This window comes from Hyperoodon ampullatus (assembly GCF_949752795.1).
Source record: "Hyperoodon ampullatus genome assembly, chromosome: 2".
In the NCBI taxonomy this organism is placed as follows: Eukaryota; Metazoa; Chordata; class Mammalia; order Artiodactyla; family Ziphiidae; genus Hyperoodon; species Hyperoodon ampullatus.
Window position 1 is genome coordinate 103,216,692 of NC_136915.1, and position 288,358 is coordinate 103,505,049.

Here is a 288,358-nt window from a genome sequence, read left to right on the forward strand (position 1 = left end):
AGTATTCACACTTCTTGGTATATATCCAAAGGAAATGAAAACAGGATCTCAAAGAGATATCTGCACTCCCATGTTCATTGAAGCATTATTCACAATAGCCAAGAGATAGACAACTCGTGTCCATCAATAGATGAATGGATAAAGAAGATCTTGGAGATTATATATATATGAATGGTAGTTACCAGGAGCAGAGGAAGGAGGAGGAGATGGGGTGAAGTTGGTCAAAGGATGCAAACTTAGAGTTAGATGAATAAGTTCTGGGGACCTAATATACAGCATGGTGATTGTAGTTAATGATACTGTATTGTATACTTGAAAATTGCTAAGAGTAGGTTTTAATGTTCTCACCACAAGAGAAAAATGGTAATTATGTGACATGATGGAGATGCTGGCTAACACTATGGTGATAATCATTTTGCAATGTATAAGTGTATCAAATCAACAGGATATACACTTTAAATGTACACTGCGTTATATGTCTATTATATCTCAATAAAGCTGGAAAAATTAAAGTAAAATATTTGAAGGTGTTTACCTCTCAGCAGAGCCTTCTTTGCCAACCTATTTTAAAATTCATTCTCATCCCATTCTTCCATTTTATTTGTTTTCATAGAAATTATGAACTTCCGACATAGTAATTTGCTTCTTTACATTGTTTATTTTCTGTCTTCCCCCCATTAGTATGTAACTTCATGAGAGTAAGATATTTCATCTGTTTTGTTCCTGTTGTTTCCTCAGTGCCTGGACAAGAGCCTGACAACTATTTTTTAGTGAATAAATAAATAATTAAGATTCATAAGTTGAATTTCAAAACAATCAAGAACTGGGATTTGAATGTGTAATTCTAATAAAGTATTATTTGTTAAAAAAAAAAAAACATAAACTCTTGGGTAGTCTTTGCAGAACACAGAAACCACCCTCAAGTGTACCTCAAAAGAAAAAGCTATAAGGCCCTCATTTGGGCTTTATGGTACAGTGCTGATGGATAATACAGAAGCAGTGGGATTCCTTGGATCTTGCTTTATTCCTGCTTCCTTGTCCAAGAGAATCCTCTCCAAGCTGAAAATTAACTGTTAGGAAGGGATGAGAGTCTTTGAGAGATGACAAAATTATTAAAAAGCACGCCCATCCTCTACATTAGACCTAGCTTCTGGTCCCAGGAAACTGAGAAATTGCAAATTGTTAAATGTGAGCTTTGGGGGTATTCTTGAGGGTGATTTCTGTGCTCTGCAAAGACTACACAGAAGTTTATCTACTGTAGGGGAGGAAAATTTTTTCCTTTATCCATCTTAGGGTCTTGTTTGGGGCTCTTTATAAAAGACAGATTAACAAGAGAAAAACAAGTTTATTAGCATCTATATCATGCATGTAACAAATGGGAGTATTCAGAGATGAGTAACTCAAAGAGGTAGCTTAGAATTCAGGCTCGTAAAGTGTCCTCAATAAAGAAGAATAAATTTGTAGAGAAATGACAGGACAAAGGAAAGATGTTTTAGGCTTTCAAGGGTGGCAAATTGTGGGTAGGTAAATATATGGGGATCCAATGGTAGATAAAGGATAATCAGTAAAGTCTGTTATGTAGATTCCTCTTCTGGTGTCTTCTTCAGGCTGATAAATTGTTCCTAGTGATTAACTTTTGTTTGTTCTGGTAGAGAGGAGGAGGGACTTCTTTGTATATTTATGTACAACTTTCAGGCAAATACAGGGAGGGCAAGACACTTTTCTTGTATCTACATCTCAATTACCTTCAGCTCAAAATAATCCGTATGCCAAAGTAGCATATTTGGGGGTAACATATTCTAGTTTATTTTACTATCAAATAGTATAATTGATTCTTTGGGTATTGACAGCCAGAGAAGACACCATCACAACCCCCCAGATAATCAGAAGAGGTGCCAAGATGATTCCACATATGTAGAAAAAAGAATTAATCTCCTGAATGTATGTAGACAATGCCTGAGGAAGTCAGAACTATTTGAAAGGGCTGTGAGGAAAAAATTAGTCTTCCTAAAAAGTAGAAAGCACCAGAGACAGAGAAACACTTATTGTCAATGTTAATTTTACACCCTAGCTGGTAGACCTGAACATATGAGTGATGTGGGAAGGTTGGTAGCACTGAAACCGAGCAGGACCCTGTGGAGTCCTCCAGGGTACAAATCCTTTCCACGTCCCTCATTTATTTTTTTAATTTTTTAATTTAATTTTATTTATTTTTTCATACAGCAGGTTCTTATTAGTCATCAATTTTATTCACATAAGTGTATACATGTCAATCCCAATCACCCAATTCATCACATCACAACCTCCACCACCCTACCGCTATCCCCCCTTGGTGTCCATACGTTTGTTCTCTACATCTGAGTCTCAATTTCTGCCCTGCAAACCGGTTCATTTGTACCATTTCTCTAGGTTCCACGTATATGCGTTAATATACAATATTTGTTTTTCTCTTTCTGATTTACTTCACTCTGTATGACAGTCTCTATATCCATCCAAATCTCAACAAATGATGCAATTTCATTCCTTTTTATGGCTGAGTAATATTCCATTGTATATATGTACCACATCTTCTTTATCCATTCATCTGTCAATGGGCATTTAGGTTGCTTCCATGACCTGGCTATTGTAAATAGTGCTGCAATGAACATTGGGGTGCATGTGTCTTTTTGAATTATGGTTTTCTCTGGGTATATGCCCAGTAGGGGATTGCTGGATCATATGGTAATTCTATTTTTAGTTTTTTAAGGAACCTCCATACTGTTCTCCATAGTGGCTGTATCAGTTTACATTCCCACCAACAGTGCAAGAGGGTTCCCTTTTCTCCACACCCTCTCCAACATTTGTTGTTTGTAGATTTTCTGATGATGCCCATTCTAACTGGTGTGAGGTGATACCTCATTGTAGTTTTGATTTGCATTTCTCTAATAATTAGTGATGTTGAGGAGTTTTTCATGTGCCTCTTGGCCATCTGTATGTCTTCTTTGGAGAAATGTCTATTTAGGTCTTCTACCCATTTTTGGATTGGGTTGTTTGTTTTTTTAATAATCCTTTGTCCATTGATTCATTTGCAAATATTTTCTCCCATTCTGAGGGTTGTCTTTCCATCTTGTTTATGGTTTCCTTTGCTGTGAAAAAGCTTTGACATTTCATTAGGTCCCATTTGTTTATTTTTCTTTTTATTTCCATTACTCTAGGAGGTGGATCAAAAAAGATCTTGCTGTGATTTATGTCAAAGAGTGTTCTTCCTATGTTTTCCTCTTAGAGTTTTATAGTGTCCGGTCTTACATTTAGGTATCTAATCCATTTTGAGTTTATTTTTATGCATGGTGTTAGGGAGTGTTCTAATTTCATTCTTTTACATGTAGCTGTCCAGTTTTCCAAGCACCACTTATTGAAGAGAGCATCTTTTCTCCATTGTATATCCTTGCCTCTTTTGTCATAGATTATGACCATAGGTGCGTGGGTTTATTTCTGGATTTTCTATCTTGTTCCATTGATCTATGTTTCTGTTTTTGTGCCAGTACCATATTGTCTTGATTACTGTAGCTTTGTAGTATAGTCTGAACTCATGGCACCTGATTCCTCCAGCTCCATTTTTTTTCCCTCAAGACTGCTTTGGCTATCCGGGGTCTTTTGTGTTTCCATACAAATTTTAAGATTTTTTTGTTCTAGTTCCCTAAAAAATGCCATTGGTAATTTGATAGGGATTGCACTGAATCTGTAGATTGCTTTGGGTAGGATAGTCATTTTCACAATATTGATTCTTCCAATCCAAGAACATGGTATATCTCTCCATCTGTTGGTATCATCTTTAATTTCTTTCATCAGTGTCTTATAATTTTCTGCATACAGGTCTTTTGTCTCCCTAGGTAGGTTTATTCCTAAGTATTTTATTCTTTTTCTTGAAATGGTAAATGAGAGTGTTTCCTTAATTTCTCTTTCAGATTTTTCATCATTAGTGTATAGGAATGCAAGAGATTTCTGTGTATTAATTTTGTATCCTGCAACTTTACCAAATTCATTGATTAGCTCCAGTAGTTTTCTGGTGGCATCTTTAGGATTCTCTATGTATAGTATCACATCATCTGCAAACAGTGACAGATTTACTTCTTCTTTTCCAATTTGTATTCCTTTTATTTCTTTTTCTTCTCTGATTGCCTTGGCTAGGACTTCCAAAGCTATGTTGAATAATAGTGGTGAGAGTGGACATCCTTGTCTTTTTCCTGATCTTAGAGGAAATGCTTTCAGTTTTTCAACATTGAGAATGATGTTTGCTGTGGGTTTGTCATACATGGCCTTTATTTCGTTGAGGTAGTTTCCCTCTATACCCACTTTCTGGAGAGTTTTTATCATAAATGGGTGTTGAATTTTGGCAAAAACTATTCTGCATCTATTGAGATGATCTTATGGTTTTTCTTCTTCAATTTAATATGGTCTATCACATTGATTGATTTCTGTATATTGAAGAATCCTTGCATCCCTGGGATAAATCCCACTTTATTATGGTGTACAATCCTTTGAATGTGTTGTTTGAGTCTGTTTACTAGTATTTTGTTAAGGATTTCTGCATATATATTCATCAGTAATATTGGTCTGTAATTTTCTTTTTTTGTAGTATCATTGTCTGGTTTTGGTATCAGGGTGATTGTGGTCTCATAGAATGTGTTTGGGAGTGTTCCTTCCTCCACAATTTTTTGGAAGAGTTTGAGAAGGATGGGTGTTATCTCTTCTCTAAATGTTTGATAGAATTCACCTGTGAAGCCATCTGGTCCTGGACTTTTGTTTGTTGGAAGATTTTTAATCACAGTTTCAATTTCCTTACTTGTGATTGGTTTCTTCATATTTTCTATTTCTTCCTGGTTCAGTCTTGGAAGGTTATACCTTTCTAAGAATTTGTCCATTTCTTCCAGGTTGTCCATTTTATTGGCATAGCATTGCTGGTATCAGTCTCTTAGGATGCTTTGTATTTCTGTGGTGTCCGTTGTAACTTCTCCTTTTTCATTTCTAATTTTATTGATTTGAGTCCTCTCCCTCTTTTTCTTGATGAGTCTGGCTAATGGTTTATCAATTTTGTTTGTCTTCTCAAAGAACCAGCTTTAGTTTTATTGATCTTTGCTATTGTTTTCTTTGTTTCTATTTCACTTATTTCTGCTCTGAACTTTATGATTTCTTTCATTCTGCTAACTTTGGGTTTTGTTTGTTCTTCTTTCTCTAGTTCCTTCAGGTGTAAGTTTAGATTGTTTACTTGAGATTTTTCTTGTTTCTTGAGGTAGGCTTGTATAGCTATAAAGTTCCCTCTTAGAACTGCTTTTGCTGCATCCCATAGGTTTTGGATCATCGTGTTTTCATTGTCATTTGTCTCTAGGTATTTTTTGATTTCCTCTTTGATTTCTTCAATGATCTCTTGGTTATTTAGTAACATATTGTATTGCCTCCATGTGTTTGTGTTTTTTATGTTTTTTCCCTGTAATTGATTTCTAATCTCATAGCATTGTGGTCAGAAAAGATACTTGATATAATTTCAATTTTCTTAAATTTACTGAAGCTTGATTTGTGACCCAAGATGTGATCTATCCTGGAGAATGTTCCATGTGCACTTCATAAGAAAGTGTAATCTCCTGTTTTTGGATGGAATGTCCTATAAATATGAATTAAATCTATCTTGTCTATTGTGTCATTTAAAGCTTCTGTTTCCTTATTTATTTTCATTTTGGATTATCTCTCCATTGGTGTAAGTGAGATGTTAAAGTCCCCCACTATTATTGTGTTACTGTCAATTTCCTCTTTTATAGTTGTTAGCAGTTGCCTTATGTATTGAGGTGCTCCTATGTTGGGTGCATATACATTTATAATTGTTATATCTTCTTCTTGGATTGATCCCCTGATCATTATGTAGTGTCCTTCCTTGTCTCTTGTAACATTCTTTATTTTAAAGTCTATTTTATCTGATATTAGTATTGCTACTCCAGCTTTCTTTTGCTTTCCCTTTGCATGGAATATGTTTTTCTAACCTCTCACTTTCAGTCTGAATGTTTCCCTAGGTCTGAAGTGGGTCTCTTGTAGACAGCATATATATGGGTCTTGATTTTGTATCCATTCAGCAAATCTGTGTCTTTTTGTTGGAGCATTTAATCCATTCACGTTTAAGGTAATTATCGATATGTGTGTTCCTATGACCATTTTCTTAATTGTTCTGGGTTGGTTTTTTTTTTGTAGGTCCTTTCCTTCTCTTGTGTTTCCCACTTAGAGAAGTTCCTTTAACATTTGTTGTAGAGCTGGTTTGGTGGTGCTGTATTTTCTTAGCTTTTGCTTGTCTGTAAATCTTTTGATTTCTCCATCGAATCTGAATGAGATCCTTGCTGGGTAGAGTAATCTTGGTTGTAAGTTCTTCCCTTTCATCACTTTAAGTATATCATGCCACTCCCTTCTGGCTTGTAGAGTTTCTGTTGAGAAATCAGCTGTTAACCTTATGGGAGTTCCCTTGTATGTTATTTGTCATTTTTCCCTTGCTGCTTTCAACAATTTTTCTTTGTCTTTAATTTTTGCCAATTTGATTACTATGTGTCTCAGTGTGTTTCTCCTTGGGTTTATCCTGTATGGGACTCTCTGCACTTCCTGGACTTGGGTGTCTATTTCCTTTCCCATGTTAGGGAAGTTTTCGACTCTGATTTCTTCAAATATTTTCTCTGGTCCTTTCTCTCTTCTCCTTCTCAGACCCCTATAATGAGAATGTTGTTGCATTTAATGTTTTCCCAGAGGTCTCTTAGGCTGTCTTTATTTCTTTTCATTCTTTTCTCTTTATTCTGTGAATTCCACCATTCTGTCTTCCAGGTCACTTATCCATTGTTCTGCCTCAGTTATTCTGCTATTGATTCCTTCTAGTGTATTTTTCATTTCAGTTATTATATTGTTCATCTCTGTTTGCTTGTTCTTTAATTCTTCTAGGTCTTTGTTAAACATTTCTTGCATCTTCTCAATCTTTGCCTCCATTCTTTTTCTGAGGTCCTGGATCATCTTCACTATCATTATTCTGACTTCTTTTTCTGGACGGTTGCTTCTCTCCACTTCTTTTAGCTGTTTTTCTGGGGTTTTATCTTGTTCCTTCATCTGGTACCTATCCCTCTGCCTTTTAATCTTGTCTGTCTTTCTGTGAATGTGTTTTTTTTCCCCCCACGGGCTGCAGGATTGTAGTTCTTCTTGCTTCTGCTGTCTGTCGTCTCCCTCATTTATTGTCTGTAGGAAATAGGCTTCTTTCATCCTCTGTGACCTTCCTTGAGTTCCAAAGGGGAGATTCAAACAGTTGCTAATCAGAAAAGTGAGGGAATGCAGAAACAAAGGAGGAGCAATCAAGAAAGAGTAGTGCAGCAATAAAGCAGAATCCTGCTTCCTCCTCAAGGGATATACATAACAACACCTTTGGTCTTGAGAACTAAGGCCATCACCCAGGTGGAGGATGGTAACTTCAGGCTGAGCACAAGAATCCTGGAGTACCACCCTGTTACCTCACTACCAGCCAGTCAGAAGAAAGTCTGCACACAGTGGAAGATAATGAAGTTTCTGACCCCTTCCCAAAAGGATTAGCTGCAATTAACTTCCCCTTTCTCCCTTTAAAAACTTTTATAGTCAAGCAAAATCTTCAGAGTTGGTTCTTGGACTTGAGTCTGCCTTCTCCTCAGGTTTCCAGTCTCCTGAATGAAGGAAACTTTCATTTCCAACCAACACTTGTGTCACGAGAATTGGCTTTCAAGAGGTGAGCAGCCAAATCTGAGTTCTGTAACAGCATTTTATACAATCCAGGCTTCTGGTGTCTCACCAAAGGCATGGAACACACATAGCTTGTTTTGTTCACATTACAGAATACTGGATCACATCCTGGGATATGACACGTAAGTGTAGGTTGCTTTCATGTAGCTTCTATATCATATGTACTGATATATTTCACATAATTAAGTCTATTGTGTCTGCAGCATTACATTTGAAGACTTAAAGCAAGTCCTGCAGACTGCCCTCTTGTCTGAGGAACCCATTTCCTGGTCTCCATGTTACAAACACAAGCTTCTTTGCCTGAACCATGCTTCTTAGGCTGTGCTTTCCTCAGCTCTTGGGTCTAAGCCTATCTGTCTCCCCTTCCATTCTGTCTCATTTTCATCTCCTTGCTTCTGCTGTTTTGTTTGAGTAGGCAAATAAATCCAGAAAGCAATGTTTGAGGCAAAATTCTAAAAACAGCCAAACAAACAAAAATCCAGCTGCTACAGTTTAAAGCTCATTAATGCTTGGAGGGAAAACTGCTGAGTGTAAAATATATCTCAGTAACATTTTTGGAGGGGAATTTGGCAATATCTATCAACATTTAAAATTTGTACACTCTTTGATGTTTTGATTCCACTTTTTGGAATTTATTCTATAGATAAACTTTCACAAATGTGCAAGTGTGTGTGTCTGTGTGTGCACAGAGACACATCATTGTACCAACTTATAATAGATGTTGTAGCAGCATTGGAAGAGCAGGAAGTTGGTAACAACATAAATGTCCATCAATAGTCCTGTTTAAATAAATTAAGACATTCATATACTAGATTACCACATAATCATTAAAATAATGAAAAAGGGCTTCCCTGGTGGCACAGTGGTTGAGGGTCTGCCTGCTGATGCAGGGGACGTGGGTTCGTGCCCCGGTCTGGGAAGATTCCACATGCTGCGGAGCGGCTAGGCCCGTGAGCCATGGCCGCTGAGCCTGCGCGTCCGGAGCCTGTGCTCCGCAATGGGAAAGGCCACAACAGTGAGAGGCCCATGTCCTGCAAAAAAAAATAAATAAAATATATAAAATAAAATAATGAAATAGATCTATATGTACTGATTTTTAAAAGACATCTAGGAATCTAGAAAAATGGTACAGATGAACCAGTTTGCAAGGCAGAAATAGGGACACAGATGTAGAGAACAAACATATGGATACCAAGGGGGAAAAGTGGGGATGGTGTGGGGTGGGTTGAACTGGGAGATTGGGGTTGATGTATATAGACTAATATGTATAAAATAGATAACTAATAATAACCTGCTGTATAAAAAATAAATAAATAAAATAATATTCAAAACTTCAAAAAAAAAGATATCTAGGGATTTCCCTGGTGTGCCAGTGGTTAAGACTCCATGCTCCCAATGCAAGGGTCCCAAGTTCGATCTCTGTTCAGGGAAATAAAATCCTGCATACTGCGACTAAGCCCGCACACCACAACTACTGAGGCTTGGTGCTCTAGAGCCCGCATGGAGCCACTAGAGAAGCCCTGATGTCACAAGGAAGCACCTGCACACAACAACAGAGACCCAGAGCAGCTAAAATGAATGAATGAATGAATGAATGAATTTTTAAAAATAAAAAGACATCTAAGGTACACTGTCAAGTAAAAAAAAAAATCAAGTTACAGAAGAGTATATTAAGTTCCTTTTGAGTTTTAAAAATGTAGGGTGTGTGTGTGTGTGTATACACCAATATTTTCTGAATGAATCCCAAAATTGCTAGTGGTTGTTGTCCCTTGGAGTTAGACTGGATGTTGTGAGATGGGTGGGAAATGTGGTGGAGACTTATTTTTCACTTCATGCCCACCTGAACTTTTAGAAAATTTTCCCCCATAGGCACAATTTATATTTATATTTTAAAATAAATTTAAATAGGAAATATATAATTAATTCAGCAAAGTTGTATAAATCATCTTCCATGTCCCAAGTCATTTGTATCATTCAGGGTGTTAAGTTACTTGTAGTCAATCCACTCCTGTCAGTTCGAATAGCAAGGGGTTTATTACAAGATACTGGATAACTCACAGAATTGTTGGGAGGCCTGGAGCATTGGGTTCTAGGCCAGATTTCCAAGAATGATTCCTACAGCCACAGGCTTGTGATGGGGGAGCTTCCACCACCCTCACCATCCAGGCCCAGGCTGGTACCCACGCCCAAACTCATGGAACTCACTCCCATCTCACTCGGGCAGCCATGACCTATGGGATCTCAGTCACATGTTTTTCCTCTGGCAAGGAGGTAGGAAATACAAGGATGAAAAAGAAAAATCTTCCTTAGGAAGGCAGAACTCACAATGTGGGAAATACCAAAATGTGGAGAGGTTCAGTTTAAAAGACAAGGGCAATTAAAGGTGATAGATATCCACTACCTGGTTCTACAGGTTACTGCCTCTGGGATACTACTAACTAAACATATTTTATCAGAGAAAAAAATGTATTCCAAAATTGTGCTGTGTCACATTGAAAATGAATGATAGCAGTGACCTGGACTATCTTTTATTTTTTTATTTTTATTTTTATTTATTTATTTATTTATTTATTTTTGCAGTACGCGGGCCTCTCACTGTGGTGGCCTCTCCCATTGCGGAGCACAGGCTCTGGACGCACAGGCCCAGCGGCCATGGCTCACGGGCCCAGCCGCTCCACGGCATGTGGGATCTTCCCGGACCGGGGCACGAACCCGTGTCCCCTGCATCGGCAGGCGGACTCTCAACCACTGCGCCACCAGAGAAGCCCCCTGGACTATCTTTTAGTTAACCATTTGTCAATTACATGTGGGAAGCTTTTCTGGCAGAAATAACCAGAACTTCAAAGTCTGGTGAAATCCAAATAAATCCTGGATTTAGATGGTTTTCTCTGAGTTCTAGAATAGTAATGATAGCTACCATTTAATTAATGCTTATTAAATGTTAGGTACCATTCCAGGGTCTATACACATGAAAAAGGGGAACATTGTCTTAAAGAATATTACCGTGGCCACCAACCTACAACCTATTGTATCAGTCAGGGTTCAACCAGAGAAACAACCAGCAGGAAATATATATTAAGAGATTTATTATAAGGAACTGGCTTACGCAGTTGTGGGGTCTGATGAGGCAAGTCTGAAATCCAGGATGTGGGCCTTCAGGAGGGCCAGGCTGGGCATGGGCTGAAGCTGCTATCACAGGTAGAATTTTATCTTCTTCAAAGAAGCCTCAGTTCTGCTCTTAAACCTTTTAAATTATTGAGTCATACCCACCCAGAATAGCTAAGCGATAGTCTCCCTTACAAAATCAACTGACTGTGCACCTTAATCACATCTTCAAAATATCTTCACAGCAACACCTACACTGGTGTTTGAATCACTGGGGATTGTAGCCAAGATAAACTGATATGTAAAAACTGACTGACCATCACACCTACCTACTGTTAACCATAGCAGACATTTTATTCTGCAAAGATTGTTCATGGATCCTTTAGTTATGCAAAATAGCCCATTTGGTGCTAAACTAGAATGGGACTCATTGGGAGAAGAATGATTTGTACTCACTAATTCACTCAATTCATTGGACAAGTCATGAATGCCTTACTACAAGTTATTGTTTTTGGTGCTTGGGATACATCAGGAAATAAAACAGATCTAGTTTCCTGCCTCCATGGAATTTATATTCTTTGTGTAATAGAATGGTGACAATTGTGAGTTTTCTTCTTTTTTGTGTGTGTGAGTTTTCTTTTGGCATTTGCAAGAGATTGAAGTTTAGAGGCCCAACATCCAAGAAGACAGCTAAGGAAGACAGATTTTAGGAAAGAATGTGTTCCAACATAGTAGCAGGTTGGAATCAAGGAAATGCTGATCAGTGGGAAATCCTTCTGTGCTGACAGCTGACCATTAAGAAAAATGATTTCCAATAGTCCAGTTGTCTGCTCTGCTGTACTTTCCTCCATTATCCCCAATGTTTCTGTTAAAGTTATTGACACACCCTGCCTTAGATTAGTGAAGTTTGGTAGTGTCCATGCATTGAGCAAACTGGTGCAGAGTGAGTATGGCAGCCACAGGGAGCAAGAGGGCTGACGAGAGAAACAGAACTAGTAGCTAAACATATATATATATATAGAGAGAGAGAAATATAAATATATATATAGAGAAATATATTTATATATATTTCAATATATATTGAGAATTCAATATATATTGAAAATTGAAATACATATATACACATATATATACAATTTATATAAATAAATTTTCAAGAAATTGGCTTATGTGATTGTGGGAGCTGTCAGGTCCACAATCTATGGACAGACCAACAGACTGGAAACCGAGGCAGATTTCCTTCTTCTTTGGGGAAACTTCAATTGTGCTCTTAAGGCCTTTCATCTGATTGGATCAGACCCACTCACATTATCGACATAAAGTCACAAAGTCAACTGATTGTGGATGTTAACTACATCTGCAAAATACCTGCAGAGCAACCCCTAGTTTCATGTTCAATTGAATAATCGAGTACCATAATCTGGACAGCTTCACACATAGAGTTACCCATCACAGGCAGGAAGTCGAAGTGACCAGAGGAATCTAAGACCCCAGGAATCCTCAGAAAATTGAGAATGGAATTGGACTTTTGTGGGATAGAGCATGAGACAGTTTGTCTATTAAAGTAATAAGGAAAAAAAGATCTACAATTTGGAAATAGGCAATAGGATGACTGCATGTCCTATGAGTGTCATCCTGAAGCACCACCTGCTCCACCCAAGGATTATCTCATCCTCTGGAGGCATGTAAGTGTTTTACTCAAGATTTACAATTTTAAAAATTTGTTTATTTTAATTTATTTATTTTTGGCAGCGTTGGGTCTTCATTGCTGCGCACGGGCTTTCTCTAGTTGGGGAGAGTGGGGGCTACTCTTTGTTGTGGTGCACGGGCTTCTCACTCTGGTGGCTTCTCGTTGCGGAGCATGAGCTCTAGGCACGCGGGCTTCAGTAGTTCCGGCACGTGGGCTCAGTAGTTGTGGCTCGTGGGCTCTAGAGCACAGGCTCAGTAGTTGTGGTGCACAGGATTAGTTGCTCTGTGGCATGTGGGATCTTCCCGGACCAGGGCTCAAACCCATGTTCCCTGCATTGGCAGGCGGATTCTTAACCACTGAACCACCAGGGCCCATGATTTACTATTGATTAGGGTATTTTACAAATCTGGAAGGGTAGTGGTTAACTTGCTGAAGATGATTCTTATCTGACTGCAATGCAAACATCTTTTGGCTGATATAGGGAGTACAAAGTCACAAAGTCAACTGATTGTGGATGTTAACCACATTTGCAAAATACCTTCATAGCAACCCCTAGATTCATGTTAGATTGAATAATCGAGCAACATAATCTGGCCAGGTTCACACATAGAGCTAGATGCTACTTCAAAGTATGTCTAGAGGGACTTCACTGGTGGCACAGTGGTTAAGAATCCACCTGCCAATGCAGGGGACACAGGTTCGAACCCTGGTCCAAGAAGATCCCACATGCTACAGAACAACTAAGCCCGTGCGCCACAACTACTGAGCCTGTGCTCCTAGGGCACATGCTCTCCAACAAGAAAAGCCACTGCAATGAGAAGTCTGTGTGCCACAACGAAGACCCAACACAGCCAAAAATAAATAAATAATAAATAAATAAATTTATATTTTAAAAATCTATGTAGAAAATGTGTCTCTTTAAACACACACACACACACACACACACACACACACACACACAAACAAAGTATGTCTAGAAGAAGATGCTACTCCAAAGTACGTCTCTTCGACAAACGGATTATTTTGAGCTATAGACCACTGAGAACCAGCAGATGAAAGAAAAATTCTAAAAGCAGGGCACAAGTTTTCCTTTTGTAAAGGAAGTTAACACTTATAAAGGAAATTTTAGTTTCCAAAAAGTATCTCCCTATCAGATCAGGAAGAGGTAGAAAACAACTTTACGAAATGACCCTTACTTACCATGCTTTTCTTGGTCACCTTCCCATTACAGGCTTCCTCCCCTCCCAACCCCCCAACCACCCAGAAGCCCCAAACCCCTTTTCCTTTGTTTTATCCTAACATGATATATAAACCCAAGTTCTAATCACCCCTCTGAATTACTCATCTCTGAGTACTCCCATGTGTAAGCACAATTCACAGGCTAATAAACTTCTGTTTGTTTTTCTCTTGTTAATCTCTCTTTGGCCAGTCTCATTTACAGGGCTTCAGCTGGATAATCTAAGACGGGTGGAGGAAAAGATTTTTTCCTCCCCTACACATAGAAATGAAAATTATTTCCAACCATAGAAAAGACACTCCCCAAAGGTTATTCTTTTTTTGCCCTGTGGATCATTAACCAGTTTTGTCACAAATCGAGCAATCTTAGTCATCGGTCTTTCTTTAAGTGACTGTAAATATTTCTGTCTCTACTACACGCCTTTGAAATAGTTTTACCATTCTGGTGCTTCCCTCATCAATGAGTTACATAAGTCTTTGATGTGTGTACATTTTATATCTGTATGAGAGACCTGTTTTTAACTTTTGAAAATTATACCTGGACAAAAGGAAAGGGTGAAGGACCCAGAGGCTGAATGACTTGGGAGTATTTGGGTGATGTTTGCCTTATCCTATTTAATTGTCACAAAAATCACAATGGTTTAATATTAGTATTGCTATTTTAACATATGAAGAAGTAGATACTCTCCAAGGTTAAAAACTTACCCAGAACTACGTAAATAACATGCGGCGGACCTAGGGTCCGAGCCCTGGTCTTTACTTGCCCTTCTCTTTGCTGCGCTATCCACAACTGAAGAGCAGGCAGAAGGGATTCTACAAGTCTAAATCATCACACTCTGCCCGAATCCCCTCTGTAAGATCCTTGATAAGTAGTTACTCTCTTCCATTGGACAGGAACATAGTATTCACATTCCTACAGTTTATTTTCTTTTCTGGCTCATCCTCTGTGTTCTCACCCATTCCTCAAAATGTCACAGACTTCAGACCTGTAACTTCCTAGATACTGGCCCTTCATCAATTATCTGTGAATATCACTCCTCAGACATAGCATTCTGAATTGCATATCATAATAGTGTACATGGAGCTGATAAATGAAAAGTAGAAAACTATCAATCATCTTCCTTGTTGTATTCTTTCATTATTCTGCCTAAGATTGAGTTAGCTTTCTTGGTAGTCTCAATAACTGATAGCAACATTAATCTTGTAGGCAAACAAAAAAATTATGTCCTTTGCATCTCAGCATTATTTATTTCACTACTTCTTGTTTTCTCCCGTCTTTCACTGAAATGAAACAGAAATGTGTGGCCCAGATCTAAGAAATCCATGAGAGGAGGGGAACAGCTCAGTTTCTGTATGTATTTTAATCAGAAGAAAAAAGAATATCATATTTTTTTGTAAAGTAGCTAAGCTGAAGCAGCCAGCTGCAGAAATTCCTAGAGGACAAAATATATATAAAAAAACAGAAATCAAGATTTGACTGACATAGTCTAGGAAATATTTTAATGCAGATAAGAGTCACTTGAAAGTTTTAAAGTGAATTTCTCAACCATCAAAATAAAATGTTGCAATGACACAAAAAATAAAGCTGTATTTTTCAAAACAAACAAAACTGAATTTTGAAAATAAGTCATTCGTGTTTGGTTTCACAAGGAGTTGAATTACATGGAGAACTACTTGTTTTAGCATCTGGATGCTAATGATTGCATGAGGGCAATGATTAACTCATGAAAATGCAAGAAAATCATCTTTTTAGATTATGAATAGCATTAACCTCATCTGAAATTACCGAGTCTGGAGCATCAAGCTGAGTGAATTAGGTCTCTTCAGATGACAGAAACCTATTCAAGGTTTCTGAGAGACAGAGTTTTCATGTACTGCAGGAAGAACCCATGGAGACCCATCAGGCCATCTTTAATTCTGCTTCTCTTCAAGTTGGTGTCCATCTCTCCTGCTGAGAACAGCTCTTTCTGCACCGTGGGCAGTGTGGTCAGTCCACAGGCTCATATCTCCACTCCCACAGATCTGAGACTCTCCAAGTAACCCCAGCAAAGGGCTCTCATTGGCTCATCTTAGACTTGGTTCATGTCTAGATCTGAATAAAAAGCTGTGGCCAAGAAAGAGGGGTGATATGATTGGGCTGGCTTAGGTTAGATACTGACTTCTGAAACAATCACTATGGCCAGTGGGGTGGAATCTAAAAGAAAATGCGTAAATCCAGTTCACATCATATGGTTTATGTCCAGGAGTGGGTAGAAAGCTACTTTTTTGGGCATTCTGAATAACAGGTATTCAATAAACAGGGACAATTAATATTTGGAATTTGGCTTTTTACCTGAAAAAAAATACCAAAATATTTTTACATTAGAGTTAAAGCATTCCATTTCAAATGATTATTCCATATATTCTGTGTGTAAAATTGAGAGGCATTAGCATCTTGTCTGTAGGGGCCTGCAGAAATAGAAAGGTCTTGCTGCCATTTATGAATGCAACTCACTATTTCATACCTCCAAGAGCTACTGCTTCTTGGCAAGCCTCCATTAAGACTTTGATTAAGTTCAAGGTGATGAGACTATTATTTACATTAGTCATACTCTGGTAGACTCATTTCACCCCCCTTCCACTCCTTTGATCATTGCTTTATTTACTTGCTCAACAAATATTTAACGTGACAGCTGTCTAGATATAGAAAGATATAGAGAGAGAAATAAGTATGGTCCCTGCCCTCAAGTGCTACATCAAAGAGGAGACATCAAACAAGTAAACAGATTATTAAATACAGTATGGTAAGTGCTGTGATTGGCCTATTCTATTTACCACTAGCCTCTAAGGTCACAGTGAACAACCTGTTTCTTTGCACCTCAAAATACTTATTCATCCTATCTACTGATGTCTGCCTTTTTTCAAGCAGGAATTAACTTTCATTTACAAATAAAAAGAAGTACTAAAGTGCAAACGCCCACGAGAACTATTTTAAATTCACACTGGCGATTGGTTCAAGATGGCAGAGTAGAAGGATGTGTGCTCACTCCCTCTTACGAGAGCACCAGAATCACAACTAACTGCTGGGCAATCAATGACAGGAAGACACTGGAACTCACCAAGAAAAATACCCTACATCCAAAGACAAAGGAAAAGCTTCAATGAGATGGTAGGAGGGACACAATCAAAATAAATCAAATCCCATGACCACTGGGTGGGTGAGTCACAAACTGGAGAACACTTATACCACAAGGGTCCACCTCTTGGAGTGAAGGATCTGAGCCCCACGTCAGGCTTCCCAACCTGAGGGTCCGGCAATGGGAGGACGAACCCCAGAGAATTGGACTTTGAAGGCTGGAGGGATTTGACTGCAGAACTTCGACGGACTGGGGGAAACAGAGACTCCACTCTTGGAGGGCATGCACAGAGTGGTGTGCTCATCAGGACCCGGGGGAAGGAGCAGTGACCCCTTAGGAGACTGAGCCAGACCTATCTGCTAGTGTTGAAGGGTCTCTGTCAGAGGTGTGGGGTGGCTGTGGCTCACCACAGCCACAAGTACACTGGCAGCAGAAGTTCTGGGAAGTACTCCTTGGCATGAGCCTTCCCAGAGTCCACCATTAGCCCCACCAAAGAGCCTGTAGCTTCTGTGCTGCATTACCTCAGGTGAAACAACCAACAGGGGGGGAACTAAGCCCCATCCATCAACAGACAAGCAGATTAAAGTTTTACTGAGCTCTGCCCACCAGAGCAACACCCAACTCTACCCAACACCAGTCCTTTCCATCAGGAAGCTTGCACAAGCATCTTAGATAACCTCATCCACCAGGGGGCAGACAGCAGAAACAAGAAGAACTACAATCCTGCAGCCTGTGAAACGAAAACCACATTCACAGAAAGACAGACAAAATGAAAAGGCAGAGGACTATGTACCAGATGAAGGAACAAGACAAAACCCCAGAAAAACAACTAAATGAAGTGGAGAGAGGCAACCTTCCAGAAAAAAAAAATTCAGAATAATGATAGTGAAGATGAATCAGGACCTCGGAAAAAGAATGGAGGCAAAGATCAAGAAGATGTAGGAAGTGTTTTACAAAGATCTAGAAGAGGGACTTCCCTGGTGGCACAGTGGTTAAGAATCCACCTGCCAATGCAGGGGACACAAGTTTGAGCCCTGGTCTGGGAAGATCCCACATCCATGGAGCAAATAAGACTGTGCACCACAACTACTGAGCCTGCGCTCTACAGCCTGAGAGCCACAACTACTGAGGCCCACTTGCCTAGAGCCCATGCTCTGCAACAAGACAAGCCACTGCAATAAGAAGCCTGTGCACTGCAACGAAGAGTAGCCCCCGCTTGCCACAACTAGAGAAAGCCCGCGCACAACAATGAAGACCCAACACAGCCAAAAATAAAAAAATAAATAAGTTTATAATAAAATAAAAGATCTAAAGGAATTAAAGAACAAACACCCAGAAGAATTTTTTAAAAAACCAAACAGAAATGAACAATACAATAACTGAAATGAAAAATACACTAGAAGGAATCAATAGCAGAATAACTGAGGCAGAAGAACGGAGAAGTGAACTGGAAGACAGAATGGTGGAATTCACTGCCACAGAGCAGAATAAAGCAAAAAAGAATGAAAAGAAATGAAGACAGCCTAAGACACTTCTGGAACAACATTAAATGCACTAACATTCTCATTATAGGGGTGTCAGTAGGAGAAGAGAGGGATAAAGTGCCCGAGAAAATATTTGAAGAGATTATAGTCAAAAACTTCCCCAACATGGGAAAGGAAATAGCCACCCAAGTCTAGGAAGCACAGAGAGCCCCAGTCAGGATAAACCCAAGGAAAAACATGCCAAGACACATAGCAAACAAATTGACAAAAATAAAAAACAAAGAAAAATTATTGAAAGCAACAAGGAAAAAATGACAAATAACATACAAGGGAACTCCCATAAGGTTAACAGCTTATTTCTCAGCAGAAACTCTACAATCCAGGAGGGAGTGGCACAATATATTTAAAGTGATGAAAGAGAAGAACCTACAAACAAGATTACTCTAACCAGATAGGATCTCATTCAGATTCGATGGAGAAATCAAAAGTTTTACAGACAAGCAAAAGCTAAGAGAATTCAGCACCACCAAACCAGCTCTATAACAAATGCTAAAGGAATTTCTCTAAGCGGGAAATACAAGAGAAGGAAAGGACGTATAAAAACAAACCCAAAATAATTAAGAAAATGGTAATAGGAACATACATATCGATAATTACCTTAAATGTGAATGGATTAAATGCTCCAACCAAAAAACACAGGCTCGCTGAATGGATACAAAAACAAGACCCATATATATATGCTGTCTATAAGAGACCCACATCAGACCTAGGGACACATACAGACTGAAAGCAAGGGGATGGAAAAAGATATTCCATGTAAATGGAATCAAAAGAAAGCTGGAGTAGCAATACTCATATCCCATAAAATTGACTTTAAAATAAGGACTGTTACAAGAGACACAGAAGGACACTACATAATGATTAAGGGATCAATCCAAGAAGAAGATCTAACAATTATAAATATATATGCACCCAACATAGGAACACCTCAATACCTAAGGCAAATGCTAACACCTATAAAAGAGGAAATCAACAGTAACATAATAATAGTGGGGGATTTAACACCTCACGTACATCAATGGAGAGATAATCCAGATAGAAAATTAATAAGGAGAAACAAGCTTTAAATGACACAATAGACCAGATAGATTTAATGGATATTTATAGGACATTCCACCTGAAAACAGCAGATTACACTTTTTTCTCGAGTGCACATGGAACATTCTCCAGGATAGATCACATCTGGGGTCACAAAGCAAGCCTTGGTAAATTTAAGAAAATTGAAATCGTATCAAGCATCTTTTCTGACCACAACGCTATGAGATTAGAAATCAGTTACAGGAAAAAAAAAAACATAAAAAACACAGGCACATGGAGGCTAAATAATACGTTACTAAATAACCAAGAGATCACTGAAGAAATCAAAGAGGAAATCAAAAAATACCTAGAGACACATGACAATGAAAATACGACAATCCAAAACCTATGGGATGCAGCAAAAGCAGTTCTAAGAGGGAACTTTATAGCAATACAATCCTACCTCAAGGAACAAGAAAAATCTCAAATAAACAAACTAACCTTACACCTAAAAGAACTAGAGAAAGGAGAACAAACAAAACCCAAATTTAGTAGAAATCATAAAGATTTCATAAAGAAATCATAAAGTTCAGAGCAGAAATAAATGAAATAGAAACAAAGAAAACAATAGCAAAGATCAATAAAACTAAAAGCTGATTCTTTGAGAAGATAAATAAAATTGATAAACCTTTAGCCAGACTCATCAAGAAAAAGAGGGAGAGGACTCAAATCAATAAAATTAGAAATGAAAAAGGAGAAGTTACAACGGACACCACAGAAATACAAAGCATCCTAAGAGACTACTACAAGCAACACTATGCCAATAAAATGGACAACCTGGAAGAAATGGACAAATTCTTAGAAAGTTTTAACCTTCCAAGACTGAACCAGGAAGAAATAGAAAATATGAACAGACCAATCACAAGTAATGAATTTGAAACTGTGATTAAAAACATTCCAACAAACAAAAGTCCAGGACCAGATGACTTCACAGGTGAATTCTATCAAACATTTAGAGAAGAGCTAACGCCCATCCTTCTCAAACTCTTCCAAAATATTGCAGAGGAAGGAACACACCCAAACTCATTTTTTGAGGCCACCATCACCCTGATACCAAAACCAGACAGAGACACCACAAAAAAATAAAATTACAGACCAATATCGCTGACGAATATAGATGCAAAAATCCTCAACAAAATACGAGCAAACAGAATCCAACAACACATTAAAAGGATCATACACCATGATCAAGTGGGATTTACCCCAGGAATGCAAGGATTCTTCATTATACGTAAATTAATCAATGTGATACACCCTATAACAAATTGAAGAATAAAAACCATATGATCATCTCAATAGCTGCAGAAAAAGCTTTTGATAAAATTCAACACCCAGGGCTTCCCTGGTGGTGCAGTGTTTAAGAATCCACCTGTGAATGCAGGGGACATGGGTTTGAGCCCTGATCCAGGAAGATCCCACATACAGAGGAGCAACTAAGCCTGTGTGCCACAACTGCTGAGCCTGCGCTCTATAGCCCATGAACCACTACTGAAGCCTGTGTGCCATGACCACTGAAGCCTGTGTGCATAGAACCTGTGCTCTGCAAGAAGAGAAGCCACCACGATGAGAAGTCCACGCACTGCAATGCACAGTAGCCCCCACTCGCTGCAACTAGAGAACGCCCGTGCGCAGCAACAAAGACCCAACTCAGCCAAAAATAAATACATTGATTAATTAATTTAAAAAAATTCAACACTCATTTATGATAAAATCTCTCTAGAAAGTGGGCATAGAGGGAACCTACCTCAACATAATAAAGGTCATATACAACAAACCCACAGCAAACATTCTCAATAGTGAAAAACTGAAAGCATTTCCTCTAAGATCAGAAACAAGACAAGGATGTCCACTCTTGTCACTGTTATTCAACAAAGTTTTCTAAGTCCTAGCCCCGGAATTCAAATTGGAAAATAAAAAGTAAAACTCACTATTTGCAGATGACATGATACTATATATAGAGAATCCTAAAGATGCGAATCCTAAATCCTAAAGAATCCTAAAGATCCTAAAGAGGTAGTCAATTAATTTGGTAGTCACAGGATACAAAATTAATGCACAGAAACCTCTTGCATTTCTATACACTAACAACAAAATATCAGAAAGAGAAATTAAGTAAACAATCCCATTCATCATTGCAACAACAACAAAAAATACCTAGGAATAAACCTACCTAAGGAGGTAAAAGACCTGTACTCAGAAAACTATAAGACACTGATGAAAGAAATCAAAGATGACACAAACAGATGTAGCATGTTCTTCGATAGGAAGGATCAATATTGTGAAAATGACTATACTACCCAAAGCAATCTACAGATTCAATGCAATCCTTATCAAATTACCAATGGCATTTTTTACAGAACTAGAACAAAAATTCTTAAAATTTGTATGGAGACACAAAAGGCCCCAAATAGCCAAAGCAATATTGAGGGAAAAAAATAGAGCTGGAGGAATCAGGTTCCCTGACTTCAGACTATACTACAAAGCTACAGTAATCAAGACAATATGCTACTGGAACAAAAACAGAAATATTGATCAGAGGAACAGGATAGAAAGCTTAGAGATAAACCCATGCACCTATGGTCAACTAATCTATGACAAAGGAGGCAAGGATATACAATGGAGAAAAGACAGTCTCTTCAATAAGTGGTGCTGGGAAAACTGGACAGCTACATGTAAAAGAATGAAATTAGAGCACTCCCTAACACCATACACAAAAATAAACTTAAAATGGATTAAAGTCCTAAATATAAGACTGGACACTATAAAACTCTTAGAGGACAACATAGGAAGAACACTCTTTGACATAAATCACAGTAATATCTTTTTGGACCCACCTCCTAGAGCAATGGAAATAAAAACAGAAGTAAACAAATGGGACCTAATGAAACTTAAAAGCTTTTGCAAAGCAAAACTATAAACAAGACGAAAAGACAACTCTCAGAATGGGAGAAAATATTTGCAAATGAATCAACAGGCAAAGGATTAATCTCCAAAATATATAAACAACACATACAGCTCAATATTAAAAAAACAAACAACCCAATCCAAAAATGGGCAGAAGACCTAAATAGACATTTCTCCAAAGAAGACATACAGATGGCCAAGAGGCACACGAAAAACTGCTCAACATCACTAATTATTAGAGAAATGCAAATCAAAACTACAATGAGGTACCACCTCACACCTGTTAGAATGGGCTTCATCAGAAAATCTACTAACAACAAATGCTGGAGAGGGTGTGGAGAAAAGGGAACCCTCTTGCACTGTTGGTGGGAATGTAAAGTGATACAGCCACTATGGAGAACAATATGGAGGTTCCTTAAAAACTAAAAATAGAATTACCATATGATCCAGCAATCCCACCACTGGGCATATACCCAGAGAAAACCATAATTCAAAAAGACACACCCCAATGTTCATTGCAGCACTATTTACAATAGCCAGGTCACGGAAGCAACCTAAATGCCCATCAACAGACAAATGGATAAAGAAGATGTGGTACATATATACAATGGAATATTACTCAGCCATAAAAAGCAATGAAATTGCATCATTTCTAGAAACGTGGATGCATCTAGAAACTGTCATACAGAGTGAAGTAAGTCAGAAAGAGAAAAACAAATATCGTATATTAACGCACATATGTGGAACCTAGAAAAATGGTACAGATGAACCAGTTTGCAGGGCAGAAATTGAGACTCAGATGTAGAGAACAAACGTATGGGCACCAAGGGGGGAAAGCCGCGGGGGCGTGCTGTGGGGTGGTGTGATGAATTGGGTGATTGGGATTAACATGTATACACTGATGTGTATAAAATTGATGACTAATAAGAACCTGCTGTATAAAAAAATAAATTAAATTAAATTAAAAAGTTTTTTTTTAAAAAAAGAAGAAGAGCTTGGAGGAGGGGAGTGTGAAGAGAAGAATATGGAAGACAGGGTCCAAAGATCAAATCTCCCTGCTTCACATTGTCTCCAGTAGGCAACGGTGGAATCAGGAGGATGCTCCTAGGAAAGGAGGAGGCTGGTTTAACTTGGCCCTATTTTCGAGATCACCTGTTTGTGTGAGTAGTTGAGTTGCTGAGATGAAGATAGACAGCTAGTGCAGTGGGTGATTTAGAAGTCATCCATGTAAGGAGGATGGTAAGCCAGCCTTAGTCACTAACAGTTAGACTCTGTCTTCATGAAATCTAGTGCAGAGCAGTATAGAAGAGGCTGTGAGCTTCTCAGGATGGGCCCAGCCTCAGGCTCTGGGCAGGCCCCCTGCTAGGGATGGAGGCCTAAAATGGAGGGAGAGATGACGGCTTCCAGCCCTGGGGAGAGGCAGGGAAGTTGGAGCAAGAGAGGAGCTCTGCAGACGAAGCTCTTATTTCCCAATTTTGTCCAAAGTGAGAAGTCCACAGAAGAAAGAGTAAGGCCGAGGTGTGGGAGTGGAAGGGGTGATGGAGAATTAACTGGCAGTGCAAAGAACAGGTGAGAGAGCCTTAAGTAGAAACTATGCCTTTATGAACTCCACAATATTCTGCTCCCTAGCAGTTAAGGAATCAGTGCTTTTTTTCTGTCTAGCAAGTAAGAACTTGTAGTTAGTGTCCCCAAAGCTTCTGAATAAAGTGAGGACACTGGTCAGCATGGAAACTCCTTTGAGATCCTGGGAACTCCTTACAGATGGTCCCTTTGTGGAGCAGTGACGAATTTTTATTCAAGAAGGTAAATTATTGAAAGCAAGCTCTACTGAATGCAACTGAACTGTATAACATCACAGGGGTTTATTCCTTACAGACCTTCCTGCTGATAGCGACATTCTGTTGAGTCTAGACGTCAGCTCTGTAGCTGGCAGTTGGTATTTGCAAGAGAGTAATTGTTCAAGGAAAACCCTCCTGTCTTTTTCTGAGACCAGAGTGCTCCGGAGCCACTAGCACCTCTTCTTTTCCCCACCTGCTTGCTCTCTGTGTGAAGTGAAATTCGGGGCTCCCTGTGAAATTACTAGGAACCAGGCACCGTTTTAATGCATTGTTAAACATCATCTGTTTTTCTCTGGGTCATAGTGGCGCCGAGCTCTCTTTCACTGAGGAGATGCAAAGTAGCATATTTCATGCACTTTTATGAGTCCTTTGGCTCTTCTAGGCTTTTCTTTGCTTTAGCTCAGCCCACAAACCAAAGTGAGTATCTGTTAATATTTCCCCAGACCGCTATTCAAGAAAAGGAACCGCTTGATATGAATCATGATGGCAGAACTCCCTGACAGTCTTTGGTCCAGAATTCTTGAGGCTACAGTGCCTGTGACACACTGCTAGTCTAACTCTGTAAACCCACGAAACTCCCTGAGGAGTTTGCTAGCAATGCCGGATCCAGCAAATTCTCCCAAAGATTCTGATCCAGTGGGTCTGGGGTAGGACCCAGAAATTTGCACTGTTAACAAACCCGCCAGCTGATGCTCCAATAGGTGTGCTGAGGAGCAAACATGAAAAACCCTGCAATGCAGTTTTTTTTTCCCCTTATTAATGAAGTTGTTGGCTCATGGGTTAGATTCATTCATTCATTCATTCATTCATCCATTCCTGTTACCCAGCACTTGTTATGTGCCTCCTAACTTGATTTCCCATTTCTAAAGACTTTAAATTCCATCATCAAGTTTCACTTTTCTTGAGAAGGCTTGCCAAGGGTGAGGCTCACAAGAGACAAAGTGAAATTGGCTGCAAGAGTGGCCACTCCAGCTGCAGGCCTGGAGGTGGGAGGGATGACATCCAGGTGGTTGGAAACCATCTGGTAGGGAAACAAATCCGATGATGACCCTCACCTAAGGAACTTGGCTGTTTGTCTAAGCCTCCAGAGGGAGTGATCCCTGGCCCCATAATGGGCTGAAGCAGCTTCAAGTGTTATGAGGGAATGGAGATTTCAACATGTGTGATCGGGAAGCTGAATACGATCTTTGTTTGGGAAGCTAGTGGGCCTCTTTTCTTTACTATTGTGCTGTGACCAATAATTGAGTGTTTGATTTTTGTTATATCTTGAAAATTGTGGACCAGGTGAAATGATGTCTTGTAAATATTCCACATGGGTATAGCCCTCTCACTTCCTCAGTTCTCTCAAAGTGTTTCTGGAGGATTACAATCCCTCACTACAAACACAGGTTTCATATTAGGGCTGACCCCAAATCATATGGACTCCTTCAAAAAGGCCACAGCCACCCCTTGGATTGGGGAATGTGAGGGAGGCTGTGTTGAGCTTTTAGTTGGTTTCATTTTGTTAGTTTTCTTTTGGGAGGGATGGTAGAATTTCACAAAGATTTGGTGGGAGTGAGTGAGGAGAGAGGTATCCCAGGGAGGAGGAGCACTGTATATCCCACATCACCCTCTGACCTCTATTATCCCATTCAGGCTGCTATAGCAAAACACCGCACACTGGGTGGCTTATAAACAAGGATATTTATTTCTCACAGTTCCGGAGGCTCAGGGCCCAAGATCAGGTCCAGGCCTTGGGCTTTCTTCCAGGTTGCAGACTGACATCTTGTCTCCTCACATGGCATAAAGAGGGCAAGAGAGCTCCCTGGGGTCTCTTATATAAGGTCACTAATCCCATTCATGAGGGCTCCTCCCTCATGACCTAATCATCTCCCAAAGGCCCCACCTGTAAATACCATCATTTGGGGGGTTAGGGTTTCTAATATGAATTTTAGGGGACATAAACATTCAGAGCATAGCATGACCTCACTTTTTTAAATGGACTTGTAACCCATCTCCAAAAGAGACTTGGGTAAAGTAAGTCATGTGTGTGTGTGTGTGTGTGTGTGTGTGATCTATGTGTTTGCTGGGGAAAGCAGTGTATGGGTGAGTGGGTATACAACATTCCCAGTCCCACGATCAGGTACCCAGTAGCCCATCCATGGTAATAAATATGCCTGTTGTTTGGTTTGCCCCTTAAGTGTGGAATTCTCAGAGCCCTGATCCTGTGTAATTTCAGCTGGGATAGAGAGAGATCACAGATATCAAAAATCCAAGCAGAAGAGGGAAATCTCATAGGTGTTACAGTCTCACCCAGCCAGCAAGCAGCAGGATTTGTGTTCTCCCCCCCCCATCATGATAAATGGGGACGTCCATGAGGACAGGCCACTGACACGAGGAGGTGACATGTATAACAGGCTCAATCCTGGGCAAGCAGGCAAATGGGCATGCAGACACTCAGGCTCTGCCTTTCACAAAGTTTTGCCCATGACTATCCAATCCTCCACCTTCACTCCTCCTTCTATTGTCATCCCAAGCATAAACATGGGCCCAGGAGACTCTCCTGCTCACTCAGAGTCTCTCTGGCAGTCTCACTTGGCAGCTGTCGTAACATCAAGGACTTACAAGGCAGAACTGACTTCCTGGGTGTGTGACCTATATAGTCTCGCAGAAACTTGTGCTCAGAAGGGCCCTGTGCTTGGTTCAAAGCTCTGCTGTCACCATCTTGAAATGTTTAATAATTTTTTAACTAGGAGTCTGCAAATTATGTCTCCAGTCATGCTGACAGGGTCAGGAGGATGCTTCTGGCTCAGTGGTGGGCAAGGAAAGGTGGGTCCTGGTTATGTCCCAGCAGCAGAGCACCCCTGTGCCTTCTAGGTCTGCTACTCCTCACCTGCCTTCCCCTCATCCCTCCAGGAAATGACCTAGAAAGACACAGGGAAGAGAGAGCTCTGGTGTAATTTATTACTGCTTCTGGTAGGATCCAGGGGAGGGCATGAACGTTGGGACTGAATGAACTTTGATTAGGGGAGGCGACAAGAATGGCCCTCAAATAGGCCCCCAGCACAGGGGGCAAGTGCTTCTCACGGGGACAGAGGCCAGGCCCTGGTGGGATGAACTCCTGCATGACCACCTTTATCAGTAGACCCTCTCCCTTGGCCCAGCACAGGCCTGGCCTGGATCCTAAGAGACTAGGGAATGGAGACCTCATGGGGCCCATCCTCACCTGGCTTGTCTTAGGATTGGGGTGCTGCTAAGTGCAGAGCCTCTGTCTACTGTCTTGTGTGCTGTTGGCAGTACCCCAGCACATCACCCTGGCTTCATCACCCCGGAAAGGAGCAAGCTCATGTGCAAAGCTTGTGGTGGGATTCATCATGACCTAATCAAAGAATCGAAAGAAGGTCAGTGAGGCCGAAGTGGACAGAAAGAGAGGTGCATGGGTCCAGAAGAGCCTGAAGAAGAAAGAGGTCAGAACCCGCAAGGCCTTTGAGGATTTTAGTCTTTATCCTAAGACCAATGGAAAGCCATTGATGAGTTTTAAGCAAAGTGACAGGACCTAAATTATAGTTTAAGAAGATCACACTGAGTGCTGTATGGAGAACACGTTGAAGAGTGGCAAGAGTGGAGATGGATGACCATTGTTGGCTATTTTAGAAGTCCAAGAGAAAGACAATGGTGGCTTGGAGGCAATGTTGGAGATGGAAAAAAACTGAGAGAGAGTAAGGAGGTAAAATTATGGGTATTGACTATGATTGAATCAGGGAAGTGAGGAAGAGAAAACTTCCAAGGGTTTGAATTCAGGTCTGTTAGTCTCCAAAGACTGTACTTTTAATCACTACTCTTAAGCACTTGGTTTTTCAGGTTTAAGTTCAGCTGTATATAACCAGAAACACCGAATAGCAATAGTTTAAATAAGATAAAAATTTATTTTAAACTCACATTTAAAAAGTCTGAAGATGGTCAATCCATGACTAGTTCAGGGTTCTGCCATGTCAAGCACACAGGCATCTTCTATTTTCTTGCTTTGCCTTCCTTAGCACAGAGTCACCACCTCCTGGTCCAAAACTGTAAGCTTGACCTCAGCCATTGCATCTGCATTCCAGCTAGCAGAAGAGGGGAAGAGGAAAAGGGACATGTCTCCTCCCTTTGAGGGTATTTCTTGGAAGTCACATACCAAACTTCTAATTACATCTCATTTATCAGAACTTAGTCAATGGATATACTTATCTGCATAGGAAGCTGAGAATTCTCCCCTTTATGAAGTACCAGCTTAAAACCAAGGGTTCAATTACTTAGAAGGAAGAATAGATGTCAGGGTACAACTAGTAGTCTCAACTATAACCACTAGTCCTGAGTCTGTGCAATGCCCAATGACATGCTAAATGATGAAAAGTCAGAAGCAGAGACTCAAATATAATGAAATAAATTTCTCTATAAAATTGAGACATAAAATGTCTCAATTTTATGCATATTTTGAAGTTCCCTTTTTGTATAGCTGTTAGACTGTTTACTAGGTTAAAAATACCCACTTGAATGTAAAATGGTGCAGCCACTGTGGAAAACAGTTTGGCAGTTCCTCAAAAATTTAAACATAGAGTTACCATATGATCTTACACTTCCACTCTTAGGTATATACCCGAAAGAACTAAAAATATATGTTCATGCAAAAATGTGTAAACACACACACATTCATGGCAACATTATGCAGAGTAGCCAGAAAGTGGAAACAGCCTAAATGCCCATCAGCTGATAAATGGATAAATAAAATGTGGTATATCCATACAATGAAATATTATTCAACAATAAAAAGGAATGAAGTACTGATATATGATAGAACATAGATGAACTTTGAAAACATTATGCTTAGTGAAAGAAGCCAGATAAAAAAGGACACACTGTATGATTCCGTTTCTATGAAATGTCCAGAATCGGCAAAGCCATAGAGACAGACAGTAGATTAGTGGTTGTCAGGAAATGGGAAGAACAAATAAGTCATATTTTTGGAGTGATGAAATTGTTCTAGAGTTAGATAAAGTTGATGGTTGCACAGCATAGTGAGTACAATAAAAACGACAATAAAGATTGTACACTTTAAAGGGATTAATTTTATCACGATATTGCTTATATGTGGAATCTGAAAAAATAATACAAATGAAATTATTTACAAAACCAAAATAGAGTCACAGATGTAGAAAACAAACTTATGGTTACCCGTGGGGGTGGGGGGAGGGATAAGCTGGGAGGTTGGGACTGACATATACACACCACTATATATAAAATAGATAACTAATAAGGACCTACTGTATAGAACAGGGAACTCTACTCTGTAGTGGCCTATATGGGAAAAGAATCTAAAAAAGAGTGGATATATGTATATGTATAACTGATTCACTTTGCTGTACACCTGAAACTAACACAACATTGTAGATCAACTATACTCCAATAAAACTTTATTTTAAAAAAGGATGAATTTTCTGTTATAAGAAATATACCTCAGTTTTTTTTTAATAAAACCTCCATCTTTAGTTCCACGTGTAGTTCTTTTTTTAAAACCTCCTCCCAAATCCCATAAATATATATATATTTTGGTTAAATCTAATGAAATAACACTCTAATTCTGGCTTTGATCCACGTCGTCAGGATAACTTTAGCTATAGGAAGCCAGGCATTTATGTTTTTGCCTGGATTTGGAAGTCTTCCTAAGGATGCCCATCACCCCACATCACTGCAGCATTGCTGCGTAAAGGTTATCTAGGGCTGGGTAGCAAATCACATCACAACTCAGCCACTTAAGACAACAGACTTGGGCTATATCAGAGCTTCTGGGGGTCAGGAATCTGGGAGCAGAGCTGGGGGGTTCTGGCTCATATTTTCTTGTAGGGTTTCTGTCAAGCTGTCTGTCAGCCAGGGCAGCAGTCCCTGCACCCATGACTACGGCTGCAGGACATGATTTGGAGCGCCCTCCCGTGGTCGTTGGGCAGTGGACTTCAGGGCCTCACCATGAGATTCTTCATAGTGGCTACTCTCAACAGAGCTTCCTCCCAGAGTGAGTGATGAGAGAGAAAGAGAAATGCCAGCTGCTGTGTCTTTTTAACCTAATCTGAGACGTGACACCCATCACTTCTGCCATATTCCACTGGGCCAAAGACCAAGCTAGCAGAGTGTGGGCGGGCACTGCACAAGGGTGTGAACACCAGGAGGCAGGATCACTAGGGCCATCTGGGGGGCTGGCTGCTCCGGGGAGGCAGCAGCTTTCAGACTGTACGAACCCCAAACTCAGAAACTCAGTGACACTTCCCGAAGTGCCGTCACTCAGCTAGACAGAGACCCCACTTGAGTGCTGTAAGGTGAAGGCTCCTGCTCAGCAGGAGTGACACCCAGGGGTCCAGTTGTTAGTGCTGCTGCTGTGGGAGCTGCCCTGAGGACAGCACGCTGGGGGGCAAAGCGTGCCAGACCCGGCATGAGGCGTCTCTGAATCCACTCTGCGAGCTCCTCCCTCCGTGAGCTTGGACAAGCCACTGTCCCACTCCAGGCCTCTGCCTCCGGATTTGTAAAAGAGACAGTGTGATTAGACCAGTGTTTTTCAGTCTGCAATCTCTGGGCCCCCAGGAATCCAAGAAAGTACTGCCAGGTGAAGCTCTGGTTTGATCAGGCCCCTTGTAAGAGTTCATTTGGTAAAAAAATAAATAAATAAAAGCATAATGAAAGGAATGCAGGTATAAAAAGAACGAAGTGGGCTTGAAAGCCACCGTACTCTATGATGTTTGAGCCCCCTGTGCCTTCACTTTTTTTTTTTAACATCTTTATTGGAGTATAATTGCTTTACAATGGTGTGTTAGTTTCTGCTTCATAACAAAGTGAATCAGTTATACATTTACATATGTTCCCATATCTCTTCCCTCTTGCATCTCCCTCCTTCCCACCCTCCCTATCCCACCCCTCTAGGTGGTCACAAAGCACCGAGCTGATCTCCCTGTGCTATGCGGCTGCTTCCCACCAGCTATCTATTTTACATTTGGTAGTGTATATATGTCCATGCCACTCTCTCACTTCGTCCCAGCTTACCCTTCCCCCTCCCCGTGTCCTCAAGTCCACTCTCTAGTCGGTCTGTGTCTTTTGAATGTCCTGATCTCGGAATCAGCAAAGCCTTCACTACAGGATCACCGTCAGTCACGCTAAAGGTATGCAAAGAATGTGCAGTTATGTTCCATCCCGGGTTTGTCTAGCCAGAGGGAAATTGTCCTTGTATCAGATGTCACAGTAATTGTCATTCAGTCGTTTTCTTGTTGTCTGGAGGGGGAGTAATCATAAGGAAAGGGCGGTGTCTGCAGTGTTGAGAAGGGGCCAACATATCTGCATGGAAAGAGAAAGATCAGTCATGGCAGCTGGAAGCCCGAGCACCGGAAGGAGCGCAGGGGGAGAGCGTGGGTCTGAGAAAGGGCTGCACCTGGAGTCCTCTGAGCTCTGCTCTCCTCACTGTGATCACCTCAAGCGTGGCCAAGACGAGCAAATGAAGTCGTGGCTCACTTGGAAAGTGTATAAACAGGTAGTGCCCCAGCTGAGGGAGGCTGTGGTGGTACCGCAGGGGAGAGGGCAGGAGGGTCCCCTGGAATGGTGGCAGCCTCCACCCACTCCCTCTCCACCCGGGAATGCAGGCTCAGGGTTGCAGATCTTCACATTTTCCAGGAGAAGCCAGAAATCCAGGTTTTCATGTGAAATTTTCCAATTTTAAAACTTGCCAAAAAAAACTTATCACTGCACCAGACCTGATCCATTGGTCCAGTTTGCAACCGCTGAATTCCAAATGAGTGACTCCATTTTAATTAAAAACACCAGGAAAATTGGATTAAAATTTCCATTCTCCTTCTGAGAATTTGGAGGCACATCATTCAACTACCAAGTCCCTAGTGTGTGCCAGGCACAGAGAGGATTCTAGAATGTTCTCATTTTCTCATCACCTTTCTGACCACAGAGCCCACTTTCTCCCTTGTTCCAACTGTTGCAGGAAGGGGGACCCCTTCCAGGGCCCGAGAGCGGGCTCTCGTCTAACACTCGGAAATGAACTGTCTGAGGAGACACACGTGCTGACAAAGCAGGAGACTTTACTGGGAAGGGGCGCCCGGGTGGAGGGCAAGAGGGAAAGGGAACCCAGGAGGACTGCTCTGCCATGTGACTCGCTGTCTCGGGTTTTATGGTGATGGGGTTAGTTTCTGGGTTGTCTCTGGCCAATCATTCTGACTCAGGGTCCTTCCTGGTGGCGCGCATTGCTCAGCCAAGATGGATTCCAGGGAGGAGGATCCTGGGAGGTTGGTAGGACACATGGACTGGTGTCTCCTCTCTCCTTTACCTTTCTTAAATTCTTCTAGTTGGTGGTAGCTTTTTAGTTCCACGTTCCTTATCAGGAACCTCTGTTGTAAGAGAATTCATGCAAGTGGTTACTATCGGGGCTGGCCAGAGAGCATGGTTTCGGTCAGTGGCTCCCCTAACACATCCATTAAGTTTTCCACATGTGGGAAAGTGGGAAAAATAGAAATAGAAGGGAAGGAGAACCGAAGCCTGGAAGAAAAATTTGGCCAATGTCTCATTCCACCAGTGGGGGTAAAATTATGCCCCTAAAGTCACCATCTTTGTTCCCTCAGAAACTAGCCCAGCACTCATTACATATTTATCGAAAGACTCAATAACGATTATAGCATACGTCGATGGATCACCCACTGTGTGCCTGCCCAGTGGGGGCATTATCGTATTACCATGCATTTTATTCCTCATAACAGGACCCCTTTGTAAGATGAGGAAACCAAAGGCTTAAAGAGGCTAAGTTACTGGCTGGAGTTCACAGAGCTCTCAAGCTGTGGGGCTGGGATTTAAATCCAGATGTGCTGACGCCAGATCACACATTTTTAACATTATACCGAATGAATGAATGAATGAGTGAGTGAATGAATGAGTGAGTGAATAAGTGAGTGAGTGAGGCCCTCATCCCTTACCCTTCAGCCGCACCCTGCCTCCCAACTCCTGCACTGGTTCTGAGACTTAAAGGCCTGAGTGACATATTTTCAGGTCTCCCAGAGGAATCTTGGGGCCATCAGTTCCCTTAGTGGCTCAGGAGGCTCCTACTTGGCACGGCCTCCCAGGAGCGGTCAGTCTTAAACAGGAGCTCAGCCCCCTTCCTGTCACGCTGATACACTTGGCATCATTTGCCTTTTAAACGTGGTGAAAGGGAAAGATTCAAGAAAGCTGCAGGTTTTATGCATCAAGGAGGGGTATTATTTACCAGCGCACTAGTTTCTGTTATTTTTTTCTGTACCTTAGTGTATAATCAGAGCTCATAAATGTGCTACTGTGTGGGAGGTCTACATTTCCTCCCAATTAAGCGTCCCCAGATGTTCACAGATCCTGACAATTTGTGCCTCCCTGCCTGCTTCAGCTCACCTTCTAGCATCACTCTTCCGCTTTGCTCCAGCCCAGGAGCTCGGAATGTCCCGCCCTGCCCCTGCGGTTGCCTAATCAGTCAGCATTCCCCAGTACTGCAACTCGACCTCTGCCTGTGTCTGTTTCTTCCTTGATGTGGTTGAGCGTCTACTGTCTGCTTTGACTCAGAAATCTCTCCTTCATTAGAACCTGACTTCCAAAGGCAGCTGGATTTCCTTGCTGCTTTTGGAGAGCACCAATAGGACTCCCTTGGTGCAACCACAGAAGTCCCTATGTGATACATGCTGGCCTGATGGCTAGACAAGGGATCAGCAAACATTTCTCTACACCGCAGTTAGCAAACTCGCAATTTCAGGGGCTGTTGGGATGAAACCAGGAAATACTGTGGTCCTTCAGATAGGTCCAATGGTCTATTTTTGCAAAGTATCATACCCAAAGGATACTAGGGCTAACTCAAATAGGGGCCTCTCTCTTTTCCCCCAAATCCACCCAAGACAAGCTCCATGGGCTTTAATGGCTCTGTCCCGAGGGCTTTGGCCTTTATTCCCCAGGAAAAGACAATGAAAGGATCTTAGAATGACATAAGACTTGGAATCTGCAGAACTGGGGTCGCATTCTTGCTCTGCCATGTATTGGCTCTGGGATCTAAATAAAATCACTGAATTTGGGGTTTGTTTTCCTCAGCTATAAAAATGAAAGTAATAAGGACAAAAATTGCCTCACAAAATTATTGTGAGAATTACATAAATTGGCATCCGTGAATGTACTTGGAACAGAGTAGGTTTTTTACCAAATGTTAAATGAATTTCTTTAATGAAAGAATAAAGATGTCCCCTTTCATTTTCCCTTCTCACCATTGAGGTGAAAGAAATATCATTACCTCCAGTGAGGAGCTCTGCACCCAGACCTGAGACCACTTCTGTCTCAGCATGATGGTGCGGTTCGGTCCATCCTAGTCCTGGTTTCTTCTCTCTACCTGGCCAAGAAGTCTGGTGTCACTTTTTACCTCTACTCTTTTACTTAATTTTTTTTATTATGAAAAATTTTACATCTACAGAAGAGTGAAAAGAACAATATAATGAACAATCTACCACCTAGTTAGCATTTTGCCATATTATATATTATACATATTATATATTTTATATATTATGTTATATATGTGTGTATATGTATATATATATATTTGCTGAACTACTGCAGAGATAATGACTCTTCATCCCAAAATATTTCAACAGGCATTTCCAAGAGAAGTCATTCTTTTATAACTAAATTAACATTATACACTAACCAAATTAACAATTTCCTAATATCATCTAATACTGACTTAATGTCAAATTTTCCCAAATTATTTCCAAATTAGATCTTGTAACTTTTTTTGGAATAGGTATCCAATCAAAAATGCATTTGGTTGTTATGTCTCTTAAATGTTTAAAAATCTAGAACAGACTACTTCCCACCCACCCCCACTCCCAGCTTGCCTGCCACATACACACACTTTCTGTCTCCTTTGATGCTAATTTTTTTAAATTAGGGTATAGTTGTTTTACAATGTTGTGTTAGTTTCTACTGTACAGTGAAGTGAATCAGCCATGTATATACACATATCCCCTCGTTTTTGGATTTCCTTCCCATTTAGGTCACACAGAGAACTATGTAGAATTCCCTGTGCTATACAGCAGGTTCTCATTAGTTATCTATTTTATACATATTAGCGTATATATGTCAATCCCAATCATGATACTAAATTTGATTCCAGGGCTAAGATGGTGATCAGCCAGACCTCCATGTTTTTAAGGTAGAGTGCGCTCCTTTGTGATTAGCAAGGTATGGGGGAGAAGGGGAGGAGGGGCGGGGAGGAGGAGAGTTGGCTATTCTCTTTCCATTCCCCAGTTCCATTTGCTCCTCTGGTGCTGAGGAATAAAGAACATTCCTGGTTCTTCAGGAACAACCATTGGTTCTGGAAAAAAAAAAAAATGGACCTCTAGGTGACTTTGACCAAAATAGAAGTTCAGGGAAGGGAGAAATTGCCACCCTAGGGAGATGATAGGAATATTCATTCATTAGATGGCATCTGAGTCAGCTCTTGAAGACTGGATTGGCAGATATGGAGAAGTGTGTGAAGGGTATCTGGCAAAGGGAACAGCGTGAGTGAGGACATAGAAGCAGGAAAGCCTGGAGTGGTGTGTACAAGGAACAGTGAGCCATTTACTTTAAATAGAGGGTGGGCTAGCCCTACTGATACTACCTACAGTGGTGGAAAATACATACAAAAGGACCCAATTGTTGTCAACCGTGGATACCCTCAGGGGTCCTCAGGTCAGAACAAGCATTGCTTTGCTATCCCCCTTGAGTCAGAAGTAAGGCTTACTGTACTTTGCAAGGGTGCAGGGGAGCTCTTTCCCCTTGGGTCTTCCTCCTTGCTGTTCTACTCTTTATCCCAATGGTCTTGGTTCCACGTTATTGGCTCATTCTTTACCTCTGCAGCCAAGCCCCACATCTCCTAGATCTATGCTATCTCCGGATAGCTCAAAGGAGGCAATCCATTCTCTCCTGCTAAATTGATTGCCTCTCATGACTTTAATACTTTATTATGATAAAATACACTAAAAACAAGGATGTTGAGAGTCACAGGGGTGTCAGGAACAAAGAACCCTGTACTGATGAGTGAGTCAGGGAGAATCTACAAGAGTAGGAAGTAGGGTTGGAAGGGTTGGTTGGGATTTGGTCATCAATGGTTTCTGAGCAAAGAAAGGACCAGATCAGAACTCCTGAAATGTATCAATCTTGCAGCAGTGCATAAGTGCATAAAATGACTTGGTGAAGAGAAGTGACCTGAAGAGGGGAGATTCGGGTAGAGATACCAGCTGGCAGGTGGCAGGTGACTCTAGAAGCATGGATATCACTGTGCAGAGAGAGAATGTTGAGATATAGCAAAACAGCACCAAGGATGACTCCTCAGGGGACAGCCAAGGGCTGGGAGGTAAAAAGAAGCACCTGAGGAGAAGATAGAAAAGACTCATCCTGAGAGGGAAGAGGTAAACCAACCCATCCCTGTATAACACAAGCAAGTGAAGACATTGCCTGCAAGGAAGGAGTGGTAATAGTACAGTGCCGAACTCTCTATATTTTCACAGAGATAAGAGCTGAGCAAGAGACTTTGAATTGGGTGGACATGTTTCTCCTCCAGCCCTACCACTTGCTCGTCTGCATCCATCTCCCTTTGCTGTGGTCCTCCTCTGCCATCCATAGCTCATCTCTCCTCTAAACTCTGGGACCATCTCTTTCTTCCTTCATTTTCCAGCAGTCCCTCCTCTCCCTCTCACCCTGCTCGGCCAAGAAGAGGCTCAAAGACTCTTCTATCTTAAAAACACAAACCAACCAACCTTCCTCAATCTTATATCTACCACCAAATCTTGCCCTTTTTCTCTATCATTCCACATTTAACTCTGGGAGGAAGTTATCTTAGCTGCATCCGTTTGTCTCCTTTTACTCATTCCTTACTGCTGCCCAACCTCCCTTCACCAAAATGTTCTCATTATGATCACTGATGTCCATACAGTTAAATCCAATGGACAATGTTTGGTCTATATCTTATCTTGACTTTGTGAGCCATTGATAATATTAATTACTTTCTTTTTCTTGCAGTCTCCTCTTGCCTTGCCTCTGAACACCACTTATTCCTGTTTCCTCTCATGCCTCTCTGTCCGTTCCCCCTCAGTCTCCTCTGCTCATGCTGTACACACCCTTGGACACCCTCGGGAAGGCCCATGTTGACCACTACCATTTTTATTCTGATGAGTGCCAGATCTGTGTCTCCAGCCCAGACTTCTTCTTTGAGCTCCAGAACCATATATGGTATCTAACTGTCTACCAGAGAACTCAGTTTTTATTCAACAAATCCTTATATACTCTGTAGCAGGTACTGCTCTAAACACTTTATGAAATACTACCTTATTCACTGCCCCATCCCAAACTGAAAACCAACATGACCAGAATTGAACTCATCACCTTTCCACCCAGCCTCCTCCTTCTCCCCCTGTGAGACTGGCATTGTAGAAGGGCATCCACCACTCACACAGCTGCTCCAGCCAGGAATTACTGTCTCCTCTTAGGCATACCTCTCCCTCACCACCCAATCCTTTCCCTTTCCCTCCAAATACAACTAGTCTTCAAGACTGGCTGATCCCACTGCTTTATCACCTCCCGCTGCCACTGCTTTAATTCAGACCTTCATCACTTGTGACCTGGATCATCTAGAGACTCTCCTGCCTCTGGTCTGACCCCTCTCAAATCCACTCTCCATGATGCTTTCCAAATAATTTCTTCTGACATATAGTTTGAGCCTGTCTCCACCTCTGCCTTCATGTTTAAGTCCTTCCATTTTGCTTCAAGATTTAAAGATGAATAAAATTCTGAGACCCAGGAAATAAGGTTAGGAGGTCCAGGTGGGCTCCGGGATGGCTAGCTGTCTCACGCCTCTGAATATTCTTGTTATGCCCTTCCCCTCTTCTCTCTATAACCATCACATACTCCTCCATATGTGACTTTTGCTCTCAGAAGACTTTCTTATTCCAATTTAAACCCCCTTTCTTGGTGTTCCCATAGCATACTTTGCATATATCTGCTGTTGTATATATCATTCTGTCTTTTATTTGTTGTCTCATCATTGACTGTAAACTTCTTAAGAGGAGAGATTAAACATTATTAAACTGTGACTCCCCAGTATTCAAAAAGCTTCTCTTGGATGAATGAACAAATAAATGAATGAATAGCAATAACTGAGTAGCATTATAATTAAATATTTAAGGATGTGGGGTTTTAGATCAATCTAGTTCAGTTCAATCCCAGTTCAACTATCATTTACAAGATCTATGACTTTGGACAAATTTCCTAATACCCGGCACCTTGATTTCCTCTTCTATACAGTTAAGATTAATGAGAGAACTCCATCGGTTCAATGTGATAATTAAATGAGATTATCTATATAAATCAAGTAGCAAAATACCTAGCTCACAGTAATGCTTAATAAATGTTTGCTATTATTACCATCTTTAAATTAGGAAATCAATTACTTTTGAGGAGCTTGGAAGTAATTTTTAAAATGTAAATGGAATATTCTCCCTGAAATGTTTAAAATTAATTTTCATACTTTTTACTAATTATTGTTACTGTTGTTAATTTGCAGAGTTAAAACTTAGTTTATAGCTTGGAAAAGTTCAGCCCAGCCCCTGGCATATCATCAAAACTTCCCCCCAAATGGAGCTGAATTCATGAGATGATCCTACCCTGTTGAAGGTCCCAGAGTCAGATGGCTACGGAATATAATCTTTCATTCCAGGAACTAGGGAATGTTGCCACTCACTTATGCTTTAAGCAGTTTCCTGACTCAGAAGCCAGATGATCAAGATATACATTTACCAGCACCCCAGATACCCACTAACTGTTCGTCCCCAGCACATTTCAGAGACAGTCCTTTCTTTCACTGGTTGGAAAGGGCATGGGGTTGCAAAGGTATTTTCATATTTGTAAAAGCAATACTATGGATGCTTCAGAACACTTAAATAGAGCAGAGTTAACTCTAAGACTAAACACAAATAGTTTCTGACTTAGCCACGGATTTGGAATATCCACGTAAGGAATACCCATCTTGAGCAAAAAGGAAAACCGACTATAGAATTTTGAAAGCCTGTCTTGGTTACTGAGAGCTCATTTCAACAACTGATTTAACAATATCACAAACTTAATTGACAAACCATTCATCAGCTCAATTTCTTCTATTAATACCCTTTTACCTGAATGTACATTTACAGTTGGAGCCAGTCCAGCTGCTGCTGCCACCAGATGGTTTATAGGTGCATGCTGAGACGCATCTGAAAAGTAACATCTGGAAATCTTTGAATCACATTCTTCTTGCTAAAATATCCCTGGGGGAACAGGGGCCTCAAAGAGAGAAAAATCCAAACTTTTAATATATATTGTGAAGGATGTGAGATGTTAAAGTTTTTCTTTCTTAATTAAAAGTTCCAGAGAACAAAACAGAAGTTGATGTAAAATTCTAATTGAAAAAGCATTAACACTATCGATAAAGGAGGATCACCTTTCAACTTGTATTATGATGTCATTTATGAGAGCTCATCTTTAATACAAGTTTATGAAAAAGCCCAACCACTCATAAGGTCTGCACTCAGAAACATTTGTCCAACCGTGGTGACAGATTTGCACTGACCCTCTACATGTACATTTGCTCCAAGGGGCCTGGAACAAAAAACTTCCCTGGGTTGTTCCCAGGTTTAATGAGATAATGAATGTGAAAGTGCTTTGTAGAATGAAGAACACTTTGTAAACTATAAAGGGCTACATTAACACAACATTAGTCACTGTTAAAGACAAGCTATTTGACAGAACTCATAGTACAGCAAATAATCTTGGGTAGAGCAAAGAAAAATGATTAGCTCAGGCAGATACAAAACCACAACTAAGTCTTTATTTTCAGACCAGTGATCAAACCACCACAATTTAAGGGTCGGCTCGCATTACAGAACTGGGGTGGGGATGGGGAGGCTGTTCTTGTTTTTTTTTTCCTAACTTTGAAAATACTGTATATAGAATATTATCCTAATTTGGGACTTCCTTCTCTACCTGTGATTTCAGACTTTCTGGGGCCACAGGGTTATTATCAAGTATCCATGGATCCTTATGCTGAGCCAGCCCTGAGAGTAGCCTGGACAATGTGTACTTACTAGGCTCTGGTAAATATTTATTAAGTGAATGAATGAACCACCTCATTCATTTACATACTAGTGTATTTCAAATTATGTAAATACCATTGTATTTAGATTATCCATGGCTGCATAACAAACTACTCCAAAACTTAATGGCTTAAAACAACAATGATCTTGTCATTTCTCATGATTCTGTTGGTTGCCTAGGTTGTCCTGCTGGTTCTACCTGGGATCATTCATGTGGCTGCATTCAGCTGGCAATCAGCTGGTGACTGGACTGATAGCTCAGCTGGGACAGGTGGGCCTCTCTCACCCCTTGTGAGGCTAGACCAGCTTCCTCACATTATGGCAGCTAGGTTCCAAGAAGGCAAACCCCAGAGGGCAAGCACTTACCAAGCTATTGCTGTGTCAAGTTTATTGATGTCCTCTTGGCCAAGCAGGTCACTCAATCCAGAGTCAATGTGACAGGAAACTAAACCAAGAGGTTGATTTTTTTTTTGAACCAATAGTGTGACAATCTATAACAGTGTGATTAATTAATTGCAAATTCAGAGTTACTGAATTCATAAGAGCTTTTGGTCATAATGTTCTCTCAAGCATCAGAATGTTCATTAAAGTTCAGACATTCTTGTGAGGCTCCACTAAATTGTTTGGCAGTTTAAAGGGATCCTTGTAATCAAAAGAGATGGAAGGAATTTAAAGTATTTGATCTTATTGATATATTTGGGATGAGATTTGAAGCATTTGGAAAATGTTGCTTTAATATTTATTATGTTCTCCACCATAGTAGGATGATGAGTGCTAACTGAAGAATGTTTAAAAAGTTAATACATTACTGCACTTTTGCTAGAGGAATAAGATAGGATGTTTGTTCTTTCTCATCCAGGGCAGAGCACATCACCCTTAACTCCTCAGGCCCACCCCTGGCTCCTATGACTTTAATGTGGCAGAAATCAAGGTTAAAGTACCCAAAGTAAACTTTTGCAAAAAAAAAAAAAAAAAAGCGACATTGTAAAAAGCTGGCAACTGACAAATATAAAACTTCTACTTTTACATACTAGTTCTATAGTGCCAGCCAATAACTATAAAGTGAGAAAGGCATCAATCAGTAACAGGAGAGCAGGCAGGGGAAATGGCAGGGGAGTGAATGTGCCCATTGACAGAGAATCTAGTGGTCATCCTGTTCAGAGGGGTGAAATCAGAAGTGGGAACTTAAGTGTCTTGGTGAGTTGGATATTTTCCTTGGTGATAATGAGTCTGTGCTTTCTTTGGGCAATCAATCAACTAGCGATGTCGAGAGATCCAAAAGGAGACCAGTTCCCTTCCAGGGGAGCCTCCCTACAAGGATGCTCGTTACACGTGTGGTCAGAAGGCAACGCGTTGGCTTGTGGCCCAACTGCAGGCAGCACTGCTCTGGCTGACTGCAAGGGGCTGCCTTTGGACACATGGCCACCAGAGTGGCATAAATTGTTCACCCCATCTTTATTGGCACCTTCCGGACCCCACCCACACAGTTTTCTATGTGATCCTGATGTTTCTCTTAAGACCTTTCTAGCAGACCATTTTCCCAGTTTCTCCTCTGTGGCTCAACACTCCTCTCCAGTTTCCTCTTTGTTTACTTGTTCTTTCCACTAATTTACTCAACATGTCTTGAATGGCAGCTGTGTTCAAAGTTCTCAGTGAGGTCCTGGAGCTACACAGGGCAAATACTGTTGGTTAAGGAAGACATATCCCCAAATAGCCTCCAAAAAGCAGGAAGTGATAGCAAATGTCACACGTGGTAGAATAAAGGGTCAGAGGAAGGAACTGATCTTTTACCTCCATGACCACTGCTTCTCAGCTTTCTTCACGGCCCCTTTTCCTCTTTGCCAGGATTCACTTTCCAGCTGCTTCTGTCTCCCTCACCAGCCACCCAGCCACTCTGGCTTTGATACCTCATCCCAGCCCTGATCATTCTCCTTAAATCCCAACCACCCTTTCCTCTCTCTATTAGATGTTGTCATTGAAGGATTCTGGGTCTTCAGTCAGGCAGCTTGGCTAAGACTGAACTTACTCTTCTGGGACCTACTGTCACTCCTGTATTCCCAGACTCAACAATGGCTACAAGTAACCTACAAGAAACCTTAAGTAGTCTTGGACATATCCTATCTCTGGGTTTCTGAATCTACCTTGCCAGGTACTTGTGGGTTTTACCTTTGTTTTACCTGGGAAATGCCGCATCTCATCCTCTTCCTATTAATTCCCAGGACCATCACACCAACCTACTAACTGGACTCACACCTCCATCTCTTTCTTTTCTAAACTATACTCCAGAGACTTCCCTGGTGGCACAGTGGTTAAGATCTGCCTGCCAATGCAAGGGACACAAGTTCGATCCCTGGTCCAGGAAGATCCCACATGCTGCAGAGCAACAAGCCTGTACACCACAACTACTGAGTCTGAACTCTAGAGCCCTCGAGCAACAACTACTGAGCCTGCGTGCCACAACTACTGAAGCCCACACACCTATAGCTTGGGCTCCGCAACAAGAGAAGCCACAGCAATGAGAAGCCCGCGCACCACAAAGAAGAGTAGTTCCCGCTCGCTGCAGCTAGAGAAAGCCCGTGCACAGCAATGAAGACCCAATGCAGCCAAATAAAAAATAAAAAGCATAGGCTCAAGGGCCAGCCTGATAAACTATCCTCCACTGAGACCAGGGTGATTTTTTTTTAATATATAAATTGATCATGTCACTTCTGTGCTTCAGAACTTTATCATTGTACACAGAGTAAATTTTTTGACATGGCATAGAAGACTGTCCAAATGTGATCTCATTTCCAATATGTTAATACTTCCTCTCCACCCCTACACCCTGCCTGCACTACACACACACACACACACACACACACAACACACAGAGATACTTTTAACTCCTTCAGAAAGCTCCTAGGGAAAAAAAAGCATGAAACTCTCAAAAATGAAGAAAAGCGATTAGTAGAGTACCTTCTGTGAAATGCTGACCTTGCCTAGTGTGAGTGTCAGGGACGGTCTAACTCTATACGGGCTGTGCACCTCTGATTGCCTTTGGTGGACCAGCCTGTTTCACAACTCTAGAATTAGAGGTTAAGTTGCGGAAAATGGTGGTAATGCAGATGTCTTCTTCCACAACAGGGCAAATGATTCCTTTTCATAACTATGCAAATAAATTTTGTCTCACAGAGGCCACAAACTACTGTAAGTCAAATCTTGATTCAAACTGATTTTAACATCTTACTGGTTCCCTCATTAATTAAAGAATTACATAACATCCTTGGTACGTGTTAATTTTAAATTTCTGTGAGAGTCATGAATTTACCACTTGACAATATTTTGAGGATTTCGTCAGTCATCACCAAGATGCTCCAGTGTACTTTCCTGGGGGAGCAAGGGAAACCGCTTTGCAAGAGAAGTCTCCCTCCTGGGCTGCTTATGCCTAAGCCCATCTTTTCTTTGCTCCCAGAGTGCTCCTTAATTGACAACAGAACCTTAACATTTTTCCTCAGTTTTTTATATCAACAAAAATTATGTGTTGTATGCATCAGCTTACACATAATTTTCAATATTTTAGGAAACTTAAAACCTTGAACTGATACTTTTTTATGTAAATTTATTTTTTTTTATATTTATTTTGGGCTGCATTGGTTCTTCATTGCTGCACATGGGCCTTTCTCTAGTTGAGGCGAGTGGGGACTACTCTGTCTCGGTGTGCGGGCTTCTCATTTCAGTGGCTTCTCTTGTTGCGGGGCACAGGCTCTAAGCACGCAGGCTTCAGTAGTTGTGGCATGGAGGCTCAATAGTTGTGGCTCACAGGCTCTAGAGCACTGGCTCAGTAGTTATGGTGCATGGGCTTAGTTGCTCCACGGCATGTGGGATCTTCCCAGACCAGGGATCCGACCCATGTCTCCTGCATTGGCAGGTAGATTCTTAACCACTGCGCCACCAGAGAAATCTCTTGAACTAATATTAATTGAGCCAATAAAAGGAAAATACTGGACACAAGTATTGATTATTTATTTACTTTTGTTTTCATTTTCATATGTTATAGAGTGGTTATATTGGGGGTCATTTAATAAACATGGTCATTTTTGCCACCTTAAGAAGGTATAAAAGGATAGGGTGGCAGTAGAAAGTTGTGTTTTGTGTATTCAAGATCTTTTTCTGGCCTGCTAAAATGCTTGTATATGACTAAGGTCAATCATCTATTGTGCAGTTTTCTTTATAAAACAGAAATTAATTACTTTGATTAAAAGTAATGGTAATATAAGTGGTTAAAACTATATAAGAACAATAGTGATGAAGAAAAACAACTCTGTGCATTTTTTATTTTCAAGGGAGAAAGAATAGTTTCATCCTAAAATAAGAGTTTGTTACAGTCAGAATAAGAATGAAGGACAAAACTCGAGAAAAGTACATTTTATTTGCCATGGTTTTGGGTTTTTTAAATTTATTTATTTAATTTATTAATTTTTGGCTGCATTGGGTCTTTGTTGCTGCACGCTGGCTTTCTCTAGTTGAGGTGAGCAGAGGCTACTCTTCACTGCAGTGCGCGGGCTTCTCATTGCAGTGGCTTCTCTTGTTGGGGAGCATGGTCTCTAGGCACGTGGACTTCAGTAGTTGTGGCACGTGGGCTCAGTAGGCTCTAGAGTGCACAGCCTTAGTTGTGGTGCACAGCCTTAGTTGCTCCGCTGCATGTGTGATCTTCCTGGATCAGGGCTCAAATCCGTGCCCCCTGCATTGGCAGGCGGATTCTTAACCACTGCGCCACCAGGGAAGCCCCTTGCCTTGGTTTAAAGCATCTCAGTCTGAAAATAAATTTATGAACTCTGAAAATTTTGATGGGCTTGCTTCCCTGGTTTATTAATGCCCTCGTTTACAACGTGAAAGGTTATTTACCATCTCTGTCATCTACCTAGAAATCAAAGATTCCATGTCTTTGCAGAATAATTTTCTGTGATGATGTTGATTTTATGATGTTTTTGATTATTTTTTTAAAGTTTCTTTACTTGGTCTTCCCTGGTGGCACAGTGGTTGAGAGTCCGCCTGCCAATGCTGGGGTCACGGGTTCGTGCCCCGGTCTGGGAAGATCCCACATCCGCGGAGCGGCTGGGCCCGTGAGCCATGGCCACTGAGCCTGTGCGTCCGGAGCCTGTGCTCCGCAATGGGAGAGGCCACAACAGTGAGAGGCCGTGTACCGCAAAAAAAAAAAAAAAAAAAAAAAAAGTTTCTTTACTTGTGAAAGGGCTGAGTTTCTATAGAATTGTATTATTTTCTTCTGTTTATTTTAAAATATTTTATTGTAATTAGATTAAGTTGGTAAGTTGGTATTGTTTCTCAATCACCCATGATCCCATTTTAATCAAGTGATTAAGATAGGATTACAACTCCTCTGACAAACTTTTTAATTTTGTCCTCCCAAGACCGAGCCTTAAGTTTAGAAAGAATAAAAAAAAGTTTCCGGAATATTATTTACACCTAAACCTATCGTTGAGATAACCTAAAAGGCCCATGGAAAATGGCAACAATTTGTTATTTTGCCTTATAAAAGGAGCAGTGTTAGAAATAATTAGGTTTGTTGGCATGCCCATATTTCTTAACAAGCTCAACATTATTGTAAGAGCTGCATAAGAAGAATTACCAAATCATGAAAAAATCTTCCATGAATTAAGTTAGAATAGGTAAACTATTATTAATATAAATTTTTAAAATTGTATGCTTTATGTGAAATCCCTGGAAACTTTTCAGTGTACTCACTGTCCATATGTTTTTACTTTCAGGGGAAACCACTGCTCAAACTCATATGAAATGTCCCCCAATAGAGGATTTCATTTTTCTATATACTGATATGATCAGTTAATGTAATAAATTAACCTCAGCCTTTCTGTCTTTGTCATTTACAAATAATTTTTACTTTACTTTTATGCTTGCCTGATGGCTCTCTCATAAGCTATAAACTAGAGTTTCTCTTGTCAACTAAGAAAGAGTCTCAGAGCTTCATGGGAAGGATTGCATCAGGGACTTTGAACTATTGATACTTCAAAGAATAGATTCTCAGGGACAAGCTTCTGAGCTGACACTGCTTGGACAACTTCAGACCACACCAGTGGACTGGGTGGGATTTCCAGGACTCATTTTAGTCTGGAAGCAAATGCCTTTCTGAAAACAAACTGCTGACAGAAAACTTAGCAGCAGAAGAATTAATTATATCATTAATTGTGAATTATAGTATATTAAGAATTAATTACTTACATTAGATTGAATTTGATGAGCTAAGAGTGAACTTGATGAGCTAAGTTTAATTGGAGCTACTTGTTTGGAGTATTGTTCATGTTGCTTTTGTGTGTTTGTGTTTGTAGGGTTTTTTTTCTTCATTGGATACATCAGAAAACCCTTTCTCTTTCTTCTTAAGCTATCTCTAACCTTCACTGTAGTAGACTCCGTTTTGCTACCTGAAGTTAAACAAATGGTACCCAATTCTCCCTGACACTCCTCTCCCCTCATCCTTCAATTCAGAAACTCTTATAGTCTCCTAACTTTCCTTGAACAATATAGTTATTGCATGGGTTTAATTAAAATGTCTTCTTTTTGCCAGAATATAATTTAAAACACTGACTTGAAAACCAAAGCCATCCACTCTATTTAGAGAAAGACGGAGCACCATATTTGAGAAAGATTCCCGTTTAATTAGATATGAAAAAAGCAACATATGTGGAGCCAGTGCTCACAAAGCTCTCTATCAAGGAGATTGTGAAAGCTTTGGAAAGGGGCAAAGAAGAGGACCTAGTGTCCTATCTAGACCACCCTCTAGGTTATCTCTCTGCTATTCATTGTCTTTGTGCTGTGACACAACTCTGTATGTTGTAGAAATTAATAACACATTTTATTCTCGTCCATGGAAAAGCAAATTGTGTTTGGTGAAGATGCACTTGATTACTGCCCTGTGGATGCTAAGTGGTTTCACATAATTAAGCAAACTTATTTCTATATTCCTGATGGCCTATATAAGTCTCTCCTCTTTGATTTCTCCTTTGAACTAGTTACAATGCCCTACTGTTTCCCATATTAATAAATGGGTTAAATAAAGCCTTTGGCATGAGTTTATTATCATGATTTTACTTTTGTTAAAAATTTTTATTTTTTTAACAGTTTCAGAGGTTAGCCTAGCTACCCAATGGATTTACCTGACAGAACCAGGTAAATTGCATTGCCTCAGGAGTGCGCTCCATGGGGAGGTTAACCCAGATGTATCTCTTCTTGACACCCACAGGTGAGTTCCAAGTGACAACAGAATTTAACTTTGCTAACTCCCCCCTTCTCTGGTTTATTTTTATTCTTCCCTACTGGATTTTTGTTTTTGTTTTGTTATGGCCAATGAGTTAGTTCCCATTGTTGGTAGGAATGATTAGGAATTTGGTTTTATAATCTCACAATTTGGGTGATTTCTCTAGAAGGATGATAGACATCTATTCTCTGTTGGGAGAGATGACAGATAATTCAGTTCCGTAGGGTTTTTTTTGTTTGTTTATCTGTTTGTCCTTTTGTCTAAAATCAATTAATCATTTAGTGCACAGTGGGAGAAGAACAGCTCTTTGGTATATTTATAACAGTGAATTTTTTTTTTGTTTCTGTATTTATCTGTGGCTGAAGTTGCAGATTTAAAGCTATAAGCGCTCTGTGTGTCTGTCTGTCTGTCTTTCTCTAATTCAGAAAGGCCTTCATTGCTCACTGTAAGACTATGGAAAGATTTCCTATTTTTTGAAGGCTTAAGTTTTGTCATGAGTTTGCAGTCCAGCTATTGGCCAGGGCTGCAGTTTCGTGTGAAATCTCGACTGGGCAAGAATCTGCTTCCAAGTTCACTCATGTGGTTGTCAGGACTTATTTCCTCATGGGCTGGTGGGCAGAGGTCTTCAGTTTCGCACTGGCTGTTGGGCAAAAGCCTTCCTCAGTGTCTTGCTACATGGGCTTCTCTAGAGAGCAGATCACAATGTGGCAGCTGACTTTCCTCAGGGTGAGCCAGAGAGCAGGAGAAAGCACCCAAGAAGGAAGTCATGGTCTTCTTGCAACCTGGTATCAGAAGTAACATCTCATCACTCTGTCATATTTTATTCATTGGAAGCAAGTCAGTAAGTCCAGCCTACACTTAAGGAGAAGCAATTACACAAGGTATGAATACCAGGAGGCAGACTCAGTGATCGTCTAGAGGCTGCCTACCACAGATCTCAAAGAGCTTTTATATATGTGGGTTATAGAACTGTCAATATTTCCCATATTAGAAATTGATATTCAGAAATTTTACAAATATTTATTAATTGGCTCATTTAAAGATAGCAATGATAAATGCATTTCATGTTAACATAAATAACATCTTAGCATTACTATTAAAATAATTTCAACCTCATGGACCCCTGAGAGAGAACTGCTGTCTTAAAAGTGTCAGTTTGCTCCAGAATGTGAAAGAGCATAATGAAGAAAAAAGCTTGGAAAGTTAAGTTTCTTTTCCTTGGTTTAACATACCTGCATCTGAATAAAAAGTAATGAAATATGTTAAAATTATAGCAAAGTCCATTCAATGCCAATGGGCTTACTTGATTTACCAACAAATGCATTTGACTATAACATGAAAGGTTATTCTCTGCCTTCTTCATAACCTTCCTGTGTAGTAGAAACTCTGGGTCTTAACAGCATAATTTTCAGAACTTTATATTGACTGTATTAAGGCCTTTATTATTCAAGAAAAAACAAAACAAAGAGTCCTCACTTACAAAAGAACTAAGGTTCTTTTCCATCCCATGTTATCTTCTATGTTTATCCTTTAATGTTTGATTGTCATTTTGATTGAGTAGGTAACCAAGTACTGTTTCTCTTCACCCATGACCCTATCTTAGTCAAGTGTCCAAATTTCCTCTTACAACATTTTTTTAAAAAATTTTTGCCTACTCAAAATTAGATCCTAGATATAGTAAAGAATAAAACTTTAGGATCTCTCTTACATCTAAAACTATCTTTCCAGTTCCCTGGAAAATCACAAAATTTGTTCTTTTACCTTATAAAAAGAGAGGTATTAGAAAGAATTTGATTTATTTGATGTGCTTTTACTATAAGAGTTACATGGGAAGAGTTTGTCACATCAGAAAAAATACTCATTCTACCCTAGGTTAAATTTGGATAGATAAAATGTTATTAATATAAATATTCCAGGTATTGTATGCTTTGTGGGAAGTCCCTGGGTAATGGTCAATACCCTTGCTGTTATAATGTTTTTTCCCTCTAGGATAACTGATCAAAACTCTGATGAAGTAGTTTTACAGCATTTTCCTACACTTGTCAGAGTCCTGGAGGTGATATTAGCCATATGCCTGATATTAGCCATAATAATTTTGCATATTATTAAAATGTTTAATTGGCCACAATCTTCTTTTATTTGCATAAAGCATCTTCTAGGCCAGTGGATGTCAAGCCGGGATGCACATCAGACTTATTCTTGGAGTTTTATAAAAATTCAAATATCTAGGCCCTACTCTACACTTACTGATTTTTTTTAATATACAGCAGGTTCTTATTAGTTATCTATTGAATCTTTTTACTTAATATTCTAAGAAAAAAATGTGCCTTTAGGCTATTATATGTTAACCTTAAGATTTTTCTCTTTATTTTATGTGCCATTGAAACAACCAAATTTCTTCAACCAGTGTATTTTTCATGTTACAAAACTTCATCAGACCTTTCACATTTGAAAATGGCCAATTATAAAATAACCATAGCCATTATTATTTCTGTGTTGTGGAAACTTTTTTTAAAAACCACCCAAATGAAAATAAGCAAAGCCTATTTTTTCTGAGCTTACTGTAACAAGGGAGTCAGCCACCATTGCTTGCATCTTGGCAGAAACTCAAAGGCGGGCAGAGGAGTGGGAAAGCTCTATAGTGGGAAAAAAGGGAAGGCTTCAAGTGTGCCCTGATTGGAGGCTGTTGACCTGGAGAAACTGGAGGTGGCAAACTAGAAATGGCACATCCTGTGTGATTGGTTGGGGGGGGCATATTTGGCTTTGCTGGTTGTCTCTAAGTTGGAAGCTGGGGCAAAAATTCAGGAAGCTGTCAGTTTTTAATCAAGTGCTGGCCATTTGGGGCTGATTGCTACAGGAATTATCATTTGGCTTCTTGGATGGGTTGGCTTCTTGGGCTGGTTGCTGCAGGCTGTGGGTCAGAGTTCTACTTTTATATATCGTCTGGCCCTAGTCCATTGGTATATTCAGTCTCCCATCATCATTTACAGATAGCTTTTGTCTCACTGTCTTCAAGCAAATTGCTTGCTTGAAGTCTCTTCTATAAGCTACAGGCCAGCGTTTGTGTCTTCAGCAAAGGACAGTCTTAGAGCCCACCTTGTGGAGATAGACTGTACCAAATCCTACGAACTATTGATGCTTCGAAGACTAATCTCTCAGGTCCAGAATTCTGTGCTGGCTCTGCTTAGACAACTTTCAGAAAACAGCAAGATTTCCAGGACTGCTTTTAGTTCAGAAACAGACAGCTTCAGCTTCATGAAAACAGACTACTAACCCAAGATCCAGCAGAACAAGAATTAATGACATAAGACTGAATGAACTAATGAAAAACATTTTTGTGACTATTCATTTTGAATACTGTTGATATCATTTTCATGTATTTAAGAACGTCATTTTACTTTCTTCCTAAACTTTCCATAATCCAAATCAATTTAGTAAACTCTACTTTTGTAAACCGAAGTAAAACATTTAAAAATGGTATCTGGGGACTTCCCTGGTGGCGCAGTGGTTAAGAATCTGCCTGCCAATGCAGGGGACACGGTTCAAGCCCTGGTCCAGGAAGATCCCACCTGCCACCGATCAACTAAGCCCGTGCACCACAACTACTGATCCTGTGCTCTAGAGCCCATGAGCCACAACTACTGAGTCCGCATGCCACAACTACTGAAGCCCCTGTGCCTAGAGCCCGTGCTCTGCAACAAGAGAGGCCACCGCAATGAGAAGCCCACACACCACAACAAAGAGTAGCCCCCGCTCGCTGCAACTAGAGAAAGCCCGCACGCAGCAACAAAGATCCAATGCAACCAAAAAATAAATAAATGAACTAATTAATTTTTTTAAATGATATCTGATTATCACTGGACCCCAAATCAGAAGTTCTGAATTCTGACTTTCCTTACTTTCCGTGGCGATGCAGTTACTTGCACGAGTTCTCACCAGAATATAATTGGACAAATGGATTGTGCAACCAAGACCTTAGCTGGAGTGTCACATTTGAGAATGATCCTCATTGAATTAGGTATGACCAGCCTCTTTTAAGGAGCAAGGGCTGACTTTACTCATCAAACTGATGCCCACAAAGCCCTACTGGAAGTATTAGTTGGGTTCCTGCTTTCTAGAGTCCCATTCTCACAGATAGTAAAGAAGGTCATTTCCTGGAAAGCCAGAAACCTTTGTCAATTTGGGGGACCTGGAGAAGAGAGGAATTTCCTTTAGTTTATGGATACTGCAGGTAGAGTCTAGTGGAGAGGGTTTCTTGGGTTTGGCTTTCTAACATGCTCTTCCCTCTGCCTCAAGTCCCTACCTCTACTTCTCTATCAGAAGGATTCCCAAACCAAAGCCAAACAATCCTTCTAGACTGAACTAAAATTCCTCCTCCTCTGGGGAAGGCTTCCCGGCTCCTCCTCTAGATAGAACTCTCCCTCCAGGATTCTCAAAGCACTTGCACATTTTCATTATCCAAAAGGCCTAGAGCACAGCAAAGTACATGGCATCACATGGCAGATGAACAAAAAAGGAGGGAAGGAAGGAAGGAAGGCAGGAAGGAAGGGAGGGAGGAAGGGAGGGAGAGAAGACTTGCAGATAAGAAGAAATAGTGTGTGGCTTAAATTTCAAGAGAGATTGGATTTTAAAATCGGGGAGGGAGCTCAGACTTAGGCTCTCAGTAATGCTACCTCTTAGTCACTTTGGCCTACTTTGGGGTCTGCTGCTAGACTCTCCTTTCCCTCCCTCCCTCTCTCCTTCCCTTCCAGGAATGGGGACATGAAACCCTGGTGTCAAAAGCTGGGGAGACATCTAGTCTGTAATCCTCCATCCCTTATTCCTGCGTGAGCCAGAAAGTTACCTAACCTCTGTCAGCCCTCCGTTTCCTTATCTCTGGAGTGGGAAAAGCGATATCCACGGCCTGGGGTGGCTGGTAAAGTCTGTAAAACCTTTTAGCCCGGGTTCCTGGCCAGAAATAAAGGCTGGCTATTGTATTGCTATCATCGCCACTCCCCCCTCCAGGAATCCCAGTGCCTGTCCTATTAGCAAGTTAATAAGCAGCCTGACCTCACTGTGCTCCCTTGACACATTTGTAATCCTCAGTGGCCCTTCTGCCTGCCAAGTCTTCTCCCTCTGGAGGTCAGGGTCCGGAGTTAGTGATTTTTGCTAGCCGGGTGTGTGTTTCTGAGACTCTTGAGGCTCTGATGCCCACTCTGCTCCCAGTCTGCAGAACTGGTGTCCGGAGAATTCTCTGCAGCATCCCCTGGGCATTGTGTGTGTGTGTGTGTGTGTGTGTGTGTGTGTGTGTGTGTGTGTGTGTGTTTTGGCAGTGGAGAAGCTGGGCTGCGAGGCACAGCCTCTTGGGTGGACCTCCGCTGAGGCCCTATGTTGGGGAAGAGCCAGCCGCCCACCGGGAGAAAGCAGGGAAGGCTGGGCAGCACCCCTCCCCCTCCCACCCCCGCCTTCCCCCCGCCCCCACCCCTCCCTCCGCCTGACCCCTGACCCCTTCCCCTCCCACCCCCGCCTTCCCCCCGCCCCCCTCACCTGCCCCCTCACCTGCCCCCCTCCGGCCACCAGGCTACTTCCATTTCTTGAAGCTTCTATTTTTAAGAAATGGATAAATGCCAAAATGGGGTCATAAAAAGGGCAATTTATACATTATTCTTTGATGCTTTTTAACAAAAAAGCACCAACTGAATGACCACATTTGGAGACAATATGGGGGTCACATTTCAGGCTTACTGTGCAGGGGAGACCCAGGCTCACCCGGCCCTGCCTCCGCAGTCCTTGCTGCCCGGTGTGGTCCTCTCCCGGCCGGCTGTGGACGTGGAGGGACGTGCGGTGTGTGTCAGAGGGAGCGGACTGTGCAGGTGACGGGAAGTGGGCGGGAACAAGGCTGGTGCTGGACCTTGCGGGGGACACAGCTTCCTCCCAATCTGGGTGTGCGGGGAACCAGAGGACCCCAGTCGTCACTTCAAAGCCCTACCCAGCCTCGGAGCCAATCCAGTCCAAACTCCAGTCATGGTAAATGGTCATTTCTTTGACCCTGAGGTCACAACCACGTCACCTTATTGCCGGAGCAGATCCCCACGCTCAGCCCTGGGCTCCAGGAGCACCGTCCGGCCTGCCTGGACTTGTGGATGTTCCCCGGGGCCCTGAGAATGAGAAGGACAGGACTGAGGAGTGGGAGGGCACTGGGCCGAGGGGAGGATTGACGAACAACCACGCACATGATCGTGGAGACGTCAAGGCTCCCCATCTCAGAAAAGTAGAATTCAGGCCCCCGGACTGTGTGTTGAAAGGATGGGTTGGGGGCCACTGGATGGGCCCAGCCCAGTCTGACCAGGCCTGCAGCTGGCCTGCTGCCTCTCGGTCCCTGCGCTGTCCTTGGTCCAGAGAATGCAGCAGGAGAACCCTTGCACTTGCCCTGGGACCTAATGGCCAGGCTGAGGGCTAGTCTGATTCAGTTCTAAGCCACTAGGCACAGCCATGGAAACAGAAGTCTCTGGCCAACCCTCTGGATTCCTAGGCATATAGGGAGGACATGGCAAGAGGAGAGACCCTTGCCCTGGGTCCCCCCACCTCCCTCACGCTGCCCCCAGCCAGGCTCGTGTGATAGGCACACGTTATCTCTTTGAATCTGCACAAAACATGGAAGATGCACATGGTCGTTCCCGCTGTTCCACGTTAGGCATTAAGAAACCTGCCCCAAGTGTCTACCGTGGAGTAAGTTTTAGGGCCAAGCACAGGCACCTGTGGCTCCCAAAATTCAGCACCTGCTTCCAACATCATGTTGAAATTGCGAAGGGCTGAACACCAAAGGGCGTCTTTCCTGGTCCCGGTCTCTTATGCTGATAACCTCTTCTTGTTCTTCCACGATCCCTGTTCTGCCTTCTCCTCTCTGCCCTCTGCCTTGGCTGAACTTCACACCAGCATCAAAGGCTCCCCTGCCCTCTAGCTTCCCACTGGGCTTGGCAAAGGGAGGCCCCCACGGAGATCCAAGGGAGAGAGATGGGAGGAAGCAGGCAGAGGAGACGCGAGGAAGGCAAGGTAGGAGCATTTCCCCAGCCCTGGCACTCCAAGTCCCGGTTCTCTCCTACAGCTCCAGCTCTCCCGCTGGATTCCAGTCACTGCCCTTGCACTGGACCCTTGGCCCAGGGATGGTAATGGCTCTCTCGCCGCTGTTGCTAGCATTGCTGGAAACGTCATCTCTTGTTGGTTTTCCGTAATCCTGCCCCTTCCCTCGTACCCTGCTCCCTCATGAAACCCTCCTCGGTCACCCTGTTCAGGTGTATCTTCTCTCTCCCAGGGGTTCCTGACTGAGCTCTCCTGTTTGCTCCCTCTTCTCAGCTTGCGGTACTCTTGTCTTCCCTCTTCGCATACCCTGTGGTCCCCCGGGTCTACTCTTCCCTTCCCAGCCCCCTCCACTAATCCTCCTCTGACACAAGATGGAGCTATTGTTTCTGAGGAAAAGGATACAGGATGCCCCTGGTTCTGCGGGGGCAACCCAGGCCCTGTGTCTGACCATGAAACTTAAAGCTTGGGCTGTGCTGGGGACACATGGACACCCGGGTGGGAGGAGGCAGACCCCTGGCTCTCCACAGCTGTGCCTCTCACTGGGTCTGAGGAAACTCCTACCAATACCTCCTAGACCTGTGTGATGGAACAAGCGTGGTCCAAGGAAGTCAGTCAGTAGAGGATTCTACCTGCTCCTTACCAATCTAGGCTCTTCGGGGCAGACCTTCCTCGGGGTGACTGACAGTGTCAGTGTAGGTATTTTAGTCTTTGTCATTCCTTCACTGTGGGAAAGGGTTGGCAGAAATCCTCTTACAGAATTTATTTTAAAGAATCCAGAGGTGCCTTTTACAAGTCCTTTTTATATTCCGGCTGAGCGATTGAGTGCAAAACTGGAGATTTCATGTGGTTTGGCGCCATCTAGTGAGTTAGGAGCCACCTGTCTACCTGTCGGTCACGCAGCTCTCCTGGAAGTCAGTTTGCCTTCTCGCTGGGCAGACGTTCTCTGACTTAGGTGTGCAGGAAAGTCATCCGGATGCTTGTTAAAAATAAGGATTCCTGGGCTCTACCTGAGGTTTTAACTCAGTCAGGAGGGAATCTAGGAATGTGTTTCTCTAACTAGCATCTCAGATGTTTGTGAGGCAAGGCTCTGGCCCACACATTGAGAACAACTCTCGTGAAGAACTGTATCTTCTAAGTGTCCTGCTTTGCGTGGATAATTATGTACACTGACATTGTTCTAAGAACTGTGCTGACCACTCCTAAATCTGTATCTTCAGCAAAAGCTCCTGAGTTTCAGGCTTGTGTTTTTGACTGGTGGCTTCATAACTATGACTAGAGATAGACACACAGATTCACCGTGGTCATCTCTGAATCTCTGTACCTCATCCTCAACCCCCTCTTATTCAGGGGAGGGTCAGTCTTTTTTTGTGCTATTCAGGCCTTCAACTGATTGGAAGAGGCCCACCCACGGTATGGAGGGCAATCCGCTTTACTCCATCTATCAGTTTAAATGTTAAGCTCCTTCAAAAACACCTTCACAGAAACACCATGATAATGTTTGGCCAAATATCTGGGCACCCCATGGCCCCGTCAAGTTGACACGTAAAATTAAGTAAGCATCACAAGTCCACCCTTGTCAACCTGGCAGTTATCACGTCATCTTAAACCATATTTACTTTCCAAATAAAGACAATAAGAAGGTCATAATTCCACCTCACACGAGACAACTGTCCTATGTACAACTGGAAAATGCACTAGCTCCTCCCCCAAAAGTGGAAGTAAAGTCCTTGAGTGACATTTACTCTTCTTCTTGATATCTTGTAGCTTAAATACTATGATGTTAAATTAACAATACTTAAATATTAGCATATAAAGTCAATACATGTTATGCTTCATGATAAAGGAATAAGACAGGGAAGAAAACAAAAATATTTAATATATGTATTATGTATCTTATATATAGATATTATATATAATAATACAAATTATAATATATATATCTTCTTCCACTACTCATTCACTCATCCCATCTTCCTTTTGCTTCACGGTAGGGTGACCCAAACCTTCATCCCTGAAGGGTCTGAGCCATTCATAGTCCTGCCTGGATTGGGTAGCTGTCGTTTTCCATTGATCCTAATCACAGGGCATGGTAATATTTTAAAACACCCTAAGGAATCTCCCATAGTCCCGACATATTCCTCTTTACCACCCTTGTGGAGTCACAGTCCACTTTCTCTTTGATAGTCGGGCTCAGTCACATAAGTCAGCACAGTAACTCCCTTCTCTGCCTGTTGATTCAGAGGCATGAGGAGCTCAAAGTGACTGAGCGGAAGTCTTAACTCTCAGTTTAATGGAATCATTGTTGTGTCTTCTGGGGCAAGCATTCCTCCCTCTGGAATGAAGACCTCTATGCCAGCAGAGCATAAGGTCATGGGAACAGGAAGCAAAAATTTTGCTAGTGGGTCACTAGGGGTCATCGTGAGGGGTGACACTTCCATTCCCACCCCTTGATGCCTGGACCTGTGAATCGGGGCAATGCAAAGAAAGGCATCATATATTGGGTGCTGATTCGGAGCCTATGTAGCTTTCTGGAGAACCATGCCCCCGTCCTGCAACATATTGCCACCTAGCTGGCACTATAATTGAGTCTTCAAGAGGCCATTCCACTGTTGAATCGAGCCATCTGCTTCAGGGTGCTGGTGAACACGGCAAGACCAGTGAATTCCACAAGCATGTGCCCATCGCCGCACTTCCTCCTGCCTGACTGCCTTCAAACTGGGACGTCAGTGTTTTCCTGCCTTCGGACTCAAACTGAAACAGCAGCTCTTCCTGGGTTTTAAGACTGCCGGCCTTCACACAGGAGCCACACCATTAGCTCTCCTGGGGCTCCAGCTTGAGCTGGAGCTGCAGATCCGGGCCTTCTCAGCATCCATAATCACGTGAGCTAATCCCTTACAATTAAAAAAAAAAAAATGAGTGTGTGTGTGGGGGGGGGGATAAATAGATAGATAAATAGTAAATATATATAAATATCTTCTATTGCTTCTGTTTCTCTGGAGAACTAATACAGATTTTGGTTCTCGTAGTAATGTTTGACCAAATAGCTGAGCACCCTATGACCCAGTAGAGTTGATATATAAAATTAATCATCACAACACTTTTTCCTTCTTTTAGATCTTTTAGGCACCACCATATTCCCAAACCATACCAGAAAACTTGAAATTATCCTTTAGACTGTCTTCTTCCTCACCCCTCAGACTGCATTGGTTGAAATCATGGCTCTACCATTTACTAGCTGTGTAAACTTAGGGAAGTTACCTAACCTCTTCGGGCCTCAGTCTACTCATATGAAAAGACATTTAATAATACCTACCTCATAAGGTTGTTTTGAGACTTAAAGGAGTTGATATTCAAGGAGCTTAGAAATGTCTAACGCCTAGTAAAGGGCTAAATGTTTATTAAATAAAATAAATTTTATAAATAAATAAATAAATCCAGGGACTTCCCTGGTGGTCCAGTGGTTAAGACTCAGTGCCTCCACTGCAGGGAATGCGGGTTCGACCCCTGGTTGGGGAACTAAGATCCCACATGCTGTGTGGTGTGGCCAATAAATAAATAAGTAAATCCACATAAAGACTACAGGACAGCAAATAAAAAAATCTTTGAAGCAGAGAAAAGAGAAATTGGCTCTAAAATTGACAATTAAACAGATAACTGTCTGCTCAAAGACAATAATGAACAACAGAATATAGTGGAATTATATCTTTAATTTGCTGAGAGAAAAAATAACTAGAATTATACAACAATAAAAAATATTTTTCAAATACAAAGATTCACTAAATTAATTTTTTTTTTTTTTTTTTGTGGTACACGGGCCTCTCACTGTTGTGGCCTCTCCCATTGTGGAACACAGGCTCTGGACACGCAGGCTCAGCGGCCATGGCTCACGGGCCTAGCCACTCTGCGGCATGTGGGATCTTCCCGGACTGGGACATGAACCCATGTCCCCTGCATCGGCAGACGGACTCTCAACCACTGCACCACCAGGGAAGCCCTCACTAAATTAATTTTGAGGCAAACAAAAACTGAAGCAGTTGACCACCAAAGACCATCACTAAAAAGAAATCCAGAAGATTCTTTAGAAAGAAGAAAAATTATTCCAGAAAAAATATCTGATATGTAGGATAGAATAATGAGAAAAGAAAATAGTAAAGATATGAGTAAATCTAAGTAATATTGACTATATAGTACAGTAATAATGATAATGCCTTATGAAATAGAAAAGGAGAACAGTAATAGCATGACAATAGCAGAGAAAGTATGTGAGCCTTAAGTACTTTGGTGGGGGGTGGGTAATTTGGAAGGAGGAGGTATCCCTTAGAGGCTTGATAGTGAAAGGAAGGGAGGAGAAACATTTGAATTTAAGTGTCCTTAGAAACAGAGAGTATCACAGAGTCAGAAGCATGCCACCAATGACGGCACACACACCACCATTCATCAAAGAACCTGAACTCCATTGTACCAACAGAAGAGGGCACTGTTGAACTAAGAGACGCAGTAAGCCAGCCTCTCAGCCTGGGTTCCCACCACAGCAGAGTTTGAGACCAGGGCTTGTATGCAGATCCCTTGAGAAGTGATCGCAGGGAACAGATGCGAGGGACTAGGGAAAGAGTCAAAGGAAGGAGGGTAAATCAAGCCAAGGGTGCGCCATCAAGCTGGTTACTGCTGTAGGCAACTAGGGCTCAATCTTGCTGGAGGCCCTCTGTGGAGCCCTGTAGAATACAGCATTGTCTGCCCTAGGGATAGAAGGAGGGGGTATTTCATCACTAGTTTAAATGTAATTTAACCCCACTGGTTGATGTGGCAGCCATGGAGGTGTGCTGTTTGGATCTCCCCTCAAGAAAGAATTTGTCATTTAGTTGAAAGGAGGGCAGCCTCCCACTGCAGTGCCCACAGGATTGGCCTTGGCTTTGGAATGAGCTGTGTCCTTCTGGGGCAGCATCCAGTTAGTGAGTGAGCACAGTGGTGGGTCCTAGGACTTTGCCATACGTAGTTAGAGAATCTTTATCTTGTGATGAGAACTTTTAAGATTTACTCTTAGCAACTGTCAAATATGCAATACAGTATTATTAACTATAGTAGCCATGCTGTACATTACCACCCCATCACTTATCTACTTTATAACTGGAAGTTTGTACCTTTTGACTTTCTTCACTCTTTTTGCCCAGCCCACCGATCTGTTCTCTGTATTTATGAACTTTGGGGTTTTTTTGGGGGGGTGGGGGGTGGGGATTCCACATATAAGTGAGATCATATAGTATTTGTCTTTGTCTGACTTATTTCACTTAGCATAATGCCTTCAAGGTCCATCCATGGTGTCGCAAATGGCAATATTTCATTCTTTTTTATGACTAAATAATATAATACATATTAATATACACAAATATATATTAATTTATATAATATATATTTTATGTATCCATTCATCCACTGATGGACACTTAGGTTGTTTCCATAGCTTGGATATTGTAAATAATGTTGCAATGAACTTGGGGGCACATATATCATTTCCAGTTAGTGTTTTCATTATCTTTGAATACATTTCCAAAAGTGAAATTGCTGGATCATATGGTATTTCTATTTTTAATTTTTTGAAGACCCTCCATACCGTTTTCCACAGTGACTGTACCAGTTTACATTCCCACACACAGTATCACGTACTGTTTTTAGCCTTCAGGCTTCAGCAGAAATTCTGACACCACCATAAATGTCCAATTCAAGATGAAAAGATGTTCAGCCTCTCTGTAGTCATAGAAATGTAAATTAAAGCAATAATAAAATATCATTTTTGACTCATAAGGTTGGCAGAAATTAATAAGAGCAATAACAACCAATTTGGGGCAAGACCTGGAGCAATCCTGCAGGGAGCTGATGAGAATGTGGCTATAATTTTTTTCTTTTCTTTTCTTCATATGGAGAAAGGAGACTTCTGTACCTTGAAAACACTAATTACAGTTCATTGTGGTTTTTTTTTCAAAATCTAATATGCAATATATCAAAGTGTTAATTCTTAAAGCCTAGTTTATCTTAAACCTTCAAGCTCAACCTACAAATCAGTTTCTTCTGTACAAATCCAGCAATGAAAAAGAAGTATAAAAATTGTTTCTACTGGCTCTTTGATTAATGTCAACTAACTTAAGTGTAACAGATTAAATCCTTCTTAAACATTTACTTCATTTATTTTTTAATTAATCACACTTCCTTAGACATTTGAAAGTACAATCACAAATTCAATATATTGGATTCTTCCAGGTAATTGAAACTCCTGTCATGGCAGACTTAACAAGAGCAAAATTATTCTCAGCAATTATGAGAACTGCAAATTAATAAATCAGTCTTGCAAATGTGGTGTGTCAGATTCTCTTACCCATTTCCAACATCGTAAAAACAGAAAAGCAGACAAAGCACATATAAAGCAGTAGAATGATCTCAACACTTGTTACAAATCCCATACAATATAACCCACTGGAAGGAATTCTGCATCCAGTGTTTCATTATCTCTATAGTTATTTTATACCTGTCTAGGGTTATAAATTGCTACCTCAGGAAACAAAATTATGATCTCAGCTGAATGATTCTATTCCAGCTGCAGGTTGAAAAGTTGATTAATTTTACTGCATGGTTTGAGATGTGTCTGCACCCTCTTTCTCTATTACTTGCTTACCTGTCTCATCGCCCACTTTTTCTAGAGTACTGTGTTGGCACAGGTGGAGGTGATGAGCCTACATGGGGTGGTCACTCCAGCTAATGGGGCCTCATCCATAACCACAGGCTGGCGAGTTTATACATCCTCATGGGAGAGCCTACCCTCTCCTCCACACCAGGAGGAAGGGAAATGCCATGCAAGCCCACCCCTTGAGAATGCATCCTCCCGTTTTAGATCAACAAGGAAACTTCTGTGACGGGCTTTCTTCTCCGTAAAATTTAACTCTTTGCTTAAAAACAAGTCCTCCTATACTCAACCAGGGAGTACCAGTGATAACACTCCTGTTTATGAATCTTTGGGGAACAAAGTCCTTTCCTATCAAAGTCAGCCATGGTTGAAACACAAATAGATATACACGCCCCTCATAAATTTTGTTGGCATATCATAGAGTTTGCCAATCGTCCTTTTCTCCCTTCCCTGTTCAACCCAGGTGGAGTCACAGACATCCTCCTCCAGCCTTCCTAGTTTCTCCAGTCCCCTGCCTGTCATCTGGGGGCTAAGAGTAGGTCTTGTCTACATGGACCCAATACTTGGCCAGCAGGGATGAGCCTAAACAGGTTCAATTAGCAATTGATCCTACTGCTGCCTTGCTGGTATGTCCAGGGCCAGGCTTCCATCTCCACTGCCAGCAAAACTCACTACTAAAACACTGAAACCCTCCCCTAGTCCCCAGCCTCCTTGGGTGGGACCTTCCCTTCTTATACCAGTGTTTCTTCAAGGGAGGCACGGGATCACTTGAAGCAGACTCATTTGTGGTGTTTGTTAAGACACAGAATCCCAGGCCACATCCCAGACATACTGAATCTCTGGGGATGGACATAGCACTCCTTCAGTTTGAAAGGTGATTCTTCCACACACCAGAGTTTGAGCACCCTCGATCATCCTTGTCTCTGCTTTCCTTGGACCAATGGAGGTGGCATCCGAATCCCCGCTGTGAATGGCGTGGACCTAGGACTCTGTCGACCCTCTGACCGTGGGCATCACCTCTGACCAGCATGACCCTGGCAAGGAGCCACTTTTTGGGTGTAATTCTCAACCATTTTTACTTAAATCCCAGCATGCTCTGTATTCATGGCTTAACTTATATTCTTCCTTAATTTGACTTGACTGCTTTTGTTTTTTATTGCATGATAATTTATTCCATAAGTGCCCCCCTTTTGATAAATTGAAATACTAACGACATGGTTTAATTTCTCTCATAGCAAGTGAAGTTTCTGCCTCGTTAGGACACTCTCTGAGGGGCCACCAATCACAGACTGGTGGGTTTCAGGCCAAAGAACTATTTCCTTCAGTTAGTTGTAGAACTGGAAGCCTGTGCTGAATTGTGCAGCTGCAGTGTGATCGGTGCTTTCAGGCAGGGAAACAGCCTCCTTTAGGAAAGGCAGTCAATTCTCTTAGGAAAATGGAGCTTTCAGGTTTGAGCTGCAAAATGAACAGGCCACTCCACAGCTGGGATGGCCAGGCTCCTGGAGAGCAGGGGAGGGAAGTCCACTCTTTCTTGCTCTGGGCAGCAATGCAAAACCCATCTTTTGCCCCTTCTACTCTGAAGAGTAGCACCCACATCCTTCCACATGGGCTCTCACCCCCACCCTTAGCACCTGCCTCTGTGGGTTCTAACCCTCAGGATCTTTCCTCTGCTTCCCAGGTAGATAACTGATAGATGGACCCACACAGGTTATGGATGGTTTGCTGTGTTACCTCTTTTTCTAAGTGAGTCTGAATCTCCATGAGACACGCACAGAGCCATGATGTGTCAGACCTTAAGATGATCTGGTCCAACTCCTCCTCCACGGACAAACAAATGAGCTCAAAGCAGACAATCATCTGAAAAAACACATACTAGGAAGGGGTGGAGCCTAGGTGTGAACAGTCAGAGCCCTGATCTCCTTCCAGTGCCTTCTTTATGCCCCACTACAGACATACTACATGGAGAAAAAGAAGGGACGGTCCCCAAACACTGACCTACCTCCCTCTGTCCACTGCTCTCTCCAGCCTTAACCTCTTCTCTGCATGCCAGACTCATGCATCCATCTGTCTGCTGACAGCTCCTCTTGGGTGTCCAACAGACATGTCCAAAACCAACTCGTAGCCCACCACCTTCAATTTCCTCATTTCAGTAACTGGCACGTCTGTCCTTCCGGTCGCTCAAGTCAAATACCTTGTAGTCCCCCTTGCTGTCCCTCTTATAACACGCTCCATTCACCAGCACATCCTGTGGCCTCCACTTTCTATCCAGGATCTGATCTCTTCTCAACAGCCACACAGTTGGACCAAGGTCCTAGACAACATTTCCTTACATCACCATGGCTTCCTGAATGGTCTCCCAGTGTCTACACCTTTCCCCTTCCTGCAATCTACACTCCACACAGCACCCCGGGTGAACGTGAGCCACCCCTCTCTCATGACCCTCCCACAGCTCCATCTCAGGGTAAAAGCTGTGGTTCTCACAGGCCCACAAGTCCTACAGGACATATAACACCCTCGGCCCCTCCTCCTCTCCCATGGCTCCCGTCCACACTCTGCTCAGGCCACCCTGGTCTCCTGGCCCTCCCTCATCCCTCACACTTGCCCAGCCTGCCACAGGCTCCAGACCTTTGTTCACTCTTTGCTCCTCTACCGTCTCCCCATATCTTTGGCACTCACACCCTCACTTCCTTCAGGCCCTGCTCAAATATCACTTCAAGGAAGAGGCATTTGACCACCCCATATAAAATTGGAATGATGCTCCTTCCCCATACTCCCTACCCCCTTGCTCTGTTGTTCCCTGGAGCACTTACTATCTGACATACTTTATATTTACCTGTTTATTTACTTTTTTATCACCTTGTTCTACAATATGAGCTCCATGATGGTGGGGAATTTGCCCTGTTCACTGTTGAATGCCCGGCATGTAGAGGGGTGCCTGGCACTTAGTAGGTGCTCAATAAATATTTGGTGAATGAATAGGTGAATGGATGATTCTTGTGGGATATGCTGTGTGAGGCATTTTACGTTCACCATCTCACTTCATCCTCACATACCTGTAAGATGGGTATCATTGTCCTCATTTTACAGACGAGGGAATGAATGCTTAGAAGGGTTAAATACTGAAAACAAAAGGTTCACAGCACTCATTGCTGGTAATTGGTAGGGTCAGGATTTGAACTCAGTTCTAATGGATTCAAAGCCCATGCTGTCCACATAAAACCAAACCAAAGGAATCAAACATATCACCCTTCTTAGATTTGCATTTTAAAAGACATGTTATGGAGGACATGGTAAAGTATTGAATCCTTAATCGTGGGATTTCCTCCACTCTAGCATTAGACCTTCTGTGACCCCTCAAGCCTAGGTAGGTGTGCCTACCCTGTCTGAACCTCTGTCTGCAGCAGGGGCAGCCTCACTGGGTCCCTTTTCATGCAGCTGGCTTGGAAGAGCATCCCCAGCAAAAGCTGTCACTGTTACCCTGCTGTGCTAACTCTGTCTCATTTGTAGCTAGACACGTACGTCTTACCAAAACATTAGCACTGATGGATGAGACGCATCTCTCCAGGGCTGCTCTAGAGCTGTGATAAAATGAGCAAGCCCATTTTTGCCTGTCTCTCCTCCCCTCTGAGTGCCCTCTGAGCCATCCCTCACCTTTCCTGGGGTGCCCTCCTCCTGCCAGTCACACCCAGAGCCTTACTTTCATTTCACGTACACAATGCACACTGTTGCCCTCATCACTCTCTTGGATGGACACACACACAGATATAAACACAGAGTTGTTCCTCCCTATCTTCAGCTTTGGAAGGCAGACCTCAGGGCATTTTGTGAGAGTCAGACAGGGCATTACAGGTTCAGGCAACACCTTGAAGAAGTCAATAATGTCAGGAAAGGGAGGAGTGTGTTTGAAAAACAGCAAGTAGGCTAGTGTGTCTGCATCAGGGAGGGGCATGGAGCAGGCTGGGAGTGGCGGAGAGCACAGCTGTGAAGGTCAGGGGGTCAGGCGGTGGAGGAGGGGTGTGAGGCATCGTCCTGGATCCTGAGTGCAAAGCAGAGTTGTGGTGGATGCATCATCACCGTCCTCCACAATCCTCCTCCCCTACCCTGGGTGGGTCAATTCCTAGCCAGTGATGTTTCAGAAAGCCACCCATGGGCTTCCCTGGTGGCGCGGTGGTTGGGAGTCCGCCTGCCGATGCAGGGGACACGGGTACACGCCCCGGTCCGGGAGGATCCCACATGCCGCGGAGCGGCTGGGCCCGTGAGCCATGGCCGCTGAGCCTGCGCGTCCGGAGCCTGTGTTCCGCGGCGGGAGAGGCCACAACAGTGAGAGGCCCGCGTACCGCAAAAAAAAAAAAAAAAGCTTAACAAATTCTTGGAGGCCAAGAGTGCGTCAGCATGTCAGTTTGGAATAGTGGGGGCACTAGGCACCAGGAGAGCTTGCTTCACTTGTAAGCTCTTCTTCGTGAACCTCTACTGGGTGCTCACAAGAAAGATTGGGTGAAGGGGAGCAGATTGACGAGTCTCCTCTGACACAGGAGGGAAGAAGGTAATGATGGCTGAGTGGGACAGGCACAAAGCCCTGTTGCCTCCCTGGACCCTTTTCTCCTATGAAGCAAAAGCCTTAAGCTGTTGAGGGAGAGAGAGTGCACCTTATAGATGCACAGCTTCTGAGAGAAGAGGAGGAGTAAAATCCACCTTTCTTGGGAGAAGGTAAGAAACTCTCCCCCAGGAAATAGGCAAAGAACCATCACTGCTAGAAGAAGAGTAGAAGTAAAAATCCTCTACCCCCAGGGACAGCAAGAAAGATCTTGGGTCCAGAATTCTACACTGATGTCAAGAAAACAGCATGACTGGGAAAAATGTAGATCAACGGAATAGAGAGCCCTGAAGTAGACCCGTATGAATAGAGTCAACTGATCTTTGACAAAGGATCAAAGGCAATATATTGGAGAAAAAACAGTCTCTTCAACAAATGGTGCTGAAACAACTGGACATCCACATGCAAAAAAGATGAATTAGAAACAGACCACCTTTCACAAAAATTAACTCAAATGGATTAAAGACCTAAATGTAAAACATAAAACTATAAACTCCTAGAAGATAACATAGGTGAAAACCTAGATGATCTTGGGTATGGTGATGACTTAGACACAACAACAAAGGCACAATTCAAGAAAGAAATCATTGAAAATCTGGACTTCATTAAAATTTAAAACTTCTGCTCTGAAAAACAAAAACAAAAACAAAAAAAACTTCTGCTCTGTGAAAGATAATGTCAAGAGAATGAAAAGACAAGCCACAGACTGAAGGGAAATATTTGCAAAAGACATATCTGATAAAGCACTGTTACTCAAAATATACAAAGAACTAGTAAAAGTCAACAATAAGAAAACAAAAACCGGGTTAGAAAATTGGCCAAAGACCTTAAAAGACATTTCAGCACTGCCATACAGATGGCAAATAGTGTATGAGAAGATGCTCTACCTCATATATCATCAAGGAAATGCAAATTGAAACGAGATACCACCATGCACCTATGAGAATGGCCAAAATCCGGAACACTGACAACACCAAATTCTGGTGAGGATGTGGAGCAACAGGAACTCTCCTACATTGCTCATGGGAATGGAAAATGGTACAGCCACTTTGGAAGACAGTTTGGCGGTTCCTTACAAAACTAAACATACTCTTACCATATGATCCAGTAATTGTGCTCCTAGATATTTACCCAAAGGAGTTTAAAACTTATGTCCACACGAAAACCTGAACACAGATGTTTATAGCAGCGTTATTCATAATTGCCAAAACTTGGAAGCAACCAAGATGTTCTTCAGTAGGTGAATGGATAAATAAACTGTGGTACATCCAAACAATGGAAAATTATTCCACACTAATAAGAAATGATCTATCAAGCATGAAAAGACCTGTAGGAACCTTAAATGCATATTACTAAGTGAAATAGGCCAATCTGAAAAGGTTATATCTGTATGATTCCAACTATATGACATTCTGGAAAAGGCAAAAATACAGACAGAAAAATGATCAGTGGATGTCAAGGTTTGGGAAGGGGGAAGGATGAATACACAGTGCACCAAGCATTGTTAAGGCAGTGAAAATACTCTATGATATTATAACAGTAGATACATGTCATTATACACTTGTCCAAACCCATGAAATTTACAACACCAAGAGTGAACCCTAAGGTAAACTATGGACTTTGGGTAATTATGATGTGTCATTGTAGATTCGTCAACTGTAACAAATGGACCACTCTGGTGGGGGATGTTGATAACAGGGAAACCTGTGCATGTATGGTGTACATACATGGAGTACATGGGACATCTCTGTACCTTCCTCTTTATTCTCCTGTAAACCTAAAACTGCTCTAAAGAAGTCTTTAAAAAAGTAACGAATGAATTAATAATGTATAAAATGAAATCACAAATAAATAATTAATACAAATGAGAGCAAGAAAAGAAAAATAATGGAAAAGAACAAATCGAACAAACAAAACCATGAGCAACATAGTAGATATAAAGCCAACCAAGTCAGTAATTAAATTACATGTAAATCATCCAGGAGTTCTACTTTTAACTAAGATGGAATAACAGTGACCAGATTTACCCTCCTGCCTAAAACTTTTAAACTGGACAAAATTCACAAAACAGTGGTTTTGAGACGTTTCACATTAGGCAACAGAGGACAGTGATCCCTGATAGATGGGGAACAAACAAGGTGAGACCTATGATTGCCCAGGCTTACTCTCTTGGGAGAAAACCTACTGTGGTTAGGAAAGGCAAACCTGGAAAAGCCCAGAAGACTGCATGAGATAAGGAGATATTTCTCTGAATGTCCAGAGAAACTAAGGTAGCTAGAGTTTCCAGTAGAGAGTACCAGAGAGGAGAGAGCTGCACAGAGAGAGAACCTCAGAGATTCTCAGAGAGTCTAATGACTTCTACAGAATACTGATGAGTGTATTAATGTGAGGAGAGTATTGAGACTGAGGAAAGAACCACTCAAAAGGATTAGAGGGACAAGTACCTGATGCTCACACTAACTAGGAACAGTGCCTGTTCCCACCTCATAATCCATGGGGTGTTGGGTAGAGTACTCAGAAATGTCTTCCTCAGTATTGGGAAGCAATTAGCCCTAGAGTAAACATGACTCTGGTCCCACATAACAGGTCTTAAAAGGAGGACCTAAAAGGATCAAATGACTTCCAAGTAATTTATCTGCATCCCAGAGCAAAGCTCAGGAATATTTATAGGAATACAAAACTATCTAACAGTCAACAAAAAAACTCACAATGTCTAGTATCCAATAAAAAATTATTAGACACCCAAAAAAGCAGAAAAATATGACCATAATGAGGGGGAAGAAATCAATCAGCCATTTGAAAATGACAAAGAATTGATACAGATGTTAAATTTAGCTGACAAGGACATTAAAATAGTTATAACTGCATTTCATAGCTTCAAAAATTTAAGTAGAAACATGGACAATATAAAAGAGATACAAATCAAACTTTTAGGATGAAAACTACAAAATGAAGAAGCACACTGGATGGGATTAACAACGGATTACACATTGCATAAGAAGAGGTTAACAAACTTGGATAGTTTCTTTTGCTATGTTTTCAAGTTCACTGATCTTTGTTCCTACTATGTCTAAGCTTTTGTTAATCTTACCTGGTATATTTTTTATTTCAGACATTATAGTTTTCATCTCTAGAAGCTCAACTTGGACTTCATCTTCCATTTCTCTGGTTATCATGTTTAATTTTCCCCCTAGCTTTTTTTAAAATTAATTTTTATTGGAGTATTAGTTGATTTATAAAACTGTGTTAGTTTCTGCTGTAGAGCAAAGTGAATCAGTTATACATACATTCACTCTTTTTTAGATTCTTTTCCCATATAGGCCATTAGAGAGTATTGAGAAGACATCCCTGGGCTATACAGTAGGTCCTTATTAGTTATCTATTTTATATATAGTAATGTGTATATGTCAATCCTAATCTCCCACTTTATCCCTCCCTCCCTTGGTAACAGTAAGTTTTTTTTTCTACATCTGTGACTCCATTTCTGTTTTATAAATAGGTTCATTTGTACCATTTTTTTAGATTCCACATATAAGCAATGTCATATGGTATTTGTCTTTGCCTGACTTACTTCACTCAGTACGATAATCTCTAGGTCCATCCATGTCACTGCAAATGGCATTATTTCATTTTTTTTTTTTTTTTGAAGTACGCGGGCCTCTCACTGTTGTGGCCTCTCCCGTTGCGGAGCACAGGCTCCGGACACGCAGGCTCAGCGGTCATGGCTCATGGGCCCAGCCACTCCGCGGCATGTGGGATCTTCCCAGACCGGGGCACGAACCCATGTCCCCTGCATTGGCAGGCGGACTCTCAACCACTGCACCACCAGGGAAGCCCTATTTCATTCTTTTTTATGACTGAGTAATATTCCATGTATACGTATACCACATCTTCTTTATCCATTCTTCTGTCGATGGACATTTAGGTTGCTTCCATGTCCTGGCTATTGTAAATAGTGCTGCAATGAATACTGGGGTACATGTATCTTTTTGAAATATGGTTTCCTCTGGATATATGCACAGGAGTGGGATTGCTGGATCATATGGTAACTCTATTTTTGGTTTTTTTTTAAGGAACCTCCATACTGTTCTCCACAGTGGCTGTACCACCCCTAGCTTTCTGAATTACCATTTTAAAGGGGTTTTTATTTGTTTGTTTTACTAATTCTATCATCTGTGTCAATTCTGGTGTTTCAATTGATAGATTTTCCTCCTCCTTTTAAGCCACATTCTTCTACTTCTTTATATGTTTGGTAATTTTTATAGGATCCCTGTTACTGTACTTTGCTGGATGCTGCATATTTGTGTATTTCATAAATATTCTTGACCTTTGTTTGGAATGTAAAGTACTTGGAAACAGTTTGATGCTTTCTGGTTTTGCTTTTAAGCTTCGTTTGGGCCAACCACAGCAGCATTTAATCTAGGGGTTTTTTGCCCCACTACTGAGGCAAGACCAGTCTGATTACACTACCCAGTGCTTCATGGATTGTGAGGTTTGCCAGCCTGGCTGGTCATAACAGATACTATTTACTGTGTGACTCTAGGTATTGCCCCCTTTTATCCTTTCAGGGTGTTCTTTCCTCACACACATACACTGAACAGCCCTCAACTGAGTACTTGAGGGGAGCCTCTGTGTTTTTCTAGAGTTCTCCTTACCTGCAGCTTTCTCATCTCTGTTACTTTGCCTCCTTAAACCCTATTAGCTCTACCTGTTCAGTGCAGGGGGCCCACTAGGCTCTGCTTGGTTCCCCCTCCTTATACCACAGCCTAAAAACTCTTTAGGCAGAAAGTTAGGGCCATTGTGGGGATTACCTAGTTGGTGTCCTGCATCTCAGGGATCACTGTCTTCTGTTACCTGATCCAATTTCTTGAATCCTGTTGTTTCATATATTTTTTCTGAATTTATAGTTATTTCACATGGGAGGATAAATCCAGACCTTTTCCTCTATCTTGGCCCTGGCGTTTTAAAAAAGCATTTAAAACGAAGTACATACTTGAAATTGGATTATTGCACTTAAAATGTAAAAATACTTATAAGTTCAGAACTGAAAGTTTTTGTAGTTAAAATAAGAAATTTTATTATATCCTGGAATTTATGATTTGTCTTTTAGATTTTCACCTAGTTAAAAAACACACACACAAATAACAATGCCAAGAAATTTTTTTGTTTAAGGGGAAAGGTAGGGCCTTTCTGAACTACCCAGACAGGGGTCCATATGGTGCTGTTCTGTGTTCCCATCATAACTTAAAGGGAAACGTTCACAATATCTGGAGCCCTTGATGTCCTGCAAATAAAGGAGGAGGATGTCCTCAAATTCCTTGCAGCAGGAACCCACTTAGGTGTCAGCAACCTCGACTTCCAAATGGAACAGTACATCTACAAAAGGAATCTACATGGCATCTATATCATAAATCTGGAGAGAACTTGGGAGAAGGTTCTGTTGGCAGCTTGCACCATTGTTGCCATTGAAAATCTGGCTGATGTCAGTGTCATATCCTCTGGCCAGCAAGTTGTGCTGAAGCTTGCTGCTGCCATCGGAGCCACTCCTATACTGGGTGCTCCACTTCTGGCCCCTTCACTGACCAGATCCAGGCAGCCTTCGGGGAGCCAAGACTTCTGGTGGTTACTGATCCCAGGGCTGACACCAGCCTCTCACAGAGGAGTCTTATGTTAACCTGTCTACCATCGCTCCCTGTAACACAGACTCTCTTCTGTGCTATGTGGACATTGCCATCCTGTGTAGCAATAAGAGAGCCCACTCAGTGGGTCTGATGTGCTGGGTGCTGGCCTGGGAAGTTCTGCACATGCGTGGCACCACCTCCCGTGAACACCCGTGGGAGATCATGCCTGATCTCTGCTTCTACAGGGATCCTGAAGAGATTGAAAAGGAAGAGCAGGCCTCAGCTGAAAAGGCTGTGACCAAGAAGGGATTTCAGAGTGAATGGACTGCTCCAGCTCCCATGTTCACTGCTACTCGACCTCAGGCCACAGACTGGTCTGAAGGCACAGGTGCCATCTGTGCCTATTCAGCAGTTCCCTACTTAAGACCAGAGTGCTTAGCCCACCACTGAGGACTGGTCTGCAGCTTCCACTGCTCAGGCCACTGAATGGGTAGGAACAACCACTGAGTGGTCTTAAGCTGTTCTTTCACAAACTCTTACAATGGAAATAGGTTGATGGAAAATAAACAGTTGCTAGCAAATAAATAAATATATAAATAAATAAATGGAAAAGTAGAAGGAAAGAAAAGTGGTAGAGGATGGGGTAAGCAGTGATCATTAATCAGAGAAGGGAAGAGGGAATAAAGTAACAGCAAGAAGAAATCTGTCTTAGTTATCTACAACCAGTGCAATGGGAAAGTCTGGCTAGAAACCAGAAAGCCTGGGTTTAGCTTCTGTGACCTTGGAAATGGCACTTAAACTATTTGAGTTTTTGTAAAAAAAAAAACTACACTAGTGTTACCAGGAAAATATTATTAAATAATAGATTTAAAATGACTATTACAGGGCTTCCCTGGTGGCGCAGTGGTTGAGAGTCCGCCTGCCGATGCAGGGGACACGGGTTTGTGTCCCGGTCCGGGAAGATCCCACATGCCGTGGAACAGCTGGGCCTGTGAGCCATGACCGCTGAGCCTGCAAGTCCGGAGCCTGTGCTCCGCAACGGGAGAGGCCACAACAGTGAGAGGCCCACACACTGCAAAAAAAAAAAAAAAAAAAAAAAAACAGAGACTATCACAATGCCTGCCACATAATAAAAAACAGAATAAACATTAATTCCTTCTCTCTGCCTAATCATTTATATGGTTCACAAATGAGCAGCTTCAATAGAAACCCTGTTTTAAAATGTAGGTTTTATTATTATTCAGGTATGATAAGGCCAACAGATCAGGAGACAATTGCCTTTGAGAAGACAATTCCAAGAGGAGGGGGTACACTACACCAGGCAGGGCCACACAGAGAAGCACCAGGGTCAGTCAGGAGGCAGGGAGAGTGGGAGGAAAACATGGGCAAGAGCCTTTATTTTCCTGTGAGAGGGAACAAGTAAGGCAGGGTAAGCAAGCTTAAGGATTTCTGGTTTAAATAATTTCAGCAGGTTCTGGGGTGCAGGGCCTGTCTCTACTTGTACCATATCTGACCCTGGGGTGATTAGGGCAGATGGATAGTGGTCCAGAGTGTGAGAGTTGGATAGAGGAGAAGGATGGGGTATGGGTTCTGGATTGGTTGGTTTGCATATGAAGAGCATCGCTTGTGAGTCTTTACTATGTCTAGGAATTAGCTAGCCCTGAGGGGGGCAGTCTCTCCTGGGGCAGCAAGGCCCCCAGATGTCAAAGCATTAGAAATGCAGAAAATAAAAAGGTATAATTAACTCAAACCCTGATCACTAAGATGGATTAACGGTGCTGTCCTTCTATGCCCAGACTTGGCCTTCTCCTTCTGCAGCAACCATGGAGACTATTGGTGACTTGCGGTGAGTGGATCTGGCTGTGGGCCAGAAGCTGAGGCCTTCCTTCCACACCTGTGTCTGCTCCACAGTCCGGAGTCTGAGCCTAGGCCAGGAGTGCCAGAGGCTGGTTCACCCTTAGGAAATAATGCCACCTGGTGTTAGTCCAAGTAATTAGCTTAACGCAGTATGCAGGGTGTTATTCAAGTGTTTCTTATAAATAGGTAATGAATTACTGACGATGACTCCCCAGATTAAAAACAACATTAAAGAAGAAACTTCCAGTCCCCAGAAGGTATTATTAGCCAGTCCATCCCTGCCCATGACTGGCCCTGAGTGTGATCCTTTGCACAGCCCAGGCAAGTGGAATCACCTTGGGAACACCTAGAAGCCCCAGAGCCATGTGTTCTGACCGGTGTCTCCATCAGGTTCTCTGCCCCAGCTTCTCTCCTTTTCACTGATAACAAGTGAAAAGGAAGGGTTGACTGAAGCCTTGGCAGCATCCTGCTTCTGAGATCTGAGCTCTACCCGACATTGCGCTGCCTCCCAGCTCCCCTGGTAATGAGAGCCGCTGGGCCTGGGAGTCAGCTGCCCACCCAGGCCTGTGGACCAGCGCAGATGCCAGGGCCTGGCCCCACTGGGGCGTTAGTGCACTTGGTCCATGGGTCATGGCTGAGTGTTTAGGTCCCCCTTTACACAGAGCACATTTGCTTTCTTGTCCATAGACTACACTCCCGAGCCCAAGAAAGCTGTTGAATAGAATAGAAAATAGAAATAGAAAGTCTCATCATTTCCTCTGCTTTTTCAAGTTTCTATTTGGGCATCCCACTCTCACCTCAAACTTAACTCATTAAAGATAACAATTCTTAGACATGGAAGAGGCTGTAGAGAGGACAATGTCTGGGGTCCCTTAGAGGCCTTGAGTCTGAGTCCATTCAAATGGTTTGCAAAAAAAAGGGGAATGTGCATTTTCTGTGATTTCCATCCTAGCGGCAATCAGATGTTCAAAGGGCCCCTGAGAAGCCATCAGATATACCTCCTCTCTCTGGACGCCATCTCCTGGCCTCCCAGGCTCCATTAGAGCCTCTTGCTTTCTACTTCATGGAGAATACTGAGATGCCCTTGACTCTCCATGCTCACATTAGGCTCACCTCTGTCTGTACATTTACAAGGTTAGTCCTTCCACCCGACCCCCAAGTTACCCCTCCCATCTTAAATTTTGAAATTTAAGATTTCTTCTCCCTGGTCTATAAACAGGCTTCAGAATTTCCTATTTCGAAACAAAACAACTATGACACCTGTCACCTCTGCATGTCCCTGTCATATCTCTCTGCCTCACACGTTCTGCAGTTTTCTACCCACCTCTTGCTCTTTTCTCTACTTCATTGTCAACCACATGTAATCTCCGAAAACTGTATCCATTGTCAGTAGCCCGTCTCCTCCTGAGTTCTAAATGTACACTGCCAAGAAGCCGTATAGCTGATGGATTAAAGGCAGGGAGTCTGTGGACAGCAAAACTTGGGTCAAAGCCTGGCGCCACCTGTCAGCAGCTGCATGATCTCCTGCCGTTTATTTAACCTTTCTATGCCTGAGTTTCCTTCTCTGTAAAATGGATATAGATGATATAATACCTAAAACATGGGTTGTTGTGAAGGATGAATAAGACCTATAAAATACTCAGAACAGTGCTGGCATATAATAAATGCTCAATAAATGTGACCTCTTATTGTTTGCACCTGCACCTCCCAAAGATACTTACACTCAACATACCTAAAACTGAACTTACCTTTCCTCCTTGAACTTCTTCTTCCTCTCTGTTCCCCATTTGTGATGATACTTGCCTCCAAAGGCTGCAGTAACTCAGGCCCATTCATCACTTCAGGCTCCCTACGTCTCTCCTATTTGGTCCCTCTGCCTTCACTCTTTCCTCAAGAAGCCACTCTTCAAACCGCAAAGTCAGCTCATCTTATTTCTCTCCGTAAAAATCTTCAACGGCTCCCTATTGCCTACCAGATAAAACACGCACTTTTTATTTACTTATTTATTTTTTTCCGGTACACGGGCCTCTCACTGCTGTGGCCTCTCCCGTTGCGGGGCACAGGCTCCAGACGCGCAGGCTCAGCGGCCATGGCTCACGGTCCCAGCCGCTCCGCGGCATGTGGGATCTTCCCGGACCGGGGCAGGAATCCGTGTCCCCTGAATCGGCAGGCGGACTCTCAACCACTGCGCCACCAGGGGAGCCCAGAACCCACACTTTTAAGCTCACCACATAGAGCCCTGCGAGCTCCGGACTCTGCCCCCTTTTTCCAGGTCGTGCTGCCCCCTTCCACCCATCCCAGACCTGCTTCCTCCCGTATGCTCTCCCCAGGCCAAACTGCTGGCAGGCCCCCGAGGAGCCGTGCTGCTTCAGAGCTTCCTTCCTGTCCTTCCGGACACCAGCGGCATTTCCGTGCCTCATCCTTCCAGACCTGCGGCTCTGCACGGCCTCCTGTGCCACCCCGCCCCCACTCTCCTCCGGCGCATCAGCGCGGCACACCGTCAGACATGGCTTCCTGGACGTACTCTGCCACGCTTCTGTGCCTGTACCCAGAATGCTTCCTCCCGTTTCCTCTGTCAAATACTCATCCTTCAAGTTTTGCTCCCAGGGTCATGGCCGGGTGAAGCCACGCCGCTTCTTCAGGCTAAGCTGGCCCCTTTCTCTGTGCTGCTCTGGTCCCAGTCCCAGAGCTCTCCTCTTCCACTGTGAGGCTCTGTTGAAGCTCCAGTAAGACATCCTCCAGGACAGCGAGGGGCACACCCCAGAGGGGCACACCCCACCTCCACCCCTGTCTCCCATCCCACTTTGTTCTCTCCTGGGCACTTGTTAAACCATCTGACATGCTGCTCATTTGCCCATCTCCCCTCACTAGAAAATAAACTACATGAGGGCAGAAGCTTTTGTCTATTTTGATGTATCCCCAGAGCCTAGAATAGTGACTGGCATGTAATAAGTGCTCAACAGGGACTTCCTGGTGGTGCAGCGGTTAAGAATCCGCCTGCCAATGCAGGAGACACGGGTTCGATCCCTGGTCCAGGAAGATCCCACATGCTGTGGAGCAACTAAGCCCATGCACCACAACTACTGAGCCCGCATGCCACAGCTACTGAAGCCCGAGCGCCTAGAGCCCATGCTCCGCAACAGGAGAAGCCACCACAATGAGAAGCCCGTGCACCAAAACAGAGTAGCTCCCTCTCGCTGCAACTAGAGAAAAGCCCACATGCAGCAACAAAGAACCAATGCAGCCAAATATAAATTAATTAATTAATTTTAAAAAAAAGTGCTCAATAAATATTTGTTGACTAACTTGTCGAATCACGGATCAATGTTACATTATCTACTTTTGTTTCTCCGTAGCTCATATATTGTCTGCCTCTAGTAGGTACTAAGTATGTGTTTTTGAATGAATGGATGGGTGGATGAATACTTTATCACATTTACTAGCCCATTTTAAAAAGTTCAAATACTAATATTGGATTCCAAGTTCTCCATCTTCTAATCCTAGCCACTCAACTTTGAATCCTCTGTGTCTCAGCATGAGCCCTTTTCTTGAGCTTAACCACTCTGCTCACTGCCCTTGACTCTATCTCAGACACTGTTCTCTCCACACCCCTGCCCAGACTCCAAACAGAAATACTATTTACCCATTTATTCAACTCATATTGATTAAGCAAGTACTTGAGATAAGCCAGTCACTGTTCCAGCCACTGTCCTCCACCTGTGCTCGTTCTACTTCTTTCTTTCCTCTTTTCCTTCTTTTCTTTTCTTGTCCTCATGGACAAGTTGACCTTGACCATTCAGACCCATGTGACTCTCCCTGTGGGCCCTAATAACCCATATTTTAGCACCTCATCACTGGCATTATTAACCTATAAGCAGATATTACACATATGTAGATTTTACAGAAAATGGACTTTTAAAGAACCAGCACTTAACATTTCAAACATTTTGTATGGAAATCTAATTTTTTTCAACATCTTCCCTGTCTTCTTAAATAGAGTACTATCTACAGAGTATCCATTTAACTTTTATAACTCGAGGTCATCAGTATTCTGTGATGTGATAATGTACCAAGAGGAGTAACTGGTAAAAGGAAAGGGCATGAGTTTTGGAGTTAAACAGTCTTTGCAATGACCCCCCTTTGTGGTCCCTGGGGTCTCCTGAGGTCACCTCCTGCTCTCTTTTAATATGTTTCTAACCTACAGTGGGCTTAGGAATTAGACGACGAAGTTTATAGAAATATTTGTAAACTATATGTAAACAGTGTCTTAAGTGAGGGCATGAGAGATTCTCCTATGTATAAAATCTATTTGTTTTGGGTTTTTTAAAGTTTTATTTATTTATTTATTTATTTATGGCTGCGCTGGGTCTTCATTGCTGCACGCGGGCTTTCTCTAGTTGCAGCGAGCTGGGGCTACTTTTCATTGCAGTGTGTGGGCTTCTCATTGCAGTGGCTTCTCTTGTTGCGGAGCACGGGGACTAGGCGCTCAGGCTTCAGTAGCTATGGCATGTGGTCTCAGGAGTTGTGGTTCGCGGGCTCTAGAGCGCAGGCTCAGTAGATGGCACACAGGCTTAGTTGCTCCGCGGCATGTGGAATCTTCCCGGGTTCGAACCCCTGTGCCCTGCATTGGCAGGTGGATTCTTAACCACTGCACCACCAGGGAAGTCCCAAAGTCTATCTGTTTTAAATCATAAATTTATGCAATCTATTCCGTTGATCAGAGGCCTTTCTCACTTAACTCCTGTTTTTCAGGTGTATTCAGAATTCTTGAGGCTGGATAAGTGACTTCGTAAAAAGTGTGCCAATAGTGCATTTAGCATTTTATATATTCTTTTGTTGTTAACTATCTTTATGTGCACATGTCATAACTTTCCAATTAGATTACTTTCCAATTAGATTATTTCCTGATTAGATTATTAATTTCCCAGGACAAGTGATATTTTATAGCCATTCATTCATTTGCTAAGTAGTTTTCAAAATGACTACTATGTGGAAGGACCTGTGACAGAAAAGAGATAAAGACTTAGCATTTACACATTATTGAGGAGTGAGACAAAATAACCAATACACGGTAGAAGGTGAACATAAAAATCCAGAGAATTCAAATGAGGAGAAGAGAATGTTTTCTCGTTGGGAGAACTGGAGAAGGCTTTATAGAGACAGCATTTGTGTTGGACCTTGGTAGCAGGAAGAACTTTAGTGGGTAGCATTTTAGGGTTTGGGAAATCTGCAAGAATGGGCAGGAAGGGAGAGAGAGAGATGCATGAATTTGTGGAATTACAGTCACGCTGTTGTCTTGAGAGCACCCAGTACATAGTACCCACTTTCCCCAACTGACTTTGGCCCAAATGATAAGACCAAGGAGTGGCAGATGGAGCCCCCAATATTACCCTTTTTACTGATTAAGGTTAAGCTAGAGTCTAGGCAAGAGTTCGGTAAGCCTGCTAACCGAACCCTAGGTTAGGGCTGACCCACTTTGTGACAGGTAATGGGAGCCGGGTTACACAGTCATTCAGTTCCTGAGAAGTTTTCCAACTCATCTTTTAAACTCGAATACTTAATACTGTCAGATAAAAACAAACAGTAGATGGCGTTTAAAGGTGAATTTATTATCTTAAAAAAGGGTTTATTTTGCACTACCTCTCTTTCCCACAAAAGCACCACATGGTAAGGTAGACATAATACACTAAAGTGTACTAAAATCACTTTTCATGAAAATCCATTGAGGATCTCATGGGGGCTATTCAGTAATATCATAACTACAATTGGAAAACCCTGGCCTGTTATAACTTTGAAGGGTCTACACTTTAAAGATGAAAGAGACATGTTTTTATAAAACTCTACATTTCTGCACCTGAGCACTGATTCGGGTGGACAGACAATGGGCTTTACCCTTAGGAAGCTGGCTGCCCTCAGGAGACAGGTAAGAGGCTGGCGAGGGGGAGGGTCAGACCCCTTACACGGCCAAGAGTGAGCAGTAAGCCTGGTGGCCGGATGGGGCTGCATGAAGATCACCTACATTGAACATATAATGTCCTCAAGAAATATAATATATATGGGAGAGAGAATGGGGACTAGGGAGGATGGGGAAGAGGTGGTGAGGGAAGAGTGAGGGCTTTGGAGGCTAAAGTTCCGTAATTAAGGCTAGCTCCGCGTGGGTATGTTTCCCCACCCCACTGCCCACACTACTTCATTATACACCACCTCTACTGGGCAGCACTGCCATGTAAGCTGCTTTGGGTCCCAGCCAGACTCCAGACTCTCCACATGGATCCCTAACCCTATTCACCCACACAAGACAGCTAAGTAAGAAGAGTGTAAATATTCACATGAATAGTTGGCAACTGTTCAGTGTCTACTGGGCACCAGCCACTTTTCATAATCCTCACCGCTATCCTGCAAAGGCTGGCTTTATCTTCCTCTCTGCTTTTCAGACAGGGAAACAAAGACTTAGAAGCAGACCTGGTTGAATCAGGATTGGAACCTGGGGCTGCCTGCCTTCAGGGGTGTGCTCTTCTAGTAACTTCTAGGATACTTGGGTTGGGGGGCAGCGACCACGCTGTTAAAGGGAGGAGGAGGGGTAGGGTCAGCTTTGGGGGCCTATGGGGGTCTGGGTGTGCATGGTTATATGTGGGGTCATTTCCTGAGCTGCATGTGAGTTTAAGGGTGACTGTGCATGTGGGTTGAGGTGTGGGTATATATGGACATTTGTGGGCTGGTTCTTGGAATATGTGTATTTGAGAGTGTGTGTGTGGGGGGTTAGTCCCTGGGCTGCTGGGCAAATGTGTTTTGGGGCTCCAGTCGGGGCAGACAGGCTTGAATTTTGTGCATGATTGTGACTGTGTGCATGAGTGTGTAAGCTTGAGCGTGCAAGTATGTTGGGGTGCTGGGGGGGTTAATCCCTGACCATGTGTTTGTGATGTGTGGATGAGTGTGTGTGTGTGTGTGTGTGTGTGTGTGTGGTCAGCCCTTAGGGTCTGTGTGGGTACGAGTGTGCCTGCGTGTGTGTGCGTGTGAGTCGGTATGTGTGTTTGAGTGTGTGTGTGTGTCCTGGGCGCGTTGAGCCTGAGGGTTGGGGGGAGACGCCGGCGGGCCCCGCCCTGCGCTGCAGGTGGGCCGGGCCCTCGGCTGGGCCGGCCGCGCTCGCTGCTCTTGGCTCGCGGCCGCGCCGGGCTCGCAGGGCTGGGCTCGGGCTGCGGGGCGGCGCCGGGACAGGAAGCGGAAAGCAGCAGTGCAGCGGCGGCGGCGGCGGGGCTCTGCCTCTACAGGAGCCCAGTGCAGGCCGCAGAGTCGGGGCCGCTGCGAGCCGAGACCGCGGGCCGCGGAGCCCGCACGGCCGGCGCGGAGGTGAGTCCCGCCGCAGGCCGGGCGCGGCGGGGCGGCGGGCGCGGGGTGCAGACCTCCCGCGGGGAGACGCCCCCACCCGGACCCGCGACCCCGCGAGCCCCTGAGTCCTCCTCCCGCAGCCCCACCCCGGACTCAGACCCCGGTTCACTGCCCTCCTCCCGCCTCTGGCCGGGAGCCTCCTTCCCTCCCGCGGTCCATAGCCCGAGCCGTGCTTCCCGGGACCCCACTCCTCTCCCATCCCCGCGAGGTGCGCCCCTCCCTCCCCGGGGCCGCGCTCCCCGCGCACCCCACTTCCTCGGTCCGGGCATTTCCTCCCCACGCCTCGGACGCTCGCTTCTCCCCCTGGCTGCACTTTGGGGTGCGCGCCCCGGCCGGCAGGGAGTGGCCGAGGGTTCCTGCAGGCACCCGCGCTGAGACAGCGGCCCTGCGGGGCTGGGGCCGGACCTCCCTGCGCACCCCGGGAGCCGGGCGCGCTCCGTGGTTCCCACCCCGCCGCGGGGCTCGACCCGGGAACAGCCCGCGCCCGGGGGCCCGCCCGACCCTGGGCCAGAAACCGGCACAGAGCTGGCCTGTGTTCCCACCTCGCTTACAGAAGGGAGCTGGCCCTGGAGGCGGGCGGGGGGCGAGTCCGGTTGCGCATTGGAGAGCGCAACAGGCAGGTAGGAGTTTACTTTCAAAAACGCCGGGGTGGAGCAGGAGGCGTCCGGCTAGTCTCTGCCCGAGGCGTCCCGGTTGGAGGCAATCTCACCGCCTTGGGGCAGTCTTCGCCACGGGCAGGACCTCATTTCCTCCTGCAGGCTTTAAACTGCCCCAAGCAAACGTGTCCGGGGAAGTGTGAAGCTTTATAAAAATTTAAACGTGTCGGTGGCAGAGGCAGGAGTGGGGCGGAGCCGCGGCCTGGCGGCCCGGAGATGAGCTAGTGAGACTTGGAGCCGAGAAACCTGTGGCAGTTTTCACAGCTTCAAACCAGGTATAAAGCCCACCCCAAGAAGGTGTTGTGAGCTCGTTGAGCCGCTTGTTAAGAGATGTTAGAGCTCTTTATTATGATGATTTTGTGGCTGGCACGTGCATTTTGTTAAACCCCTTTTGGGGGGCTGTGATTGGAAATGCATGTATTTTTAGACAAATATTCCAAAAGCTAGCAAGCTGTAAAGAATCTGGCATTTTCACTGATGTGTTTATAAATTTTACAGGGTTGCTGGAAAAATATTATAACTTGTGTCACCAATCAACAATGCTAATTAGCATTCTCCTTCCAGTGGGTGGGTTTGATTACACAGCTCCTAGTCTCTTTAAGTGAGATGGCAGAAACTGTCTGAATCCAGGGAGATGTAATTAGTCATTTTATGTAACCACTAATTAGAGTTTTTAGAGTTGAATTAAATCAATGTGATATAGTTGGGGCTTTGATTTGTGGGAGAAAACTGTTTATTCTCCAGTTCAAAGAAATAACACTCTTCACCTATCCATAAGCATTTAGCATTCCCAGACTTTGGTGTCTCTCAATATAATTAGTGAAACAGGTAGGGTGAAATATTCACTGTTACAGTGTTGGCAGTGTGGCTTGGTTGCAACTTAATTTGTAAGTAAAATGGGAGAATTCTGAGAATGGCATATTTGTAAGAACTGCTTGCCAGGCAACACATTTTCATTGCCTTGTGTACTTGAGCAAAGGGATGAAACCATAAAGGAAGGTTTCCTGACCATGAAGCAATGCCAGGTCACCCTGGTCCACTGGAGAATAAACAAATGTTGAGTGAGGAAGGTATTCTCCCCTCCAGCCCCCAACACACACAAACACACACCCTGTTTGTTATCCCAGACCTCAGCAGCATTTGGGTTGAGTGGGCACTTATCACATTGTATTTTAATAGGCAGGCTCTACCTTTAGGCTGTGAGCTCCTTGGAGTTAGAACTATTTCAGATTCATTTCTTTTCTTTTGGACTCCCCACAATGCTTGGGACACTGAACCTGTGAGTAGGAGTTGAAATTGCAGAATTCTTTGTGGGTTATGTGTGGTTTGGGACAATTTGTGATTGTTGCCTCCCCTCCTCTCTGTAAATAAACAAGTCTGGTAATTGCTACATTGTTATATAGTTTCCATAGTCAAGAGTACAGGTTCTGGCATTAGACTCTCAGAGTTCAAGGCCCGGCTCCAGCACTTAACAGGTATGCCACCTTGGTTTTCTTAACTGTAACATGAAATTCATATTTTTTCTCCCATATAAGGCGTATTCTGAGGATTAAGTGAGATATTTTATGCAAATGACTTAAAACAGTTCCTAATACATGTGAAGCACTCGATTAACTGTGAGCCATTAGATTATTATGGCCCTTCTCTCTCTATAAAGTGAACTAGCTGTGGCTAGGGGACTAGCTGTGTATGGGCATCGTGCTGTGCCATTTTCCAGAAGGTGGACAAGACAGGATTAGGTGGACGTGGGGCTGGACCATGTTTCTAGTAGTGGCTTTGGCCTCACCTGAAGCCTGATGAAAAGGTGCATGTATGTTCAGATGAGGTCTGTCATTGGTGTCCTTCTGAATACCACTTATTGGACAGCAGTCATTGGACCCGGCATCATGGAATTTACAGGGGAGGTAGTACTTATGAAATTTACTTTTCCAAAGCTTAAAAATCTGGCAGGGGACACGGGGGCGTCACTTGAAAACAAATATGCATCGTAAGAACTCCAGACACATTAACCATTCTCAGCTTTTGGAAATCTATACCCAGCTGTTAAGGGTGTTTCAGAGGTAATTGATGACTGGAGCCAAGAGGAGATATTCTGGGAAGGTGAGTTGAAATCATTGGCAAGACAGGTAAAACGAGGTTGACATTTTCTTTTCTTGTGAATAGTGGCCCGGAATCACTCATTTATAAGAGCACTGTTGTAATGAAAGAATCACTGGGTTTGTTGCAAATGCCACAATCCTTCTGATCCCCACATCAGTGGCCTGGATGATGTGTTATGGTTTATAGACCACAAGTTCAGCAAAATACTTCTTCCCATCCTCCCTTACAACCCTGAGGTCCTCCAGATAAACCCAATAAAACACACAGAGCTTTCTCTGATACTCACTTCTAACCTGGGGATGGTAAAAGAAGGCCTGCAAGGAAAAGAATGGAAATCAATAAATTAGTTAACTATAGCTAATGGGATTCATTAAAGGTAGACTCACATAGACCAAAAAAAGTACATAAGTTTAATGAAAAGGATACATAAGTCATGTGCCTCACAAAGGTATTCTTTCCAATGGAAGGAATTTAACTTTACTAAATAGTAATAATGCTTACCAGTTGTGAGTGCTTACCGTGTGCTAGGCATTAGTCTGAATGATTATGAATGATCTCATTTAACCCACCTTGAGCCTATAAGGTAAGCAAAATATAATTCTGTTGTTATAATTAGGGAAACAGGCACAGAAAGGTTAAGTAATTAATCTGAGGTCACACAGCTGATAAGTAGCAGAGCCAGGATTTGAACAGTGACAATCTAACTTCAAAACCTGTGCTCATTGCTTGTCCCCTGTAGAAGAAAAGTTGACTAAACAAAATTATCTAAATTATCCTTTTCCCCTTGAGTGCCACATAATTAAAAATGGGTACCTTGAGAAAAATGTTAGCTTGAAAACAATAAAAATAATAAATGGTATAAACCCTTTAGAATTATATATATGATAAAAATCAAATATTCAAAGTGATGTGCACAGTATATGTAAACACAGTTGCTTCCCTTGGAAATATATCCACTGCAGAAGGAGTAGAATGGCTCTTTAAATTCAGCGTGTGTCTCTGTACCCCTTGCAAGGTAACTTTCTACCCTCCAACCCAAGTTCACTTAATAGCTCTAGGCAGAGCTGTTGACATTTTTATAATTTCCTTTCTGAGAAGGTTAGCTTATGTTTACCACTGTCATTACCATAACATATTATTTCCCTCATATGATTTTCTGAACACTGTGTTTTCCTTTCAAGTAGGAGTCAGGTATATTTTATGTGAGTGAATGTGACTAGGGGCAGATTCTCTTCGAGGCCTCTGATCCCCACTTTGCTTTTAATAAAGGGGGGGCGGTGAAGGAGGTTCTCTGACATTTTTGCTGGGGAATTCCAGATTCAAGATGCTGCCACTTAGTCAAAAGTGCTCTTGCACCTGTCTCAACACTGCCCTCTGACCTTCATGAGATGTGATTTGACAAGCTCTAGCCCTATCCTGATGTTTGCTTGCAGCCCGGAAGGGATAAATGACAGGAGGACAGGGGGAGGCAGAGACTGATGCCAGTTCTTACTGTGTCTGGCATATAACCTTTGCCGCTGAGTAAGACTTGTGCAAGCAGCAGAGCAGCTCCACTCTTGGTGGTTCGGATATCACTGTGGAATGTAATCTCTGCATCTTTTTCTTCGGTTGTAAAACTGAGGATTTAAAATAGACGACCTCTAAGGTTTCTTCCACAGTGAACCTATGGGCTCCACATCCCGAGATCTGCCACCTAAACCCTTCCTTCATTCAGCACACATTTACAGAGAGCCTGTTGTGCTCCAGGAGCTGGAGAGAGAGTAATGAAAGAGGCCCCTGCCCTTGTGGAGCTTACTGTCTCTACAGGAGCCAGTCCCTGTGTAATTGGAAATCGGGATATCAAGAAGTACAGGAAGCTGGGAAAAGGCCAGGTGAGGCCGGAGGACGGGAAAGGCCCTTGAAAGAAGCTGTATTTCAGCTGAGAGGGATGAGTAGGAATTGGGCAAAATGAGGTGGGTGAAGAGTGAGTAGAGCAGATATACTGAGGCTGCAGAGAGCCGGGTGCCATAGAGAACCTCGGGTAGAGAAGGAAAGCCCAGCTGGAGAGGTGGGCAGGGCCTGGCAGACCAAGTGAAGGATTTTGAGTTTTATTTGCAGTGCAGCGGAACACCGTGGAGGGGTTTTAAGCAGGGAAGTGAAGTCCACGTCCTGATTTGAAAGATCACTCTGGCAGCTGCCCAGCCAGAGCCAGGCACAGTCTGGGTCATGTCAGGGGTCAGTGTGATAGACAGATAGTTCCAGATTCCAGGATCCACATTGACACCTTTATATGACCCTATCCTATTCAAGCCAGTGCAGCAGCCTATCAGTTTATTACCCAGAGAACCTGATTCCTTTTCTTTACTTTATTATCTTCCTGATAAGGCCTCCCTCTGACCTTATCTGAGTTCGGCTAATTTCTTGTGCATACAAGGGAACTATCTTGCAAATGTACTGCTGCAATGATAAGCTTCAGGATGTGTTTTTCTGTTAACTCTGTCGAAACTCCTCCATTGGCTTTTGAGATGAGTTCGCTCTGGATTTTGTCCGTCTGCCTCTGGTTGCTGCTTCTTAATCCTCACTGAGATCTTGGACAAGAATTGATAGCTCTGATAGAGACAGTGTGACCCAGAAGGGGCCCAAACCCTCTAGAGACTGGATTCTGTGAGGAAACCTGCAAGCTTTGTAATAGTTTAGCCCTGTGTCCTTGGAGCCTGGAGGAAGTGGGTGGCCTGAGAAATGGGAGAGTGAAGGGTGGATCCCAGGGGACAGAGGGCACTTAGTGACAGTAAAATGTGTGGGCTGAAGGGGGGAGAGAGTTGTGAAAATGGTGCTGGGTTGGCTGTATAGGGTCAGTAGGATGTTTGTATGGCGCCAGTGGAGGGAATTGAAAAGAACAGTCCGGGGCACCAGAGAGCATTGCGGGGGTGATGATAATACCAAGCGGAGCAAGAGGCATCTGAGTAGGAAATGCGCATTGGGGATTTATCCTTTCAGTAAGTATTTGTTGGGTACCTCTTATGTTCATTGTATCCTGGGGTAGGTAAACAGTAGCTCCTGTCTCCATGGAGCTTATCCTAGAGTAAATCCATGGAAGGAGGAGAATAATGGGTGAGTTTTGAGTCTTAAAAGATAACTTGATGGGGGAGAGGGAAAGGACTGTTGGAGGAGGAGTAGCATAAACACCATCAAATCGGAGGAGGACAGGCAGCAGAGAGCTCCGCGAGGGCAGCCGTGTGCTGTGTGCCATTGTCATCGCTCTAACCTAGCTTCGCCTAGCAGCTCTCTCATAGCCCCACTAAATGTGGAGGCGGATGAATGAATACATGGGTTAAGAAGGTCTGAGGGAAGGAGGACAAGGATGGGACCTTTGGATTTGGCTCCTGGCAATCTCTGGCCAACTTAACGCTGTTTCAATGGAGTGTCAGAGATGGAGGATTGGGGCCTCCCTGGTGGCGCAGTGGTTGAGAGTCCGCCTGCTAATGCAGGGGACACGGGTTCGTGCCCCGGTCTGGGAGGATCCCACATGCCGCGGAGCGGCTGGGCCCGTGAGCCATGGCCGCTGAGCCTGCGCGTCTGGAGCCTATGCTCCGCAACGGGAGAGGCCACAATAGTGAGAGGCCCGCGTACCACAAAAAAAAAAAAAAAAAAAAAAAAAATGGAGGATTGGGGTGACAAGAGGGAGGGAATGGCAGCATATGCAAACCACCCCTTTGATAAGTATAGTTAGGAATTGTGAGAGAGAAACCAGACAAGGGCAGCTGGTAGAGTGGAGGTAAAGCTTTCCCCCAAACAGCACTTGGGAGCCCATGATTTCCTTTGAGGGACATGCCTGGAGTTGCCTTAACGGATGGCCGGAGGTTTTAATGAAGACTAAGGATGACGTCCTCTTGCAGTAGGGGAATGAAATTTGCATTAGCCTGTGCCAGAGGCTTTATTTTGGGAGCTTCCTTTAATGCTTAACAGCAACCGTAGGAGGAGATCATATTAAATGGCCTCATTTTACGGGGGTGTCAGGGGGGTGGGAGGGTGGGGGGATAAGCTCAGAGAGGTAAGTGTCTGCCCCACAGTGTCACGGCCGGGGAGCATGAATAGAATCAGCCCAGGTCTTCGGGGCCTGGGCCACCTGCCTCTGAGACACCCCAGCAGCATTTAGCCAGAAATAGCTAGAAGCTGGGATGGAAAAGAGAATCGAGAGTTAATGGATTGGAGGGCAGAAAAAAGTATAGATGTTGTGGATGGTCAATTCTGGGTGTAGAAGACAGCAGTCAGGTTTCTGGGCCAGGCAGCCGGGTGTTGGAACCTGCAGGTCAGCAGAGAGCTGGGTGAAGGGCCTTTGGGGAAAGAGGCTCATTCAGGGCAGGTCTGGAGATCTTGGCTCACCTCCTGAGGCTGGCGTCTGCCAGGTATGGAGAAGAACACGCAGCATAGCCCAGAGCAGAAAGGAAGTGAGAGTCTAAGGTGCTGAAAGCTCATTGGAATTGCTAGTGAACATGCTGGGAGGAAGAGTAAGGAGAAAAAAAAAGATGAGCCAGCTCTTAAAGTCTTCTGGAAAAGTGGGGGAAGGTCCAAGAGCAAAACTAACATGTTTTTAAAATGCCCACAGTGGGGTTTTTTCCACATTTGATTCTTTACAGTCACCCCACGAAATAGGCTGCTTTATTTCCATTTTACGGATGACGAGACCTGAGGCTCCGAGGGGGACACAGCTAGTTAGCAAGCCCTGGACTGCACTGGGATGCAAGCCCAGCGCTGTCTGGCCGCAGGTGAGCCTCAGGTGGGAAGGTGAGCATGGGCACCCACTCTGCCTTGCTCCTTTCCATGCCTTTCTCTTACTGAGAGAGACAAGGAGAGCCTCTAGGTTGGGGACTGGTCACAGTCTTGATAACCCCAAATGCCCCTTATCCAGCGTATCGGAGCTGGTGCTGGGAGTGGTCACCGTTGTAGCTTGTGTGTTTCTCGCATGAGCCTTTTTATTCACCTTTTACAGATGTGGGTTCAGAGAGATTTAATAATTTGACTGAGGTCGTATAGCTAACAGGTGAGTAAAGCCTGGGATTGGAACCCAGCTCCTAATACTATATCAGCTTGTATCTCCAGATCAACCCTGTGAAGTCCATGGCTGGTGGGTTTACCCCCATTTGACAAATGAGGAAACCGAGGCTCAAGAAGGCAGGTGACTTATCCCAGGTTGTACTTGACAGTGAGCAGCCCTGGCTAGACCCCGGGTCTCCCCACTTCTCACCTTGGGCTCATGCAGGAGAGCAGACATGAAATAATGAGTCAGGACATCAGGACAAGGGAGGCTAGCTAGCCCTAGGTGACAGACCCTAGGGAATGAATGACAAGGGCAAACACAACCTAGGTGGTACTGAGGCTCGGACTGTGTTGGCCAGTGGTGGTTTGTGGGTGATTCCCTCCAGGCTGGCGGGTCATTGCTCAGGAGCCTTGGCCTCCTCCCAGTGGGGGTAGAGGTATGGCATTTGCAGCTTCTTTGTTTTTTCTTCACACTGATCTCACTGGCTCTGTTTGCAGTGTCAGCTTCCAGGGGCGCTGGAAGGAGGAGCCCAGTGGGGTGGAGACCAGCTCTGGGGCGAGGGGTGCAGAACTCCTTTCACTCGAAGTAAAGGTTTAGCATGTGGGGCTCAGGAATGTACTTGGAAACATTTCCAATTTATTTTTATTGCATAGCAATATTTAATGAAAATGTGGGAAAAGACCCAGGAACCTGCAGCTAATAAATCACCTGCTTTCATTTTCTGATGTTCTGCCATCCTTGTCCTTACATAAGTGATTTTATGTGATTGTAACTGGAATGTAGATTTCAGCGTCTATCTGCAATGCTGTATGTAGCCTGCTTTTTAAATTTATCACTATATCATACAAATTTCTGTTCTTCATAATTATCATTTTAAAGAGCTCTATGATGTTTCTTTGGGTGAATGAATCATGTTTCCCTGAGCTAGTCCTCTGTTTGGGAGGCATTGAGAGTGTTTCTTGCTTTTCACTATTTTAGACAATGTGCTAATAATAGTTTTTCTTTTAAAAAAAGAGAGTAGTTCCCTGAGATAAATTCTCAGGAGTTTGGATTCCTGGATTGAAGAGATTGAGAACGGTTTTTTTTTCCCCCCAGTGGCTTTCGGAAACTCTGAGCAAATCCCTTAAAAGCTGCTTCCCTGGGTATTGTTTTGTAACCAGCACACTGGCAGTGGGAGCTGGGCACGGTGTCTAGGGCTGCCAGGAAGGCCGGGCTGTGTCTGGGAGATGGCTAAGGGCCAGGTCTCTCCCACCTCCGGTTTCCCACTGCTGCGGTGGGGGGTGGGGGAGGGTTGGGCTTGCCCGGCACCCACCTGTCCCCCTCCCAGACACCTGGGCAAGCTGGCTGCTGCCTGAGTGGAGCATTTAGCACTCAGGAACCTCACTCTTGCTCACTTGTTCCATCATAGAGACCCCAGAGAGGAGGTTGCTACTGTCACTTATCTTCTGGCCCCTTGGGTTTGGCTTTGAAGGTTGATTGATATCTTTTTTTTTCCCCTGTTTTCCCAGAATTCGTTCCTGCCGAAGAGTAAGTCCTTGATTCCCAGGCCCTTTGAGGTCTGAGGAGGAGTCCAGTAGGTGAGATTCTCTACCTCTAAGGAGAAACAGCACCTGCTCCTTCAGCAAGAGCAAGCTCTCCATTGCTATGGATACCGAATCCACGTATTCTGGATATTCTTACTATTCTAGTCATTCGAAAAAATCTCACAGACAAGGGTATGTAAGCTACTGCTTGTTCCACTTTTCCTTTGGGGGAAACTTGCAGGTTGCTCGGGCTGCCTGGGCTCACTTTCAAACAGTCCCACTGCAGGGCAGTTGACGCCGGAGGTTCAGTCCACTGGTGCATGAGAAGCTGAGCTTTAAGAGCATTTAACAGGCATGGGGAGAAACTACACCACCAATTTACGTTTTTAGCCACCATTACAGTTGATGACTTTAATTTCTCACAATTGATTTTAAAGTAAAGTTTCTCCCTTCAGTGGAAATGTTTTTCATTTCTAAGTACTTTTCACAAAGACAGTTCTCTCAAAGCTTTACCAAGAATGTAAGTGAAAGTTCAAAAAAAAAAAAAGTGTTAATTTGTTGCTTCTCACCCAAAGCTGCTGACTCATTGTGCATTATGCATTTGCCTGAGGCTTATCCACTGAAGTGGCAGGATTGGCCTAGTGCCTTATTTATTTCTCTCTGACTCTCTTCCCAGTGAGCAGGCCTGGGTTTTGAAAACTCCGACCTCGGGGATGGGGCCAAATTTCCTCTCCTCTGTGAGGAATGAACAGGTCTGCACTGGTATTCATAAGGCCTGCAGTATTACAGACCTGCAGAATGGTGAGGAAATGAATGAATGAAGAGGTGGTACTGTACTGGTGAAGAGTGCAGTTGATAAAATTGCAGCGCTGCCTCTTACTTAGAGCCCTCATTTGTAAAATGGGTATAGCAGGGCTGTTGAGAGGATTAAATGAGATTATGCTTGTGAAGCATTTAACACAGCACATAGTAGGTCACTAACCAGTGGCTGTATTAATGCTACCAATGGCCTTGGCATTTCAGCACCACACTCAAAGGCCCACCTGTGGTCACAGCCCTGCCATGGCTGGGAATGGTGATTATAGTGGTGTTTCCCTGACTGAGCAGTTCCCCATACAAGCAGCTGAGTGCAGAGCAGGATTTTGTTTTGTAAAACAGCACTAAGATATGGATATCTAATTGATTTATTCATTTGTGAGCATGTATGGATGTATACACACAGAGAGGGATCTGGAAGGATAGAGTCCAAGCTGCCCAGAGTGGTCATCCACAGGGAAGGGGTCCACACAGGATGGTGACTGATAGGAACTTTCATTTATGCTTTATCTTTCTGCACTTGTTCAGTCTTTTACAAGTGTATATTTTGTGATTAAAAGTAGAAATGGAATGAGTGTAAAAGAAGGACTTTCAAAGATTATTTAATGACATGAGAAAATATATATGATGCCATGTTACTAAAAAACAAGATTCAAAACTTTGTACATATAATGGTTATATATTCTTATGATACAGTGAATGGTAACAGATTGACCATGCCTGTCTCTAGGTGTGCAACTACTGGGATTATAGTTGTGTGTGTGTGTGTGTTTTTAACTTTCCTTATTTTCTAAATTTCATGTATTGCTCTTATAATCATAACAATCTGGGGAAAAGAGGTAAATGAGCTTGTGCTGGAGCCCAGGCAAGGCTTTCTAGTCAACATGGGAAACAGCAAGGAGGGCTGCTGAGTGAGGCGTAAAGTAACATGCCAGAGCCCAGATCCTGAGAAAGTCAGGAACCCTCTGGTGAGAAACATTTAATCACAAATTTCAATCAGTGGGTAAACATATCAGATTTGTTCTAAAATACTAGAAACAGCTGTGTAAAAATGTCCCATCTTTGAACTTAACTGGAAAAAGCAATTCCCTTGTCAGTGTGCCAAGCTTCCCCATCCTACACTGTGATGAGTGGAGTGGGAATTTGGGGTTCTCTTGGTGCTTGGGGATGAGTAGAGAGGGATGCCTTGCAGTGTTCAGAGGAGGAACCACCTCTGGCCTCCTTTATCTAGGCTCGTGTCCCAACTGTCATTGCTCTGCACTGCTGTTTCCTCAGGCCCCTTGAGCCCCCCAGAAATGGATACTGCAGTGCTCTTGTGGTAACTTTAGGAGACTGTAACTTTCAATGAAAACAGCACGCAGAACTCTGAGGGCCTTCTTGGACCCCTGCGGAAAGTACTTGGCAAATGATAATACAAGCTGAGACCTTGAATAATTTAATCAAGGGTGTTGCTGAATGCCTGCTCAGAAGAGCTCGGGGTGAGAGATTCGAGATTTATAGGTGAACTTCCTGGCATCTTTAGAAAAGCAGCAACCTCTGAGTTGGATTCCCTGACAGGCAGCCCTGTAGGGCATAGTGACTGTGGGGCAGAGGTTGTAATCCATAGAGAGTAGGTGCCAGGAGTCCCTTGTCAGGGTGGTACTGGGGAGTAGTAGTAGCCTCCCACAGGCGTGCCCTGGACCCAGCAGAGGGTCTCTGTCACACGGGAGTGTCCCTGTGAGGGCTGCTTTGCTCAGGGATTTGTTGGGAATTTGAACGGCAGAGTCGGAATGGAGAGGGAGCTTGCTCTTTGGGAATCTTAGTAGAACTGTCAGAGGGGAATAATGAAGAGCAGCAAACTTGATATGCCTGATGACACCGAGATCATCTTTGGAGGACTGGCTGGGTCCTAAGCAGATGACAAGTGACTCTTTTCTAACAAAGAGGTTAGTGGTCTGGTTTTGTGATACCTGCCATCTCCAGAGGGTATCCAGTTAACTTGCTGGGAAAACGGCACAGACTCCAGCCGACCTCGCCTAACCTTTGGGTTTGGGAGCACCAGTTCCCTGAGTTCAATACAGCGGCTGCCAGTACTGTTGATGACCAGTTTGAGAGTGCCTGTGTTAGGACCCTTGGTCATTATCCCCCATCCTCACAGCTGTCCCAGGACGGTGGGAGGTGGGACCCCCGTTCAACAGGTGATACAAGTGAGACGCAGAGAGACAGCACTATTTGCCTGAAGTTATGAGGTTGGTAGGGACCCTCAGGTTTAAGGCCCCATTTAGCCCTCCTTTGGAAGCCATGCTTTTCTCCCTGGGCTGTGCTGGGTGGAGAGCAGCAGAGTAACTGATAGGGAAAAAAGGGAGTGGAGGGTAAGCCATGTGACTAATGTACTAAAATGCATTGTCCAAAAGAGGCTGCCTGAGCGGTAGCGGGATCTGTGCTTTTGTTCCGAGGCCGTTTCCAAGTCAGTTTGTGCTGTGTCCAGCACCGCCCCCGCAGGCAGTGCCGAGAGGAAGCAGCCAGGCCCCCGCAGTCGCAGTTGGTGGAGAAAGGACAGGTAGTGGGCGGTGGTAGACAAGGAAAGGGAAGATTAACTGGTGGAGCTGCTTTCCCCAAATAGAAATAGACAGACAACAGAAAGAGGGCAAAATCTTCTTCCCAGGAAATGCTGACTGTAAGTGGGAACGGTCTAGGAATCGATGGGGATTCTGGTCAGAGTGAGACGGGCTTTACAGCAGCACCCCCAGAGCTCAGCTCTAGAATCGCCTGAATACAAGCATTTACACACTCACACACGTGCAGGTACAGACACATGCCCAGGCCTCCAGCATGTTATTGCTTGCCCCCGACCCCTGACTTATCTTTACTCATGTGGGCAGATGATGCATGGAGACAGGCTGAGAGATAAAGATACAAGGATTCCTTTGGCTGACACACCTGCCCAGCAAAGATGCGTAGGTGATCCAGACAACTCAGATGGAGTTGGAAAAACACCAAGTGCACATGTGTTTGAAAAATCCTTTCAGTGGTTTGGTAGCCTACTCCCTGTCTCCTGTTTCTCTTAGACACCGTGGACTGATGGTCTTCACCACTGGCGGGCCCTCTCCTGGAGGGTACTTGGCACATCCTTGACATCACGGCAATTGGAGCTCTGGGGATGAACGTTTGGGTACTGATGCAGTGAAGCAGCAGCCATACTGGCCTCAAAGCTCTGCATGCTGGAAAGCACTTGGAAGGCAGCCTTTTTGTTGGACTTCTCTATGTAGTCCGGGCTCAGACAGTAATTCAGAGCAGTAATTCAGGACCAGTGATTTTTATAAAAGCTGTATAACAGGTCTTTTTCCCTTGACAAGGACCAGCACAGCATGCAGCCCACATTGAGTTGATAGGGTGAGCTTTCCATCGGCCCCTTACTTGACAGTGCATGGAGGGCTCTCGGCTCTGGGCCTGATGCACACTGTCCTGAGTCCTGCTCCCAGCCTCAACCACTTAATGCTGTTTTAGTATAGAAGCCACACTGTACACTGCAACATTGTATAGCTGAGCGCTGCACTCGCAGCTCCCATTATTGAGCCCCCGCTGTATACAGGGCATTTTACAAACAGGGAAATTTCTGAGTAGTCGCTCCAATAACCTCCTCCCCCAGGAGCATTTGGGTGGGAGAGCCTTGGGCAAAGTTTCCTGGACCACCTGCCTCCTAATCACCTGGGGTGCTGATGAAAAGGGCAGATTCCTGTTGTCTCTCCCCTCCGGACTATTTCTCTGGGGATGGGGCCAGTGAATCTGTACTTCATCTGCACCCCAGGTGGCTTGTCTGCACATTCAAGTTTGAGAAGCACTGGTTTAGGGTTTTGGGCTTGGAGGATGAGAAACCTTCCTGGGGTTGTCAGGTAATAGGCTCTTATCTGGTTTACCTCTGATGTTACCAGGGGAACTGTAGAGATCGCTTCTCCTTTGGGGACTGTTGGGCCCTTTAAGGGCCAGGCTGGGCCAGTTGGGGTCGGGTCGAGGAATGGCTGGCCCCTGAGAGGCTGTTTCCAGCCCTGGGTGGTTCCCCACCCACTCTGGCCCCGGTAGTGTTCAGCCTGCAGGAATTGACACTCAGTGAAAGAATTTTGATTTCCAGTGGAATTTGTGCTGTCACAGGATTTGACCCGTGGGACCAGTGAAGAGATTGATGGGTTAGGGGAGCACGTGACTTGGCAGATGGCAGAACAGTGATAGATGTGAGAGCAGTTGGAGAAAGTGGGAACAGAGTAAGAGGAGGAGTGCCTCGGTCTGGCCTGGCCAAGGTGGGGTCCTGGGGAACAGTGATTCCAGACTTAGTCTAAACAGCTCATTCTAAGACTGATCAGACACATGGGAAAACTTTCCCAAATTGCTTATTGTTTCTCACAGTGAGTCCTTTTGAAGTGGTTGTCTTTGGCAGCCCAGAGTGTTGGGTGCACTGCTTTGTGTTCTCCAAGGTCATGGTCCAGTCATGACTTCTAGCAGTAGCTTCAAAGGCAGATTCCATAGCTCTGGTAAGTTCATCAAGTTCAGAGTGTGAGAATGAGCATAAGGAATACTTATGCTACAAAATCTTCCAGTTGCTCTTCAAATCAGTGCAGCAGAGCGGGTCTGAATTGAGGCAGTGGGTTCACATCCTGCTCTGCCACTTGCTATGACTTTGGGGAGTCACTTAACCTCTGGGAGCCTCCGTTTCCTCATTTATAAAATGCAGACAATAATACCACTTAGGGTTATTGTTAGGATTGAACAAGATTAATATAAGAAAGCACTTGGTAAAGTGCTCTTTAAATTGGGATGGGGAGTGGAGTGATTGGCAGTGAGACACGCCCCTGGATAAGCAAACAACATCTCTTAGCTGTTTCCTTAGTTGCCCAGTTAAAATAAAACACCAGAGTTGACCAGAACACATCTATTTCTGGACTCTAATTTAGCAATAGATTGTAGTGATAAATTACGCTACAGGGATTAGAGATGGTATCACTGAAAGAGTCTCTGGAACAACTGAAGCCTCCCTGCCCTTTGAAGGAATTAACCAGGGCTTATCCTAGGGAGATATTGATAAAGCAGAAGTTTGACCACAGAAAGTCTGCATGTGGTTTTGTTAGCTAAGTAGTAGGTTAATAGGAGGGATGCTGTGCAGGGGGAGGGGGTTTGACTGTGTGTTAAAAGCTTCTTTATCATCTATCTCCAAGGAACACATACTCTGCTTCACCAAGTCAAGTCACCATTCTTTGCCATGTGTGGATAGTAATAGCAGTAATAATAACCACAGTTATTTCACATCCCTGTGACTATGTGGTGAGATCATTATCCCCATTGCATAGATGATGAAACTGAGGTTTTTCAGAGGCTTGTCAACTGAAATAAAACACAACATGAGAGCTGTGAGCTCACTTTTATTTGGGGCTTCCTGAGGACTAAAGCCTGGGAGACAGCCTCTCAGATGGCTCTGAGGAACTGCTCTGAAGAGGTAGTGGGGGAGGTCAGCATATATATGACTTGATGAAAGGGGTACATGCAAGCAGGCACACATCTTTTGTTGTTGTTGTTGTTTTTGTTGTTGTTGTTGTTGTTTTTTATTGCGGTACACGGGCCTCTCACTGTTGTGGCCTCTCCCGTTGCAGAGCACAGGCTCTGGACGCGCAGGCTCAGCGGCCATGGCTCACGGGCCCAGCCGCTCCGCGGCATGTGGGGTCTTCCCGGACCGGGGCATGAACCCGTGTCCCCTGCATCGGCAGGCGGACTCTCAACCACAGCGCCACCAGGGAAGCCCCCAGGCACACATCTTGGTAGAAGGTTGCTGCTAGTCACGAGGAGCAGACGTCTCCATTAATGATTTTAGTGCTTTTCTAGGTATGAGAAGATACGAGAAATTGGGTTCATAAAATTTTCTCCTGAAAATGTCTAACTGTCTGAAGGGCTGTTCTGCCAGTTTTCCCAGAGCACAGAGTGCCTCATTCCTGATCTCTGCCCTGAACTCCTTTCAGGGTGTGTCGAAGGTCAGCAACTGCAGGGGCTAGTGACTTCATCCTTTTAGAGCCACTGGTGAGCGACATTCTTTAATTGGCAGATTCAGTAACTTGTGCAAGCTCACACATCAGGTAGGGGCAGAACCAAAATCTGACCGTCTGTCTCTGTAGTATGTGTGTGTGCAAGGCTTCTGTCCTGCCTGGGAGACCTCGGGGAAGAGGGCCCATGGGTGAAGGAAGGAGGACTGATGTCAGGGCGGCCTGTGGGACGGAGTTTGAGGGAACTTATTCTTGGCCACTGGGGGGCTCCTTTGGTGGGGCTCCTGGGTTGACTCTTCACAGTTGGGGGTAGGGGTGCCAGTCTTCATAGGTGGTTAATGTCCAGGTCATGACCCCTGGGCTTTGCACAGTGGTTGATTCCTTTCCTAATTTCAACATTGACCCACAGCAGCGTGCGCTCATCGTCACCCTGGAACACCACCCAGGAAGTTCATCTGGGGTAAAATGATGCAACAGCCTGCTTTCCTTAGGGGGCCTGAAAACACACACACACACACACACACACACACACACACACACACACACCTGTGTGTGTACCTCTTGGGGTCATTTGCTCTAACTTTTGCCTGTTTCTGTGGGTGCTTTAAGTTCATCTAGAATCTATGGGAATTGCTTTTAATTTTGAATTTGTAAGAATGAGAAGTAACTGATTCTCTGTATTGGTTTAGGGTTTCCTTTCTTCTCTTCTTGTCCAAAAGTGTAGGGTGACAGTGTGTCCCAGATTTTTTTGGACAGACCAAAGCTTAAGTATTTTGCTGTGTTGTCCCAATAAAAAAAAGTCCTAGAAAATAAGTTTAGGCGAATTATGATCAAATCAAGTCAGTAATTTTACAATGAAATGTGCCTTACCTACAGAAATTCTAAAGTTCACAGTATTAGGCTTTGAAAAAATATGATCACTGTTGATAGAGAAGAAGTGACAGTCTTTTTTTGGGTCTTGGAGTGGCAGAAAGAGAATAGTAAGTAGGGAGTAAAGATCAGCTTACTCTTTGCCGGGGGCAGGTGGGATGGGTGGGTGTTGGCACCGTGTGTGTGTGTGTGTGTGTGTGTGTGTGTGTGTGTGTGTGTGTGTGTGTGTGTGTAGAAGTTTCTTAAATTCAAAATGAAATTTATAACGTTTTTTTTTAACAATATATTTTTTAATTTAATTAATTTATTTTTGGCTGCGTTGGGTCTTCGTTGCCGTGCATGGGCTTTCTCTACTTGTGGCGAGCAGGGGTACACTTTGTTGCAGTGTGCAGGTTTTTCATTGTGGTGGCTTCTCTTGTTGCAGAGCACAGGCTCTAGGTGCACGGGCTTCAGTAGTTGTGGCACGCAGTCTCAGTAGTTGTGGTACACGGGCTTAGTTGCTCAGCAGTATGTGGGATCTTCCCAGACCAGGGCTTGAACCCGTGTCCCCTGTGTTGGTGGGTGGATTCTTAACCACTGCACCACCAAGGAAGTCCTGTAACATGTTTTGCTGAGGGTTAGTTAACATGGCATAAATGTGCTAGCGGATTATCTTTTATTATTTTTTTTCAGGGAAAGAAATAGAGAGAGGCACAAATCACCCCGGAATAAAGATGGCAGAGGGTCAGAAAAATCTGTCACCATTCAAGCTCCCACCGGAGAGCCCTTGTTGGCTAATGATTCTACTCGGACGGAGGAAGCTCAGGTAAGGATCAAAGGCAGTCTGTAAGTACACTGGCACTTGATCAAGCCTCTTTTCTGTAAATGTTTTCCTAAGTCTTGTTGTAATAGGTTCTCTTGGGTTTTTATCTTTATTTTTCTAGCATGTTAATTAGTTTATCTATATCCTGTGGTTTCTTGTTGGTCTAAGGACAGCCTGACCTATCATTGGCTAGCTTGAGGATTCTTCTGAAGTGTGATTGGTTGGCCTGCTTTGAATGGTGTTGAAAAGAAGCCAGCAAGGCTGACGACAGAGCAGAGAAGGGAAAGTTGCAGGCTCCAGGCTCTGGAGACTCATTCCAAAGTAGAACGGTGTAAGAGAGAAGGAAACTCGCTCTCCAGAGACCCTAAGTCATGTTGGGAAGAAGAGCTCAGAGGTTAGGACAGCCCAGACGAAGCCTCACTAAACCTGGAGCTGTACACTTAGATGCCTGCTAGGGAAACATAGGTGAGTGAAATAGACCCTGGGTTACACAGAAGAGGCAAAAATATATCAGGCTAGCTTGGGAGTAAATAGCAATCTGTGTGGCATGTCAGTGTCAGGATTGTGGCGTGAAGTGATGGAATCTGGCACCTGGAGAATGCATTTCCTCTGTCAAGGAAACAGCAGGAATGCAGGAATTAAGTGTTCCTGGGTCTTGCAATATTTAAGAAAAGCTGGAAGTTAGGATTTTATGTGAAATCATCCAATTTTAAAATATGGACTATTTATTAATTTTTTTGAAACATTGTGTGTGTTCTTCTCTCTGGGTCCCAACTGTCTCACAGTCTACTTGATTTGAATAAACATCTGAGCTATACTCAGAAACATGTTTGCACAGCCCCTTGAAGTATATGCATGTCTAGTCTTAGCCCCAGATAAACTGATGTGTGCCCACACAGCTGTAAAGATATAGATAAGCATGTATCTGTGTGTACCTATGGGTACAGACAGATGTGCATTTATAAGCAGATGTATGGACTGAAATTGGAATTCTTCAGAGCATCCAAGATGCTCTTAGAAGCCAAAGCTGCAGTTGTGGTTGAATGTGGGGTTTGTTCAGTGGTAAGTAAATGCCTTTAGTCCTTACTATTGCACAGCCTGCCTTGGCTCTGGGGCAGTCATAGGGATGGAGAGCCAGAGGGCCAGAGGAATGGTTGGATGGATGGGGCCAATCCTAAGACTGGACCACCCTTAAGTGCTGCAGGGGTCAGTTTCCTCCTGGATGTGAATTCAGAGGTGCTGGTGGCCCACTGTGAAGGCATTTCGTCTGTCATCTTCTCTACATCTTGTAGCTCACTAGGAAGCTACATTAGGAAGCTGTTGGTGTTTACACCAGGGAAAAGCATTGAAGTGGGCATTTGGAGGCTGTACTTCTCAGCAGCTATGTGACTTGACTTTGGGCATTCACAACCTTTGTGGGCCTCAGTTTCTTCATTGAAAATCCAGGGGATTGAGATAGAGGATCTAAGATCCTTTCTCTTCTAAGAACCTCAGTCTTGGGAAGATTGTTGGACATCTTCATTTTTTAGGCACAGATGTACACATATTCTTAAAATGGACAGGGGATTTAGTTAGCAACTCTTTGGCAAGAAAAAGGGTGAGTAGCTAAATCAGCTACATAACAAAATGACCACGATACTAGTGATCATTATTTCAACACTGATCATCAACTGAATATTAGGCCCAATACAAAACATGGAATCCAATATTTGCCTTCACTAAGAGTGTTACAAAGTAACTTTACTGATCTGTAAACTCACCTTATGTTAAAGCAAGTTGTCCTTCTTTGAATGTGTGGCTGTTTCTTCTCGTGCTTGTGTTTTTTTCTTTTGCAAAATTGAAGTAAATTCACACAGAGAAATGAACAGATCTTAAGTGTACAGTTTGAAAAGTTGTAATAGCTGAATAAACCCATATAACCCACATTCCTATCAAGATATATTTCTTTCACTCTAGAAAGTTCTCTTTTGCTTTCCCAGTCAATCCCTGCCCCCAAACCCCTCTAAGGCAAGCCCTGCTTTGATTTCTATCACTGTAGATTAGTTTTGCCTGTTTTAGAATTTAATATAATTGGAATCATATTCTTTTGTTTTGGACTTTTTTTTCACTCAGCATAATAACTTTGAGATTCATCCATGTTTTGCTGTGTTTCAGCAATTCATTCTTTTTTATTTTTGCTGAGTAGTGTTCTAGTGTATGAATATACCACAATTTGTTATCCATTCTCCTGGTGGATAGACATTTGGGTTGCATCGTTTTGGGCATGAAAATAAAGATGTAAAGAACATTCTGGTTCAAATCTTTTTGTGGACATATGTTTTCATTTATTTGGGGTAAAAATCTGGGAGTAGAATTGCTGGGCCATACGGTTAAGTGTAAATCTACATTTATATGAAACTACCAGACCAGTTTTCAAGAGTGATTGTACCATTTTAAACTTCTACCAGCAGTGAAAGAGTAGCGGTTGCTTCTGGCTGTTATCTTAACTCGTAACTTCCCTCATATTACTTGATACTTGTAACTTTCCGAGTTGAAGAACTATTGTTCCCAGATCCAAACCTTCCCTGCCGCCACCACTATTTCTTGCCATAGCTTATACATTTCATGAATCATAATTTTTTTTTTTTTTTTTTTTTTTTGCGGTACGCAGGCCTCTCACTGTTGGGGCCTCTCCCGTTACGGAGCACAGGCTCCAGACACGCAGGCTCAGCGGCCATGGCTCATGGGCTTATTAGCCGCTCTGCGGCATGTGGGATCTTCCCGGACCGGGGCACGAACCCGTGTCCCCTGCATCGGCGGGCGGACTCTCAACCACTGCGCCACCAGGGAAGCCCTCATAAGTTTTTTGATTGTTACTAGATTTGAGGTTATCGTTTGGCTGTGAGATCTCTATCTTGCTGATTCAGCTATTAACTTAGATTTTTCTAAATTGGTATCTTATGCATTAATTGCACCCAACTTACCACCATGGCTGACTGTTTTTTCCAAGTTAAATCATATAGTCAAATTTCTGAGGCAAAAACCTCTTTGGACCCAATGTGGCTTTTCATTGTCTTCTTGCTCTTTTGTTGCTTTGGAACGACGTCGTAGTTGCTAGAGAAGTAGAGAAATTGTTTAAAACCCTGGCAACTGGGTCATGTTAAATGAAGAGACAATCGCTCCAAACTACCTCAGACTTTAAAAAGCAAGAGAAAGTGAGACAGTGAAAGCAAGAAAGTAAAAGTCACGCATTTTAGTAATCTCAGTATTTTTATGTTCTTGATGTTTAGTTTGCCATGAGAACATGTGTTTAGGGAGGAATTTTTGAGCTGTCCTGGCCAGAGATACTTGTATCTGCTTAGCTTGTTCAATGAGAAGTGTTGTCAGATTGCTTGATACTTATTGAAAACATCATGGAGTTTTAAAAAATGTGTGTACCAACTACAGGTGGCTTTTGATTTGTATGTAGCCATGTAAGTTTCCCTCCTGTGCAAGATCTTCCCTCCTCAGAGCTCCTGGAGGGCATAGTAATACTCCCCACTCAGGGGTTGGGCTTTAAAGTAAACCTTTATCGCCCAGCCATGAATCAAGAAGGAAATGCAGAGGGTTCTCTCCTTAGGCGGTAGGTGAGCTCGCACACATTAGTCTAACAGCAGGATTGTCTATTCCCGAGCCTCTCAGGGATGCCAACACAGTGGATGATAATCACTGTTGTAGTCATGAATCACTCAAACACGCAAACAGGTCAAATTATGTTTTCTCTGTTTGAAAAGTTAAATATATAGTACATTTTGAAAAATTTCAATGAAAATTGTTAAAGTTAAAAAATTCCTCTATTTAAAGAGCTAAGCCTCCATTTCCCAGGAAGCCCACTCATGTGGGTTGGTTGAAGGAGGTGGGCCCTCCCTGTCCCCCGTGCCTCCGCGGGCTTTGTGGCTTTTACACGTGACCTGCCATGTGGCTCTTCATCCTCACTGTTCTCTCGCTGTCAGGATGACAACTGGGGGGAGACCACCACGGCCATCACAGGCACGTCAGAGCACAGCATCTCGCAGGAGGACATCGCCCGCATCAGCAAGGACATGGAGGACAGCGTGGGGCTGGACTGCAGGCGCTACCTGGGCCTCACCGTCGCCACGGTGCTCGGACTCCTGGTCTTCCTCACCCCCATCGCCTTCATCCTGCTGCCCCCCATCCTGTGGCGGGAAGAGCTGGAGCCTTGTGGCACCATCTGCGAGGGACTCTTCATCTCCATGGCATTCAAGCTCCTGATTCTGCTCATTGGGACCTGGGCGCTGTTTTTCCGCAAGCAGAGAGCCGACGTGCCGCGGATCTTCGTGTTCCGTGCCCTCTTGTTGGTCCTCATCTTTCTCTTCGTGGTTTCCTATTGGCTTTTTTACGGGGTCCGCATTTTGGACTCTCGGGACCGAAATTACCAGGGCATCGTGCAATACGCCGTCTCCCTCGTGGACGCCCTCCTCTTCATCCACTACCTGGCCGTTGTCCTGCTGGAGCTCAGACAGCTGCAGCCCATGTTCACGCTGCAGGTGGTCCGCTCCACTGATGGCGAGTCCCGCTTCTACAGCTTTGGACACCTGAGGTGAGGGGGATCGTCTAGGGGCAGAAGGACCACTGATGTCTTGCTGAAAGACAGCTAGTCTTCAACAAGTGAGGGGTGACGGCAGGCGCCAAGAGCCGGGACCGGGCTCTGACTCTTATTTCCCGGTTTTGGGAGGAGGGTGTGTGTGTGTGTGTGTGTGTGTGTGTGTGTGTGTGTGTGTGTGTGTGTGTGTGTGTGTGTGTGTGTGTGTGTGTGTGTGTGTGTGTGTGTGTGTGTGTGTGTGTGTGTGTGTGTGTGTGTGTAGGTGGGGTTGTTCTTTGCTGATTTTTAGATGGGGTGGCACAGGTACTGGCTTCCCTGGTGACGCAGTGGTTGAGAGACCACCTGCCGATGCAGGGGACATGGGTTCATGCCCCGGTCTGGGAAGATCCCACATGCCGCAGAGCGGCTGGGCCCGTGAGCCATGGCCACTGAGCCTGCACATCCGGAGCCTGTGCTCCACAACGGGAGAGGCCACAACAGTGAGAGGCCCACGTACAGCAAAAAAAAAAAAGAAAATAATGGAGAAAGGAAACCTTAGTGATGGCTGCTGACGTTGCTCCAGAAACGGTCCTGTGAACCATAGAGTCATCAGCTGTTCCATTTTGTTCATAATGGTACATCTGGTTTACACCATTGTCCCAGTGGAATTATTAATCATTCCTTTTCTCCCCACTCTCAGAAGTGTCCTGGTTTGGGCAGTAACTTATATGGTCACCTTAGTGATCCTCCAGTAAAGACTCAAGTACAAGTTTGGAAGAGTTGAGTGTTTTAAAAATGTGTGCGCATGAGAAGAAGTTAGAAATACATTAAGATGTCATATTTTAAATCTGTGCATAAAATCAATTATTTTGTGGTTAACTAAAAGAGTGATCATCATTATGTATTTTATTTTGTTTTTATTTACCCTGAGGTAAGCACTTTGTATAGATTGTCTTCACAGAACTCTTTGGTGTGGGTACTATTAATCCCTATATTACACATGAGGAGATGGGCGTTTAGGGAATTTAAGTAATTTATACAAAAGAACATGACTAGCTTTGTTTAGGATCCACTAGATGCCATGAAGCCAGACCTAAGTTAATGCCCGCATTATGGCATCTCTCACTTGGTGTCATTGGCCCATTTTTCTATGTTTTCTTCCACAAACTGTGGGCTCCCGGAGGACAGGTGCTGTGTCTTACTCTTCTTTGCATCTTCAGTGCCTGGCCTAGAGCATAGCACATGGTTGGCATTCAGATGGTTACCGGATGAGAGAATGACCTGGGATGTGTGACACTGTCCTCTCCTAGGGCTCTCCTCCCTCCTCTGCATCAACATGTATGTCGACGTGTGTAACCTGCTTGGCGTATGGTAAGCACTTTGTTGGTTGTAGCTGTTACTGCTGTGATACTGCAAAGAAGCCAAGATGGCAAGGGCACCTTAGTGGAGAACAGAACAATGGGCTTTGTCATATTTTTGGCTGGGGCCCGGGGAGGTGGTCCAACCTCGGTTTGGAGTCAGTGATACTGCCAAACCATCTCGGTGTTGGCACGGATCTTCTTTCATTCCTCTGGCTCAGATGTACCGCCTGAGGACTGGGTGGTTTAGCATTCAAGGCCTGTGCCACTTTGACCGATCCTTGGAGGGAACCGGTGTCTGATTCACAGGCTCTACGCAGTGAAATCAGGTGTATTGAGTCCTTTGCAGATGCCAGAGGGGCTCTGAAGGCAAGTAAGTCTCTGCTGCCTATTCATCTTAGGCAGCTTTCTTTCCCCATATTCTACATTGGAGAATGACCAGCAGACTTGTATTAAACGTCTGCTGCGTACAGAGCCCGGACCTGGGGACTCTGGAGACACAGGGTGGCTGCCTCCAAAGCTGTATTCCAGAACTCCTTGGAGGGGGGCCAGTGCCACACTGTGCAGTGCACAGTTGCAGACACAGGCCTTGGAATGGGCGACAGCAACACAGGAGGATGGGGTGGACTTCAGGCAGTGACAGAGATAAAGCCCGGCCACACATCTATCTCAGGACTGGACACGTTTTGCTAAAGGTCAGGAGGGTGGAGAGAAGTCCAGCTCTGGTCACAGAGAGATGAGTGACATTGGGACTCTGTAAATATAAGTAGTTAATACACTGGCCCGTGGTGAGGCCTGCTGTGGTTTTGTGTTTTGGCTCAGCCCTAGTTGTGTGAATCCCACCTGCGGAGGTGGAAAAGGGAAGGGAGTCTTCCCACTTTAGGTAGTCCAGGCAGTGGGGCTGGCTCCCTCCGTGGGCTCCCATGTCCCTCTTCCCTCTAGGACTGCTTGCTCTGCATGCTGGATCAGGGTAGAGGTGGGGAGGGGACACACAGAACAGCCCCAGGGCAGTGTACCACGGTATGTTCAGAAAATTGTGGGTCGTCCCGGTTCCTCACCAGATGGTTGCACCAGCCAGGGGTAGACCTGGGCAGGAGACGCAGGGCCCACAGTGCCGTGTGGCCCAGGGCTTGCCGCGGACCCCTCGGGGTTGTCCTCACCATGACCAAACAGCTGCCTAGTCCTTACTTGCTATCCCTGAAGCCACTCACCCTAGCTCCCCAGGGAGACGGAAGGCGGCCCGGGGGTGGCCCCGTATCTTCCTTCCGGCCCCTCTGCAGGACCATTTGTTTTCCTCCTCTCCTGCCTTCATAAGGCCTCTCTTGCCCCTCACATGGAGACCCTGGTTGTGGGGTGGAAAGATGGCCGGGGAAGGAGAGGTGTCTTTACTCCCGGAGCCCTCGGGCAAGGCCAGCCACCCACGCGACAGCCAGGCTGTGAGATCTGGGGCGGGCTCGGGATCCGTCTCTCCCTGCTGTCCCCCGTGGGCCTGTCACCCGCCGAGCCTTGGGCTAAATCTGGTCTAAACCCATTGGTGGCTGGAAGAGTCACTGGGTCAGAAATAGAACTTCTAAGCCCTTTTGTAAAGTGTCGAAACAGGAGGGAAGGGGGAATCGGAATAGACACAAAGCGGGTTCCGGGGATCAGAATAGTAGGTCATCCCCAGACCCGCCCGGAATCAGGCCAGTCTGCTCTCCCGTTATGTAAGGCCCTCCCCGGAGCAGCGGCCTACTGGGCTGAGATGCAGAGCGATGGTGAGTTCTTTTGTTGTTTTGTTTTCAAAGGTGATTTTATAAAGTCAACTGAGCTATTTTTGAGAGTAGTCAGAAAAATATCTATTCTTTAGTGTCTTAAAATATGTTTCTCCTTAGCTCTCATAAAAGGTATTTGCAGGGACTTGGCTTGTTGGCAGGAATGGGGGTTTGGGCTTATTTGAAAACTTTCAGAAATGTAAAAGGTTCCAGTTGTACAAAGTGAGACCCCAAAGTAGATTAAGATACATCCCAGTGACGTAGGGATTACCAGGGCTCTTCGGGATGTCTCCCTTTCCCCTCCTCGCTGCTGTCAGGGGTGGGGGCGGGTGCTGTAGTGGTGTCGCCCCTTTACAATTGAGGGCCCCGAGCCATAGGTTCAGGGACCTGCTTGAGACCGCAAGGAACCAGCGCCCTCCTGTGCATCACACTCTGTCCCTGTGTTCTCCGCAGCATCCCGGGGTCTTGCCACGTTGGGTTCGTAATTCTCCACACATACCTTACGTGTCACTTTTCTTGGCCAAGTTCTCGCAATGAGTTGCTAACTTTTCCAGGATTTCACCAAACACTAGGTTTTGATCTGACTGTATCTGGGGAGAAACCCAGAAGAAAAAAGAGACTTAAAATGACATTTAATGATCCTCCTTAATGATTTCTCAGTTTTGAAATCTTTAAAGGTAAATCCTGTAAATATTGGAGCATAGCAGCCAGTGTAATTGACTGACTGAATCCAAGATGCAGAACAAAGCAACAACAATGGAAACCTTACCAGTTAACACTGACATAGACCTTAACGTGTGCCAGGCACCTTCTAAGCTCTTAACATGTAACCCATTGAATTGTCACAGCAATCCTGTGAGGTAGGCACTGTTACCCTCATTTTCAGGTGAGGAAACTGAGGCTTGGAGGAGTTACGTAGGTTGTCTATGACCACACAGTTTGTAATTGTGGGAGCCAGTATCTGAGCCCAGGCTGGTTCCAGAATGATCTTAACCGTTTCACCATGGTGCCCCTGAACAGATGTGTTCATGTTCACGTCACTGCTTTAAGAACGCATGAGTGGACTTGTAAGCATTTTTTGAGTGTTTACCGTGAACCAGGCTGGGTGCTAGATATTTTTGTACACCTTATTCTATCTCATTTAAATCATAGCTTCAGGGCTGGAAAGGAGGGTGTGAAGAGGATTGTCAGAGGTTGGCTGGCTCCCATTCTATGGTCGTTCCTTAGCCCACTGGTTCTTTTATTCAGTTGCTCAGCAAACAAAGCCTCTGCCTTATAACCACAGTAGTAAGTAGGTTTGAGCCTTTGTCTGGTCAAACTTTTTTTTTCTTAATTTACTTTTGGCTGCATTGGGTCTTCATTGCTGCACACGGGCTTTCTCTAGTTGCAGCGAGCGGGGGCTAGTCTTTGTTGCCGTGCAGGGGCTTCCTGTTGCGGTGGCTTCTCTTGTGGAGCACGGGCTCTAGGCACACAGGCTTCAGTAGTTGTGGCGCGCAGGCTCAGTAGTTGTGGCTTGCGGGCTCTAGAGCGCAGGCTCAGTAGTTGTGGCGCACGGGCTGAGTTGTTCTGTGGCATGTGGGATCTTCCCGGACCAGGGCTCGAACCCGTGTCCCCTGCATTGGCAGGCGGATTCTTAACCACTGTGCCACCAGGGAAGTCCCCTGGTCAAACATTTTTAACTTTCTGTTTGTCACATGTCCTGAAGAATAGCGGTCCCCAACCTTTTTGGCACCAGGGACCGGTTTCATGGAAGACAATTTTTCCATGGATGTGAGCGGTGGCGGGGGAGGGTGGGGGGGCAGCTCAGGAGGTAATGCGAGTGATGGGGAGCGACGGGGAGCAGCAGAAGAAGCTTTGCTCGCTCGTCCGCTGCTCACCTCCTGCTGTGTGGCCTGGTTCCTAACAGGCCGAGGACCGCTACTGGTCTGTGGCCTGGGGGTTGGGGACCCCTGCCAAAGAAGACCTCTTTTAACTATGGCTGTTAAAACCACCCCAAAACTTAGTAGTTAGGGTAACATTATTATCATTTCTCATAGTTCTGTGGGCTGGGCTCAGCTGGGAGGTTTTTTGGCTGGTCTGGCCAGTGGTCCCTGTGCAGTCACGTGGTGAATCCGCTGGGATTTTGCTGCTTTCTTGTCCAAGGTATTCTGTGGTTCTCCCCTTCCCCAGAGGGCCTTCCCTCTGGGGGAGTAGTGTCTTCATTAGTGTAGCTAGACAACTTCTCAGGGCTCCTAAGAACACACAAGCAGAGCTCTCTAAGCTCTCCTTTAAGGCTTAGGCCTGGAACTCGCCCAGTACTACTTGCACTGCATCCTCTTCTTAGAGCAAGTCAGAGCCCCAGCCCAGATTTAAGGGGCAAAGACTGCACCAGGTGGGGGCTATTGGAAGCGTTGGTTCATCAGGGTTCACTGTGTGGCAGGCGCCCACAACAACCTCAGGCCCTCATTCTCAGAGCCTGCATATTCTTATAGTTCTAAAAAATTTTAATTATTGACTTTGAGATCTCCAAGAGTCCAGAAGTAACATATTTCAAGTCAGGGAAAGAGCTGCTATAAGGAGGTACATGAACATCAATGGAGGGTGATAGCTGGTAGTCATCAGCAAGGACAGAAACCACAAAAGCAGATTGAACTCTTGTCTCAGTCCTCTGGGAAACTTGTCTATTCACAGTGACCCATTCTGTAAGATATCCATGTTGCCGAAGCCCCATTGTACCTAATTCAGCCAGCAGGTTTTTTAACTCAATGCTTCATTCATTGAGACTAAAAGTATCTTACAAATCGGCATTGACTGTGGACCATTTAATCAAAGTTCTGGTCACTGATCACAGAACCACCCATGCTTTAGAAGAAATGATTCTTGGATTGCTTTTCAAACAGTGGGAGTTTATGATCATGTATGGTTGTAGCATTGTGTTGAAAAGGAACGAATACAGACTGAATGTGTTCCTTGAAAAATTCATAGCTAGAAATGAGGAAACAAGGAACATGTTATTGGATGATGGAGAAAAGGTAATCTTTGTAATAAAATGGCAAAGAACTTGGTGGGATTATGTTTTGCAGGAAGGACATGAATTTTGGGGGAACCAGAGGTGGAATGTTACCCCCAAATTCATTGGTTGAAGCTCTAAACCCCAGTGTGGCTATGTTTGGATATAGGACCTCTAAAGAAGTAATTAAGGTTAAGGGAGTTCCTAGATCTTCTAAAATTAGTGGCCTTAGAAGGAGAGACACCAGAGAGCTTGCCTGCATGCTCTCTCCCCTGGTGCACACGCACTGGGGAAATACCATGTGAGGGCACAGTGAAAAGGCAGCCGTCTGCAAGCCAGGGAGAGAGTCCTCAGCAGAAACTGAGTTGGCCAGACCTTGAGCTTGGACTTCTAGGCTCCAGAACTGTAGGAAAAGTCGCTTCTATTGTTTAAACCACTCAGTCTCTGGTATTTTGTTATGGCAGCCCAAGCTAAGACAGGAAACGTTAGGCACCCTGGTGACCTTTGACCCTAAAGCCCCAGGAAACCTCGGATCAATGAGCAGAGCTTAACCCCATGAAACAGAGCTCCTATTGTCCTCTCTCCAGCTCTAGCCTGCATCTTCCCAGCTTGACTGGGGGCCTTGTTTCTCTCGATGGCACTTTGGTTTTCTAGTTAGAAGTGAGAAAAGGAGTCTCCTGGGGACGTTAAGGTTACTCCAGTAACGCCAGGATACATCCAGCTCCACTGGAAATCTTGCGTCTGTGATTCTGGGTCAAATGATACCAAAGCTGGTGATTACCCCACTGATCAGGCTTGGCTGTCACGCTGGGCTGTGGGCCCCTCCCTCCCACGTTCAAGACCGGCACCAACTGTCGCGGGAGGGCCTGGCTCCATCGCCTGTGAAGTGGGGGCGTGTTTTAAAATGACCGCCAAAGGTCTTGGTTCATGTTTTTTATGATCATGGTTTCCCATGCAGTCTCAGTTTTGGAAATGTGCCTTCTTGCATAGCTGCTTTTCAGTAAAGATATTAGCAGTCCCCACCCCCACTCCCTAAGGAAACAAAGGATGAAAATGAGTAAGAGCTAAAGAGTAGCGTGTGCAGATTTTTGCTCAGGCTCTGCTCTGCTGTGGGAGAATTTCGAAGGCGGGCTCAGCGCTGCCGTTTGTGGTTTGGCCCCGTGGTGCCTGTTAAAAGTGGCTTTAATGAGAGTGGAAGGTGCTGGACACTGCGGGCCTGTGTTTGCTCAGCTGCCTACTGGCAGCAGCCACAGCTGGGAAGGCTGCCCTCGCACGGTGTCTGCCCACAGATCCTCGCTCCGAGGCGGAGAGTATGGGAAGGAGCCCTGGACGTGAACCTGGTTTCCATGGTCCCATCCCCACACCCCCGCCCCTGGCGGCGGGTGGTGGATCCGCACTAGAGTGGTGTGTGGTCCGTTTTCCCAAGGACTCGCCCCTCTGCCTGCCTGGCTTTCTGCACGCTCCCGCACGGATTGATGGGTGTGATTTGGTTCAGTGTGTGTCATACACTAACACTCAAGAGGGCAAGTGAACAGGGTCCCCTTTCCCTGTCCTGCTCCGTATTGGCCTTGCTTGGTCTCTGTAAGCAGAGATCCGTTGGCTAGACTGGTTGCCCTTGGCCTCCAGACCTTTCCATTTGGGTGCCTGCGGTTCTTCCCAGGGCCAGAGGTACCCGTGTCAAGAGGATGTGAGGCTAGATAAGAGCAGGCCAGCCGAGCATCTTGGGTGGGTCTGGAGCTGCTCTTGGTCCCGATCTAAATCTGCTTTTCAAGGCACCCAGAACAAGTGGTCGTCTTTGATGTTTATCTGGTGTAATTTAGCTCAGCGATTTAAAGCTTGGAAGGCTGATTTCCCATTGCAGGCATGGCAGGTGCAGCCCAGGTTGGATGAGGGGCCTGTGCCCTGGCCTGGAAGTGGGCTGCGAGCTCTCTGGGCAGACGTGACCGTAGCCAAACCTGCCACTTGAGGGGAAGCACATCTCATAGGTCCCCCCAGTGCAAGGGGTCTGCCAGCATCTTTCTGTTATGGGACAGCCAGCTATGGCTGGATCATCCCCTAGGTGGGGGCTTTCTTATCAGTTTTGTCAGCACGCTCAGAACCACCTGGTGGTCTCTCCGTGTTGCAGCCTAGAGGAATGACACACGTCTCATTGTTTAGTTGCTGCGACCAGGAGGACCAGGGCGTTGCATGCAGCTGTTGGCCACTTCTGTGCTCACAGACTCCTGGTGCTGGCAACGTGGTCTCCTCCCAGTGTGACTTTGCTTGTTTTATTAGAGAGGGTGTTTCCCAGGTTACACTTTCTTAGCAGGAACTTAAAGCGGGACAGTAAAGGGCTTGGAGAAGTGCCCTGTGTGGCCCGCCAGACAGCACATTTCACCTCCTTCCCCCATAGGACTATGCGGCTTCTGGTCTCAGTTTGCTATCTTTCAATGGGGATCCCCTGCAGCACTTGTCTGCAGCTGGTGTTCAAAGCCTCGTCCAGGGACACCTGCCAGTTTTCGAATCTCGATTCAGAGAACTTGGTCGCTGAAGCTGAGGAGCCGGCATGCCTGGGTCACTGGAGAATCCATGTGGCCTGGAGAAGGGCCTCCATGGGCCTCCCCAGCAGGACAGGGACGCTGGCCACTGTCCCCTCTCAGGATGGGCCTCGCATCTCAAGATCTCAGGCAGCCACGTGTCCCCCGCGCTCTGTCATGAGAAGGTCCCAGAACATCCTGCCTTTCTCCCAGATCTTCCTGCATCCTAACCCAGACCTGTCAGTAAACAGGAGCCGATTCCAGTTTTTGCCGCTCCCTGTCCTCAAGTTCCCAGGTGATGACTGCCTGTTATCTGTGTGGGACTTGTGTAAGCTACTGCCCCCAGTGCAGCTGTAAGACAAACATTTTAATTGAAGGACAGGAGGGCCAGGAGGTATGAACACTCGTGTGTCCGGTTCTCAGTAGAGGAGGTGGCAGCAACGTTCAGGGGCTAATTATATGTGCGTCTCTGGGACTCACACGAATGTTACTGCAAATGCTCCTGACTCTCGGTCACAAAGTCAGTTTATCTCCAAGTCCAGGGAGCAGTGAAGCCCACACATTCAGGAAGATGTAACCCTTGTTGACTGTCCTGGGGAGAAGTAGCAGGTGAAACCGAGGGCATCAAGCTCTCTCCCAGGGTGGGAATTTTCCCAAGAAGCTGAGTCAACTTTCATTTTGGATCCTGCATTTTAGAGTTGTCTCAAAGACCTGGGTTCCAGCCTAAAATTCACCTACCGGGTAGGCATGCCTTAAAGAGCAGGAGATGCGGTGGCCGTGGTACCCAGGCTCCTTTACGGCCATTGTCCTCTGGGTCTTCTCAGCTGGCTCACCCTCTCTGCTACCCACCATGCCCCCACCGACCTTTCCTTCCCTTGTCCTCTCTCCTCACCCTCTCCCCTTTGCCATTCATGCAGCGCCTCGGCCACCTAACCTTAGCTCAGCCTTGCCCTCTACCTGCCTCCATCCTGCTTTCCCTAAATACAAGTGTATTCTCTTCCTGCAGCTGCTGGCAAAGGACCACAAACTGAGTGACTTGAACCAATTTTCTCTCTGAGTTTTGAAGGTTAGAAGTCCAAAATCTAGGGCTTCCCTGGTGGCGCAGTGGTTGAGAGTCCACCTGCCGATGCAGGGGACACGGGTTCGTGCCCTGGTCCAAGAGGATCCCACATGCCGCGGAGCGGCTGGGCCCGTGAGCCATGGCCGCTGAGCCTGCGCATCCAGAGCCTGTGCTCCGCAACGGGAGAGGCCACAACAGTGAGAGGCCTGCATACCGCAAAGAAGTCTGAAATCTAGGTGTTGGTGTTGGTAGGGCCGTGTTCCCTCTGCACCAGGGAAGAGCCCTCCCTTGCTCCTCCTCACTTCTGGCCACTGCCTGCAATCCTTGGTGCTCCTTGGCTTGTAGCTGCATCTCTCCAATCTCAGCTCCGTCATCACACGGCCTTCTCTGTGTGTCCTATTTTCTTCTTATATAGACGCCAGTATGACTTCATCTTATTAACTAATTGTAATTACATCTGCAAAGACCAATAAGGTCACATTCTGAGTTTCTGGGTAGATGCGGATTTTGGGGAGATGCTCTTCAACCCACCCCATCAGGTTTCTCAGAGCTGTCCTAGGACTCAGCACTGTGACCCCATTGCTCTTGTTGTAGCCATTTAGGTGGATTGTTGAACACCAGCCTGTTTCTGCCTACGTTGCTTCCTCTGTCTGGAACTGGCTTTATAGGCTGTCGTCCACATGGTGTGGCCATCGTTCATCTTTTGAGACTCAGCTTTGCCTCCTCTTTGGATCTTCACCTGAAACTCCCACCCCCACTCACATGCTCTGTCTTGGCCCCCAAGTCACTCAGCTGTACTTACCTGTTTGGGTGGTTGTCACCGACAGGAGTGTGAGCCCCTTGAGGTGTCGTTCACATCCATCCCAGCACTTGGGACTTAGCAGGTGCTCATAATTCCTACTTGCCTTTGGATGGAGTGGTCAAGGCTGGTCATTAGAATCTTTCTGAATGTTAGCATCCTTAGTTGACTGGCAGGATAATGAACACTAACCCTGAAGGGGGGCCTTTGCAGATTTCACTCTATGACCAGCACACTGTCTCTCCGGAGCTTTCCTGTCAGCACATACCCAGGCAGTCAGAATAAAGGCAGCTAGCTAGTGTTTATGTGGGGCTTTGGTATGTAGGAAGTGCTTGCTCATTTTTCACACAGTGGGAAAGCTGTTTTTGTTGACAGAGCTCAAGGGAGCAATTAACATTTGAAAAGAAGTGGCTAAAACCTGAACAAGGCTTCCCCACCTGGCCCTATCTCTCACCTTTTCTCCCTGCTCTGGGAGAACTTAAAGCTGTGGAGTGTGAGGCCTCTGACTGGGTGAGCTCTTACAGCCTTAATATTTCTGATTTTAATAGCATGTGCTAGTTTAATTGCAGAAGCCACAATCAAATCCGAGGAAAGTGAATGAATAGGAAATAGACAACTCTGTATGGGGGGGGCAGGGTGTTGTGCACATACTTTTTTAGGCCTCAGGGCCCTTATCTGCAAAATAGGAAGGTTAAAAGGAAGGAGGTTTATGTCCACAGTTGTTTTCTTCAAGTGTATGATGGGCTTTCACAAGAAAGAGGGGCTTGGGTGCAGAAGGAAGCTGTGGGTGGACCAATGGGTAGAACTTAAAATAAGGTCATTTCAGTACAAAGTGAGAGCATATTTTCTTTTCAAGCAGAGGCTGAATGATTTCTGGGGTGTTTTAAAGAGTTGGTGCTTGGATTGCGAGTTGGGACTAGATGGACTCTGATTTCTTCAATTCTTGAGTCTATGCTTGGGAGAACGCTAAAACTCTCTTCATTTCAAGAATTTTCTGATTAATAATAAGTAGAGGGACTTCCCTGGTGGCACAGTGGTTAAGAATCCGCCTGCCAATGCAGGGGACTCGGGTTCGAGCCCTGGTCCGGGAAGATCCCACATGCCGTGGAGCAGCTAAGCCCGTGCACCACAACTACTGAACCTGCGCTCTAGAGCCCGTGAGCCACAACTACTGAGCCTGTGTGCCGCAACTACTGAAGCTCGCGTGCCTAGAGCCCGTGCTCTGCAGCAAGAGAAGCCACCCAGTGAGAAGCCTGCACATCGCAACAAAGAGTAGCCCCTGCTTGCCGCAACCAGAGAAGAGCCCGTGCGCAGCAACGGAGACCCAACGCAGCCAAAAATAAAATTAATTAATTAAAAAAAAATAATTATATATATATATATATATATATATATATAGAGAGAGAGAGAGAGAGAGAGAGAGAGAGAGAGATTGGATCATGCTTTTATGTCCAGGAACTCTGTGACTATTTTAGCCAACAACCAACCCCATCCCTTGATACAAAATGCTCAGACTCATTAGTAATATGATACTACTTTATATTTGTATAATCCTGTAAGTTTATAAATGTTTTCACTGGCAGTATTTCATTTGCTCTTCTCAACAACCAAATGCAGTAGTTGGTATTCCCTCTCTATCATCAGCCAAGAGACGGGGCCCAGAAAGGGGAAGTAACTTATATGGTTTACAGAGTAGCAGGATCAGATCTGGAATCCAGGCCTTCTGACTCCAAGGCAGTGCTTTTTCTACTTTTTTGTACCACAGATGCCTCTCAGTAGCTACAGGTTTGATTTTTCAGGAGTCTGAGAGTTGGCAGCAAATACTGCATAAAAACAGAGAGTAGCATGACTTTATGGTCTAGGTCCCTAAGGAAAGCAATGGTCCTGGCTCATTTCCTGTAGTAGTGCCCTCGTGGTAGCCCTTGGTGGGGAGGGCAGTACAGGTACACATAGGGGACAGATTGGCCTCCCCAACAAACACAGATTTGTAAGCTCACGGTGCTACCATTCATAAGCCGTTTGCTTTGGGTCAGGCACTTTAAAATATATTATCTCATGTAATCTTTAACAAAAACCTAAACCAGGCAGGCAGCTTCTCCTTGGGAAATAGGAAAGTGGAGGGTGGACTCCTGAGTCTCCAGTATTTTTCCTGGCCTCAGTGCCAACTGTTGAAGGCTCAGAAAGTCATTGAATTTGGAATTGTCCCCATTGACATTTAAGCTCATGAGACAACTACCACAGGTGACTCCAGACCTCAGCCCAAACCTGTATATTTGGGTCTTGCAGTCTGTCACTAAATTTTCTGACCAGCTACTTGCACCGGGCTGGCCCAAGTCACTTCATTAACCTTTTAGTAATACATGTATACAGTTGACTGTTTTGGAGCCCACTTACTGTGTTATAGCAGGGTTTTCTGTGTTGTTATATTCTCGTCTTACAGATGAAGAATCTGAGCTTTGGAGAAATGAGTTAACTTGTTCAAGGTCAAAGAATAAATGGAAGAGTCAAGGGTCATGCTCTCTGGGCCCTGAGCCTGCACCATCTACAGTGTGCATCGTAAACCCACAGTCAGAGAGAGTGGAGAGGCTGCAGAGGTACAGATACGTAGGGCATCAGTTTGGTTTTGTTTTTCAGAATTTATTTTTCAAAAACATGTCTTTCAGAGTTTCATGAACTAAAATTTGAACTGTGTTCGGAGGTGCTTCTCTCCAAATGTGTTTTAGAAATGTAGCACGAGGGTGAGCCCTCTCCTCCGTTGCCATGGCAGTTTTGTATGACAGTTGTCACTGACACTGGAAGATGTTCTGTAGCTGATTAGACATAGCATTTCACATTGCACCCTCTTTGTCCTGAAAAGAAAATAGCCAGTAGAGTTGAGGGGGTTACTTTCCCACTGGGAACAGCATCCACTTCTTCTGGTTCTGATCATGGCTAGTCCATCATCCATGTTGTCCTTTTCTGGGCGTATCTGGGATTCCTGTACTTGTGTTTTTATGTGCAGGTCTCAAGTGAATTTCTGTTACGAGCTATGCGTATCCATGCACTGTTTTCCACAAATATATGTGGTCTGTGAAAAGGGGCATTTCCCTGGGAGGGTGTATTGGAATGAAGTAATTATTGAGCTCAGAGTTCTGTATCTTGGGAAAGTGCTCCTTGCCATGGGTTTTTGGTGTGGCCATGTCCACAATCAGTCTGGACATCAGGCTCTGCCTGCCCGTATACACGGTTTCTGCATGAGGATCATTTAATCAGGTTACTGTCTTTTGTCTATGACTGTGGTAATCATAAGAGAGGCAGCAAATTTCTTACCAGCTCAGTTTTTCTTGCCTCCCTCCTTCCCCAGAGGCAGTCTGGTCCGGAGACTGGGGCTAGTTGAAGGGTTTACTTTTGTTCATCTCTGAGGCCCCTCTGCCTCTGAAACTCCATGGTTTTATGAAATACATGCTCAGAACTGATCCTATACCTGTGGCAATTACTAGGGTTTCCTAAATGTGCAGGTTGAGCCAACGAGTACCATGCACCGTGGGGAAGCCACCACAGGTGTCCCTGTGCGTGGGGGACTTTCCAGGGGCTTGTTGGAGAGCGAACCTCGCCCGTGTGACTCCCCTGACAGGTCAGTGGGGACCGGAGGGTTGGAAAAGCCTTCCTGAAAGAAATCAGCCCTGCTTTGGCCCTGTGAGATGCCATATTTGGAAGATGCCAAGGAGCAGAGGCAGGGGGCTTCTGAACCCCGACACTGGCTGAGGACAGGGGTGCTCCTGCATCCTGGCATTATTGGCTGAGGACAGGGGTGCTCCTACATCCTGGCATTGTGGAGCCATAACTTAGGCTGATGCTAGGGTGCCCTGCAGGGTGTCCCCTCAGTAGATGCCAAATGATACAGTAGTCGTAGATTTCTTTTATCCTGAAGTTATCTAACAAACTCAACCAGTCCAGAGCATGAATCAGGAGCCAGAACAGAAATGAGAAAGCCCTTAGACTTGGGATTGAAATCGACATCGGACTGCCGTACTGGAGCGGATATCACTTAGCCCGAGCAGAGCGCCTCACTCCGGTACGGCAAAGCCCATTTTCTCTATTTATACCAAGGTTGAAGAGGTACAAGAACAGAGGATCATTGCCTGAGGCAGCTAGGTTGACAGCAGCTAGGAATGACTTTGGTAGCCAGTAGTGAGAGATAACATGGTGAAGAATGAGAAAAAACGGCTGTGAGTACTCCAGGTGACTGCAGCATGGGCCCCAAGAGGAACCCCTGCCTCCTAAGGGCTCTGACACCCCGCTCTGATACATACGAGGCACAGCCCAGTACCTAATTCGGGCTGGTGATCACCCTGACTCACCAACAAGACTTACATCATATATTACGTAGTCTGCTCTCTTCAAAAAGGTGAAAAGGGGCTTCCCTGGTGGCGCAGTGGTTGAGAGTCCACCTGCCGATGCAGGGGACACGGGTTCGTACCCCGGTCCGGGAAGAGCCCACATGCCGCGGAGCGGCCGGGCCCGTGAGCCATGGCCGCTGAGTCTGCACGTCTGGAGCCTGTGCTCCACAACGGGAGAGGCCACAGCAGTGAGAGGCCCGCGTACTGCAAAAAAAAAAAAAAAAAGTGAAGATAGGCAGATTGGATTTTAATCCAAATCTCAACTTTTTTTTTTTTTTTTTTTTTTTTTTTAGCTCCCGTGTTAGCTTGTCAGCCTGTGGAGGCGGGCAGGTCCACAGCTGATTCTGGGGCTTTCTGGTGCCTCTCTGTTGAGACGGGGCTGAAGGAAGAAAACATCACCTGAGCTCTGCCCCTTGTTTGGTTTTCTGAGCAAAGGCTCCAGAGCCTGGGGAGGCTCCTGTCCAGTCCCTGAGCCCGCCCCAGGCCACCCAGGGCTCTGGCGTAATGCTGATGGTGGACTTGCCCAGTTTGGAGAGCAAGGCCCCTGCCAGAGCTGGGTGTGGACCGACATCCCTTCTCTGGGCAGCATGGTGGTTTTGGGGGTAGAGAGGTTGGGAAACAGGGCTGCCAGGCTCCGGTCCAGCCGTTCCCTCTCTGCCTTGCAGGCCCCGGCTGTGGTAGTGTGATGCCCTGGGCCCCTCCTTGCGGGCTGACTGAACAGAAAAGCCAAACCCCACAACCACAAGAGGGTTTGCTTTGAAGATGGGCCTGAGCATAACCTCTGAGTTGCCTTTTTAAGTTTTAAATCTTGATCAGGGAAATACTTCTCTGCTGGAATCCAGGCCCCTTGAGATGTGTCCATGTCAGCACAGGAGCCTGGCATGAAGTAGCTTGCATGCGGCAAGTCTGTGCACATGAACAGACCTACTTCTGTGTAGAGGGGCTCCTCATCTCCAAGAAGCCCAGAGACTTCGGAAAAGCAGTGCCTGGGCAGGCGGGTGGGGGTGCATAGGAAGGAGTGTTCGTGTGTGATCAGCAAGCAGGCAGAGGCCGCCGTCAGCCTCAGGATGGAGCAGGAGGTGGAGAAGCAGCACGTGCCCCGCCCGTGGGAGAATGTCACGGACACAGGGACAGAGCCGAGGCTGGCCATGCTGAGCCGGGGATCCGCCGGGCAGGGTGTCTGTGGAAGCCAAGAGGACTTTTGCACAAAGATCTATGACACACAGACCTCAACTCAAGGGCCACTTCGCTTCCTCAGGAAGTTGCTCTTATGCCTACGCAAGTCCTAGGTGCTTAGAAGCCCTCCTCTGCTCTTCCTCAGCCCGTGTATTCCAGTTGGTGGTCACAGAGCTCCTGTTCCGCATACACCGCCGGCAAGGAGAAGCTCCTCCCACCGTATCTTTGCATTCCCAGAGCTTGGCTGACATAGGTTCTTAAATATGAGAGTGGTGAGTGGGCGACTGGAAGACTAAATGACTAGGGCTTTTGAATGTGGATTTGCTCTTAGGAATCTTATACTTCTGTTATTGGAAGTTGGTCTTCCCAGATTTCCCCAGCCCCGCCTGAGTGTGCATATCTAGGTTGATACTAAGCCCCAACTGAATGCGGATCACAGATCGAGGCACTGTGGGGATATGAGTAAGAAAGCATTGCCATGACTCTGCTCTCAAGGAGATGAGCTGATTGACTTCTAGATTGTTTTCCGACTCCATGTTAAACTCTGGGGGCACAGCCCCAAGGGGAGCTGAGGACTGGATTGGCAGAGTGTCAAGCTGATGGGTTAGGGGCTGTCTTGTCTTGGTGTGAAGAACCCTGAGCTGCTCGGAGAGCTGTAGAAGGCAGTGTGGTCATCCAGGAATTGAAGGCAGCCCTATCCTCGTGCCCAGGCTATTGTAAATAATCCTTATACGCTCACCTACTTAGCAGGGAAACAGGAAGAAAAATATAAAGGGCAAGATATAAATAACTATGTGGAGTTTAGCACACTGGTGGTTGGTGGACATCTAAGAGACCTGGAGAGGTCCGTGCATACGTACACTGTCCTACAGTGGCCACACATCTGGGAGAAGGAACAGATTGGAGTTCCAGCTCTGCTGTTTGGTAGATGTGTCCTGTTTGCAGGTCATAGATTTTTGAGCCTTGGTTTTCTTCCCTTGAATGATTGTGAGGGTCAAATGAGATGAGGTATGTAAAATCCCTGGCTGTGCTATTACAGGTCACTTTTTGAAAGGGTGAGTGTCCTGTATCTGTGTCCAAGAGCATGTTCTTTTGCAACCAATACCGAGTATGGGTGCCCCCTTCAGCCACCCTGCTACCTCTTCTCTGCTCCTCTGCTGCTCCCAGAGGGGCCAAGCTGGTGACAGGTTAGAGATCGCAGGACACTGGCAAGTGGAGTCCTCTTCACACACCCCTGCGGAGGACTGGAAACAGCAACCCACGGAGCAGGAGGCCTTGTAGACCAAGAAAGAGTGAGGTCTCAGCTGAGGCCTCAGGGGGCTCAGGGAAAAGGATCTTGTTTCCTCTGAAAGAGGGAACTCTTGCTGGCCTGGGATGGATGGGATGCAGAGTAGGAATCAGGATTAACTAGTGTTTGCAGCCAGTATTTTTCCAGTGCACTTTGCCCCGTGTGGGTGTTGTTTTGACCTACAGAAAACTGAAAACCCTACATTCCTTCCATCAGGGGCAATGAGGTGTAGGTAGAAACACTGCTCTAGGACCTGACAAACTTGAATCTACACTTTGTTGTTTCACTCAGTAGCTCTGCAGCCATCTGTAAGTCCTTGACCTTTTTGGGGTCCTCAGTTTGCTCTTCTGTAAACTGAGAAAACGAGGAACGTTCTGTGTAGCCTCAGCAAATCTAAATTAGAAGGTATAACATTCCTTTCTCGCCTATTGGCTAGATGGGATGCGGCTAATGATGTAGCCTGGGAGAAGGCACAGAAGCCACTGAACGATGGGACTTAAGTTTCATCTTTAAATTCTTGTCCTGGAGACGAAAGATGTGGTGAAACCAGGAGCCTTCTATGTGCGGTTACCCTTGGTGATCTGTTATTTTACCTGACTCCAAAAGAGGATTTTTTTTCACATAAGACCTGCTTGGAAAAACTGCATTAATTTTGCCTTCTTTTCTCAGTATCCAGCGAGCGGCATTGGTGGTTCTGGAAAATTACTATAAAGATTTCACCATCTATAACCCCAACCTCCTAACAGCCTCCAAATTCCGAGCAGCCAAGCACATGGCGGGGCTGAAAGTCTACAACGTAGATGGTATGTGCCTTGAAGTGGTGTCTCTGGTGGGTGCAGGGAGCAGTTGGCCAACCCAGTACTTAGATTAAACTGTATGTTCCATTTGGTTCTACCCCTCTCAGGGTCTGCCTTTATGGTACATTCTCATTTCAGAACAATTTTTCCTTTTTTCTTTTTCTTTTGTCTTCTCTTCCTTTCCTTTTTTTTTTTTTTTCTGACAAAGATATTTTTAGAGAAATGTTGATTGATAGTCTGCATATGTGGGAGATTCATTCATTTGAGGATTTTATGAAAACGACATGAAACAGTAGTGATGTGGGTTTCCTGCCTCCTGCTGTGAACATCTTGCATTGAAAGCTCATAGGAAAAGGCTGCTTTTCAAAATTTGGATAAATTACCGAAGATTCAGCTACTCCAATCCATTAAGACTATAATTCAGACCTCTGGTGAGATTCTTACAGGCATTTGTCAGTCCTGGCTGAGAACCAGAGTTGAGTGGGTGGCTGGAGGCCGGAGGCCAGGCTGGGGACATCAGAGCTGTGTTTCGGGCTATCAGATGGTTAAGTGCAAGAAACAGGACACGGTGTCATTTCTTGCCAGGTACCTTGGGTCAGGGCAAGAGCTTTGCAAAGCCTAGAAGAGGATCATATTGTTAACAAGTCGAGTGATTTATAGGCGGTGTCAGTTTTAGTGACAATATCCTCCCCCTTTTTTTGTTTTTGACTCTATGAGATGTGCACTCGCTTGTGAATCCTGAAGGATTGGTAAATTTCACAAACCTAGTGCAGAATCCCACTAGCAAGCCAGGCCATTAAGTAGATGATGCGTAAGAAAGCATATGATCTGCCTCGTCCTTCTGAAAAGTTAAGGCAGTCCGTGGTCAGGGGAACGAGACCAGGAGTTCTAGGTGTGTATTAATAAACATGACATTTTGCAAGACCCCAAGCCTGGGTATTTTCTGTAAAAGTTGTGGCTACCATGACACTCCAGCACGTGTGTGGTCAATGTCTCCGTGGCCATTGACTCTCTTTTTCCTCTGTCCTGTTCCCCTCATCCCTCTCATTCTCTCCCATTGTCTTGTCGCTGAAATGAATGTTCCAACTGCCCTTATGGCCAAAATGGAACTTTATGTAACAGATGGTAAGTAACATCTTCAGCATAGTCTGTGCTATTTTTGGCCAGCATTTTAATTGTCAAGCATTCTTCATCTCCTTGGGAGTTCCATTTCCACTCATCAAGTTGGGGTTTGGGGAGATTTCCTTCTTCTTGTGAGCATTTTGAACGCAGATCAGGGGTCCTGTTCACCCTTCTGGGAAGTTACTTTTGGGATTTGTGTACGTGCTTCACAGGGGATGGGTGGACGGTACTGACAGACTGTGGACTAGTTTTCTGCTGTGTTTCGCAGCCCCGAGGCATTAAAACTGTCCTTCCTCCATCATCCTTTCCCCCAAAGGCCCCAGTAATAACGCCACTGGTCAGTCCCGGGCAATGATCGCCGCAGCTGCTCGGCGCAGGGACTCGAGCCACAACGAGTTGTATTATGAGGAGGCGGAACATGAACGGCGGGTGAAGAAGCGGAGAGCAAGGTACACTGCCCACCGCCCAAAACTAGCATGCCTGTAACACTTTTCTTTTGAATGGCATACTAACTCTCTTTTTCAAAAATTTATTTTATTGAAGTATAGTTGATTTACAATGTTGTGTTCATTTCTACTATACAGCAAAGTGACTCAGTTATACATACATTCTTTTTCATATTCTTTTCCATTTTGTTTTATTACAGTATGTTGAATACAGTTCCCTGTGCTATACAGTAAGACCTTGTTTATCCATCCTATGTATAACAGCTTGCATCTGCTAATCCCAAATTCCCAGTCCTTCCCTCCCCCAACCCCCTCCCCCTTGGCAACCCACAGTCTGTTCTCTGTAAGACTTTTTTTTTAACCAGAATGAAATTTCAGTTTATAAACATGACCTGCTTGGGCCTTTGGAGGGAATCTTGCTCCAGTGTTTCTCAAACTTTAGCATTCAAAAGCATCACCAGGAGCTCTTGTTAAAACACAGATCTCAGGTTCCGGGCCCTACCCGCAACGGATACTTAACTTTTCAGTAGGTCTAGAGTGGGGCCCACCCAAGAATTTGCATTTCTTTAAAATTCCCAACTGATGATGAAGCTGCTGGCCCTCAGCCCGCACTTTGAGTGGCCCGCCCTATATCCCCAGGCTCTTGCTGATTTTCAAGATCTGATCACATTAGCCGAAGTGGACAAAGATGGTTTTCATCATGTGTGCTGGGCCCCTTCCTTCTTTTCTCCCAGGGGCTGCTGGTATGGGCGGCTGGATCCGGGGATACAGCTCTGGCTCTCTGTAAGGCTGCTTCTGCACCACCAGCCACCTCTCAGTGCAAGCAGAGCCTTTTGTAGCCGGAGTTTGAGGGGCCTTAAAACTCTTTTCATCTAACCCTTCATTGTAAAGATGAAAGGGACTGAACTGAGTCTCCCGAGTAAATTAGTGGCAGAATTGAGAACAGAAGTCATCTCCGACTCCCAGCCTCCTTCCACCTCACCCTGGAGCCCCCATTCCACGTATTATTTTTGCCTTTGCCTTCCTTTCCCCTTCCCTCCTCTCCCAACCATCTGGAGTGACAACTAAGAACTGGAGCCTTGGGTGAGCTGGTGGCAGACTGGGAGGAGTCATCCCACGTTCAGTGTGACTCTGTTCTCAAGCCCTGCACCACGGTCCTGACTGCTGTGTTTCATCGCCTGCAGGCTGGTGGTTGCAGTGGAGGAGGCCTTCATCCACATCCAGCGTCTCCAGGCTGAGGAGCAGCAGAAAGCCCCAGGGGAGGTGATGGACCCCAGGGAGGCCGCCCAGGCCATCTTCCCCTCCATGGCCCGGGCTCTGCAGAAGTACCTGCGCACCACCCGGCAGCAGCACTACCACAGCATGGAGAGCATCCTGCAGCACCTGGCCTTCTGCATCACCAACAGCATGACCCCAAAGGTGCGACTTGTCACCGAGCTTGGAAAGTCCCATTTTAGGGTATTACCAGGAATGATAAAATCAAAGGCTTCTCTAAAGCACCAACTAATAAGAATGAATGATTCTCACTTATTTTATGTTGTTTTGGTACAGTCGTTTTTAAAATGTGCCTTTGAAGGCCTCTAGATTCAAGCAGAGGAAAGACTTTCACTTAGAGACAGTCCAGGTGGTAGTTCAGGTTACTCTGCGGATTCTGGGGCCAAGTTGACTCACTTTAACCTGGCACCTCCACCAACTAGTGGGGAACCTTGGGCCAAGAGCCTAATGGCTCTGTGCCTCAGTTTGCTAGTCTGTAAGTTGGGGATAATACTGATATCTACCTCATTGGGTTGTCATGAGAACTAAGAGAGTCCATTCATGTGAAGTGCTTAAAACAGCGTCTGTCATAATATAAGGACCAAATAAATAGCCATTATTATCAACAATAGAAAACGTGCCATCACTTTGGTGTTTTGGCTCTTAGGGCGTTAGTTTTACTGAATGCTCTTTTGGATTATGACATGAGCACACTTTTGGGGCTGTTACAAGAAACAACCATGCATCTAATAGAGGGCTGTGGCCAAGGAGGCAAAGTAGAGGAAGGGTTCAGCAAAGGACCTCTCTTCAAACAGAAGTGGGTTCAAATCCCGGCTCCAGGGGCTTCCCTGGTGGCACAGTGGTTAAAGAGTCCGCCTGCCGATGCAGGGGACACGGGTTCGTGCCCCGGTCCGGGAAGATCCCACATGCTGCGGAGCGGCTGGGCCCGTGAGCCATGGCCGCTGAGCCTGCGCGTCCGGAGCCTGTGCTCCGCGACGGGAGAGGCCACAACAGTGAGAGGCCCGCGTACCGCAAAAAAAAAAAAATCCTGGCTCCACCACCTGATTGGTTTGTGACTTTGCCTAAGTTACTCTTCACTTGTTTCCTCTTTTATAAAATGGGGATAATAATAGTATCTACCTGATAGGATTGTTGTATGAGAATTGTATTAAATATGGCAGCATGACATGTAAATCATGTGGTAGAAAGTAAGTGAGCTTGCATCCAGTACACATGTAACACTTGGTAGTGATATTAGTAGTATAAGGACCTGTGTTCATACATTGCCTTGTAATTACAACTGCTGGTTGCATTGTCACTAACCAGTAACGATCCTTAGAAAAGCAATATGGAAATATTCAGTAAGAAGCCATAACATTTCCCATATTCTTTGACTCACTAATCCCTCTCCTAGAAAAAGTACTCCGCACGGTCAGCTATACTCATGAATACATAGGCACGTGATTTTTGCAAAATAATCTGTATTAACTCCAAGTTGGAAATAACTTAAAAATAGAACAGTGGCTTACATATTACAGTATTTCACCTGTTAAAACATGGAAGAGTCTTTGTTAGAATATTAAGTTACAAAAAACAGAATGCAGAAAGCTTTGAACACTGTGGTTGCAAGTGAGTACAATATGTCTGCATGTGCAAAGTGATAGCTCATACCACATAGAATGGAAGTGGTGGTTTTCCTTTTTTCAAGGTTTTTTCTTTTTTTTAAGTTTCCTGGTTGCTTTCTTTTTCATTTAAAAAAAGTGTACTTTTCTGAATTAAAACTAATAATCTTTGTATAAAAATCTAAACGTTAAAGAAAAGTCTAATGTACAAAGCGAAGTTTTCATTCCCCTAGCCCAGACAGTTCTTACTGATGTAAAGAGTAGGGGTATATTCTTTCAGGTGTTTGTGTGTGTGTGTTTTTAAAGCAGAAATGGTTTAAAAAAAAAAAAAAAAAAAAAAAAAACAGAAATGGGATCTCATACCATATAGGTAAAGTTTGAAAACTTGCTTTTTTCACTTAAAGCTGTCTTTTGGCTATATTTCCATGTCAGTACTTCCCAATCTCCATCATACAGATCTGACTCATTCCCTGTAATAGCTGCGTCTTATTCCACTGAATACCATGGTTTGTTTAATGGATTGCCTACTGATGCACATTTGGATTAAGACCTTTCATTAGTGTAAACCAGGGGTTGGTGGTTTTTGTTAATCGAGTTTTATTGGGACACAGCTACACCCTTTTGTTTACAGATTGTCTACGGCTGCTTTCTCTCTACTACAGCAGAGTTGAGTAGTTGTGACAGTGTGTGCCTTTGCAACACCAAAAATATTTACATTTAAAGAAAAGTTTGCCAATCCCTGGTCTAAACAGTGTTGCAGTGAATACCTCTTTTTTACATATGTGTTTGTGCATTTATGCAAGTATTTCTGAAGGATAAATTTCTAGTAGAGGAACAGCTGGATCAAAGGTACAGATCCTGCCAAATTGTCCTTCTAAGGGATGTTACTGTTTTACACTTTTGCCTTTAGGGTATGAGACCGTTTATTTCCCCCTTACCCTTGCCAGCATTGGATGTCATCATTCTTTTTGATCATTGCCCATCTAAGAGGAGGGAAATATATTTTCATTATTTGAAGTCATATTTCTTTAACTATTAATGTGATAGAACATCTTTTCATGTCTTAATTTTCTATTCTTTTATGAATTGTCTTATTAATTTCATTTATCTAACTGTTGAGCTGTTTCTTTTCCTTATGATTCATAAGAGTTGTGTTTTTTGTTCTTTTTTTGGCCGTGCCTCATGGCTTGCAGGGTCTTAATTCCCCGACTAGGGATTGAACCTGGGCCCCAGCAGTGAAAGCGCTGAGTCCTAACCATTGGACCTCCAGGAAATTCCCACATAGGAGTTATTTTTATATGAATGTGTGTTGTGGTAGAGGCACAACTCCCCCTTCTGCCTTAGAATATATGCTTATAGATCAGAAATAATGTACCTGACAGCAGCAGTGAGGTGTGGTTGGAAAAGGATACCACTTAGAAACCATCTGTGACCTGTGTTTAGGACCAGAATGTTTTATCCTAATATTTTCTATCTGGATTCCTGGTTCGTTCTTTCTTCTTCTTTCTCAAAGCTAAATTGATGCATTTATTGATGTGACACACATGCTGTTGAGCCCCCCAGCATATGCCAGGCACATGGAAAATCCAAATTTAAAAAACAGTTCCTGCCTTCCAGGAGAGTATAGTTTAGTGTAGGCCTCAGATAAGCAAGTTGGCAGTAATTGTTCAGAAAGTAAAATGTCACACGGGAGTCATGCCATGATTAGAGGCCCTTAAAGGAGGACATGTTCGCCTGTCTGAGAGGTTCAGGGAGTAGTGTGAGAAGATTTAAAGGGCCAGGAGGAGTTTGCTGAAGGACGACATCCAGCAGCAGGAACAGCACCTGTCAAGGGAATGTTGAGGAACCCACGGAGCTCAGCCCTACTAGAGCCGAGAGAGAGGGAGGTGGACGTGGGGCCCGGCCATCCCCCGGACTTGCCACGCACACACTCCATCCACGATACAACAACCTTGCATCGTGAGATGGTTAGAGTCAACCACTTCGTCCTCACAGCAGCTCTGTGCATTAGCGCTGTCATCTCCTCTACCCACAGGTTAAACGGCTCACCCAGAGGCACACAGCATAAGGGCAGAGCATGCGTTTTTGTGTGTGCAGGTATATCCCTGTATTTCTTCTGCTCACATTCCCAGAGTGCTTCTCCGTGCCTGGCACTTGCCCCAAGGAGCTCTTGGGATGGGAGGAGGCCAACCTATGAACAGGTACAAGCCATGGCCTGGGCCGTGGGACCCAGGCCCTTAGAGGCGGCTGGTGCCTCAGCCACGGCTTCTGGGCAGACGTGGGTACCAGCCACCCTGCCTCCCTCGCCTCTGTGCTTACCACTGTTGGCACCCTCTGGTTGGAGAGTGAGAAAGTAGGGGAGCCTTCCCTCCCCAGCAAGGACTCCGTGGGGCAGGCCTGATGGAATTGGGTGTGATCTGCGGGGCCATCCTGTTTTGTTGGGAGGACATGTTTTCCCAGGAGTGAGAGCAGGCAGCCCCCAGCAGCACCGCCTGGAGCGGGTGCTCCCTCCCTAACAGCATCTCCACTTGTCCTTGCAGGCCTTCCTCGAGCGGTACCTCAGCACGGGTCCCACGCTGCAGTACGACCGGGAGCGCTGGCTCGCCATGCAGTGGCGGCTCGTCAGTGATGAGGCCGTGACCAGCGGGCTGCGGGATGGACTCGTTTTTGTCCTCAAATGCTTGGACTTCAGCCTCGTAGTCAATGTGAAGAAAATTCCGTTCATCATGCTGTCGGAAGAGTTCATAGACCCCAAGTCTCACAGATTTGTCCTTCGCTTACAGTCTGAGACGTCAGTTTAAAAGTTCTATATTTGTGGCTTTATTAAAAAAAAAAAAGAATATATAGAGAGATATATATGTATACCAGAGGGGCATCTTTGTTTTTATTATTCTTCATTGCTGACTGAACTGGCAGATGAGAGACCAGGGTCCTTTGACCATCTGCACTTTATTTGGAAGGAAGCAGAAGATGTCCATCCTGGAAAAAAGTGACTGATGACATCTGACTTGGGGATGGGATGTCTCGAGAAGCCGTTCCCTGGCGTTTCTGTGACAGCTGCAAACCAAAGCGGAGCTGGAGGTTCTTGGGAACCTCGCCTTACGACTCGTCCCTGCCTTTCGTCCAGCACCCAGCCCTGCCCTGGCTTCTGGCCATCCCACTCGTGGGCCTCTGGGGACACGTCTTTGTCCTGTTTCAGGGAACCAGACAGGACATGTGCACACGTGTTTGTAAACATCCGGCGCCACGGGCTGTTCACGAAACGCCTGCCTTCATCTTTGTTCTCTGTTGCCTTAGGTTCTGCAGAGAAAGATCGCAGTGACAAACGTGCACTGTCAGTTTACAGCTCTTAATGATTTTATTTTTTTCCCCAAAGAGAGAATCTGCCTGCCCCGGTTTTGACCTGCTTGCCTACCAGCTTGAGCAGGTAGCCCTTTCCTAACCCAGTGATGGCCTACCTGACCCCACTGCATCCCTCCCTCACCCCCCCAAAACACACCACACCCTACCTGGCTGGCAGCCCCGGCCAGGGAGCCCAGCCTTCAGAGCCGCCCAGAACCTGGCTCTTCACGTGTGCCCTCGGGCTCCATGCACGGCCTCAGGTCCGCCCCACGGATTGTTTGTTTACGTAGGGAAGGGTGAAGTACCCCCCAGGTAGGTCCCAGGGAGGGCATGCCAGCTAGGATGTCCCTTTCAGGCTGCGGCAGGAGCCCCTCCCCCCACTGCTCCACACCCACCAGGGGGAGACCCACGCTGTGACTCAGGGACTGGCAAGTTCAGCTCGGAGCCTCCATCTCCCGGGAGATACGTCCCCACAGCTCCATAGCAAGCTGTCCTGCCAAGGGACAGCTGCGGCGTCCAGCCCCTGACTTCTGACCACCATCACTGTGTGCTCATCACCTCCGCCCCTTACTACCTGGGCAGGGGCTCCTTTAGGCCCTGGTGCTAAATCACTTGTAGTTGGCAGTAAAGTGAGGAGAGGGAATGGGCAAGCTGCAGCATTTGGGGAAAGGAAAGTAGGGAGCCGAGCTTGTGATCCAGAATGAGGCCGGCCTGGTCTGTTTCTTAGATGGTTCCAGTGGGCTTGCCTGGGCCCGGGCCCAGGGGAGCAGCCGGGCCGGGTGAGTGGAGGCGCCAACGGACAGAGCCCTGCAGCGGGCTTCAGTTCCTCCATCTGCCTTCCTGTATCCACGGCAAACCTTTGCAAAGTGTTCACTCTCGCTTTTCCCCAGTGTTTAGGGTAACCAGTCACCTTGCTATAGCCATGGATGACACTGTCAAATGCTCTTTGCGTATGTGTTCGCATGTACCCTTTCTGGTTTATGCATTCCACAAGTGGTGCAGTGTTTGTTATTACTGTCTTAAACCAAAATTGGCTTTCGATATTTGTCACACACCTGTACCTGAAGAAGTAAACAGCATTCTTGAATCCACAGCCTTCAGGTCAACAAGAAGATGTGTTGGAAAAGCAGGAAGGAGAAACCATGGTGTGGAGCCAAGACATACTATTTAACTACATGGTTTCCGTTTATGAAAAACACATACCATGTAACCATGGTGCTTTTGTTCTTCTTAGTTTTGCCTTTAGGTCCCTTCAAGCTGGACATTCCTTTTGATAATGTCTTTCTCAGGAATATATTTTGGGAGACTGGGCAAGGGATGGTGAATGTATAAGAGACTTTGGCTGCATAAAGGTTATACTGTCCCAGACTAAATGTATCAGAGGCTGCTGCATCAGAAACCCAGCAATAGAAGTGCCATACATGTATATTCATATGGGTAACAATGACACTATCCATCAACATTCTAAAAAACTGTGCTTACAACCCTGTCCTCAATTACCAGTCCAGAAGGGGTTAAGTTGGATTCATGGCTTTGGTGCCTGCCTTCCCAGCAGGGTGAAGAAAGGTTTAAATTAAGGAATTTCTTTCCTCTCTCTCCCAGTCTTTGCATAGGAGAATGTCAGACTTTGTGAAATTATTGTTTCTGTTTTAAATTGAATATTGATTTTTTTACACTGACTTTGTATTGAGTCCTTTTCCAAAGAACAACGTAATAAAATGCAGGATCTTTGTATCAAGCCTTTGCACTTGCAAACTCTTAATAGCTTGAGTTACTGGTGCAGTGGGAACAATGTAAATGGCATTTTTTTTTAAATGTAAGTTTTCAGAAAAGCTGTATCATACAAGTGAACACAGTCCTTTTCAGTTCTTGCAGTCAATAAGCTCTTCTTTTGAAAAGGAGTGAACTGTGCCCTGGGCTAGTAGAATTAGAAGATAAGTTCACATTAGAGGATACAAGATTTTGTTTGCCTGAAATCTTTATAGATTTTCTATAACTTTCAACCTGTTATTAAAATGTGAACGTTAAACAGTAAGGAGTAGAAAAACTTAATGAGGAGTATATGTCTGAGGTCGTTCTCTTCCCTGGTGATGTTTTAACCAGTAGATAGTTTCTGTTCTTAAGTGTGTGCTTTTGAAGATAATGACATTTTTAATCGTCCATGAACTAAACATTGAAGTCTGCATTCTTAGAGCTGGAAGGGGTTTTAAGGTTTTGTGATTGATCCATCCTTTGCATTATCAGTTAAGTTAAAACGTGTAATAGTTTTGCGAAAGTTTTTAAAGTAGGCCCTAGAGAAAATGCTTGACCATTTTTTACCCAGCTGTCATCATCTCCCTTCCTTCCTCTCTGTCCTCTGTCTATGCACAGGACAAATTCCGTACAGCCAATGGATAGAGGAAAGTGGCCGTAGTGTGTGTGTGTGTGTGTGTGTTGTGCTGCGGCTCATTGCCAGAGCTCGGGCCTCCTTTGCAGTGGGGAGACTGTGGCTGTTCGGATGTGTGTTGGGTGGGCATGAGATGCTCCGCTGTCTTCACCATAGTTGGTGGTAGTCGAGTACTCTCTTTCTTGTGTCTCCTGGTCGCTTTGGTGTGCATGTATATAGATAAGGCTGTAGCCCTGTGGGAAGCCACGAGCCTGTTAGGCTGACAGAAACTGATGACCCTGCCCTCCTTACTTTCTCCCAGGAGAGTGAGAGTAGCAGCGGCCCAGTGAAATCAGCAAAATCAAGTCCTTGGTTTACTCTCATCTGTGTGAACCCTGCTGTGGAAGGCTCCCTACACTGGGACACATTATTTGTTTGTGGGTGTGTGTTTCTATATATGTGAGCATTTCTCTGAGTGTAATTACCAGATGGACGGCATGTTTATGTTAGCCATCTGAACATCTGTGTTATCTGTAACAGATGGGTACACAAATAACTTGTGGATGTGTTTATATAGATGAGTGTGTGAAAGTACATGTGTTTCTACATATGTGCTGTGTTTCAGAGATATCCTAACAGCACCCATCTTCTGGGAGCTTACTCTAAAGCCAGATACTTCTCCCTCCCCTCCTTTACTCCTTCCCCTAGGTTACACTGGCTTCTCCCCAGGAGTAAATGGCTTTAGCACAGCAGTGTCTTATGGAGAGCCTGCTGTCCTGTAGGCAAGTCCATTAGACTTTCTTGCCTCAGGACTTTATGACCTGAAAACAGCAAGAAACAAAGAAAGAAAAGTCAAGCTCCATGATAATGACTGCTCCAACTTCACTACCCTGGAAGCCTTACCATAGATTTCTCAATATAACTTAAAAATTGAGCTTCATTTTTAAAAAAATATTGATTACTAAAAGCAGCACAGAAATGGTGCCATAATATTCAAATAGTCCAGCAGACACCCTGCAATTGTAAAGCGATGTAAGTATTTCTGGGTAGTGTTTGTGCTTTGTGAGTCTTGTTTTACAAAAAATAAATCACTACTGTGAATTTACTGCTATGTAACCTTGTGGTCATAAGCCATTATAAATAAAATATGAGTTATTCTTAAGCCCATAGCACAGTTTTTGAATGGTATTCAGTGCAGTAGTGAATAAGGTACCTTAGACACTACGTTGAAATCTACATATTGAGCTTTAACCAAGTGGATGCCCAGAAAATTAGATTTGGGGTCACATTTTTGACAAAATATATTTTGGTCAAAGAAGGAAGAGAAGGGTAATATGTATCTATCAGGTATCGTATGTTAGGCGTTGTCTTAAAATGTGAATTCCTTTAAGGTAGGTGTTAATCTGAATTTTACAGGTAAGAAGAGGGATGATCAGAGAGGGAGGAACTTGCTTAAAATCTCATGGCTAATAAATGAAATTTCAAATCTAATGTTTGATTCCAATCCCTCGGTCACTGTACCTTGAAGTATTACCTAAATAATTTGGCATTTTCTGGATGTGGAGGACAGACCTGAGGATACTTAACCTTGAATCAAAACCTGGGATTGGGGGTTCGTTGGAGGTGGAATCACATCTGTTCTTTGACCTCGGGTTTGCACCAGAGCTGTGGCTCCAGGGAAAGCTGCTCCGCCGTGCTGGCAGATTTCTCAGGAATTTTGCTGGAAAGAACTTGAGAATCCTCCTTCCCTTAGGAGAACCAGCCCTGCTAGCGCTGCACCTGCTGGGGGACTCAGGTGCTATTGTTGTGGCAGCCACCCTTGGCTTCTGCCCCTCTCCCCCTCCACTCCCACCCTGCTGGCTTGGGCAGGTGTGCACCTTGGGGAGGTGTGCAGGGGCTGACCTGGCCGCCTTCTGATCTGAGGAGGCCTCTTCCTGGTGCTTTGTCAACATTATGCCCCAACAGCTTCCACTGGTTGGGGTGGGAGAGGGACTGCCTGCAGCCCAGCCTAGGGAGATTTGGGACTGGAGCCCCTGGCCTCCATCCTTGATTTCATGTTCTCAGCAAGCACTTTGCATCCCACTATTTTCCCCACATTTGCCCTCTAGAGTTTTAATCACTAGACATAAAACAGGACTCTGAGCACACTGTTTCTCTCTATTCCAAAGTCTTGAGGTTTTGGTTTAGTTGTGCATAAACTACCTTCTCTCCTGCTGTTTGCTTTCAGTAGAGGATAGGAAAGGAAAGAGGACACACCTCTCAGCATTGCTGCTTATTAGGAACGAGTAGGACACATTTTCAGAGGGTAAATAGGGAACGTATAACTACTGAATAAAATTAGATTTTAGTACTCTGTGTCCCTTTTACCAGGCCTGTCCCATTTCTACTTAGATAACCCAATTTGTTTTGATTCACCTGTAACATAAATCTCTTCAATGGGTTGTTTTAGTCTCCCCAACACAACAACAGATTTCTGACACCTGAAGCAGCACAGTGAAATGTTACTCCCAATATGGCGCCAGGAATCTACAATTGATATGTCTCTCAGCTTGAAAACATCAGTGTTTTGTCCTTGTTTTAGTGGGATAAAAACACTCTTAAGCCTTGGGGACAAATGTGACCAATTCCCAGGCTTTTATCTTGAGTGTCTTTGGCACTTCTTTTGGCACTGAAATAATACTTGGATAAAAATATTTGAATGTGCAGTGTCTGGTTTTGTATTTGCTTGTATTTATCTGAGCTTTCCCTTGTGCACGTGAGCTTTCATTCTGAAGGAGGTCATCCTTTAGGAGTTTTTAAACCCCCAAAAGCCCTCACCTTGGGAAAGCTTCATGTCTGAGGCCAGAGACTCTTGCTCAGGGAATTAGTAGTAGGACCCGGGCATCTGATCTGCAGGTGTCAAGTCTAGTTCAATTCATGTTGTAGGGAATTTAAACAGTTATACACCATCACCATTCCAGGGGCCAGGTGGAGAGAGGTGGCGGTTGCTTTCCATTTGCCAGCGCCCCTCAGTTACAGAAATAATGGAATATTCACTTAGTGTTGATCATCATTCTAAAAAAAAATCCAAACTTTTTGCTGATAAGTCCTTATTTTTATAATGGATTCACAGTAGGCTTTAACTAAATAGCAAAGTCCTCTGGGACTCCTAAATTATGACATGTTTAACAAAATTTGATTTCCAAGCAGTTGTTTATGACAACTATTGCATAGCGTGCAGGACACCAGCCAGGATGAGGGCAGTGGTGGATACTGGCTCACTGGGGTGGTGAATTAACTCATGTTGTGATGACCACTTCCTCAACAAAGATGCTTGGGAGAAGACCAGAGAGGCTGGGGCCAGGTCTTACTCAAGGGAAGTTTATTTGACCATCACTTTTGTGTTGAAAGGACTTTACATTTCTGGATTTAGAATCCAGTATCAACCCAGCAACTTCAGTGACAAAACCATCTGTCTATCTGATGGGGCCATAACTGTTTGTGCAAAGATGTGGCCAGGGGTCTTTTTCATTCTCCCTTATTAGTTAATACTGCACTTTGTAACCAGAAGGGAAGTTTTTCTGGTTAGCAAAATGCACAATCACTAGATATGTATGACAAAGTCTGAGTGTGACTTCCTGCACAAACTAGGTGGTGGGCTCTATTGAGACATTGCAAACATGTGAATGAATGAATTACACTACCAGCAACCATCTGCCCAAGTACATTTACGTATATTCATAAGATGTATGCAGTGAAACCTCTTTTCATTGTAACATCAGTAACAATGTTAGAGTCTATGAGGGGCATAGTGTACCTGGCATCCAAGTTATTTTGTTCTCTTTTGGGTCCCCCATTCCAATTAATTGTAAAACATTTTACATGTTACATTTTTTATACTGTAAAACTCGGAAAATAAAATGAAATCCCAAATTACATTTTGTTACTTTTTTTTCATGTGATTACTTCAATCTAAAAAGTTTTATTTTATTTATTTTTTTATTGAGGTATAGTTGATGTACAATGTTGTGTTAGTTTCAGGTATACAGCAAAGTGATTCAGTTATACATGTATATATTTTTTTCAGGTTATTTTCCCTTATATGTTAGTACGTAATACTGAGTATAGTGCCCTGTGCTATATAGTAGGTCCTTGTTGGCTATCTATATATTTCATATATAGTAGTGTATATATGTTAATCCCAAACTCCTAATTTATCCCTCCCCCCTTCCCCTTTGGTAATCATAAGTGTTTTCTACTTTTTAAGGAACATTTTCACTCTTGAATAATTTTGATACCCTCTTAAATATAACCTGTCAAGTTTCTCTGAAAACCAAGATAATTGTAATGATAGATTGAACAGGAAAGTGGAATTGCCATTGTAAGAAAAACTACAGGTTGCAATCATTTTATGGTCAAGAGAATGTTTTAAATGAATAGATTACTGAAAATTCAATTCTTAGGCTCTAAAACTTGGAGGTGAAACAGGCCTTCTGAGTAAATCAGCAAGTGAAAAAAGATCTTTGAGTCAAGTAAGGAGGAAAGAAAATGTCAGACCCTGGAACTGTGAGGAGGGTGAATGAATGTTGGATTGTTTTTGCAAATGGCTTGCTAATTAAATTTAAATTATTGACTTATTTTCGATAGGTCTCTTTAAAGGGAACTTGATTATTTGACAAAGAAATATTGGAGCTTGCCTTCTGCTACTCTCAGCTATCCTTACTGAATGCTGGTAGCACACAGTCAGATTCTTACCTGTTGCATGGATAAAGATCAGAGAAAGTAATTGATTTGATGATATTCATTGTATAGATTATTGACAAACTCTATTTCTCTGGGCCAAGATGGGCACAATTTACACCTGCACAAGCAAAACCTACTAGAGAAAAGATTAAAAGTGTATGCAAACATAAACCAAAGACTTCTCTTTTTCATTCATTACCCATAATACAGATATAGAATTTTGGAAGAGGTTCGAGAATGTCAGATGATAAACTGAGATTATGGAAGTGGAGTGAGGGGTATCAGGATGGCATCAGCTACAGCCACTGCCTGCTTGCCCAGTGCCAGAGACAAGACCCACCAGTAGTAGTGTGGGAATGGGCAGTATCTCTGCACAAGAGAGACTTGGTAATTCCCTATTGGTGTCATGCAGCATCTTCTAGTTATGCAGGCTGATGCTGACGTGGAAAATCAAAACTGTATTTGCCTTCTGGATGTGTTCTCTGTATTTACATCTGAACGTGTTTCTGCAGTTCTGAGAATTCATAATGTCTCAGACAAAATGATGATGCATATGTAGAACAGACACGGGGGCTTTAAACATGTTTCCTTGCTCAACTCTCCCATCTTACCCACTCAGTTTTGCCTTCTGTGATCCACATGTGGTAACGAGGTTTATGGGTCCATTGACTGAATATTGGAATGAGTGAATGAATGAATGAGAACGTGGCAGCACACTCAATGCTAAAACTACTGGGTGTTACCTAATCATCTGTGACTAGGGTGATCATTAAGAATACTGGTCATCACTGCTCCAAAGAGTTCTGATCAATGAAATACCAGGTTAATTTGAAAAAGGTCCTTAATTCACCTTGCAACCATTTGGGTCTGCAGGTGCATTAAAATAAATGCATGGACACTTAGGTGGCTGTGGTCATTCCATGCCCAGAGAATGGGGCCTGGGACCTCTGCTATCATCCCCATGCTGCTTTGCTTCCCATCATGATGGCTATATTGCTGGGGGATTTTGCTAACCTGAGGAAAGAGAACATCCCCCATTGGAAACCTTCTTATTGAGCCAAGGAGACAGTCTTCCTATTTCTTCAGCAATTGGCTATCCTCAGCAAACCTGAACAGATGACACTGTGTTGCCAAAAACTTCTTGGGATAAGATAGACTTTCGAGTATCAATAGCACATTTTAATGGTGCTAATAGTTGTTAAATTAGCTTTACATTGGGGTTTAGAGAATATTTAGTCAAACAAGATTAAGTACCAAGATCACTGAGACTGGTTCAAGATGGCAGAGTAGAAGGATGTGCTCTCACTCTCTTGCAAGGACACCAGAATCACAACTAACTGCTGAACAATCATCGACAGGAGGACACTGGAACTCACCAAAATGATACCCCACATCCAAAGACAAAGGAGAAGCCACAGTGAGATGGTATGAGGGGTGCAATCACAATAAAATCAAATCGCATAACTGCTGGGTGGGTGACTCACAACCTGGAGAACACTTATACCACAGAAGTCCACCCACTGGAGTGAAGGTTCGGAGCCCCACGTCAGTCTTCCCAATCTGGGGGTCTGGCAATGGGAGGAGGAATTCCTAGAGAATCAGACTTTGAAAGCTAGTGGGATTTGTTTGCAGGACTTTGACAGGACTGGGGGAAACAGACACTCCACTATTGGAGGGCACACACAAAGTAGTGTGCACATCAGAACCCAGGGGGAAAGAGCAGTGACCCCATAGGAGACTAAACCAGACCTACGTGCTATTGTTGGAGGGTCTCCTGCAGAAGTGGGGGGTGGCTGTGTCTCACTGTGAGGTCAAGGACACTGGCAGCAGAAGTTCTGGGAAGTACTCCTTGGCATGAGCCCTCCCAGAGTACGCCATTAGCCTCACCAAAGAGCCAGGTAGGCTCCAGTGCTGGGTCGCCTCAGGGCAAACAACCAACAGGGAGGGAACCCAGCCCCACCCGTCAGCAGACAAGCAGATTAAAGTTTTACTGAGCTCTGCCCACCAAAGCAACAGCCAGCACTACCCACCACCAGTCCCTCCCATCAGGAAACTTGCACAAGCATCTTAGATAACCTCATCCACCAGGGGGCAGACAGCAGAAACAAGAAGAACTACAATCCTGCAGCCTGTGAAACGAAAACCACATTCACAGAAAGACAGACAAAATGAAAAGGCAGACAACTATGTACCAGATGAAGGAACAAGATAAAACCCCAGAAAAACAACTAAATGAAGTGGAGATAGGCAATCTTCCAGAAAAAAAATTCAGAATGATGATAGTGAAGATGATCCAGGACCTCGGAAAAAGAATGGAGGCAAAGATTGAGAAGATGCAAGAAATGTTTAACAAAGATCTAGAAGAATTAAAGAACAAACAAACAGAGATGAACAACACAATAACTGAAATGAAAACTACACCAGAAGGAATCAATAGCAGAATATCTGACGCAGAACAACGGATAAGTGACCTAGAAGACAGAATGGTGGGATTCACTGCTGTGGAACACAATAAAGAAAAAAGAATGAAAAGAAATGAAGACAGCCTAAGAGACCTCTGGGACAACATTAAACACAACAACATTCACATTATATGGGTCCCAGAAGGAGAAGAGAGAGAGAAAGCACCCGAGAAAATATTTGAAGAGACTATAGTCGAAAACTTCCTTAACATGGGAAAGGAAATAGTCACCCAAGTCCAGGAAGTGCAGAGTCCTATACAGGATAAACCCAAGGAGAAACACGCTGAGACACATAGTAATCAAATTGGCAAAAATTAAAGACAAAGACAAATTATTGAAAGCAGCAACAGAAAAACAACAAATAACATACAAGGGAACTCCCATAAGGTTAACAGCTGATTTCTCAGCAGAAACGCTACAAGCCAGAAGGGAGTGGCATGAAATACTTAAAGTGATGAAAGGGAAGAACCTACAACCAAGATTACTCTGTCCAGCAAGGATCTCATTCAGATTCTATGGAGAAATCAAAAGCTTTACAGACAAGCAAAAGCTAAGAGAATTCAGCACCACCAAACCAGCTCTACAACAAATGCTAAAGGAACTTCTCTAAGTGGGAAATACAAGAGAAGAAAAGGACCTACAAAAACAAACCCAAAACAATTTAGAAAATGGTCATAGGAACATACATATCGATAATTACCTTAAATGTGAATGGATTAAATGCTCCAACCAAAAGACACAGGCTTGCTGAATGGATACAAAAACAAGACTCATATATATGCTGTCTACAAGAGACCTACTTCAGACCTAGGGAAACATTCAGAATGAAAGTGAGGGGATGGAAAAAGATATTCCATGCAAATGGAAATCAAAAGAAAGCTGGAGTAGCAATACTCATATCAGATAAAATAGACTTTAAAATAAAGACTATTACAAGAGACAAGGAAGGACACTACATAATGATCAAGGGATCAATCCAAGACGAAGATATAACAATTATAAATATATATGCACCCAACATAGGAGCACCTCAATACATAAGGCAAATGCTAACATGTATAAAAGAAGGAATCAACAGTAACTCAATAATAGTGGGGGAGTTTAACGCCTCACTTACACCAATAGACAGATCATTCAGACAGAAAATTAATAAGGAAACACAGGCTTTAAATGACACAATAGACCAGATAGATTTGATTGATATTTATAGGACATTCCATCCAAAAACTGCAGATTACACTTTCTTCGAAGTGCGCGTGGAACATTCTCCAGGATAGATCACATCTTGGGTCACAAATCAAGCTTCAGTAAAATTAAGAAAATTGAAATCATATCAAGCATCTTTTCTGACCACAACGCTATGAGATTAGAAATCATTTACAGGGAAAAAATATAAAAAACACAAACACATGGAGGCTAAACAATACGTTACTAAATAACCAAGAGATCACTGAAGAAATCAAAGAGGAAATCAAAAAATACCTAGAGGCAAATGACAATGAAAACACGACGATCCAAAACCTATGGGATGCAGCAAAAGCAGCTCTAAGAGGGAAGTTTAGAGCTATACAAGCCTACCTCAAGAAACAAGAAAAATCTCAAATAAACAATCTAACCTTACACCTGAAGGAACTAGAGAAAGAAAAACAAACAAACCCAAAGTTAACAGAATGAAAGAAATCATAAAGATCAGAGCACAGATAAATGAAATAGAAACAAAGAAAACAATAGCAAAGATCAATAAAACTAAAAGCTGGTTCTTTGAGAAGATAAACAAAATTGATAAACCATTAGCCAGACTCATCAAGAAAAAGAGGGAGAGGACTCAAATCAATAAAATTAGAAATGAAAAGGAGAAGTTACAATGGACACTGCAGAAATACAAAGCATCCTAAGAGACTACCACAAGCAACTCTATGCCAATAAACTGGACAACTTGGAAAAAATGGAAAAATTCTTAGAAAGGTATAAACTTCCAAGACTGAACCAAGAAGAAATAGAAAATATGAACAGACCAATCACAAGTAATGAAATTGAAACTGTGATTAAACATCTTCCAACAAACAAAAGTCCAAGACCAGATGGCTTCACAGGTGAATTCTATCAACATTTAGAGAAGAGCTAGCACCCATCCTTCTCAAACTCTTCCAAAAAATTGCAGAGGAAGGAACACTCCCAAGCACGTTCTATGAGGCCACCATCACCCTGATAGCAAAAGCAGACAAAGATACTACAAAAAAAGAAAATTAAAGACCAATATCACTGATGAATTTAGATGCAAAAATCCTCAACAGAATAGTAGCAAACAGAATCCAACAACACATTAAAAGGATCATACACCATGATCAAGTGGGATTTATCCCAGGGATGCAAGCATTCTTCCATATATGCAAATCAATCAATGTGATACACCATATTAACAAACTGAAGAATAAAAACCATATGATCATCTCAATAGATGCAGAAAAAGCATTTGACAAAATTCAACACCTATTTATGATAAAAACTCTCCAGAAAGTGGACATAGAGGGAACCTACTTCAACATAATAAAGGCCATATACAACAAACCAACAGCAAACATCATTCTAAATGGTGAAAAACTGAAAGCATTTCCTCTAAGATCAGGAGGAAGACAAGGATGTCCACTCTCACCACTATTATTCAACATAGTTTTGGAAGTCCTAGGCACGGCAATCAGAGAAGGAAAAGAAATAAAAGGAATACAAATTGGAAAAGAAGAAGTAAAACTGTCACTGCTTGCAGATGACATGATACTATACATAGAGGATCCCAAAGATGCCACCAGAAAACTACTAGAGCTAATCAATGAATTTGGTAAAGTTGCAGGATACAAAATTAATGCACAGAAATCTCTTGCATTCCTATACACTAATGATGAAAAATCTGAAGGAGCAATTAAGGAAACACTCCCATTTTCCATTGCAACAAAAAGAATAAAATACCTAGGAATAAACCTTCCTAGGGAGACAAAAGACCTGTATGCAGAAAACTATAAGACACTGTTGAAAGAAGTTAAAGATGATACCAACAGATGGAGAGATATACCATGTTCTTGGATTGGAAGAATCAATATTGTGAAAATGACTATACTACCCAAAGCAATCTACAGATTCAGTGCAATCCCTATCAAATTACCAATGGCATTTTTTTACAGAACTAGAACAAAAAATCTTAAAATTTGTATGGAGACAACAAAAGACCCCAAATCGCCAAAGCAGTCTTGAGGGAAAAAAAATAGAGCTGGAGGAATCAGACTCCCTGACTTCAGACAATACTACAAAGCTACAGTAATCAAGACAATATGGTACTGGCACAAAAACAGAAATATAGATCAATGGAATAGGACAGAAAGCCCAGAGATAAACCCAAGCACCTATGGTCAACTAATCTATGACAAAGAAGGCAAGGATATAAAACAGAGAAAAGACAGTCTCTTCAATAAGTGGTGCTGGGAAAACTGGACAGCTACATGTAAAAGAATGAAATTAGAACACTCCCGAACACCATACACAAAAATAAACTCAAAATGGATTCAAGACCTAAATGTAAGACTAGACACTATAAAACTCTTAGAGGAAAACATAGGAAGAACACTGTTTGAGATAAATCACAGCAAGATCTTTTTTGATCCACCTCCTAGAGTAATGGAAATAAAAACAAAAATAAACAAATGGGACCTAATGAAACTTAAAAGGTTTTGCAAAACAAAGGAAACTACAAACAAGATGAAAAGACAACCCTCAGAATGGGGGAAGATATTTGCAAATGAATCAACAGACAAAGGATTAATCTCCAAAATATAGAAGCAGCTCATGCAGCTCATTATTAAAAAAACAAGCAACCCAATAAAAAAATGGGCAGAAGACCTAAATAGACATTTCTCCAAAGAGGACATACAGATGGCCAAGAAGCACATGAAAAGCTGCTCAACATCACTAATTACTAGAGAAATGCAAAATCAAAACTACAGTGAGGTATCACCTCACACCAGTTAGAATGGGCATCATCAGAAAATCTACAAACAATAAATGCTGGAGAGGGTGTGGAGAAAAGGGAATCCTCTTGCACTGTTGGTGGGAATGTAAATTGATACAGCCACTATGGAGAACAGTATGGAGGTCCCTTAAAGAACTAAAAGTAGAATTACCATATGACCCAGCAGTCCCACTACTGGGCATATACCCAGAGAAAACCATAATTCAAGAAGACACATGCACCCCAATGTTCATTGCAGCACTATTTACAATAGCCAGGTCATGGAAGCAACCTAAATGCCCATCGACAGATGAATGGCTAAAGAAGATGTGGTACATATATACAATGGAATATTACTCAGCCACAAAAAGGAATGAAACTGGGTCATTTGTAGAGACGTGGATGAACTAGAGACTGTCATACAGAGTGAAGTATGTCAGAAAGAGAAAAACAAATATCGCATATTAACACATATATATGGAACCTAGAAAAATGGTACAGATGAACCGGTTTTCAGGGCAGAAATTGAGACACAGATGTAGAGAACAAACCTATGGACACCAAGGAGGGGAAATTGGTAGGGGGTGGGGCGGGGGGTTGTGATGAATTGGGAGATTGGGATTGACATGTATACACTGATGTATATAAAATGGATGACTAATAAGAACCTGCTGTATTAAAAAAAAAAATTAAAAAAAAAAAAGATTAAGTACCAATCCGGGTTTAGACACTGAGGATAGAACAGAATCAGCCAAAGTCTTTTCCCTAAGGTTGCTTTCAGACTAATGGCCGGGGGGTGGGGGTGGGGAGACACACACTTAATAGTACAATACATTGCAGGTTCTCTAAGAGGCCTCCACGGGGTGCAGCGAGGCCTCAGCAGAGGAGGTGGTCCATTTGCCTGGGGCGTGACTGGAAGTGTCACAGAGTGTATCTCTATAGGAGTTTGCCAGGCAGGCACAGATGGGGAAGGACAGGCTTTCCAGTAGATGGAACAGCATGAGCCAAGGCTTGGAGGTGTTAAACAGCCAGGCAGCTTCGGCCAAGTTCAGGTTCTAAGAGTAGAGGGGCAAAGGGGCAGTTGGTTGGGAGGTGTCATGAGACATGAGGATGGTAAGGTAGATGAGAGACACTTCACATAGACTGCTGGTGTCCTGTAAAGGAAATCAGTTTTTACCCCATGACAAAGCTGGTCCTGACCCCTTAGCTCGCTGGCAGTGGTACTCACCCCACTTCTGCTTAAATAACAACTGGGTGCTATAATCCAGATGAGGCATTTGGACGCCATCATTCCAAGATGGTGGTCCACATTTGCAGCATGGATCACCCCAGCTAGGCCAGTGCTCTTCTCAGCCCTGAGCCCAGATATCCCCAGCATCAACACTACTCAGGCTTCGCTTTCCTCTTGTGGAGGAGAGACTCTTCAAGGACTTCTAGTTTTACAAGCCCTACTTCATTGTTCCTCCCCAGCCTCATACCCCACGGTCTAGACTCTACGTCTGGCCGTCAGAAAACTGTCCATTCATTACTTGCTCTTTGGTCTCATAATCTTTAAAAACAACAACAACAACAAATTTTAAGCACCTATTGGGAATAGAGAACCACTGAAGAATTTTAAGCATGTGTGTGACATGATCGGTTTTTCATTTTCAAAAGATCGTTTGATTTCAGTGTGCAGGGCTGGAGATGGAAGTACAGTCAGAAACTTGTGGTCACACAGCTGAGAGATTGTAAAGCCTCAATTACACAGTAAGAGCAAGTGAAGAAAAGAGGACTGGACTTGCTCCCTATTGGATGCGGAAGTGGGAGACAACAAAATGACTCTAAGGTTTCTGGCTGGGACATTGTCAGAGGGGGATGCCTCTTCCCTACTCCTCTGCTTCTGTGAAGGACTTTCCCCAAAATATTGCTGGCCTTTTGTCCAGTCCTTGTTCCCGTCCTGAGATGGAGTAAGTTACCTGGTTAATAGGCGGTAGCCATTTCTCCATGTTTCTTAGAGTGAAGTGCTTAAGGTGCAGTTAGTGTGAGGGGTCCACTCCTTTTCTCCTGCCTCTCCATCCTTGAGCGCTGAGAGCACTGGTCCTCTCTGCACACCTGGATGACCTGCACTTGAAGGCTGGAAACTGGCAAGCCCATTCTCCTAATCTCTAGTCTCCAAATTACTGCTTCTCTGTAATCAGGGTGATATTTTGGACTGCTGACTTTTGGAGCTAATTTTCCAGTTGGTTCAGATCTCAGTCAGGAAAAGAGAGCTATCAATACATTTTAAGGGCAGCCCCCCCTTAAAGCCCCAAAGCTGTGTTGGTCTAAGGTGCCTATGGGACATCCAAGTGATGCTGTCCAGGGGAGATGGCTGGAGAGAGGGGCTTGGAACTCAGGAGAGGCCTGGCTAGAGACAGAGAGAGTTGGAAGCCGTAGGCTGGATGAGATGACTGGGGGGAGTGGCAAAAGCAGTGGTCAGTGCTGACTTGCATCCATCCCCAGTGACTCTTGTTAAAAAGGAGAGGGTCAGGCTTCCCTGGTGGCACAGTGGTTGAGAGTCTGCCTGCCGATGCAGGGCACGCGGGTTCGTGCCCCGGTCCGGGGCGATCCCACATGCCACGGAGCGGCTGGGCCGGTGAGCCATGGCCGCTGAGCCTGCGCGTCCGGAGCCTGTGCTCTGCAACGGGAGAGGCCACAACAGTGAGAGGCCCGCATACCGCAAAAAAAAAAAAAAAAACATGGAGAGGGTCAGGCCCCAACTCTGGAGACGTATATCAGTAAGTCTGGGCTAGTGACAAGAGTCTGTGTTTTCTAAAATAAGCTCAGACATGATTCTGACGCTCACTGAGCAGGGTTGAGGAGCCATGGTGAGAGTGGGAAGTTCGAAGACAGGCCAAAGGACCCACTCAAGGGATGTGTGTGTCTGGGTGTAGCAGGGATTATTGATCAACAGCTATTCGATAATGACCTGTGACTGGTGACATCATTAACAGAAAGGGCTTCCTGGGCAATACAAACTAGGGCCTGGACAGTACACAACCTTGTTACAGAAGAGACAAGCTCATTTCAACTATGAGATGATGTTCTAAAGAAATATATTTAAATGATTGTGCATTCTTGATAACACAATGATTTTTTGTTTTATTTTGTTTTCTAGCAGGATGGCCAGATCTCACAGTTCTAATTAGCCTACATTTCTAGTACTGTGTAATTGATTACTTGCCTCCAGAATGAAAGGGGAAAGGGCATCTTGGCTTAAGCAGTGAAAAGGGTTACGAGAAATTCACTTGAGTCCATCTTGGGACACCATCTGAAGAAAAGAAATGGAATCCTTTGATTGCTTAATTTAAGGAATTAAATATAGTTTAAATCCTTGATTTAACTATAAAAATGGGGTTACATTTACACTCCTTTAAAGTATTTGTGTGACCCTGGGAAAATTACTCGAGGCCTCTGTGCCTCATTCAGTTTCCTCATCTGTAAAATGGGGAAAATAACAAAACTCATCTCATAAGATCTTTGTAAGGATTAAACGAGACAATACATGTGAAGCATATAGCATAGTGCTCCGGGCACATACCATTCAATAAATATCAGCTGAAAAAGTTTTAGACCAATAACTAAACAGCACTACTACTTACAGATAGTACTAGTTTAACACTCAGTGCTTCTAGCACAGGAGCAACATAGCATGTTAAACTTAATGCATATTACTCAGGCCTGTAAGAACCAGGGAATTTTCCTGGGCTGGGAAATAGACCACTTTCATGACAGAGCACATTCCTTGGCTATTTGAAAGGTTAGCTTCAAAGATCACTTTGAAAACTCACCTCCCCAGGAACTTATTTGGGCCTGTCTGGATGGCAACATAGCCCAGCTTGGGAAGTGTCTGCCTTGTTTTGTGAGGCGAAGGGATAAAAATAAGGAGGCCTTGGAAGCACTGTGATCCAACAGTGCTGATCAAACAATTATTCACCCATCAGTTCAACAAATGAGTATCTACTTCATGCTGAGCAAAGTGCTAGGTGTTGGGGATACAACAGTAAATAAATTCCTTGTCTCCAAGGAGCCTGTGTTTTAGTGAAAAGACAGACATACAAATATGTGCTACCATTTAAATGATGAGTGCCAGGATTTGGGGTATGCACAAAATGCCATGGGAGCAGAGGGGAAGGGGACCCCTTCAGACCACCCAGGCAATTGGACAGATGGTGATATTAATCATTTGAACTGGGGCTCCAAGAAGAGGAGAAGGAGAAGTTTAGGGGAGAAGGTAATGAGTTTGGCTTTTGTGATATTGTCTGAAGCACTTGTGCAACATCCAAACCAAGATGTCCAGAAGCAGTTGAATGAGTGAGTCTAAAGCTAAGGAGAGAGGTCAAGGTTAGAGACCCAGACTTGGAAGTTATTAGCTGATGGACATGGATGATAAACTGTCTTGGAAGAATGTTAGAGCTGAGTCATACTGTGGAAGAGTAACATTTAACGGGCAGGCAGAGGAAGAGGGGCCGGAAAGGAAAACGAAGAAAGAATAGAGAGGAAGAACAGGAGTCCAGAGAGAATGAGCAGAAACAAAAAATCAGGAGAGGATGTTCAAGATAGTCTCAGTATTTTCAAAATATAACTTTAATGACAGAGTTAGGTAGCTACTATTCCATAAAGGATTGCCCTATTTTCAAAGAATTTGCAGTGTCTTACACGTGTGTTAAAAGATTGAGAAAATAAATTAGAACATTATAATGCACACTTAACACTAAAACTACCGAGCACAATATAACTTTTAGATAGTTTGGAAGGCACTGAGGGATTTTTTTCAGTGCCTCAGGGTATCATTATGAACTCTAATTATTATTGTTCTGTTCAACTGTGGGAGCACTGATAGATGGAGAGTTAATTGCCCTCTGGATAAACCAACTTTGAATGGGAAGGCTGCCTAGGAGCAAAAGAGAGGGGGTATCAGGGTCCCAGCTCAGGCTAGGATGCCAGCTGACCCAATCAGAGACCTAAAGCCATCAGAAAGAATGAAAACAAACCCCTGTGTGTCTATGCGAGACACTCACCTAGAGGGAAGTTCAGAGAGCAAATCAACCTCCCATCCCAGTATCCTAATATACTAGAAATGATGGTGACATCTGTACACATGTTTTTCAAGACCTGCCTCTCAATAGCCATCCAAAGGTTTGGATCTGAGTTCATAATGGTCAGACCTACACTTAAAATAAGTTTAATAGAACCACGAGAAGCTGATTTATAAACTTGTTTCCAAGCCTGAGCCTTCCCTAAGAGGGATCTTCTTGGCTTTAGGAGGGATCCTAACTGATGTTGTAGGCATGGGGGCTAAATGGATTGTGTGTCTTCCCCGGGCTCTGGTTCTAAGGTCACACCATGCTTGTGAGTTAGCAAGCTGTGAATTCTGTTACTGCCATAGTCAAAGACAACAAGTAAATTTGAGTCAAGGTGTTAGGGGATTGCTCTCCCCAGACTGCCAGATTCGGGCACTGCCATGGCCACTGATGATCTGGCAAAGAACGAGAGTTTTTTCATGACAATCAAGACCGTCGACATGGGAAAAATTCCCCACTGTTCTTGCTGAGTGGGATTGCTGGATTTAGAAAGGCATTTGCTGAGTTGCACATCTCCTGATGAGAAGGAAGTGGGAAAAGAGATGTTGGAAAAGGGAAAGGAGCTGGCTGGACGTGGGCCAGGGCTGCTTGCTGCTACCTTGTGCTGTCTGCATGGTGGTGGGTAGCTGTGCTTTTGTTTTCATGAAAATCATCTGGAGTTGGGGGCTAGTCATCATCGTCATCACTGTCATCATCATCCTCTTCGTCAGAATTGTCATTGTCATCATCATCATTGTCGTCGTCATCCTCTTCATCCTCTTCATCTTCGTTGTCATCATCCTCAGTGTTTATCTTCCCAGAAAGCACATCCTCAATCCAGTCTTCCAGCTCCTCAGCTGTGGGCAGGTCATCACCATCTGGAATCTCCATCCAGACACTGTCAGCCTGCAGCCAGAGACAGAATGAGTGAGTGAGTGAGTGCACGAAGGATCAGCAAGGCCAGGGGGTTCCAAGCAGCTGTGCTGAGTGGGCTCCAGGTCACTTACACTTATCAGGAATATGTGCACACTGTTAAATGGAAATGCTTAGTTGCAGAATGGTGTGTGTAGTATCCTGTTTGTGCAACATAAAAGGAAAGGTGTATTCCATTGCATATATATATATTTTTTCTATTGTATGTATATATAGCCAGTTAGCAATGTCCTTTTACCCTGTTGGTAGATGTTCAGTCACCTGGGAAATTCTACATTTCTTTATTTTGTAAACTACTTTTAAAATTAATAATAATAATAAATAATAATAATTTAAAATTCTGCTTAAGTTAAAACATTTTAAAACAGAACAGTAGGACACAAGGTGAAAAGCAGAAGTATTTCTGGCTGCCCTAACCCCATCCCTAGTCTCATTGGTGGTAGTTTCATGGCTGTCCTACCAGAAGTTTCATATAGATCCTATATATCATATATATCCATATATTCATGAACACACACACACACACACACACACACACACACACACACACACACAATGGTGATTGCCTCCATGGGCTTCTGGACCACAGCTGCCCCATCACCCATTGAGCAATAACAACTCCTGGTGTGGGTTCCCTTGTGTAAAGAGACCTTGTTGGGCTTTGGAAGAAAATACAGGATAGTTTACTTGTGTGGAAAGTTCTAAATAGTCAGTGAACCAGGTTAGGCTGGCTCCAAAAGCAAGGAAATGTGCCCATGGAAGAGAACCATGGAACAATAGGCTGGGACCGGCTCAGACTAGGACTGGGCCACACTGGCAAGTCTCCTGAGCTTTGGCAAGGCCAAGGGTCCTGCTCATTTCACATGGGGCCAGACTCCTATACGTGATCTCATAGTCTGGGCTGCATGGCAGAAACCAGGGCAGGCTGAGGGTATCCGAGCAAACTTTCATGAGGTATACTCACATCTGTAACATTCACCACTCCAATCTGTGGCTTGAATAGGTCAATCTTGAAAGTCTTTTCCCAATAAGCAACAAGCTGTAGCAACAAAAAATAAAATTAGACAGCAGGCAGAAGGCATTCCCTGTTAAAGCCACTTTTTGTGGCTGGACCCACCTGCCATCCCATCACAGTAATTAGGTCACCATTGGTTAAAGGTCTCCAAAACAGCTGTGGGCACTGAGGAAATTGAAGACTTGGCCCCAGCATTCAGCACTTTAAATAAACATGAAAAAAAAGTCATAACACAAACTGTGAAAGCATGTAATATAAAAGCTTCTACAGCTGTAAGGAAGAATATTACAGAGATAGTCCAAAGCTGATTCCCAAGTTACTTGTGGCTCTTTTACAGTTTATGTGTGGTGAAAGAGCCATTTCCCTCCACCTCTCTTTCAATGTCTCACTTAAAAGTCCCTTACTTTGCACCACTCTGCTCGTGAGATGCCCGGGAAAGCAGTGGTGTGCTGTAAGTGGGCACACGAGTAAGAAGAGGGCTTCTTCATTCAGCCAGACTTGGGTTCCATGAGGACTAATCTCTGACTAGGGCAGGACTAAAAATGTAAGGGGCCATGGGGCTAAGAAAATGGAGATATTCAGTGGTAGAAAGTCTCCCAAACATGGGACTTCCCTGGGGGTCCAGTGGTGAAGAATCCGCCTTCCAATGCAGGGGGCGCAGGTTCAATCCCTGGTCGGGGAACTAAGATCCCACATGCTGCAGGGCAACTGGGCCCTCGTGCCACAACTACTGAGCTCTCACGCCTCAACGAGCGAGCCCACGTGCTGCAAAACTGCAGAGCCCTCGCGCTCTGGAGCCCGCGTGCCACAACTAGAGAGAGAAAAACCTGCACACCACAACTAGAGAGAAACTCGCTAGAGAAGAAGCCCGTGTGCCGCAACTGGAGAGAAGCCCGCACGCCGCAAGGAAAAGATCCCGCATGCCTCAGTGTAGATCCTGTGTGCCGCAACTAAGACCCAACACAGCCAAAAAAAAAAAAAAAGAAAGAAAGGAAGAAAAGTCTCCCAGACAATTATATGGTCTCATGGGGACTGGAAGAGTATATCTACCACTTACAGCTTTAACCTCTCCAGCTGTCATTCTTTTCACCTGTAAGATAGGGATTATAATAGTCTGTACTTCACAGGGTTGTTGAGAGGATTGGACGAGATGATGCATGGAAAGAATTTACCATCGTTCTAGGCAGATAGTATATTAGCTACCCTCACTATCATTACCACTGGGCTCATGTACTGCACAAATTCTGTTTATTCTCTTTAAAACAAAGCATAATCAAGGCTTCCTGGCCATTGATCACTGACCCAGCAAGAGTTTGGGCTTTAAGGACCTGGGAGAACATGCTGAACAAGACAGGCAGGGTCTCTGCCCTCCCTGGGTTTTTTTTTTTTTCTTGGCTGCGAGGCTTGCAGGGTCTTAGTTCCCCCACCAGGGATTGAACCTGTGCACCCTGCAGAGGAAGTGCAGAGCCCTAACCACTGGACTGCCAGGGAATTTCCAGCAGAGGTTGTTCTTAACTGTATGCAAAATGTTCATCTCTGAACATTTATTACTTAGTAACTCAGGTTGCCTCACAGCGATGGTCCCCACCCAGAAAATGAAAGAGGTTATAGCAAGGGGTGGTGTGGTGGGGGTGCTGATGGGGAGCTATGGAGCTGCTGGCAGAAGATTTTCACCCAACACCCTTGAGTGGGCCCTGCAGAAGGACTTCTGGCCTCTAGGGGGTGAGAATAATAAGTCTAACCAGGTCAGGTAGGCACCAGGCCCTAAGTTTTATGTTGCCCCAGGGGCTAAGATCTCCCACAGTGTGTGGGGACAGCCACTGAGCTTCTGCAAGTGCCCCTCCTATTTCACATCCTCCTTCATGCATCCAGGTCTCACACTAAACACAAACATGAGGCTGTGAAGGTGGCCAAGGACGGGGCCCCAGTCTGAGCCACTCACCAGAGGAAAGTCATCTGGGTCGATCCATACAATGCTCAGGTCAGGGTTGTCCGTGTTGTCCCGAGCAACCTGCTTCAGGATCTCCAGGAACTCGTAGCCATCTGAAGCAGGATTCAAGAAGGTTGAGTAAGCCCTGTGCATATATGGCTTCTAATGTGGAGAGCAGAGTGCTGTTTTTCCACAAGTGTTTCTTAGACCATTTGGTGCATACCCTCAATTATAGGATTATTCTATAAAATGAGTCAGATGCCACAAAGTAGCTTATTCAAAGGAAACAATAAACATTTTGAATAAAGAAATTGAAAGTTTCCCAGGGAAGTGTCTGGTTGTAACTGAAAGCTAAGTTCCATTTGCTAAATTGCATATGAAAATTGACCAGCCTTGCATCAGAAAGTGCAACCCCAGAACAGAGAAACTCCTGTCCGGTCCTCAGTACTCTGTGCCATCTCTTAAAACTGATAATTTATTGATACTATCCCTGAGAGTTCCCCATAGCATTTGCTCTATGGAGCAAGAACATTTAGCCTGGATCCTCAGTTTTCTACAAACTGGAGTTCCTATAACCTTCAGACTAAGTGGGCTTCTGACTGACAGTTGGTTTCAAAGCTTTGAGATAGTAAATAGGGTTCCCTCCCCTCGTCACCATTTCCCTGCATGCTCTGCCATCCCTTTATTCAATTCGAAGCATTCATTGCCCCCCAGGGGAGGGATGATTCATAAGAAAAGCAGAGACAAGCCTCAAAAGACCAACTCATAGCTTCAAGAGCACAGACAGCCTAAATCTTGAAGAAATGAGAAAGATGAACTTTATATCATAGACAAAAATTTTGGAAGAATGTTTAGTAAGAGAAAGGATAGCCTAAACCCTCAGCATCCCTGTTCCACTCCCAGCTAGAAGCAAAGAGTTTAGATTCTGGCAAGTCCCTGAGAATAAGCTCTGTGCCTGTGTGTATGTGTTTGTGTGTACATGTGCATGTGCTTGAAAGCAAGCCCATGTGTCCATGTAGAGAAACTCCACAGTTTCAGGGAGTCCCAGAGTATAGGGGATTCATGCTTTGTTTTAAAACTCATGAAAATGGAAAGACCTCAGATTCTCTTGGCGAATCCTCTGGTGCAGGAGCACTAGGGCAGAGAAGAGTGTAAGGAGGCCCCACCGAGTTCTCTGTGGTTTTGAGGAACACGGACAAGGCTAGTGGAGGGGGCAGATCTGAAGATGTCCAGCGGTTGGGATGAAGGGGACCAGTGGTGACCCTGGCATAAAGCTAGAGTCCAGACAGAATGATGGACTTCTCTGCAGATGCCAGCATGGATAGGTGATGATGATAACTCTGACCAGATGCACACTCCACCCATCATACCTGAGAACCAGCAAGACACCAGATCCCGAGGGACGGTAGGTGGGGGAGGGGAGACCATTAATTGTCAGACCCAGTTTCCTCCATCCAGTAGTAAAATTTAGGTTCAGTTCTAGAAAATAAAGTTGTATCTCTTGCATAGATGGATTTGTGGCCTGAAATTTACCTTCTATATAAGCAACTAACTCACCCACTACTTAGAAATTCAGTACGACAACTGCTCTTTCTTTGTAAAAGTTTCCTTCTTTTGATGGGGGCCCCAGCCATTCTAAGCCCCTCTCTGTGGCCTCTGTTGGACACACCTCTCCTCTCTCCAGGCACCCTAGCCTTTGTTTGGCTACCTGGGGCCTCTTGGGAAAGGTTTTTCTCTGCACTTCCTCATACTTAACATATTCTAGGCAAAATGCACACTCTTCTTAGGAGCTCTGCTTTGAGTGGGTGTAGTCTCTTTAACTGTAGCTAAATCACACTAAAGATTCAGACTAGGCCCCCTCAGGTCTTGTTACCTGGAAGGCAGAGCTATCCTGCTAGTATAGAAGAGGGTCGTTATGGCCGGCAGCCCTCTCCAGCAGAGATCCAGGTGACCTAGGTGATTTTTCCATCTATGCTCTGAACTATATGACAAATTTGATTGTAGGACAGACACTTGAGATGGATGGGGCCTTGTGTTTTAGTGCTCATTATCTATTACTGTAGGGGTTGGGGTGGAGATGGGGGTGGAGGTAGGGATATTCTTCTTGCTGCCTGATGTGTGGCCGAGAAAGTCAAGTCCCTCCAGAGTGCCACTGGCTGCTGCTACTTGGACACTATGGATCTTCCTTCTCTGGGTGTGTCGCCATGTCACAGGACAGGGACTATGGTGCCACCTGGGTTATCTGTGGATTTAAGTATCATTATACACAGACTGCAACAGGGGATTTCTCCTCAACAGCTTCAGTGACTGCTTTCAGCAGCCGACAAGAGACAGATGGTAATAAATAAGGTGATGCTGCCAGTACTCTGGAAGAGGAGAATCACATGTGACAAATCAGAAATTCACAAAGAGGATGGCATTCAACCACACAGACCCAAATTCAGGTAGAAAGTAAACGTGAAGTGCAAAAGACTAACTCACATAAAGGGAAGGCAGAAACTGTCTAGGCACAGTGTTGTAGAGGGAGAACATCTGCACGGAAGCCGAACACACAAGATGGCGCTGTGGTTTTCTGACGGAAAAACCCACATAACGGGATTTATGAATAAGAATGTACATACAGGGATCGTTTCTATGTTTTAGAGCAGGTTTGGAGATGAAAAGAGAAAGATTGAAGGAACAAAAACTGGGTCCTGCAAGAAACATCAAATGGATTGGAGTTTTTACATAAACAAGAGAAGTCAAAATCGTGGCTTAATGCCTGTTTTCAAGAATACAAAAAGTTTTTGTGAGGAGGATGCTCTTTGTGTCTATGGAGGAGCAAGGAAAGCTCAAAAAACGTGCCCAGAATAAATTAATAGTTGAGTTGACAAAAGCTGGGGAAGTTTCTTCCGGAGTCAAGGGCAGCTTTTTGGTGCTCAGGATGATGGATTTTATAATGGGCATAATCCTTCTGCATCCCTGAATATTTCCAAGAACAGAACAGAACCTGTTCTTTAGGGAGGGAGCCCAGCATGATGTTCAAACACACGGGCACTTGGGGCAAACAGTCCAAATCCTGGGTCTGCCATTTAGAGTGTGACTTAGGGCAAGTTATTTAATGTCTTGGTTTCTCAATTGTAAAATGCGGATGATAATAATAGTACCTATTTCATAGAATGACTGGTAGTTAAGTGTGTTAGTGTCTCTATGGCACACAGTAAGGTTTAGCCATTATTCTTCTGAAATGCTCTGACATTCTTCTGCTTGAATACAAGGAACCTGGCCACTCATCTGTTCATTCAATGCATATGTCTTAAGTGCAATGATCTGGGCACAAGGGGGCGGTTAGACACAGTCGCGGCCCCGTGTGTCAGAGAAGACATACTCCCAGGCAGTTACGCCAGGAGGTGGTGTATCATGGAGCTATTCCTTCTGGCCCCTGTTGCTGACTCAGTGACTGAAGTCTGCAGGGGTGGCTGTACCAGGCGGTATGACTATGAGAACCTCGCCTCAGTACATGGTTAAAGCACGGTTTAATTACTTTGTTTTAAAGTCATTAAGCTAATCTGGATATTCCTGATCCAAGGCTCACAAGCCCCATACCGTTCCCCCCATTATTCCCCAGCCTTGAATATACACCTGTTGGAATGGATTCTCATTCATCTGGAAAAGCGGAATTAAGGCAGTCACACTGGCCTCACATGGATTCAGTCGCTAACATTTTAAGTTAGAAGTTCAGTTTCCTCTTAGGGACAGTAACTATTTCTTTGTAAAACAGGTGAGCTGGAAAAGGGACACATCCGCTGTGGACCCTCCCTTTTTGACCAGGAAGGCAGGTGTAGGAAGCCACATTTCGCTTTTGTAATTGAATGTGAAGCAGAAGACAGTTCACAGTTGCAATTATATGAATGAATGAATGAGTTTGAAATTAATGACTGTTTCCTTTATCAGTGATATACCCAGCTAATCTGGGTATCTTAAGATTGTGGCCATGTAGCTCTCAAAAGGAATAGCCCATAATTCTTTTCAGAGGTAGGTTAAGAAAAAAGAGGAAATATTATTTTGAAATTTGTAGGCTAGCAGTTATTTCACCATTGAAACTAGAGGACAATTCTCTGCAGTCATTAGTTAGAGAAGCAGCCATTTTCAAAGCCAGAAGGGACTCCCAAACATCCCACAGATTCAGGCAGCTGTATAGCCCCACCCAGAACATTTGTCTGTCTTCTCTCTTGAATGTTTCCAGGGCTAAGTCCCTTGGACCTCCCTAAAGGTCCACTATAGAGTCAATAACCCAGACAGACAAGAGTCGTTTTCTTGCATCCAGCTGAAATCTCCTTTTTTCTCAAGAAGTTCATCTCCCAACTTCTTCCTTTATGAACACAGGACATTGTTCCTTACATGCAGGAAGTCAGCAATCATGTAGCCCAACTTTGATTTTATGAGTATTTCTTGAGCATTTACTGGCTACTGGCTACTGAGTCCTTTTGTATTTAATCTTCACATCTAGTCCTGATGGAGGTTAGGAAGATGTTTTCATCTCCATTTTAAAGAGGATGAAGTTGAGACACAGGGAGAGTACTTGACTTGCCCAGCATCACACGCCAGCAAGTGGCAGAGCTAGGATTCTAACTCAGGTCTTTGGTCTGCAGGTCGAGAGCCGTTTCCACAATCCATCTGTGGTCTCCACATGTCTACCAAAACTGCTGCATCTTCTTGCTCGAATTTGTGCTTGAGATCCCAGTGCCCAGTGTGAAAGCTTCAATGTGAAGGAAGCAAGGGCAGGGGCATGGGGAGACACCCGGGTGGAGAGGAGGGCTGGTGGCCGGCCCCTGCCCTCCCCCGGAGTAGTCAAGGTCCCTTCCCCTCCTTCTAACCTGCCGCTAAGCCACACACTCGCCAGCTACAGCCTGTTTGGTTGGCTGTCTCAGCGATTTCCCTGAGTGCGCCTGGAATCTCAGAGATGGCTCTAACTCAAGAAGAGGGGCCCGGTGCTGTGAAAGCTGTGACTCTGTCCCTGCCACACGGGCCTGGACCCTGAGATCCCACGACCCAGGGTCGAGGGCTCAGGATGGGCCAGGTTTCCCACGGCGAGCCAGAGACCTCTGGGAATCACATCCTGTGGGAGGGGAAACCGGTGATTATGCTCTCCTCCTTCCCAGGCAGAGAGAGCCTGGTGGGAATGAGGCTGCACAAGCCCTGGGGGACCAGTTCCAGGCCAGTCGCAGCCATGTCAGGAGCCAAGGCCTGTCTGGCAGAGACACGTGTGTCTCAGACCAAGCAGTGGCCCCGAAGTAACAGGCCCAAGCCCTCAGCGTGCTGCCCACCAGGCTCTTACACCATCCTCTGGACCCAACTTCGGGGACTGGTGGTGCTCATTCCATAAAGGCACTGAAAGACCCTCCCTGCCGCCACACCATGTGCAGTTATGGGAGTCGGGGTCTCGCCCCTGGAGACAGGCCTAGGCTTGGGAAGCCGGGTTGTTTGGCCCGATCCTGTGGCTATTGCTTCTATAGCAGACGACGCAGATAAGCAGGCATCACGCAGCTTGGAAGTTGTGGCTGGAGTTTGAAGGCCCTGCACGGGTCACTTAACCTCTCTGGGGCTTCCATCTCATCATCTGAAGATGGAGAAAACAGCTCCCTTATTACCTTGGGGGCTCATTGATAATAATGATACCTCTGCGGGCTTCCCTGGTGGCGCAGTGGTTGAGAGTCTGCCTGCCGATGCAGGGGACACGGGTTCGTGCCCCGGTCCGGGAGGATCCCACATGCCGCAGAGCGGCTGGGCCCGTGAGCCATGGCCGCTGAGCCTGCGCATCCGGAGCCTGTGCTCCGCAACGGGAGAGGCCACAACAGTGAGAGGCCCGCGTACCACAAAAAAAATAAATAAATAAAAATGATACCGCTGTTACCATGTGTGGCATTTGCAGAAGAAACTGCAAAGATTTTCTGTCTTTCTTTCCCACTCCATCAACATTTAATTCATTTCAAGTGTTAATGAGAGGGATTCATTTTTTCATCGGCAGGAATGTTCTGAGTGCCCACATGTATTAGACCCAGGGCCAGGTGCTGGGACACGAAGGTGTGGAGGGCAGTCACCTGAGAGGTCCCCTCACACACAGGCCCACTCAGTAAGTGTGGAAGTCTCAGAAAGCTGCGGCATGGCATCTGAAGCTGGGCCCTTTGGGAGCCTAGGGAGGACAAGGTTGGGAGCACCTCCCAGACAAGGCGAGTCACCCAGGCACCTGTTAGGGTGAGACATCCACTTAGAACAGGGGGACATTGTGTGGGCCCCATGGTCCCGAGATGGCACCTGCGACATCAGAACACCCTGACACTCCTTACTACAGCCCTCCTTCTCTGCTGTGTCTCCTAGCTCTCGGGGCCCAGCATTGGTGGAAAAGTCCAGCGGTACAGGTTTGCAATACAGTGGAGCATAGGTGGTAGTTATAGAGCTTGGGCTTGGGGCTGGACTGCCTGGGCTGGAATCCCAGTTCTACCAGTGATTAGTCACATGGCCTGGGGATGCTACTTAACTTCTCCATGCCTTTGTTTCCCTATCTGCATATCGGGGAAGATGATAGTGACAATACCTACTGCATACAATAGGGCAGCTGTGAAGATTAAATGTGCTGATATTTAAGGGCCGGAACTACGTTTAGCATTTAGCAAGAACCAAATTTTAAATTTGACAAATCAAATTTAAATTTGGAAGCTCAGTTAAGCAGTTGCCTATTTGAGGCAACAGGTGTCAAAAACATTTTCCAAGAAACCGAGGCTGTTGAAACTTGGTTGGAACAAGGGCTTGGATTCGGGGCCCCTCACTGGTTGTGTTCCACAGGCGCAGACGGCAGCCGGTTCGCGCATTTCCAGCTTGTTAGTGCTAATATTGCCAGTGCCCTTGGAGGATATCCATCCAGCATGCGCTCACGTAGAAACGCCACTTTATGAACCGTTCCGACTGTTCTAAAGAAGACGTCAGCCTGATGCAGACACATCTGGGGGCGGCGGGGGAGAGTAGTTCATTTTCAAACCTGTCAAACAGTAGCTCTGGCGGCATTCTGAGCGCAGGAGCTGAGAGGAGGCTGTGGAAGAGGAAGCCGGGCCGCACCACAGGGCACTGGGCAAGACCAGAGAGCCGGAAATGTCCTTCCCAGCCAGGCCTGCCTGCAGGGGCAACGGGGATGAGAGCTCACCGCAGAAGAGACCTAGCGATTACGCTCAGGGCCGGAGAGCAGACACTGCAATCCCTGAACACAAGCTCTCGGCTGCGAATGTCAGAACCGCTGTGAGAGTCCTTGGGAGACCCGGGTCACTCAGACCTTTGTTATTGCTGCTGCTGAAAAATCGTAGATTCCAAATTCGGAAACATCAGTGGGGAGGAAGTTTGACTTTTCTTTATTGATCGGGTGCTCAAGCTTCCAGATGGCTCTGCTCGCTCTCCTCACTCCCTCTTCTTTCTCCTGCTCTCTCGGCTCCCTCCGCCCCGATTCCTTGCAGCGGCTTTGCGCATGCCCAGAGCCTGCAGCTGGCTGGGGAGTCCTGGAGACGGTAGTGTGGTCAGATGGACAGTGACCAGAGGAGCCAACCAGAAATCTAAGCTCCTGTGTCCGCTGTGCCTCTAACCGTGTGATCTCAAGCGCGTCGTTGAACTTCTCTGGGTCTTTCAAATGTTGGAGGTGCAGGGGGTGGTAAAGGACAGCAGAGAGGAAGGAGGGCAGGCTAAATGGTCACCCAGACGTCCTCAGGGGTAGAACTCTGAAGGACCGGCAGACACAAGGCAGGGCCTTGTGGTTCAGGGTGCGGCTGGGGAGCCAGACAGCGCTGAGCTTAATTCCAGCTCCACTGCTTCCCAGCCAGTCAGCTGCTCCGGGCCTCAGCTTCATCAGTTGTAAAGTGGGAATAAAAGTAGCACCTCCCACATGGGGTTGCTATGTCACCTAAGCATACAGTAAGTCACCATCATCATCACCTTCTTCCTCAGAATCATAATGAATTCAGAGGTCAAGAAAGCCTGATAGAATTTGAATCTTGGCTTGGATACATCGAGTGATTTGGGCAAGTCATTTAACCCTTAAGAATCACTTTTCTTGGGCTTCCCTGGTGGCGCAGTGGTTGAGAGCCCGCCTGCCGATGCAGGGGACACGGGTTCGTGCCCCGGTTCGGGAAGATCCCACGTGCCCCGGTTCGGGAAGATCCCACGTGCCGCGGAGCGGCTGGGCCCGTGAGCCATGGCCGTTGAGCCTTTTCGTCCAGAGCCTGTGCTCCGCAACGGGAGAGGCCACAACAGCGCGAGGCCCACATACCGCAAAAAAAAAAAAAAAAAAAAAAAAGAATCACTTTTCTCATCTGACGCTGGGATGATAATTATTATGCATATATCACAGGGTGGCTTTAGGGACCAAATAGGACCACCTCCATAAAGCTCACAGCACAGTTCCTCCAGACTGTTAGCTCTTTAAGGAGAGCTGTATTATTTTCCTGGATGTATGACCCATTTTCTTTGGCGAGGGGTTTGGTTGGCGCAGTGGGCCACATGTAGCTTGTTAGCAAAAGCAAGGTATATGAGGAAGTACTGTCTGGGTAGGAATGAAATTCCTAGTCCTGCAGCCAGGCCCCTCTGGCTTGGTTACACATCAGTGACCTGAGAGTAATGACTGACTAGTCGCAGAGTCAGGGACTTTCACGGAAAAGCCTTTCCCTTTCCCAGCCCTGAGCAGGCCAGGCCCCCCGCCCCCGCCACCACCCCCCCCCCAGGAAAGATGCTGTGAGCTCCTCCCCCTCCCCCCACCCCTAGCGCATTTCTTCCAGCTTCCCAGTAACAAGCCCCAGCTTGGGCTCCTTTGGGGCAAGACACAGCTTCGGGCCCAGGGGTGTTTGTGCAGGTAGGAGGTGGAAGTAGTTTCTGGAGCTTGATTCATTACAGCAGCAATCTCGGTCAAACAGGTTCCTGCAGCCTCTCGGAGGCCTCTTTGTTCCATTGTTCCAGAAAGCCAGACAGGCCTCCCCGCAATCCTGGGAGGGGGAGGGGAGGGGGAGAGGGCGGGGGAGGAAGCCCCCTGGAGCCTGGCCAGCAGGCTGCTGCTGATGGCGATCTCATCTCCGTTCACACAACACCAGGGATCCCATTCCGTTTGATTATAGCTTGTAAACCTTGGGCAACTGGCTTTCTTTGCTATTTTCTTCTCCAGGGGCTGAGGGGTGGCCAGAATCTGTGGGAAAAAGCTGGAAGCATACTGGTATTTTTTTTTTTTTTTTTTTTTTTTTGGATGCAGACTAGATTTTCTTGAAGAGTTTTTCCAAATCTGCAAGTCAATGATAGGAAAACTGGGATATCAATGGACATTCAAAAAAATTAATGAAAAAAAGGGGGAAGGAAGCTTTCAGATAATTTCCAGCATACATTTGTTTTTCATACAATGGAATATTATTTGGCCCTAAAAAGGAATGAATTATTGATACATACTACATACAGATGAATACTGAAAACATTATGCTGAGTGAAAGATGCCAAGCACAAAAGGCCACATATTACATGGTTCCATTTATATGAAATATCCAGAACAGTCAAATCCATAGAGACAGAAAGTACATTAAGTGGTTGCCAGGGGGCGGGGGAGAAGGGAATAGGAATGGCTGCTAATGGGTATGGGATTTTTCTGAGGTGATGAAAATGTTCTGGAATTAGAGAGTGGTGATGTTTGCACAATTTTCTGAACATACTGAAACTGCTGAATTGCACACTTTAAAAAGGTGAATCTTATGGTATGTGGATTATATCTCAATTTTAAAAATTGCATGATAAAACCTTTGGGTTTCAGCCTGTAAGAAACTATGGAGGCTGATAGTGTGTTACCAAAAAACAGAACAAAACCCAAAAAACTACTGGTCAGACAGTGAAGAATTGGGCTCAGTCTCAGTCAGTCATCTGCCTATCTAATCATCTGCCCGCAGGCATTTATTGAGCACTTACTATGTGTCAAGGCATGGGCAAGAACCAGGTATATATTGATGAATGAGACAATCTGTCCCTCCTTCATGGCCTCCCTCTAGCTCATTGTGCCCTCTTGGGCAGTTTGTTGAACTTCTCTGACCCTTTGTTTCCTCATCTGTCCCTAGGAATGTATAAGAGGCTGAGGTCCTAGGAAAATACGACACAATTGTATCTTACCTGGAACAGTGGTTCCCAACCCCACGGTGCATCAGCACTTGCCTCAGAGCCCCGTGAACTGACAGGTGTCTGAAGGTCCTGTTTCAGTCAGCCCCAGGTGGCTTTGTGGCACTATCAGGTTGGGAATCCCTGCCCAGGCACCTCATAGTCCAAAGCCTGACTGCTTAGCCATCCTAAAGGAAGTTCCCTGCCTTCTCTGGTTGCATTCTGGATTGTCCCAGGTCTTCCAAAACACACTTCAGAATCACCACTTACACCTCCCTTTGGGGACCCTTTATTCACAGAGCACTGCTGAAGAGACCCGGCATTTTACCACCTGCAAAATTAATTTTTCCTGCACTTCACTTTCCACTGGCGTTAAAAAGAGTGAAACCAGGAAAAAGTTCCAAAATAAAACAAAATTACACATCCATTTATAGGGTCATTTTGTACTTTAGAAATAAGCTGCTCGTTCTGCCTAGTTCTCATTATTTGGGGGAATATTTTCTATGAAGTCTCCTAAGCACAGACAATATTTTTCAGACCAAAGGGTACATGATTGTTATTTTAAGGTAGGATTGTGATTCACATAGGCTAGGTCACAACATTGGTAAATGAACTTTAAATGTGAACAGATGTTTACACACACACACACACATCCTTAAAGCTAGGACGTTTTAATATCCTCAACCTCAGTACTTGGTGCTTCTTCCTAGTTGGGCAGGTAGGCAGAATGAGGTTCAACGTTCTGTTAGCTGTGTGCACGGTGGAAAGTGGAGTCGTCCCTAACAGGTGACCACCAGGGGGCGCCCGATACCTTGTGGTTGCGAAAAACTGGAAGTGACGGAAGAGAGGGTGAGGGCTGACAAAGGTGAGAGGTCAGTCAGGCTTAAGGTGCACAGGAGCAGACAGGGGGCTTCCTACCTGGATCACTTCTCTCCGCAAAGGCCACAATGTGGATCCCGTTCAAATCATCTTCCTATGGGAGAAAAGAATCAAAGTTACTCCCCTGGGTAGAGAGGTACCAAGGACAGACTCAGAGGCTGGAATGGAAATGGGAGGTGGTGGAGGGGGGTGGACGCAGGGGCACAGAAGAGCCGAGCAGGGCATGCATTCAGGACAGGAATACTGATGAGCCCCTGGGAGGAATGTGTGGAGTTTGATCAGTGGGTTTGCAAGACAGGAAAACACCAACTGCACACAGACATTAGCACTAAAGGGGCCTCACCCCGGTGGTCTGGTGGGTCCAGGAGAGCAGCAGTAAAAGGCAAAATGAGGAAGAATGTGAGTCTGGTTCATCAGGAGCTCTGAGGGCAACAAGCATTCTGGACACAGCTCAGTAAGTGCGCATGTCCGTCTGTGTTCTCAAGAATTCACCACCAGCAAATATAATCAGCGATATACCAGATTATGGAAACTTCCGAATGCTGCTGACAGATCCTGAAGCTGTCCCCAAACAGGCAGCAGACAGGACTCTATGCGGTAAATTAGGATGTGGGTCTGTTTTGGTCACACGAGGATCACATGCAAGTGTAGTGCTTCCCTGTTAAGATATCTCTTATTGAAGAAGCAGAACCTGTGTGGTCAGTAGGGGACGCTTTGCTGACTGTGACCTCCAGGTTGTTTCCTTGGGGTCCTTTCTGCTCTGGACCCCAAGCTTGCCAAAGCAGGCTAGGCCTCTAAAACATGTCATGAAAGTGGGAGGCTACAGGGAGAGTCTGGAATTTGGAGTTAGGGAAGGTTGAGGGTGTGACAGTAAAAGTGTGTGTGGATGTGAAGGCTGGGACGAGGTAAAGAATCTAGAGAGAGTATTTCAAATCCATGGACAAGCAAGTGGCATTCCATGTTTCTATGTCCTGGGCAGAAAGGACCATATATATGTGCCTTGTGTCTCCTCTGCATTGATTATTCCTGCAGAAGGAGAAGCGGGAGCTTGGAGGGTCCCCTCTTTGGGAAATGTGATCCTCAGAAGACCTGGAGAGGAAGTTGTGTGAGAATGAGGCACCGGGGACAAATCCAAGTGAATATGATTATCACTGACACCAGCAGAGGGATTCACTGGATGCCCTGAATGTGTCATATCAGAATCATCCTAGGGAAAAAAAAAACTCCAGGCATCTCAACCCTCCCATGATCTCTGTTTCCATTTCAATTGATTTTAATGCTGGTGCAATCCTATCTAAATGCTAATTTTTTCCCCTTTGAGTTTGGAATGGGCGAAAACCTCCAAATAGTCTAAGAGAGATTAAATGGAAAATATTATTATTAAAAACAAGAGAGTAGGCACTGCCATGGTCAGACTCTCTGGGGAATTGACTTTTACAGATAACGTGTGTGTGTGTGTGTGCACGCGTGTGCATGAGTGCAGGTTTATTACGCAAATCTGACAGCAACCAGAAGGGGAGTCTGAGTTTTCACTATTTTACATTTGCTATTATCTCCAGACAGAATATCCTGATCAGTTCTCATTAGGCTGCCCCGTGTCTCTGTCTCCTGCCATCAGTTGGAAGTAAGCAATGTTAATTCTGTTCATTTCTGTGTGCCCTCCTTGAATGCATTTGGAAATTGGTTTTAGAATTAAGAATCCATATTCGTTTGCTAAGAGGCTGCTTATAATACGGCTGTCACTCCCCAGGCCTGAGGTTGTCCCTGGATGGAGAGCCATACGTAACCCAAAGAGAGAGCCTGTCTCTTTTTGGGTCTCAAAGATTCAGCCCACAAACCTGTATTGAACACCTGCAAAGAGGCAGGCGCTGCTCAGTGCCAGATGTTTTCAGTAATAAACTCACAGAGCAAGAATCCGTGGACAAGCCCGTAAGTCAGGGTTACTCAATGAGAATCCAGTGTCCATGGGGGGAGGAAGAGCCGAGCTGACCATCCACGGGCCTGAGAACACCCCAGGGGCTTTCTCTGAACCCCACAGCCTTTGCTGCCCAGATCACCCATCCCGTTTAGTCATCGCCTTGCCTTGGAAATAAGCTTTTTTTTTTTTTTTTTTTTTTTGCGATACGCGGGCCTCTCACTGTTGTGGCCTCTCCCGTTGCGGAGCACAGGCTCAGCGGCCATGGCTCACGGGCCCAGCCACTCCGTGGCATGTGGGATCTTCCCGGACCGGGGCACGAACCCATGTCCCCTGCATCGGCAGGCAGACTCTCAACCACTGCGCCACCAGGGAAGCCCGGAAATAACCTTTTTAATTGCACAAGTCTCTTCTCAACTAGATGGCAAGCTCTCTGAGGGAAGGCATTATGGCTTAAAATAATAATGATGATGAAAATGGAGACAATAATATTTGCCACCCTCTGTATCAGTACTTTGTAAATACATTGTTTCTAAATCTCAAATCAAAGTCTTGTTCCTATTCAATGCTTCAAGAATTAAGTGACTTACCTTAAGGCATGAGATGGTACGTGACATAACTGGGATTCAAGCCAGTTCTGTCTGTCCCCAAAGCCCATGCTCTTTCTCACTGAAGGGGTCCAGAATAAGCCACTGTGGCATGAAAACTATTTTGGCTGAAGGCATTTGAATTCCTGAAATCTTTTATCTGCCTAAAAGTAGAGCCTCCCCAAAGAACTTGATATCACTCTAATTTTCTTTTCTCAGATAGACATTATCACAAAACTATCATATCTGCCATCTCTTCTCTAAGGGCCCATTTATCTTTCCAAAAGGTCATTTGTTCTCCCAGAAGTGCTCCTCTGCCCTTACCCCCCCCATTCCCCATTAAGATGGTATATAAGCCCCTCCTTGAGTCACGTTTGTGAACTCGCATGCATAAATAGCTAATTAGATCTGGGTTTGTTTTTTTTTTTCTCTTGCCAATCTGTCTTTTGTCAGGTTAATTTGTAGGCCCTAAGAAATGAACCTAAGAGGGTAGAGGAAAGAGTTTCCTCCCTGACGTTACAAACAACAGCAGAATGGGCTCCATAAATCTATTGTCTCTCCATAGGCTTTGCAGAAGACGTTGCGAACTCTGGTCAGTGGCTCTTACTTAAGTTGAAAGAGGCCAAGAAGGGGCTTTTATACAAAGTGTCTGAGCACTAGATCCCCCAAAGAAGTGGAAATTTGGGAGTTACTTTGGTGAATACCTTACTCTAGATTCCCTAGCACTTTGTATGTCCCTCTGTCATAGCAACAAGCATACTGGGCTGGTGTTGTATTATCGCGACTGTTTCATCTACTCAACCTTGGATTCCTAAGGACAGGACAGCAAGGCTTATTTTTATAACCTCTGTACTTAGCACAATGTAATAGGTTCTTCTTAATGTTTATTGACTTAAAAAAAAAGAATATAGTGATAAAAATCTTACATACCACTTGAAGAAAATTAGCAAATATTAGAGATACCAAGGAGAAATGAAACATCAATTACCCACCAATCAGATAAATTACCACTGTTCATATTTAACTCTGTTTCTTTCCAGTCTTGGTTGAATGTTTGCTCTCATGTTGAATGAAGAAATGCAAAGGAAAAAAAGAAGCAGTTAAAACTGTCAGACTCCCTAACTAAGGGGCAGTGAAGTGGTGCAGGGACTCATCTGGAGGAGATCTCTGCCCCCCTCTGGGAACTACTTTCCTATTGCAACCAAGGGAAGATTCTTTTAGAAAGAACTGCTGACTCCCATTTCTGTGGGCTTTTGCTAAGGACTCTGGCTGACCACTTGCTAGGATGGAGAGCTGGTGGGAAGGTGGAGTCTCAAAGAGGAAGGACAGGTCAGCATTGGGTCTGGACCGCCCTGCTCTACCTTGACATTCTTTGAATATTCTAAATAAATAAATAAATAGCTGTCTGATTTTCACACAGCAAATATTACTAGGAATAATGTTTTTAGGAATAATAAGTTATGTGTCTTCTATGATTTGCTGCTTTAAAAACCTGTAGAGTTTGGGAGAGAAGAAGGTCAATAGTTGCTTTAGCTCTACTTAGTTTTACTATTTTATTTAAATATCTTGCAATGTCTAAGGAAGTGGGTATTGAAGATAAAGACTTTTAAGTTCATGAGCTGGTCACTTTCCCCAACATGTGGGGTTTAAGTTGCTATGGCCAAGTAGCCCTGGAAGATGCTGCTTTGGGGGTGGGCACATGTGGATGGGTTGGGGATAGGCAGAGGGGTTCCCCAAAGAGCCTTCTGACAGACTGATTTCTGTTCCTCCTTTTTCAGGATGTGAAGATAACCCTGGATGGCCTGTCTTGCCCTCCCTCCCTAGTTGGAGACTTGGATGAGGGGCTGACTAGGTCTGGCTAGGGCTTCTGGGGAATCATGTGGGTATTCCATGATGGGGTGTTGGAAAGGAGTAAACCAGTCTGGTTGCCCTTTTCTCTACCTGGTTAACTTCAATACACAGCCCTTTCCCAACTAGAAAACAATTGAGTATATAATAATGTGAGCCATCACTGTTATCTTATAGTATAGCAAAAGCTGTAACTTACTAAGTGAAAAGAAAGCAGAGAATGGGTTCCAGTGAAGCCAGGCAGTGAACTTTCTTTCTGAACATCTACCTCCGATATGGGAGAGAGAGCATTTCTTCAGGGCAGTGTGGAGGATTAGGGGTGTCTGTGATCAGAAGGAGGGGACAGGACATCTCCCGCTATGGTGTGGTGGTTTGGGGTGTGATACTGCTATGTCAGTGAGGAAAGGCCTGAGAGAAGGGTTCTACAATTTTGCAGTGTCTCCCTTCCAGGAGCCTAGAGACTTACCTTTTAAGAATGAACAAAATAAGAAGAAGAAGTAAAGATAAAGGCATAGCAGAACAGAACAGTAATAATCACTCTTGATTTAAAATGGTACCTTGTGTCATGAAAGAAAAAAACCAACAACCTCTTCCAGATTAAAGGCAACTGAAGAAACAACAACCAAACATAAGCCTGTGATCCAGGATTGGATCCTGGGCCAGGAAAAAAACGAATGTTTTCTCTTGCTATGAAGGATATTAGTGACAACTGGTCAATTTAAACATGGAATTGTATTAGTATTAATTTCCTGATTTTGATAAGCATACTATGATTATGTAAGAGAAAGTTCTTGTTTTTAGACTTCTGAAGTATATAGGAGCAAAGGGGAATTGGGTCTGCTACTTACTCTCAGACAGTTCAGGAAAAAATCTGTATATCTATAAAGAGAGTGTGTGATAAAGCAAAAGGAGTAAAATGTTAACATTTGGGGAATCTGGGTAAAGAGATCATGGAATTCTTTGCACTATTTTTTATAAGTCTGAAATTGTTTAAGGTGAAAAGTGAAACTATTTTAAAAAGGAATATTATTTTCAAAGCACTGTTATATGCTTTTTTTAATTTTTAAATCTAATAATGAGACCTCCTAAAGGTTAAATTTTTGAAAGGTTTAAATGTTAGGAAAAAATGTTTCTATTGTGCTGTGTTGTTCTTCAATAGTCCACTCCTCTGGACCAGATCATTTGCCTTTGGTGTGAAATGTTTGTTCTACCTTCAGACATCCAAAGAAGTTACGTGCCAGTAAAACAGAAAGTGTCAAGTTACTCCACGGTTCTGTTCATCTGTCACTTTAGACTCTGAATTAGAGAGTAAATATATGCTTCCATGTTAATCCCTTTCTGCTCCCTCCCCGCCAGAATGTTGCCTTATGGGGACATGGCCCACTCTAGGAGGTATACTGGAGAAATGAGATGTGGCTCCAGGTGGTCTAAATTTAAGTCCCAAGATCTAATGTTTATTAGCTATGTATCCATGAGTAATTAATTAAATCTGTATGATTGCCAGTTTCCCCAGGAGGCTAAAATAATACTTGTTCTATATCACTTTCTAGAACTGTTGAGAGATCCAAGTAAAAAGATGCATGAAATGCTTTGAAAAATGCTCCATGGACTTTGGTTGTTACTGTTTACAGAATTTTGTATAAAGCTGGGAGGTGGTGGTGGGGGGAGTGTATCTCCAAGGCCCTCTTTCTAATGCAATTTGACCCACCTTACATCTTGTCCGTGACACAGACCTAGGGGACAGTCTGACTCAGCATTTTCCAGTGCCTTGAGTTGACATTTACAAAAACAGCTACCATGCATTAATGGAGTACCCCCTATGTCTGGGTTCTTCACACCTTTCATCCTTACAAAAAGCCTGATTTTGGATATAGAAATTAAAGCTCAGAAAGGCCACGTGACTTGATCTAGGATGCAAAGCTACTAGGTGGCAGATTGTGGGCTTGAGCTCAAGTCTGTATGTAACTCATGGTCTGAGCTCCTCCTACCATGTGACCTTGGGTCTCTGGTGGCCAGTGAATGAAAGCCAGTAGAAACTCCAGGAAATGAACTCAGAGATAGAGTAATTTTGCCTACTGGCCAGCCCAGAAGAACTGGGTTGTAACTCAGTGTGATATTGTCCACATTTCAAATTCTCCACCATCCAGACATCCACTCCAGGCAAATAAGACTTGGTTTGAGTTTTGGAACTCAAAGGGGTATTCCTCCTGGGGAATATACCCATCTCTACAAAGCAGAATGAGTTTGCCACTTTCTTACCCATGTTTCAAACATATCTTCTGGGCGCAAGCGACGTAGAGTGGGTCTGAAAAAAAAAAAAAAAAAAAAAGATGAGCTTTTTTGAGTAGGGATTACCTCGGCTGACACCAAAGCCTCAGCACAGTGAAATGTAGAATGAGATGTTGGTCCATTTTCAAGAGTGTCTACATACCTGTTTTCTCCCCTAAGGAGACAGAGCAGATTGACCCTGTTGTGTCACACACAGAGCTGGGCCTAAAGCTCTCAGCCTTTTCATGGGCCCATTTGATCCAAGGATTATAAAATCTATTACAAATAATGGGTCAGAGGGCACAGAGTCAGCTCACTCCCAGGCCAAGAAGCCATTTCCCTCCTCACACACAGCTGCCACTCCTGAGAACCCAGAGCAGGCCCAGAATGAGGAGACCCAGGAGAGAAAACAGCCCAGAACTACAGTTGTTTTATCACCAGGGTCATCCATCAGAAGCCCTTTAGGGATGTTCGGAGGAGCAGGTTGGATCTATCTTTTGCTCATGGTTTCATTTCTTTTTGAATGTTGACAAATACTGTTAGACATGTTGATATTTGTTCCTCCAAGTGCTGCATCCCTGTAGGGACCAAGCTGACTGGGTGATGGAATTATGATGCTCCATGTTCAATGAACCTATGTGAGCACGTGGAGGGGAGGGCGGGTGGGTGAGAGGGTGAACCACCACCATATTCCATGTTCCAGTATTGTCCCTCCCTTAAGAGCTGGGGTCAGCAAACTACAGCTGGTGGGTCAGATCCAGACAATGGCTCCTGTTTTTATAAATAAACTTCTCTTGGGACACAGCCACACCCATTTATTGACATATGGCCTGTGACTGCTTGCACACTATAACGGCAGAATTGAGTATTTGCAACAGAGACCATCTGGCCCATAGAGCCTGAAATATTTATTATCTGGCCCTTTGTAGAAAAAGCTTGCTGATCCATGCTAGAGCTGGTGGTATCAACTATTCCTCTCCCAGAACTTCTATGCATAAAATGTTCATCCTTGACTAAGTTACTCAACTACCCTGAGCCTAATTCCTTGATCTGTAAAATTAGGATGATAATAATTACCCCATAATGTTGAAGAGTAGGTAAAATAGTTTCCAAAAGCACCTAGCATAGTACTTTAGGAGGCTGTCACTAAATCACTATCATTATCATTATCATTGTAGAATTTACTTACATTCCTCACTGCAGGGAGGTGGTCTAACCTTGTTTGCAAGTGTAGACCCATATTCAGAAAATATAGCAACATCCCTGCCACTGATCAATGGCCAACAAAGCCACACTACTGAGTTCAGTTCTGCTCGGTTACTAACTCCAGGTTGTTGCCCTTGGGGGTCTGAAATGGTAGGACTGAGAGGCTTTTCTCCATCTCCCAGGCCCTGGATCCCCCCTGCCCCCACCCCTGCATGCCATCTGGGACACCTTTGGTGCTCCTTCACAAACTCCACAAGCTCCTCTTCTGTGTAGGGTTTGTCAGGGATGGCAATGGGCTCGTCCATAAATGGCTCATAGAAGTCAACCTCATTCATCTTCAAGGACAATTTCTTTGCAACCTGTAACAGTTAGAAGTAAGACAATAGTTTCCTTGAACACTAGTCTAGAGTAGCAATGGGTTGTCCAGCTACAAGTGTGTGTGTTCTCTGCAAAAGACATGAAAGTGTATGCATGGTTTTAACTTAAACATTGAAATGCTAGGAACTCATCACCTAACTCATTGATCCACCTGGCTGGACCGATCTACTTTTTTTTTTTTTTTTTTGCGGTACGCGGGCCTCTCACTGTTGTGGCCTCTCCTGTTGAGGAGCACAGGCTCCGGACGCGCAGGCTCAGCGGCCATGGCCCACGGGCCCAGCCGCTCCACGGCATGTGGGATCTTCCCAAACCGGGGCACGAACCCGTGTCCCCTGCATCAGCAGGCGGACTCTCAACCACTGCGCCACCAGGGAAGCCCTGAACCGATCTACTTTTGTGATCAAAGGACAGATAGACAAAAAACTTCTCTGGCAAATGAGATCCAATCAGGGCCAGAGAGCAGTCAGAATGAAAGGTGGGAAATTTAATTCCACCATCACCATCACTCTACTGTATTTGCCAGGGGCTGGAGGAGGAAGGAAATGTCAACAGATCATGTTCAGTGTCCTGGGATGTATGGATTTAATTGAATCCGTTTTGATAGAACAGGCAATTGACAAAAACCATTTAAAGCATACAGGTACTCAGATCAGAGGCCAACCCAGTAATCTGTCCTCGATCAGCTCATAAACCCTAATTGCTATTTTGGTTAAAGCATTGGCCCAAGGGTTGTCTCTCAGTCCTGGGCTTGTTTTATGGTTTCTCAGGCTCTGGGAACTGCCTGGTTAGTTACCTGTCAGAAGGTGACCCACCATCCTGGTTTGTCCAGAGTGGAGGGGTTTCCCAGGATTCAGACTTTCAGTGCTAACACTGGGATAGTACCCAGCCAGCTGGGATGAGTTGCTCATGCTGTACCAAATAAAAAGCATGGGGAGCCAGTCCATAGCCTGGGAGCCATCTGCGCTCTTCATTAACGTGGCTACGTGGTCTGGTCAGGGCAGAATGGTTGCTGTGTTCGCCTGCAGAGCTGCTGAACTCTCATCTCCTTTTGTGACATGATTTGAGAGGCCTGGAATGTGCAATGCTCTGTAGAAAACCAAATGCCATTCTTTTCTAGTTCAAAGCCGTGGTCCAAGAAAGCACAGGGATGAACAGTGGTTCCCTTGAAAATAAAGAGGAATTGCCTAAGAGCTGACACCCTGTGGTGGTAACCAACAGTGTGGAGGCCCAGGGCAGCCGTGACTAATTGGTGAGGGGGAGGAACTGGGTGTTACATAAGCTATTACACAAGGAGGTCCATTCTGAGCACACACTGGTATCCCTATGGCTTTTGTCGTCAATTGCTATTCATCCAGGTCACTATATTCCAAAAGACATTTCTTAAGGACTTAAGGGAAAGAAATACCAACATCCTACTCAGAGCTAACGAAAACAAGCTGTGTTAAGAGCCGCAGTCAAAGAGATTTAATGGTCATGTTGATTTGGTTTTAAAGGACAAGAAGGTGTGGGGGTTTTTTCTTACTTTTTTCCCTCTTCAATGGGGTGGGGGTGAGGAGTGTGGTTGGAGGAAGGGAGGAAAGAGCAACTCTACCACCACCGTTTGGGTTTACACACAGTTCTTCACAAAGCTGGGCCCATCATAGAATGGGCTTGAAAATGACATTGGATTCTGGTTTTCTGAGTTCACTTACTACATATTTTAGGAACCAGGAAACTGTGTTTATATGAAGTAGGAAGTGAGCAGATGAGCAAAAACAAATAATAGCAAACATATGGAGTGCTTACTATGTGCCAGGCACTGCTGCAAAGTGTTTTCAGTTGATTACTTTATGAATCCCCCCTTTGACTGTATGAGGTAAGAACTATTATTATACTTATTTTACAAATGACAGACCTGAGGCACAATTTGAGTATGCCATTTGTCAAGCAGAGTGTTCTCAACTAACAATTTGCCTCCGTTCCAACTTTCCTTTCATCTGAAAATTACCTTCTTCTTGACACTGTACAGAAAGGAATTTTTGTCCCTTTAAGTATTGCCTTGACACTGCGCATGTCACAGTGAGAGGTTTCCTTCTACCTCTTGTAACACGCTCTCATCAGTTCATCCCTAGCACAGTCTGCCAGAACGAAGGCTTCCTGAAGGTGAAAAGGAGCTCATCAGACCCTCCGTTGAGGTAAGCAGTGGAGATGCACCTATGCACGTGAGTGTGCATGTGTATATGTGTGTGTATGTTAGGGTCTGTAGTGTTAAGACCATGAATGTAAAGTTGGATTATGATGTTCGTAAGTTTAAGTCTTTGGAACCCTGAGCAAAATTTTCCAGAGACCTGTTCACTATATCCCCATCACTACCATAGAATTTCCTCATTTCGAATCTCAGAGAATTCCTTTCTTCCATTCTTTTAATTGTATCTTGGATGGTAAAGACTGAAGGAGATTTGATTGATTGAGGCATTGATTCTTTCATTCCTTCAATAAATATTTAGTGGGGTCTACTATATCCAAGGTTCTGTTCTGGGAGGAGACCTGTTTCATGGATGGTAAGAATGGATTTTACTATTAAAAACTCAGGAGGTCCATATAATGAATTCTTTTGACTTAAAAAAATAGTAGGAATGGAGTATGCCAAAGACAAGAAAGTTACAAAGTACAATTTTTTTGACATTTTCATGTGTATGAATTTTGATAACAGATGTTTTTCTACAAGTTAGCAAGCCATTTTGGTTGTTGCAGATGAAAACAACTCAATGAATTTAGGTCTTCTCAACATCTGTCTCGCCCATCAACTCTGTTTAGAGAATCACAGCTTCTTTTGGACCAATATGGTTCAAAAAATGATTTTGCTTCTCACTGTTCACTCCAAGAAAAGAACAGGCCAATGGGAGATAGCATGAGATGATTAGAACTGACATTTTTCAGGTTGTGAGGTGCCATAGAGTAGACACCATCCTTAGCCCTCTGACTCTTGCTCCACTTGCTTTAGGGAGGTTAGGCCCTTGTGTGGCTTGACGTAGGATCAAGATCCATAGATCAGTGCTGGTCCCAAACCTGTGTGCCAGATAAAATCTCTCAGGGAGCTTTTAGAAAAATGCATATTTCTGGGCCTGGTCACAATGCTAGAAAAATCAAAATTTCCAAGATGGGACTCAAGAATCCTTGCTTTTAAAAGCTCCTTGGGGGGCTTCCCTGGTGGCGCAGTGGTTGAGAGCCCGCCTGCCGATGCAGGGAACACGGGTTCGTGCCCCGGTCCGGGAAGATCCCACGTGCCGCGGAGCGGCTGGACCCCTGAGCCATGGCCGCTGAGCCTGCGCGTCCAGAGCCTGTGCTCCGCAATGGGAGAGGCCACAACAGCGCGAGGCCCACATACCGCAAAAAAAATAAAATAAAATAAAAGCTCCTTGGGGCATACCAATATGGACAGTGGTTGGAAACTACTAAACTCCCAAATCTACATCAGCGACCCTGATATCTCATCCTCTTTACAGTTCTCCAACTCATATAATATATTTATTGTATTATAATATATTTATTGGTTTAATATAATATAATATATTTATAATTAATATAATATATTTATTTGTTTGTTTACTTACTTTCTGTCTTCCCATCTTTTCCTTTCCCAGACCTTCCCCGCCAATCCCATATACTAAACTCTAAATTCTACAAGGATAGGAATCTGTTTTGCTCAACGTTGTGTCCCTGGCATCTGGAAGAGTGCCTGGCACATAACAGGCACTCAATAAATGCTTGCTAAGTGAGTGAATGAATCAATAAATGAAAGATCCTTCCAGTTGAATGTCTTCCCAGCTTGTAGAGATTAGAGCTCATCACCCCATCTTATGTTCCTATATATAGATTCTTCTTCCTAGATTTCCTAATGTTTTCAGTAGCTTTACAATCTTTGCTGTCTTGAAGCAGAGACTTTCGATCTTAAGCTATTTGTGTGTCTTCTCTCGTCTTTCTCTCCTTCATGTCAACAGTGGCCAGGTCCTCTAGTCATCTCAACCTCTGCCAGTTAGTTTTTCATCTTTGGGACTGCATTAGGGCTTCCCGGGCCCTTGCCTCTCCTGACTTCAAACGTCTATAAAGCACCTCCCCTTCCCCAGGTCCCTCTGGGATTCCCTAGGATGTGTCTCACAACCAGGTCCTTCCACCCACCTCTTCTCCTCTAGCACCCCCTGCTGGACACCACTGAGTCTTGGACTGGGGGCAGCCATGCCTTCTGGACCCCACCATTTCCCCCACTCCGCAACTGATGAGTGCAAGTTCTCAAGTCTCAAATGGCATGATTCGGTCCGCTCAGTGAAACAGCTCTTCCTTCTGTGTTCTGTGTAGAGGTAGAGAGTGCATCTTTCTCTTTATAAATGTTATAAAATCCCACAAGGCTATATGAACAAGGGCACTTATGACTCAGTGTCTTACAGAGTTTTTAGTGAAGAGCCTTCTGAGTTTTTAATTATAGCCTGACCTCACCTTCTTCATGGGCCACAGATGTGAAGCCATATGGTTGGGCTGGGAGACACACCTAAAAACAGACACTACCCTGAACTCAGCATTGGACCACCCTTCTAAGAACTGAGGCTTTCTTGCTTGGCCTGGCTTGCCTGCCTGACTCTCTCTTTCCTCAGATGAGTTCTTACCCAGGAGCCACCTTATTCACTCCTGGCCCATCATAACCAAACGCCAGCGATGAATTTACTTTAGGCTTCTCTGGACCTCCCCTTCTCTACTAATATCCCCTCCCAACCTCCATCCTTCTGGGCTTAGATGACTGCCTCTTCTTAACAATAGTACTGGCTAACATTTACTGAATGCTTACTATGTGCCAGCCGGCAGCTAATCATTTGACATGTAGTGTTTCTTTCTCTGGGGTGCAGTAGTACAGAGCAGTTGACTTTGAAGTCAGGCTGACCTACTCACTGTGTGACCCTGAGCAAATCACAAGTCACTTCCTCTCTTGGTGCCTTGGTTTCAGCTTCTGTAGACTGAGAATCCTAATCCCTCTTATACAGGGGTGTTGAGAGGATTAAATGAGAAAACCTATGTAAAGCTCTTAGCACAAAGCCTGACACATAAAAAGTACTTAATAAATGATAGTTATTATTCCCTTTGATATTCTTGTTCAAGCTCTCTCCCAACTCTAATCCAAACAATTAGGGTAAACTTTCTTCAAGTTTAGATTACATTACTTAGATTATAGAGCTCTCTTCTGGATTATAGGCTTGTAGACTGGGGTCAGATCCATAGAAGTGGTTATGTCTATATATTTAATGCAATCTCTTTTCACCATACTCCTTCCCTGCTCCAGCACCTACAGGCTTCCTCTTGTTTTTCACAGAAAACTTGAACTCCTCAAAGTATCAAGGCCCATAAGCACTGTTCATCCATGCCTTACTCCTCAGTAGGGGTAACTTTTACCTTTTTTACTTTCAACTTTTACCACTTGGATTTGATCAGGACTTAGTTTGTCCTAGGTTTATTTGTTCTAGTAAACGTTGTGATTTAGGGCTTTAGTTGGGGTACGCATGTGTAGGAGGGTGTGGATGTAAGTTTGAATGTATGTGTACTGGGAGTGTTATATATGTGTGGGTGTGAGTGTGATTGTGTGAGGAGGTATGTGTTATGCTTGTATGTTGTGTGAGTGTGTGTACTGTGTGTGGTTATATGGGTGTTGTGTATGTGTGTTCTGTGTGTGTTGTGTGGATGTGAGTATGAATGTGGGTGTGTGGGTGTGCACCCTGAATCTCAAGGGCAGATACAGAGTCTTCTACTTAATGGTGTGGTACAGAAGAAATGGCATGAGTTTTAGGTAAAGATTGTCCTAAATTTTGATCTCAGCACTACTACTAATTCGCTGGAGACCCTGGATACTACTTAACCTTTCTCAGTCTTTTTTCTCATCTGAGAAACAGGGTATTTTACTTTTCAGAGTTGTTTTGGAGTTGTTTAAAGGATTAGAAATAGTATAGATGCAATATATCAAATTGTGCCCAACACACAGAAAATACTCAATAAGTAGCCATTTTAGTAGTAACAGGAGCCAGAGTGGAGTACTCCAACCTTAGTAGACCCCAAATAAATTACCCATTGATTCAAGATCCCTCTATCTCTGCTGTTCTTTGGCTTAAAAAAGAACTTACCACATCCAGAAAATATAGATCCATTGAATTATAGACAAGTACATCAATAGCTTCTCCTGAGGATGAAAGTAACTTTCTGAAGCACCAGGGCTTCAGATGGTCAGTGCTCCTCCCCACTTCATCCCCCATCCTAACCCAGTAGAAGGGGAAGTATGCAACCCCAGGAAGGCAGAGGATGGCCCTAAACAAAAAGGAAGCAGTGATCAGTGCCCTGGCACACTCTGGGCTTACACACTTCCCATTCTTAGTGTTGAGGTAATAAAGAGTGGTTCATCTCTCTTTATTGGATGTTTTCAGAAATACCCTTATATAGCTTCTGAATTAATCATCTTCATACTCATCTCTTATTCACTGCCATATTTACTGCCATATTCCTAACACTTCTGGAGAAAGTGTTAATGGATAGAGGATGGTTAATGTGGCCAAAAGAAAAGTGGTGGGAAGTTCGATCTTTAAAGCGGTTAAAGTAGGGTTTCGTAGGTACTTACCCCTTTGTCGAAAGTAGCAAAAAATTTGATGTACGGCTGGAAATGTTCAGCTGCCTCTTCAAAAGCCTTGTAATCTAAGAGGAAGAAGATAAAAGGGAGAGACATTTTCAAGATACACACTGCATCAGAAATTTCTCTTTTTTTTTTTTTTTTTTTTTGCGGTACGCAGGCCTTTCACTGTTGTGGCCTCTCCCGTTGCGGAGCACAGGCTCCGGACGCGCAGGCTCCGGACGCGCAGGCTCAGCGGCCATGGCTCACAGGCCCAGCCACCCAGCAGCACGTGGGATCTTCCCGGACCGGGGCACGAACCCGTGTCCCCTGCATCGGCAGGCGGACTCCCAACCACTGCGCCACCAGGGAAGCCCTCTCTTTTTAAATAACGTAGAGAAACCAATTAATTCTGATTGGATAGTTATTTAGTAGCCATTATTTAGATAAATAATTATTTGATACTGTTTTAAAACCCAAGGAATTTGGACTGACTGGCATTCTATCACCCAAAAGAGGAATTCTTTATCACACTTTTATGTGTTTTAGGAAATTGGGTGACAGAAAGGAAAAAACAGAGGAACCAAGAGAGGACGAGGGAGAGAAAAACCAAAAGAAATTTTTTCACTCAAACTCACTGCTAGTTACGTGTGCCCTCTAAAGAGTACTGCTGTATAAGTGAGCACTGAGTAAGAAGAAAACCCACTTAGTATGCAAAGCAACTTTATCAAAAAAAGCAACATCACAGAAGAATTTTAAACTTCTTAACAGGAGTACTTCTTTGGGTAACTCCTAGTTTTTCTTTCCCTCTTTTTAAGTTTTCTTTTTTCATTCTGATCTCCTGAGAGATGACTTAAAATTAACCAAGCCCAGGGACTTCCCTGGTGGTCCAGTGGTAAAGACTCCACCTCGCGATGTAGGGGACATGGGTTCAATCCCTGGTCTGGGGACTAAGATCCCACATGACGTGGGGCAACTAAGCTCGCTCGCCCCAGCTAGAGACCTCACGCCCCAAACTACAGATCCCACGCGCTCTGGAACCCACACACCGCAACTACAGAGCCCACACGCCCTGGAGCCTGCATGCCACAACTAAAGAAGAGAAAACCTGCACGCCACAGCTAGAGAGAAGCCCGTGCACCACAACGAAGAGCCCGAGTGCCACAACAAAGATCCCACATGCCGCAACTAAGATACGCTGCAGACAAAAAAAAAAAAAAAAAAAATTAACCAAGCCCTTGCTTGATTCTGGCCCCAAACTTGAATCTAAACTGGTCAAGATAAGCATGAGACCGCATGAGTGTGGCCATGCTGTGCCTCACTACACCTAGATAGTTATTGTTTGGTAAAGACATTCGTATTCCTGTCTGATATGTGAGGGTGATGGTAATGGTGTTGGTGTTGGTGGTTGTTCTACATAAAGTCTATAATCCTGAGAGTCAATGATCCTATGATTCATTCTTAACAAGATTACCTTTTTTTCCATTTCATGGAATTTCATATCTCTTAATCATCAGAGGCATAAGCTTTAGCTAGAATCCCAGGAGCAGGCAGAATTTTCTAATATTCAATGAAAAACACTTCAAGAATCATGCTGACTCAGGGGACACCAAGACGAGTAAGACAAGGACACTGATCTCAAAGGCTCACAGTCAAGGAGCGTTATGGGCCCTTAAAGAACCACAATGCAAGTGATAGCTGCTAGAATAGAGGAAAGCATAATAAGCACAGGCGAGACAGGGGTTGAGAAATTTACAAGAACACCTGTACAAACTGATACACGTTTACACAAACTCATTCCTCATAAAAGTAGTTGGGTCGTCAGAAAATATATCATAAAACCCGAGAGTTGGGATAGAGGATTAGGTGGAGGGGAAGAAGGTGGGTGAGAGATTTGGAGAATGAACAGAGAGAAAGTGAGAGAGTATAGAAAGTGGAGTGGTTATAGCCGTACCTAAGTTATTTACGTCTCTCTAAGGCAGCAGTGGGCTCCATCAGAATCCTCTGTCCCCTCTTCCCAGACCCCCTGTTCCGGGTGAACCTCTCCCCACCTCCATGAACCCCTATCCTCATCGAAAGAATGGCCCTGATCTGTGTCCAGAGATCTCTCTTCTTCACTTGAGGAGCCAATCTACATCCCTTTTAAGATGAAGAAGGGTAGAGAAAGGTAATTCGCCAAGTTGGTGCTTCAAACTGTGGTTGAGCCTTTAGCCTTGCCCAAACAACAGCTGTCTTCCAGGAAACCCGGTCCAGTCTTCTGCTCTCTTTGATCTCATGTGATTCCCTAGATTTTTCCTGCCCTCGCGTCCTGTTTTTGTTTGTTTGTTAGTTTGTTTTTTGTTTTGTTTTGATTAATTTTTATTGGAGTATAGTTGCTTTACAATGTTGTGTTAGTTTCTGCTGTACAGTGAAGTGAATCAGCTATACCTATACATATATCCCCTCTTTTTTGGATTTTCTTCCCATTTAGGCCACTACAGAGCATTGAATAGAGTGCCCTGTGCCATAGAGTAGGTTCTCGTCAGTTATCTATTTTATACATAGTAGCGTATATATGTCAGTTTCAATCTCCCAATTCATCCTACCACCCCACTTCCCTCCTGGTATTCATACGTCCGTTCTCTACATCTGTGTCTCTATTTCTGCTTTGCAAATAAGTTCATCTGTATCATTTTTCTAGATTCCACATATAAGCGATATTATACAATATTTCCTCTTTCCCCTCTAGAATGGGCTCCTGAACATCCAGCCTTCAACCTCCAGCTTATTGCAGACGTGTCTTAGCATCTTCTCACCTTTCTTGCCCATCCCTCCGGGTTTTCCGTACTGGGTATTGACCCTTTAGCTCCACACTTCCCCCAGTTTGGCATTCTTAACCATCAGCTGAGTTCCCCTAGGAAGTTCTTGTCATGCTCACTCAACACTAGCATCCATAGCTACATGCTCAAGCTGGAGATAGACTTTCATGCCCAACCTCCCTGGAAGATGTAGCCTCCCAGTTCTTCCAGGTCCTTTCTAATCTGGTACCAAATCTCTTAGGCATCCTTTTCTGCTAAGACTATTCCAGTCTACTTATGTTTTAAATCCTTCCAGTTTCTCCACTGTCTCTCCATTGTTCTTGTTCTACAGAAAAGCTTGGGACCATTTGCAAAGCGGATGCCTTCTGTGCCATTAAACTTTCTTGACCAATCACCCTCAAACTACAGCAGAAATATAGGACTCTCAACAACTGCTTCCCTGGGTGTCTTATCCACTCCTAGCTTCCCCACCCACTGACCTTGGCCTCTTTTGAAAGACAAGAAGAAACAGACAGAGAGACTGGGATGCCTAGTAGAACATCCTGATGCTTTCAGCCAGTGTGTGATGGCCACGGGTATGTTACAAGGAGCTTGATAGACATAAATTTTTTGGGTGATAAATCTTTCTAGATGTTTTCTACAGCCATTCAGATATTACAGTAGTTAATATTATATTTGAAAACAATGGCTCCCTCTATAAATGTTCTGTTTCAATAACAATTATTTTATGCCTAAGACTAGCGAGCATCACAGCTAGAGAGAGACTGCTCCCCTGTCTTCCCCACTGGATCTTCTCAGTGTGACTGTTACTTTAGTCCAAGTTTGTTTATCATCAGTGAAGTTTTTTGGTTTGTGAGACTCTAAATTATTTAGTTTTTTTCTTTTGATTTAATTTACTGTAATGTTCATATTTTTCTATTAACACCAATGGAATGCATGATTGCTATCTGTTTATTAGGTTAGTAATCATCATAATCAGTATTATCAACAAAATCTGGCGTTAGGTATTCCTAAAGAGGACAAAACTCATATTCTTAATTTTCTGAATATTCAATTTATCCCTTCCTTCCTACCATTCTTTCTTCCTACCTGCCTTCTTTCTTTTTCTAATGCCTGTAAATATTAACAATTAGCCAATCTAATTCTAGATGGAGTTTTCATAATGTATTATTGTTTGTCTTTGTAAATTAAAAATATTTCTTTCAAAAATAATAATTGGACATAGTATAATTAATTGATTCATTAAAGAAGACTGTAGGACTTTGGCTTCAGAACTGATGGTGAGGCTGTAATGACAAGAAGGTGTAAAGACTGTGTTGTCAAGTTCATTCTGAAAATCTTGAGATTCAAGCAGTATTTATTCACAGAGATTCTTTGTTATATAAACTTTACCTATTGGTCTGAATTCCACATATAAGATTGTTATTAAAAAAGTGATCCTTATAACATCCAAATCTTGATAGCCCCTTCTCTTCTTAGCTCTAGGTGAAGAAATGGGTTCAGAAGACCTGTCTCTGCTGTTTCACACTAAAGCAGTCTAACTGTCCCAGGGGAATTTTTCTAAGAGTTTATGAGCTAAGAGGTGAATTGAAAAAAACTGAATTATGTTAAAAACTCTTCAAAGGATAAATTATTGGTTTCAAAACATGCCGGACCTTGCTGAGATCCTGAATGAAGTTAACTGAAAATTCCAAGGACTGTGTGAAATACACAGTGTACTGACAAAGTTTGTCAATTTAAAAGCAAAAATTTAACCTTAAAAAGGAGGTTAAAATGGCTCACTAGTAATTTTATTATTTAAATCTTAAGAAAAAGGTGTAAGACCAGTAGAGCGATAATTGCATATTCCTAAGGAAATGCTTCATTATTATTTTGAAATATATAATATGAAAGAGCTCAGTTGGATTTGAAATCTATTCAAATGATCATAAGAAATATTAACACTACATTTGTCATTGAAAAGGAAAGTAATAGCTGTTAGATTGAAAGAATGCTCACATTCCTGAAGGACAATTTAGAGATTAGATTATCTAAATTCTGTTCAATGGCGATAAAAGATGGTTCGTCAATCAAAGAAAAAGCAGTGAATGTTGTCCTGTCATTTGCCACCATCCACATGTGCCAGCAAAGTCTCTGGTCAAGGGTGACTATCCAGAATTCAAAGAGATCATTTAAAACCTTGATCAGGAACTGTATGTTGCTATTTCAAGCATAAAACCTAATATCAAAAGCTACATTCCTAGAAAGAAGCACAAGATTTTCATTCAAAATCTAAAAATATTTTACTTGGTAGTTTTATACAATGTAATATTTGATATCTTTCCTATTATTTTGTACATTATTATATTAAGAAGATAAATTTTTTTTTTTTTTTTGCTAAACCCAAGTAAATCTCTTCCAGTTTACCACTATGTGCCTTACAAACATGGTCACATTTCATGTGTGCCATGACCCGACAAAGCTGTGATGTCTTGAAAGTGCAGCCCAGTGGTTCAGTGTATGAGCATTAAAGTCAGATGTCTGGGGTGTAAACCTTGGCTCTACCATTTATTTGCTAGCTGTGTGATACTGGGTGAGTTCACTCAACCTTTCTGTTCCTTCATTTCCTCATCATTAAAATGCTGATAATGATGGTAACTGCCTTACAGGCTAGTTGTGAGAATGAAACTAAGGCGTCTACAGAAAGCTCCTTGCATGGGCCCTGGCATAAGATATATGTTAGTTAAATGGAGCTATTATTGTTATTCATTTAGGGTGGGGGAAGGTATAAACTGGAAGATGTGTTTTGTTTTGTTTTGTGCCACACCGTGAGGCCTGTGGGATCTTAGTTCCCCCACCAGGGATCGAATCCTGGCCCTCGGCAGTGAGAGCGCAGAGTTCTAATCACTGAACCATCAGGGAATTCCCTGGAAGATGTGCTTCTTCTCCCAATCTTGGCCTCGTCTCCCTCCCTATATGCTATCCTGAGCTTAATGGAGGAAGAGAGAGAAACAGAAGGATGGAAATGGATAGAAACGATCGAGGGGGTCGGGGAAGGCAGAAAAGGATTAAGGGAAATAGAAGGAAGTGAAATAAAAAGGAGAAAGTAGAAGGGGTCAGGAGAAGCACCCCGGAGTAGTCAGCATCTATATAGGAATGTGAAAATTGAAATAAAGTCACCTAAAGAACTTGGTTGAAACTCCCTGGCTAGGCTCCTTCCCGCAAACACACCCTTAAGGAGGGTGAATAGAGGCTTTTATGTAGCAAATGAGAAGACAGTTGGGTCATGAGAGAGAGAAAATAGGTGGGTTGTTGATGAGACGACTAAGGATGCCAGTTGGCCGATGGGGTACAGAAACGGCTTTACAAATAATTTCAAAATATTTTGAAGTTTCCAGAAATAGTCACGAGCAGCCCTTATTTGCACCTCCCACACGTACGAATGCTACCAGACTCTCTTTCATAGTTATGCCCACTCCTTCTAACACTGTCCCTCTCTCCAAGGCTCAGACACCAGAAAAAGCCTTAACTCATATAGGGCCCTTGTTGCAAAAGCAGTTTAAAAAAATGTCCTCAAGTAGTTGGCCTTCCTGGTTCCTTCTCTTCCTGACTCCCACTAGCTACGCCGCTCACCCCTGTGGGGGTTGTGGTGATGTCTGATATGTTCCTCTGCCCACCCCAAAGCTGGCCACAAAGCTTTCAAAGGGAGTGTACGACAGTGCCTGCTGTGCCGTTGCAGGCAGCCTTGGTGGTCAGGGGGGTTGGCCAGCAGTCTTCCACATTGTGCTGTAGCTCCCAAGCCCATCCCTACCCAGATTTTCCTCTAATGCTGTCCAAGTAACTGAGAAGCTCTCCAACTGCTGACCACAGGAGCTGCCAATGTCAGAGAGACAGCCCACTCTCTGCCCCATCTGGGGAGAGAATCCCACGGGTTGGTGGGCAGGTGGAAAAGGTGGAGGAAGGGCTTTTCTCTCTCCTATCAAATACTCAGCCCCCTTCAAGGTCAGCGAACAAGGCCCAACTTTAATATTCTTTCAGCTCCCCTGCCTGTTTTGCATAATTTCTGCTCATTTGTCCCATTCCATAGGGTGCAAGGAAGATTCTCCCTTTATTCTATCCAGCACATGATGTGCTAATGGCTCATCTTCTTTCTGGATAATCTAACACACCTTGTTGGGAAAAGAGCCTTTAGAGTGACAGGTTGGGGCTGACAGACAACTTACACTCTGAGTCCTCACTCTTGAAAAAGCCGATGAGTTTGATATGGTCCTCAATGCGCTCAAAGGCTTGGACTTCCAGTTTGCTGTTGATGATCTCCACTGGGTCTTCAATGAGCTGGAATGCCACACACACGACACAAAAGCTGTTCAAATAAGAGAACTTTTCCCTCCCCAGAGGGGAAATCAGGAACATGTATAGAGTGCTTTGGAGGGAAGTTGTGGACTAGGTCCTGGTGCTTCAATGTCCACCCCACCTTCCCCCGTGAGCACAGTTCTTTTCTTAGAGGAACTGACCTTACCTCAAGGGGTAGGCTGATCGGTCTGGGGGCAACTCCATTTCTCTTGCCGGTTATTGATTCAGGAATGGCATGTGACCCAATTCTGGCCAATGAATCTCCAGGGTAGATAAGCCTGAAGGCCTGGGGAAAGTTCTACTTTCCTTTTAAGACAGCAATGGGAGGCCGGATTTTTCCCCCTCTCAGTGGATATGAATGAGGAAATGTGATATATCAGCTCCTGCTTCTGGCTATCCTATAACCAACTTGAGAACAGTCAGCCTGAAGACAAAGCCAACACACCGAAAAGAGCGTTATCTGTGATTTACAGAGAAAAATGGAGCTACAGCCCTGACTGATCAAGCCTAAAATCTGCCCTCACCCTGGTCTTCCATTTGTGTGGGTCAATGACGCTGCTTATTCTTTAAGGTACTTACATCTAAAAGCCCCCTCCTGGTTGACAGAGTCAGAGCAGGGCCATTGGGCCCACAGTTGTCCGGTTGCCTCCCTCAGCTTTTTTGAGGGCTTATAGGTATGGGTTAGCGAGAGGGCCAAGCAGAGCCTATGCGCACTTTTTTGTAGGAAGTAACCTTCAACTTACTTCCAATCCTCTCTCTGGGTTTCTGAGGCAGTGGGGAAAAGGCAATAGGCCACTGTATTCTAGCTGGTAGATAAGGAATCACCATTATGGATGTTCTTTATCTGCACAGGCACCTGTGTTCAAAAGAACTCGACTTCACAGCTGTTATTGAAAGTGTGAGTTTATCTATGGAAAAATATTTTTATAATGTTTGTTCCTCTGTTTGCCTGAGCACGTGGACCCCAGGGTGCTGGATCTCCATGGCTGAGAGGGAGTGTGATATTGGGTGTCTCATTAGCCTTGCCTATTTTCATCCTGCCTGAGGGGTCACTCAGCAGACTGTTACTCCTCTCCCTACCCCATCTCCCAGGGACTATCCAACTCTCTCTCCTACACTTTTCTTCAGAAGCCCTGAAACAAAGCCAAGGGGATTCTGGGGATGTTTGTGTATAATTGCTAAGAGAATTAACATCTTACTACTACACAGTCCCGATTTGTGACCCTCTGGTCGCTAATAAAATAGTTTCTGAGGTGATTGAAGGGCCACCTTCCCAGTAGACATAGATATTGCCATGATATAGGCACCCTTTAGTTTTTTGTGAAGCTTGAGAAATCTTTCTTAGACCAGGTCATGTTATTCACCTTCTCTGTTCTTACTTTGGGCTTTTACTTCCCCCTGTATTTGAACCCAAACAGCGCCATGCAGGGCCACTGTGCATAAATGCTTACGTCCAAGAGAAACTCCACCAAGACATCAGCTGCAAACTCGCCATCAAACTCAATTGTGCGATCACCCTTAAGAACATACAGACTTCCTTCTTCATCAAAACCTAAAAAAAACAAAGAGTTCCCCAAATAAAGTCATTCCGACGTAGGAAGAGCCATCCTGTTGGCCACGGTCTGGCTCAGTGTCCCTGGGTGACATGGGGTCAGGCTCAGGGGAACTAGCATGAACCCTAGGATCAGTTCCCTTGCAGCCACACCTCTGAAGGGCTCCCAGAGTGGAAACTCAAAATGAAATAGTCAAGAACCGAAAATCTAATCTCCACTCCACCACTGCTTTAATTTTCCAAAAGTATTGCTGACCCCATTCTCCTTATCAAAAAGTTTTCATGCCCACTGCCTACCTGGCTTTTTAGTCTGGCATTCAAGCCCCTCCACAACCTAGTGCCAGCCCTATCCTTTACGTCCTCCCTTGGGTGGACCCGTGCTCCCTTGAGAACTGCGCTCCTCATCCCTGTGCAACTCCCTTGGCTTTTTGCCCCAGAGCTGCTGTGAAAGGGGACATGAAGGAAAAATCACAGCGCATGATTCTCTGCACAGATGCTCTCCTTGGGCCTAGAGTGACCTTCACCACCACCACCCCTTGCCCACCTCGGTCAACTCCTTTGGGTCTCAGCTTACGACCCATTTTTCCAGAGAAGGCCGCTCCAATCTCTCTTGCCATGATGGATCTGCTCTCAGCTCCATTTAGAGGTATTCACTATAACAGCGAGCCCTCTATAAGGGTAGGGCTGCTGTCCTCTTGGGATTCCAGCGTCTTGAATGGAGGCTTGACACACTGGGCTCCCCATAAATGTTTTCAGCCAGAATGAACAGCTTGCTTTTCTATTGTAGCTGAATTCTGCACCTCTTTTCCCAGTCTGCTGATAACGCTGCAAGGGCAGGTTCTGCATCTTCTTTCCTACCCTCCATCACTCTCAGCATAATGCTGTGTACTTTCACAAATGCTTGCTGGAGAACTGCATTTCCCTCCAGGAATGCTAAATAGCTGAGGCTGACCTTAAATCCAACGGCATGGCATCCTTAATTCCTTAGATTAATTGTTTTCAAACTCTCGGATTAGCTGAAGGATGCCTTCTCCAGATGAACTCTTCTGCAGAATCTCTAGGAAAGGGAGGCTGGCCCACTGCCCACCGTGTCCCAGGGCACTTCTGAAGAATCCGTGGCACACCATGGAGCACCATTTGTAAATCTAAAGGAGCAATGGGCCAGGTATCCCTGAAGCAGGCAGTGACTGATCACAAAGGGTGCCATGGGGAACCTCAGCCAGTGTCCTGCTGTTAGATTTTTCTCTGAGTGAAACCAGTTAGGAGGTTGTTGCACCAGTCCAGAGACCAAACTCAGGCACATGGAAATGGGGATGGAGATCAAGGAGCAGGTTCACAAAATACAACTGTCCTGCAAACTCTGAGGATCGAATAGTCAGAAAGAACCTGCCCCATTTCATTTAGAGGTTCATTTAGACATTTAAACCCCCATCACCTCCTCCATGGGGAGGATATCCACCAGTCCATACTTATGAATATTTACCCAGCTTGTCCTCCTTAAATGTTTAGATTTCTGGAACACCAGCGTTTTCCTCTAACTAAATTTACTGGAAATTCTCCCAAATTCAACTTCTCATTAAAACAGTGGGAAGGGAGAAGACTAGGGTATCAAGAGGCGCTGGACAGAACTCATCAACTTGCTTTTGACTAGGGAAAGAGTTGAACATGCTTTGTTCCCCTGCTCAAGGGGAAAAAAAACTTCTTAATTTGTCTCCAGGGAAAGAGATACCCCAGGCATTCTTAATAATTCATTATCATTTTACAGTCACGAGTTCTTCCTTGTAGCTAACCTAAATATTGTCTCTTACAATTTAAATCTTTCTTTAAAAAAAGCTATTCTTGAAAATAAAATAGAAAACAGTTGTTTGAAATTCTCTAAGATAATGCACTTTCGTGTGCCTGAAGGTATTTACTGAACCACCACTAATCTTTTTTATCCTGTGCTTATTACTCCAAATCCAATTAACCTTTCTTCAAAGGTCCTGTTTTATAACCTCCTGCTCTCTTTTAATAGCCATCCTTCACTGGTCATGCAGAAAAAGTGAAATGGGCAATACATGTCTGGGGGTGTTTGCAACCCAGCGGAGTAACCTATATTCTCGCTCCTTGGGATTAGAGGTGTAAGAATCTTAAAGCGCACTCGCACTTAACCATGACATATTGACACAAGAGATTACAACTTGCACTGTGCAGTCGCTTGCTTAACCATACCTCATCTAAATCCTCCCTTTCATCCTTGGTGACAACGCCCAGCTGAGCTTTGGACTTAAATTTAGAAACCACTGGGACCCTAGAGTCACTACTATTAATGACATTCTTTGTTGGCTGCCTCAGCCAAGAGGTCAGGAAATAATAGGTGTTGGAAAAAGAGATTTGATCTCCCTCAAAGAGATCACCATGTCAGTGAGATAGAGAGGTTAGCCTTTTTTTTTTTAATTGACATATAGTTGATTTACAATGTTGTGTTAGTTTCATATGTACAGCAAAGTGATTCAGTTATACATGCATATATATTTGGTTTTTTTAGATTCTTTTCCCATATAGGTTATTACAGAATATTGAGTATAGTTCCATGTGCTATACAGTAGGTCCTTGTTGTTTATCTATTTTATGTATAGTAGTGTGTATATGTTACTTCCAAATTCCTAATTTATACTTCCCACCTGCCATCGAGAAGCTAGCTTTTTAACATGATCTAGAAGCTGGAAATAAAGGTTTGAATCTTCAATGTCCATTTCTCCAGGAAGAAACCCTCTTCCTTGTACTGATACAAAGATATATCAGATGACTAATGTGAAATTATTTAATTCAGGCCTGTATTTACTTTTGTGAGACTCTTCCCCAAGCCAAGACTAAGGTATGCAGGATCATCTTAAGTTTACTTAAAAATAGTCTAGTGATCGTGCAAGAAAAAATGACTACTTTTTTTTTTGCAAGACACATTTGTTTCTTCCTGATATATCTCAAAGAAAATCACACTTACCCAGTTTCTTGGCAAGCTTGGCTTCTTTCTTGGCATCCACCATCACAAAGCCTATATCTTTATGTTCCAGGACTTGGGCCACAAGCTGAAGGGAGAGACAAGTAGGAGAGTAAGTGAATCAAGATCAGAAAGACTGTAGAAAATACCATGGGATACTATTTTGATATGTTGACAAGAGGATTTTCCTCCATACTTCCTGTTACTCTGTGACCAGTTCAAGCAGCAATGTAGGGATGCTATGCTTATGCCCTCAGGAGAAGGATGATTCAGTAGAATTCTGAGCAGGAAGGAGAGAAAAGTGTAAGGACCAGATCTAAGATATAAGATTTGGAAGACCTTGTCACACACCCTTCTCTGCCCTCAGGGTAGATAAAATTTGAATTGGGAGAGAGCAGGATCAGAAAGGAAGCAAAAAGTACTAGACACCCACAGATAATTAACATGGGGCCTGGAGCCCATCGCAGCTATCAAATGAACCTTGGGTTCGGTGGGGTCACAAGAGATGCCAGATAGGCTGAGGGACCTTAGGAGAAAGGAGACCTGTGACCCCAGTACCCAAGATAATCCTCAAGTCCCTCCACCCCGTGGGCTTGAGGAGTAAGAATGCCCATTGAGTGTATCTGGTAAAAAGACCTGAGGCAGCCTCTGAAGTTTTCCTGCTTCCAGTTGAGAGGAAGAACTATCGGAGTACCTGGGTGGAAGTAGAGCCCCGAAGGTGAAGAGGATGCAACAGTGTCAGGTGGACAGATGGCTGTAAACTACTCTGGGTGGACACCAGCCTAGATGATGACACCAGGCACAAGACTGGCATCGTGTTAAGCTCCCTGAAACTTAGATATAAGGAAGTAGGGAGACCCGCAGTTGCCTGAGATCTAATTCCTGCCATCTGGCTGAATGGAAGCTTAAAATAGAATAGAGTGGAGAAGCTACCAAAAAGATCATGTAATACTAATATTACATTTCTTGATTTACAATTTAAAAAAAGTAATTGTAGATTAACATGCAGTTGTAAGAAATAATACAGAGAGATCCCTTGTACATTTTACCCAGTTTGCCCCAAAGTAACATCTTGGAAAACTATAATACAATATCAAAACTGGAGATTGGCATTTATATAGTAAAGATACAGAACATTTCCATAACCAAGAGGATCCCTCATGCTGTCCTTTTTTAGTCACATCCACTTGCTTCCACCTTCATCCTTTCCCTAACCCTTGGCAACCACACCTTCATCTCTTCCCTCACCTTTGGCAACCACTAATCTGTTCCCCATTTCTTTTCATTTCAAGAATGTTATATAAGTTGAATCATATAATATGTAACCTTTTGGGTTGGTCTTTTTTTACTCATCATATTTCTCTGGAGATTCATCCAGATTCTTGTGTATATTAATAGATCATTCTTTTGTATTACTGAGCAGTATTTCCGTGGTACAGAGGTACCACAGTTTCTTCAATTATTCACCCATTGGAGGACATCTGGGCTGTTTCAAGTTTTTGGCTATTATGAATAAAGCTGCTATAAACATTCATGTACAGGTTTTTGTGTGAAGGTTAGTATTAATTTCTTTACGATAAATACTCAGGAGTGAAATTGCTGGGTTGTATCATAATTGCAGTTTTTAAAGAAATTGCTGATTGTTTTCCTGAGTGGCTGTACCACTTTACATTCCCAACAGCAATGTAGTGATGAGAGATCCAGTTTTTCTGCATCCTTACCAACATTTGGTGTTGTCACTAATTTTTATATTAGCTGTTCTAATAGATGTGTGGTGATATCTCATTACAGTTTTAATGCATTTCCCTAATGGCTAATGATGATGAACTTATTTACCATCGGTATGCTGTCTTCCATGAAATACCTGTTCACGTCTCTTGTCTATTTTCCAAATAGATTATTTTTGGTAGTTGAGTTTTGAGAGCTCTTTAAATATTAGTCCTTTGTTGGGTATGTGGTTTACAAATATTTTCTCCGACTCTGTAGCTTATCTTTTCATCCTCTTAATAGGGTCTTTCACAGAACAAAAGTTTTTAATTTTGATGAAGTCATATTTACCAGTTTTTCCACTTATGGATTGTGCTTTTGGTGTTAAGTCTAAGAACTCTTTGCCTAATCCCGTATCCTGAAATTTTTTTCTAATTTTTTCCTAAAAGTTTTAGAGTTGTCTTTTTATTTGTTTGTTTGTTTTGTTTTGTTTCCCATGGCTTTCAGGACCTTAGTTCCCTGACCAGGGATTGAACCTGGGCCATGGCAGTGAAAGTGCCAAGTCCTAACCACTAGCCTGCCAGGGAACTCCCTAAAAGTTTTAGAGTTTTAATTTTACATTTAAGTCCATGATCTACTTTGAGGGTTGTGTGTGTGAGTGCTTTTAACCAATGGATGTCCAACTATTCCAGCACCATTTGTTGAAAGGGCCATCTCCTGCTGTAACTTCTCTGAGGGTTTTCTTTGCCTATTCATTCTTCCCTCCTTGACCTTCTCACATGCTCCCTGTCCTCTTTCTTCTTTCTTCCTCTCTAGCTCCTAATCACTCCTGTTCCTCTAAGGCTAAGGATATTGGGTGCAGACAGCTGCTCTGTGGAGTGTCTCTGGAGGAGCGGGGGCGGGGCGGTGGGGGTGGGGGGGGTGCGGGGTTCGGGAGGACACAGATAACAAATGACCCCCTCAGGCGGTTTTCTCTTCTTTCTTAGATTTTGGCTGAGAGTAGGAAAGGCTTAGGATGAAAGATATCATCAGTGTTTAGATTATGACTCATCTTGAGCGTCCCTGTAATGCTTAAACAGGTCTGTCTTTCTGCGAAGTCACTTGGCTTTAGTCTATTGCATTCAGTTTATTAGACAAGGTTATTTTTGAATGAGTTTTCTGGTTTTCAGTGTAAGCCACTCTGTCCTATTTAGTGCTGTCAAAACATTAACTTAAATGCTCCCTTTCTATCATTAAAAATGAATGATGATGAGACCTGATGGCTTTGTGATATTAGTAAGTTTCCCAGCTCCTAAAGCATGAGCCTCTAACAGTGGTTCTTAAACTTCTGTGTGCATAAGAATCACCTGAAGCACTGGTTAAAATGGGGCTTCCTGGGCTTCAGCACCAGAAAGTAGAGAATAGAGCTGGGGTGGAGCTCAAGTATCTACATTTTCATAAACCACACTACCAAGCCCCATGATTCTGACGCAGCAGATCCTGTACCACACTCTGGAAAACTGCTATAAATGCTTGTCAGTTCATCCAAAAGTGCTGTGGCATAATACTTTCCAGCTGTGACCCACGGGCCATGCTTAGCCCTGTTGGCCACTTCATCTTAAGTGTAGGAGAGAAATATTAATAATAGTAAGAATATTAGAGATTAACTGAGAATTAAACAGAGAAGGCTTGTAAAGCATGCCCTTCTCATTACCTTATTGATATTTATATGTGACGTTTGGCGATATATGAGTGGAAGGTGCTAGCTCAGGCAAACTCAGTTCTGTTTTTCTGCTTTTCTGTTTAAGCACGGCCAATTATTGTCCTAGGCACGGATGGATAGACAGGGCTGGAAGTCACAGATGGTCCAGGAACCTGTGCTAGCTGAGACCTGCCCACCTTCTCCTTGGTACCCTTACACACAATCCCTGCGGTGTCCTGTCACTCTCACCTCCCACCGCGATTAGGCCCGAAGCCTGCCCACTTGAGCTCTGTCATCACTTCCATCAGCCCTAGCAAGCACCCTTCTTGGGCCTAGGCCAAGGGTGGCCAGGGCTGGCAGCCACCCAAGAGAGAGCAGTGAGATGGATGGGGGAGAAGAGCTGTGGCGAAAGACTGGGAACTTCTGGGCTGACTCCTAACATGACCATTCTCTCCAGGACCAAGAACCCCTGCTGGGCTGATGGGGCTGGCCAGACACTGTCTGCCTCTCCCACTTGACTTCATCTCCACCTTTGCTCTGGTCCTAGATTTCCAGCTCATAGTTTCCATTCTCCATTCTCTTGCACCACAATCCCACTGGGCTCACTCGAGTTGCTGCCAGCCTGGCCTTGGCTGCAAAGTCCAGCTCCAGACTCATCTTTGATTCCAGCCTCCTTTTTGTGAATTCCAATAGCCCATTACAGGGATACAGCACTCTGGCACTTATTTTGCAATCATTAGGGTTCTGTATCGTTCATCTTTCTTTCCTAATGAGAAAAAGCCCATTTTGTGCTTCTTTTGTATCTCATATAGTTCCTTAGAGACACTCAGCATACTTTGGATGAATGAATGGACTGGCCCAAGTACTTCAAAAGTTTAAGAGGCTTTTGAGCCAAAGGGCGAAGAGGAAATTGTCACCAATTACAGTGATTAAAATTTACAACCATGAAGAGGAGAAAAGATAGAGTCAATATGTTTCCTAAATTCCCAGAAAACTAGAATACTCTTTTCAGATTGGACTCGTTTTCTCCTGTTGACTTATAATCTTTCCCCTGCTGGTTTTGTCTGTTTGGTTGGTTGGTTGGTTGGTTGATTACTTCTTGGATGGTCTTGCCTCTTGTCCATCCTAGAGAATGGGGTTGTCTCATCAGTTGGTACATGCAGCCGCTGGGCATTGGTGCAGTGCTCATTCTTTCCAAGAACATTAGGATTTGCTTTGACCATTGCTGATTCTTTTGAGTACAAAAATAACTTTATATAAAAAAAGTTATATTAAATAATATGCATAACTCAGTAGTAAAAATGTGGATATTCATAGTATGTCCTTTCTCTCTTTTTTTAATAAATTTTTTTATTTAATTTATTTATTATTTTTTGGCTTCATTGGGTCTTCGTTGTTGTGCATGGGCTTTCTCTAGTTGCAGCGAGCAGGGACTACTCTTTGCTGTGGCTCACGGGCTTCTCATTGTGGTGGCTTCTCTTGTTGTGGAGCATGGGCTCTAGGCATGCGGGCTTCAGTAGTTGTGGCTCGCGGGCTCTGGGGTACAGGCTTCAATAATTGTGGAACCCGGACTTAGTTGCTCCGCGGCATGTGTGATCTTCCTGGACCAGGGCTCAAACCTGTGTCCCCTGCATTAGCAGGCGGATTCTTAACCACTGTGCCACCAGGGAAGCCCCCTGTCCTTTCTCTTTTTAAATTTTGCATTGTATAGTTATTTATTGTACCATTGTTACCTCTGTAATGATGTGGTAGAAATAGATCTCAGCTTTAAATGAATACATGACCCAGGAATCCTAGTGGTTAAGAGTACACAGCTTGGCATCAGAGACCTGGATTCCTGACTTGGTCATAAGTGCTCACTCTGCTGTAAAATATGGACAATACCAATATCTATTTAATAAGGCTGTTTTGAAGAAGATTAAATGAGATCATGTGTAAAGTTCTTGACACAGTTTTTGGCATGCAGTAAGTGCTTACTAAGTGTTATATTTTCTTCTTACTATTCTGACAGCTGGATAGGGTTCTGAACCTTGTACTAATTCAGAAATACCAAAGCCTAACATATTGGGATGGAAAAAGAACAATAATTATTAATTGAGGACCTACTGTGATCAAGGTTCCATGCTAAACAAAAGTGTAAGACACATTCCAGAGTCAAGGACCTTGTGATTTCATTAGGGAGCAAGTTAATGAAAACTTAGCTGATAAGTGTTAAAGGACTGAGGACAGAAAATAAGGGCTATGGAGACAGAGCAAGAGAGCTCATGGGCAGGGAGGTCAAATCATACAGAGCTTCATAAGCTATGATAATGGGTATAGATTTAATTTCCATGCACTCAAGATGAAATCCAAAATCCCTAACATAGCCAACGAGGCCCTGTATGGTTTGGCCTGCCTGCCTCTCCAGCCTCATTTGGGGCCACTCTGCCTCTTCCTTAACACACTCATCTTCGGCTCCTCTAAAGAGCAAATTCTTTCGTGAATCAGGAGATCTTTACACAGGATCATCTCGTTCAGCTCCCATTTCCTAGACCAAGACATGGGCCGCAGCTGCCCACAGGGATGCCTGGTTGCATTCACACAAAGACACCCAAGATGCTCTGCTTCTGTGCATGCCCTTCCCTCTTCCTAAAAGATCTTTCCCTCCACTCTTTGCCAACTCCTATTTCTCCTTGAAGTCTGCACATAAATGTCAGTTGCTCAAAAGGCATTTCCTGACTCCCAGTCTGAATTGGGTGCCCTTTCTACACTTGTCCATAGTGCCCTGTGCTTTGCCTTCACAGCCCTTTCTCAGTTTGTAAGTACACGTTCACTTATACGATCATTTGTCTACCAGCTATCCACGTGCGAGCCTGTAAGCTCCATGTCCCTGTCTGCTTTTCTCCATATACTATCTCCAGCACCCAGTACAGTACCTGAGCAGAGGAGAGCTCAAAAATATTAGTTTATTAAATAAATGAATGGAAAAAAGAGGGGAGACCAGCTAGACCTTGAAAGAGGAGGAGTGCCTGGATAGGCAGAGGAGAGCAGCAAAGACATCCAAGGAAGAAAAAGCAGCATAAATAGGTGAAGGTTTGGAGGGGCAAATGCACAGTGTGAGTGTAAGAGAAGAGGCTTCTGTCCTCGAGCAGAGGGCTTCTCAGGGGAGCTGAAAGGCATAGTGTATTTAAGGCATGTTAGAAAAAGAGCACGTAGGACTTGGAATATTAGGACTAGCAGTTTTGATTTGGGAGATGTTTGAGTAGAAGAACAATATGGCTAATTTGAGTTCGGAGAGGGTTGATCTAAGGGCGTAGACCAGACAGATAGAAGCGAAGGTGACCAGTTGGGAGACTGAGTGGGAGAAGACTGGTCTCCAGCTAAGGCAGCACATGAAGTAACTTGTGAGGTAATGTTAGAGGTTGAGAGTCATTCAGACCTGGTAACTATTTCATGACCTTGGAGAAGCTGGGGGGAACCAAAGAGAGAAGGAGGCAAGATGATTCCAGGGTCTCCAGCCAGGGAACAGAGTGAAGGGCAAACAGATGTCAGGAGGGCATGCCAGAACCACAAGCCAGCTTCTCAGCTTGGATTTAGATGCAATGAGTTCATGGCCATGGAAATCCAGCCAAGAGCTGGAGGTGCCAACCTGGAGCTTGGGGGAGAGGTCCTAAAGGCACTGTGCAAGTGAGGGGTGAAGGAGTGAGGAAAGTGTACGAGAAAACTACAGGGTCCAGGACTGGCCGCCTTGTAGGAGGTGAGAAAAGGAGGCTGTGCTGAGGCCAAGAGGTCTGTGGGAGAAGTAGGAGGCCAAGGAACACAGTCTCATGACTCCAAAGTCATGAGCAGCTTGAGAACGAGCAGGTGGTCAGATCAAGTGTTGCGGGGAGTCACAGAGTTGGGACCACTGTGAGGTCTCTCCTTTCAGGATAGTAAGACATGGGTGACCTTTAGCGAGGAGCTGGGACAGAAGCTAAAGCAGTGAGAGTGTGGCCGGCGAGTGGGTGGCAAGGACACATTAGAGCAGGTGTGGATCACTTGGTCAAAAAGTTTGCCACAAAGGGAAGGGGGTACGAACACAGCAGCACCAGGGGACACGTTCCCTTTGGCCTCAGAGGACAGGACATGCAAGATGCCCTCTCTATGTGTGTCCCTCCAAGTCCAGTCCCCTTGTGGGACATCTCAGCCCTAAACCAAGGACGGACAGGAAGAAAGATACATTTGTACCACTTCCCAAGAATGGTCTTCCTGGAGGAGAAAGACTGATTTGCTTCATGGTCAGAGGAAGCTGGGGAGGCATGCGGTAGCAGAGACAAGGGAGTGTTTACTTATTACAGGGAGCTGAGGGGGGGTTACTTTCTGCAGGGTCAAGAATCTGAAAAAAAATCAAGGGCTGAGAAATTTGGGGGAAAATGTCACAGACCTTTGCTCTAAGTGAATGTCCCTCAGGCCAGTCATTAAAAATACCCTGGCTGCAACCCTGATCTTTCCATGTAAGCCAAGAGCCAAACGGCTCTTTTCACCCACTGTCCCTGATACCATCTGGCCACACGTCAAGCAATTCAACTACTGTTTGTGTCCTCCCCTGAAACCGGAGAGCTGACGTTTATCTCTGGTAATCTGTCACTTTCCACTGCCCTCAGATGAGGCCCGGGCTATGTATAGCTGGGGGGTTGGCACATGATGTGTCCATGCAAGAGGCAGGCAAGGGAATGGAACAGCTATTTTATGAGATTCAAGTGAACATTGGGGCCTCTTGGGGCTGGACTGGGAGGCTTCTCAAAGAGCCTTGAGGGAAAGGGAGGCTGTTGATTGTTTTTATTGGCACTTTTGGGCTATCACCTTGGTCAAGGCCAAGGAAAAGACCCAAAGGTCATTGCTATGTGTTCTTTCCACTCCACCACACTGAGAAGCAGTATAACAACAACAATAAAAATAGCATCTATTGAGTGCTTGCTATATGCCAGATACTGCTCCAATACCTTATATGAATTATCTTATCGAATCTTCACAAAACCCACATGAAGAAGAAGTTTGAGATGAGGAAATAGAGGCACAGAGAGGTTAACCAGCTTGCCCAGAACCACACAGCGTTTAAGTGACACAGCTGGGATTCCAACCCTGACACTCTGGCTCCAGGGCCCAAGCTTTCATCCATTACATTACATTCCCTTCATCTGGGCCTCAGAGGGACCTGGGCCCAAATCCTGGCTCTGACACTTATCAGGTATGAGACTCTGGGCAGGTCACAACTTCTCTGATTTCAATTTTCTAATCTGAAAATACGAGATCTAATTCTTGCAGGAGTAACATGTATGCAAGTGCTTATGAATGTTTGTTCCCTATAAATTCACTATAGGGCAACCTCATTACCCAAGCCGGTGGTTCTTGAATCTGAGCCCACGTCAGCATTACCTGGAGGGAAGCCTTGTAAAAACCCAGATTGCTGGGTCCAACCCAGAATTCCTAATTTGGCAGGCCTGGGATGGGACCTACGAGTGTGCATGTCTGACTAGGTCTCAGGAGATGCTCATGCTGTGGGTCTTGAGTCCACACACTGAGAACTACCACCTTACAACTGTCTCTAACATATAAACACAATCTCCCTGGGTAGCATTTTGTAATGTCCAAAATGACTGACTGAGGGAGGCTGTTCCTGGAGTCCAGGGGTTTTTTTTGTTTTCTGTTTTTCATACTAAAAATATTATTACAATGGGATTTTGGGGGGAAAATGGATTTGACTGACATGGGGGTGAGGCCATGCCCTTTTCCAATTTTTTCTCAGCAGAGTTCTGTTCCCGAGAGCCTGTGAAAATGCAGTCTGGTAGCCCAAATGCCGACACCCCTTGGTAACCCCCTTCCTGGGAAGAGTCCCACACATTATCCACCGCGTTCCTGCAGCCAGAGAGAGACTATCCCTTTTCTAACGAGACTTTCCATAGGTTGGTGCACTTCCTCAAAAAAAAGAAAAAGAAAATCAGAGGGAAGGATGGAGGCTGCAGCTGGGAGAGCCCTTCTAAATGTAAAATGATGGCAGACAGGCCTCTTTGCTGCATCTCCCCCATAGCGCACATTAAAAAGCAGAAGAGAAACCTGCTGCTGCTTGGCTGAACTTTACGAAATGTCTGACTAGTGTTCATTTTGATAACATCTGCTAATGACAACAAATGCCACGTATAACTAACCTGAGAGTTAGTTTTCAATGTACTTTCACATACACAATTAATTTGAGAATAGTCCTTTCCTGAGCACCAGACATGGGCCATTCACTTTACACACACCCCTCTTTTCTCTTCAGAAGAACCCTGGGACAAGGGGTTGGTGGTCTCTATTTTACAAAGGAAGGGGCTCAGCCTTGAGCAACTCAGTGACCTGCCAACTGTCTGGACAGTGTAAGGACTCAGACCCACAGGGTCTCCCTCCTAAGTGTGTGCTTCTTGCATTGCTGGGCCATGGTGCTGGCTGCTGTTTATGGGTTGTATTCACTCTTTCCTTTGGGTTCAGGAAATGCTCTCAGTTCCTTCACAGGGAAGCTGGGTGTGTATGGCCAGGCTATGGAATGGCTTGGGGTGCTGAGTCAGGGCAGTGTAAGGTAGAGGCAGGTGAGCGTGTGAAGGAGTATCTGCTGGCCCGTCTCCCTGCCCAGCACACGGCAGATGGTGAGGAGAGCTCTGCCTGGCTTGGGGCACCAGGCAGCAGGCGGGCGCTCCTGGAACAGGCTCTCTGAGCACTGAGAAGTGGCTCTGGCCTGCCCAGGCCATCGCACAGCAAGATGGTGCTCTGGCCATGTTCCTGCATGTCTTTCCAGACAGAAATGGCTTATCTGGATCAAACCACATTCAGTCTACAGAAGAGGGAACCTCAGAGGCTTCATTGTACAGATGCAGTACTTTGTGGGGACTGGCTTTTTTAATGGAACAAGTCATTTTTTTTTTTTTTTTGCAATACATCCTATTTTTATTTTTTAAATTGAAATAGAATTGATTTACAGTGTTGTATTAGTTTCAGGTGTACAGTAAAGTGATTCAGTTGTACAGGTATATGATATATAATATATATAACATATATATATTATGTATATATATCCTTTTTCAGATTCTTTGGAACAAGTCATTTTATATGCTAAGGCTGAGCTGATAATTATGCAAAAATACTCCACACCAACCAGTGAAGCTCAAACTGCAAGTGAATAGGGCTGTTGCTTTTTTTTTTTTTTTTTTTTACGGTACGCGGGCCTCTCACTGTTATGGCCTCTCCCGTTGCGGAGCACAGGCTCCGGACGCGCAGGCTCAGCGGCCCAGCCGATGTGGGATCTTCCCGGACCGGGGCACGAACCCGTGTCCCCTGCATCGGCAGGCAGACTCTCAACCACTGCGCCACCAGGGAAGCCCAGGGCTGCTGCTTTTAAAGAAAAATCTTGTGATTCTGAAACAGATTTTGTTTGTTTCTATTTTACTGCTTTACACTACAATTATCCTTATAATACTTTTATCACAGTGACTTTTGCGGTCTCTCATATCTCCATTTAGAAATTTATGACTTTGGGAGGAGCTCTGCCTCAAGGATACGATGACTAGATATCCTATTTGGGCTTGAATATTATCGAGGGCTTTTGCGGGTGGGAGGAGTGAGAGAAGAAGGTTCCGATGGTCTAAAAGCTTCTGAATCAACACTGTATTTGCCATTTTGTAAAATCTCTATTTCCGTATTAATTCTGTGTATGGAAGAGAAAATTTAACTGTAATCAACTCAATCCACACTCTTACCATAGCACTTCTTGTCTTTTCACCATCTCACCCCAGGCTCTAGTTTTATTACTGAGAAGTTCAGAGCAAACATGCATCAAACAGTTCAGTGGCACGTGGGCTCTAAGGAGAAGTGCAACTTAAGAGTGAGCCTGGGCATTCATCTTCTGAGAGCACTGGCTCTACGCGAGGATTTAGTCTCAAAGCCAAACAAAAATAAGCCTGACCTCATCTGAGTTTTCCGAGTGCAGCAGGTGCGAGTTTGGAGAATCCCATCTTTGGGCAGTGAACAGTTGGAAGAAATACCTGAATCCTGTGTGTGTTGCGATTCTCTGCCCAGTGTTCCCACATCATCCCATCTGTGGATTCACTTGCCTCCAAAGATTTCATTTTGCCTTCCTCTCTTGAGGTTTGGAAATGCAACCACTGGGACATTTGCCAGTGCTAAATAGGTTTGAAGGCAGCATCAGCCTTAGAGAGCCCAGAGGTTTCTGCCCATACTGTGTATGTATTTTGGACTGAGAGTCCCATGGTTAAAAAAAAAATCTGTTTTACCCATATTTCAGCCGGATTAAGCAGGGATGACAAACAGTTCCCTGACTCTGACAGATTCAGTTTAATATTTCACATTTCCACTCAATTCTTTTTTAAAAACTGATATAATTTTTAAAAGATATCAAGGAGAAATATATTTCCAATATAGGCAATGAATCTATAATTCCATGTTTTTTTCTTTTCTCTCCATCCATCCTTCTACCCACCCACCCAACATTTATTAAATACCAAGTAGGTGGTGCTAAGCATTAGTCCCTCTACTCACACCAGTCACTTCAGCTCAACACATAGTCCAGTTGTGAAATTAAACACTGCTTAAGTGTGGGTGAAAATCCAGAATTCAAACTAGAGACATTTGTCCTTTTGTAAGTTGGCACTGCTTACAAACAGGAAGCGATCCAATTCAGCAATCCCAGCTCCTTGGTGTAGTGGAAGGAACATGATGTTTGGAAACAAGTAGACGTGGGTTCAAATCCTGCTTCATGCTGTGCCGTTTTATAGCTTTGTGACTTTGGGCAATTTCTACTCAACTCTATGGAATAATTTCTTTGTACATAATGTGAGAATACGTTGTAAGAATTCAACAGAATGACATATGCAAAGCACCCATATTGGACATGTTTTATGGTAAGTTCATAATAAGTGCCATTTCCATACCCCTCCATCCTCTTCTGTGCATTAAACATTCACTCAGCAAACACCGTTGAGAGCCCACTGTGACTCAGACACTGATCTAGGTGCTGGAGTACAGCAATGAAGAGAACAAAGTCCTTGTCTCTGTGGGTTTTACACTCTACAGCAGTGTAGAACAATATGCACTATGTCAGCCAAGGGCTATGGAGAAGAATAAAGTAAGGTTGAAGGGATAAGGGGGTGCTTGGAGAGTGTGATTTATATAGGTGGTCAAGATAACTTCTTTTATGAGATGACACTTAAGCATAGACCTAAAGGAGGTGAGTTCTCATCATCAGTAAAAGAAGACCAACTCCTTAGTTACCAGGGACCATGTCATCTGCATTTTCTAAGTAAGCAGTGCATGAATATTTGACAAATAAATGAAAGAATGAATATTTCTATTTGGGTGTTCACAAGACTTAGTTCCACGTTATAGAACACCCACCAGTTTTCTCTGAGCAGCTTTCCCATACTTTTCTGTTAAACATGCTAACATGTTAGTATCCGATATTCATATACCCCCAGGGTTCTCAGATTTGTCATCTCTTTTGGAGAAAAGGGAAGTGTGCCATGGCAACCAAATAGATGCTTTTCCTCCCTTTCTGAAGGTAAATCCTGGACCCTGACCTAAGATTCTTTAAGGCACCTTCTGATCTGACCTTAGAAACCCCTGTAATTCCACTGAAAACCTCTCAAGGAGGGGGAGGCTTCCCATGGGCCCAGATCTTCCCTTTCTTAGGAGGTCCAAAGTATTAATCACTGACTGTGTGAGTGAGGGGACCATGGGAGAAGACTGGGAGACCTGGCAGAGTCCCTAGAGCAGACCTGAATCCCTGCAGCCCCCAAACCAACTTCACGGCTCAGCAGTTCTCCAAATCAGAGGAATGTTGACAGGTCCATTGTCATTCAGGAGAGTCAACAGACCAAAGGTCAAGCAGGTGCAACATGATTATGGTCATCTGGAAAATTTCTCCAACCCAGCAGACCAGTGTAGTGCTTTGCAAACTTTAACATGCCTATGAATCACCTGCGGATCCTGTTTAAATGTAACAAACACCTTGGTTATACCATTGCCGCTGGTGTGGTCTGCCATCCACATTTTGAGCATCAAGCCTCAAGTGGTCCACAAACTTGGCTGCACATTAGAATCACCCAGGGAGCTTTTAAAAACTGTAGCACCTGGATATCATCCCTTCCCCTATGACCAGTTAAATCAGTGCTGGTGGTGGGGGTGGGGGTGGGAAAGACCCAGGCATAGGTGTTTTTTATAACTCCATAGGTGAGTCCCACGTGCAGCCAAGGTTGAGAACTACTGCAACTGGCCAAGAACAGGGGCTACATTTCAAGTGACAGGTGAAGGGAATTAGCATTTGATAAGCACCAGCTGTATTTCAGGCACTCAGCAGTCTACATAGTTCCTAAGTAGTAAACAATGTAACAAAGTAATAATACCTGACACTTGTACAGCTTCTTATAATCTTATGAGAAATTTTTATTTGCCTGTTTTCATTGAATTCTCTTAATTCACTGAGATAGAAAGCACACAGTTGATTTTTTAGATGAGTAAACTGCGATGCATATTTGTGACTTGCCCAGGATCAAAGAGTAAATGAAAGAGAAATTCAGTTACTCTGACCTGCAGCTGTCTGTTTTGCCCAAGCACTGCGACCTCATCTGAAGTTGGATACACGAGGATGGCTGTGCACAAAAGTCATGTCGACGACCCTGGGCGTATGGCAGAGCCTAAAGAGGCTGCAGTCACCCCACCAAAGATTTCTCACTGATATATAGATTGATTTGGAAACTGAGACCTGAATAGAGAAGGGAGCTCAGTCTGTTGTGGGCCTTGGCAGACTGAGAGCAGTGGCATTAGGACACTTAGCAGAACCCAGAAGCCTGCACTGCACGGGATTCAGATTCTTGGTTCTGCCATAGATGATGGAACCAGACTCCTCCTCCCCTGTAGGACCTAATGGATGATCTGTTCTGGAATCACCATCTAAAAAGTATTGGGAAATAACCTGCTTACCAGCCCTGGACAATCAGTCATAACAATAACCCTCCCTGCTGGTGGACAGGCCATTTCCAATAATTTTTAGGCAGTGATCTTGCCATTTGATACCCAAGAGGGCTTGGGAGAGAGCCCCTGGGCGGGTCATGTGTGGGGATGGCAGTGGCTTTTTTGTGGTGAGAGAAGTGGGACCTCCTTAAGCAGGAAGAGCAGAAGGCCCTGCAGAGGGGATCCTCTGGGGAAGCATCAGAGGGGATGCAGAGGGGAAGCAGCCTCGGACCTCCCGAGAAACAACAGGTGCAGCTGGTCAACCTGGCGGGCAACTACTGGGATGATGTGGCTATTTCTGTGCCAGGACCCCAGGTTGCCTGCCAGTCCCAGGGACCAGTCACCCTAAACAAATGAAGTGATATTTACTGTTCACAGTGTGTAAAGCATTGCTTGTTCACCATCTATTCAGTGACTCATTCATTCATGCTATGATTCCTGAGAGTCTCACTAAGAGCAAAAGATATTTGACGAATGAATATTTCTATTCAAGGATTCACAGTACGTATTTTCATGGTCTGAAACACTCACTAACTTGCCTGAGAAAAATTCCCTGTAGTTTTTCCTAATCCTGTAAATGTATATTGGTTACAGGTTGGTGTGTTTCGTTGCTCCCATAGGACATACATACACAGTGCACAGCCTCAGCTCTGGAGATGAATGTGATCAGAGTGCCCAGCGATACTGAGGCCTCCTTTCTCCTTTCCCTCTAGAGATGTCTAAGTGGCCATGAAATCATTTCTACGTAAGCATGAAGCTCACTAGGGAAAGTTTTCACCTTTTCCTTCCTTCTTTTTCAGGTTGGAATGCTGGTTTCCTAGAGGTGGAGTGGTGTAGAGGGAAGGAAATGGGCCTTGGACTGGGGGATAAGATCTGTGTGAAGGTAGGAGAGGAAGAGGAACAAGTAAATGGCTCCCCACACCTGGCCTAGGCATTTGGCAGGACCATGACACCGTTTCCAGCAAGCTCAGGAACTCACAATGTGGACACCATACTGCTGGGGTTCCTTCTGACATCAAGGCATCCTCTGTCACATGACCAGGTCATTCATTCAGTTGTGTTTTTGGCTCACAAGCAGTTTTTTTGTCCTTCTGCATAGGAACTTGATTCCATCTCTGTTTTTTTTTCCTTTCTTTTTTTTTTAACATCACCCTTTACCAGGTTTGCTTTGAATTCAGTTGCCTTCAGGAAGCTTCCAATCTAGGGGGAGAACTCCAACATATGTCTCCAAGGAGAGAAAGAGTGAGTTAGAAGGAGCCTGAAGGAAATGGAAGAACTTCTTAAATGGAAGCAGGCTGCATTGTGACTGAAAATGTGGAAGGGGCCTAATTTAAGAACTGACGCTGATGATGTTGTTGAATCTATCAGACACAGGCTCCGTAAGCCTTGGCGATCAGAGGGAGAGGGTCTGTGATCAGGGAAAGTCACTCCACCTTTCTGGGCATGGCTGGCTGTAAATAAGCAACATGGCATCATATCACTAATCCTGAGCTCTCTGAAAGTGGCCTGGGGTCCTCAGTCTCTAAAGTGATGGGTTAGGCTGGGCTGTATCTAAAATCCCGACTGAAAGGGGGTAAGGGCTGAAAGGAGTCAGCATTTGTCCAGTACCTTCTGTGTGCCAGAAGCTGAGCTCTTGCCATCCTGCCTCACTGAATCCTCACGCCATCTCCAGCATCTCACATCATAAGTAAGGAACCTGAACACAGACAGACTTCCTTGGGAATTAAACCCAGGTCTATCTGATTTAGAAGCTCATGTTAGAGCACACCACCTCTCAAGCATTCCAACCTGAGAGAGGTCAGTGATGTCGAATGTGGGAGGACTTTCTCTGGCAATATTTATAGAACGTGATAGGCATAGCACTTGCACTGCAGTTTCAAGGCGAAGGTGGAAGCAAGCAACAAAGGAGCAAGGAAGAATCAGATTCAGTGCCCGTATCCTCCTCTTGTGTCTCTGAGTCCTGCAGTATTAACAGGATTCAGCCATTGTGGTATGACTACATTTGCTGACTTGGCCAAAGCTGAAGGAAATAGTATACAAAATTGCAACTCCCTTTATAATCTGAGTTGACACCTCAATAGAAAAAATGGGGAAAAGGCATAGAAAAATAAGAAAAAATGTAAATAGCAAATAATTTTATGAAAAATTCAGCCTAGCTAGAAATCAAAGAATGTCCATTAAAACAACAATAAAAATATAAATAGACAAAGGTTTTTAAAACCTGAAAATTGTGTCAGTATCCAAAAAGAGAGAAATTCTGTAATGGCCTATATGGGAAAAGAATCTAAAAAAGAGTGAATATGTGGATATGTATAACTGATTCACTATGCTGTACACCTGAAACTAACACAACATTGTAAATCAACTATACTCCAATAAAAAATTTTTTTTAATTAAAAGGAAAAAACCAGAGAAATTATCTTAAAAATATGTATGATCATACAATGGAATACTATGCCAGCATTAACATTATGTTTGTCAAGAATTTAAAGCTATTTAGTGACATAGGAACACTCACAATATACTGAAACGAAATAAGCAGGAAACAAAACTATAAAAATGGTATAACCCTAATTGGAAAACGTGATTTTATGCATAGAAAAAAATACTGGAAAGAACTCTATCAGAACATTAACCATGTTTAGCTCTGGGTGGCAGTTCTTATTGCCTGCTTTGTCTTTTCCACATAGTCTAACATATTCTTACACTAGTGTGTTGTTACTTTGTGGATGAAATGCCCAACCAAGAATCAGGATTACCAGCTGTGTAAGTCACAACACTGCAAGGCTGCATGTATGACATGAGAGGTTCAGAAAAATCTAGATGGTTCACAAGGTTCTTTTGAGCTCTAACACTTCGCTCATTTATTCAACAAGCATTTACAGAACATCTGTATAGAGCTACATACAATGCACCAACATTGCGGTCCCCCGGAATTAGACCCCAACCAAACGCAAAGCAAATTTTGAGTGTGATGCCTCCTGGTGCCATTTGACTTGCCCTTTTCCTGCCTAAGCTTTTAATGGCCTCATATTTTTCCCTTTCTCCTCTTCCCTTTATCAAACCCTGCTCTCAACACAAAACTCAAACTTGATCAGATGGAAGTGTAAATGGATAGCAATGTCTTAAATGACGGCTTCTCCCAGAGGGGCTTGACTAAGTAGGGATAAAAATTTTACCTAAAGGAACGAGGCCCTCGTGGCCAAATTTTAGGAAAAAGCTAGTGGGGTGGAAAAAGATTTGGGAGCTATCAGAACCTTAGCTCTTGCGGTTCCCTCCCCGACCCTCACTTATTTGTCTGGTAAATTCTACTCATTTTCACAAATCATTTCTTCCTTGTCATGCCTTCCACATCTCTCCCAGAGGGCAGGGTGCTTCCTCTTTCCTCTGCACTCCCAGAGGACCTTATGTTGCCCTACTATTACAGTGACCCCATTGCACTGTGGCTTTTCATTTGTATTGCACTGTAATTTCCACATCAGGCTATGAGCCATCTGAGTGCCTCACGTTCCCGTGCACCCCGAGGCCCAACCTAGAGTAAGTGACAGATGTATGACTAAATGATCTGCATTTCAAGGCCCCAAGTCAGGCAGTGACCGCCTTACCCTGTGGATGGGGCTGTTTCTGGGTGTTTCAACGTCAGTCCTTACAGCAGCAGACAAAACACTGACCATAGTACCTTTGGATTTTTTTATCAGAATGGGATGGCCTTTATGTGACAAGTTATGAACTTCTAATTCCTAACCTTCTAACCCTTAGAAATTCCCCAGGGTTTTCAACCTGAGGATGGCAACTCATCACCGGAGAGGGAAATCATTTTAATAGGTTGGGATTAGTATTTTTTTAATGAAATACAATAGAAGAATAGAAAATAACAATAAAATAGAAGACAAAAGTATTATAAATCCAAGTATTCCCCAAGTAATAATGTGTTGTCCTATGAAACTTTTGTTTCACCTGTGTATGTGTCTGTACACATTAGGTCATAGTGAGTTATGATAAAAAAGATGGACAGCCACCTTCCCCGGGGGGGTGGTGGTGGAATGAATTGGGAGATTGGGATTGACATATATACACTAATATGTATAAAATAGATAACTAATAAGAACCAGCTGTATAAAAAGTAAATAAAATAAAATCCAAAAAAACAAAAATAAGAAAGAAAGCCACCTTCCCAAACTATTGGGAGGGAAGGAGCCCGCCCCTTCCTGTGCTGTCTGCCCAGGGCTGAGATTTCACTGTCTCCTTACTTCCTTCTATCCCAAACAGACACAGCTCTGGGATGGGCAGGATATTTTCCTTAGTGTAGGTTTGGAGTCCAGGGAATTAAGAGGACAAAATAGGCTTTTCTGACCACAGAGAAAATTTAGAGGTTCACATCTACCCTCTCTTATCAGTCATGGGATTCCTGGAACCAGTTTTGTCCTGGATTCTGAGGAATAGTCTGCACCTGACAGGTATCTCAACAAAGGCCCACCCCTCCCCTCCCCGGCCGGCAGGGAGGGAGCCCTACCTCCCCCAGGGTTTGGATATTTGCATGAGCAGTGCCTCTGGGGCTCCGTGCCTCTCAGCTGATACAGATGATACAGCTGGCATCATCAGGCCCAGGCTCACAGGCTGAGTACTCTATTTAAGGAAGACTCTTGAAATAATACTGAACAGGGTATCCACCAACTCCTTGTACATTGTCTCATTTGATTCCAGTAGTAACGCAGTATAGGGCCTAAAACTGCCTTCACCTGCACGAGTAGAGTGATCTTGGGCAACTTAGCCTCTCTGTGCCTCAGTTTCCCCATCTGTAAAAGGGGGATAGTAACTGTATCTACATCAGAGAAGCACTGTAAAGATCAAACCAGCTACCACATACAATCCGTGCACACAGGAAGCATTCAATAAATGTTGATTATTATTATTTAATCATCTCATAAGCCTGTATGATAGTTATTTTTTTCAGACTTATAGATAAGAAAATGAGGCTCAGAGAAATTAAGTAACCTGCCCTATGTCATATGTCCAGTAGAGGCAAAGCCAAAATATAAATCAGGAACTCCTGACTCCCAAGTTCTGTGATCTCTTTCCCTTAGTGATTTAGGAGTCTGTGGGGCATCAGACTACCTCCTGTGCTGAATTTCCCCCTTGGCCCTCTCTGCCGGGCACACTTGAATCAAAGGTGGCTGGAAGGATGGTGAGTCCAGGGCAAAGCTCCTTCTCAGGATTTTCCTTGGCAGTACAGAATTCATCTTTGGGGGAGACAGATTCTTGGAGGAGTTTGTGTGTGTGTGAGTGTGTGTGTGTGTGTGTGTGTGTGCATGTGTGTTAATATAACAGGGAATCAGAAATGGGGTCATTGCTTGCACTGGCATTCTTTTTGAGTTCTAGGCTAAGTGGACAGTGATGAACATATATGGTAGAATCCTTATGCCTTCAATTAACTTTTCATAAATATGTCTCTATAACTGAGTAGGGCAGTTTGAGATGGAGATAATCATGTGAGTGAGGATTTCATGGGCTGAGCAGCAGCTGTGCTGTATGTCCTGGTTTTCTCCAGCCTGTAATTTTCCCATATATATAGTACAAAGACCTAATAACGGTCCCTGCTTTCTCCTCACTTGTAACCCACAGAGGTTTTTTGTCCACCAGAGCTCTCTGTAATGACCACACTGCCGTACATAAATCCTCTGAAAATAGATATGTGTATGATGATCGGGAGACACAGGATTCTGCAATACTTTTTTAATTATCAAAGATATTTTGATGTGTTTGGGGTGGTTTTCCTGGATTTTATTACAGCCAATTTTTCTTGAGAATTAAAATCCACATGGTAATTCTGTTCATCAGAGTCTTTGATTATAAAGTATGTCAGTTAGGTCTCAATAACACTGGAAAAAAAGAAAGAAAAAAAGGCATCTGATTGAGCTGAGCTTTCTGGCTGGGCCGGTTAATAAACTGCTGTAGTTCTCCAGTAGTCCTTTTCACAGATTTGTGCCTGGGCTGAGCCGGACCTGGGGACTGATAAGGGATCTTGGTGCCTATTAGAATTCTTGGCACTCACAGGTGTTCCTGAGTGTAAGCGATCTGAAACTGTCCAGGAGGAACTGTGGGACCAGTTCCTGGGGCTCTCACACAGGATTAGAGAACGGGTCCCAGCGCCAGGTTTATGGACAGGCCATGTAATGCAGATGAAATAAGAACTGACTTCAGCATCTTCCCTGAACTCACACCAAGAACTTTCTGAGAAAAAGAAATATTCCCATTAATGAACGCACAGCTAAAATCTTCCCACATCTACACTGTGCGATGTTGACTAAAACCGAGTCACAAGAGAGGCTCATCGTTTAGTGATATTCCCCGTCTGACCCACGAGGACAGGCAAGGTCAAATGACTCCTGCTTCATCAGGATCATGGGGAGACTTAACCGAACAAAGAGTAGGAAATTAGCACGCCGAATGAAACCTGCAAATAACCCTGAATTTCATTTCAGTCAGGCTTTTTAACAATAGCTTTAACATTCTCTGAGAAAAAGAGTAGCTGGAACTATTGCCCTTGAGAAATCAAGAGGACCATCAGATGACAGACTTTACAGACTATTATGCACCATGCAGCACATTCAATTGTCCCATCTTAAGAGTCTGGACCCACCCCTGTTTTTCACACATCCCAGCTTTGCAACAAGAATATCTTCAGGTTTGCCCGAGACTGAAATGGGGCAAGACTTCAGGATATACTCTCAGCGCCCTCAGGTCCTCCCAGGCCAACCACTGGCCACCTCCCGCTCCCTTGGGCCACATGGCCTGGGGGCCCCCCACTCACCTCCAGCACGATTTCTTTCAGTTGGAACTGTTTCTGCGCGACTTTATCTGAAGACAAGGGCTCATGGTAGTAGAGGCACAGCAAGTCGTATTTCTTCAAAACCTGCTTGAAGTTCTTCTCGGTTAGACTGACCACGCGGTCCCTGCCGTCATAGGTGGGGAAGTTCAGCCCCTCCTCTGCCCTGCAGGAGGACAGCAGGTAGACCGCCACCACAAACAGGTGGGTTCTCTTCATCTGGGCGAAGTTTTGTTTTTCTTTCCCAGAAACACCGTGTGTAGGAAAGAGGCTGGTGCCTTAGAGGACCTGCTGGGAGCAGTGGGGAGCAGAGAGGCCGATCTCGTCTCTCTCCTTGGCCCTTCCTGGGCCCGAGACACCCCTCTTCACCTTCTCCGGCTGCTGACTGTGATCGTGGGCTTGGGGCGAAGCGTGCAGAGGCTCACACCCATGCATGTGTAGAACCAGAGCCAGGCTACGCGGCCCAGCCCCAGATACCTCACATAGCTCTGCCCAGCCCCTGTCTCATCAGGAACTCCATTTTTAGGATGCAGTTGTTTCAGGCTAAAAATAAATCGTGCAATGAATTAAAAAGTTAGATATGGCGCTGTTGAGGGATTCGCTGATACAGTTTGTCAGGCCGGTGGAGGAGGAGGTGGGAGGGAGACGGGGGAACGTGTGCACATGAAATAAGGAGGACGGGAAGGTCAGAGGAGAGAAGTTCACTCAGAGGGAGGAGGAGAAAAGGAGAGGAGAGAGACGTGGCACTTGGATGTGCGCAGGGCCACTCAGACGCCGTTGACTCGGTCTATTACCCCAGGGAACTATTTCAGTCTGTTCCTTCCAGGCAGGGTGTTTATCCCCTACCTACTCACTGCTGACCTGGGGACCAGCCGGACCCCCAGGTGGACTTGACGTTCTGCACCTGCCTTTTCCCTGGCTGGCCATTGCGCCATGTCCCCGTGGCTCTGCGGGTCACTGGGCGAGGGATGTAGGGTCACCCTTTCTCCACGGAAAGCGCTCCAGGAGCCCAGCCCACCCAGGGTCACAGTTCCTCTCCTGACCCTGCCCACAGCCGAACGCTGCTGACACCAGGAGATCCTGCCCCATTATAAAATTAAATAAAATAAAAGTTCAACAGTCTTCCTCAGAAGCCCTCTTAGGCCTTTCGCTATCCTCCCCGTCATCTTTCTTTTTTAACATTAACCCCCAATGTATCGTTTTTGCCCTTTTCCTCTTCATTAGAGACAGACTGCTGTAGAGAGTGCAGGAGCCGGACAGATCCGAGTTCAAAGCCTCTTAATGGCTGAATAGACTTTGGAGGGTCACTCACCCTCTCTGATTCTCAATCTCCCCCCCACCGTCACGCCCACCATGTAAAATGGGGATAATTACGACTATATTGTAAGGCTTGGAACACAGAGGTGGAAAGGCAAGGTACAAAACAGTTACCCAAACACGGCAGCTATTATAGTTACTTCATTCTTCCTGGAGATGGTGGAACGTAGGTTGTTATAATAATTACTTCTCAGTTTCTAATAGTAATGGTTTGTGAACCCTTTTCTCTCTGCCTTCTTGAATCCAGCAGGCAACTGGGGCAGACATGATTAGGGCTCATTGCACAGGGGAGCTAACTGAGCTTCAGGGAGCTCAGCACCCTGTCAGAGATCGCATTATCAGCTGCTTGAGTGAGGGTTCAGCTCTGCCTTGGAGCCTGGTGCTCCTGGGTGCTTTCACTCTGATGGGGCAATTCCCCCACAGACACGTCTTTTCTTAAGTGGCTCCATCTTTTCTAGTCAAACAACAGTCCACCTCTGTCTTTCCACTCTTTAGAGTAGTCTAATGGCTCTCATGATTTAGGCCAAATATTTTTCTTCTTCTGGTTGGAAAATCAGCTTTGGAAATAGCAAGGATTCTGTCTCATACAAACTTTGCAGGGAACAGAAGGAAAAAAGAAGTTCAGTGGCCTACATGAGTGAAAGCAAGCCCCTCTACTACAGCCAGAGGTCCTGATGCTGACAGTCAGGCTGATGGGAGTTGTCTTCAGGACAGGTTCATGTCCAGGAAGCCAGGACCTTGGGGAACCCCTCGCTGAAACCCATGACAGCATTCAGTTCTTTCTGATGGTGAATTCTCTAGGCTTTTAAAGATAGAGCCAAGAATAGCCATTCTAAGATGTGGTTAGCTTTTCAGGTCACTTGCAAGCGTGCAAGATCTCTGCTTTCTTTAGAAAATTTAAGGGGAAAATGATTTTTGAGTGAAATAATGTATGTCTTGTCTTTTCAAGGTCAGCTTCCCAAAACTGTTCCCAGTTGTCTCAATCTCATTGGCTTATCTTTATTTAGAATTTGCTCCACTTCTCTTAATATATGCTTTTTTTTTAATGTTACCAAAAAGCTGAGAGATGTTTAAAGTCAGTCTTTAAATTTCCCACTGACTTGCAACTGATGAAAAGTACCAGGGTAAAGGGATAATTTTTAAAAATTCACTTTAGCCCTCAAGTCTGGCTTATGACCAACTGTGTATTAACAGAAAAAAAGCTCCAGTGTGGAAAGTTCCTGTCCCTAAATCCTGGCTCAATTTGGGGCCTCAAAGCCCAGCCCTAAGGACGGCATGGCCACTCACACGTGTTGTGGTGATCAGGTTTCCCACACCGAGACGGGAGGCTGAAATGCGTGTCCCCCTCTTACTAAGGTTAGGTTTGCATGATCGACTTTTTATGTCCCAGCCATTTTTTTCTGACTGCTTTTTATTGTTTTTGTTTTTCCTTTGCCTTCTTGCTCACCAATCTTAATGTATTTATTTTGTAAACAAGGGATGCTTCTGACATGTCTGAGTCAAGTTGGCAGCTAGCAAATCAGCTTTTCATTCCAGTTTTAGCAGCTACCCAGGTCAGGGTGTCACCTACACATGCCTAGTTTATGTAACTGTGCTGAATTGTACATGTGTCTTTATGTGCCATTAGCAGGTATTATTTGTCTTTGTTTTTAAACAAGAAAGGATAAAACAAAGGAGACAAATCAATATAAATGTATATTAACTATTGTCACGATATATGACATAGGCGCCTTGTTTTTGCTAACAATTACCAGTCCCTCACTCCAAGTGGCCACTCCCTAGAATCCCATATTCTAACCTCCCCCTTTCATTTGTTTACCCTTGACAAGTGGCAGGACCATTTTGCATATATTATTTAACTGGATCTTCACAATAACTCGTTTTACAGATGAATCAGGATTTGAAGCCATGATCTTTCATTTATTTGTTAATTAAATACATTTTTATGGGGCACCGTCTATGTACCAGACACTCTACTGGGTACTGGGGTTGGACACATTATTCATCTGAACTCACTGAGTTTACATCCGAGAGGGGAGATGAGCAATAAATAATCAATGTACTTAAGGGGTATATGTGTGTGCACCCATGTAAAATAGGACTTCAAATAGAGGCACGTGCTCTAAAGAGCAGTTGAGAAGGACAAGGGAGAGCCTGCGACAGGGGGTGGGAGGTGGCCCTTTTGGACCGGGGGTGAAGGAAAGCATCTTCAAGGAGGGAACCTAGGAGCAGCAGGGAGGGCAGGGGTGAGGCAGAGAGCATGCTTCTTCCAGGGAGGAGAGGTAGGTGCCTTCGCACTGAGACCTACGGGGATTCCACCACTAGGGGGCGTTGCATCCACCTCCGATGGAAGCATCAGTTTTCTCTCTCAGACTGTTTTGTCTGTTAACAAGACATATGGGCTCACACCTACATGGGTGGGTCCACAGGGTAGGGAACCTATCTGAACGGCTCGGAGGCAGCTCAGAGAGAGCTGTGACCCGGAAGCCAGGACACCTGGATCCTGGGCTGGTCTGACACAGCTCAACCCAGCTGTGTGACCTTGGTGAGTCTCCTCACCTCTCGGCCCTCACATTTCCAATTTGTGGAAAAGAGGGTCAGACTCACTGGTCTCCCATGGCCGCTTTCTGGCTCTAAACTTCTAGAATTTGTTCTGCCCATAGAATATTTTCTTTCCCAGGATAGGCCCTGGCACAGGCCACAGGTTTGAGGAAGTTCGTTAACTGTTACCTGCGGAAGAGGGTTTCATGGGCGTGACTCTCACAAGTCCAAGCTTGCCTCCTCCAAGGCAGAGGTCTAGGACTTCACTGCCTCCAAAAGCCCCTTCTTTGGCTAAAATGCTCCACCCAGTGGCCAAAGCGGAGTATGGCACCTTTCTTTCTTTGAGCCCATTCCTCCCATTCCGCTGCGCCACGGGCCAGGGGAGTCTGCATGCTGGTCTGGAAGAGAAAGTCCCAGAAATGCCTGGGTCTACAGCCGGGTGCTCGAGGCTTCCTCTGGTCAAATCAGAACAGTCCTGTCAGCAACCCCAAGGCCTTCCTTTTCCTCTTGACTCTGACTATCAGACAGCCCCAGGAGCCTTCCCTGGTCCCCAGCACCAGAAAACTCCTAAATAGAGCCGAGCAGAGAAAGATCAATGCTAGGTTGTAAAACCGTCCAGATCTTAACGAATGTCACTTCCTCAGGGAGGCCCTCAGGGTAGACCAGGAGCTGACATTCACTCTCCTTAGGTACCAACCATACTTCTCCTTGGGAACATCCCTCCCATTGGAGATTCTTTTTTCCCCAGCTAGACTGAGCCTTATAGGAGCCGGGACAGCATCTGTTCAAAGTATTCCTTGAAGCTGGCCTTGCCAATAGTAGTTCTCATTAAATATTTGTTAAATAAATGTGAAGCACTAACTTTGTACCAGGTCTTATTTTAAGTACTTTACAAAATTTAACTTATTCTTCTTAAAAACCCAGGAGGTTGACAGTTTTATTATTCCCACATGGGTAAGCAGAGGTACAGAGAGGTTAACTAACTTGCACAGGGCCACGTGGCTAGTAATAGCAGAGCTGGGGTTTGAACCCAGAAGGTGGACTCTATGCTTTGTTTCTGTTTTCTCTACCACTTGGAACCACAGCTAGACGCCTCTCACAGGGGGCTCATGAAGTCACTTGGACAAGCCAGAAATTGCTTCAGAACAATAGATGGCTGCCCACAATGTGAGACTGCTCATTTGTGGACATGTTCTGGGTTTTGGCCCTGTACTGAGTCACCTCCTGTGCTTTCTGTGTGTATAAGAGGAAAAGCAAGAAGGGAACTAATGTTTTCAGTGCTTGCTATCAGCCGGTCATTGGGCTCATTACATTTTATACATCATCTCATTTAAAATTCTATCAAGCTAAGTATTATTCCTTCCATTTCACAGATGAGGAGACTGGGATTCAAGATCAAGTACTCTACCAAATTAATACAGCTGATAAGTAGCAGAGACTGGATTTGGACCCTGTTCTGTCTGGCTTGTCATGATCCCAGGCTATTCTGCGTAAGGAGGGGGACCCTTCTCTGTCTCCTTCAGGGAAAAACAAACATAGAAAAACGTAGAGAAAGTTTAAAGGACAAGAAAATAAAAAGAAACCAGCTTTTTTTTTTTTTACAAGAGAGAAAAGAGAAACAATTGGAAAAAAGAGAAGAAAGAAAGAAAATGAGAAATTTAGTTCAGAAAAAAATGTACATGAGAGCAGATAAAAGGAAAGCTTAAGGTTTATTTGTCCTGGAACTAGAAGGAAATATAGACTTCTCAGGGAAAGCAGTAAAAGAACAGAAAACCAAAACCAAAAATCACCTGGTTATAGAGGTTACTTGAAAGTGTCCAAATGGAGATTGTGATGGGCAGAATACTGCCCCCTCGATCCACTCCCCAAGATGTCCAGGTCCTCACATTCCATGTGAACTTCAGAATCAGGTCATCAAGTTAAAAAAAAAAAGTCCATTGAGATTTTGGTCGTGTTTAATATGTAAACCAATTTGGGGAGAATTGACATCTTTACAAAATTGAGCTTTCTCAAACATCAAACGGCATACCTCTCCATAGATTTATGTCTTTTTTGATTTCTTCTGGCAGTTTTTTGTAGTTTTCAGTATCCTGAATCTTTTGTCAGATTTATATCTTTTGTCAGATTTATCTGATAACATTTCATTTTTTAAATTAATTAATTAATTAGTTTGTTTGTTTGTTTATTTTTGGCTGTGTTGGGTCTTCGTTTCTGTGCGAGGGCTTTCTCCAGTTGCAGCGAGCGAGGGCCACTCCTCATCGCGGTGCACGGGCCTCTCACTGTCGCGGCCTCTACCGTTGCGGAGCACAGGCTCCAGACGCATAGGCTCAGTCGTTGTGGCTCACGGGCTTAGTTGTTCCGCGGCATGTGGGATCTTCCCAGACCAGGGCTCGAACCCATGTCCCCTGCATTGGCAGGCGGATTCTTAACCACTGCGCCACCAGGGAAGCACCATTTCATATTTTTGATGGTACTAAAATGATAGTTTTTTTTAGTTTTTGATTTCCATTTGTTTGTTAATAGTGGCTAGAGATACAACTGATTGTTATATGTTGATCTTATATCCTGTAAACTTGCTAAATGCGCTTATTCTAGAAGATTTTTGGAGATTCCACTGGATTTTCTACATAGGTACTTATGTCATCTGCAAACAAAGATCGAAGATTTTCTTTCTTCATTTGAAATTAGGACACCTTTTGTTTCTTTTGCTTGCCTTACTGCACTGACTAGGACCTCCTGCACGTTGTTGATGGTTGTGGGAAGGGTAGACATCCTTGCCTTGTCTCTGATCTTAGGAGAGAAGGATTCAGGCTTTCACTACTAAGTAGGATAGTAGCTGTAGGTTTTTTATGGATGCCCTTTATGAGGTTGAGGAAAGTTCACTTCCTTTCCTATCCTAGTTGGCTGAGAATTTTAATCAGAAATGGGTATTGAATTTACTTTTTTTTTTTTTTTTTTTTGGTACGCGGGCCTCTCACTGCTGTGGCCTCTCCCGTTGTGGAGCACAGGCTCCGGATGCGCAGGCTCAGCGGCCATGGCTCACGGGCCCAGCCACTCCGCGGCATGTGGGATCCTCCCGGATCGGGGCACGAACCTGTATCCCCTGCATCGGCAGGCGGACTCTCAACCACTGTGCCACCAGGGAAGCCCTTTGTTTTTTTTTTTTTTGAATTTACTTTTGAGAATGGGTGTTGAAAATACTTTTTCTACATCTATTGAGATGACCACATGGTTTCTCTTTTTACCTTGTTGATTTGGTGAATTACCAGATTGACTGATTGACTTTTGAAAGGTTATTCAACTTTGGATTTCTAAGATAAAGCGCATTTGGTCATGATATGTTATCCTTTTCATAAATTTTGGATTAAATTTACTAAAATTTTGTTTAAAATTTTTGTACCTTTGTTCATGAAAGATATTGGTCTGTAGTGCCTTGTGAAGCTCCAGGTTGCCATCCGGTATTTTCCTTCCACCCAGAGGACTTGCTTTAATATTGCTTGTGGTGCAGGTCTGTTGACGATTCTTGTAGCTTTTGTTTGTTTTAAAATGTTTTCATTTTGCTTTTGTTTTTGAAAAATATTTTCACTGGATAAAAGTTGCAGGCTATCAGTTTGTTTTTTTTTTCTCTTAAAGTCGTAGTTCTACTGTCATCTTGCTTGCATTGTTCCTTACAAGCAATTGCTGTCATCCTTATCTTTGTTCCATTGTATATAAATATTCTTTTTCCCTGTGGTTGAATAAAAAATATTTTCTTTTTATTCATAGATTTTTAGCAATCTGATTTTTAGCCTTGGTTTAGTGGCTTGGTTTTCTTCATGTTTCTTGTGCTTGAGGTTTGTTGTGCCCCTTGGAACTACGGGTTTATAGTTTTCATTAAATTTGTTAAATGTTTGACCATTATTTTTCCAAATGTTTTTTCTGTCTCCTCTCCCTCTTAAGAACTCCAGCTACACATATAATGAGTCACTTGGGGTTGCCTCACAGCTCACTGATGCTCTTTTCATTTTCTAAAATTCTTTTTCCCTCTCTGTGTTTCATTTTGGATAGGTTCTATTGCTAAGTTTTCAGGTTCACTAGTTTTTTCTTCTTCAACACACAATCTTTTGTTAATCCCAGCCACTGTATTTTTCATCTCAGACATTATAGTTTTTATCGCTAAAAGTCTGATTAGGTCTTTCTATATCTTCCTTGAATTAAATTTTTGAAGATATAGAATATAATTATAATAACTATCTTAAGATCCTTGTCTGCTAATTCTAACATCTGTGTCGATTCTGGGTCAGCTTCAATTATTATTATTCTCATCATTATGGGTCATATTTTCTTGCTTCTTTGAATGCTTAATAATATTTGATTGGCTGCCAGACTTTGTGAATTATTTTTAAAATTTTTATAAATCTTCATTTATAAATAAAGTGCTTTATTTTTAAATTTCATATAAGTCTTCTTCAACTTTGTTCTGTGATGAAGTTAATTTTTTGGAAACAGTTTAATCCATTCTGGTCTTAATTTTAAGATTTTTTTTTTTTTTGGCAGGACCAGAGCAGCAATTAGCCTAAGACTAATTATTCTCCATTGCTGAGACAAGACTCTTCTGAGCAGTCTACCCAGTGTCCCATGAATTATGAGGTTTTTCAGGCCGGCTGGTGGAAACAGGCCCTCTTAGTGGCTCTATATGAGCAAAGAATAACCTTGTGCAGCTCTCTACTCTGGTTCTATGGCCTGTGAACTTTAGCTCTTTGGTCTCCCTAGACCCTCATCTCCTTCTGTCAACACAGGGACTCTGTTTTGGTTACCACTTTCTGTTCTACTACCTAGAGGCTCTCTCCAGGCAGTATGCTGGGGCAATTGTAAGGCTTAAATCATTTGTTTCCTCTCTCTCAGGGATCATGCTCTTTTGCTGCCTAATGTGCAGTGTCTTAAAAATTGTTATTTCAAATGTTTTTCTAAGTTTTTTTTGGTTGTTTCAGATGGGAGAGTATTGGCTAGAAGCAGAAATCTTTGAAAATTGAAATTTAGCTATGGATTACACAAGCAAAACTAGACAACAACTGCTTTTATGATAATGATGTGGGTCATTCTTGTAGATTGCACTTATCTCAACAAATTAATTTTTATAATTTTTTTAGTTTATTTCTAAAGAATTATAAAAGCTAAAGTTATAGCAGTGAGATTATGCTAGGATGCAAGTAACAAAAAGCCCATGCGAGCTGGCTTAGCTTGTATTACTGGAGGCAGGGAAGCCTGTAGGGTTGGTTTGATTCATTTGCTTAACAGTGTCATCAGGATCTTTTCTGGTTTCATCTTTCTGCTCTGCCTTCTCTTGTCTTAAATCCTCATCATATAATTGGCTGTGCCTGCTTGTTGATAGCTGACTGCAAACCACTCTTGGGCTTCATGCTTTCTCTTCCACTTCCAGGACGACAGTGTGGGTATTTTTCCCAGAAACCACCAGCAACCATCTTCTTTAGTCTCCTGAGCTAAAAGTAGGTCACATGCCCACCTCTGAAAACTAGAGCTCAGGGGGTTCATTTACAGTGAATCACTGGGACACTGGTGGGGTCAACTTCCCTCAAAGCCCTGGGCTGCCAGGAAGGGGTGGGATATCCAAACAACACTCAGTGTCAGAAGAATGAGGGGAAGCAATCACAGTGTCCACCTGGGTGGGCAGCAGGCTATTTATAAGTACTTTGGAACAAATAATACAGCATAGGTATGAGTAGTCTATTCCTAATAAATAAAAACCCCAATTCATTATAATTATGATAGTAATTTTTGGATTCCAACTTTAGAAATTTTGGATATGTCTGGATATGTAAATTAGGATTTGGGTCAGGTAAATTATTGGGGAGTTATATATATAGATCACCTCCAGATGCATTCACAGAATTAATGAATACTTATATGCTTCCTCTTAATGTGTGTTTCAGAACCAATGTCCCTTGTATTTCTTGTCTTTGTACAATAGTGCATTATAGGCACAAATTTGAAGGCGATGACTAAGAATAAAGATTATTGAAAGCTCTGCAATAGCCAAGACCACGGTGCCAGCTGAGGGATACTCTGAGTGCCTAAGTCAGACACTGGTTTATCTGACCCCGCTAAGGGGCATGTACACTGATATTTAATTGGAGGCTCCCAAGCAGTTTTATTTTAGGTGGCAAGATTTTAAGTTAGTATTTTAGGTACTTAAAAGAGCAAAATTGAAAAAGCAGTCTTAATGCCATCATATCATGAACACTTCGAAGAGTGTCATAGCCCCCAGCTGAGAAGTGCTAGCATAGGTCATCTCTAGGGCTCACCACATGCCAAGTGCTGTGGGAGCACTTTACACGTAACTGCAAATATATAGTCTCAGATACCCTGTGAGGTTGTCCCTGTGGTTATCCACAGTTTACAGATAAAGAAACTGAGGCACAAAGTGATGAAAGTCCCTTGCCCAATGTCACCCAACAATAAGTGGTGAAGTTGGGAGCGGAGCAGCTGCAGTTCTTGCTGTAGAGTATGTATAATTAACCACTACACTGTAAGCCGCTGTGAAGTGCTTGGGGCAAATTTTTATACAAATAATAGCTATTGGCTTCACAGCTATAAGTAAACCAACATAAGAGGTCCCTGTATTTCACACCAAGCTCTTGTCTCAGGAAATATTATTGCAAGCGCTAGCAGTTCTTCTGAGGCTTAAGTCCAGACGGCCTGATCAGTGATTCTCAGCCAAAGATGATTTGAAGACCCAGGAGACATTTGGCAATGCCAGGGAACATTTTCAGTTGTCACTACTCTGGTGGAGGGGTTTGGGGTCTTACTGGTACCTAGTGGCTAGAAGCCAGTGGTGCACTAAACTTTCAATGCACAAGACGTCTCCTCACAACAAGGAATTGTCTGATCCCCAAATGCCACTAGTGTTGAGGTGGAACCTGACACAGAGACCACGATGGGCTGGTTGACAGTCTCCTCTGCGGACCCTCCCTAGCGTTTTGATCTTTGTGACTTGAGTAGCAGTGATCTTAACCCTGCGCACAGGACCTGAAGAGGATGTGACGCACTCATTCCTTGTTTGTGCAAGAGCACTGGCTTTGCCTGCATCTCTAGCCCCAGCTGTAGAGCTTGTTGCTCTTTACAGCTCTGTCTCTTTGCCTCATGGGCCACAGGATAGGTTTCGATTGGGAAGGACATTCTATTCTTAGCTGTTCCAAGATGAGTCATCACAGCCTACGTGATTCTTTTACTCTTCCCGGGGTTATCCTTTAATACGGTCCTCTGATTACTCTTTCTGCCTGTCCTGTTTGCTGAGTCCTGTGATGGTAGCTACCCACTGCCTGCAACACCCTGATCATCCATCCTCAGCATATGACCAGCCTGATGGAGTGGAGGTACTCAAGGTCCTGTGGGATTGTGTCCTGTGGCAGAGTTCTCAGGCTTAATGAGGCATGGACACATGACCAGACTGGGGCAGGGGCGGATCAGTGACACCCTGAGATGTGGGGGCTTTACAGCAGGGATGATCCCCTCTAGACCATCATGTCAGCAATGTTCCAGGAATAGCTACTCTATCTGGCAATGGGTGGTCTGGCTTTGTGACATCCAGAAACATTCCTTTGCCACTCCTTCCAAGGGCAGAAGGACGACTAATCCTCCCTCTGACTCATACCTAAAACCAGCTTCCAAACTGGTGAGGTTGTACAGCTTGACAGAGGGGCCCCCTGGCCACAAATAATCTCCTCCACCTGTTTGCTGCCCCAACAAAGTCCTACACATTCATTTATTATTATCGCTTACTCCAATTTTACAGATGAGGATCCTTAAACTCGGAGAAATTAAGTGACTTTCCTGAGGTGACACAACTAATGAGCTAGATGATCCATAGGTATATATGTCAGACTCCCTACTCTTCGCTAGGTTATTCCAAGGGGCATTCTGGCTGGAGTGAAGGTTGTGTGCAGCCTTCATGAGCAACAATGCTGTCAACATACATGGGACCCAGACTGAGCAAAGCTGTGAATGTCAAGTGCAGTGGATGTCTGCTCTTTTTCTTGTCCCTTCCTCTTTCCCCCTTCTTCTCATAACAGCCTTCCATTGGACCCAGCCACATGGCTCCAATGGATTCTGCCCACCACAAAGCATACTCTACTCTTCTGTCCACAGAAATAAGTCCCAAGGAGCACTGGTAAACTTCACTTGCCTGGCTGGGCATGAAGACATGCCTGAAACCTGGTGCATAGAGCCCTGCCTTGGTGGTCAGAATGACTAGCGATACTTATGGAGGCTTGCCTTGCTGATGGCAAGTCAACTGGAAGCATCTTGGTCCAGGATGGAAACACACTGTATCCAGCATGCTGGAGTCTGACACATCATGCACACTGCAAAGATCTGTTTTCTTATAAAATCAAACCATAGAACCCTCCAAGGGGTAAGCAGAGAAGATGGCTGGGGGGAGGGGCTGTGAACAAGAATTGTCAGAAACAGTTCCCCTGAGTTTCACCTCCCGCTTGGGATTTTCACCACAGGGGACATCAGTTTCCATTTAAACTCAGGCTCGAGGGTGGACAAAATTGTTTCCCTTGGTTCTTCACAGCACAGCTGAGACAATCTGACATTTTCAAAAAGAATTTAACTAAATACTAAGGGAGACAAAAAGGAAATAATAGCAGATAATACAAATAGAGAGTTTCCAGAGCACAAGTTTTCTAATCCTAATATAACCAAACACTGGCCTTAAGGATGGGGTAATAATTTGGATTATTGTTCAGAAAATATTCATTCCCTACACCCTCTCACTGTGGATGGAATATACATCCTGTCCCATTGATATTGACCTTGGCCATGTGGCTTTCTTTGACCACTGAAATGTTAACAGATGCAACATGAGCAGAGGCCTTAAATTTGCTGGCATGGCTGATTTTTGCATCTAGTGATCAGCCACAAGAAGAACATGCCTTGGGTAGCATTGCCTCTTCAGCCTGGACCCTAGAATGACACATGGAATAGACCTGAACCCCTCCTGAAGCCAGGAGCCTTGCCTAGCTGACCCACAGCAGAGCCTCTCAGGCAGCCCATTCTAGATCAGCCGAACTGCAGAAAAACTGCAGACCATGAGCACAAGCATAAATTCGGGTGTGGTGACTCACTGAGTGCTGGACTGACTTGTTTTTCAGCAGCATCGTGACAAATGCTGACTGATACAGACGATCCAATGTCACAGGTCCTGTCGAAATCCCTCCCTTAGAGCAAGTCCTGCCCATCGTACTGTCTGCTACCCAAGAGCTGTATCAGGACATCTTGACCTTGTTCCTGTTAGACAGACACCTGAGTGAAACACAGGACCTGCCTTCCAGCCCCTGCAGAGGGGGAAGTTGACCACCTTACTCAGGAAGAACCACTGCCTCATCACCTCACTTCTCAGTGGAAAGCAGCCTTGCCTTGCAGACAGCCTTGGTTGTATACTGTAGACCTATAGCATAAAATGTGTGAACCAGACAATAACTGATGCAGTGAATACCTGCGATTGAAGAAGCTTTTTTGGCCCATGCTGCTCCAGCAGGAATGCTCACCCTTCCCTCCCTCAGGGAGTTAATGTCACTTGTCCTTCAGCTCTCAACTCAGTTGCCACTTTCTCAGTGGCCTTCACCAATGAGTCAAGTCCCCCACTAACCACTCCCATAGTTCTTTGCTTCTTCAGAGCACTTAGAGGTGCAGTTTCACATTTGATTTGTTTAATGTCTATTTGTCCCCCAGACTGTAAGCTTCATGAAGCCAATGGTAGGCTTCTGGTTGTTTTCTTTTCACCCACTGCATGCTCTGTGCCCAGCACGTACCTGGCACACAGAGCCTTAGTAAATATCAGTTGAATAGAGCAGGCTCTTGTCTCTCCCAACCCTCAGAAGTGCCCCTTTCCTAAGTAATTATTTGATTTCCTGGGCTTTTTTTCCTTTCTCTTGCACTTTTTTTTTTTTTTTTTTTTTTTTTTTTGCGGTACACGGGCCTTTCACTGCCGTGGCCTCTCCCATTGCGGAGCACAGGCTCCGGACGCGCAGGCTCAGCAGCCATGGCTCACGGGCCCAGCCGCTCCACGGCACGTGGGATCCTCCCAGACCAGGGCACGAACCCATGTCCCCTGCATCGGCAGGCAGACTCTCAACCACTGCGCCACCAGGGAAGCCCTCTCTCGCACTTTTTAATCCCACAGCTCATGAACTCGTATGGTTCTGACCGTAATTACAAGGTCCCTTCCGGTCCCTCAAGGTCACACATGCAGGAACAGAAATGGAATCTTCTCTCACAAAAAGTTCTCATCATCTGCATGGAAGTGAGGGCACCTGCCTCTCAGTTTATAAAGAGGGAAACTGAGGCACATTGTCCCAGTGAGTTTACTTGGCCAACATTGGCAAGTGTTAGAGCTGTTGACAGGAAATTGGTTCTGCCCTTTTGTTGTCACCGTGGTCATACATTGTTTTCCTCGTCTAATGATGACTTTGGCACCAAATACCTTTGATCTGAAACTCCTGATCCTCGTTAAGCAGCCCCGGCTTTAGAGGGTCTGCAGGCGAGTAGGGACGGATTGGGAGCCATCCACTGGCCAGGTGTTTGGTAACAGCTGCCACTTCCCTTCCTTTGTTTTTCCACCATCGCTGGTTTTAACCCTCATCAAGAAGGCCACTTTGTCTGGGACAGGGAGGTAACTTCGTCTCGCGTCTGTTTGGCAGCTCCTTGATTACCAGCTGAGCCTGATTACACAGTCTGTGTGCCTGTCCCAGGACAGACGTGCCACGGCCGCACTGGAGGATGGAGGCAGCTCCAACTGTGAAATTGCATCTCGGAGTCTCACTTCCAACACTTCTCTGGGGCTAACCCAGATCCCGTTCCAGGGGACAAAGGGCTCTCTGGTTCCACAGTTAATTTCAAAGCTACCTGCGCTGGCTTTCTCTCTCCAGCAGGAGGTCCTAGTGGCTTAGACCAGGCTATCCTCTCTCTACAGACCTCAGATCTGCCCCTTTCCTAGGCAATCCCTGGACTTCCGGTGGGGGGGTGGGGCAGGGTGTGTGTGTGTGTGTGTGTGTGTGTGTGTGTGTGTGTGTCTTACGTACGTTCGTGAGAACAGCCTCCCATTCGTGAATTTAACAAGCTTGACCACACTCATAAACGATGATTGAAGACTTCTGTGCCAGGAAATGAAGGCGTAGGTTGAGTAAGACACGGTTCTGACCCCAGGATCTTTCACAGTGGTGATGCAGACAGATATGTAGTGTGGGGAGTTGTAGTCGTGGGAGCCCAGGAGAAGAGATTCCTTTTCTCAGAGAATGACAGAACAGAGTAGATCTGGGAAGGCTTCATGGAAGATGTGCCATCTTGATTGGGCCTTAAAGAGTAACTGAGATTTTTTTTCCAAATAAGGAAGTGATGGAAGGACAGAGGGAACATTGTGAGTAACACAGAGGCATGAAAACTCGAGGTGTGTGAGATGGGGAAACAGCATGGGTAGGTAACCCGACCGTGGTGAGTGGAGAAAGGGCAGCAATCAGATGTGCCTGGAAGACACACTAGGAGGGGACTGGGGAAGGAGAAGGGCGAAAATAAGGCTGGAAAATAGGTCTGGGATCAGAGGTGAAGGATGTTATATGATACGCTAGTCCACTGTGAGGAAGGCAGTCACCAATGTCAGCACCCGTTGGAATATGGAGCAGATCATCAAACTTCTATAAGAAAATATCACTTTTATATGATAGATCAAATATTTCTCCTGGATATATCAATTTCTGATAGATAAAGTACATGTCATAGATAAACCAAGGAAGATAACTTCTAATTTTTTATAATTTTATTGAAGTATAGTTGATATAGATAAACCAAGGAAGATAACTTTTAATTAATTAATTAATTTTTTTTTAATTTTTTTTTTTTTTTTGTGGTACGTGGGCATCACACTGTTGTGGCCTCTCCCGTTGCGGAGCACAGGCTCCAGACGCGCAGGCTCAGTGGCCATGGCTCACGGGCCCAGCCGCTCTGCGGCATGTGGGATCTTCCCAGACCGGGGCACGAACCCGTGTCCCCTGCATTGGCAGGTGGACTCTCAACCACTGCGCCACCAGGGAAGCCCAATTTTTAAAATAATTTTATTGAAGTATAGTTGATTTACAATGTTGTGTTTAATTTCTGTTGTATAGCGAAGTGACTCAGTTATACATATATATATTCTTTTTCATATTCTTTTCCATTATGGTTGATCACAGGATACTCAATATAGTTCCCTGTGCTACACAGTAGGACCTTGTTGTTAATCCATCTTATATATAATAGTTTGCATCTGCCAATCCCAAACTCCCAGTCCTCCCCTCCCCCACCTCCCTCCCCCTTGGCAAACACAGTTGTGTTCCCTGTATCTGCGAGTCTGTTTTTGTTTTGTAGATATGTTCATTTGTGTTGTATTTTAGATTCCACATATAAGTGATATCATATGGTGTTTGACTTTCTCTGTCTGGCTTACTTCACTCAGTATGACAATCTCTAGGTCCATCCATGTGGCTGCACATGGCATTATTTTGTTCTTTTTAATGGCTGAATAATATTCCATTGTATATATGTACCACATCTTTTATCCAAGGAGGATAAGTTTTAAAAGATCCTTTTATAAAATGGGATTAAGGCTGGATTGAGAATAATTGTCAAATGGAAATTTGGGCCTGGCATCACTGAGCACATATGACGCACCAGGCACGATGTACGCTCTTGATATACGTTTACCTCACTTAACCCTCAGAACAACACTACAAGGCAAATATTATTACCATCCCCATTTGGTAGCTGCAAGTGCCTAAAACAATGGGCATTTCTGAATCATGTAATTTGAAGCCAATCGGTCTGATTCCGGGGGTTGTGTGGTAACCTATACACTATTTGGGAGATAGTCAGAATCCTAGGCCAATGAATGCTAATTTTCTCCAGGCAGTGGGGAGCCACAGAGGGTTCGAAGCAATAGGGAAGTCGTATCAGTGAATGATGACTTCTCTGTTGAGTGAATAAGGAAGGCCGAATAAATACTTGCAGAAGTTTCAGGGGCAGGTGTTCAAACTATGAGTGGGCCAATGGAAAGGGGAGCCAGACTGGTGGGTAGGGCTCTTCCTAAGAAAGACTTTGTGCTATGCTAGCTGTGCCCCTAAGGAGCCAAGCTGCACAGAGTGACAGGCTCTGAGGACAAGGAGCTGTCCCTGCACATCAAAGAATGGCACGGACTTGATGGCATACTGATCTTTTCGATCATCCATATGCCTTAAAACACCTCTCAGCAGGAGCACCTGCAATTAAGAAGGCAGAGATCCTAACTTAAATTCCCTTTGTCTTCTTATGATTAAATTCAGCACTCTAAAGACAATCTCATAGACCTTTGCCTTGCCTGTCCGAACTCCTAAAATGATGGATATGTTCCCTGACAAGCAGGGGTTGCTTGTGTTAACGACCGTTGCCAGGACGCTTTCAGAATTCCTGCAGCCTGAGGTGCCTTTCACCTACTGCATTGGAGTTCCTGCCCTCGGATTCACCATTTCACTGCTTTCCAGCCTTCTTTGTCCTTTGCTAACCACCTTTCCAAATGAACCCCTCTGAATTTCATCCCTGCTCTTTCTGGAGTCTGCAAATCCTCCGTAATGAGTAGCCATCTGCGGATTTCATTTTTATGCAGTCTCCCCTCCCACTTCAGGTTGGTAATAAAAATATTAAACAGGACTAAACGCAGTGCTGACCCCTGCAGCGTCTTGCTAGACAACCCCCTTTGGGACTGGCTGCCTTTTATCACTGGCCTTTTTTTCCTGCAGTTGTTTGGCCAATTTATAGTCATCTCCCTCTGTCCTCAGCCTAGTCAATTTAAACCGATCTTGAAAATAAAAATGTTGAAAGATACCCCAAAATTTTCTAAAGTCCAAATCTGTGTTTTTTTCCTGTACAGCAGGAAATAATTATGGTATATAACAGAGTCCTTTTTTTCCTAACAAGATATTAAATATCAACATATTTTGATGTGATCTAGAGAGTTGATGAAATGTTTTATTTTCAACAGGTTCTTTGCAATCCTGTGTTCATGAGCTAACAATTGCTAATAAAGAGTAAAACTTTCACTCAGTTTCTCACTCAGGCTTGGACCATTTTATGCTCCAGTTTTTTCCGGTATTAAAAAAAACGAAAACTGACAAATTTGTGTTTATAACAAACTCCAAGGAAGTATTTAATAGACCTACAAAGGATTGTTTACCGCCTAGAAATGCTTTTGTCTTTTGACACAAACATTCCCCTATGTTTGGGGATCCCACCTAGAGAGATGCCATAGTGATCTTTTTTTTTTTTAAGTGATGGCTTTTATGTATTTTTTTCTTTTTTAACATCTTTATTAGAGTATAATTGCTTTACAATGGTGTGTCAGTTTCTGCTTCATAACAAAGTGAATCAGTTATACATATACATATGTTCCCATATCTCTTCCCTCTTGCGTCTCCCCCCCTTCCACCCTCCCTATCCCACCCCCCTAGGTGGTCACAAAGCACCGAGCTGATCTCCCTGTGCTATGCGGCTGCTTCCCACTAGCTATCTATTTTACGTTTGGTAGTGTATATATGTCTATGCCCCTCTCTCACTTCGTCCCAGCTTAAGATCTATTTTTTTAAATAGATTTTAAAAATCCTTTTAAAAATAGACTTTATTTTTTAGAGCAGTTTGACGTTCACATCAAAATAGAGTGGAAGGTCCAGAGATTTCCCATGTATCCTCTGCCCCCCCATAACCTCCCCCCACATCAACATCCCCCACCAGAGAGGTACATTTCTTATAATCCATGAATCTACATTGACACATCATTACCACCCAAACTCCATAGTTTACATTAGGGTTCACTCTTGGTGGTGTACCTTCTATGGGTTTTGACAAATGTATAATGACATGTATCCACCATTATGATATCACACAGAATAGTTTCACTGCCCTAAAAATCCTCTGTGCTCTGCCTATTCATCTGTCCTTCCTCCAATGCCCCAGCACCCACTTATCCTTTTACAGTCTCCATAGTTTTATCCATTGCATTTTTATTCTGCATATACCATGCTTTTAGAAGTCCTAGAAGAATAAAAGTAGCATCTCACTGCTCTGGGACTGCATTCTGAGTGTATGAATGTGTTATGAAATTTGAATTCATCTGTTCCTGGACAGATTTTCTTTTTCCTTGCCCTCCCGAGACGTGGCGCTTATGGAGTCAAAAGCTCAGGTGGTAGCATCTGGCCATGAGAAGACATCTTTTCAGGCTCTGTTTATCTTTGCCTCAGTACCCTCATCATAGTAATGAGGATGGACAGAGATTTAAAAGCAAATATGATCTAACAAATAGGCCAGACCACTTCCTCATCCAGCATCCAGAACAAAAGATAGCACTTCTCAGAATTTGCTCACCAAGGGGGAAACAACCTCATCTAGTTCTGTAATACCTTTCACTTTCCCTCTCTCTCTCTATATATATATATATGTGTGTGTGTGTAAAATGTATATATATATATATATATATATATGTATATATATATATATGTCTTATGTTTTTATAAGGACTCAAAGGGAAAGCCTTCAATATTTGGACCATATTTTTAAATTTTTTGTGACATTTTTCTTGGCCAGGAGTGCTTTAACAAACAAAACCATCCAAACTGGAAACCTTAATAATATTTTTTACATTACAACTGAACAAACAGCATGAAATAGTAAGAACCCCCCTATTCTCAATATATTTTAACTCTATTGTATAAAGAGAAGATATGACAAAAGGGAAAAGAATTTTATAGTTCACAGAATACCTTTATCTATCATCACAAATGTTATTTGTATTCTTAAGATGTCATTATACATGATAAAGGGATTTATGAAAATAATATATTCTATATAGCATACATAGTAAATTGATTTATTCTGTACACGTAATATTTGCTTGTGTTGTATATTACATAGGCGCATATTTTTGCAAATGTATTTATAAAAACATATATAAATGTAATTTCACTGGTGAGCTGTCTCATTGAAATGGTGATGTGGTCCTGGCCTGGCTTTCTTTGTATTACACTACATCAGGTCTCAATGGCAATGGAGTGGGAGCTGTCCCGTTTCTGAGTCCCAGAAGGCCAGGTTTGTGTTTGTGTATGGGGAGAGTTAATGAGAACAGAATGGCTTTCTTTCCCTCGCTTCCCCAATCCCATCTGTTCAAACAAAAGGCTGAAAGGGAAAGAGAACTGAGACCCTGCTGGTCAAGGGGGGAGGAATAATAACACATATCCTTGGGCAACATTTCAGCACATGCAACCCTTTTATACTGGGCTAGAGCTTTTATTCAGACAAAAGGAAGTCAGGCCAATGTAGGTTCCATTAAAAAAAATCATTATTAAAAAAAAATACATTAGGCCCAAAGACTAGTGTTTTGGTTTTTTCCAATGACTTGCATTTGTAAGTCTAGATTAAAAAATGGAAAACATGTAAGGGGCTAAAAGCAATTTGGCTGTACTGAAATCTGCTGAGTAACCCACCTGTGTAGGGAGTTGTAGAAGAACAGTTTTCACTTACTTTGCATCAAGTTCAAGGTCCTAGTAATTAATATGATCATAAAAGGAGTAAAAGAAGGCACTTCCCACTCTTCCTAAAGAGAGTCTATGAAAATATTGGAATTTCCAGTGGTGGACAAGAAAACAGATTGCCCTCTGCCCTTCAGATCAATAGCTTGTCAACAGAAGCCTGGAAAGCATCTCTCTGGAAGGTCTAAGAACTTTCCCCAGAACAGTTCATTGAGGTTGACTGGCTCTTAGAGATGGCTCCTTGAATACCAATGGGACATCCTCAAGGGATTATTCTACAAGGTTTCCTGATGCTCTGATACATCAGAAAGGCTTACTGGATATTGCTCCACTAACTCCAGGCCTGAGCTATTGGATGTTCTTAACCACAGTGGGGAAAGTGAATTTGCCATCAAACAATTAATTTTCTTTTATCGGTATTACTAATCTTATGTCTTAATAAATGATTCATCACAATAGCCGTGTTGCCATCATGTACAGACAGCCTGATCATTCTTTTGAAATTGTGTAAAATGAAGTCTGTCTTCTCCTCTTGAGTGAACTCTGATGCTTTCACTCCTGTGACAAGGAAAATAAGAAAGGGAAGGAGAGAGTCACAGAGATCACCAAGGCTGTTTAGGTCACTATATATTTAAGAAAGAAAGGAGACCACATCTTCAAACTATTTTCCAAAGGATGAAAAAGAGAAAGGAAGTGGAAATTAAAAAGAAAATGTGAGTGTTAAGAAATGTCATTTTAGAATCTCCTGGGAATTGTGAATGTCTGAGGAAACTTCATAAGGAAATTCTATTAGAGATCCCTAGGACACACAGAGGTGTGGAGAGCTAATTCACCCCCTTGAAGGTCCATCAGCGTGAAAGGCAAATCAGACCTAAAATCTAAGGAGGCACAGACTCTGAAAACAAGAGACATTTCCTGAGAGGGGGGCCTTGAAGTTTAGTAAGGCACAAGTTTTACAAATCTTGATCATCTTGGTAGCAATATTTTCTCATAAGTGTTCCTTTTCATCACGTAGTCAACATTCAATTATTCATGTAAATAGAAAGGAAAGCAGGGAAAAGACAGTCCAGAGTGGTGATTGATCAAAACTGTATTATCTGGCTTTCACCTACATCATATTGTTCTTTTTTACAATGCATTTTCTTTCCTCATTATTTATTTTCACTTGGGCTAATTTTAAAATGAGTTTTTATTCCCTAGGTACCTCGGTCAGTGTTGGCCCAGAATAAAAAACACACCCCTGATAATCCACAGAGAATGTAATCCACAGCATTAATAACTGGTGAGCTGAATGCGTTTGCCTACTCCATCTCCCTCCTCTATCCCTAAAGGAAAAGGGGAATATAATTATACCTACTTTACAGAACAGATGAGTTCTTAAAGGCTTGGCTACAAATGTAAATTTTTGGTGAACAGAATTCTGTTTTGCCATGGTTTTCTATCTGAAAACTAAAGTTCTGCACCAGATGAAAAGCCTTGCTCTGGGGGATAATAGAAACCATACTTAAAAGATAATAAAGCTGTTGAAGATCGTGCATTTAAAGGAAAGTTGATCAAGGCTGATTGTTGGGTGACTATCATTATACTGTCCCTACTAAGTCACAAGAGACAAGTATACTGTGGTAGTTATGACAAGAGATCCCCTGCCCCATCTCCCAACCATAAAATTTCAGACACCTTTAAGGAATGTTTTGTTGGTTTTTGCCATGGTTTTGTGTAAGAAGGTAGTCATATAAGTAGATTGGATCCCTTCTCTCTGCCATCATTGGCAAGATGTATATATGTTTGAAAGAGTTGCTGTCTTCTGACCATTTGATTTAAATGCCCGTGTATCAATACATTCCATAATCGTTCATTGTGAGAGACTGAACAGAGGCTGCAGGTGATTTGGAAAGGCTGGTACCCAGTTGCATGTGCGGGAGTGGAGGCTGTGGTCTGCCAGGTTTGGGACTTGGGTATTTATCCTGAGGGTGACGAGGAGGTGCTGGAGGTGGGAAACAGGGACTACCAGAGCGGATCACTGTGACAGTAATGCTTATAGTCTGTATCTGATTTAACCAAACTCTTCGTCGCTAGATGAATGAGTGGCATTAAGAGATTCCTGCATAGAAACAGCAGACCAAAGCAGACAGGAGAAGGGCAAGGTCATTCCTCTACTCTTGAACTTTCTGTCAGCCACATTATGGGGTAAAAGCAAAAACAACATAATTAGCTCTGACAAAAAGCCCCCAAATTAGAAATTATCAAGACTCTTGAAAGAGCAAATTTGTAACACTAACCACAGGGTACCATTATGGTGTATATTGTCTGTTCAAAAAATGAGGTGTCATTTCAGCCATGTCTGCCATGAAAATCTAGAGGGAAGTCAAAAGGTATGAACTTCCAGTTATAGAATAAGTCAGTCCTGGGGATGTGATGTACTGCATTGTGACTATGGTTAATAATACTGTATTGTATGCTTGAAAGTTGCTAAGAGAATAGATCTTAAAATGTCTCATCACAAGAGAAAAAATATTGTAACTGTGTGTGGTGATGGATGTTAACTAGACTTATTGTGGTGATCATTTTGCAGTATATACAAATATCAAATTATTATGTTGTACACCTGTACACCTGATTTTTATTTGTATTTTTATGTATGTGGAAGTTTCATTCATTTCTTGGTCTTGGAGAAGTGGCCCTCTATAGGGGATGTCCTATGTATCCCAGCAGTATGCTTCCCTCTTGTCACGCACGGCCCGGAGACCAGCCAGCCCCAGGGTTGGTTTGACCTACGTTTGCAGACTCTGTTCTACAGGCTGCAGGACTGTAGTTTTCTTGCTTCTGGTGTCTGCCCCCTGGTGGGTGAGGCTGGTCTAGAGGCCTGTGCAGGCTTCCTGGTGGGAGGGACTGGTGCCTGCCTACTCGTGGGTGGGGCTGGGTCTTGGCCCTCTGGTGGGCAAGGCCATGTCAAGGGGCAAGTCTAGAGGTGGCTGTAGGCTCAGGAAGTCTTTAGGCAGCCTGTCTACTGATGGGTGGGGCTGTGTTCACGCCCTGTTGGTAGTTTGGCCTGAGGCACCTCAGCACTGGACCTCACTGGCTGTTGGGTGGGGTCAGATCTCGGTGCAAAGGACCCAAGCAAGATGTCTGCTCCAGCCAGAGTTCAAGTACATGAACACTCCCCTATATTTCTGCCACCAGCATTTATGACCCCAGAGAGAACCACAGCTGCCCCCTGCCTCCTCAGAAGACCCTCCAAGACCAGCAGTAGGTCTGGCCCAGGCTCCTTTTGTTGCTTTTGTCCTGGGTCTTCGTGTGCAGGACAACTTGTGTGTGTCCTCCAAGAATGGAGTCTCTGTTTTCCCCAGTCCTGTGGGGCTCCTGCAATCAAGTCTCACTGGCCTTCAAAGCCGAATGCTCTGGGGCTCCTCCTCCCGATGCCAAACTGCCAGGCTGGGTAGTCTGACGTGGGGCTCAGAACTCTCCTGTGGGAGAACTTCTGTGATATAAATCTTCTCCGGTTTGTGGGTCACCCACTCCAGAGGATATGGGATTTGATTATATTGCGAGTGTTCCCCTCCTACCCTCTCTTGGTGGTTTCTTCTTTGTCTTTGGATGTAGAATCTGCATAATCAAAATTGTTTGAAAACCTCTAATTTAGGAGATTGAAGGTAAATAAAACAACCTGTGTTTGCATATCATAGCAGGCACTCAACATATTTTAGTTTCTTGATCCTTCCTCATTGGCTTTCAGATTAGCAGATGGGTAAATACCTTGTAAAAGCAGTGTTACACTAGGACTCCTCACCTTAATTCATCTTGTTCCTCTATATTTTGATAGTATATTATGCCTCTGGTACCACATTTCCCACACTTTTTTTCGCATTCAAGTTATGTATATAGATGTCATATAAGACCTACTCAGCTCTGTATACGCAGCAGCTAGCAGGATGCTTTGTACCTAGTGGGTACCCTCTTCCCCAAATATTGAATGGAATGGACTTGCCAAAGTATTAAGACCTATCCTCCAGGGGTAGAAGGTAGTGGTAGGCGAACTGACTGAGGAGGAGGGGAAGGGGGAAAGAGCATGCTATTCCTCACACCAACAGCTCCCCCTAGCATGTTCTGTTCATCTTCCAAGCCAACTGGGAGGGCCATAATAGTAAGTGAGGAAGATGACTAGGCCCTTAATCCAAAGGACAGTAAATATCTACTCCCACCTTTGACACAGGTACCAGTGTATCTGATCCCATGGCTCATGGTGAATGGAAATAGCTTCAGACTGGCCGTCATGATGTGGTCAGTCACTGGTGAATATAATCTTTGGCCAACTAACTCTTTGTTTCCTCATCTAAAAGAGTAGAGTTGTTCAGGTAAGGTCTTAGGTGCCCTGCAGCTCAGAAAGGTTGTGATTCTCAGAACCCCTGAGATATGTTTCTGTGTGGGTGGTCATGATGGAGAAGCAAAGGTAGTGGTCCTGATTAATGGTCTGGATATGGCACTGTCTTCCAGGCTTGTGGTTTAATGAAAACCATTGAATATATAGATTATTCCCCAATGCCTAGCATAGTATCTGGCCCAACATAAGTGCTCAGAATATTTGTTGAGTACAGTATAATAAAGAATACAGCTGGCCTTTATTTTTGGTCCCTGCCACAGAGTTGCAAAACTTCTTGGAATTTTCTGAGTGATAGTAATGTATTTTATTAGCATAAGAGCCCCTTTTGACCATACCTGAATTTATGCTAATGAGGTGACTTTTGATGCGACCTTAAATAGTTTAAAGGCAGAGACTGGTCATGTAAGAAAAACCAACCATGTGATTATAATGAGAGGGTTAGAACTTTCAACCCCACCCCTGATCTCTGGGAAGGGGAGGGGAGCTGTAGACTGAGTTCAGTCATGTGGCCAGTGATTCTTTTAAAATTTTATTGAAGTATAGTTGATTTACCATGTTGTGTTTAATTTCTGCCGTACAGCAAAGTGACTCAGTCATATATATATATATATATATATATATATATATATATATATATATATATATATATGACTTTTCCATTATGGCTTATTACAGGATACTGAATACAGTCCCCTGTGCTATACAGTAGGACCTTGTTGTTTATCCTATATATAATAGTTTGCACCTGCTAATCCCCAATTCCCAGTTCTTCCCTCCCCCAACCCCTCCCTTGGCAAAAAAAGTCTGTTCTCTATGTCTGTGAGTCTGTTTTTGTTTTGTAAATATGTTCAGTTGTGTCATATTTTAGATTCCACACATAAGTGATATCATATGGTATTTGTCTTTCTCTTCCTCACTTACTTGGCTTAGTACGATAATTTCTAATTCCATCCATGCTGCTGCAAATGGCATTATTTCATTCTTTTTAATGGCTGAGTAATATCCCATTGTATATATATTGTATGTACCACATCTTCTTTATCCACATGGCCAATGATTTAATCAGTCATCCCAATATAATGAAACCCAGCAATCAGGAGAGCTTCCTGGTTGGTGAAGAGCTTGATGTGCTGGGAGGGTGACACACCAGAGAAGGCAAGGAATCTCTGTGCCTTTCTCCCCAAGAGTTTGCCCTATGTGTCTCTTCTATTAGGCAGTTCCTGAGTTGTAGCCTTTAGTCACTCTAGTGAATTATCAAACCTGAAGGAGGGTCATGGAAACCCCCTAATTTGTAGCCAAGTCAGACAGAAGTGCAGGTATCCTGAGAAAACCACTTGCAACTGACGTCTGAAGTAAGGGCAGTCTTGGGAACCTTGCCCCTTATCTTGTGGGATCTGACACTAACTTCAGGGTCCTTAACTTGTGGGGTCTGTGCTTACTCTGGGTAGTTAGTATCAGAATTGAATTGAACTATAGGACACCTCGTTGGTGTCAGAGAATTGGTGTTGGAACATAGTAAGTACTGGCGTAGGTAAAAATAAATAACATTAATGAACCCTTGCTCTGTTCCAGGCACTGTTCTGAGAGCTCATCTAATCCTCACAACAAAACTGTGAGGTAGAAGTCATTATCATCCCCACTTTATATGCAGGAAACTGAGGCATAGAGAGGCTAAGTAATTTCAACATTACACAGCTGGTAAATAGCAAAATTGGGATTTAAACCCAAGCAATGTGGCTTCAGAACCCCCATCCTAAACCACTACCTCCATGCAGTCCCACTGTTCAACTCTGTCTTCCTGACCCCAGGGCAGCTGAAGCAACACTAAAAGAGTCAGACTTGAAGATGCTGGGCGAACCTGATGGCAAACATTCAGAAATATGGGAAGGATTTCTTTTAAGACACTTCATAAAAGAAGCTGTGATACGGTTGCCAGTTCCTGGAGAACTGAAAGGATGCCACGTGCCTCATCTCAACTCGGATATTAAGTGTGAAATTCCTCAGACCCTATTAACCAAAGCAATCTCCAGAATCAATATTCATTAAACAGCCATGTGCATGAACAAAAGTTAATCACAAAGAAGACGTAGATGCTGCTCCCAAGTTGACTCTGTCCAAAAGGATAGATAACACTAATGGAGATAAACCTTTCTTCCTGTCTTGGGAAAAGAGAGTGTAGAAGAGAGTCCCACTTATCTGAATGGATTTGAAGCACTCCACAGCGGCCCCTGTGCCCTCCTCATATCTCTTCATATGTAAAGTATTTTCTATTTGAAGGACAGAGCAAGACTAGATTAATAGCTGGACTGGTGACCCTTATCTGTAAAGGGCCTTGGCCTCTCATAAAAATACTTAATAGAGTTCTTTCCCTTTAATTGCATGCCACAATCTTTGGGGGCCCATCCATCTCTATGGATGCTCCAGGCAGTAGCCTCCTTTTATAATGTGACTCTGCCTGAGTGTGGAATCAGCTGATGAGGCCAGGGGTCTCAAGGCAGTACACCATCTGGTCAAGGTCATGGGTGGCACATTACCAATTAGAAAGCATGGCAGGGAGGATGTTGTGTGGCTGGGGGCCAGGAATAGATGGTGGATCAGCCATTAGTAAAGGAACCAGTGTAGGTGTTGCAGCAGATTAATACACAAATCTTTGCTCTCAGGGGATCCTGAATGAAATCTTAGATTTGGTCACTCGGAGCCTTCGGAGTGGATAATGAAGCAACTTCATTAAAAAATGAGCATGCACTTAGAGCAGTGGGTCTCAAACTTTAACATTCATTTGAGTCACCTGGGGATCTTGTTAAAAGGCTCTTTCTGATTCAGTGGGTTGGAAGTGGGTCTGAGATTCTGCATTTACAATACCCCAGAAGATGCTAATGCCGCTGCGTAATGGACCACTCTTTCAATAGCAAGGTCTCAGAACATATCCTACCTGAATTCTCTGCTTCCCCTCCAGAAGACTTCCCTGCAATTTTCTACATCGTTGGAATCTGGTTCCAATAGTCAGGCCTTCTAGTCAACACCTTAATTAAATGAAGTTTCTCTTGTATGTTAATAGTGAACAAGAAAGACCTGTCTCTAAACTTTCTTTTTTCTTTTTCTTTTCACTTACCTTTTAATTGTGCAAGTAATTCTATTTTGGACAACTCAAATATCATATCATTTCATCTGTGAGCTCTTCCTTGTCTATCTCTAACATAAGGACTCTTCTTTTAAGATTAACATAACCACAATACCATTATTATTCTCAAAAAATTTAATAATTCTTTAATATCATATAATATCTAGTTCATGTTCAATTTCAGATAATTATCCCCAAGATGTCTTTTCATAGTTGGTTTGTTTGAATCAAGATCTAAGTCTGGGGCTTCCCTGGTGGCACAGTGGTTGAGAGTCTGCCTGCCAATGCAAGGGACACAGGTTCGTGCCCCGGTCCAGGAGGATCCCACATGCCGCGGAGTGGCTGGGCCCGTGAGCCATGGCCGCTGAGCCTGCGCGTCCGGAGCCTGTGCTCTGCAACAGGAGAGGCCACAACAGTGAGAGGCCCGCATACCGCAAGAAAAAAAAAAAAGATCTAGATCTAAGTCAGGTCTACAGATTACATTTGGTTGGTTTGTGTCATAATGTGTTAAATCTCTTTCTATCTCTAACAGCTCCTCTTTTTTTGTTTGTTTTTTTTGTTTGTTTGTTTTGTTTTTTGCTATTTCATTCCAATTATTTGTTTAAGAAACTAGGTTATTTGTTCTGTAGAATTTCCCTCATTCTGAATTTGTCTGATTGCATCCTCTTGGTGTCATTTACCATGTTCCTGTAACCTCTATATTTCCTGTAAATAGGTAGTTATATCCAGAGATTGACTAGATTCAGTACCCTTTTTTTTGTTTGTTTGTTAAGTAATAATCCTTACGTGGTGCTATGTACTTCCTAGTCTCTCACATTGGGAGGAACATAGGACTGGCTGTTTCACTTTTAGAGATGTTAGGATTCATCCTTGTGTTCAGATGTTAACCTGAGCCACCTATTACAAAGCCCTTCATCATCCTTTGGTTTCCAGTTTTAGCCATCGTTGATAATCCCTGTTGGCACTCTTGAAAGTGTTCCTGTAGCACTCTGCGCTTCCCTATCCCACCACTTTGTTCATCAATTTTCCCTACTTTATGGTGAATTTCCTCAAGGCAGGATCACGCCTCTCTTTGGCACCTAAGCCAGTACCCGGCATAGAGTTAATACCCAGTAAATAGTTATTGAATGAGTGAATTCTGCTGTTAACATCTCCTGAGATCAGTGGATGCCCACCAGGGATTGGTTCTTCGGTCACATTCTTCGTGGAGGTGTCCAGGACTTTTAAAGGCCTGGCAATATAGAAGGAATTCCTTCTAGAAATTCAACCACTATTAGGCTTGGCGCCACCTCAGAGACAGGTATTTAAGAAACGACTGGGGTTCCCAGGCCCCATGGTGCCACGGAGGAGGTAAGGAGAGAAAAAGGAAGAGCCTTTCTCAGTCTCTGAGTCAAGGAACAGATCTCTCGGGGTCAGATACATGGTCACAGGCAGAGAATTACTGAGGGCACAGAAGTTCCTGCTTTGGAGGGAAGCAAGGAATACTCCAGGCAACAATTTCCTGTATGCCTCTTTGCCTCCTTTGAACCCCAATAACCTATTTCTGAGTGGAGGGATCACTGACGTTTGAACTGAACTTTGTTCCCCTTCTTCCAGGATGTCTTTGAATTTAACAGCCCTCGAGTGGAACAGTGCTTCCAAACTGCTCCACTTGTGGGATGGTAGATGACCTTTGAGCTTCTTCAGTGTATTTGTGACAGGAAATAGAATGTGGTGGGTTGCTTCAATATCCTAGCACAAGGGGCAAGATCTTAGTTTGGGGAGACTGAAGGATTAATAACAACATGTCCAGTAGGGGGAGCCCTTACCAATGAAGATGCCGATGGTATTTTGGAATAAGGAGGAAAGGCTAAACGGAGGTACTTGCTGAGGTTCTGAAGGCACCCCTTAAAAGAAATATGTAAAATTAAAAGGGAACTGCTAACTTTCCAGGTTCCAAATGCTAACAACCTCATCTCTCCCCTACTCCCTCTGCTAATGTGAGTTTACACACGGACACGCAGTGTTCGTTAAAACACTGGTTCAACTGGAGATGATTTTGTGCCCCAGGAGACAATTATCAATGTCTGGAGATATTTTTGGTGATCAAGACTGTGGAATTGCTACTTGTATCTAACGACTCCAGGCTAGGGATGCCACTAACCATTCTACACTGCACAGGACAGTCCCCACATCAAAGAATTGTCTGGCCGAAAATGTCAATTGGGCTGAGGTTAAAAAACCCTACCTTCCCATTGTAAAGCAATTATACTCCAATAAAGATGTAAAAAAAAAAAAAAAAAAACCCTACCTTCAAACAATCTTTTGTCCCTTCACCAGTTATAGTCACATTCAATTGCACAAACTCTGAGACACTTCAGTTTAATGACTTCCACCTGAATTCCTAAAATTCACTCTCACGTTCCTTGGACTCTCCCTTCAGATTTATCCAAGGAACAGTTCTGTAATATTCTTCAAAATCAGAGGTCCCAAATGCATTTCTCTTTTACTAGCCAAATCTCTGCCATTTCCCCATTCAAATACCCTATTCCATTTATGTGTGTGTTGTTTTTTAAGCTTTGCTTTTCATACCTCATATTGTTTTAGGAAAGATAATACAGAAATATATAGAACAACCAATGAAACAAATGAAAACATCTCCGGTTAAAATATTTATTTTTCCTGAATACTTCGCTACACTCCCTATTTTGGAGTTAAGGAAGGTCCCCCCACACACACACCGCCAAGATCCAATTAACCAGGGCACTTTTGGGGGCACACTGCAATCAAAATTAAGAGATTGATGCTTGACAGAAAAGGCTAGAAGGTTTTAACCTTTGCTGAGTTTGAAAACAGAAAGCTATGGCATCTCTGTCATCAATGAGTTTCCTTAAATATTTTGATGAAGGTGGTAGAAAACCCAAATGATAGAGTTGGAGAGTTACAGAAACTCTCAAATCCTAGCTCTTTTCCTATAAAATAAAGGGTTGTCTCCAGGACCCCTTCCAGCTACAGACTTAGAGTCAGTGCCCACTCTTAGGAACAGGGGCTAGATTGAAAGTCTCTCTGGAACTAGTCAGAGGAGCTAGAAGTTAAGTGGGCAAGGCAAGTTGGGCTGCAAAGAGGAAGATGTTTCAGTGAAGCTGTCTCATCCCTTCATACCTTTCACTGGGAGTATTATGATCTCCTTAAATCATCCTCCTCCTCAGCATCCTCACCATCACCATAAGCCAAGTGCTAATGCTTTACCTGCTAATCCTCAATCCTCAAAATAATTTTCTAAAGACCACAGAATATAAGCAATGTTCTCAAGGATGGGAAGGACGTATACATATTTGTATCTGAGGAAGGGAGTTTGGGATGAGAGTAAAATGGAGAGAGGACCTCTGAAGGAGCAAAACCTGGTCTCAAGTTCTTGAGTGCCCAACGAGACAGACCAGCCATCACTCACCGAAGACGGACAAGCTCAGCCTCACCGCCTGATGAGGTCCATATTAGTAAATGCCACGTGGTGAGTTTCCAACCTTTTGTATTTCTTCCCTGTCCCCTCTTAGAACTGTAAGCGGTCTAGATTGCCAGCTGTCTCAATCTGTGGATGAAAGTAAAATTATATTACTAACAACCAGTAGAAGCTTTTATTTTTGTCCCCACTAACACCCACCTGCCTCACCTCTTCAATTCCTTCTCTCCCCTACCCCCATATTTTGGATAGTCCCAGAAGAGTTGCCACTCATGAGCTCACAAACCACTACATGGTACCCATCATCTTCTTCCTCTTGAAGAATCATGAAGCTTCAAGGAATGGCAATATTGACACTTCAGATGATGTCCTCCCTTTTTTAGGAAGGCAGGATCCATTCCAGGATGCTCCTAGTCACCACCAGTCCTTAAAGTGGCAGAGCTGTGCTGAATTTTATGGAAAAGTGGGGGGAAAGTGTTTTCCTCATCTCTGTGTGGATCTGTGCAGCTGCCCCTCAAAGCTTTGCCCAGAACTCGACAAAAGACATTCAGGAAAACAGCCTCTGCTTCAGAGGCTACTAATTGGCCAAGAACACACATGCGCACACACGTGCACACACACAGGCTCACATAAACAAGCAACAGAAGAGCTGAAATCTCTGTTTAGAAATTTTTTTTTTCCAAAATAAGTAGGGTCTGCAGAGACGCAACTTTGCCTAAAACCGAGATAACTTTCGTCCAATGGCTTACAATTGTTTTCTCCCAGCTATGGTGTCTCAAGCATCCCACTTCACAACTATGGGCCCTGCTTTTTACTTACATATTTAAATTTCTATTCCAAGAGTTTTCCCAGATTAAAAGAATAGCACCTCTACCTCTTACAAGACATAAATCTCTTGCAACTTTTTTTTTTTTTTTTCCGGTACGCGGGCCTCTCACTGCTGTGGCCTCTCCCGTTGCGGAGCACAGGCTCTGGACGCGCAGGCCCAGTGGCCATGGCTCACGGGCCCAGCCGCTCTGCGGCATGTGGGATCTTCCCGGACCGGGGCACGAACCAGTGTCCCCTGCATCGGCAAGTGGAATCTCAACCACTGCGCCACCAGGGAAGCCCTCTTGCAACTTTTGAATCATAGTTTTAAAAGCTATGTATCCTTCCCATGAAGGTCCCCAAATGATTAGGGCAAAGCTTCAGTCAGAATTCAGGTTCAAATGTCTTTGGGTTTCTTCTTGCTTCAGCACATGACCTGGAAATCACTTCTTCCCAAGGAAATGGCAGTGGGAGAGGAGGTGGTAGCAGAAGTCATAGTTCCCTCTTCTATATTCTTCTCTAGAGATATAGATCCCTTCCCTGCTCAGGGATCCTGGTCATATGTGGAATGTTAGACTTGAAGGGACTTTAACAGCCTGCAGTAGATGCAGCAAATTGCCTGACTCAGCTTCCATCCTCACCTCCTAGTGTGCTTCCTGTAGGTGCTGGAAAGTTCAGCATTTCATTTCCCAAGCTTTCCTTGCAACTAGGGTCTTGCATGCAATTTAGGTTCTGCCACTTACATGCATAAGCAGGATTCACATCATGGAAGTGAGGCAGGGGCTGTCTTCTTGCTCCACTGGCTGTTGTTGCTGCGGAGCAAGGTCAAGGACATAGGCATGTCCTGCAGCAGTGTCAGTTTCTAGTTTCCTGGTGCCTAGAGGCAGTTGTGGTGGAGGTGGCAGAGGCCATGGATGCTTGGTTAGCAGGCACGGCAGTGTGGACTTGAGCGCAACGGTTCCAGGGCTGACTTTCTGGAGCCCAGCCTAGAATCCACTCCTCTGGCTCTTCCAATAACTTTGCCCAACCTCATTTCCTGTATTAAGTTCCTTTCTGCTTAAAACACCAGATTTCTGTTTCCTGCTTTGAACCCTGCCTCATACAAAGTCATAAACAGATGAAGAACCTCTGTCTTGCTTTCCACTGATCTAAGCACAGAAGTGAGGGCCCCAGTGTAACAGAGAGTGGGAAATAATAAACAGGAAACGAAGCCAGGGTGTGTCAGGGCCTGGGGAGACCTCAGGGCTGCTTTACAAAGATGTACTAGAATATGTTCTTAAAGCTCATTAGTTTAACTGAAATATTACAAAAAGTTTCTAGTTCCTAGGCTTGGAGTTGAAAACAAGGATGAGCTTGAACTGCAAATTAAGCAGAAATACCTGTTCATCTAAAAGTCCTTTTCCAGATAAATGTGAAGAGGAGGTGGGTACTGTTCATTAATTCTCTCTCATGTTCTATAAATAAACTGACGAAGTGGTAAAAGTTGTGCACAAAAAGCTTGTATTCACACAAAATCACACCTCACATTTCCTGGGTGTAGCTCATATACCCATTGCTGAGAAGTTTGATTTCCCTGTTGTGTTACAGCATGTTGTTCGAATAACCTATACATTTACAGCCCAGCGATGCATTGAGTTTCTAGGGCATACTGTAGATGCTCACATCTGTTGTTCAGGGTAAATAATGTTTTACAGGATCTGGAAATTGCCTACAGTTATGGGTACAATTTTGCTACAACTATCTGGCAAAAGAAACAAGCTGGAAGGGTGGAGGGAGGACATTAGGCTTTTTGGAAAAGCTGAAAACGAAAAGGTAACGTGCTCTGTTGGATAATAGAGGTCAGAATCAAAGCAGGACCAAGAGGCCACTGGGAGAACAGCAGAGTAACCTTGGATTTAGGATAAACTGGAAAATAGCCTCTGGTGTTCTGGGCATTCCTGCCCACCTGTTCTGTGTAGCACACACAGTGTCCCACTTAGGTTGTTTGCACAGGACTTGACCCTCATGATGCCTTACTCTGGGCTGAAATTCCATGTTTGGGCTGCGTGCTTTCCCAGCTGTCCCAGCTGCTGTCCCCCTAGGGTGGAGTGTGTCAGAGGTCCCCCAAGACCACCCTCAGGCTGGATGATTCATTAGAGGAACTCGCAGGACTCAGGAAAGCTTTTATACCCATGGTTAGAGTTTATGACAGCAAAAGGATACAGGTTAAAATCAGCAAAGGGAAAAAGCACATGGGGCAAAGTCCAGGAGAAACCAGATGCAAGCTTCCAGCTGTCCCCTCCCAGCAGAGTGATGGGGACATGCTGAATTCTCCTGGTAGCAGTATGTGAGAACACATACAACGTATTGCCAACCGAGGAAGCTCACCCAAGCCTTGATGTCCAGGGGTTTTTTGGGGTTTTTTTTTTGTTTTTTTTGTTTTTTTTTTTTTTTGTGGTACGCGGGCCTCTCACTGTCGTGGCCTCTCCCGTTGCGGAGCACAGGCTCCGGCTGCTCAGGCTCAGTGGCCATGGCTCATGGGCCCAGCCACTCCGCGGCATGTGGGATCTTCCCGGACCGGGGCACGAACCCGTGCCCTCTGCATCGGCAGGAGGACTCTCAACCGCTGCGCCACCAGGGAAGCCCGATGTCCAGGGTTTTTATTGAGGGGTCTGTCACGTAGTCATACTGTGCTGTGTGGCTGACCTCAGCTACCCGGATTCCAGCCCCCAGAGCAAAACAGGTGTTCACCACGAATTACACTGTTTGCATAAACTATCTGATCAAACTGGTAACACCTGGCCCAAGGCCTCAGCCCTACAAAAACACTTTTATTAGGCAGACTATTCCAGGCCCTCAGAGCTCATCATCCAGGGGCTGGCCAAGGGCCATTCCTGAAGTCAGGTTTTTTCCTGGAAATGTGCAGGGTTTGGAAACCCAGACCTTCTGAGCTACCCCTTTCCTGCATGGGGAGGGCACACCCTTCTTGGTCAGTGGCTGCAGGACTGAAGCCTTGCTCCATGGAGTCTCAGCGCCCCCAGTAGCTGTGCTTGGTAACCACAGGCATCCAATCAGGCCGCCTGCACTGGGTATAAGGATGGATAAGCATGCAAATGACCCGTGCAGAGCTGGGGAGTGTGGGAAGCCTGCTGAAGGATGGAGCTGAGGCCATGAGTCATCCTCAGGGATGCTCGGCCCTTTGTTCCCACACAGGACCCGCCCATTTTACCCTTAAATATTTCTCGGATCTCCCCTCCTCCTCTGCATCTCTGTCCTCCCTCACCTGGACCATCGCAGCAGCTTTCTCCCTCATCTCCTGGCCTCCTGTCTCTTCCCCACTGTAGCCCGAGTGAGCTTTATTGAAAGTAAGTGGGCCCTTCAGTAGCTCCACATGGCCTGCAGGGTGAAATTCAGGCTCAGGGACTCTGAATGGAACATCCTCTTGCCCCTCCTCCAGCCTCCTGCCTCCTCTGCATTTCGTCATTGCCTTTGGTTCTCGGCACAGAGCTCGTTGTTGTTTCTCATCTGGTCTGTGCATTTGCACCAGCACCGCTTTCTGGTTCACGGATCTCTTCTCACTTCCCCACCTCAGCGTAACCACCCCCTACTCCTTCTGGATTGAGCCCAGGTATCACCTCGAAAAGTCTTCTCCAGTTTCCTCTTCACCCGGCAAGCCAGGTTTGCTGCCTGATGTCCTCTGTGTGTTATAATTAGCTGTTCACTTGTCTGCCTCCACGCTGAAACTGTACCTAAGATGGGACTCGAACCCACAATCTTCCAACTGAAACAGCACAACTCATCTCAGGACTTAATGAAGCTTCGGTTCTTTATATCTCAGTGCAGAAGGAATTAAGCGAGAGGCAAAATGATAGGTAAGAAGCAGATTTATTAATAACCTTTGTAAGAGGTTGTAGGAAAATGGGGTGCCAGAGGACAGTCATGTCCCAGGTCTTGGATGAGTCCCTGGGACGGGCTGCCAAGTGAGGGTCCTTGGCTTCATGCAGGAGAGAACGCAAGGGTGAGCCATAGGACAGTGAAAGTAGAGATACACATTCCATGGACAGAATGCAACCCACCTCAGAAGGCAAGAGCTGCCCTGAAATATGGGGGTGGTTAGCTTTTATAGGCTGGGTAATTCCATAGGCTAATGAGTGGGAGGATTATTGCAACTATTTCGGGGAAAGGGAGGGGATTTCCAGGAATTGGGCCACCGCCCACCTTTTGGCCTTTTATGGTCCCCTCAAAACTGTCATGGCACCTGTGGATGTGTCATGTAGCTTGTGCTAATTTATTGCAATGAGTGTTATAATGACGCTCAAGGTCTACTGGAAGTTGAATCTTCCGCTACCTCGGGCCTAATCAGTTCTAACTAGTTTATGTCATATCCTCAATGGCCATGTCGTTCTTTCAAAGGTTGTCCTTTGCCCCCTTCCCTCCTGTCTCTACGTCTAGACTGTTCTCATTAAGGGCAGAGATGATCTCTTATTAGTTTTTTATCTTAAATACCTAGTGCAGTGCCAACCATATTATATTGTAGGTGCTCAGTAATTGCCTAGTGTTTGAATAAATAAATGAATTAATGAATTCATTTGTTAATGAATAAATTAATCCACGTATGAATAGACATGAGAATGAGCCCAACTTGAGCCAGACTTGTCTTGCTTTCTTTTTGAGAAGTCTATCTTCCCCTCGGCAGTTTCATGCACCAGTCAGAAGCACAGACTCTGTGTGTCTCAGTTCTTCCCCTTAGTAGCTACGTGAGCTCAGACCAGTTACCTGATGTCTCTGAATCTCAGGTTCCTTATAATAAATCAGGGACCATCACAGGGTTGATATTAACATTAAATGACAGGAGATCCATGAAGTGCCTGGCACAGGACCTGCCACATAATGCTTCGTGTAGGGAAGTGCTTTCATTATTCCTTATCTATTTGCCTCTGCATCCTACCTGGTCTTCCAGCTGGACAACTGGAAAAGCCCTCATAGCTGTAACTCCCCTGAATCTCCAATTCTTACAGTCAGCGGATGGCAGAATGCCCCACCCTCCTGAGATTGGCATTCGGGTGGGAGGGAGGGGACCTAAATGCCAAGCCGGGGGTCTGCTGTTTACTTGGAGCCTTTCCTTCTCCATCTCCTAGGCACTTGCCCTCCTTGATTCCAGGAGCAAATTGGCCACCAGGTCCTCTGGTTCTACCCTCTCAGAATTCTAACTCCAGTTGTCATGTTGCTGCTAGCAGACCCTAGAGTCCAGGCCCTTATCCCTGGACCCTAAGCTGCTGAAGTTATGTCCTCTCCTACTCTCTCTCCCCTAACCATCTGCCTCTGGTCCATCCTCAAACTACTGTGTGAGTTCACCATGCTCAGGGGTCATTATGAAGGTTAAGTGAGTGAATGCCTGTGAAGTGCTTAGCACGATGCCTGGATCACAGTGAGGACTCACTCCATAAATGGTCCATACTGTCAGATTTGATAATGTCATTCGTCTACTTAGAAACTTTCACTTGGTTCCCCACGGTTTACAGAATGAAGTTCAAATTTCTGAGCACAGCATTCAAGACCCTCAATGGTCAGAACTCCATGGACCCTGAACTTTTTCAGCTTTGTCCTTGTCCTATGGTATTCCTTCCCCTTGGAATGCATTTTTCCATTCTGCCTGTTGCAACCTGCCCACTGAGAACTAGTGCATATACAATGTCCATGAAGCATTTCCTGATTCACTTAGTTATAATTAATCACCTTTTCTCTTGGGCTCCCATAGAGTTTAACTTATATTTCCACCCTACCCACTTTTGCCCTATGTTTGTGTTAGTAAATTCTGTTATCAGACTTCTTTCCACTAGAGAATGAACCTGAAGTCCAAAAAAATGTTTGAATTGTTGAATACAGGGGATGTTGGCAACCAGTGATAGAAACTGTGTGGGTGAGGCAGACCCAGCCTGCACAATAGAACTGCAAGAAAGGTTGTTGGAGTTGAATTTGATGGAGACGGCGTGCGAGGACAGTAGGCCAAGGGAAGCTTATCCGTGTCAGGGCAGCCAAGCTGGGCTTCCAGGCACCAGAGAGATCTGGTATCAGTGGTCCAGGGAAGATGTCTGCTCTTCAGAGTGGACGTGGACTTTATCTGAGTGGAGACTGATTGAAGATTAACTGTCTCCACAGCCTCAGGGGCCAAGCTGCCTGAAAGACACCAGAAAACGGAGGTAGTTTATAACTGCAGCTCCATCCCTCACCAGTAATGAGCTGAGCACAGGCTCCAACTCTATGCATTGTCCCAAGTCAGGCGAAGGAGAGGGTTAGAGAGAGGAGACCCCTAACTATGCACCCAGTGTGAGAGGGAATGTGATCCCTCCTGCACGTGGCTTTGAGGGGAGCCCAGTCCTTTGAGCCTGTGATGGACAAAAGACAGTGGGCCTTGGGGCAAAGGAAAACATGTTCCCCAACTCACATTCTGTCACAACTCCTTCCCAGACACAAAACTGCCTTACTTTTCCTTCACTCCCGCTGGACTTTTCCCTCCCTTTCTCTTGTCAGTTCTTTTTCTCTTCTTCATTCCTGCCCATGTCGGAGTCACCTTGGGTCACCTTGTCCTTAGTAACTGTGTCAATGCCCAGACCATCAGCTTCCTTGTTTCAGGCTAATGTTTACAAACAATTTATTTTCCTAGCGTAAGTATGTGATAATCCCCAATGAAAAGTATCAGGAAAGTCACGTAACATGGGATGTTTTCCATCACACAGGATTTGGGAATGAAGGATTTGGGACTTGACTGTCCTTGTGCTGACCCTGTCTATACTCTCCCACCATGGTTGGGCTGGACATGCAAAATGTACCATCATATAACTTTGGCTTTGAACAAACTCCATAGGAAATTATCATTCTGCTTTATTTAATTAGGCTTTGGTGGACAACTTTCCTGGAAAGCTTACACCTAAGGTGCTCCGTGAGGCCCAGAGGTAAGAGGCTGGAGACTACAAGGGGGCTTGTCATTGCCAAATTTTTCTCTGTTCTTGGTAGAGGGTTGTCCTGCAGCGCTCTCCAGGTTTCATTGCTTTTATTCCATGATCACCAAGGACTCTTTCAGATCATAATTCCCTTGGCCTTGTAGGCTCACCACAGAAAGACGATGTGGTGGGCAGCAGCCTTGAGAATACAGTCTGCTAATAATCATACTTCTCATGGTAAAGTTAACACTTGGGATGTGACCTGGGAAAGAAGGGGGGAAATGATATAAGACTGGAGACAGCACTACATACTCTGTCTTGTGTTCCCTGGCTCCCACTCTCTCCCCACCAGTCCATGTATTTTTATCTAATAAATGAATAAATGGACAGCACTAAAAGGTAAAAATAAAAGACATAAAAGAGTAACCCTTGGCCGGAGGGGAGCAGCTGGGAGAGGGGAGAAGCTTGGCTGCAGAGTCATGGAAGGATGTAGGGGCTGGTTGTGTGGTTGAGCCTGAGGCTTTTCAAAGCCCTGACTGAGGGAGCCTTGTCCTTTTACTCCATCATTTACTTTCCCAAATTACTGCCTGTGATTGTAGACTGAACTCGGCAAACTCACTTCAGTAATTTACAGCCTACTTACTTTTCCCTAGTATGCATGAGGAATCAAATCAACTCCTGGAACTTAATAAAAAGAAAAGAAGTCCCTCTTGGGGCACAGGGATCAGATGCGAAAGACAGAAAGATAGCTATCATCTAGTTCTTATTTCCCCACCCCTGGTCCTGGCGTGCTCCCCCTAGGGTTGGGGATTATCTCACATGAACTGGTGAGCAACTTCCCATCTCTGCTGGTCAGGGAGAAAACCTCCAAAATAAGGTGGGATCTATAGGTGTCCAACTGATGAAAAGAAGGCAACGTAAGTGTTACCAACCCAAGTTTGAGAACAGGGCCCAAATCTTTAAGGGTGTTCGACTTTCCGAACCGTCCATTACATAACCACGTTCCCAAGGTCTGACTCCCCAAAGGCTATTATATCAGAAGTGTGAGGCTGATCTTTAATTGGCTATTGTCTGCTAATATCCAGGCAGAAATCTAATTACTATTGACTCAACTACTTTCTCCTACTTAGGGAAATGTTCATAAATCACAATATTTTATTTACAGTCGATCAATATAAAGCCATCTTTTAATTTGTGTTACATTAAAATTAGTCTTAAAAATTTACCTAAGCAAATAGTTACGGAAGTAAATGGTCCAAAAATGAAATGCCACAAGCCCTTGCCCCTCTGCGCAAGTCTGCTTTCCAGAAGCAACCTCTTTTAATGGTAATTGTTTTTTCTCTCTCTTTTTTTTTCTTTTTTTTTTTTTTTTGCGGTACGCGGGCCTCTCACTGTTGTGGCCTCGCCCGTTGCGGAGCACAGGCTCCAGACGCGCAGGCTCAGTGGCCATGGCTCACGGGCCCAGCTGCTCCGCGGCACGTGGGATCCTCCCAGACCAGGGCACGAAGCTGTGTTCCCTGCATCGGCAGGCGGACTCTCAACCACTGCGCCACCAAGGAAGCCCATGGTAATTGTTTTTAATTCTTATGGTGGTTCCTTCCATACCTCTAAATCATCGGATTATCAGTTAGACATTCCCTGTTAACTCCATTTAAGGTGAGCAACACTTTATACACCTTTCTCCGCCCTTCTTCATTCCCACAACATAGTAAAATAACTTTTTAAATTTCTATAACTTCAGCAAAAATATGTAAACCCCTCTTTCTTGTTTTATCAACCTTGATTTCTTAATCTGTAAGTTAAGGATAGTAAAAGCCCTACACTTCTTTCCACCTCCCCTTCTCTCCTACAAGTACAATCAGCTATGCTTTTTCTTTTGCATTTCCAAGGTTGATAACATCTGTTTTGTAAGTATCATTAAGCCTGCCATAATTTGTCTATAGCTTTATTCTATAAGTTAAAGATCAATAAACAAAAGAGATTTGAATCAATGAAAAAATACACTTTTTTAAAAAATTCCATCTGCTTTTTTATTTTTTTGTGGTACGCGGGCCTCTCACTGCTGTGGCCTCTCCCGTCGCGGAGCACAGGCTCCGGACGCGCAGGCTCAGCGGCCATGGCTCACGGGCCCAGCCGCTCCGTGGCATGTGGGATCTTCTCGGACCGGGGCACAAACCCGTGTCCCCTGCATCGGCAGGCAGACTCTCAACCACTGCGCCACCAGGGAAGCCCTATTTTTATATTTTTTAATATGGCTACTAGAGAATTTTAAATTACATATGTAGCTCATATTTGTGGTCTGTGTTATATTTATTTTTTTTGAATTTTTGAACTTTATTATATTTATTTTTCTATACAGCAGGTTCTTATTAGTGATCTATTTTATACACATCAGTGTATACATGTCAGTCCCAATCTCCCAGTTCATCCCACCACCACCACCACCCCCTTTCCCTTCTTGGTGTCCATACGCTGGTTCTCTACATCTGTGTCTCTATTTCTGCCCTGCAAACCTGTTCATCTGTACCATTTTTCTAGGTTCCACATACATACATTAATATACGATATTTGTTTTTCTCTTTCTGACTTACTTCACTCTGTATAACAGTCTTTAGATCCACCCATGTCTCTACAAATGACCCAATTTTGTTCCTTTTTATGGCTGAGTAATGTTCCATTGTATATATGTACCACATCTTCTTTATCCATTCGTCTGTCGATGGGCACTTAGGTTGCTTCCATGACCTGGCTATTGTAAGTAGTGCTGCAATGAGCACTGGGGTGCGTGTGTCTTTTTGAATCATGGTTTTCTCTGGGTATATGCCCAGTAGTGGGATTGCTGGGTCATATGGTAATTCTAAAATACCCTTTCCTGAATAGGAAGATTCAACATAAAAAAAGGTCTTCTCTTCCTAAATTAGTTTATAAATTTAATGTAATACAATAAAAATACTATCGGACCTTTTTTTTTTCTGGGCTAGATAAGTTGATTATAAAGTCCATTTGGAAAACAAAAAACAAGCAAGAATAGCTAGAAAAACTCTGAGAAGAAGAGCAGTGGGGCTGGGTTGAGGGCCAAGATCTACCAGGTATTAAAAGAACCTTACAAAGCTTTGTAAACCATAATGAAAACAAGATGGTATTTGTCCATGAATAGACAGAACAATGGAAAAAGATCTTATAAAATCCAGAAATATTCAACTGCATATGGAAATTTAGTATATGATTAAGGAGAAATTCTGTTATTAGGAGGATGCACATTTAGGATCATGTCTTCTTGGTGAATTGACCTTATTATATGAAGTACCCTCTTTACCTCTGGTAATACTTCTTGTCTTAAATTCTACTTTGTCTGTTATTAATATAGCCACATCAGATTTCTTATTATTACTATTTGCATAGTATACCTTTTTCCATCCTTGTGCTTTTAACCTATTGGAACTTTGAATTTAAAGTGAATCTCTCTTTGATCTTGTCATTATTTGCCCTAGGAGAATGTTGGAATGGACTGTAATTTCAGATACTTTTGGTTCACGTTTGGATTCTACTCTGATAAGTTTCCAGAATCCAATCACTATCAGAATGCGTATAACTAAATGATATCTCTGCTTACTAGCCCCTCCTCCACTGGAAAAACTTGGGTAAAAATCCCACTTCCAGGCATCTGCCCTTCACATACACTGGCAAAAATATCAAGGACAGATGCTCAAGATTATATATTGCAGTGCTATTTATAATAGTAAAAGACTAAAAACAACCCTAATGTTCATCAATAGGGAACTGGTACCTCTACACAACAGAGTATAGTTTGGCTACAAAAAAGGAAATACCTAGGAGTGGAATGATTAGGTTGTAATATAAGTGTATGTTTAACTTTTGAAGAAATCCACAAAATATGTTCACACAAATACTGGCACATGAATGTTCATAGCAGCTTTATGTGGAATAGCTCCAACCTGAAGATAACCCAAATATCCACAAGTAGGTGAATGAGTAAATATTGTGGTTTATCCATTTAATGGAACACTACTCAGCAATAAAAAGGAACAAACTACTGATACATGCAACAACATGGATGAATCTTAAAATTATTGTGCAGAGTGAAGGAAGCCAGTGAAAAAGGAATACAGATGATATGATTACATTTATGTAAAATTCTGGAAGATGAAATCGAATCTATAGTGACAGAAAAATTGGAAATTGTCTGAGGACAAGGGTGGATGGAGGAATGAATTATAAAGAGGCACAAGGAAACTTCTGGGAGTAGTAGATGTGTTTGTTGTCTTGGTTGTGGTGTACACACATGTCAAAATGGATAAAATTTTACACTTTAAACATTTGTAGTTTATTATCTTTATATTACACCCTTAAAATATTTTTTAAAGACACGTGACTATGTCTACATGTTCTTATGGAGTGATTTCTAGGATATATTAAATGAAAACACAATATGAAAAGAAGTACATATAACATGCCACTATTTAAGAAATTGAAAGATATGATATCTCTCTATCCATATTTTGCTTATATATATATTTTTTCTTATATAAAAAAGAGAAGGATAAACCATAAAAGCAAGTTTTCTGTAGGGAGAGGGAGGAAATATAGTGGAGGCAATGATGGGAATATAAAGTTGATTCTTTAAATATACCTAATTCTGGGGTTCCCTGGTGGCACAGTGGTTAAGAATCCACCTGCCAATGCAGGAGACGTGGGTTCGATCCCTGGTCCGGGAAGATCCCATATGCCGCAGAGCAACTGGGCCCATTGTGCCACAACTACTGAGCTTGCACTCTACAGCCCTCAAGCCACAACTACTGAGCCCACATGCCACAGCTACTGAAGCCCGCGTGCCTAGAGCCTGTGCTCAGCAACAACAGAGGCCGCTGAAATGAGAAGCCCGTGCACCACAATGAAGAGTAGCCCCTGCTCGCCACAGCTAGAGAAAACCCACGTGCAGCAACGAAGACCCAACGCAGCCAAAAATAAATAAATAAAATAAATAAATTTACTTTAAAAAAATATATATATACACCTAATTCTACAGATATGGTTTTTGAAACATGTACATAGTCTGCATAATTCTAAAACAAAATTAAATTTAAAGAAGCAATTCTGGAAAATTGAAAGCAAAATGAAATAAATGATTCCCAACTATAAATCCAGTTGGGGGTGTTACCATACAGAGAGAAACTATTTCAAGTAATTTTAAAATACAATAAATATGACTATGTATCTCTAGTGGTATATAACCTAAGAGAAAAAGAATTACCAGAGGGGAGTCTTTGAAACCATCTTTGCAGTTATCTATTCACTTTCTGAATCCTTCTCTTTACCCATTTAATGACTTTCAAATGTAAGAGGCTAAAGCATCACCTGTGCCCCGATCCCTTTAATTTTATGCAGGAACTCCACGTATACTGGGGACACATTTTGGTTTCTTCTGGCTGCACCATTCACTCTGGCATGGGCCAGAAAGATGAGCGGCAGTTTTGGAAGCCTGATGGATCCCCACTCAAATCTCACTTCCTGCTCTGGGAAGAGAGTAGAACTCCAGGCAGCATTGTTAGATCTACAGTTCAGATCAGCATACTTTGCCTCTTAATCTTCTTCTTGAAACTGATTTTCTTTAACCTTTCTTTAATCTTTCCCGATTTGGATCCCAGGATGTGGCTTCCTCCTTTTTTTGTTCACACTGTGGGCTTGGCCAGGCTGCACTTCTCTTCATGTTTATCAACAGCTGAGAATATCATTACCTGTGCTGATACAGTCGATACCGGTACTAATGGGCAAGACTTCTGGATTAGTGTTTGTATTGCAGGGGGAGGGGAGGGGAGAGCGCCACGAAGACACTAAGTTGCTGCACACTGCTGCGTTTGGGTAATAAGCCTGGGTGGGGTGGGGCAAGTGGTGGAAGAGAAGGGTTTCCAAACAGCAGCCTTTTACATACACCACCTTGAGATTATTTCCTCCTTTTATAATCATAATTATTATGTGAATGTTTTCACGTGTTAACTGTGCCTTTCCTCCAAGGAGCTGGAGACTGGCCCCTTCTGCAAAACCCATGGTGCTTTGCTTCCAGAGGCCATCTCCTAGTGTCACCATCTCTTTGAGGGGCACACCTCCAAGAGATACAGATCGTCCAATAGAAGAGAAAACCTGATAAAAATTCCCCTGTCCTTTGTACTAGAAAATAATTTTAGCATCACACTCTGTCCATCTGGACATCATTAATATTGTCAACCACTCCCTTCAGTAGCTTTTAATGTCTAAATAATTACTCCCTGTGGCCAGAATCCGACATGATGTCACTCCCCTCCTGATTTGCATTTCATAGATAACAGACAGCTTGGGAATTACAGGAGGCTTTGTGAGCTGTTCTGAAAGCCTAACACTCCCACCACCACCTCAATCACATCACGTCCCCTCCTCTAAATCTGTCACCCAACCACGCAACCTTCCCCCAGTCAATTACCCTTTTCCTTCCGTTACACCATCACTGGTTCTCTCTATACCAAGCTCATCATCCTGATTGATAACTGGAAACAGAGTTGACTAATCGGGACATTTCAACGCTTTGCTTGATGCGGGCATCCTTGCCTTTTCATTCCTGTGTGTGAGAACACCTCCTCCCAATACATTCATCACTTTTTCACTCGGTAGTTGCACCTCTTTTCAGACACACAGCCACCCACGCAGGGAGAGCCTAATGTCTGGGCACAGGCTCCTCTAGTCTCCTCCTGGGTGTCTTCCAGGTCATCCTTTTGTCCCCTTTTCCCTCACCCAGACGTGGACAAGCAGAAATGCTTCTCAGGAAGCCAGGTAAGAGTGAAGCCAGGAGGTGGGCTATCAGGAAACAGAAAGTTGTTCTCTTTTTGAATATTTACTTGTTTTCCTTTTTACCTCTTTTCACATTTTTTTCTCTTTAATTTCTCCTTTTCTTCCCCCATCTCTTGGCCTCCCTCTTCCCAGTTAGTTATTTTCCTTCTCCACGTCTAGGTTCGGCCTTTGTCTACACAACAGCAAGCATCTGGATGTACGGTGCAAATATGCTGTCAAATACGCAGATGTTTCCAAACATCTGGGCAGTTTGGCACCCCGCAGCAACAACAACTGGATAATGGAATTAATTTTTTACTTTTCAGTCATCACCTGACATCGGATGGACAGGATCTTACCAGCCACAACCTGAGCACAGCCCATTATCTGCGAGCAATTCTTTTCTCCTCTCAGGGAATTATCTCTGTCAATCATTTCATTGTTGAAGAAAAGGGGAAGAAATGTGTCTCTTCTTGGGCCTGCAGTACATCATCACTCTATGCCTCAGTTCTTTTCTTATTGAAAGAGCTAGTGGGAGCTGACAATTGCTTTGACCTTTCCCACCCCAGAGGCAGGGAGAAGAAAGGGTAAGACATGTGAAACATGGTTTTCTCCACACAAGTCTGGAGAATTTGACAAGAACTTGTTTCTTATTAGAACCACTCTATCTGGTTTGAGATTTACCCCACTCCCCCCATTCTCTCTTATATTCTTGGTACCACTCTATGAGAGAAAGCAAAATGATGGCACTTTATTATTACTGTCCATGGTGTTTCGTGAAAGGCCCACATTATCTGTTTGCATTCTTCTCAGGTAGCTTAGAAAAACATTGCTCTGCCACACTGGGGCCTTCAGGAGAAGGCCCTAGAGGCTCTAGAGGCTGCCCCAGACAGCAAGGTGTTCACATTATCTCTGCTTATCTCTGGCGGCCTCAAAGTAACTTCTAAACGTTAATGAAGCTGCAGGACGTCACCAGGGTAGAATCAGCGTTATCTCTCTCTACCACCACCCCCGTCTCGCTCTCTCACTGAAGGACAAATCCCTGCAGAGGTGCCGTAGCTGTGCCCACCCAGGGCTACAATCACAGAGGTGCATCTGTGTCTACACGTGCAAATCGGTGTGGCTTAATTAGAGAGAGAGAGAGAGAGTGTGTGTCTCTTTTCAGGAGATTTGGTGGAATAGAGACTCAGTCCCCAAATCAGTGCAGTCAGAAAATATATCAGTCAATTTAGTGAAAACCAGTTCCAGCCCGAGTGTTGGCCGGAGCCGCGTAGACGCGGCCAGAGTGGCCGCAGAGCGCGGCGGATCAGTGAAGAGCCTGGGGTCGCAGGCCCACGCCGCGTCCCCAGGGTGGCAGTGTCACCCTGCTCCACACCCCCGGCGCTGGCCGGGCTCCTCAGGAGGCGAGCAGAGTGTCCTCTCCCCTCCCCCGCCTCCCCCTTCCTCCCTCCCTCCCATCACCCGTCCTCTCCCTCCCTCCACCTTCTCCCAGAGGAGGTGACAGACGGGCCTGTAATTTGGTTCCATTCGCTCGACTGGAGCAACACCTGCCCCCCTCCCCTGGGATGCGAGGGTCTCATCCCAAACCATGCAAGCAGCCAAAGACAAATCCGGGCCCACATGCAAATACGACAGCACAGGGGCAGCAGCGCGGCCTGCAGCTCAGCCACTCGCCGCATTCTGCCCACAGACCAAGAACATCAAAGCCCGCTTGAGGTTCCAACCACTAAAAATCATTAGTTTTAAAAAATTAATCATTAGCTATTGTAGTAAGTAATATCTCCTCCCGCTGACACCACAAGACACTAAAACAAAGTGGCTGCTACTGGAGGTCCTGATGGCTAAGTGCCGAAATACAGGGACAGGGGAGCTGAGATACGGAGATGTGACAGCCCTAGACCACTGGCGTCTGTCACACCCACGACACAGTAGATGTTCCATTCCTGGATGCGCTCACTTTCTTTGTGTAAGTGTTCAGTGCCCACACACAGCCTCCCTAGTAAGAACACTCATTTCTTTTTTCCATTTATTTAAAATTGGACCAGGACACTAACCACTAGGCTTTTCTGAACATTTTCCAAAGTCTAAAGTGTTGTCAGGCTGGTCCCGCTAGAGTGACTCGTTCTGGCTTTTCCTGAGGCTTGATGCAGACCCATAAGATGTGGCGCTGTCAGTCCCCAATCCTCTACAGCCACACTCAGAACGCGCCCTGCCTTTATGCCTTGTCACCTGCTCCTCTTCTCTGTGACACTGAGGTCTCTCAACAGGAGAGGACAAGTCCAGGGGCCCAGGCCAATGTCTAGTCCAGGGCCAAGGCTGCTTAAAAGAGAAAATTTGCTCTTTCAATTGCTGTAGTTTTTTATTTTATGATTTTCACAAAAGAGAAACCTTTGTATTTTTTCCTTCTTTTCAAAGTATAAGCTTTTGAATTTTACTGCCCTTCAGCCTTATTTTCCACTAGCAGCATGACCTTGGGCATGTTACTTGACTTCTCTGTGTCCTGGTGTCTTGTCTGCAACTTAGGAATAATAAGAGCCCCTGTCTCACTGAGCTGTCGGAGGATTAAGTGAGTTAATGGGAAGTGCCTGGCGTAGGGTGAGTGCTAAGTGTTTGCAGTTGTTTTTGCTGATATTGTTATTAGTCACCGGGCTACTAACCACACGCCAGGGCAGACAGCGTGAGGTCGGTGTGTAGAACGAGCACGGGATTGGTGTCAAAGGCTTCTAGGTGGTTCTGCCGCTGAGAGGGTGTGAGACTGGGTGAGTCACTTAACCCCTCAGAGTGTTGGTCGTACCCCGGTGCCAGGCCTGAGCGACTCACAGAGATAGCATGTGTGACAGGTTTGTGACCTGAAAGGACGTGCTAGGGGAGCTTGTTACTGTTGTTAGTGGTCCTCAGGCCTTCATAGGTGCTGCTGTCCAGGGGGGGCTGGCAGGTCCTCACTCCCGAGTCCCCAGAATGCTTTCTATGCCACGTCACCCACTCACCCCAGTTCTTCATCCACAACTAAAAGAATCCATCTGACTTTTCGTTTTTACATCTTTAAAATCGGTCTAAGTTGTGCTCTGGCCATGTGTCCACTCTGTCGTGTTCTAGCGATCCCTTCTCCGTCACCCTGAGCTGTAGCTAGCCAGCCAACAGCCACCAGCCACCAGCTACCCCAGCACGGCCCACACAGCAGCCGTGAGTGTGGAATGGCCTTCTGTGCCGAAGTGGCCAGTTATGTCCATCCATGATGGGGCAGGGGGAGGGTGGCCAGAGGGGCACTCTTGTCCGATATGTGAGCAAGAGAACATATGCCAAAGTGAAGGAGGACAGGGGATGGAGCTGTTAAATAGAAGGAAGACTACCAGAGAGACAATCCAACTGGCTGGCAGAAAAAGGTAATGAGGAAACATGGGTTAGAACAGCTGTGAAATTCCCCTCAAAAATGTAGGTGCTCACTGACAGTATTCAGGAAATACTATTAATTTGTTTCACTGTAATAATGGCGTTTCAGTTTTGTTAAAATAATAAAAGAAAAAGAGTCCCTTAACTTTTAGAGAAGCTTACTGGTGTATTTATGAATGAAATGGTGTGATATTTGGGGTTTGCTTCAAATCGCCCAAAGTGGTAATGAGGAAGCGTGGGTAAGTGTACAAAGAAATGTCAGTTACATTAGAAACCAGTGTACTATCCCCTTAGCTTTGGTAGATGTTCTTAAATCATCCATAAGAGTGTTTTTTGTTTGCTTGTTTATTTTGGTTTTGTTTTAACGTAGTTGCTCAGAAAGTTCATGCAGATTGATTTTTACTCATCAGGCCCCACTTGACTCACTCCTGAACTAAGGTAACCTCCCCCCTCGTCCTCACCTCCCCCTCGAATGCAGCTCACCTCCCGCTGCTCAGGGGATAATCCCCAGCCCTCATACTGCTCCACAGAATCACGTCTCGAGGATTTTCTTTCCTCTCTTGCCCTTCCATCAGTCTGACCCTCTCAGGCAGGCAGACCCCAATGTCCTTTTCCTCCTACTTCTCCCATCCTGATTCCAGGTGATCCTAGGGAGGCTGTCCCTTCTCCTCCATCCACCAAATCTTACCACTTTTCCTGTGATTCCAGAAGCTCATGAAATCTTCCCTACACTTTCTTTCTTTTTTTTTAATTGAAGTATAGTTGATTTACAATGTTGTGTCAGTTCCAGGTGTACAGCAAAATGATTCAGATTTATATATATACTTTTTATTCTTTTTCATTCTTTTCCATTTCATAAGATATTGAATACAGTTCTCTGTGCTATACAGTAGGTCCTTGTTGTTTATTTTATATATAGTCGTGTGTATCTGCTGATCCCACACTCCCAATTTATCCCTCCCTCCCCAACCCCCTTTCCCATTGGTAACCATGAGTTTGTTTTCTGTCTGTGAGTCTATTTCTCTTGTGTAAGTAAGTTCATTTGTATCATTTCTTTAGATTCCACATATAAGTGATGTCATATGGTATTTGTCTTTCTCTGTCTGACTTCACTTAGTATGATAATCTCTAGGTCCATCCACGATGCTACAAATGGCATTATGAACTCTTCCCTTTTCTTGGTACCTTTCTGGAATGATTAGCAAGGAGATGAGGAACCTCCCTCCTGACCCAGAAATACTTAGCAAAATTCATTAGGAAATTTCAACAATTTCTCTCTTCATTACCTCAAAAATAATTTAACTATTTAACTTTTGAAAAAGTTATCTGCCATAAGAGCCATTACAGAAAATGCTATTGAGATCTGAAGGTGCACTGGATATGTTCTAAGTGCTTTATGTGAATTAACTTAATTAATCCTCCTAATAAAGCTACAGGGTAGGTACTACAATCACACCCCCCCCCATTTTACAGGTGAGAAAACTGAGGCACAGAATTAAGTAATTTTTCAAGGCCACAGCTAGTTAGTAGGAGATCCGGAGTTCACAGCATTCAATGCAATGGGAAAAAGCAAGATGATAAAAGAAAAGGCATTGGCCAGGCCTCCCACATGGAGTGGAGTGGGATTCTCAGACCTGTACATAACTTTAGATGTGTATGTTTATGGTTTATTCCATGGATTACTCTTTACTTACCTATGATGTTTTCTGTTTTATAGGACAGGGATTATTACTGTCTGACTTTCTGTAGAGTTAATAACGTGTCATATGCAGATGAATACAGTTGGTAGAGACCACACATCATGAATACATAAATGAATTATTAATGTATTATTATTTTTAGCTTCCCTCATACAGCTTCCTATGCATACTATAAATACAAAGTTAATAATAATCGTTCACATTTATCAAGCACTTACTATGTTCTTCCTACTCTGGAAACACTCTGCCTTATCCCATGGAAGCCTCACAGCAGCATGTGAGAAAGGTGCATGCATTGTCCCATCCCACACATTTGAAAAGGAAGGAAATACAGTCACATGTTCAGCATCATACATTTAGAGTAAGCTGGACCCAGGGTCTGAACCTGGCCCCAGAGTTTTAGGTCTCAAACACAGGGGTGGGAGAAATAAATTCTGACATAATGACGATTGTACCTGGGATTCAGAGAGCAGAGCAGCTCACGCTGTCCAAAGAAACTGAGGAAAGTTTTGTAAAGTGGTTACACTTGAGTTGGGTGACAATGGCATCATTGGAATTTTTCTGGGCAAAAATAAAGTTGGAGGAGAGCATTCTAGGCAGAGGGAAATCAAGTGGAGGTTATGAAAGATGGGCATCTCCAGGGAAGTGAGGAAATCTGAATTTGGCAGGAACATTTAACTTCAGGAAGAGTGGCTGAAGGTGATGCTCGAGAGGATCTGAAACAAGGTTGTGAAAGATTTCTGTGCCCAGAGAAAGAATTGGAGTTTTATTTTTTTATAGGCATTGAAGAGTCAAGAAAAATGTCCAGGCAAGGGATGATGTGCAGTGTGAGGATGAGCCTTGATGTGCAGAGGCGTGTGGATGGGGGAGGCTGAGGAGTCAGGCTCACCCGTGTGGTGGTGAAGAGTAGTACCATGGACAGTGTCAGCGCCAGACTCCTGCAGGAGGGGCTGATTCAGGACTGCCGCTAGCCCGCAGTGTCTTCCCAAGAGTTTAGCCCCAAGTCAGGGCACACGCTTGACCCAGCAAGCAGAACAGAGGCTCAGTCTCAGCCTCCACATGGCCCCTTGGTTTGGTGGCTGGTGCATGCACTGCAGATCCTGCACTCCTTTGGTATGTTTGATCTGAAGCTTCCCCTGATCACATGGGTGGAGACATGGGGTGCAGGAGCTAAGGGTGGGGTATGTGCATGGCCCCGCCGTCCCTCTGGCAAAGGAAAGCCATGGAGTATGATGGGTAAGAGCAGGGGTTTTGATGAACTGACAAACATGACTTTGTGACCCTGGGCAAGTTATTTTATTTCTCGAAGCCTCAAGTTCCTCATATGTTAAATGGAGACAAAAGTACCTACTGCATTGCGTTGTTGTGAGTTAAATGAGATCACGCCTGCAAAGCACTTAACTCGGTAAGCACATAGTATACACTCAATACACGTTAGCTATTAATATTTCTACCACTACCAGTACTAAATGAGATAGCCCTTCTAAGCCCAGAAAAAGCATATCAGCTGTGCACACGTTCACATTAGCTGTCCCCACTCCCCTAACTCCTGCTGCCCTGAACCTCCATGGGAGCAAGACAGGCATCCAGAAACAGACAGCAGCGATGGGAACTGGATAAATCCCAGTGTTACAGAGGTCGGCTCTGTCTACTAACCTCATCGTAGCATCAGGTGATGCTTGTTCAAGAGGCAGGGCCACTGGAGGAAGCCTCAAGAACAGGGTTCATATGGGAAGCAGGCATTCCCAGCCCCAGTCCTCCACCTCCGCCCAGCCTCATTTCTTTCTGTACCCATTTCCCCTGACCTCAGGCTTCTCTTCCTTTCCCGTTGCATCCCACCACCCACGCCCTCTGCTGCTGCTCCTCCCGTTCTCTTCCCCATGCAAGGGAAGGGTTTTTTTGTGGTTTTTTTGTTTGGGTTTTTTTTTACCAGAGCTTTTTTTTTTTTTTTTTTTTTTTTGCGGTATGCGGGCCTCTCACCGCTGTGGCCTCTCCCGTTGCGGAGCACAGGCTCTGTGCGCGCAGGCTCAGCGGCCATGGCTCACGGGCCCAGCCGCTCCGCGGCATGTGGGATCTTCCTGGACCGGGGCACGAACCCACGTCCCCTGCATCGGCAGGCGGACTTTCAACCGCTGCGCCACCAGGGAAGCCCTTGACCAGAGCTTTTGCCCCTTTTCTCTGGATGTCTCCAAACAGTGGCAGATGTGAGGGGACACTGGGGCATAGAAATATGCAGCCCAGGTGTCCTCGTCAGCTGGGCCAGGTGGGGCTGAGTTTTCTGGGGAGCAGCAATGCCCTGGTGAGTTGCTGGGCAGTGGGGACTGAGAGCAGAAGGGGAGAGGAGCAGTTGGAGGAACGGTGGTCCCAGGTCTGCCTACAGAGGGAGCAAGCTGGGGGTGAAGGGTGAGGCTGCTGCCAGTGGGGAACGGTGAGTGATCCCCAAGAGCTGTGTTGGTGGCCTGAGCACAGGTCAGGTTAACAGGATGCTAGAAGAAAGGGCACGAGGGGCAGCAATTGTGGAGGCTGCTGATTAGGCAGAGCTAGGTGGCTACTCAGAGGTTTCCTCCTCAGAGAGGCCTTTCCTGACAGCTCTATCTAAAATAATACCCTCCACCAGCACCCTCAGCTGCCATTCTCTATTTCCTTACCTTGCTTTATTTTTCTTCATAGCCTTGAGCAATACCTGAAGTTAACTATTATTTATTGTCGTCAGTGTATTGCTCTTCTCCAGTAGACTTTGTCTCATTTGTTGCTCTATTTTTAGCACCTACAGCAATGCCTGGTACACAGTAGGTCCTCAATAAATATTTGTTGAATGTCAGACTGAGTGATGACCATCATCGTTATTCGGAGAAGACTCCACTCCCTTATGTATGGCTGAGTACTCAGAGTCCCTGCCACATGCTAGGGAGCAGCCAGTCACCCTCTGGTCCAGCAGAGTGCCACAGTGTTGCCCTTCTTTTTGGGGGGTGCTCACAAGCCTCGGATTTGAAGTGACATTGCAGAGATCCTCTCCTGAGATCACGTGGGCTGTGTACCTGGGAAGGGATGTTTCCCTTTGTCCATGTCTGCCGTACGTCCAACTCCAAGGGCAAAGGACTTAGTCTAGAGAGGGGAGTTAATAGGCTCCTCCTAGGTGTCAGGGGGAGGACTGTGTTGGTCAGGAAGCTGGGCTCATAAACCAGAAAAGGGAGGCTAGAAGTTGACTTCGTTTCCTTGGCAAAGGAGCAGGGCCAATTTCTCTGTCCTACAACAGAGAAGTGCTGTTAGGACGGGGAGTAGCTATGTCACCACACTCCTTGAGGTGGGAAGGGAGACCTGCAAACACTCAGTCCAAAGGTAGTGTGTGTGCAGGCCGAGCAACTAACCACTGCTGCAGGGACCACAACTTGGTCCAGATACAAGGCCAAAGAAGCCACCATTATTTTTCATGTCCTAGGAAGTGCTCTCCTCAGCTGAAGAAGAAAACGAAGTCTCCCTGATCAGGTATCTGTGAACCTGACTACAATAAAAAGTGAAAAATGCTCAGAATCCCGGATATTTTATAGCTATAAAACCAAGCATCCACATAATTGCATTTTTTACTTTGCAACCAGAGATTTGGTGTGATATAGACCCATAGTTGATAATATTCTATATATGTGTGTGTACATATACACATATATATAGTCTTTAAGTTATTCATGTCTTCTGCTTATAGACAGAGTATTCCACGTTTTTATATTAAGTATAGGCTTTTGTAGATAACATTCTTCATATCTCCAGGTTGGTCCAGGGTTTCGTTATTTTTTTCTTGCTTGCAGATGTCATGTCCTAAATCTATGTCCTGATTAGATGTCTGAGTGCTATAGTACAATAGTGAAATGCACCTTGTTCTTAATAAAGTGCTTAATAAGGGCTTAGAGTCATCATCTTGAGGTCTTCTCACTTTCATTAAGTAGCCATGTGACTTAGTGCAGGGCATATAAACTCTTTGGACACCAGTTTCCCAACTCTAATTTGAAGAGATTGGGTTAGTTACTAAATTTGCTTTTAAAGCAAAAGAATCTATGATTCAAGCAATGTTTTTATATAAACACTGATAATCTTTTTTCTTCATTGAGAGAAACATGATTTATGTCACCATCATATGTGGGGCATCTATTTATAGACTGATCAGTGTCCAACTTTAGGAAGAGCATCAAATATCTCAATACATGTTAAGATTTGGTTTTGTTGTTGTTTTTAATTTTAGCTCCTTTCTGAGGAATTGAGTCCATTAAGATATTTCATGCTCAGCCAGTACATTCATTATTTTTAGACAATATGCTTAAAATAAAGGAGATGACTTTGTTTGATACCTTTATTTATATGCAAAACGGCGCACCATTCATGAGATATGAAAAACTCGTCAGATAGAAACCAGATTATATCTATTTTCACTACAAAATATTGCATTATATAAAGCAACAGAGACACAAAAAAACCCTGAAAAAGACTAAATTCTTTGGATAGCAGATGTGGTTTTTTTTTTTCCCTTGTCTCTAAAATACACTCCTTGTTTTAAGAGTTTCACAGCTGAGAACATGAAACATTTTCAGGTTATAGACTTTTCTTTTTGGTTGTCACAGAGGAAAGTAGTTCTGAATTCTTTTTTTTTTTTTTTTAGGAAAATAACTTAATTTCCTAAAATCATCCCACACACAAACATCACACACACACGAAGAAGCTACTCTCCTTATCAACGGTTTGCAAAGTACTTTTCAGACATAACTACAGATAAGGATAACACTTACTTTTTTTAAAAAAAACTATAACAGTGAAGTGCTAGTGTTGCTGATCTCACAACAAAAGAACCTTTGAGGAACAAACATCTTAATATATAAAATATGTTTAGAAACAGGGAGATGTGGGAAATTTGTTATACAAGTGCAATATAATTAGAGCAAAAAGAAAGACCACAGTATAATCTCAACAAACACGTAAAAAGTTAGACATAATTATTCCACAGGAGAAAGTGTAAACACTTGACTATAAATAAATCGGCACAGAGTGTCCAAAGTAAAATTATCACCACTCTGAAAAATAAGTGTCTTGAAAAAAATACGCTACTCCTTCTAACATAAATAAAAATAGGTTGTCTTTTCTAACTGCACCTATGGGTCCACATGTTTAAGGTCACAAATAGATGTTTTTGGATATATAAAGGGGCACTTCGCCTGAAAAAGCAATCAGATATTAAATTTTCCATTTAAATATGGATCTTCCTGTCTACATTAGCGTCAGACTTTGGGGTTAAAAATCTCACCAAACTCAAATCTTCCCACAATATCTGTTTGTTCTCAATGAATCTTTTTAACCTTACCATATGTTCTAGGCTTGTCTGTTTTACTTGGATTCTAATATAATCTTTCTTTTCACAACGGATCAGAAAGTTTCCTGTTCCACCCTCTGTGTCTTGAATCTCTGCCCTGGAGGAGATTCCCTCCCCTCCCCTCATGATGTTTGGTGATTTGTCAGTTAGAAAAAATCCAGATAGTCTAAAGTTAGAAGCCCAGACTCTGAGCTTCTGCACTCATTCTTTCAAAACATGAAGATCTGTGGGAGATGAATGTAGGAGAACTCAGTCTCCAGTGAGCTAAAGCAACAACCCCTAAAGGGATCCTAACACGTGGAGGGGAGGCCTGGAGGCCACTCGTCTGGGTGCCTCCAGGAGGTTCGCCTTGCCTGGAAAATACTCCCTACAAGCCCCAGGGCTCGCCAGACAACCCCACCCTTCTGGAGTCGGAAACCTTCCAGAGTCGCCCTGCAGACAGGAGAGAACACGGTGCGAGCCTCCTACCCGGTCCAAGGCCGTGGCGGCGGCCGTCCCGCTGGGCCACCGCTTCCTCCTCCATCGCCGCGGCGGCCGCCCGGGTTGGCCGCGTTTCACCCACTCCCGGCCTGGCGGCCCCGCGCCGCGACCCCGGCCCTACACATCCAGGACGTGGTTGAGATAGGAGATGTAGCAGATGGCCAGGCGCAGGATCTCGATCTTGGACAGCTTCTTGTCCGGGGGCAGCGTGGGCAGCAGTTTGCGGAGCTCGGCGAAGGCCAGGTTGAAGGCCTCCACGCGGATGCGCTCGCGGGTGGCGTGGGCCGAGCGGTACTTGGCCGTGGCGCGCCTGCGGCGGCGCTTCTCCTCGCGGCTCAGCTGCTGCGGGTGCGGGTAGAGCGCGGCCCGGCTGCCGCCCTTGCCGTCGCCTTCGGCCTCCTCCACCGGCTCCAGGTCCGACACGCTGCCCAACACCTTGGCGTCCGCGCCACCCAGCGACTCCGGGTCCGAGGGCGCCGAACTGGGGTGGTCCGAGTCGGCGGCTTGGTCTGGACTCAGCATCATTTTGGAGGCTGAGGGGGAGTCAGAAAAGCGATCAATAAAAGGAATGGGGGTCTTCTTTGGATAGGAGCGAGAGCGGGCGAGGGCCTAGCCTGCCGGGCCTCCGCGCGGCCCGGGCCGCCTCCCCACGGCAGGCCGGCGAGCTCCGAGGAGCTGACCCCGCGGGGAGGGAGAGCGCCGAGGCGGGCAGGCCCGAGAGCCGAGCCCTGCGCCACCGCCCGGCTCAGGAGCCAGCGAGGCCTCGCCTTGGCCCAGGCCGCATCCTGGACCTGACACCGAGGCCTGCAGGAGACCCACACCGGCCTGCGGGCCTGCTCCGGGGAACGACCGCAGGCCTGCGAGGCCGCTCCTGGGTTTTGTGCCTCTTTCGGCTAAATACAACTCGGCCATTCCGCCTCCCTTACTTCTTCTCCGACCCTGACAAACGAATGAATCCGAACGACGAATCCATCTGGGGTTTGCTGGGGGGCGGGGAGACGCGGAGCGCGCTTCCCGCCCCGAGCGCCTGGGGCGAAGCCGCCGGAGAACTGGGCGCCTGCGGGCCGCGCGCGGGTCTGGGGCGCGGGGCGGCCGGGACTCCAGAGGAACCCAGCCCTGAGCGCGGACGGAGAGCAGGCGTCCCGGAGCGGGAAGGCTTCCCCGTACGCCCTCGCGCTTCTCCGAAATAATAGATGACTAAACAAACGTGGAGGCTCCTTTCAACAGCAAATGGACTCTCATGCCCTCGCAGGCTCCCGAAGCACCATCTGTCACGCAGACAGCCACACACATCGGGGACCTAGGGAGACGGCGACGTGGGATAAGACAATGCTCCCGCAGTCTGCCGACCACCTCCCGGGAATAGGTCGGCGGCCGGGTGGCTGCGGAAGGAGAGGCTGGGGAGGGAAGGGAAGGGCCGGGGGGAGGCGGGCGCCGCGCCTGCTGCCCCGGCCCGAGCTGCATCCCCGCCCGCAAAGTTTGGTGCTCGGGGGCCCGGAGTCGGGGGCCCGGAGTCGGGAGCCCTCAGCTGTCCCCGGGCGGCCTGGCCGAAGCCGAGCTAGCCCGTCCTCAGCCTTCCTCTAAGGATGCGACCCTAGATAGGCCTCCTTGCCCGGCTCCTCCCGGGCGCCTGGAGGACCAGCCCCGATCGCGCCCCTCCGGGGAGGGGGCCGCTCCCAGCCGTGGGGCTTCGAGGAAATTCGGGCTTCGAGAAAGGGTCCGGCAGGCGGGGATGCACCTGCGGGGGCTAAGCGCAACGATCGCGGGCACCGGGAGGGAGGAGCAGGCTGCGAGCCCCGGGCCCCTAGTGCGCCGCTGGAGGGATGCTCGCTGGAAGAGAGATCGAGTCGGCGACGTGCGGCAGCGTTTGCTCCTAGACAAAAGCGGGGGCTGTGCTATCCGCTCCCAGCACCGCACTTGCTTAGGAGCGAATTTGGCTCCAAGGCCGCTTTCATTTCCTTGCGAGGAAAACAAGTCCTCTCAGGCAAAATAAAAACAAATGCTCCAAGTGAAATACATGTGACTCCCTGTGGGCTTTTTACGGATACGTTTATAAGTAGAACACCTTCGCCTTGAAAGGGTATAAATAAATAGGCGAGTAATGGAAAATCACAATAAACCACAACATAGTTGTAGTTCGGATAAAAAGTTCCTGGGTTGCCCTCGAAGCATGTTACATTCTTCTCCAGATATCTTTTTAAAATATTCGTAAATAGCATGTCGTGTGTGCATTTTGTTTTTTTCAGCCATTCACTGAAATACATCTATAAATGCGATATGAATCATCTAACTTAGTTCCAAGCTGGAAAAAAATCATTTAAAGGAGGCTTACCTTGTAAAAGCCTTTTCGATAATCTTTTCTCCAATCTTTTAGAGTTAAAATCCCAGGGAATAGCAGGGAGAAATTCCAAAATATATTAGAAGCAGCAAATATTTATTACATTCAAAAATGAAAAAGCAGCTGTCATCTCGCTGGTGTCCACAGCGAGGGACGATAATATCTCAGGATGTGGACGATATGAATGATTGTTCACTTAGTTGATAGATCAAAAACGGCTTTTCCTTTTAATTGTTCTCAAACATTTCGGGAAATTCGTTGTTGATTTTTTTTTAATCGATGTGTTGAAAAGTCTCGTGCCTCTTTTCCTCTTCTAGGTCTCTATAAATAACAAAAGAGATGCAGAGATAAACACAATCACATCAAAGGGCTGATTCCTCCACTTTCTAATAGCGGAAGAATCAATAAGAGAGATGGTTAAGATAAGATTCCGCTCCTGTAGAACGCCTTTCCTTCCCTTAATACGACTGAGCAGAAACTGGGAAGTGCAAGGCAGAGATTCGATCTTGCTCAGAAGTAATTTTTTTTTTTTTTTTTTTTTTTGAGATAAGGCTTTGTTCAGCTGATGTCTCCCCAGTTCCCAGGAACACAATACTGTAACTCGGGGCTTAGCTTGCCTCTTCCTCTTCCCTCATTTACTTGTATGTTGTATAAACAGACACATATTTCCAGTTTCAAAGTCTTTCAAGGCTTGGTTACATCTCCCACCCCCACCCCCTCCTTTCTTTACCTTGTAGCAAAATATATATAGTCAGTGGCTTGGAGATGTTTGGAGAAAGGTTGGTGAAAAGTGAACGTCTCCCGGAGTAACAGTGACAGGGAAGCGGAGAAAGACGAGAGAGGGTGGGAGAGCCAGAGCAAAGAGGCAGAGATGAGTGTGTGGCTTCTTGGCTCTCCTGGTACCAATTGATTCAGCCTGGAGATGGTGGAAGAGATAAAGGCTTAAGAAGGGGGATGGAATTTTTTCCCCTAAATTGATATTTAATGGGAAATCCTATTGGACAGAAACCTGGACATGAGTCACTTAATTGGACTTGACATCTGTCACAGTGTGGGAGTTTTCACAGCCCAAATATTTTAGCAGATCAGATTCCCACTGAATCTGTGCCATAAAATATAACAGTTGAAAGCAGTCCATGATAGAAACCTTAGCCTCTAATCAGAATCTCTAGCCATAATCAGGTTATTTCTCTTTTTCAGATTATTGATGCAATATTTAAGTGCAAATAAACAACATATTGACTATGGAAAAATTCTCCTGGCACATTATAAAACCAATATCTTCCCTTAATGTTTAGGATAATCCTTGTGTCCAGAACATGGAAATATATACTATATATGGTGCTACAATAAATATATTCAGATATGCAACAGCTAACATTTATTTGTAATCATTTACATTTTGAAAGACACTTCAACAAGGCTTGATTAAGCATATTCATATTTTTGAGAGGTATCCTACACTGGACTAATTTTCCCATATATGATAAAAACCTTTCAAGAGGTTAAGTCATTGCTGAAATTGAGAACAGAATCCAGGTATTGTAATTTCAAGGATCAATATATGAGACCATTCTACTTTTCTGATATGTTTGTTTTTCTCTTCACACACTCATTCATTAAACTTAAAATATGGCATACTACATGTGTTGATTATTGCAGTTCATTCTTGCTTATTTTAACATGGGAATATTTAGCTGTGTGGCAGTGCATTGGGCCAATACATAAACACTCACAAATCATCAGTGTATTCCAGCACATAATACCTTTGCCTTACATGACCCCACAGCCCTGAATTTATATGCCTCATGACAATAGGGAAAATCTAGTTCAACTATTTGGCCACTTTATAGAGATACTGTTAGTCACCATCAATTGCATATTATTTGTAATCATTTTAGCTTTTTTGATTGTGCAAGTTTAAAAGAAATAAAGAGTATTGCAGCCTTACCTCCCGACCTCCCCAGTCCCTGAGGTAGCACTTGTGGTGAGAAAAGTCCTCGCTTTCCCTCCTAGATCAATTTTGCCTTAAAAACAGGTTTTATCATCAGGGGAGGGGGTTGACCAGCTCGCCCCTAGGAGTGACCCTCTGGGTTCCTCACGGCTGTCACCATTCCTGTTTGCCTTTGCACACATTTTTCATTCTGTGGGAGATTCCTGGACCAGAATGGGGGAGAGCACGGAGTGCCTCCACAGATAATGGGCACCAGCATTTCCCAGCCTTGCCTCTGTCCAGTCCTGGCACAGAAGTATATGTACATATCCCAGGACATTTAAGTGAAGGCAGAAGCCAGCCACATTTGGATGGCAATGGAAACAGGTGAGTGTATGAACTCCCAAGATAGTGAAGATGAAGGGAGAGGGGAGGTTTTCCCAGTCTGGCTAGGAGCAGTCAACGCTAAGCATTCATACACAGCCAGAAGTATACAAACAGATATACACCCACAGATACTTGTACTCTTCACCCCCAATTACACAAGCTGATGGGCTCTATTAGACCACTACACATTCAGACTGACAGATTGAAAACCTGGTGGGTCTAATCACCATAGCTCACGAGGCAACTGGTAGAGTGGCAAGCAACTGGTTACCCTGGTGTTGGGGGGAGGAAGGAGAAATGGGGAGACCATCCTGGGCAGGGCAGATTCCGCTATGGCGTGTGTGAATCCAAGCACACTTTCTTTTACGTTCAGGCTTTCTGCTTTCACACTTACCAGCCTGCATGTGCATAAATTAACCCATGAGTAAGCCCATGTAAACAGGTACACACTCAGATCCACCTAGACACACGGTCATGGTCACAAACATGGATTCACACTCGCACACACGCATTCTTTCTTCCAGGAGAGGCCCCACCCTTGCCTTTTCTAAGACCTCCCCGGCACAGATGGTCCCTCCTTCTGTGCTCCATAAGCACTCTTTTCATATCTCCCGTAGAGACTACATTGTGTGCTGTGATTCTTGGTTTCCATACCTTGGTCTCCCACTAGGCTGTGATGCTTCTGGGGAGGACTGTGGCTCATATCGCTAACACCCCTGTCCGAGTTTGACATGTTATAAGGACTCAGTACATTTATGATAAATGACTCCCTGGGTACAGAGGCACCCAGGATGTTTGTAACACAGAAACACTTCCTCCAAAAGACACCCATGGTTTCAGTTGTACCAGTTTTCTCTCCTATAGTAGTGGGGATAATAATCCTGCCCAACTCACTTCAGAGGGTGGTTATGAATCTCAATGTATATGAAAGAATTTTATAAAATACTAAGCACCAGGCAAATAAAGATATTATGAACTATTACTCCTAATAGTAAATAATATTATTAAATCAGTGGGGAGGTAGAAAAAGCCAGACTTCCTGACTCTATTATATGCCAGCTGTGTGAACTTAAGTGAGTTACTTAACATTTCTGGACCTCAGTTTTCTATCTGTAAAATGGGAATAACAAAAGTATGTTATGTTATATACTTTTCCAAAGATGAGCAAGATAATCCACGTAAAGTGCTTAAACAAATGCCTAGTTTATTTAGTCTTTAGTTTATATGTATATATTTATGTATAATATATTTAAATATATAATATTTAGTCATGCTACATAAGTGTGGGTTATTAATATTGTTAATAACATGATTCTTACTATTCAATATAAATATATATATAAATAAATACATACTGAGAACAGGAAATATAAATGAAATTACACAAAATATACACATATCCAGTGTGTGTGTGTGTATCTGTGTGTGTATGTATATAGATAGATAGATAGATATGTATATATCTGGCAAGTAGCCTAGAGTGAGCACTTTCCATATGTCAAACATAGGTCAAGGGACTTCACACATATTAACTCATTTATCTTCACCACAAAGCCATGAGGTAGTCCCTGTTGCATACAAGGAAACTGGGACACAGAGAAGTAGTTTATTCAATGTCACATAGTTAATAAATTATAAGGCCAAGGTTTAGACTCAGGTGGTCCAAATTCAGAAACTGCAACCACTATGCACTGCTGCTTCTATGGTCATGGTTTTCTATGCAAATATACTCAGGCAGAAGAATTACTCACCAAATGAAATGCATATTTTGAGGGAGAAGTATATATACACACAAAACATATAAATGACCACATTTTTCATTCAGAGGTGGTCAGAGAGTCACAGTAAGTTTTGAATACTTCCTGTGAGTCTCGTATTGTGCCAGACACTGTCGGACTACAGAGGCTTTATAATCATTTGTTAATTCAACTAGACAGCTATTTCTAATCTATTTTCTTAAATTTTGCACCCCATCAGTAAAAATGTTCAGCATACATATCCAGTGTATGTATGTTCATTATTAACAAACTTTATACATGTACTATTGTAGTAGCATATTCTGTAATTATAAAGCATATGCAAAAAGACATTTTAAAAGGGCGATAAACATAAAATTAGCAGTATTTATAAAATAATTTTATTTATTATCATACAGAAACCTCTTAGCAGCACAAGATATTATTGGTAATATATAGTTTTTTTAAAGAGCAGTAAGCTTTACTTTACTACAGTTATTGGTTAATCCTTTGAGATAACATGATTTGATGGTCTGGTTTTAAGCTCAGTTTATTTATTAATGGCTAATACGGCAGAAAAAGATGTAATACAAAGATTCAAAGATCCAAACAGAAGATCATCATTGATTGTACTAAATTATGATTCTCATTTTTCTATCTTATCTATCAAATATGCCAAAATATTTTTGAAATTTGGTTAGCAATTTTCTTTCTAATGTGAATTATTCTTTTTAACAAATGGGCTCAAAGCCCTGAAACTCTTTATTTGAAAACGTTTTTAACAGTTTGGAAATTTCTATTTCCAAGTGTTTTAAGTGTTCAGGTACAAGATATTTTAATATGTGGCATATTTCCGTTATTTCAGTGGCAAAAAAATGACGTAACGATAGAAAAATGTCCAAATATTTCTTTTCAAAATGCATTCTCCACAGCACAAACTTCTTTTTTTTTTTTAAGTTATCATTTAACTCTTTTAAAAATATATATTTTACTTAAAGAGACACATTGAGCGGGAGTTTATTTTTAATCTGCTGGTATTTAATCTGCTGGAGTTTATTTTTAATCTGCTGGTATGCTATTACAGCCCTTTATCATCAAAGAAAAATAAATTTGGAACGTTAATCTTTCTTTTTAATATTGATTGATTGATTAATTGATTGGCCGCCTGGGTCTTAGTTACAGCACGCGGGATCTTTCGTTGCCGGGCACGGGCTTCTCTCTAGTTGCCATGCGCTGGCTCCAGAGCACGCGGCTCTGTAGTTGCGGTGTGCAGGTCTCTAGCTGGTGCTAGCCAGCATACCTCCTTGTGGGGCAGCAGAATATATGCTCTCTTCTAGTTTCATATATTGCAAAGATGCACCCATACTTTAAAGGACTCATATTTCTAAAACTAACTACATGGCTACATCCTGTACCCTTCTGTTCCAACCTCCTTATGGAAAATTCTTGCTGTGGAATTATTTAGTGAATCAATTTTGTTTGTGATAGAATCTTTGGCCCCAGACCCTATATGTATTTGAATTAAAGAAGCCATTTTCTCAGTGGTTACACCTCCACAGTTTTTCCATAAATCATTTTTTTATTAAAGATCATTTCAGTGGTAAGTGTATCTTCTCCCATATACTTTACCTTTAGTGCCCTCTTAAAAAGAGAAATTTTTCATGTATTTCATTATTGAAACAGAACCTGTAAAATACCATGAGCTGAAGCATGTTAGAAATAGCTGCTGTTCTTTCATCCAACTATATAGCAAACTTCCAACACCATATGAATTGGTCTAATACTTGTTTCTTCACATCTTCAGCAATGTTTCTCAAGCTTCTGTCAGCGGGATTTGCTGACATGGGAATGCACTTTAGTTTGTCACCTTATTGGTTTTGCCATTTCCAGCAGTGTTTGGCTTTTGCTCTACAGTAAGAAACCTCAAAAGAGGCTTCTAAACATTTATCATTATATTTAGTGAAATGTTCAAAAGCACTAGACCTTGAGTATGGCATGCTTTTAAACACCACTGGAAAACTCAAGAGATTTGCATTCAGCTTTTGGATGCTTAATTTTTAAAATCAGTTCGTTTAAGTATAGTTTTTATAGAGTAAACTTCACCCTTCCCAGATGTTCACTTCTATGAATTTGACAAATGTATACATTCATATAACCATCACAATAAAAATATAGGGCATTTCCATCACCCCCAAAAGTTCCCTGTACCCCTTAGTAGCCAATCCCTTTTTCCACACCTAGCCTCAGACAACCGCTAATCTGATTTCTGCTCCTGTAGTTTTGTCTTTTCCAGAATGTCATAAAAATGGAATCATACAGCATGTAAACTTTTGAGCCTGACATTTTTTGCTTAGCATAATATTTTTGAGATTCATCCATATTGTTGTATCAGTTATTCCTTCCTCTTTCATACTGTCCATGGTATGGATATAATACAATTTGTTTATCCATTCACAAGTTAATAGACATCTGAGTTGTTTCCACTTGGATACTAAGAATATAGCTAATAAATCTGGTATAACTATGTACATACAGGTATATATGAGGGCATAAGTATACAGTTCTCCTGGGTAAATAACTGGAGGTAAGATTTTTGGCATGTATGGTATTTGCTTAACTTTATAAGAAACTGACAAACTGTTTTACAAAGCAGTTGTGTCATCTGCATTTTCACCAGTAACGCTGCAGTTGTTCTGCATCTTCGCTAGTATTTATTATTGTAACTCCGTGCTTCCACTGTAGGGGGCAAGGGTTTGATCCCATCTGGGAACTAAGATCCTGTAAGCCCCCCAGCTGCCATTGAAATTTTCTCTTGATTTTAGGTTTTCAGCAGGTTGATTATGATGTATCTAGGTGTGTGTAAGGTGTTTCTGTTTGTTTGTTTGGCATATATCCTCTGTGAGGTTGTCTGGGCTCCTTGGATCAGTGATTTACTGTCATTCATTATTTTCGGAAAAATTTTGGCCATTAGTTTTTCAAATAACTTTTCTGCCCCATTGTCTTTCTCTTATCCTCCTGGGACTCCAATTACAAGTATGTTATAATGTTTAATACTGTTCTAGCTCTCTTGGATGCTCTGTTCTCTTGTTGTTACTGTCATTGTTTTATTCTTCTTTCTCTTTGGATTGTTGTTTGGATAATTTCTATTGACAGATCTTCGAGTTAATTGATTCTCTCAGCTGGTTCAGTCTACTGAGGAACATGTTGAAGACATTCTTCATCTCCAGTATTGGGTTTTTCATTTCAAGCAGTTCCATCTTTCCTGAAATTCCCCATCTATTTATGCATGTTGTTTACCTTTTCCACTATATCTTTTTACATATTAATCATAGTTGCTGTAAAGTCACTGTCTGGTAGGTCCAACATTTTGGTGTTACCTGAGTTTTCTCCTGTTGATTGCATTGTCTCTTGACAGCAGGGTGTATGTGCATGTGTGTGTGTGCGTGATATTTTTGAGTAAATACCAGACATTACATGTAGCACAGGAGAGAATAAAATAAATACAATTTATGCCAGGAAATGAGCATTACTCTTCTTCTCTTAGGCATGTGGAGGGTTGAGTCAGGAAAGTCAATCTAGTCAAGAGTTGAGCTGGGTTTGGGTTTTATTGATGCTATGCTTCCCATCAGTACCCCACAGACTTCAAATTCTCCTAGTGGTGTGCTGTCTTTGCCTTGTGCTTAGGGTGGGAATTGTTACGCCAGCGGCTTTTCTCAGGATTTTTGCTCCACCATGCCTTTCCTGCATGCCTGCATCACAGAGAAGATCTCTCACCATGTGCTTGCCCCATCCCCAGCTTTAGACAGATGGTGCTTTGTTACTTCCCTTGGGGATAAAAGAATTTCCCTGTTGTTCTACCCCAGTCTAAGGGGGGACCCTATGTACTTGAGCCTCAGGTGCAAGGTCCCTCTCTGCGTTCCTGCTCCTCCTGCCTATGGCAACCAAGTTCTTCCTTGTATTTACGGTCGACGTTGGGCAGGAGTTTGCTTCCCCTCTCCCAGTGGTAGGAAACCTCTACGTGATATTAGTTTAGGATTTTGGGCTCAACATGGCTTTGTGCTTCTCCCCTAGAGAGAGTCTTTTCTTATGCCCTTCCTTCCTCCCACAACGTATCTTCTTCTGTGCCTTGGGCAACAATCTTTGCTGCTCCTCCCCCAGAAGCTTCCAGCTTTTTCTTCACATGCAAGAAGAGCCTGGGGAAGTGCATGGTGTTTTGTGTCTGACCCTCACACCTGTCAGTTACCTTCTGTATACATGTTCTATCTCTAGTCTTTTTATGAGCACTCAATAGAGGTCCAAAAATAAGAGTCTGTGAACAGTATGAACTCCCTTGGGTTGGGGCTCTCACTATTCTGGACTGACACACTAGCCCGCACTTGGCCTTTGGCAGTTGCCTAGAATTACAACTATTTCTTCTTCCCTACTTGTGTCATAGACTGTACCTTATTCTCATGTTCTCTGCCATAGGTGAGAGAGTTTGTGTCTCCTGTCTCTCCTTAGAAGGGTTTGTCTCTCTTTGGAACTCAAGTTGTTCTATTGTCTTGTGACCTCAGCTTTCTGATAGGTTCAATAAAACTTTTTTTTTTTTTTTTGGCTGTGTTGGGTCTTCGTTGCTGAATGTGGGGTTTCTGTAGTTGCGGCGAGCGGGGTCAACTCTTTGTTGCGGTGCGCGTGCTTCTCATTCCGGTGGCTTCTCTTGACGTAGAGCACGGGCTCTAGGCACACAGGCTTCAGTAGTTGCAGCATGCAGGCTCGGTAGTTGTGGCTCGCGGGCTCTAGAGCACAGGCTCAGTAGCTGAGGTGCATGGGCTTAGCTGCTCCGCGGCATGTGGTATATCTTCCCAGACCAGGGATCGACCATGTGTCCCTTGCCTTGGCAGGCAGATTCTCAACCACTGCACCACCAGGGAAGCCCTCAATAAAACTTAAGATTTTGTTTTTTATCTGGATTTTTCTCATTGTTAGGATGGGAACAACATTCTCTGCAACTTTTTACGTCTTAAGCAGAAGTGAAACTTCAGGCTCAATATCTTTAAATCTTGGTTATTATGATAACATTGAACTATCGTTAGCTATATCTCAAGGTAAAAGATACACATAGGTTGGATTTCATTGTGAATTAATTAACATTCTTGATAATTTAGAATTTGGGGACATGTTCTTATTGGATCTGTTTAGACCAACATTGTTTTTTATTAAAATGTGGTTGATGAAGTGTTCACTGTAGCAGTGGACAGAGTGACAGCGGCCATTTTCTTGTTTGTTCGTGCCTGCATTATTAGTATTATGTTTCATTTATGACGTCTTTAAATGAATTATTTTTAAGCCGCTTGTCTCTTTGTGAGGCTTAATTTTCTTAAAGCTAGATAATATAATTGCAAATCCTCTTAACCAAGCATATCAAACTACAATACATCACAGTACACTGAAAGTGATTAAATGACAGAGGTCTCCACTGTCAATCCCTGTAAGTTTGAGACCTCCCACTCTTCCCTGAGGATCCTCTTACACCATGCATGACATATGATTATAAGACATAAATATCAATTGAGGGAACCAGGATCAATCCTCATATTACATATTAGTAAAGCTTAATTTCTTTTTTTAGATAAAAAGTTTGTTAGAACATTAGAAAGAGAAATTAGAACTGTTAGAAATTATAATATTTTCTCCCTAAATTTTAACAGATCTTCTTGTTCTTCTCCCCAGCTTGCATACACCCTTACTTAAAAGACACTGCACTAGACTCTGAGTCCACTGAGGATGGAACTTGTACCTCAGTTGCTATTCCTCCCAACTCCTGGTATAGGCCTGATATCTTGTACTTAGGCAAATTTTGTACTTGTTGAATAAGTACCATGAACACATGGTCCCCTACTTTCAAGAAGCCTTATCTTTCACCAAAGGAACTGGGTCAATTATGACAGCCATGTGAAAAAAAATAGAATTCTATCCAAGATACTGTAGATTAACTAAATTGTATCATGTTGATGATAACATCCACTTGATTTTAGAGAAAGGGAGTTAAATACAAATTGGGGGAGTCTTGGAAAGAGGTACATGGAGACGTTCCACTTGGGCTGAACCTTGGCACTGGGGAGCATTGCAGTCAACAGAGACAAAAGTGGCCTTTTGCATCAAAGAAAACAGCACAAGCAAAGTGGAGCAGGGGCAGGGTCTGGGTGGGTAGGTGGTCATAAGGGATAATGACCACACCAGCGGCCTGAGAGTCGGGGGAGGGCTGAGGAACTTTTTCAGGCAGAGGTACACTCACTGGCACTAACTGGTGGTCATTTCTGCTCTCCAGTGCCTTCCAGCTGATTCAGCAGAAGCCAATGCACTGGGGCAGCCACAGAACCACAGAAGCCACAGCAGAATGTGTATCACCATGGCCTCTTCTCCCTCCATATCATCCCTCTAATGCATAAATTTATCCTTGTTTGGCTTATTTAGGTTCAAAAACAAATATTTACTTAGTGATAAAATGAGGCAAATACTATACAAGGCATCAGAGTTAAAGACGAATAAGATATAACTCCTGCCTTTAAGGAACTTAGTCCTATGAGAGAGACAGCCACGTAAAAGGAATATTTACATATCATGCACCAAGTTCCAAGATAGAGTTTGCACAATACATTATGGGAGATCAGAAGAGAGAGAACTAATCCAGTTCTGGGGGACGGGGAAAAGGAATGAAGAGGAATGGTACACAGCAGAGAGAGCTTCTTAGAGAAATGAACAATAAATCTGAGTCTTAAAGGTTGAGTAGGAGTTACTTAGGTAATGAAGGAATAAGGGAGCTACTCTAAGCAGAGGAAAAACAAATGCTACTCATTTGAAAAGTATAAGGCAGGTGGTAGAGGGAGATTAATCTAGAGAGCTAAGTAAGGACCTGTTCACCGAGGGTCTTAAACAACATGTTACATAACTTAGAAGAGATTAAACAGGAGACAAGATCTGAATTATATTACCTTTGTGTCGGCAGCACGAAAGCAGGCTGGAGGAAGAAGACCTGCTGGGAAATTGCTGAACTGATCTAACTGAGAGATGATAGAGGCTTGAGTTAGGGTAGAGAAGAGGGGATGGCTACAAGGAATATGTCCATGGTGATAGCAGGACTTGACTAATTGGATGTAGGACCACGGATGGAGCTCAAATCTCTACCTTGAAACAGGTTGGAGACAATCAAAAGGAGAAAAGATTTACAGGCAGATAACGAGTTTGGGGCAGAGGGTGTTTGTATTTTATTTTATTTTGTACATTGACGTAGAGTTGATTTTTAATATGTTAGTTTCAGGCATGCAGCACACGATTCAGATAGATAGATATATTATTTCTTTCTTCAGATTCTCTTCCTATAACGTATAGGTTGTTACAAACTGTTGAGTAGCGTTCCCTGTGTTATACGGCTGGTCCTTGTTGGTCGTCTCTGTTCTGTACAGCGGTGTGTACATGGTCATCCCGACCTCTGAATGTATCCCTCCCCCCACCTCCCCCCATCCCCTTTGGTAACCATAAGTTTGTTTTCGATGTCTGTGAGTCTCTTTCTGGTTTTAAAATAAGTTCATTTGTCTCTTTTTTTTTTTTTAGATTCCACATATAAGTGATATCATATGGTATTTGTCTTCCTCTTTCGGACTTACTTCATTTAGTATGATAATCTCTAGGTCCATCCATGTTGCTGCAAATGGCATTATTTCATTCTTTTTCCTTTTTTTTTTTTTTTTTTTTTTTTGCGGTACGCGGGCCTCTCACTGTTGTGGCCTCTCCCGTTGTGGAGCACAGGCTCCGGACGCGCAGGCTCAGCGGCCATGGCTCACGGGCCCAGCCGCTCCGCGGCATGTGGGATCTTCCCGGACCGGGGCACGAACCCATGTTCCCTGCATCGGCAGGTGGACTCTCAACCACTGAGCCACCAGGGAAGCCCTTCATTCTTTTTTGTGGCTGAGAAATATTCCATTATATATATGCACCACATCTTCTTTATCCATTCAACTGTCAATGGACATTTAGGTTGTTTCCATGTCTTTGCTATTGAGAATAATGCTGCTCTGGAAATTGGGGTGCGTGTATCTTCAGTGACGAGTTTCATTTTGAGCATAATGAGTTTGAGGGACCAATGGAAAATCCAGGTGAAAATTTCCATAGGGCAGTTGGGTCACAAAACCTGGATTTTAGAGAGCAGCTTGGGCTGGAAATAATCTTCAGTTCACGTGTGATAGCTGAAACCATGAGATGTGAATGACATGACCCAGAGAAGTGTGCATGGTTAAAGGGTAGGGAGCAAGTACAGGGCCCTGTGGAATATCAGCATTTGTGCAGCTGGTATGGAAAGGAGCAGTCACTGTGCTTCACACACGATGAGCGTGCAATCAGGGAATTGGACACCTAAGTAAACAAACCCTGCTCTGTGAACAGCCCACTGCTCCTGTCAAGAGCCAAGGGCAGTCCCTGAAGCATCAGCAACATTTACAACAGGGGCGGGAAAGAGAAGTCCATAGAGAACAGCAAAGAATTGTTCCAAGAGGTACAAAAACAAGCAGGAGAGGGTGAGATTCCAAAGCCAAAGGGTTAAGTATTTCAAGAAGGAGGGAGTGACTCTGGTGTCATGTGTAGCAGAGAATTCTGGGAAAGAAAGAATGAACATTGTCCCTTGGATCTGGCAATGTCAAGGGCACTGGCCATCTTAGCTACAGCAGTTTCAGTGGTGAAAGCTGGACCCAGATTCTCCTGGGTCCAGGTTGAAAGGAAGAAAGGGAAGTGGGTCCCAACAGACTGAGAGAAACCAGAGGAACCTCAGAATGGAAGTTGCTCTGGGATTGAAGAGAAGGCTTAGCAGGAAAATGGGAAGGAGTGCACTGTGGCCAGAGAGCAGAACTCCAGGAAATACTCTGGGTTCCATGGGAGAAGTGGCCAGAGAAGACTGGTGGTGACCTTGAGGAGGTCAATGAAGAGTTAGGCTGGGAGCTGGCCTGGCTGTCCACATGGAAACTGAAGTCACCAGGGCATGAACAGGGAGATTGTGAGTCTGATCAGTTTCAGTGCATTTGGGGAAATGGAAAAAGGTTGCTAAGCGATAGAGATGAGAGGGGCAGAAGATGGTAAAGCACAGTGATGTCAGACTGAACAGAGTAGGGATATTTACCTGAGGGTAGAAGAGAGTGGTGCAGAAGCAGCCTTGGCAAATGAGGGTGACTTGAAGGTCTGGAAGGTGTGGAGAATCAGCCACCTTCCTGAGAGAGGGTCCCGGGGGAAGCAATGTCCTTAGGTTTCGCTTAAGGCCAAGACAGGTGGGAAATGTGGCTTGCATATGCCTAACCCAGAGCAGGAGTTTCTGAAGACTCACTGAAAAAGTCTGGGAGGTGGTGGTGGGGAGCAATGGGAGGTCAAATTAGAGAGGAGGAAGCACAGAGCAGTTTGGGCTGAGAGTAGGGGAGGCTTGAACACAAAGCAGGCTTGGAGCTAGAGCAGAGGGCAAGGATGACAGGGCTGGAGGCCCGGGGGCCTCAGCTGCACAAAGAGCTGCCTGGTGAGAAGGCATCTGAGGCACCTGGGTGGAGGCTGGAGGCCCAATCAAGCTAGGAAGTGGAGCCTGTGGGCTGGGGTGGGTCTGTGCCCCAGAGCAGAGGCTTCAACAGCAGCCCCAGGGGCCTCACAGACATTTTCCAGGGCTGAAGTGGGCCAAAAGAGCTGTCCTAGCTCCTACGTTCTCAGTCTCCACCTTACCACCCCAGTTTTCCTTTTACTCTGCTTTCCCTAGATGCCTTACCTCCCTCCCCCAGCACCCTTCCCCTCTCCTTGCATCTCCCCTGACCAGGAGCCATGGTAGCTTGTAACAGTGGTAGTACCATGGGAAAAAAGAGTTTCTGTTCATTTTCCAGCTTTGCCCTTCCAGAGGCAATTTTATATTTTAAAATTTCATAATAGAGATTGGCCAAGTTTTTGATTTTACCAATTTTGATAAAAGTTTTTGATGGAAATTTGTTTGCTTAATGAACCATATGAAGTATGATTTAATTTTTCTTAATGACTAAGAGGCCTCATGTCTGTTTTCAAAGGAGGGAGCATATAGACAACAAATAAGTGAATGTGATGACGAGGGTGATCACTACAGACACAGTTATGCATCACATTTTACTACAGCTGATGCTCAAGGGACTCCTGGAATAGACCAACGTCAGCGTCCATGCTGCATTACCAGGGAGTCTCTAACAGCCCCACTTGATGCCTCTTGGTCCGCTTTGTGTTTGTTGTCACTGATGGTTCTGTCTCTTGCCTTTACTCCACCTATTACTTCTCTGGGCCTGGCGTGTCCTGCATCTTCTAATCAGTTGCTTCATTCTTCACATCACTGTTTAGGTGAAGTCATGAAGGTCACTCTGCCGCCCTAAAGACATCACCCACTTAGACTTTGTGACTGCTATTTGCTGCTCAGAGACCTTTGTGTCTTCTTCCAGAATTGGGACTGTATTCTGGCTGCTCAATATTGCCTGATTTTATTTATTGATTAAAAAAATATTTATTGACTACTTACTACCTGCCTGGCTCTGAGCTAGGAACTGGGGACAAACAAGAAAACAGAGTCTCTGCCATCATATCCTGGAAATCACTCTAGTTCCATTCATAGAGATCTTCTGCATTCTCTTTCATAATCACTTGGTACTGTATTGTGTAACGTCCTGTACTCTCCTACGTATGGCCATTTAGGTTGTCTCCAATATCTTACAATTATAGTCAATATTTATGCTTATATCTTAATTATCATCAATTTTGGAAAATAAAATGATGTTCCATTTCACACTTTTCTGGGTAGATCTGTAAGTCTTGAGGTCCAGAGAGGGAAAGCACTGAAATACATGGAAGACATTAGGGAATGGACAGCTGTGTGCAGTTCAAACTTAATGACGGAAAAGCAACACTATGGGGAAATGATGCTACATTATGGTGGATACAGCACTGACTGAAAGGAAGAAAAGATGAATTGGAATATATTCTTTAAATCAGTGGTCCCTAAAGAGGAGTTATATGTACCCCAGGGGAAGTGCAAGTTAATCCTTTGGGGTACATGAATAAAATATTAGAACCATATATTTAAGTTTTAGCTAAATTGAAATAAATAAGTGTTACTATTTCTTAACACACAGACCAACAGTGATGACCTCACTATATTGGTGTCTGGTGGCCACAAGCCACTTGTATACTCTGTGCAAGGAGGGGTTAGCAGAGGAAACCTCACGTGATATTTTGCTCTCAGTGAACTGCAATGCACTGTACTCCAAGTGCTATAAGACATCACTGGTGTGGCTGGTTTCATTAAAGCAAGAACAGTAAAACATTGAAGAATCTTTACAGGACATTTTTTTTTTTTTTGGCTGCACCGTGCGGCATGCAGGATCTTAGTTCCCTGAGCAGGAATGGAACCCGTACCCCCTGCAGTGGAAGTGCAGCGTCTTAACCACTGGACCACCAGCGTAGTCCTACAGTACGTTTTATGAGATGAGGAGTGACCAGGAAAATTGTTTATATCTCATAGAAATGTACTGGTGAACTCATGAAAAATTACTTTGAAGAGTTGTGAACTTCAAGATGGAATTTAACATTTTTCTTTTACCAAAAGAGAAGTGCTTCAAATTTACTGACTTTCTATGACAATTTATGACAGTAAGTAGTTTATATCCAAGCATATATTTTCAAAAAATAAGCAGACTTAATCTGCTCATTCAAAGTAACAAGAAGTGAGAAAGTAACAATGTTTCAAAAGCAACAGGTGCTTTTGAGTAGTTATTTTGAAGGATGAACATGTGATTTTGTCACCAGAAAAAAATGTGTCACCTATTAAAAAACTCATATCTGTACTTTTAAAAACAATTTAGAAACTATTTCTCTTAAAATTTTTCCAAAACAAGGGTTTTCAATGGGTTTTAAATCCAGAAGTTGTAAATAATAAAATTCAATGCCTTCTGATTAGTGTGCAAGAAGAAGTGGTTTACAGCAGAGATGAATGGAATTTCACTAGCCAAATTTCAGTGAAAGCCAGTATGCGCAGGCAATGATACACATCTCCTATTTGGATCTACACATGTTGTGAGATATCTTTTTCACTGTGGTCGTCTTTAAAATGAAGAATCAGGGTAGACTAAGCTTGGAACCAGAACTTTGAATTGCTGAATCACAATGTGTGAAGCCAAGATTTAAAAAATAAATAAACATATTCAATAACATTGCTCTCTCCATTTATCATTTGTTAATATCATTGGGATTAAAAAGACCTGTCAGAATGGCTATCATCAAAAAGACCACAAATAACAAATGTTGGCGAAGATGTGGAGAAAAGGAAACCCTTGAACACTGTTGGTAGGAGTGTAAATTGGTGCAGCCACTATAGAAAACAGTATGAAGGTTTCTCAAAAAACTAGAACTACCATATGATCCAGCAATTCCACTCCTTGGTATGCATATGAAAAAATGAAAACGCTAATTTGAAAAGATACATGCACCCCAATGTTCATAGCAGTGTTATTTACAGTAGCCAAGATATGGAAGCATTCATCAATAGATGATGGATAAAGAAGATGTGGTATAGGTATATATACAGTGGAATACTTCTCAGCCATAAAAAAGAAAGAAGTTTTGCCATTTGCAGCAACATGGTTGGACTTGGAGAGCATTATGCTAAGTGAAATAAGTCAGAGAGAGGAAGACAAACACTGTATGATGTCACTTATACGTGGAATCTAAAAAATACCACAAACTATTGAATATAACAAAAAAGAAGCAGAGACATGAATAAAGGGGACAAACTAGAGGTTATCAGTGGAGGGGTATGGGCAATTAAGGGGTAGGGGAGTAAAAGGTACAAACTATCAGGTATAAAATAAACTACAAAGGGGCTACCCTGGTGACGCAGTGGTTTAGAGTCCGCCTGCCGATGCAGGGGACACGGGTTCATGCCCCGGTCCGGGAGGATCCCACGTGCCGCGGAGCGGCTGGACCCGTGATCCATGGCCACTGAGCCTGCGCATCTGGAGCCAATGCTCCGCAACGGGAGAGGCCACAACAGTGAGAGGCCCGCGTACCGCAAAAAATAAAAAATAAAAAATAAATAAACTACTAAGATATATTGTACAACACAGGGAGTATAGCCAATATTTTATAATAACTATAAATGGAGTATAACCTTTAAAACTTGTGAATCACTGTATTGTACACCTGTAACTTATATAAATAATGCTGTACAGCAACTATACTTCAATAATAATTAATTAATTAACTAACTAATCAATTAATTTTAAAAAAGAAAAAAGGGCTTTTCTCTTCTCAATAAACAAAATGTGTATTATTTAAAAATATGATTTATTTACTATTCATGCATTCCCTATCAGTACATTAGTACTGTATGTTATTTGTAAATAAACCAACAAACACACGTAGGGGAATGTGTTTAAACAATTTTTTACTATGAACCCCTATGTTCATTGCAGTATTATTTACAATAGCCAAGATATGGAAACAACCTAAGTGTCTATCAACAGATGAATGGTTAAAGGTGAACTGGTATAAATATACAATGGAATACTACTCAGTCATAAAAAAAATAATGAAATTTTGCAATTTGCAACTACATGGATGGACCTAGAGGGCATTTTGCTAAGTGAAATAAGGCAGACAGACAAAGACAAATGCTGTATGATTTCACTTATATGTGGAATCTAAAAAACAAAACAAATGAACAAATATAACAGAACAGAAATAGAGTCATAGATGCAGAGAACAAACAGGTGGTTGCCAGAGAAGAAGGTGTTAGGGGATGAGTGAAATAGATGGAGATTAAGAGGTACAAAATTCCAGTTACAAAATAAATGAGTCACAGGGGTGAAATGTACAGAGTGAGGAATGTATTCAATAATAATGGAATATCTTGGTATGGTGACAGATGGTAACTAGATTTATCAAGGTGATCATTTTGTAATGTATAGAAATGTCAAATCACTATGTCGTGCACCAGGAATTAACAGTGTTGTAGGTCAATTATACCTTAAAAACAAATAAACTCATAGAAAGAGAGATCAGATTTGCAGTTACCAGAGGTGGGATGGTAAATGGCTAATGGTGGTCAAAAGGTATAAACTTCCAGTTATAAGAAAAATAAGTATTAGGGATGTAAATTACAGCATGATTAATATATATATATATATATATATATATATTTTTTTTTAATGATACGCGGGCCTCTCACTGTTGTGGCCTCTCCCGTTGCGGAGCACAGGCTCCAGACGCGCAGGCTCACTGGCCCAGCCGTTCTGTGGCATGTGGGATCCTCCCAGACCGGGGCACGAACCCGTGTCCCCTGCATCAGCAGGCGGACTCTCAACCACTGCGCCACCAGGGAAGCCCTGATTAATATAATTAACACTGCTCTATGTTATATGTGAAAGTTAAGAGAGTAAATCCTAAGAGCTCTCATCACAAGGAAACAAAATTTTTTCTTTTATTTTGTATCTAAATGAGATGACAGATGTTTGCTAAACTTATTGTGGTAATCATTTCATGAGGTATGTAGGTCAAATCTAATCATGCTGTACACCTTAAACTTATAGAGTGCTGGTTTCAATTACATCTCAATAAAACTAGAAGAAAAAAAATCGATTTTTTACTGATTGTGATGTGTGAGCAAATACCTGGAGAGTACCTTCTAAAGAAAATATTCAACAAATGACCTTTGCATCATTAATATAAGACTAGTAG

General features: G+C 44.0%; 3 protein-coding genes and 1 pseudogene across 8 annotated transcripts; 2 read left to right on the forward strand and 2 right to left on the reverse strand.

The window, feature by feature from the left end:
• Nucleotides 1–54,337: 54,337 nt before the first annotated feature.
• Nucleotides 54,338–72,075, forward strand: LOC307064893 (small ribosomal subunit protein uS2-like; annotated as a pseudogene). The gene is made up of 3 exons: nucleotides 54,338–54,412; nucleotides 57,491–57,642; nucleotides 71,281–72,075. The product of its transcript is annotated as a small ribosomal subunit protein uS2-like (transcript).
• Nucleotides 72,076–90,311: 18,236 nt separating this feature from the next.
• VANGL1 (VANGL planar cell polarity protein 1) lies at nucleotides 90,312–128,615 on the forward strand (the record flags this gene model as incomplete). Of its 4 annotated transcripts, XM_079696854.1 has the most annotated exons (8): nucleotides 90,312–90,382; nucleotides 98,551–98,683; nucleotides 102,652–103,259; nucleotides 121,227–121,360; nucleotides 122,441–122,479; nucleotides 122,793–122,925; nucleotides 124,107–124,341; nucleotides 128,339–128,615. In XM_079696854.1, 8 exons carry the CDS (start codon nucleotides 90,312–90,314, stop codon nucleotides 128,597–128,599), a joined length of 1,614 nt encoding a protein of 537 aa, XP_079552980.1. In that variant the 3' UTR covers nucleotides 128,600–128,615. The 4 variants fall into 4 exon arrangements, with proteins under 4 accessions (XP_079552980.1, XP_079552978.1, XP_079552979.1 ...); XM_079696852.1 differs by lacking the exon at nucleotides 122,441–122,479 and having other exon boundaries at nucleotides 121,227–121,390; XM_079696853.1 differs by lacking the exon at nucleotides 122,441–122,479.
• Nucleotides 128,616–148,457: 19,842 nt separating this feature from the next.
• On the reverse strand, nucleotides 148,458–210,891 carry CASQ2 (calsequestrin 2; the record flags this gene model as incomplete). Of its 2 annotated transcripts, XM_079725071.1 has the most annotated exons (12): nucleotides 148,458–148,676; nucleotides 149,668–149,742; nucleotides 151,661–151,761; nucleotides 162,704–162,758; nucleotides 163,008–163,016; nucleotides 169,274–169,319; nucleotides 170,717–170,847; nucleotides 177,495–177,568; nucleotides 184,483–184,594; nucleotides 186,064–186,164; nucleotides 189,148–189,232; nucleotides 210,357–210,590. In XM_079725071.1, the coding sequence occupies 12 exons, from the start codon at nucleotides 210,588–210,590 to the stop codon at nucleotides 148,458–148,460; spliced, it is 1,242 nt and encodes a 413-aa protein (XP_079581197.1). The 2 variants fall into 2 exon arrangements, with proteins under 2 accessions (XP_079581197.1, XP_079581196.1); XM_079725070.1 differs by lacking the exon at nucleotides 163,008–163,016 and having other exon boundaries at nucleotides 210,357–210,891.
• Nucleotides 210,892–267,336: 56,445 nt separating this feature from the next.
• NHLH2 (nescient helix-loop-helix 2) lies at nucleotides 267,337–267,744 on the reverse strand (the record flags this gene model as incomplete). Its single annotated transcript, XM_079696931.1, has 1 exon — nucleotides 267,337–267,744. The coding sequence occupies one exon, from the start codon at nucleotides 267,742–267,744 to the stop codon at nucleotides 267,337–267,339; it is 408 nt and encodes a 135-aa protein (XP_079553057.1).
• Nucleotides 267,745–288,358: the final 20,614 nt, after the last annotated feature.